General features: G+C 43.4%; 2 protein-coding genes across 9 annotated transcripts in view; both read right to left on the bottom strand.

Moving 5' to 3' along the window:
• Positions 1 to 18643, bottom strand: part of usp19 (ubiquitin specific peptidase 19) — a 152297-nt gene extending 133654 nt beyond the window's left edge. For 5 of the 6 annotated variants that reach the window (XM_034172162.1, XM_034172163.1, XM_034172161.1 and 2 more), the window contains exons 1-2: positions 18298 to 18643; positions 3435 to 3815 (exon numbers count right to left, since the gene is read on the bottom strand). In XM_034172162.1, the coding sequence (XP_034028053.1) occupies positions 3435 to 3651 (217 nt within the window). In that variant the 5' untranslated portion in view covers positions 3652 to 3815; positions 18298 to 18643. Of the gene's footprint in view, positions 1 to 3434; positions 3816 to 18297 lie in introns of those variants that run through there. The other variant, XM_034172159.1, reaches the window with a different exon arrangement.
• Positions 18644 to 39763: 21120 nt separating this feature from the next.
• lamb2 (laminin, beta 2 (laminin S)) lies at positions 39764 to 222429 on the bottom strand. Of its 3 annotated transcripts, none has more exons than XM_034172157.1 (36): positions 222163 to 222429; positions 221811 to 221872; positions 132772 to 132941; positions 132519 to 132654; positions 121888 to 121961; positions 121563 to 121751; positions 120625 to 120688; positions 116418 to 116620; positions 114660 to 114780; positions 113196 to 113384; positions 112796 to 112975; positions 112397 to 112509; positions 108478 to 108557; positions 97801 to 97936; positions 97477 to 97635; positions 96226 to 96353; positions 96012 to 96144; positions 95730 to 95922; positions 95452 to 95595; positions 93889 to 94120; positions 86077 to 86243; positions 84031 to 84066; positions 77730 to 77954; positions 77363 to 77580; positions 77147 to 77243; positions 76338 to 76519; positions 75642 to 75832; positions 73730 to 73914; positions 54767 to 55008; positions 54450 to 54653; positions 54215 to 54359; positions 53876 to 54083; positions 52425 to 52566; positions 50191 to 50367; positions 49946 to 50105; positions 39764 to 41281 (listed from the first exon to the last, which is right to left on the bottom strand). In XM_034172157.1, exons 2-36 carry the CDS (start codon positions 221839 to 221841, stop codon positions 41145 to 41147), a joined length of 5391 nt encoding a protein of 1796 aa, XP_034028048.1. In that variant the 5' UTR covers positions 221842 to 221872; positions 222163 to 222429; the 3' UTR covers positions 39764 to 41144. The 3 variants fall into 3 exon arrangements, with proteins under 3 accessions (XP_034028048.1, XP_034028046.1, XP_034028047.1); XM_034172155.1 differs by having other exon boundaries at positions 222103 to 222317; XM_034172156.1 differs by lacking the exon at positions 84031 to 84066 and having other exon boundaries at positions 222163 to 222318.
• Positions 222430 to 230602: the final 8173 nt, after the last annotated feature.

The raw sequence follows: 230602 nt of genomic DNA, 5'->3' as shown, positions 1-230602 counted from the left end.
CTGCAACAGCCACAACCCAGAAAAACACTGACCTTGTTCATGAAATGGTGATGGAGGACAGACGATCGACGATTATTCAGCTAGCAGATGCTGTGGGAAGATCCCATGAGAGAATTGAACACATTCTGCATGAAGAACTTGGAATGTCAAAGGTGTCAGCTCGGTGGGTGCCACGTCTTCTGACGCCTGATCAGAAACGCACCAGGCTAGTCATGTCGAAGGCAAACTTGACGCAATTTGAAGAGGATCCAGCCAATTACATCTAACGTTTTCTTACCCAGGTTGAGTGCTGGGTACACCACTTTGAACCAGAGACAAAAAAAACAATCAATGCAGTGGAAACACCCAAGGTCACCACCTCCAAAGAAGGCCAAGGTCTTTTCGTCTGCGGGGAAGGTCATGGTTTCAGTTTTCTGGGATGCCAAGGGCATTGTGTTCGTGGACTATCTTGAAAAGGGACAAACCATAAATGGACAGTATTATTCTAACCTACTGAGACAGTTATGCGAGGTTATCAAAAAGAAGCGACCAGGAAAGCTGACGAAAGGGGTGCTGTTCCATCAAGACAATGCCCCAGCTCACAAGTCAACAGTGGCCATGGCCACTATCCACGAGTGTGGATTCAAACTGGTAGATCACCCACCATACTCCCCTGACTTGGCACCCTCGGACTTTCATCTGTTCCCAAACCTAAAAAAAAAAACTTGGCTGGGAAGCACTATCGGATCAATGATGAGGTGATGGCTGCCATTGAGGACTATTTTGACTCTCAAGATGAAAGCTTCTATGCCAAGGGAATCAAAGCACTCAAGCACCGCTGGAAGAAGTGTGTGGAGTTACAGGGAGACTATGTAGAAAAATAACCCTGAATTTGTTCAATTCGACAACTGCATCATAGTCAGCCTTAGAACTTTTCAGCCTACCCTCGTGTGTGTGTATATATATATATATATATATATATATATATATATATATATATATATATATATATACACACACACACATACATATCTCACAGACATGACACAAAACTAAAGTCATTTCAAATGGCAGCTTTCTGGGATTTACATACAGAACACCTAAACAGAAAAAAAACAAGGTTACAATGGGCTAAGGAAAAGCAACCGTGGACTGTGGATGACTGGATGAAAGTCATATTCAGCGATGAATCTCGAATCTGCATTGGGCAAGGTGATGATGCTGGAACTTTTGTTTGGTGCCGTTCCAATGAGATTGATAAAGATGACTGCCTGAAGAGAACATGTAAATTTCCACAGTCATTGATGATATGGGGCTGCATGTCAGGTAAAGGCACTGGGGAGATGGCTGTCATTACATCATCAATAAATGCACAAGTTTACGTTGATATTTTGGACACTTTTCTTATCCCATCAATTGAAAGGATGTTTGGGGATGATGAAATCATTTTTCAAGATGATAATGCATCTTGCCATAGAGCAAAAACTGTGAAAACATTCCTTGCAAAAAGACACATAGGGTCAATGTCATAGCCTGCAAATAGTCCGGATCTTAATCCAATTGAAAATCTTTGGTGGAAGTTGAAGAAAATGGTCCATGACAAGGCTCCAACCTGCAAAGCTGATCTGGCAACAGCAATCAGAGAAAGTTGGAGCCAGATTGATGAAGAGTACTGTTTGTTACTCATTAAGTCCATGCCTCAGAGACTGCAAGCTGTTATAAAAGCCAGAGGTGGTGCAACAAAATACTAGTGACGTGTTGGAGCGTTCTTTTGTTTTTCATGATTCCATAATTTTTTCCTCAGAATTGAGTGAGTCCATATTTTTTTTCCCCTCTGCTTGGTCTAAAAAAGTAACCGTTACTGACTGCCACAATTTTTTTTTTCCTGATTTTTTATAGTGTTTCTTAAAGCCAGAAAGTTGCCATTTGAAATGACTTTAGTTTTGTGTCATGTCTGTGATCTGCTTTTTTTTCTACAAAATTAAACAACTGAATGAACATCCTCCGAGGCCGGTGATTCCATAATTTTTGCCAGGGGTTGTATGATTAAAAAAAGGACTTTATTCAGATTTGGTAAGAGTTTTTAAATCAAGGCTGCTTTTGTGGAAACGCTGCAATCCACAGCCATTTTTCAAACGCTGTTTTATTCACCAAGTATCCACAGAAAACAACGAATTCAACTTCGGTTTGAGCTGGACTCTGTACGGCATGTATAAATATACACTAAACACTAAATAAATCACAGTAATAAAAATTGCAAATGAAATGTTGCAATAAGAGAAAAAAAATGAAAGCCCTGTCCGCAGACTGAAGATTCCACAGACCGCCTAGTCTTATGGTTTGGCAAAACTCTAAAACTCTTAATAATGTGAAAAAAGATATAGTAACCTGGGAAAACAAAGAAAGAGGGAACATCCTAAACTTAAAAATCTGCATGATGGTACAGCCACATTGTTCCATTGCTTAGGGAGAGCCCTGTCACTACTGATATTGTTTAACAACACAAAAGTACTTTATCCGATTACTCAATTGATAAAATAATTGACACAATACTCGATTCCAAAAAATGTTCAATAGCTGCAGTCCGACTCTCTTCCTCAGTGTTCTTGCTGCAGGTAGGAGCAAATTTCTGCCCGGCTGTCGGGTTCAAATTGTCTATTCGTCGAGCACGGATTTCCCAAAAAATCAACTGAATTGTTGCTGCAAATGTGTGCTAAAAAGTTAGCCCCTTCACTGTCTCGAGGCTGTGAAAAGCCAGCTCAGTGTGCAGCCAAGTAGATCAACGAACAGATTATGTCCTCTGAAAGAGAGAAAAACAGTGAGAAAGGAAAAAAGTGAGAGACTGAGGGAGAAAAGAAGAGGGAGAGAGAGTAAACGAGAAAGACAGAGGACTTAATTTTTTACTCTAACTCTTGCTTTGACAATGTAAACATGTCTCCCATATCAATAAAGCTCCACTGAAATCAAAAATTGAGAAGGAGAGAGACAGACAGAGTGCTGTCTTTTCTCTTTAAGTCTATAAAAATTTATTTAAAAAAAATAAAAGTAATTAATTCTTTCACCAAAACATCAAATCTTGGCTTTCATCTTAGACTCACCTTCTGGCAAATTGTAACTGAACTTTCAGGTCTCCTTTTTAAGAAAATCCTCATCTAAAATCAACAATAATATTAAAGCAAACAGAGCTCTGCTATCGGATCGGAAAAGTATCGTATCAGCAGATATCCAAATTCAGGTATCGGGATCAGATCGGAAGCGAAAAATTGTGGATCGGTACATCCATAACCATAATGTCAGTATATCTAACATTACCAAGCTATCGATGTTTGGTAATTAGTGCCAAAAGTGCCAAGACATACATTAACTACTAAAATTTCCCTCAAAAGGAAATACTGGCGCGCAGACTAATTACTACATAATAAATCATTCATTGCAATGCCTTTAGTGTTCCAAACCTTTTTTAACATCTGCAATAAGACCTTCTCCAGCTGCCACGCGTTTGGCCTCTCTGCTCTCTTGGTTCGCCTTGTCCTTTTGCTTCTTCTTGCTGGTGTTGGAGATCAATTCTGTGCCGTTGTCCCTCCCAGGGCCTCCTCTTTGCTGATGCTGAGCTCCACCACAATGTCCCACCACTTCATTCCCAGCTGCACTGCTCCCACCACTGCTGGCCATCTTCAGGCACTTGGCGCTAAGAGGACGCCCGTTGCCAGAATCACTACCGCTGCTGGGGTCTGGATCTGAGGTGTGCCTCTTCCTACCTGGCCCGGCTATCTTGGCGATGATAAATAACGGATCTCTCCCAAAACAAAATCAGGAGGACAGTGAAAGAAAGGGACCTAAAGCAGAAGGCAGAGACAAATTTAATAATACAGTGTACAAACACATGACAGCACAAGCAATTTCCACAAATGTTTATCATCAAAATGTGCTACATTCTTTAATGTATGAAGCTTTTTTTCCCCCTCTTATCTCTCTCTCTTTATTTTGTCTGTAAGTTTTGGTCATCTCCCGAGGGACATTTTACAGGAACGTCCAACTGGGAGGAGGTTCAGCAAAAAAGCAACCAGTGAAATTACATGATACCACCTTTCACTGGACTTTCTATGAAGGGGGGAGGGGGGAGCTAGGTCACTAGGGTGGTTCAAAAAAATAAAAGTTGGAAATTCATTACTCTCACCCCTTCATTTTATGATGCTTTGGGAAAAAAGAAAGCCTGCAAAATATTTTTTGTCATACATTAATATTTAGAGGTAGCACATCATAGCTGAAGGTTGTAAATATATCAATTATCGCTGCCCGAGTGCCCGTGCAATAGGTTATCCATTATCCAGTATCTAATCACATCACTTATAAAGAGGATAGAAGTTAACCACCTGAGTGTAACTAAAGTATAATTTTATATTCAATTTAAAACTATACCTGGGTTTAAATATTTCTCACAAACAACATACGAGGTCTGTGATAAAAGTAACGGACCTTATTATTTTTTTCAAAAACCATATGGATTTGAATCACGTGTGATTACGTCAGACATGCTTGAACCCTCGCGGGCATGCGAGAGTTTTTTCACGCCTGTCGGTTACGTCATTCACCTGTGGGCAGTCTTGTTTCAAGTTGAAAACTTCCACATTTCAGGCTCTCCTGACCCAGGAAGTCGTCAGAGAACAGAGAATTTGCAGAAGAAGTCGGCATGAGGAGTTTATTCGGACATTCCATTGTTAACGGACATTTTGTAATGAAAGAACGTGCGGGCAGAGTCGCATGTCGGGCCGGACCCGACCGCGGGGGGTCGTGACAGGAAAAACACCTCCGTTGGAAACCTTAACGGGCAAGTTGGAACATGCCCAAGCTGTTAAACAATTTATCAGATACTCACTTGTTGAAAGCCATCAAAAGCCACCTGAATTTTACAAATGGTTTTCAACACGGAGGTGTTTTTCCTGTCGCGGTGCACACAGATTTGCGCGCACGTCTTTCATGACAAAATGTCCTTAAACGGTGGAATGTCCGCATAAAGTCCTCATGCCGGCCTCTTCTGAATCTTCTCTGTTCTCTCACGACGTCCTGGGTGAATTAAGCCTTAAATTAGAATGTTTTCAGGTCGAAATAGGCCGACGACGGCGCCTGGAAACGCTGCGCAACGTCCAGCTCCGTGGGAAGTCTTTACAGCGACAGAAACACCCCATAATCTCTCATCAGCTGTTAAACTTTTCACCGAACACCAGCTTAATTTCTCCAATAGTGTCCACTCGGATATCCCTCACAAGTCCAGAAGAAATGTTGATAAAGCAATGTGCGCCGTCTGCAGCGGCTATTCAGACAAAGAGATTCCGATGGGCGGGGTGGAGCACTGCCCACAGGCGAATGACGTCACCGACGCGTGAAAAAACTCACGCATGCGCACGAGGGTTCAAGCATGTCTGCCGTAAAAACATATGAATCAAATCCATTTATTTTTTTAAAATAAATTTTTAAGAAAAAGAAATTTTTTTCATCACAGACCTCGTACTTTCAAAAATGTTATTTTAGGCTACAAGCTGAAAATTTTGCTTCAATTCACAGCTTTTTTTTTCTTTCAGATCTTTGGTGATGGTGAATCTAACATGAGATAAATGTAAAAAGAGACACTTGCTGACTTAACATGCTTAACCATTAACTGGAAACGTCAGTAAAACATGTCAGCTACTAGAAGTAGAACATTTGTATACCTTATTGGTTTCACTGACTGAAATAAAGGGAAACAAATTGCCCTCAAATGGGCAAATACTCAAGGTATTTTTCTTCAAACACACTGATTTGAAGAAAACTGTCCATGATGCTGCTGTGACCTCTATAGACATGGCAATTCCTTTTTGGGAGAGAGCTAGAATCCCACTGAGGGCAAAGCAGCATCTGATCACAAAGTTAGAAAGGTGTTCGGAAAATGGAAAACATTGAAAAAGACCAAGAATCGCAATACAGACAAGCAGAAGAAAGATTGAAACAGTGTTTTGTGAATCTTTGGAGGACTTGTTTGACATGGCACATCAGGATGTCCTAACAATGATAAAGTTTGAAGATGACAGACAGTTCCTACTTGCTCAGCGAGAGAAAGGTAGAGGATGCATGACAGGCATAGATAAAATACAAACTGCCAAAGAACAAAGAGCAGAAAAAAGGAAAGCTGCAGAAGCAAAATACAGAGAGAAACTGGAGGAGCCTGGACTATCTAATGTCTCACTACCTGACACTGTCTCCAGCCAGAGTGAAGAGAACACAGAAAGTCCAGATGAAGAATTTGTTATGTCAGTGCCACAAAAAGCCAGTAAAAATTAAAGCTGTTGTAACACCAGGACTTGCAGCAGCATTGGATAGGACCAAAACAACAGACAGAAGTGCCACCTATATTCTGACTGAAACGGCAGCAAGTCTTGGTCATGATGCAAGCAACTTAAATATCATTATCATGTAAAGGATGTTCTCTTATGTTACACAGCTGTATAATTGGTTCTTGTGCTGATTCATACATTTTTGAATATTAAGTACTGCAAGGCATAAAGAATATTATATTTTGATCTAGCTCCAAACTGTTGTATGGCTGGGGGGCCTGGCTGCCTTTTTGTTTCTGTCTTTTGTTTTTCCTTCCAGGTGGCTTGCATTTGGGACTGAGTGGCTGTGTTGCTGAGGTTATCAGGACCTCACCCTGATCACCTGCGGCTCGTCAGGACTCACAGCTGTGGTGCATCTATATGGATTGGAACATGGTGGCATTTAAGACTGGAGTATACAGTGTGTATGTGCCAGAGACTCGACCTTGTGACCAGACGGGTGAGATCGTCGTCTCGGGAGCCATCTCATCATCAGTGGATGCAGAGAACGTCCAGGGTTTGATGCACGGTCTGTGAAAGAGGAGGGGGTGAGGTCTCACGCTCGTCAGCACACTTCCTGAGGTACGTTAGATTTTGTGACTAACGTTTATACAGTCAGTAAATGTGGTGTCCCTCACACCTTATTATATTGAGCTGTACGTTAGTCATGTATCGGCTTCCACTGCAGTGGAGTTTTGTGAACTGGATGTTCCATGCCTGCAGGTTGGGAAGCTGATTAGTAATTAAGCCAGGAAGTGTTTGCTGTTTATGTACACCTTGAGTGGTCTCTCTGTGTGTAGAGTGTGGACTCACATAATGGTTCCTTCTTTCACAGACTCGGTTTGTTGCGGCCACCTGGGGGGTGTCGGCGGGGGTCCTTGGGTCCGAACGGCTTCTGGCTCCGGACCGTTAGCGCTGCTGGGAGCGCACCGCAATCCACCACGCCAGACCGCACACTCTTTTGTTGTTTTGTATCACATCACTGTTATGTATTAAATTCAGTTAGCCTTTGTACCGTGCTCTGCTTATTTCATACTGGGTCCTTCAAACGCTGGTCGGTTCTCCGAGCTGCGTCCGACACATAACACCAAACAATATGTGGAAATATATAAAGCATAGACTTATTTAAATTTATCAATAATGAAACAGTATTTCATCAATAAAATGAAAATGCAATGTTTGATTGTTACAAAATCTTCGCTACCCCAGTATGTAGGTATTGTAGGAGCATGATACATGTACGAGAAGAACTGCATCTCACAATTCATGTTTTAGTGTTAACTATTTTATGGGATATGAAAAGATTTGATTTTCCAATGTATTGCCATAATTTCTGTCCTGACATATCAATATTAAACTGACAGAATAATTTGGAAATATCTGGAAATGACCATACTATATGACAAAGTTATTGCGAGCAAAATCTTTAAGGGCTGTGTGCTACCAGTAAAAATTATTAGAGTTTTATGAAATTGTACATGATGTGTTTTTATGTTAGGTACAACAAATTTAGAGGGTGAGACTTGAAGTTTTTTGAAAAAAAAATTTGACCATTTTTATGGACCACCCTATAGGTCACATTTCACTCAAGTGCACCATTTCAGTGACAAATGTGAAAAACGTTACATGACTACTGTCAAGTTACAAGAAGTCAACTTTCTGCTCTGCCTTTTTAAGGAGCCCACATGTTGCTCTGTGGCCCACAGGATCTGTATTACAACCCCAATTCCAACGAAGTTGGGACATGAAAACAGAATACAATGATTTGCAAATCCTCTTCAACCTATATTCAATTGAATACACCACAAAGACAAGATATGTAATGTTCAAACTGATAAACTTTATTGTTTTTGTGAAAATATTTGCTCATTTTGAAATGGATGCCTGCAACACGTTTCAAAAAAGCTGGGACAGTGGTATGTTTACCACTGTGTTATATCACCTTTCCTTCTAACAACACTCAATAAGTGTTTGGGAACAGAGGACACTAACTGTTGAAGCTTTGGAGGTGGAATTCTTTCCCATTCTTGCTTGATGTACGACTTGAGTTCTTCAACAGTCTGGGGTCTCTGTCGTCGCATTTTGCACTTCATAATGCGCCACACATTTTTAATGGGCGACAGGTCTGGACTGCAGCCAGGCCAGTCTAGTACCCGCACTCTTTTATTACTAAGCGATGCTGTTGTAACGTGCAGAATGTGGCTTGGCACTGTCTTGCTGAAATAAGCAGGGACGTCCCTGAAAGACGTTGCTTGGATGGCAGTATGTGTTGCTCCAAAACCTGGATGTACCTTTCAGCATTGATGGTGCCATCACATAAGTGTAAGTTGTCCATGCCACAGGCACTAACACATCCCCATACCATCACAGACGCTGGCTTTTGAACTTTACGCTGGTAACAATCTGGATGATCTTTTTCCTCTTTTGTCTGGAGGACACTGTTGTGTGGGCTGCTGAAGAGGAGGTACTGCTGGCCCACCACCACCAGAGGGCACCCTGCCTGGAGTGCGGGCTCCAGGCACCAGAGGGCGCTGCCGCCTCACAGGAGCAGCCGGGGTGACAGCTGACATCACCTGTGACAGCTGTCACCACTCATCTGATCTGCATCGGTATATCAGCAAGACGTCATCTCCACCTCTTTGCCGAGATATCGTTCTACCTGAAAGGTAATATCCTCAGCCTGACTGCTTGATAGAAAGCCTTTTTGTTGTGATTTTTGTGAGTGATAACAGACTTTTTCTCCAATGAGAGGTGGAGGTAGCTTCCCTGCCGTGCAGATTGCTGGGTGCAGACGCACCCACGTTTAATTGTGTTTTTGTTCCTCGCCAGCAGTACCAGGTCCGACACGCGGAGGCAGTGGCCACCTGGGAGTTCGGGACTTGGCGGCTCCAGTATTCCCGGGGTCTGGTGGCGGAGGAAATCGTGTGGTTCCGGTTCTGCTTTGGACAGGCGTCTCCTATCTTCGAGCCTGCCCACACGACACCTTGTAATTTGACCTTTGATCAATTGTGGAATCTGTTGTGTTTGTTGTGCACGTTCGCAACAGTAAAGTGTTGTTATTTGACCTATTCTATTGTCCGTTCATTTGCGCCCCCTGTTGTGGGTCCGTGTACTTACACTTTCCCAACAGACACGACATCCATGATTTCCAAAAACAATTTGAAATGTGGACTGAGACCACAGCACACTTTTCCACATTGCGTCTGTCCATTTCAAATGAGCTCGGGCCCAGAGAACGCGGCGGCGTTTCTGGACATTGTTGATGTATGGCGCTTGCTTTGCATAGTAGAGTTTTAATTTGCACATGTAGATGTGGCGACGAACTGTTAACTGACAACAGTTTTCTGAAGTGTTCCTGAGCCCACGCGGTAAGATCCTTCACACAATGATGCCGGTTTTTAATGCAGTGCCGCATGAGGGATCGAAGGTCACAGCATTCAATGTTGGTTTTTGGCCTTGCCACTTACATGTAGAAAGTTCTCCAGATTCTCTGAATCTTCTGATTATATTGTGGACTGTAGATGATGGAATTCCTAAATTCCTTGCAATGGAATGTTGAGAAACATTGTACTTAAACTGTTGGACTATTTTTTTCACGCAGTTGTTCACAAAGTGGTGATCCTCGCCCCATCTTTGCTTGTGAACAGCTGAGCCTTTTGGGGATGCTCCTTTTATACCCAATCATGACACTCACCTGTTTCCAATTAACCTGTTCACCTGTGGAATGTTCCAAACAGGTGTTCTTTGAGCATTCATCAACTTTCCCAGTCTTTTGTTGCCACTGTCCCAGCTTTTTTGAAACACGTTGCAGGCATCCATTTCAAAATGAGTAAGTATTTGCACAAAAACAAAAAAAGTCTATCAGTTTGAACATTAAATATCTTGTGTTTATGTTGTATTAAATTGAATATAGGTTGAAGAGGATTTGCAAATCATTGTATTCTGTTTTTATTTACGTCACTGGAATTGAGGTTGTACAAAAATAAAGAAAATACTGATGGTAATATTCTTAAGTTTATAAATTGTAAAATATTAATTTGACAGACACTGATAGCGGTATCAGCTAAACAAGTACATAAAAAAGATACATATAAGGTACATATGAAGAGTTGAGATGCAAAACCCAGTAAGTGTTTTGTTTTTGTTTTGTTTTTTTAATGGAGAAAAATGCAGTTCAAAATGGAGATTTAAAAGAAACCATATTTGGAAATGCACAGACTTTCATCAATAAAATGAAAACGGTTTGTTCAAATTCTTTCATATTTTGCACACTGATGGTCCCCTTGACAGCCAAGTCCATGTTGGCCTCAACTAAAAATTGATGGTTTTAGAGATACTGGGTTTTTCATCTGAACTCTTCATATACACACACATGAATAGAGTTACAATGAGTAATAACTTAATCGATGATTATTCAACCACAAAATTAATCAACAACAATTATAATATTTTAGTAACCATTTTGATTGGCAGTAATGGTGACCAAATGGTTAGTTCGCTCAATGCCAGAGCTAAAGGTTCCTGGTTCAAGGCCAACCTTGTCCATTCTCCATGTATTGTGGAGTTTGGTCATGAAGGGCATTCGGTGTAAAAGTTGTGCCAAATCAACATGCAGATCTACCTCATATCTGCTGCGGCAACCACAAGTAAAAAAAAAAAAAAAAAAAAGGGAGAAACCAAAAGAACTTAGATGTTAATCATTCTGATTGTTTTATTTATATACATAAATACACACACACACACACACACACACACACATTCTTTGATTACAGCTTCTTAATTGTCAATATTTTCAGGTTTAGTTTACCAGCTGCTTTACTCCTATCTGGCAGTAAAGGGAGTATCTGCGGGCTGCGGATAAAACAAGACATTTTCAGACACCATCTTGGGATCTGGATAACGCTGATCAACAATTTTCACCATTTACTAACATTTTATGGACCAAACAACTAAACAAGAAAATAAATTGATCAATTAATTGATAATGAAAATAATCATTAGTTGCACCCTTAAAACTGAATGTGTGCTATAAATAAAAAGATAAAAATTTACAAAGTCATGTACCAGACAATGGTCATAGAAGATACAGAATGTGGAATAAAAGATAACTGAAATGAAGCCTCACACAGCCTGATCTGCTGCCACGACACGAAGCATACTTGAAGGTGCATGTATAATGGCTCAAATCGTAGCACATGAAACTATCACAAAGGGATGAAAGTTGATGCAAGAATCTGCTCTATGAATGTTCAAATACTGTGGACTGAAATGAAGGAAATGACATTCATATTTCGCTATCTACAAACATATAGGGATGGGGTAGGGTCACACAGAGTCACGTTTTTTTTTTTTTTTTTTTTGCATCCAATCCAAACCTGAGTCATTTAATTTCAAGTCTCTGCCAATACAGAGTCACAATCTGACACTTTTTGCATCCAATCCCAACCTGAGTCTTTTAATATCAAGTCTCTGCCAATACAGAGACTTGAGTCACAGAGAGTCAGGAGCTCAAAATTCCATTATATCTGTTTTTATTTGTTTTGTTTTATTTTAATCAATTTAGCTTTGCTAAGGGACTATATAACCCATCCAGAATCACTTCCATCATAATTTTTACACTTAAGTTCATATCGCGATATATACAGTTATGTGAAGGGATTCAATTTATACCATGATAGGAATTTTAAATCATATCGCCCAGCCCTAGTCTGGATGCCTACAGCCAGTGTCCATGGATGTAAACAAAGAGAGATGAGGGACCTTTAAGGCAATTTTAGACCCTGAAGACGTAACTGAAGCCGTTATTAACTCACCATTCACGGCAGCAACAGTAGCGGAACTAAAAAGATTACACTGCAACTTTAAAAGGCAAAATAAAGGATCTGACAGAGGTACGTTTCGATGAACTTGATTCTACAAGTTGTTACCTTGTGAGTGATGAGTAAATTGTACATATTTAGAGGTTTTATATCAAAAGTTAATAGAATGCTTAATATTTGACCTTTTTCCACAGGGGGAAAACTGTCGTTTTAATGAAAATAATCTTGGCTATGCACCTCTGAGCTCATTCAGATCAGTAAGTGTGCACTGCATCATCTATGTGCTGAGCTAAGCACACGCATTTCTCAGTGGATGGGACTCAGAACCTCCAGGGAAAAAAAGAGAAACAAAGAAAGAGTTGTTTCTGAACTAAACACAGCAGGACAAAGCTGCTCTGGGTGAAGGAGAGAATTTCAGGAGGAATTTACTAAGTTATGCGTCAAATGGCGGCCATGATTTTGTCGCAAGTTGTGGACAAAATTACTATATTGGTGGTTTTAATGGACGTGGTTTATGCAGAAAAATCATTGGTGTGTCTACCATGTAAGTTTTCTGACTACTGCAGACTCGGTGGGTTGATGTCAATTTGAACTTGCTGAACTTTCTCTTATTTCCAGTCCTTCTAATATTGTTTCTAAACGTTTTCTTCAGAAAACTGTTGTGTATAAATTAACAGTTCTGTGACACATTTCTGCACTCTGTCCTCTTCCATGTTTTAGCCTGATGCCTTGTTTTCATCGGACATGCAAAGCTATGTCACAGCGCGCAGCAGTGAAAGTTGGATTGGGTTGAACTTGGGCCGTGGCAGCCACATCAAGGTCTGACAACAAGCGGCAATGCGCGCTCCCAGCAGAGCGTCGCGCAAGTTCAGTTTTTGTCACGACCAGTGGTGGGCACAGTTCCGCTAACCGCTAATATCAAAGATAATGTTTTCATTATCAGATTAGCTTTTCAGATAACTTTGAAACATCATCGGACCAATTTGATAAATTTTGGTCCGATAATTTTTTAAATCGCTAACATTTTTGCAGGTGAAGTAAATAAAGCTTTAACAGATAAAACCTTTGTTAAATCTAATATCAAAGATTTCAGCGCTTACCTGTTTTGTAGCAGATAAACAGCTCTGTTCTCTGTAAACAGAGGAGAGCTGGTTTAGGGAGAAACCGCTCTATCCTCTGCAGTCAGAGGCGAACTGGTCACAAGATCATTGCTCCTGACACCATACTAATTCACTGCCAATAATAACCCAAGTCATCCAGAGGCATACAGTTTTAACTTATGGTTAAAATTTTAACCAAACTAATTTCGGACATGTTATTTAAATTAACGCCACTTCCTAAGTTTTATAACGTGAAAATATCAGCTATATGTTTTAGTTTTAAAGTACTGCAATAATTTTGAAGGTTTTGGTGTGGACATGCTCTGCTCCCCAGTGCATAATGGGTACAGTCACGACAGGAGAAATGCATTTGAGACGCTCTGATCAGGCTCCACACGGACAACAGCATTAAACTCTTTGTATATTGTGCCTAAAACTCTTATGAATATGTTCTCTGGGTTTATAGATGTTGTTACTTGTTATTGTTTTTGTTTTAAATGTCAGTAGAACCTCAGGTTGCTTTTCCAATATTTTCCTGTTTGCTCTACGGTCTCTACTGCCATCTACTGGCCAGTAATGTTCATGGCAGTATTTGCCTTAATTTGAGATATCCCATAAATTATAATTCTTTGAGTGTCTGAGAGTTGTTGCAGCCTCTTACTGCAGCTAAAGAAACAAAAGTATACATTTTGGTTGTATAATGTTCATTTACAATTGTCGCTGTGGATTTTGTTGTTAAAAAAAACAAACTGGTACACAAAGGATTATGGGTAAGGGGCTGGGCGCCAGTAGATGGCAGTGTTCTATGCATTTTGACCCTGGTTACATCAGACAGTTTTCAAATCACAACTTGACTTAGTTGGCTTTTTTTTTTTTTTTTTTTTACATATAAATGAAATGACATTTTACAAAAGCACATTTAAATGCCAACACACACATCACGTCACATTAACGTGTTGGTTTTTACATCAAATGAATGAGTCAACCAATCAGTGTTAGTGGAGGCTCATTTACCCATAATCCCTTTCGCATCTGTGTTTGTTACAAAACTTCAGAATTAGTGCATTATTTAAAATTAAAAGATGTGTTATATTTTAACTTTGTACAAATGACAGAATTGAAATTAATGGAGTTATTTTATCCGTATTAATGGTATTTATAAATCACAAAACATAAGTCAGCACTGCTTTATTTTCCAAGACCTCCACCCCACGGCGACACTGCTATTGAGTAGAGAGTTGAGCTTCACTGCTCCTCTCAACTGTTTCACTGCTGCACGCTATGTAGTAAAAAGGAGCTTCCAGTAGTGGGCAGGGCGCACAGAGACAGAAATGACGACTCATTGTTTGGGTCTGTGGTCATCTTTGATGCTACCAGAAGCGATCATCGTGTTAAAACTCAAAATCAGCTAGTTAGTAGCTGTAAGTGTACTGGAGACAACACTGTAAGTTATCGGTTATCGGTGAGCTGTCGCTTCCGATAAATTTCTGGGTGGTTTATCGGTTTAGCTTTATAAAAGACAACTTTTCAGTTAGCTGATTATCTGTTATCGAAGCTAACTTTTTGGTTGGCTGTGCCCACCACTGGTCGTGACACTTCTCATTAAAAGTAATGGGTTTTAGAGCGATGTATGACGCATTTAAGGCCTTGAACAGGTTCAGTGTGAAAGACCCTTTAGTTTGTAATCCAAGATGTAAAGCTGAAGTTGCAGGAAATGGCTTCCACTGGTATCTGAAAAAGGCAAAATGCTAAAACTTCGCCCTGCCTGATCTCTAGTGCCGTCATGCTCTAAATTTCTGGGGAGAGCCCTGTGCAAAGAGCTGTGTGGCTGTGCTTTACCAGGAGCTACCAGGCTACAAGTTGGTAACAATAGAAGCTTTACAGCCACTATCTCCATGCTATCAGTCAAGATGAGGCTCTATAATGAGTCTGTGCAACCACTTATGAAGAATTTATTTGAAGTTTTATTGATAAAGCAGAAATGTGCAGTGTTTATTGTCTAGAACGTAACAAAGGGTGGCCACTGGTAAAAAAATAAATAAATAATCATAATAATTTTGCAAAACAATTCATAAAAGCTTTTACAGAGAAAGTCATTTTACAGATTTTTCCAAAATTATTATGATCACACATCTTCAATATAGCTATTAAATTAAAAGTTCAGCAACCTTAAAATTAAAATGAAAAAATTTAAGACTTAATATGGACAGTAAAACATTGTAAAACAGAAAAAAATGTAAATTTAATCATAAGTGTAACATTAAGAATAACAGTTTATCAACTTGACTTTTATCCAATTAAAATAAAAACTCCTAGAAAAAAATACTTTTCAGTTACACAAGCATTTATTTTCAATACCCTGTAGGTCAACTGTAGTACAGGACAGGCCTTTCAATCAAATTAAAGAGAAAAAAGAAGTTTGTGTCACAACCTGCATCATTGGTCAAAGTAAGACTGAAAATTTCTACATCTTGAATAGTCAAAAATCGAATTATTGTGCACCCCCAAAATAAACTGTAATACAAAACATTCCTTTGATGGCGTGATATGGAAGGGCTGGTTCCCAATATTTTCCCTCGACTTGGATTCCTCTTGCTGATTACCCTTAACCACATTTTTTTTAATTCACAATATCATTTGGAATTCCATGAATTGGCCGTTTGTACATCCATATCAAATGCATTGCTTCTCCATTATCTGTTTCTATGTTGAATGCAAAAACATTTGTTCATGCATAAACACTACAGTATGACAGCTGCGAGTTAGCTGCACTAACAGCCACTCTACTTTAAAGCCGTGGTCACAACCCACCGTACTTGCACGTGCGTGCAGTCTACTTGCAAAAACGTGGGCTAAATTTGGAGATCCGTACGTCGTAAGTACTGCCTCAGTACGAATTTAGGAGCACGCAGACACGCCGTAGAGGTTTTTAGTGCATGCAGAACTGTCGCTGCGGTCAGGCTGCGGATTCACCAGCAGTACCGATGATGCACGTTGTGAGTACTGCCTCAGTACGGATTCAAAGCAGCACATTTTCATTCAATTACTGTTGAATTAACCAAATCCGTACGGAGGCAGCAGGCTACTCATCACATACTATGGAAATACATTGTAGATATCAGATCTTGAAGATTGTGATACACATATATAAATTAGAATTAAGTTGAAATTTAAAAAGCTGGTAATCAAGTGTGTAGTGAATATATTCCTCTATCAGTGTTTCACACCTTGTGTGACTTTTCACTAACAGGTTGGACATGCTCATGCATCGCCAACGCCGAAAAACACCTGCCGCTCCGGTCCCGCTCATAAAAAAGAAAAGCCGACCCCACACACACGCACTGCTTTATTGTCACCTCTCTTTATCGTTACACTCCCAGAGATGTGCGTTGAACGTACTCCCTCCCTCCTCTTGGTACTGCCTCCGTACGTTTTCACAAAAACGTAGTGGCCGTGGCATCCACAGAAAACGTATGGCGAAAAAAAAAGCACGGTGGGTTGTGACCGGCGCTTAAGAGCAGGACAGCTCGGAAAGTGATGTTGCATTGAATTCCCTATTGAATGTCCAGCAGTAATGTACATGTAATAATAATTCTAATAATAATAATTATTATTATTAGCGTGTTTTAGCGTGTGGGGATCCATAGGCTCTGGATTGGATAGGGTTTATAAAATAGGTAGCTGACATTTTTCAAGGGTGGTAATGAATTGTGCAAAGTTTCGATCATGAGTTGGAATGGAGTGCGTTTCCAGAACGTTTTTATAACCTTAGACCGTAACAGTTTTCGAGGAAGAACTCAACCCTTTATTTCCTGTTAATTACATGTTTATGTTAATTTACTGTCTTAATGTATTTATAAATTGTAGGGGTGGTGGCCAAGTGGTTAATGCACTTGGTTTCAGTGCGGAAGGTTCCCGGTTCGAATCCCACCCCTACCACATGTAATGTGGAGTTGTGTCAGGAAGGGCATCTGGTGTAAAATTTGTGCCAATTCAACATGCAGATCCACCTTGGACTTGCTGTGGCGACCCCGAGTACAAAACAAGGGAGCAGCCGAAGGGACTTACTAATGTATTTATAAATTGTTATGGTTCTTGTTATATACACACTGTCATTATTATTTTATTAATATTTCTATTTTGATCGATCGATTGCCGTATACACTCTGACTAGATAGATAGATAGATACTCTATGACTGCTGAGACAGGCACCCCCCACCCCCTTGATTGGAGTAAGTGGGTATAGAGACTGAATGTAACACCTTGGACTACGCACTGACATGGGCAGGTGTGAATGGGCAACTGTGAGACATCACTGTAAAGCACTTTTAAAGTCTGTATCAATTGGAGAATTGCTACATAACTTCAGAGCTTGATTCCTTAACAGTAACACTAAGTTTTCTGTTGTGACAGTCAGTACAAAATTTTTATAAACATGGAACTTAGAGAAATAGGCACTTAAGCAATGCCCAAACGTGTTGGCTTTAATTAAATGCTGGTATAATTAGCTGGCACCTACAAGGGTTTGTTCATTTTATGGCACATGATTGTGACTCTCACGTGTTCACCTGACGCTGCATCACTGAATTGTCCTTAAACTACCATGACGTCACCGCTAAACACAAAATCTTAACCAGCGTTTATGCTGCTGATTCCATTTTTGAAAAAGTAAATAAACACGAAATTACATTTCTGTGGTCATCTCGTCAAGCGCTGTTTCATGGGAAAGTAGACACCTATAATATCTCAAGCATTATGAGATTTGCAGCATAAAGCAGCAAAGTACGGGCACTGCGTGCGTCGGTATTTCGTTAAAACACAAAATATTGTGCATACAGCTTGCGACAGTGACACATCTGCGACTGTGTCCCCGCAGAGCGGACTGTCCGGGTTCTCCGATTAAATGCTCGGACAGTCTTCAAGCCGCTAATGTCATTAGCCGCATCCATGCTAATGCTAACAGCTCCCATTATTTCACACAAACAAAATGACACCGAGCGCACTTGAGGGGCAAAACATATCCGATAAATTGTAACACTTCAATAACTTACAGGTCTGAATGAGCAAGTGAATGAATTCCGTTTTGTCACACAGAGGACCCGGAGTCTTGTTGTGTGTGTAGCCGGCTGATGAGCTCCTCGACGCCCACAGGCCGCTGCGCTTCTTCCCGCACTCTAACCGCGGCAGTCCGCCCTGCTTCCAGAACATTCGCTCCTTTATCCAGGCCCCATCTCTGATACGTATTCATACATAAACCATCAACTGTCATTCAGCCTTTACAGAACGAGTCGCGCTTTTTGTGGAACAAAATAATATTTAGCCGCAGTCAAAAGCAAAACTAGAAAGAGAACGCGCACAGGGCACTTCCTGATTTGCGCGTTCACATGATCTCTTTGCGCTCTCTCTCTCTCTCTCTCTCTCTCTCTCTCTCTCTCTCTCCTCTCTCTCTCTCTCTCTCTCTCTCTCTCTCTCTCTCTCTCTCTCTCCCCTCGCTCCCCAGACACCCCCCACATCTACGGCCCTCTTAACCCCCTGCCACTTGAAGCATTTTCTTTATTTGCATTCTCACATGCCTGGGAAGAAAAGAGTCCTCACCATCTCATTTAGGTCTGTCACACTTTATTTTCATTAAATATGCTGGGAGCATAATCATGGCAAAAAGCATTTCCTTTATTTGCATCTTCCATGCCTGGAAAAGAGTCCTCCCCATGTAATTTAGGTCCTTCAAACTTTTTTTCGGTAATGCTTCTGAGGAGCAACTACAGCCCTCTTATGCTCCTGTCACACATAGCCAGAATCATGCAGAATGGCATCAGAATGTCGGATCGGGGCACATCCAAAAAGTGTCAGATTTCAGTTCCAAAACATTCTGACAGCCCTCTGCGAGAGTCCACACAGTTGATCAAAATCGGCCGGCGGCCCGAGTGTGATGCACATGTTCCAACCCCTCTAGGCACCATCGAGATGGCACACCTAACTGATGGCGGTCCATGTTCAACAACCCTGTCACACATAGCAAGAATGTGGAGGAAGCATGCTGGACACTGCAAATAGTGTCATATAGAGGTGGCGGATCGATCCTAATATTGATAATATCGATACCAACGCTGGTATTAATACTGAATGATCCTCATGTAAAAAGATCGATACCCAAGCTTTTTTCTCTCCCGCACGCAGATTCATCAAAGTTTACTCTCTGTCAGAGCAGCGCTGCGCTGTGCCACACAACTGGCCCTCTACCTCAGGAGATTTTGTTTTAAGTTGTGTTGAGTGATATTTTTTTAAACAAAAATGCTTATTGTGATAAAGTATTTTGTTGTCACGTACAATGTTTGCCGAAATTCCATCGTAAGTCTTTTAGATCCTTTGGATCTACGAGGTCTGTCCATAAAGTATAGGTCCTTTTTATTTTTTTCAAAAACTATATGGATTTCATTCATATGTTTTTACGTCAGACATGCTTGAACCCTCGTGCGCATGCGTGAGTTTTTCCACGCCTGTCGGTGACGTCATTCGCCTGTGAGCACCCCTTGTGGGAGGAGTCGTCCAGCCCCTCGTTGGAATTCCTTTGTCTGAGAAGTTGCTGAGAGACTGACGCTTTGTTTGATCAAAATTTTTTCTAAACCTGTGAGACACATCGAAGTGGACATGGTTCGAAAAATTAAGCTGGTTTTCAGTGAAAATTTTAACGGCTGATGAGAGATTTTGAGGTGACACTGTCGCTTTAAGGACTTCCCACAGTGCGAGACGTCGCACAGCGCTCTCAGGCGCCGTCATCAGCCTGTTTCAAGCTGAAAACCTCCACATTTCAGGCTCTATTGATCCAGGACGTCGTGAGAGAACAGAGAAGTTTCAGAAGAAGTCGGTTTCAGCATTTTATCCGGATATTCCACTGTTAAAGGAGATTTTTTTTAATGAAAGACGTGCGGACGGGTCCGCGCGTCGGCTCGCAGCCGCCGCAAACGCTCCGCCGCAGGAAAAACACCTCTGTTGGAAGCCTTAAGGACAGTTGGAACATGTCCAGCTGTTAAACAATTTCTCATATACTCACTCCACTGAAAGCCATCAAAAGCCGCCTGGATTTTACAAATGGTTATCAACACGGAGGTGTTTTTCCTGTGCCGCCGCACCGCGCCGGCTGCGTCCCGACGCGCGGAACCCGTCCGCACGTCTTTCATTAAAAAAAATCTCCTTTAACAGTGGAATATCCGGATAAAATGCTGAAACCGACTTCTTCTGAAACTTCTCTGTTCTCTCACGACGTCCTGGATCAATAGAGCCTGAAATGTGGAGGTTTTCAGCTGAAACAGGCTGATGACGCCGCCTGAGAGCGCTGTGCGACGTCTCGCACTGTGGGAAGTCCTTAAAGCGACAGTGTCACCTCAAAATCTCTCATCAGCCGTTAAAATTTTCACTGAAAACCAGCTTAATTTTTCGAACCATGTCCACTTCGATGTGTCTCACAGGTTTAGAAAAAATTTTGATCAAACAAAGCGTCAGTCTCTCAGCAACTTCTCAGACAAAGGAATTCCAACGAGGGGCTGGACGACTCCTCCCACAAGGAGTGCTCACAGGCGAATGACGTCACCAACAGGCGTGGAAAAACTCACGCATGCGCACGAGGGTTCAAGCATGTCTGACGTAAAAACATATGAATGAAATCCATATAGTTTTTGAAAAAAATAAAAAGGACCTATACTTTATGGACAGCCCTCGTATGAAGCTTAAATATGAAAAGGTATCGGTATCGATATCGGCGATACTGGGTCTGTATTTACTTGGTATCGGATCAATACCAAAATTCCCAGTATCGCCCACCTCTAGTGTCATAATCCGACACAGTCAGGAGGAAAAGAGGCGTGGTCAGCTGTATCACAGTGCAGACAGACTGCCTCGTCCACACTTGTCAGATCACACCCAGAACGTATAGACAACACAGACTGCTGTCAGATGGACATAAAAGGCACTCCAGACTGCCGATCTCCAAATGTCTCCATGGCAGACCTGAGCGCTGTTTGCCTCACGGGCACATGCGCGTGTGTGTGCATGGCGCATGTGTGCTCAATTATCAAACAGCCAAACATGCACATTCGCACGCATGTGCGCATGAGGAACACAGCACTCCCTCCCACTCCAGTCCCGTGTTTGTCATCCAGATGTTTAGACATCAGCAGTCTTCAGCGCCTTTTAAGGCCGTATGACAGCAGTCTGTGGCATCTATCTGTTGTCTACATGCACTTTGGATGTGCAGGTTTGGACAAGGTAATCTGGATGCGTTCTGACACGGCTGACCATGCCTCTTTTCCTCCTGACTGTGTTGGATTATGGCAATATTTGCCACAATTGGGCATGGTTCCTGCACATTCTTGCTATGTGTGATGGGGGCTTTAATCTCCTGCCACTTTAAGCATTTTTTTATGTTGATGTAAATTCAGATTCTAACTTTTCAGCTGCTTCACAGTAGAACTGCAAAATGACGCCAAATTAGCTGAACTTTCAGGTCGTCTTTTTAAGAAAAATCTCCTCTACACCACTCCATCGGAAAGCTGTATTTTATATTTTTAATTGATACCAAGTTGTAGAGATTTGCTATCAGTCTGAGTTTAATGAAGATAATTTTAGACATTAGAAATGGCTGTTTACTCACCAATATAACTACGAGTCTGTGGTTCAGACAATGTGTTCAAATTCAAAACTGGCTCAAACATTTTTCTTCTTCTACTAAGGTGGATTAGAACTTTTTGTGGAACACAGCACCAACTACTGTACAGGATGGACCAAGCAGTCAATATGTGTCACATATTTCAAAATGGCTCTTTTCAACCAGACATGTCGTGCTGTGACATGTCAATCATCAAGGTGGGATCTGGGGTGTCCAATCAGATTTCAAGGAAGTCCAGTGAAACCCAGCTACACCCATGCCAGGAAGTGTTCAACATTTGACATTTCCTGTTTCACTGTGGACTCAAAATTTGGCATTTCTTGTTTCAGTGTGACCTTGCCACTGAGTTCCCATGAGATTCCATGAGATCTCGTCTGCCAGTCCAGGAAGTGTCGATCCAGGAAGTGTTTGACATGTGACATTTCCTGTTTCACTGTGGATTAAAAATTTGCACTTCCAGTGTTGCTTCGCTCATATAAGATATGTTGTATTAAATGGACTGCATATAGCACTTTTCCATTTCCATTGTGTGTGTCACACACATAGATAGATAGATAGATAGATAGATAGATAGATAGATAGATAGATAGATAGATAGATAGATAGATAGATAGATAGATAGATAGATAGATAGATAGATAGATAGATAGATAGATAGATAGATAGATAGATAGATAGATAGATAGATAGATAGATAGATAGATAGATAGATAGATAGATAGATAGATAGATAGATAGATAGATAGATAGATAGATAGATAGATAGATAGATAGATAGATAGATAGATAGATAGATAGATAGATAGATAGATAGATAGATAGATAGATAGATAGATAGATAGATAGATAGATAGATAGATAGATAGATAGATAGATAGATAGATAGATAGATAGATAGATAGATAGATAGATAGATAGATAGATAGATAGATAGATAGATAGATAGATAGATAGATAGATAGATAGATAGATAGATAGATAGATAGATAGATAGATAGATAGATAGATAGATAGATAGATAGATAGATAGATAGATAGATAGATAGATAGATAGATAGATAGATAGATAGATAGATAGATAGATAGATAGATAGATAGATAGATAGATAGATAGATAGATAGATAGATAGATAGATAGATAGATAGATAGATAGATAGATAGATAGATAGATAGATAGATAGATAGATAGATAGATAGATAGATAGATAGATAGATAGATAGATAGATAGATAGATAGATAGATAGATAGATAGATAGATAGATAGATAGATAGATAGATAGATAGATAGATAGATAGATAGATAGATAGATAGATAGATAGATAGATAGATAGATAGATAGATAGATAGATAGATAGATAGATAGATAGATAGATAGATAGATAGATAGATAGATAGATAGATAGATAGATAGATAGATAGATAGATAGATAGATAGATAGATAGATAGATAGATAGATAGATAGATAGATAGATAGATAGATAGATAGATAGATAGATAGATAGATAGATAGATAGATAGATAGATAGATAGATAGATAGATAGATAGATAGATAGATAGATAGATAGATAGATAGATAGATAGATAGATAGATAGATAGATAGATAGATAGATAGATAGATAGATAGATAGATAGATAGATAGATAGATAGATAGATAGATAGATAGATAGATAGATAGATAGATAGATAGATAGATAGATAGATAGATAGATAGATAGATAGATAGATAGATAGATAGATAGATAGATAGATAGATAGATAGATAGATAGATAGATAGATAGATAGATAGATAGATAGATAGATAGATAGATAGATAGATAGATAGATAGATAGATAGATAGATAGATAGATAGATAGATAGATAGATAGATAGATAGATAGATAGATAGATAGATAGATAGATAGATAGATAGATAGATGCCCCTCCCCCTTTTCGAGTGGAGTTGATGTGTGTCTCCACCATCAAACTTGAACCTTTACCAAAGGTTTGAGGAGTCATGTCACTGGCAGGTCGGGGGGGGCAGGGTATACGTAACTGGCCATTTTTGACTACTTCTGGTTTTACTATCATAATTTACCTTTAAAAAAAAACCATTTGCTTTGAATTGTTTGGTGAGTTTTTCAGCACAACTTCACCTGTGTAACTTTATAGTTTTCCTTTCATTCTGACATGCTGTATTAAAACAATTAACCTAAATTCACACAAAACATAAAATTTGAATAGAAAAAAGTGTTTTTTTTTTACTGTGAAAACTACAAATGTGTTTAACAAACCATTTTTACAACTCAGAATGCAAATATAATTTGTAAATTTCAAAAACGTGTGTACAAATGTAGCAAAAAATAAAGTTATATACAACTACTTACATTAAAATGCAGGAAATGCTTCAGGCATTTTTGTACAACTATTTACAAAACAGTAAGATGCCACACAAATTATTTGTGCCACTCAAAACACACAAGACAGAGTGCACACAATCCTGACCAATTAGTGAACAGCTGTTACCAATTAGAGGGCCTGAGTCTTGCTGGCAGATTCCACACTATGCTGCATTTTTCAAAAACTGAGCGACTGTATAAGAAGAAGCACAGTGAGGGAAGCCTCCAAGACAACCATCATAACTCTGAATAAAGTGTGTGCAGAGCAAATTTGTCTGTTATATCACAGCCTCATTTTGGAAAAGAGGATTTTTTTTAACCATTTATGAATTTAATCAGTATTTCTAATGAACAGTGTTTTACTATTGAGCACTTTGGAGAGCAAATATAGATAACTAGATCAATTTAATATTATCCCTGGATCCTTCAGAGCCAGGGAGGTGTGGCAGGACCGTGATGCATGAGGCTCACTCTATTTTTAGACCGTAATCCAGTGCAAAATGACACCTTGCACCCATAGGGTCATGTTTTGAGTCTGCACTTAGGTAAGTGATGCTGACATAATGGTGTGCTACTTCCTCAAAGAGGTTCAATTTAAAAACTAAATACACTTCTTACATTGTCCTGATAATTTCATGTTGCTTTAATCAGAGCAATTATTATTGGGCCTGAAATACAAGGAACATCTTGTACTGGACAGATGGTAAAAGTTGCTTCATGCATAGGTACTATGCTTTGAAACTGCAATATTTCAGTGCTTATCCTACTATTAACAGCAAAGGAAGCTCTGCGCAACAGGAATTGAAATACCAATATGTACAGTGCATCCGGAAAGTATTCACAGAGCTTCACTTTTCCCACATTTTGATATGTTATAGCCTTATTCCATAATGGAGTAAATTAATTTTCCCCTCAAAATTCTGCTCACAACACCCCATAATGACAACACGAAAACTTTTTTTTTAATTTTTGCAAATTTATTAAAAATAAAAAAACAAAGAAATCATGCGTACATAAATATTCACACCCTTTGCTCAATACTTTGTTGATGCACCTTTGGCAGCAATTACAGCCTCAAGTCTTCTTGAATATGAAGACACAAGCTTGGTGCGCCTATTTTTGGGCAGTTTTGTCCATTCCTCTTTATAGCACGTCTCAAGCTCAATCAGGTTGGATGGGGAGCGTCGGTGCACAGCCAGAGATGTTCAATCAGATTCAGGTCTGGGCTCTGGCTGGGTCACTCAAGGACATTCACAGAGTTGTCCTTTGATATCTTGGCTGTGTGCTTCGTGTCACTGTCTGCTGAAAGTTGAACCGTCGCCTCAGTCTGAGGTCAAGAGCTCTCTGGATCAGGTTTTCATCCAGGATGTCTCTGTGCATTGCTGCATTCATCTTTCCCTCAATCCTGACTAGTTTCCTACTTCTTACTGCTGAAAAACATCCCCACCACAACATGATGCTGCCACCACGCTTCACTGTAGGGATGGTGCCTGGTTTCTTCTAAATATGAAGCCTGGCATTCATACCAAACTCGAGGCGGGCTGTCATGTGCCTTTTACTAAGGCATGGCTTCCACCTGACCACTCTACCATACAGGACTGATTGGTGGATTGCTGCAGAGATAGTTGTCCTTCTGGAAGTGTTGTGAAAGTGTAGGAACATGGACCCACAACAGGGGCGCAAATGAACGGACAATGGAGGAAGTCAAATAACAACACTTTACTGTTGTGAAGAAGCACAACCAACACGGCGAATTACAATTGTAGACAAGTAGTCAATTCACAAAAAATGTGTCACGTGGGCAGGCTCGAAGATAAGAGACGTCCGTCCAAAGCAGAACCGGAACCACACGATTTCCTCTGCCACCGAACCCCGTGAATACTGGAGCCACCAAGTCCCGAACACCCAGGTGGCCACTGCCTCTGCTTGTCGGATCTGGTACTGCTGGCGAGGAACAAAAACAGTTAGATGTGGGTGCGTGTGCACCCAGCAACACGTATGGTGGGAAAACCACCTCCACCTCTCGTCGAAAAAAGAAACAGAATATCTGCTGTCCAACACACACAAGCAACAGATATTCCTGTCAGAAACACAGTCAGCTGAGAACGTTACCTCCTTGGTAGAGCGATATCTCGGCAAAGAAGTGGAGATGACGTCTTGCAGATATACCGCTGCGGATCAGATGATTGGTAACAGCTGTCGTAGGTGACAGCTGTCACCCCGGCTGCTCCTGTGAGGTGGCAGCGCCCTCTGGTGCCTGGAGCCCGCACTCCAGGCAGGGTGCCCTCTGGTGGTGGTGGGCCAGCAGTACCTCCTCTTCAGCGGCCCACACAACAGGACCCCCCCCCTCAACGGGCGCCTCCTGGCGCCCGACCAGGCTTGTCCGGGTGGCGGCGGTAGAAATCGGCCAGGAGGGCCGGGTCCAGGATGAAGCTCCTCTTCACCCAGGAGCGTTCTTCGGGGCCGTACCCCTCCCAGTCCACCAAATACTGGAAGCCCCGGCCCATCCTTCGGACATCCAAGAGCCGGCGCACAGTCCAAGCCGGCTCGCCATCGATGATCCGGGCAGGAGGTGGTGCCGGACCCGGAGTACAGAGGGGTGAGGTGTGATGTGGCTTAATCCGGGACACATGGAAAACGGGATGGATCCGCAGTGAGGCCGGAAGCTGAAGCCTCACCGCGGCTGGACTGATGACCTTGAGGATTTTAAATGGACCGATGTACCGATCCTGCAGTTTAGGGGAGACCACTTGGAGGGGAATGTCCTTTGTTGACAACCACACTTCCTGCCCTGGCCAATACGTAGGGGCCGGGGTCCGCCGATGGTCTGCATGGGCTTTCGTCCTCATCCGGGCCCCTCAGCAAAGCAGAACGGGCGGCACGCCACACCCGACGGCACATCCACAGGTGGGCCTGGACCAAGGGAACACCGACCTCTCCCTCAACCACCGGAAACAAAGGAGGCTGGTACCCCAGACACACCTCAAAAGGGGAGAGGCCGGTGGCTGACGACACCTGGCTGTTATGGGCATACTCGATCCAGGCCAAATGGGTACTCCAGGCTGCCGGGTGCGTGGCCGTCACGCAACGCAGGGCCTGTTCCACCTCCTGATTGGCCCGTTCTGCTTGCCCGTTGGTCTGGGGATGATACCCGGATGAGAGACTTACCGTGGCCCCCAGTTCCCGGCAGAAGCTCCTCCAGACTTGCGAGGAGAACTGGGGACCGCGATCGGAGACGATGTCTGTTGGAATCCCATGCAGCCGGACGACGTGGTGGACCAGGAGGTCCGCTGTCTCCTGGGCAGTCGGGAGCTTTGGGAGGGCCACGAAGTGGTCCGCCTTGGAGAATCGGTCCACTATCGTGAGGATGGTGGTGTTGCCCTGGGACGGTGGGAGGCCCGTGACAAAATCCAGGCCGATGTGGGACCAGGGGCGATGAGGCACGGGTAGCGGCTGGAGCAGTCCCGAAGCCCTGCGATGATCAGCCTTGCCCCTGGTGCAGGTGGTGCAGGCCTGGATATAATCCCGGACGTCGGCCTCTAGGGACGCCCACCAGAAGCGCTGCCGGACAACTGCCACGGTTCTTCGCACCCCTGGATGACAGGAGAGCTTGGAGCCGTGACAGAAGTCCAGGACTGCAGCCCTAGCCTCTGGTGGGATGTAGAGTCTGTTCTTCGGCCCAGTTCCGGGGTCCGGGCTTCGTGCCAGGGCCTCCCGGACGGTTCTCTCTACGTCCCAGGTGAGGGTGGCCATGATAGTGGACTCCGGGATGATGGGTTCCGGTGGATCCGACAACTCCGCTTTGACTTCATCTTCATGTACCCGGGACAAGGCATCCGATCTCTGGTTTTTGGTCCCGGGACGGTAGGTGATCCGGAAGTCAAAACGGCCGAAGAACAGTGATCAGCAGGCTTGCCTGGGGTTCAGCCGCTTGGCGGTCCTGATATACTCCAGGTTCCGGTGGTCAGTGAAAACCGTGAATGGCACAGACGTTCCCTCCAACAGATGTCTCCACTCTTCAAGAGCCTCTTTCACTGCAAGGAGTTCTCGATTGCCAACGTCATAGTTCCGTTCGGCCGGGGTCAACCTGCGGGAAAAATAGGCACACGTGTGAAGGACCTTATCGGTCTTCCCGCTCTGGGAAAGCACAGCTCCTATCCCTGAGTCCGAGGCGTCCACTTCAACCACTAACTGGCGACTAGGATCGGGCTGCACCAGAACGGGTGCAGACGAGAAGCGCCGTTTCAACTCCTTGAACGCGGCATCGCAACGATCCGACCAGGTGGAGGGGACTTTTGGTGAGGTCAGGGCTGTCAGGGGGCTAACTACCTGACTGTAGCCCTTAATGAACTTCCTGTAGAAATTAGCAAAGCCGAGGAACTGTTGCAGCTTCCTACGGCTGGTGGGTTGGGGCCAGTCTCTCACCGCCGCGACCTTGGCCGGATCAGGAGCGACGGAGTTAGGGGAGATGATAAACCCCAGGAAGGACAAAGAAGTGCGGTGGAACTCGCACTTCTCGCCCTTCACAAACAGCCGGTTCTCCAACAACCGCTGCAGGACCTAACGTACATGCCGGACATGAGTCTCAGGATCCGGAGAAAAGATGAGTATATCGTCCAGATATACGAAGACGAATCGGTGCAGGAAATCCCGCAAGACATCATTAACCAATGCTTGGAACGTCGCGGGGGCGTTTGTAAGACCGAACGGCATGACCAGGTACTCAAAATAACCTAAGGGGGTGTTAAATGCCGTCTTCCACTCGTCTCCCTTCCGGATCCGAACCAGGTGATACGCATTTCTAAGATCTAGCTTAGTGAACATTTGGGCTCCATGCAGGGGCGTGAACACTGAATCCAACAAGGGCAATGGGTATCGGTTACGAACCGTGATTTCGTTCAGCCCCCTGTAATCAATGCATGGACGTAGTCCGCCATCCTTTTTCCCCACAAAAAAGAAACCTGCACCCATCGGGGAGGTGGAATTCCGGATCAACCAGGCAGCTAGAGAGTCCCGGATGTAGGTCTCCATTGATTTGCGCTCAGGTCGTGAGAGGTTGTACAGCCTGCTGGACGGGAACTCAACGCCTGGAACCAAATCAATGGCACAATCGTACGGGCGGTGCGGGGGAAGGGTGAGCGCCAGATCCTTGCTGAACACGTCCACAAGGTCATGGTACTCCACCGGCACTGTCCCGAGATTGGGCGGGACTCTGACCTCCTCCTTAGCCTGGGAACCGGGAGGAACCGAGGAACCTAAACATACCCGATGGCAGGTCTCGCTCCACTGAACCACTACCCCAGACGGCCAATCGATCTGGGGATTGTGTTTTAACATCCAGGGGAACCCTAGAATCACGCGGGAGGTGGCAGGAGTCACAAAAACTCGATCTCCTCCCGGTGGTTCCCTGACACCACCAGAGTTACTGGAGGTGTCTTATGTGTGACTAAAGGGAGTAGGGAGCCATCTAGTGCCCGTACTTGCACAGGTGAAGTAAGTGCCACCAGAGGGAGCCCTGCCTCCCTGGCCCATTTGCTGTCTAGCAAATTCCCTTCAGAGCCCGTGTCCACCAGTGCTGGGGCCTGAAGGGTTAAATCCTCATAAAGGATTGTAACCGGGAGTCGTGTGGCAATATGGGTGTGTCCCACGTGAATGTCTTGGCCCACCCCTAGCCCAGTTTCTAGGGGCGGGCGTTGGTGTTTAACCGCTCGGGGCAGTCCCTCACTTGATGCTCTATCGAGCCACAAACAAAGCACGCTCCGCGGACCAGCCTCCTCTGTCTATCCGGTGGTCTAAATGTGGCCCTGCTCGTGTCCATAGCTTCATCAGCAGGGGGAGCTGTAACCACACGGAGTGTAGAGGCCGTGGAGCGTGGAGAGGGCGGAGCTCGGTTGGAACCAGAAGGGAGAGGGACGGCGCGTGCCCGGCCACGCCCTTCGTCTCGTTCCCGACGGCGTTCTTCTAACCGATTGTCTAATCGTATAACCAGATCAATAAGCCCGTCTAAATCCCGCGGTTCGTCCTTAGCCACCAGGTGCTCCTTCAGGACCAACGACAGTCCGTTTACGAAGGCGGCACGGAGGGCAGTGCTATTCCAGCCGGACCTCGCCGCCGCGATGCGGAAGTCGACTGCATAAGCAGCTGCGCTCCGGCGCCCCTGTCTCATTGACAGCAGCACGGCTGAAGCGGTCTCTCCTCTATTTGGGTGATCGAACACTGTTCTGAACTCCCTCACAAACCCATCATATGTCTGAAGGAGCCGTGAATTTTGCTCCCAGAGCGCTGTAGCCCAAGCGCGTGCCTCACCGCGAAGCAGAGTTATAACATAAGCTATCTTGCTAGCATCAGTCGCGTACATGACGGGACGTTGTGCGAAGACGAGCGAACACTGCATAAGAAAGTCCGCGCACGTCTCCACACAACCCCCCTCCGGCTCTGGAGGGCTTATGTATGCTTCAGGGGAAGGTGGGAGGGGTCGTTGAACGACCTGTGGAATGTCAACGTTGCGCACAGGATCGACAGGAGGGAGAGCCGCAGCAGCGCCCTGAGGGCGCGCTTCCACCTGAGCGGCGAGAGCCTCCACCCTGCGGTTAAGGAGGACGTTCTGCTCGGTCATTAGATCCAACCGAGCTGTAAAGGCGGTGAGGATTCGCTGCAACTCACTGATCATTCCTCCTGCAGTCGCCTGTGCGCCCTGTTCTTCCACTGGCCGTTCAACAGCCGGTTGACGCCCCTCGGGGTCCATGACGTTGGCTGAGATATCCTGTTGTGAAAGTGTAGGAACACGGACCCACAACAGGGGCGCAAATGAACGGACAATGGAGGAAGTCAAATAACAACACTTTACTGTTGTGAAGAAGCACAACCAACACGGTGAATTACAATTGTAGACAAGTAGTCAATTCACAAAAAATGTGTCACGTGGGCAGGCTCGAAGATAAGAGACGTCCGTCCAAAGCAGAACCGGAACCACACGATTTCCTCCGCCACCGAACCCCGTGAATACTGGAGCCACCAAGTCCCGAACACCCAGGTGGCCACTGCCTCTGCTTGTCGGATCTGGTACTGCTGGTGAGGAACAAAAACAGTTAGATGTGGGTGCGTGTGCACCCAGCAACACGTATGGTGGGAAAACCACCTCCACCTCTCGTCGAAAAAAGAAACAGAATATCTGCTGTCCAACACACACAAGCAACAGATATTCCTGTCAGAAACACAGTCAGCTGAGAACGTTACCTCCTTGGTAGAGCGATATCTCGGCAAAGAAGTGGAGATGACGTCTTGCAGATATACCGCTGCGGATCAGATGATTGGTAACAGCTGTCGTAGGTGACAGCTGTCACCCCGGCTGCTCCTGTGAGGTGGCAGCGCCCTCTGGTGCCTGGAGCCCGCACTCCAGGCAGGGTGCCCTCTGGTGGTGGTGGGCCAGCAGTACCTCCTCTTCAGCGGCCCACACAACAGGAAGGTTCTCTTCTCTCCACAGAGGAATGCTGGAGCTCTGACAGACTGACCATCAGGTTCTTGGTCACCTCCCTGACTAAGGCCTTTCTCCCACAATTGCTCAGTTAAGACGGGTGGCCAGCTTTAGGAAGAATCTTGGTGGTTCCAAACGTCTTCCATTTACGGATGATGGAGGCCACTGTGCTCATTGGGACCTTCAAAGCAGCAGAAATGTTTCAGTACCCTTCTCCAGATTTCTGCCTCAAGATAATCCTGTCTCTGAGGTCTACAGACAATTCCTTTGACTTTATGCTTGGTTTGTGCTCTGACATGCACCATCAACTGTGGGACCTTATATATAGACAGGTGTGTGTCTTTCCAAAATATGTCCAATCAACTGAATTTACCCCAGGTGGACTACAATTAAGCTGTAGAAACTTCTCAAGGATGATCAGTGGAAACAGGATGCACCTGAGCTTAATTTTGAGCTTCGTGGCAAAGGCTGTGAATACGTACGTACATGAGATCTCTTAGGTTTTAATTTTTAATAAATTTGCAAAAAAAAAAAAAAAAATTCATATCATCATTATTGATTATTGTGTGAATAATTTTGAGGTGATGCAGGTGAGGATTAATGAGCATCCTATTTTCTTAAAATCACACAGGATTTATTAATGGGTTCTTGCATTTTATGAGTATTTTCACCATATTTTGCTGGTGATATTGTTAAATTCATAATGGGATGATTTATCAAGTGCAACATCTACGCTAAACATCCTAACTTCTAAGACTGAAGCAGGGTTGATTATGAACTGGTACATTAAAAAAATAAGACACCTCGCTGACCACATTTCCTCAGACATGTTGTACCACTAAAGCATAGATCGCTTAAAAAGCAGGCTGTTGGGGATCTTTTGCTGCTCTTTTGAATGGGTTAACAGGGCTAAGCCATCTCTATCTTTTATAATAATAATAAGAAAAAAAAATAAATTTTATTTTTATATATTGTTAAACATCTTTGAATAGTGTCTCAAACTTTATTGCTAACAAGTGAAGCAACAGCACCACATAGTCACAAGAAAAACACAGGGTTTGTTTTATTTGTTGAGTATTTGGGCTTATTGATGTCAGATCAATCATCATCCCACTGGCCTCCGTTCATCTTCATCGTGTAGTGAGTGACGTGTCTTCACAGTCCCAGTTGATGTGATGAGCTTTTGGACTGACTTCAGTCAGCCTGAATTTTGGTGAATGGCTAATATGGGCAGAAAGAAGTCGTCAAATGGTGTGAGTGAGTGACAGAGGTGTTGTTTTTTTGCCTTAGGATCATTCTGAATACTTTGCTATAGCGTTGTTGTGGAGTATTTTTTGCTATGTGAAGATGCTTTGCTGTGATTTGGTATTTTGGATGTGATCCTGCTGTTGCTGCAGTGTGAACTATACAATCGATCACTCTTATTGTGGGAGCATGTGGGAACAGACCTGCAATTTGTCAGTTGTTTGTGTCATTCGGCAGCATGTTTTGCTTTTTTGAAGACATTTGTTTATATTTTTTGACATGCTGATTGTATTTTATCTTGGGAGTATGGTGTCCCTAAGAGACCAAATGCACTGCAACTCAAGAAAACACCAGCAAACAGAAAAACGCTTGCAAAAACAAACAAAAGTTGGTAAAACGACAACAGAAGTTGGAAAAACGACAATGGAAGTCAGATGGAAGCCCAAGATAAGAGCTCAAAGTAGTGACATCATTGTGATTGCTGCATTTGTTAGCCCAACCACCCAATATCACCACCAGCCATCACTGTTCCAACAAACTTGGTTTATTTCATTCACACTCAGGAGTGATAACAATCGTACCGTGCCCACCTTGTGCACAGGTATGGGGCCAGCAATCATCAAAGGTGTGTTGAGCAGTTTGAGGCTTATTTAAATCAACCTAACAGGACTGGAGTTTTTAAAAAAGTTGTAGTTTTGTGTGTGTGTTTTGAACAGAGGCATATCCAACATTTAACCTCGTCTGTAAATAAGGTTTATGCATCGTTATGGTCACCAGCAGACACAGGCAGGGTGGAGGTTATGTGATGACCTCATCTCTTTGGCAGAAATCAAGAAGATATGTTGTATGGCTGGGGGGCCTGGCTGCCTTTTTGTTTCTGTCTTTTGTTTTTCCTTCCAGGTGGCTTGCATTTGGGACTGAGTGGCTGTGTTGCTGAGGTTATCAGGACCTCACCCTGATCACCTGCGGCTCGTCAGGACTCACAGCTGTGGTGCATCTATATGGATTGGAACATGGTGGCATTTAAGACTGGAGTATACAGTGTGTATTTGCCAGAGACTCGACCTTGTGACCAGACGGGTGAGATCGTCGTCTCGGGAGCCATCTCATCATCAGTGGATGCAGAGAACGTCCAGGGTTTGATGCACGGTCTGTGAAAGAGGAGGGGGTGAGGTCTCACGCTCGTCAGCACACTTCCTGAGGTACGTTAGATTTTGTGACTAACGTTTATAGTCAGTAAATGTGGTGTCCCTCACACCTTATTATATTGAGCTGTACGTTAGTCATGTATCGGCTTCCACTGCAGTGGAGTTTTGTGAACTGGATGTTCCATGCCTGCAGGTTGGGAAGCTGATTAGTCATTAAGCCAGGAAGTGTTTGCTGTTTATGTACACCTTTGAGTGGTCTCTCTGTGTGTAGAGTGTGGACTCACATAATGGTTCCTTCTTTCACAGACTCGGTTTGTTGTGGCCACCTGGGGGGTGTCGGCGGGGTCCTTGGGTCCGAACGGCTTCTGGCTCCGGACCGTTAGCGCTGCTGGGAGCGCACCGTATCACCACCACGCCAGACCGCACACTCTTTTGTTGTTTTGTATCACATCACTGTTATGTATTAAATTCAGTTAGCCTTTGTACCGTGCTCTGCGTATTTCATACTGGGTCCTTCAAACGCTGGTCGGTTCTCCGAGCTGCGTCCGACACATAACAAGATACTGTTGTTCAAATTGAATATACTTTGATAAAATATGGAGAGAAAGGTTTTGGGTTAAGGGTGGATTATGTTTTTTGTGCTGATTTGGATCACTCTAATTTTGAATAGAAGCTTTTCAAAGTGATCACATTACTTGCAATGTGAAAATTAAATAACTCAATACACTTGATTAAGACTATGACTCACCAAAAGGATGAGTTATTTATTTATGAACAAAGTTGTACACAGTACACATTTTTATACAAGTTTCAGTTGTCATTTCACCTTTGGCAGTAAGTCCTCAAAATAATGTGAATGGCAGCAGCATCACGTTGAAACGTGGCTCCACATCCTATAGAAGAACATAGTCCAAATACTCAGCAGGACAAACTGCATGGATCATCATAATCCATCCCTGTGCATTTGTAAGCGAGTTCCAACATTCATCCTGATCAGTAAAAAAAGGTGAAGGACCATATCTTGCACCTACTGCAAAGCAGCACACAGCGCAGCACAAGTGTCATTGCTCGTGTGTACAACAAAAGCAGGTGCCATCCCACGTTGTCAAAGTAGCAGTTATAATCGTGCTTATTTTTGCATCCAAGGTCTACATGTATAGTCAGGCACAGTGTTGGAGCATTGCTATTTTGAGGCACCCGAAAGAAAAAAAAAACCTGCTTTAAAGTCAAGCACAGAGTTTTCTGCTGTTTACACGGTGCAATATTCAGATGCATCTTCCAGAAACTGGTTTGTAAGGCATATAGGCTTTACTGGCACACATAGGGATGTGCATTCACACATCATATACCCACAAAACTGAATGAAAAACAAAAATGAACAACAAATTAACAGCAAAAACTAATGGAAAATGTATAACTTTAATAACTGGTTGATATCATATTTTCACATGGGTTTCTTCCTGCCAGGGCTGGCTGGTGGACAGCACCAAGATGTTGCTGAACACAGTGGAGGAGGGGAAATGACTGTACCTGCTGGGATATGGAGACTGGCTGTTCGGAAGAGGATGTGGAGGTGCTGCAGAACTAGGTGCTCAAATGCATCACCTCAGGGAGTTGTAGTGGATGACTGCAACTCACGGCAATGATCCACTCATACACTTTGATATGTACACCGAATCTTTTCCTCACATTTGAGTTCACCATCTCAATAGCAATGCACCATGTGCAATGGCAGATTTAGAATCTGTTTGGTTTGTTTCATGTTACACCCCAAACAGGCCCATTACTAACTAAGTGACTAAATACAAAGCCTTTGTACCCTGTGCATTACATTACACTCACATTATGTAAATAGCAAAGTGAAGCTGGACGCACCCCAAACACAGTTGCAGTTTGGACTTTGTGACATTGATCATAAAGATAGCAAAATAGGGCCAAAGATGTCTCCAAAGATGAACATAACTCACTCACATATGGTATCACAGCATGAATTAAAATGCTGAGAAGTAATTCAGGCTATCTAACAAAATTAAAATTTTCGAGAAAATGGTATTTTAATATTCCCAATCATATAACATTTAAAATATTATACAATTTGTTATGGTTTCTGTTTTCCTTTGACATTTTAATTTTTTCCCCCTGAACATTAAAAGCCAATACCTCAAAATGAAACTAACTTTACCTCTCAGCAGCTCAATTACATGAAACACAAACTGGTGCATTGATAAATGTTCACTTATTGGTGCCACTTCACCATGAATTCAAGTTTGTTCTTCAGTTTCAGTCCAACATTATTTCACTGGACTAAAAAATGTATTGATACAGACTGCCATTGTGGTATTGACATGGGTACAAAAAACAAAAACAACCAAAAACATACAACTCAAAGCAACACAAAACTCATTATTTTGTGCATTATTTCACTGCAGTAACAGTTTACAGCCGCCCTCTTACTCCAGGCAGAGGGTGTATATTTGTGGGAATACAACCCCTGGCAAAAATTATGGAATCACCGGCCTCGGAGGATGTTCATTCAGTTGTTTAATTTTGTAGAAAAAAAGCAGATCACAGACATGACACAAAACTAAAGTAATTTCAAATGACAACTTTCTGGCTTTAAGAAACACTATAAGAAATCAAGAAAAAAAGATTGTGGCAATCAGTAACGGTTACTTTTTTAGACCAAGCAGAGGAAAAAAATATGGACTCACTCAATTCTGAGGAATAAATTATGGAATCACCCTGTAAATTTTCATCCCCAAAACTAACACCTGCATCAAATCACATCTGCTTGTTAGTCTGCATCTAAAAAGGAATGATCACACTTTGGAGAGCTGTTGCACCAAGTGGACTGACATGAATCATGGCTCCAACACGAGAGATGTCAACTGAAACAAAGGAGAGGATTATCAAACTCTTAAAAGAGAGTAAATCATCACGCAATGTTGCAAAAGATGTTGGTTGTTCACAGTCAGCTGTGTCTAAACTCTGGACCAAATACAAACAACATGGGAAGGTTGTTAAAGGCAAACATACTGGTAGACCAAGGAAGACATCAAAGCGTCAAGACAGAAAACTTAAAGCAATATGTCTCAAAAATCGAAAATGCACAACAAAACAAATGAGGAACGAATGGGAGGAAACTGGAGTCAACGTCTGTGACCGAACTGTAAGAAACCGCCTAAAGGAAATGGGATTTACATACAGAAAAGCTAAACGAAAGCCATCATTAACACCTAAACAGAAAAAACAAGGTTACAATGGGCTAAAGAAAAGCAATCGTGGACTGTGGATGACTGGATGAAAGTCATATTCAGTGATGAATCTTGAATCTGCATTGGGCAAGGTGATGATGCTGGAACTTTTGTTTGGTGCTGTTCCAATGAGATTTATAAAGATGACTGCCTGAAGAGAACATGTAAATTTCCACAGTCATTGATGATATGGGGCTGCATGTCAGGTAAAGGCACTGGGGAGATGGCTGTCATTACATCATCAATAAATGCACAAGTTTACGTTGATATTTTGGACACTTTTCTGATTTTTGAGGATGATGAAATCATTTTTCAAGAAGATAATGCATCTTGCCATAGAGCAAAAACTGTGAAAACATTCCTTGCAAAAAGACATATAGGGTCAATTTCATGACATAGGGTCAATGTCAACGAGCAGATGTGATTTGATGCAGGTGTTAGTTTTGGGGATGGAAATTTACAGGGTGATTCCATAATTTATTCCTCAGAATTGAGTGAGTCCATATTTTTTCCTCTGCTTGGTCTAAAAAAGTAACCGTTACTGACTGCCACAATCTTTTTTTCTTGATTTCTTATAGTGTTTCTTAAAGCCAGAAAGTTGCCATTTGAAATGACTTTAGTTTTGTGTCATGTCTGTGATCTGCTTTTTTTCTACAAAATTAAACAACAGAATGAACATCCTCCGACGCCGGTGATTCCATAATTTTTGCCAGGGGTTGTATATAGTACGTTATCTCAAGCATCTTCAGTTTACTGTCAGATCCATACGTAGTTGACAGTGACACAATTTTTTTGTAATTTTGCCTCTGCACGCCTCCACAATGGAGTTGAACTGAAACAATCAATATGTGTTTGTAGTGCAGACTTTCTTTAATTGCAGGGTTTTAACAAAAATAACACATTAAACATTTCGGAATTACCGCCATTTTTATAGACAGTGAGTCAATTTTCAGAGGTCATAAGAAATTGGCCAAACTACATAAAAGAATTATTTGTACAAATCATCTCTTTTACAGCCAGGTTTGCATCATTAGTTATACAGCTTCATAGTGGAGTGGTACGGGGAAGGATTTTCTTACAGAGATGTTAAATTTTAAGATTCAAACCTCAATCTGATGTTTTCTTGAGTGAAAATCATTCTTTGTTCCACTCCAACATGAAGCTGTGACTGGTGGTGCAAAAGACAAAAGTTCCACTATGGTCAATTTGTTCACTCACAGCCCCAAAACATATAAATCCTTCATTTATCATGGCATCCTTGGTGGCCAGTCTACATTTGCACATTCAGTTTTTGAGAGCGGTGTACTCCAGACAAGGTTACCATCCAGTACCATCCCATTTCATAAAGATGTAAATTAGGCTTAAGACATATTCAGTAGCTTGTAAATGTTCATGTATCCATCCCCTGAACTGAAGGTGATGATTTATATAATGCTGTGAAAGTTTGCTGAGCTTTTCTGTGTTTGAATTTTTTTAGAACATCAAAAACAAACAAACAACAACAAAAACAAAACAAAAAAACAAATAAACAAAAAAATTACCATAGAGTACATACTGTTTGTATTTCTATATAATTGGTGTAAATAAAGTCCAAGACATAATCAGTGTCTTGTAAATAATCCATTTTTCATACATCCTTATGAATTTTTTTTTTTTTTTTTTTTTACTGAAGATTCCTATTGTCATAGGCAAGAACTGGTAATAGGTCAAAGGTCAAACTCAAAGAAAATCTTGGAAAAAATCCCTATCTTTAACATTGAACAAATTTTCAAAAATTCATAACTGTTAAAAAAGAGTACATTTCTTTCATATTTGAGAGCGCGACTGACAGAGTTTGATCTGGATCTGATTCAGACTGTGGATTTTGTAGACAATTGAATTTAATATTGAAAAGCCCATTTGGTGTACATTTTGCATTATATGTTTATCAAAAGTGTTTCAGTCACTCTCATTTTTCTGTTAGGGATTTACCTACACCACCAAAATTGGATGGAGGTTCCAATTTTATGCCTGTCTGTTTATTTTCCAGTTATCAGTCAGAAACCAAGTGCCGAAAAGCAATGACAAATTGTGCATAGCAAAGATAACCAATGTTCTGTAAAAATGATCTGAAAAAATTTAGAAACTAAAAAAGCTGAAAAAAACCTGACAACACCACAAAAAAATTTTCAATTCAAGTGCATGAACTAAATATATACTCCTGACGTTTGATGACATCTAATTTAGCTTATGAAAAGCCACTTCTAAGAGGACTTTGACCTTAAAAAATGTTTTCAAGGTCAAATTTTGTGGAATTGGAAACTATTGTTGGCGGAGGTTTGCGCTCTACGAGCGCGGTGCTCTCGTTTCATTTTTGTCCAGTTACTTGCGGTTTCGTAAATGTTTAATGCAATACATTGCTTAAAGCTCTTCAGTTAATGCTGAAAGATACATTACCAGCATATTTTGTTTTCTTTTCAACTCTATTTTGTCGCATATCGAGGCAATATTACACAAAAAACGTCAGTGTCCAAACACTTGTGGTCCCGACAGTATTTTTACATATTTCTTGATGCATTATTTTGTGTAACACGTGACACACAACAAACAACTGGGGAAAAATGATTCTTTGCACTGCATCATGAGATTATTTTCATCTGGTAACTTAAGAGATAAAATATATTCATGCTTTCACTCCACTAATGTACTCATCCTCACCAAAAAGATGCCCCTGGCCTATCCACAGGCAGCCTTATCGGAGTGTTATTTTATGTCAAACTACAGCAGGCTGGTGCCACAGAAAGAAGCTTGTGTGTTCACATGTGGTGTGGAAAACCTTTTTCGGGGTGGACTTTGTATGCTCCCGTTCCTCCTGCTCTTCTCACACAGACACACACACACACACACACACATCAAACACGTGTGGGTTCACTGGTTACTAAAACGTGTAGATCAAAATGCTTTGCTGTGTCGACACAAGGATTAAAATTAAGTATTAAATATTGAAATTAAGTTTTCATGTCACAGAAAATACCTTGTTATTAAATTCTTAAGTATCAAAAACTTTCAACTGGCACATAAAAAGGTTAAAGATGCCCCGCCTCCCCCTCCCCCTGGGAGGATATTCTATTGGCATGTTTTCTAACACACACACACACACACACACACACACACACACACACACACACACACACACACACACACACACACACACACACACACACACACACACACACACACACACACACACACACACAAAAGGCCCTTTTCACTGCAGTTGACATCTGGATGAGCTCAGCTCAGAATATTGATTGAGTACAAACAGAGGATGGATAAATAAAAGGCAAGAAACTTCAGCTGAGGTTCTAATGCAAGACTCATAAACAGCATCTGCACGAGAACTTCCACACTTCATCTAAAAGCTGATGTCCAGCCATATTTGGCACTACTGACTTTCTCAAATGAATTATCTTTCATGATTGAAATGCAAAAGAAATAGTTCCTAATTTAAAGAACAAAACTAATTGCATTGTGTAAAATAAAATAAAAGTGAGAGTCAATATTTAAAATTAAAACATCAAATTCCTATCTTTAACTCACCAAATGTAAAAAAGTCTTACATGAGGGGCATGTTGTGTATGCTGTGTTTTTTTCTTTCAGCCTGTTCTCAGATTACTGTGTCTGAAGAAACCAGCAGAATGAGCGAGTGAAGGGCCTATATAATAATTATTATTATTACACTGTGTGCTGAGCTACTGGCAGGTGTTGTAGATCTGGATCTGCTTGTTGATGTCATCGAGGATTTCTTTCATCTTGTCCTCCAAGCCGTCCAGCTGACGAGCCTTCCCCTCCAGCCTCCTCTGGTTCTCCTCATAGTTTTTCTCCAGCTCTGAAGACATCAGCATTTCAACAACGATTACACAAGTCAGATCACGGGATGCTGCCAAATTTAAAATTACAACTCCAATTCCAGTGAAGTTGGGACGTTGTGTAAAATGTAAATATAAACAATACAATGATTTGCAAATCCTCTTCAACCTATATTCAATTGAATACACCACAAAGACAAGATATTTAATGTTCAAACTGATAAACGTTATTGTTTTTGTGCAAATATTTGCTCATTTTGAAATGGATGCCTGCAACACATTTCAAAAAAAGTTGGGACGGGGCAAGAAAAGACTGGGAAAGTTGACGAATGTTCAAAGAACATCTGTTTAGAAACAGGTGAGTGTCAGGACTTGGTATAAAAGGACCATTCCCAAAATGCTCAGCCGTTCACAAGCAAAGATGGGGTGTGGATTACCACTTTGTGAACAACTGCATGAAAAAATAGTCCAACAGTTTAAGAACAATGTTTCTCAATGTTCAATTGCAAGGAATTTAGGGTTTCCATCATCTACAGTCCACAATATAATCAGAAGAGTCAGAAACTCAGGAACACTTCAGAAAACCATTGTCAGTTAACACAGTTCATCGCTGCATCGACAAGTGCAAGTTAAAACTCTACCATGCAAAGCGAAAGCCATACATCAACAACATGCAGAAATGCTGTTGCCTTCTCTGGGCCAAGCTCATTTGAAATGGACAGACGCAAAGTGGAAAAGTGTGCTGTGGTCTGAAGAGTCCACATTTCAAATTATTTTTGGAAATCATGGATGTCCTGTCCTTCGGACAAAAGAGGAAAAAGACCATCCAGATTGTTATCAATCAATCAATCAATCAATTTTATTTATATAGCGCCAAATCATCAGAAGATCATTTGTAACCTTCACTAATGCTGTTTCTGTACTATGATGAATTCTAAAACCTGACTGAAACTCTTCAAATAGACCATTCCTCTGCAGATGATCAGTTAGCTGTTTTACAACTACCCTTTCAAGAATTTTTGAGAGAAAAGGAAGGTTGGAGATTGGCCTATAATTAGCTAAGATAGCTGGGTCAAGTGATGGCTTTTTAAGTAATGGTTTAATTACTGCCACCTTAAAAGCCTGTGGTACATAGCCAACTAATAAAGATAGATTGATCATATTTAAGATCAAAGCATTAAATAATGGTAGGGCTTCCTTGAGCAGCCTGGTAGGAATGGGGTCTAATAGACATGTTGATGGTTTGGATGAAGTAACTAATGAAAATAACTCAGACAGAACAATCGGAGAGAAAGAGTCCAACCAAATACCAGCATCACTGAAAGCAGCCAAAGATAACGATACGTCTTTGGGATGGTTATGAGTAATTTTTTCTCTCATACTTAAAATTTTATTAGCAAAGAAAGTCATGAAGTCATTACTAGTTAAAGTTAAAGGAATACTCGGCTCAATAGAGCTCTGACTCTTTGTCAGCCTGGCTACAGTGCTGAAAAGAAACGTGGGGTTGTTCTTATTTTCTTCAATTAGTGATGAGTAGTAAGATGTCCTAGCTTTATGGAGGGCTTTTTTTTATAGAGGAACAGACTCTTTTTCCAGGCTAAGTGAAGATCTTCTAAATTAGTGAGACGCCATTTCCTCTCCAACTTACGGGTTATCTGCTTTAAGCTGCGAGTTTGTGAGTTATACCACGGAGTCAGGCACTTCTGATTTAAAGCTCTCTTTTTCAGAGGAGCTACAGCATCCAAAGTTGTCTTCAATGAGGATGTAAACCTATTGACGAGATACTCTATCTCACTTACAGAGTTTAGGTAGCTACTCTGCACTGTGTTGGTATATGGCATTAGAGAACATAAAGAAGGAATCATATCCTTAAACCTAATTACAGTGCTTTCTGAAAGACCTCTAGTGTAATGAAACCTATTCCCCACTGCTGGGTAGTCCATCAGAGTAAATGTAAATGTTATTAAGAAATGATCAGACAGAAGGGAGTTTTCAGGGAATACTGTTAAGTCTTCAATTTCCATACCATAAGTCAGAACAAGATCTAAGATATGATTAAAGTGGTGGGTGGACTCATTTACATTTTGAGCAAAGCCAATTGAGTCTAAAAATAGATTAAATGCAGTGTTGAGGCTGTCATTCTCAGCATCTGTGTGGATGTTAAAATCGCCCACTATAATTATCTTATCTGAGCTAAGCACTAAGTCAGACAAAAGGTCTGAAAATTCACAGAGAAACTCACAGTAACGACCAGGAGGACGATAGATAACAACAAATAAAACTGGTTTTTGGGACTTCCAATTTGGATGGACAAGACTAAGAGTCAAGCTTTCAAATGAATTAAAGCTCTGTCTGGGTTTTTGATTAATTAATAAGCTGGAATGGAAGATTGCTGCTAATCCTCTGCCTCGGCCCGTGCTACGAGCATTCTGGCAATTATTGTGACTCGGGGGTGTTGACTCATTTAAACTAACATATTCATCCTGCTGTAACCAGGTTTCTGTAAGGCAGAATAAATCAATATGTTGATCAATTATTATATAATTTACTAACAGGGGCTTAGAAGAGAGAGACCTAATGTTTAATAGACCACATTTAACTGTTTTAGTCTGTGGTGCAGTTGAAGGTGCTATATTATTTTTTCTTTTTGAATTTTTATGCTTAAATAGATTTTTGCTGGTTATTGGTGGTCTGGGAGAAGGCACCGTCTCTACGGGGATGGGGTAATGAGGGGATGGCAGGGGGAGAGAAGCTGCAGAGAGGTGTGTAAGACTACAACTCTGTTTCCTGGTCCCAACCCTGGATAGTCACGGTTTGGAGGATTTAAGAAACCAGTGCAAAGTTCAAAAGCCAGCATCTGTGATGGCATGGGGGTGTGTTCCTGGTATTCCTGGTTCTCTCCCTCAGCCCCAACCAGTCCCAGCAGAAGACTGCCCCTCCCTGAGCCTGGTTCTGCTGGAGGTTTCTTCCTGTTAAAAGGGAGTTTTTCCTTCCCACTGTTGCCAAGTGCTTGCTCACAGGGGGTCGTTTTGACCGTTGGGGTTTTTACGTAATTATTGTATGGCCTTGCCTTACAATATAAAGCGCCTTGGGGCAACTGTTTGTTGTGATTTGGCGCTATATAAGTAAAATTGATTGAATTGATTGATTGTTAGTGCCCATGGCATAGGTAACTTACACATCTGTGATGGCACCATCAATGCTGAAAGGTACATCCAGGTTTTGGAGCAACACATGCTGCCATCCAAGCAACGTCTTCTTCAAGGACGTCCCTGCTTATTTCAGCAAGGCAATGCCAAGCCACATTCTGCACGTTACAATAGCGTGGCTTCATAGTTAGAGTGCGGGTACTAGACTGGCCTGCCTGCAGTCCAGACCTGTCGCCCATTGAAAATGTGTGGCGCATTAAGAAGTGCAAAATATGACAACTGATGTACAACTGAAGTCGTACATCAAGCAAGAATGGGAAAGAATTCAACCTACAAAGCTTCAACAATTAGTGTCGTCAGTTCTCAAACGCTTATTGAGTGTTGTTAGAAGGAAAGGTGATGTAACACAGTGGTAAACATACCACTGTCCCAGCTTTTTTGAAACGTGTTGAAGGCATCCATATAGGTTGAAGAGGATTTGCCAATCATTGTATTCTGTTTTTATTTACAGTTTACACAACGTCCCAACTTCATTGGAATTGGGGTTGTACAAACAAAGCAATGAAAACAGGAGTACAGCTTCCACCTCAGTATTGAATTATTATTGTTTTCAAATAAATCTATTTTATGCAAATCCCAGAACAATCCCAGTGACACCAGACCCAGATTTTAGAATATCAGGTATGTAGAGAATATGAGCTTATGTCAGCTTTCTGGCTTCGGATACAGCCAGATCTGCGCTGGTATATGACACGGTTTTTTGCCGGATGCCCTTCCTGACGCAACTACAGTTTTACCCAGAGAAACACACAGCCCCTGGTCTTGAAAAGGTCTCCCATCCAAGTACTAACTAGGATCTGCTCTGGTTAGCTTCTGCGATCTGATGGAATCAGGCTTATACAGAGCAAACTGGTTGCATGGGCTTGTATGGTCTAAACTCAGTAACAATAAAATATTTAAAGTCAGCATACAGTAATTTGAGAAATATTTGTCTGTTTGTTCCTCCCAGTTCCTTAGGCTGACTTCTATCAAACTTGATAAGTGTACAAAAGTTAAGCCTGGAATTGTCATTAAGGGGTTATTTTGACAAAGGTCAAGGTCAATGGAGCCAACCCTGCATACAATGCACCTTACATTTGTTTGTGTGTGTATGTGTACACACTCGTCACACAGGGCCAACCCATACATGGATAAAGAGGTGGAGCATGGGTGAGACCATAAATAACCTGAGTGGTACAAATGAAGCCCCAAAACGGCCCCATGTTAAAGTTCGGATCACTAGTAAATAAAATTTCAAATGAGCTGACTATTCCAAATAAATAAAGAATTATGAACGTATTGATGTATTGAGTTTTATTTTTGGTGCAATATGCCTTGAGAAATTAAGTCAAAAGCATGGGGAAATTAGCCTGACTTCACCTGCTGCTGATTAAAGCTCAGAAACGTCAAGCTGTGAGGAATGTGGACTTTGATGATTTCATGTACGAGGGTAGATCGAAAAGTTCTCGGCCTCACCTAGAAGGCAGGGCAGCATCTCCAAATCTATGATGCAGTTGTAAACTATTATGCCTTGTATGGTTATGCACTAACATTCATGCGTCTGTGTTTATTTATTTTTAGGTGAGGCTCTTTGAAAGTCTTCAGATCTAGTGAAGATCCAAAAATGGACACAAAAGAAGCTCGTGTGGTGATTAAATATCTGCATAAAAAGGGCATGACACCCAAGGCAATCCATGATGACATGGATTGCCATTGCCATTGAGTCGGATGATGATGTCATTAAGACTGTAGAGTCCTACCTGAAGGACCAAAATGAAGCCTTCTACCATGAAGGCATCAGAATGTTGGAGCACCGCTGGACAAAGTGCATTGAGGTGAAGGGGGATTATGTTGAAAAATAACCAGGAGCTAGGAGTATCCTGACAACCCTTCTTGGTGAGGCCAACAACTTTTTGATCTACCCTCGTATGGTTACAGCCCCTCAACCGCCTCTATTGAAATGAATGGAAAAACAGAAATTTTTTACAGTTTGAAATCAGAGGGGTTTTTTGTGGACTTTGACAGTGAATACATCAAAATGGCCAGTTATTCTAAAGATGATATTCTGAGGAGGAAAGTGAGAGGTTTTTTATACACCGTAAGTGAAGCCCAGCACAGCGTGAGAATGGGCTTCAAAACATGGATCGAAGCACATATTTTATCCTTTTCCCTAATGTGGCCAGGAGAAAATTCTTAACAAAGCGTCTTTCCTCTCCTGAAAGTGTGGAACAGCCGTGTTTTTAGTTTGTGCCACTTCATCGCGCCATACTAAGCTAAGCTGCTATGTGCAGGCCACAGCGGGTCTCGCTGAGGAAACTGCTTCAGTGATCACAGAATCAGACAGAACATGATGATGAGTGACCGCTCTTAACAAAACAGCCGCGATGTGGACGAGCTTCAGCATTTGTGTTATTGGCCAAGCTGTGCTAAACCAATAACTAAGCTAAGCAACCTGGAGCCGCCTTCTGGTGGAGCAATGCAGTTTTCCTGTGGACAAAAGACATCGCCATATAGTGGAACAATAATTCTACATGGCTCTGTGTGCGAACACAACAGGAGTGAAATCAGAGACACCACTTTCCCGATATGTAATTGTTATTACTATATGGCTGCGGCGGTACGCTCACTCTGATTGGCTGATTTCTGGTCTGATATTTTAATGATCCGGAATGTGTATCACATTTGTTACAAACCAGAAAGCTAAAGACAAATTTATAAAAACCTAGCTGGACATGAACATACTCCATAAATATCTAAACAGCATAAGGAAAAAAACACAGATTGAAAGTTTACTAGTTAACGGCCGGACTATCTGTGAGCAAGTTCTTCATGGAGGTGAAGTGAACAGGTCTGACTATGAGCCGTCAGCAGCTTTCATATTCTGGCGATACTGTAAGTTCATGTGTGTATATATATATATATATATATATATATATATATATATACGTGGTCTGTCCAAAAAGTAACGGACCTTTTTATTTTTTTCAAAAACTATATGGATTTGAATCACGTGTGATTGCATCAGCCAAGCTTGAACCTTCGTGCGCATGCGTGAGTTTTTTCACGCCTGTCGGTTGTGTCATTCGCCTGTGGGCAGGCTTTGAGTGAGCACTGGTCCACCCCCCTCGTCGGATTTCTTTTGTCTGGGAAATGGCTGAGAGACTGCCGCTTTGCTCCATGAAATTTTTTTCAGAAACTGTTAGAGACAGGCAGTTGGAAACCATTTGAAAGATTCAGATGGATATCGGTGAAGATTCTGTCAGCGTCACGCGGATTAAGGAGTGTTAAAACCTTTTTAAAGATGGCCCACAACGGCGGAGGGCTCGCAGCGCACCGAGCGGCCATCGACAGGCTGTAACGACCAGATCATTTCTAAACTGAACGCTGTGTTGATCCAGGACAGAAATGGCAAGAGAGCTGGACATAGCACTTTTGCGGCACATTCCACTGTTACAGGAGATTTTGTAATGAAAGACGTGCGGAGGATTTCGTGCGTCAGCACGGAACTGCTCATGGCGTTCAACAAAAAACACCACGGCGCACCGCGCTCCGAGCCGCCATCGAGAGGCAGAAACCGTCACATCATTTCTAAACGGATCGCTGTGTGGAGCCGGGACCGTCGTGTGCAATTTCTCTGGTTATCACAAGAGCTGGACATCAGCCATTTTCCGGCAGATTTCACTTTTAACAAGAGATTTTGTCATGGAAAGCCGCGTGGAGGCTTTGCGCATCACGACTGATTCGCTGATGAAGCGAGACAAAGGAACACCTCCGTTTCGGAGTGCCAGAGGACAAGTTGGGACATACCTATCTCAGCTTTCAGTGCTTACCAGTCGAGTGAGTATAAGAGAAATTGTGGAGAGCTGGGCAGTAGTAAAGGAAATGGGATTTACATACAGAAAAGCTAAACGAAAGCCATCATTAACACCTAAACAGAAAAAAACAAGGTTATAATAGGCTAAGGAAAAGCAATCGTGGACTGTGGATGACTGGATGAAAGTCATATTCAGTGATGAATGTCGAATCTGCATTGGGCAAGGTGATGATGCTGGAACTTTTGTTTGGTGCTGTTCTAATGAGATTCATAAAGATGACTGCCTGAAGAGAACATGTACATTTCCACAGTCATTGATGATATGGGGCTGCATGACAGGTAAAGGCACTGGGGAGATGGCTGTCATTACATCATCAATAAATGCACAAGTTTACGTTGATATTTTGGACACTTTTCTTATCCCATCAATTGAAAGGATGTTTGGGGATGATGAAATCATTTTTCAAGATGATAATGCATCTTGCCATAGAGCAAAAACTGTGAAAACATTCCTTGCAAAAAGACACATAGGGTCAATGTCATGGCCTGCAAATAGTCCGGATCTTAATCCAATTGAAAATCTTTGGTGGAAGTTGAAGAAAATGGTCCATGACAAGGCTCCAACCTGCAAAGCTGATCTGGCAACAGCAGTCAGAGAAAGTTGGAGCCAGATTGATGAAGAGTACTGTTTGTCACTCATTAAGTCCATGCCTCAGAGACTGCAAGCTGTTATAAAAGCCAGAGGTGGTGCAACAAAATACTAGTGATGTGTTGGAGCGTTCTTTTGTTTTTCATGATTCCATAATTTTTTCCTCAGAATTGAGTGATTCCATATTTTTTTTTCCCTCTGCTTGGTCTAAAAAAGTAACCGTTACTGACTGCCACATTTTTTTTTTCCTGATTTCTTATAGTGTTTCTTAAAGCCAGAAAGTTGCCATTTGAAATGACTTTAGTTTTGTGTCATGTCTGTGATCTGCTTTTTTTTCTACAAAATTAAACAACTGAATGAACATCCTCCGAGGCCGGTGATTCCATAATTTTTGCCAGGGGTTGTATATATTTAAAGCATGTGTGCATGTGTGATTTTATTTTGTAAGTTCAATATTAGTAAATAATATAATTGTAAATATGTTAAACTACATGGATGAAACAAGAAAGTGAAAATACTTATTTCCATTGTGGTCCATTTAAAAATCAAATGACAGAATAGACGTAATAATAAAATAATAATCATAATAATACTGATAATAATAACAATAATAATAGAGTGTATATGATAACAAGAACCTAAACAATTTATAAATACATTAATACAGTGAATTAACATGATAAAATTACATAATTAAAAGGAAATAAAAGGGTTGACTTCTTCAAAAAACTGTTGAGGTCTAAGGTTTTAAAAACATTCTGGACTCACATGCCATACCAACTCATTATAGAAACTTTGCATAATTTATTACCACCTTTGAATAATGTCAGCTACCTATTTTATAAACACAACCCAATCTAGAGCCCATGGATCCCCACAGACAACACGCTAGTTCAACATACATGCACACATCAATTTTAGTGGAAACGTGCCCAAGTATCTGGGCGAAGTAGTGAAACAAACGAACATTTCCCAAATCATACTATAACGGCTGTACTGCACTAAGAAGACTACGATAAAGACAAATAAACACCTGCGAGTCTCTGCAGCTTGTTTTGAGCATCTGTCAGTAGTTCATTTGCTTCATCTCTGAGGCTCTCAGCCCTTTTCTTTGCATCCTGCACGACCTTGGCCTTGGTGTCAACTCGCTGATGAACCTCATGGTATTTATCAGTCAGCTGGCCATCTAGAATCTGGGTATTAAGAGAAGAAAAAAAAATGTAACAGTTATATGTGCTTACAATGACGCAAAGTGTGCTAACACACACAAAGACACACCTGCTTGGCCTCATTTGCCTTGTCTCGGGCCATGGTGGCTGTCTCTTCTGCTCGGGACGCTGCCATACTGTTGCTGGCATATTTGGTCTTCAGGACATTAATTTCCCAACCCAGTGTTCCCAGACGATCCATGGCATCCTTCAGGTCCTTCTCACTATTGGTTGTTGCTGATTCAATCTGAGGACAGCACATATACCAGGAATGTCAGGTCCAAAATTTCTCAACTAATTTCAGGGTAAAAGGTTTGTTTTACATTTAATTCTGGTTTCAATGGCATAGATGATCAATAAGTAGTTAATTCTCAACAAACAAAAAAAGAAAGAGAAATATTTTCTGATCGTATCTAAGCAGCCAGTCTGCTCTGTGTGAGCCTGATCTATTGGATCTCAGAAGCTAAGCAGGGTCTGTCCTCGTTAAGGGCCCCTTCACACATAGCACGACTGACGCAGACTGGTGCACAAAGGAGGAATTGCATGCCACTTGTGAAAAATCAGAGCCGCCTGTAACACCTTATACAGCTGTCGCCACAACTATTTGCACAAACAAGCAGCCAAAAGACAGCGAATGGCCTGCGAGTGCCCATTCGATCCCTCTCTCGGCAGGTGTTGGCCAAATTCCTGGTGCTACACGCGAACATCCAACACTGCTCGTCGGGCACTTAGAAAAGGCGTGGTTATTCGCGCTCCCGGCACGATAGTAGACAGCAGGCGACCACATTCAAGCTGTCTGTGAAAAGTGTCTAAGTGCCCCACGAGTGTGGCGTAACCTAGCAACACACGTGGCATGCCAGTGTTGGCTCCCCCCTCAACACACGTGGCATGGGTGTGTATTGCGCATGTACAGACATGTTCACATGGGGATCAGCTAGCCACACCCAAGTGCGCACAGCACAGCAAGGTGCCTCTCAGCTGATGTCCAGCCAGTCATACAATGACAGCTGGAAATGACGGCTCAGTGCACACAACATGTTACATTAAAAACACAGAGACCACAGCCAGGGCAGGTACATAAATAATTACTCCAATAATTACATACACAATTACATAACAAATAACTAAAATAAATAATCACAGAGCAAAGAAAAGGAGAGTGACACTTTGTTTTGTGTGCTGCACAAACAGGTGGGCGTGGCCCTAAACAGCAGCAGCTGTTGAGCTGTCTGGACCCACGAGTCACAGCTGGAGAACATATACCGTGTTTTGAAGGACATGACCTTGCAACTCTACGCTGTGAGGTGCGTGCGTGTGCCTGCTGTCCTCATGTGGAAATACATAAAAACATATATCGTTTTTGCAACGGGCTGGAGCGGCCGCTCAGCGCGCACCAGCAGGCTGCCCCATGTGAAAAGGACCATCTGATCATGTGTACATGGTGTTCTGAATGTCACGTCACCCACGTGAGCTATGGTCTGCATGACGCAGTGTCTTTCCATTGGCGCACTGCTCGATGGACACGTGCGCCGCTTGCTGGACATGCGCACTAGGCCAGCTGGACAACAGATGTGGACATAAGCACACACTGCTTCATTCATGTCATTTCATGACTGTACATCTATGGGTCATACTTGTATTGTCCGCTTGGTAAGAGGAATTAAATATTCTAAATTGCAGTGTTGATTTATGGTGTGTGATTTTTATTTTTTTTCCCCACAGCAGCGACACCCGCAGACAAAGGGGAGCGTGTCCCCCTGCGACTTGCAGCTGTTCAGATATCTGTGCTCGCAAGTCACATCTGGAGAACACCAGTAGTGGTTGGTAGAATATGACATTGCATAACCGTGGAGCGCCATTGTCAGCTTGCTGTCCTCACGTGGGAATAAATTAAAACATATCGCTTCAGCTGACCACCGCGTCAGCGCACTGCAACACTGGTGAATATCGTGCCATGCTGAGAATCATCGCAAGGTGCATGTCACTGCGGGATCTCCCCACTTTGTAACAATTAAAACACATATCACATGTGCAACACGGTCACTAGTGGATCACTGTGTGCTGGACACGCCATGCCGGCTGAAGTTTTCACAACAGGAAGCTGACTCTTCATGAGACAAGAGCTGACTCTTCATGAGACAAATCTGGTGTGGCCAGCTGTTCAAATCGTATCTTTATTTGTCCTAGGTCTGAAAACAGCATGCCCTGTTTGCATTTTTAGCTTGAGTCATTCCTTTTATGGCATTTTTCTTTGATGACTTGAATATGAAACAACCTTTCTTGTTTATTTTTTTTTATGCTTACCTGTGCCACCCTGGCTTCAGTCTCCACGATGTCAGCTCTGGCTCGTGCTATAGCCTTCTCTGCTGATGTCTGGGCAGTCTTAGCATCTGCCAAGGCCTGTTTGACAGTCTCTGCAGTGGTTTTCACTCCCTCAGCATGATGCCTTAACAACAACAAAATGTTCCTCTGATTCTACAGTGAATAAACATAGAATTGCCTTTGCAAATAATAGTTTACTGTTAACAGATTAGATCCGGATGTGTAATCTTAGCACTTTAGGCCCTGTGTCCATATAGCACTGTTTTGTGGGTGCCAGCGTCTTTTAACAGTTGCTCCAAATACGAATGGACTGTATGTAGCCACACGTAGCCACCTCAAGAAAAAGTGTTGCACTTAGCGTCTTTATTTAGAGGGCTCCACTTTTTTGTGCGGCTGCTCCTCGTGCTTTTAGTAGAAAATCCTTCAACTTTTTAGAAAAGCGCCGTCACGTTATTGCTGCACCTTTTCAGGCAACCAGTCTGATGGAGCAAAACTTGCCACTCGGTGACAGTGAAGCTGTGAAGGGTTCAGCATTATCAGTCTGTCAGCAGTCAGCTGATATGCCATACAAAATATTTCACAATAGAGATGAAAAAACAAAAACAAAAGACCATTTGTGAGAGCAGATTAGACAGACACTTGGTTCTTGCTGAGGGTAAGTCCTTTTATCCCAGTGCACTGATATGGTGGTCATTACTGTTGCAGGGATGAAAGCAAAAAAAACAAACAAAAAACAAAAAAAAACAAAATCTTCTGAATTAATTTTTTTTAAACTTGTTCACCATCTACCGTTTTTTTTTATCGAAACCCTTTTGCAATCACATCCTGGGGTTTAAGGTAAAACAAGGTGGAGAAAGCTAAGGGCCCAGTCACACCGCACACGACAGCTGGACAAAGGATAAAAAGTTAAAAAGTCACAAATTGTCAAGAAAATTTGGGGGGAGGTGATGGTCTAGTGGTTAAGGTGTAGGGCTTGAGACCAGAAGATCCTTGGTTCAAATCCCAGCCTTACTGGAAAATCACTAAGGGCCCTTGGGCAAGGTCTTTAATCCCCTAATGCTCCTGGTGTGTAGTGTGCACCTTGTATGGCAGCACCCTGACAGCACCCTGACATCAGCATTATCGACTAGTCTAAATTGGCACTGTTCACTCGCCAGTGTGGAACAGGTAAGTATTACTGTCGATCCTTGTCATATAAGGCCTTTTGGCAGCCAAACTGATGGAAATCTGACGTAGTGATGGAGAACTTTAATCCCTGCTGAAATATCCCATGAGATTTTTTTATTTCAAAGACGGCGCAGGCACCCTCTCAGCACCTTTTTGCCAGGAAAAAATGTATGGACACAAGGCCTGATATTTGTGTAATTTCTGTACTATTATTTGTTTAATTATTTTATATATGGGCCTTAAATACTTTTTTCTGTTTTGAGTACCTGGCCCTCTTGGCGTCCAGCAGTAGTTGTTCTGCTTTTTGGACATTGTGCTGCGTCTGCCGCAGGATGGCATCCACGTTAGACAGACTACGAACGCGATCCTTGATTTCATCAGCAAGATGTCTGATCTGGAGATGCGAAGCAGGAATCGAGAGCTCTAACACGCGATTCGCCACCGCTTCAATACTGTCTGGGTCTGCACCGTCCTCTGATCCAAAGATAGAGAAGAAAAGTGACACAGTGGTTCTGCACTGACACAGAACAGCACAGCACAAACCAAGAGAGTATGTGGAATGAACAAAAAAAAAAACTAAAGCTAAACGAGTGAAACAGGCTCACGGGTGAGGAACTCTCTGATCTGCTTGATGAGGTCTCTCAGCTGATTGTTGGAGTGCTCTACTTTGTTCTTGGTGGCTGTGGCTTTGTCCAGTGTTGCTTTGGCTTTACCCTTCGCCTCTTCCGCTTTGGTCTTTGCCTCAACAACCTGAGTGAAAGGCAGAAAGGTTTACAGAGGAGGCAGGGTGGGAAAAGGCTGTGACTGCTTTTAAAAAGATGGAGTTCTCATGGACATCACCTTCATGAAGAGGCCCTCCACCTCGCTCATGGCTTTGTTCAGCTCTGTGTCCGTGTGTTTCGCTCTCTCCAGTGAGCCATCAGCCACAGCCACAGCACCGTGACAATTCAGGCCACCACAGTGGCGGTTCCCCTCATCGTCACGGCAACCTGCACCTCCACAGGGGCTTTCACCACATGGAACATCACCAGGGGCACCACATACCTGGTGAGTAAAGGGTGCATGTACTAGTGTGAGCTTGCACTGCAGTTTCATTGCATGTTTGTGTACAATTGAAACTTTTGTGCAGCTACAATAATAAATGAAAAACCGTGTACCTTCTCATTGAGGTTTTTCATGTCCAGCCTCTGTACTCTGGCACTGAGCTCTGTAAGTGTACGCTTGTTTGCAGCATTTTTTCGGTTAAAGTCGTCCTTCTTGCTGGTGATGAGGCGCTCAGTGCGACGGCGTGTGTCTGCTGATTCGCTGACTGTGCTCGGGTGACTAGTTGTTGATTCATTTGCTCGGCGTTCGGCGTCTTGAGACTTATTGTAGGCGCTACGAATGCTGTCGTATGCACCTAAAGAAAACGTACATTTCCAATCACCACATTTCAAGTGAGGTGAAGTGCTGGAATATGTTTGAGACATGCAACTCTGTGACTGAACTGGAGGAGAAAAATTTTAGCAAAAGAGAACTTGACTGATACAGACAGCAACACCAACGGAACAGTTGAGAGGCTTAAAATAGAACTCTGGCAAGTTTTTTGTGTTCTTTTTTCACTTTTAATGGGTTTGGTATTTAGTTTGAATGTTAAAACCGTCACACGGTAAACAGCTATACAAGGTAAGCACGTAGGGTGTCAAAGATCAGACTGTGAACCCCCTCACAGTGAATGACAATGTTCGGATATGTAACATAATTTTTTACAATCTTAATCTGGAACAGGCTTGGGTCATACACAGATGTGTAGGATGAAACATTCAGAGTCCAGATCCAGCAGGCACTCTTCAGAATGGAGTCTAAGCCAAGGTTCGGCACACAGTAAGATAAGTTATGGAGGAGCAGTTTTTCAAAGGACACAGGAGATGGGTTAACAATGTTCAAAAGCAAAATGTCAGATACACAATGATAATCCAATCATACCACAGTATCCTTTAGACAATAGATAAACTCTGAGGTCAAGATACATAGGAACAGTCAAAATGTGAATAACCACAACACTGTGGTGGATATTCAACACGTAATGGACATTGTGGACATAATTCACCATACCATACATAAGCATTGTCACCTGTGATTAGAGTGTGTTCCCTGTTTTGCATGTGATAACACGCAGAGATGTGCGAATAGCATTTCAAAGTGTCTTGGCCCCTTTGATATTTTCCCATTACCCCTGCGTGGGTAATGCGTGATGTTTGTTCCTGTTTCCCGTCAGGACAGTTGTGTGGGTAATTTTTGGAAGTCGTCGGCTTGGCTTGGTTTGCGCAAATGGAGGTGCAGTTTGCGCAAATTGAGATCTTGTAGTAGATCCCTCTGGAGGTATCATGTTAAGTGTGAGAGCATGTACTCATGCTGTGTTTTGCCGCATCCCTGACACCACAGAACCGTCTTGTGTTCTGGATGGCAACCACCCAGGCAGACAACTGCTCCATTCCCACAACTCTAAAATAACCATCTGTCTGCCTCAGCATCCACACCCGTCGCTATGGGCGGGCCCTAGGGGGCAGTGCCCGCCCACTGATATGCTTGGGCCCGCCCACCCAAGCCAGATCACAGTCACAGATCTCAAATAAATAAATAGATAAATAAAATCCTAATTTCATTTTATTGTACTTGCTTTGGGTTAAAACGGCCAGTGTTGCATAATCACTAAGACATTAAATATATTAAAACCGTGTGAGTTCGTTGGAAAGTTTGTCTACGTATGTAATCACGTCAGTGTTGCCCAGCAACAATCAGTTACCGCGTTTATGGGGGGAAATGAAGTGTGAGTTTTTGCCAGCAGACAGCAGCTAGTTTTTGTGCTTTCCTAAATATGGATATACGTAACTGGTTTAAAACCCCAACATCGGTAACTTCGGATAAACCAACACATGATGTCATTGGCAAAGAAAACCCTGGACCCATTTCTACCTCTGTGGATCCTGTACTGACACAAGGTGGACGAAAGAGAGGACAGCGCTGGCACTCTACTCAAAGTAGGTCCAAATTTTTATTGTGTGTGTGTGTGTGTGTGTCAGAGGCGATAGCTAAGACTGCAAGGGAAGCTCAGCTTCCCCTAAAGGCAGCAGACGGTGGTGCTGCTGAGCATCTCCACCGTCACAAAGCACTCACAGGCGGACACACTTCACACTAGCCTCGCGCCAGTCCCAGCTAGCGAGCTAGCTAGGTAGCAAGCTGCACATAATGGCAGACAATTTGAATGTTGTGGACCGGATTTTGGCGAAGCCATTTGATAGTCTTCCTTAACGAAGAAAAACTTAAAGTTAAACAGCAGGGCAGATCAACTCCTCAGATTAATTTGGTGCAAAAGATGGGGAAAAGTAACAGGTCTTTTCAGCTGTCCCGCTGGCTGACTAGAAGTGCTGTAACAAATAAAATGTACTGTTTCTTGAAAAGGAACGAAGGGTAGAATTTACGTATAAATAAACCGACACATTTTATGATGTAGGCCGAAATTGAGCTTCCCCTCCTTGAAAGACCAGCATCCGCCAGTGGTGTGTGTGTGCGTGTGTGATGGCAATTGGTACTATTGCTACTGCTACCCCTCTGTTGGTTGCTTTGAAATGCACCCGCCGTGGTGGTTTTTTTTTTGTGTTTAGTTTGAGATGCTGGTTGTCATCTAATACGTCATGTGCACATTCAGTTGGTGGTGGTGGTGGCGGTGTGTGTGTGTTGGCAATTGGTAGCTACCCCTCTGTTGGTTGCTTTGAAATGCACCCGCTGTGGTGTTTTTTTGTTTGTTTAGTTCGAGATGCTGCGTGTGATCTAATACGTTATTTGTACTTGTGTGTGTGTGTGTGTGAGTGAGTGAGAGAGAGAGAGAGAGAGAGCGCGCTGGTCCGGTCATGGTTAATGTGATGATTATTGTGAGGGATTAGGGCTGCGTGAATAGTAAAAATAAGCTATTAATAGTGGTGCCCACCTGGTGGATTTCATAAGCCCCCCTTAAGACTGAGATCTGGCAACGGGACTGTCAGCATCAACGCTCAGCCATTTGTGCGCTGGATCATGCACAGAGAAATGGGACACAGTGCTAAAATATCAAAGCTGACGTTCCCTCATAATGCAAGTGACACTCCTCATCCTTGTTTCCCTCAGTAACTGCTCATTTGACACAAAACTCCTGGTGCTATGTGTCTTACTGTATGGTTGCGTGATTTGGACACTAACCAGTGACCTAAGGCAATGGCTGGATGTCTCAGCAAATCTAAAGAAAAATTCAAAATATCTGGTTAGAAAAGCAGCTACTTAATTTGTCAGTGGCACTGCAAGAGTCCAGTAAGTTTATACAAGTCAAATGCTGTTGTTTTTTTAAAACAGTCTATTTATAAATTCTTCACTGAATATTTAAATACAGTAACTTTGAATTTACAGATAAGCCCTTTGAATTTCATGACTGTCCATATCCATTTGAATGAATATACCAACGAAGAGTTTGCAGCCGACAGATTACACAGCTGTGGTTGGAGGTAATTACTGGTGTTTATAAGCAGGAGTAGTATGTAATCCTAACGATGGGTAATGAAATGTGAAATTTAGCTCTCTTTTATATTAATAATAGCCTCTTTCCTTTGTATTGAGGTAGCATTTAGTCCTTTTGTATAATGCACACCTTAGGGCCCCTTCACACATAAAGCTTTTGAAGCTGACTAGCGCACGAAGGAGGAATTGCATGGCATTTGTGAAAAATCTGAGCCACCTCAAACGCCTCGTATACCTGTTGCCACAACATTTGCGCACACAAGCAACATAAAGTGAAAGTGACAGTGAATGCCCTGCGCGTGCTCATTCGATCCCCTCTCGGCAGGTGTCGGCAAAATTCCAGGTGTCACACACATCGCTCGCTGCACACTTAGAAAAGGCGGGGCTATTTGCACACCTGATACATCACATTCGACCTGTCTGTGAAATGTGTCTAAGTGCCACACGAAAGTGGCATAACCTAGCAACACACGAGTGTGACTGTGCTGAACCACCCCCCCCAACACAAATGGCTTGTGGAGTGTGTCATCGTCGTCCCCCAGCACCACCACCAACACACACACACACGCCATGAATCTAACATTGTCAGCTGTGGCTGAAGGTCCTGGAGTTCGGTGCTGGAGCAGCTGACCGCTGTGTGCTGCACCTCAGCTGGAGAACACAGAGTGCACATGTGTGTGCGGGCACTCACACCCTCATGAGGACCGGTGTTCTGTCAAAATGAGGTGCGTCGTCGAGATGAGATTCCTCGCGTAACTGCATATGTGTGCACTGAAAAAATTAATTGACGAAGTTCGCTTATTTTGATGGGCAAGTAAATGTATAAATTGTTCATCTGAACGTAGTAATGTATAAAATCTACTCACTATAAAATGATAAGTATTTTTAACCTGGAGTTAGCTTATTTTGACAGGCAAAATATACATATACATACATTTATGCTCCTAACGTAAAATACAGAAAATGTTTTACTTACTAGGCTATAAATACACTGAATACAATTAATAAAAAAGAAAAGCTTTAACGGAAAAAACAACAAAAAAATGCACATGCGCAGTTGCACGTCGAGCGAGTTACATCATCTCCACATGTGCAGTTGCGTGAGGCACCTCATCTCGACAGGTGACGTCTTCAAGTCCGGGGTAGAGCGATGTGCGCATGCAAGCGCAGTAGCGCGACGCACCTCATCTCGACGTTCACCTCATCTTGACGGGACACCGGCCAGCATTTGAGCACATGGCAGGTTGTGAAGCCGCCTGGCCAGCTGATGTCACTTCCACCACATAAACTGTAGTTTACTTGACAGACAGAAAGAGTGGAAATTAAATAAAGACATAAGGATGAAGGCGTCAACTCATTCTTGTGTGATCGCTTTACTGTGGACACACAGTGCATGTCAGCTGACTGCCGAATGACTGACAGCTGGACATGACCGTGCACGCAAGGTGTTACATTACAACACAGACATCTGACAGATGCTGTTGGGAAAGTGTAGTGACACGGACCCACAACAGGGGGCGTAAATGAACGGACAATGAAAGAGTCGAATATGAACACTTTACTGTTGTGAATGAGCACAACCACAATACAGAGGAATACAACATTTTGCAAACAGTCAATCCACAACGGTGACGTGTGGGCAGGCTCGAGGATAGAAGACGTCTGTCCTGAGAAGAACTGGAATCACACGATTTCCTCCGCCACCGAACCTGGAGAATACTGGAGCCGCCAAGTCCCGAGTCCCCAGGTGGCCACCGTCTCCGAATGTCGGATCTGGTGTTGTGTGTTGGGGGGGGGGGTGTGGCTGGACATTTTGGTGTTCTTTTCTTTCCTTTGCTCTCCAGGTGGTATGAAAACTGATTTGTCTGTGGAGAAGGTGCTGGCTGAAGAGTCCTTCACCCTCATCAGCGTTATGTGCAGCACCTGTGGATGGTGCTCAAGTGCAACCTTAAAGACTTTCAGCTGAAGCAGATAATGAGATGGCGTTCTGCATTTAAGCCATGTGTGATTCAAGCAGAATTGCCGGGAACTCGACCTTGTGATGTTCGTTTGTGAGACGCTGAGGACCGCGCCTGGGTTTGACACATCGTGCCTGTGAAGGAAGAAGGGTGAGGGCACATGCTGTCAGCACACATCTGAGGTGATTAATTGTTTGACTAATTGTTGATAGTAACTTGGTATTTTGTTACGCAGGAGATTTGAATTGTGATGAGAATTGTGCAGCTCGCTTCTCACTGCCGTGGCGTGCGGAGTGGTAATCCTCCACCTGTTGTGAGAAGCTGCTCATTTACATAAAGCTTAAATACAGACCTGAATGTGTTGCTGATAGTGTGTGCCTTTTGAAGGATATTGGTTGTAGCTGCTGACTTACCTCACCTTTTCTATCCTTCGCAGAGAGTCAGTTTGTCGTGTCCACCTGGGGGGTGTTTGGCGGTAAAGTGAGTCCAGAAGTGCCGGGCTTCGATCCTTTTAGGCGCTGGAGAGCGTGCCAGCCTTTCTCCACCAGACTGACGCATCTTTTGTTCATACACTTTGTTATGCACCAGAGGGTGGAAAAAATAAATTGTTTTGTTATTGGAACCGCTTTCTGGTTATTTTAGCGCTGGGTTCCGTCAGACGCAGGTCCGCTCCTCAACCCGCGTCGACACATAACAGTAGTTCCCGGCCATTCCATAATGGACCCAGCGGCAGAGGCGGTTCCTTTCGCCGAAAGAGTACAAGAACACTTGTAGAAAATATGGGAGCAATTACAGCATCTCGCAAACCAAATTAAACAAACAGACGCCCGTGTTACGGAGCTTGCAGCGCAAGCCGTTCCGCTTCCTGCTGCGGCACCATCGATACCGGTGCAGATAACTCCGTAACCCAGAGATTTGGCGTCCGAACCGCTTATTTGTCATCCGGAGCCTTATGCGGGTGACGTATCTCCAGGTGTTCTGGGACAGGCGAAATAATACACACACACACACAAAAAAAAAAAAAAACACTTGTATGGGCTAATGTTTTGTTTCTTTGAATAGGGGTTATAATTTGTTTGGGGAGTCAGAGGCGTGTCTGGTGGAGTGAATGATAGGTGGTTAGAGGCCCGTCTGGACTCACTTGATCGTTGTTTTTTTATGTGTATTTAGGTATTTTCTGTTTGGGTCTGGGGTCGTTTTGTTTTGTTGTTTTTTATTTCCCTACTTCCCTAACCCCAACCTCACTTGCCCCAAGACCGTTCATCTTGTGGGTTGTGGGGTGGTGAAGGTTGGTCACGCTGAGCGTTCTCAGAAAACCTCTGCACCTAGGGGGGGGTTATTAGGGGCGTTTTTCTTGGTTTGGTTAGGGCCCGGTTCCACTCCAGCCTCGGTGGGCCTTTGTACCGTTCGTCATTGGTGTTGCCGGGGTGTGGTGCAGCAGGAACATACCTCAGTCGGAGGGGTGGGCCGATCTGTTGCCGTTCGCCATTTCGGTAGTTCCACCCCTTCCGAGAAGCTGGGGTATGGTCGAGTTGGGGCACCGGACGTATTTCCGGTTTTCCGCTGCGCCTAGGGGTTGGGGGTGGGTTAGTTTTTCCTGTTCCCTTCCCCGGCTTGATGTTCTGTGCCGTTCGCCAAAATTGAGCCGCCGAGGGGCTCTGGGAGGGACCTGGGGTCTTTCGGGGTGCCGGGGAAGGTAACAGGGTTTAACGGTTGTTTTATTTGCCCCCGGGGTTGTTTAGGGTAGTCCTCCGGGGGTTGGACTTTGATTTTGTTTTGTTTCCTTCCGGGTTCCACCTCCAGGGTTGATGGGACGGTCCTCTGGGGGGGAATTGGTTTGTGGGGCCGACTAGCCAAGTGTGGCCGGGTCTGGGGTTCCGAGGCTGTGGGGAGGGGCCTCCTGGGGTTTGATGGTACGGTCCTCTGGGGGGCGCCGTTTGCTCCACGTGTACCTGGGGACCTTTGTGGGATTCCGGTTCTGGCTATTCCTCCTGGAACCGGCGGTAAAGGCCTTCTGGGGGGTGTTGGGCTCTGCAAGTCATTCTGGGGGGGTTGTTTGTTATTTTTCTTTTATGCATTTATGTTTGTATTGTGTTTGTGGGGCTGTGTTGGGTTTTTGCATTTGGGAGTTTTTCTTTTCTTCCCGGGGTTGGATGGGACGGTCCCCTGGGGAGGTTTTGGGTGGGTTTTATGTTTTTCCTTGTATGCTGGATTGTACTAGGGACTGTTTTGGGGTTTTTGTTGATGCCAGCCGGCCTTCCAGCTGCGGTGCCCTGTCCTGCTGTCTGTGGTGGACCTTGGGAGCATTATGTTGTTTGCTTCCTGACGAGGACCCCGGAGGGAGGTGCTGTTCTCGGACCTGGTCTGTTCGGTCGCCGGGAGACTTCCCGTTAAAGGGGGGGTACTGTTGTGTGTTGGAGGGGTGTGGCTGGACATTTTGGTGTTCTTTTCTTTTCTTTGCTCTCCAGGTGGTATGAAAACTGATTTGTCTGTGGAGAAGGTGCTGGCTGAAGAGTCCTTCACCCTCATCAGCGTTATGTGCAGCACCTGTGGATGGTGCTCAAGTGCAACCTTAAAGACTTTCAGCTGAAGCAGATAATGAGATGGCGTTCTGCATTTAAGCCATGTGTGATTCAAGCAGAATTGCTGGGAACTCGACCTTGTGATGTTCGTTTGTGAGACGCTGAGGACCGCGCCTGGGTTTGACACATCTTGCCTGTGAAGGAAGAAGGGTGAGGGACACATGCTGTCAGCACACATCTGAGGTGATTAATTGTTTGACTAATTGTTGATAGTAACTTGGTATTTTGTTACGCAGGAGATTTGAACTGTGATGAGAATTGTGCAGCTCGCTTCTCACTGCCGTGGCGTGCGGAGTGGTAATCCTCCACCTGTTGTGAGAAGCTGCTCATTTACATAAAGCTTAAATACAGACCTGAATGTGTTGCTGATAGTGTGTGCCTTTTGAAGGATATTGGTTGTAGCTGCTGACTTACCTCACCTTTTCTATCCTTCACAGAGAGTCGGTTTGTCGTGTCCACCTGGGGGGTGTTTGGCGGTAAAGTGAGTCCAGAAGTGCCGGGCTTCGATCCTTTTAGGCGCTGGAGAGCGTGCCAGCCTTCACTCCACCAGACTGACGCATCTTTTGTTCATACACTTTGTTATGCACCAGAGGGTGGAAAAAATAAATTGTTTTGTTATTGGAACCGCTTTCTGGTTATTTTAGCGCTGGGTTCCGTCAGACGCAGGTCCGCTCCTCAACCCGCGTCGACACATAACATCTGGTACTGCTGGCGAGGAGCAGAAAGAATAAGAAGTGGGTGTGTGTACACCCAGTAACAACAATGGTGGAGATTCCACCTCCACCTCTCACACACACTCGTGCAGCTCCTGTCTCAACACTTATCTGGCTGGGGTGTGAAGCGAAGCCGTCGCTGATTACACCAACCTCACTGATAAGGCACTCCACAGGAAAGCAGCTGCAAAATGAATTCAGACTAAGACACAATTAGCTTCTGGCTGAGGATATTACCTTCACAGGTAGATGATATCTCGGCAACGAGGTGGAGATGACGTCTGGGTTTTATGGAGTAGTATGATGAAGTGTAGATGGGTGACAGCTGTCATGAGATAATGAGTGACAGCTTTCACCCCCGGCTGTGTCCGTGGCGGCAGCGCCCTCTCGTGCCTGAAGCCCCCACTTCAGGCAGGGCGCCCTCTGGTGGTGGGCCAGCAGTACCTCCTCTTCTGGCGGCCCACACAACAGGACCCCCCCCTCAACGGGCGCCTCCTGGCGCCCGACCAGGTTTATCCGGGTGTCGGCGGTAGAAATCGGCCAGGAGGGCCGGGTCCAGGATGAAGCTCCTCTTCACCCAGGAGCGTTCTTCGGGGCCATACACCTCCCAGTCCACCAAATACTGGAACCCCCGGCCCATTTGACGGACGTCCAGGAGCCGGCGCACTGTCCAAGCCGGCTCCCCGTCAATGATCCGGGCAGGAGGCGGCGCCGGACCGGGAGCACAGAGGGGTGAGGTGTGGTGTGGTTTCAGTCTGGACACATGGAAAACAGGATGGATCCGCAGTGAAGCTGGGAGTTGGAGCTTCACTGCGGCAGGGCTGAGGATCTTGAGGATTTTGAATGGTCCGATGAACCTGTCCTTCAACATAGGGGAGTCCACTTGGAGGGGGATGTCCTTCGTTGATAACCACACCTCCTGCCCGGGCTGGTATGCAGGGGCCGGGGACCGCTGGCGGTCTGCATGGGCCTTAGCCCTCGTCCGGGCCTTTAACAAGGCAGAACAAGCGGTACGCCACACCCGACGGCACCTCCGCAGGTGGGCCTGGACCGAGGGCACACCGACCTCTCCCTCCACCACGGGAAACAATGGGGGCTGGTACCCTAGACACACCTCAAATGGGGAGAGGCCGGTGGCAGAAGACACCTGGCTGTTATGTGCATACTCGATCCAGGCCAGATGGGTACTCCAGGCCGTCGGGTGCGCGGATGTCACACAGCGGAGGGTCTGTTCCAACTCTTGGTTGGCCCGTTCTGCCTGTCCGTTCGTCTGTGGGTGGTACCCGGACGAGAGGCTCACGGTGGCCCCCAGTTCTCTACAGAAACTCCTCCAGACTTGAGAGGAAAACTGGGGACCACGATCCGAGACTACGTCAGTTGGTATCCCATGCAGACGGACGACGTGGTGGACCAGGAGGTCTGCTGTCTCCTGGGCCGTTGGGAGCTTCGGGAGGGCCACGAAGTGGGCCGCCTTGGAGAATCGGTCCACTATCATGAGGATGGTGGTGTTGCCCTGGGATGGCGGGAGGCCCGTGACGAAATCCAGGCTGATATGGGACCAGGGGCGATGAGGCACAGGAAGCGGCTGGAGAAGTCCTTGGGACCTTTTGTGGTCTGCCTTGCCCCTGGCACAGGTGGTGCAGGCCTGGATATACTCCCGGACGTCGGCCTCCATAGACGCTCACAAGAAGCGCTGCCGGACAACTGCCACGGTCCTTCGCACCCCTGGATGACAGGAGAGCTTGGAACCGTGACAGAAATCCAAGACTGCAGCTCTGGCCTCTGGTGGGACGTAAAGTCGGTTCTTCGGCCCAGTTCCGGGATCCGGGCTCCGTACCAGGGCCTCCCGGACGGTCTTCTCCACGTCCCAGGTGAGGGTGGTCATGATAGTGGACTCCGGAATGATGGGCTCCGGTGGATCCGACAGCTCAGTTTTGCCTTCGTCTTCGTGTACCCGGGACAAGGCATCCGATCTCTGGTTCTTGGTCCCGGGGCGATAGGTGATCCAGAAGTCAAAACGTCCGAAGAACAGTGACCAGCGGGCTTGCCTGGGGTTCAGCCGCTTGGCGGTCCTGATATACTCCAGGTTCCGATGGTCAGTGAAAACCGTGAACGGCACAGACGCTCCCTCCAACAGATGTCTCCACTCCTCAAGAGCCTCTTTCACCGCAAGGAGTTCTCGGTTGCCAACGTCATAGTTCCGTTCAGCCGGGGTCAACCTGCGGGAAAAGTAGGCACACGGGTGAAGAACCTTATCGGTCTCTCCGCTCTGGGATAGCACGGCTCCTTTCCCTGAGTCAGAGGCGTCCACTTCAACCACAAACTGGCGGCTAGGGTCGGGCTGCACCAGAACTGGTGCAGTCAAGAACCGTCGTTTCAACTCCTTGAACGCGGCTTCGCACCGATCCGACCAGGTGAAGGGGACTTTTGGAGAGGTCAGGGCTGTCAGGGGGCTAACTACCTGACTGTAGCCCTTAATGAACCTCATGTAGAAATTAGCAAAGCCGAGGAACTGTTGCAGCTTCCTACGGCTTGTTGGTTGGGGCCAATCTCTCACCGCCGCAACCTTGGCCGGATCAGGGGCGACGGAGTTGGAGGAGATGATAAACCCCAGGAAGGACAAAGAAGTGCGGTGGAACTCGCACGTCTCGCCCTTCACAAACAGCCGGTTCTCCAACAACCGCTGCAGGACCTGACGTACATGCTGGACATGAGTCTCAGGGTCCGGAGAAAAGACGAGTATATCGTCCAGATACACGAAAACGAATTGGTGCAGGAAGTCCCGCAAGATGTCATTAACCAAAGCTTGGAACGTCGCTGGGGCGTTAGTGAGGCCGAATGGCATGACCAGGTACTCAAAATGACCTAATGGGGTGTTAAATGCCGTCTTCCACTCGTCTCCCTTCCGGACCCGAACCAGGTGATACGCATTCCTAAGATCCAACTTTGTAAAGATGTTGGCTTCATGCAGGGGGGTGAACACAGAATCTAACAAGGGCAACGGGTATCGATTGTGAACCGTAATCTCATTCAGCCCCCTGTAATCAATGCATGGACGGAGTCCGCCATCTTTCTTGCCCACAAAAAAGAAACCTGCACCCATTGGGGAGGTGGAATTCCGGATCAGCCCGGCAGCTAATGAGTCCCGAATGTAGGTCTCCATTGATTCGCGCTCAGGTCATGAGAGGTTGTACAGCCTGCTGGACGGGAACTCCACGTCTGGAATCAAATCAATGGCACAATCGTACGGACAGTGCGGGGGAAGGGTGAGTGCCAGATCCTTGCTGAAGACGTCAGCAAGATTGTGGTACTCAACCAGTACCACCGTCAGATTGGGAGGGACTTTGACCTCCTCTTTAACCTGTAAACCGGGAGGAACCGAGGAACCTAAACACATCCGATGGCAGGTTTCGCTCCACTGAACCACCACCCCAGATGGCCAATCAATCCAGGGATTGTGTTTCAACATCCACAGGAAGCCCAAAATCACTCGGGAGGTAGATGGAATCACAAAAAACTCGATCTCCTCCCGATGATTTCCAGACACCACCAGAGTTACAGGTTGTGTCTTGTGCGTGATTAAAGGGAGAAGGGTGCCATCTAGTGCCCGCACTTGCAATGGTGAAGGGAGCGCCACCAGAGGGAGCCCTACCTCCCTAGCCCATCTGCTGTCTAGCAGATTCCCTTCTGACCCATGTCCACCAGTGCTGGGGCTTGAAGGGTTAAATCCCCGCTCAGGATTGTAACTGGGAGTCGTGTGGAAATATGTGTGTGTCCCACGTGAATGTCTTGGCCCACCCTAAGCCCAGTTTCTAGGGGCGGGCGTTGTTGTTTAAACCGCTTGGGGCAGTCTCTCTGCTGGTGCTCACTCGAGCCGCAGACAAAGCACTCCCCGCGGGCCAGCCTCCTCTGTCTGTTAAATGTGGCCCTGCTCGTGTCCATAGCTTCGTCAGCAGGGGGAGCTGTTGCCACACGGAGCGCTGAGGCTGTGGAGCGTGGGGAGGGCGGAACCTTTTCGGACCCGGAAGGGAGAGGGACGGCGCGTGCCCGGCCACGTCCTTCGTCTCGCTCCTGACGGCGTTCCTCCAACCGATTGTCTAACCGTATAACGAGATCAATAAGCCCATCTAAATCCCGCGGTTCGTCCTTCGCTACCAGGTGCTCCTTCAGGACCAACGACAGTCCACTTATGAAGGCGGCGCGGAGCGCAACGTTATTCCAGCCGGACCTCGCAGCCGCGATGCGGAAGTCGACTGCATATTCGGCTGCGCTCCGGCGCCCCTGTCTCATTGACAGCAGCACTGTTGAAGCAGTCTCTCCTCTGTTAGGGTGATCAAAAACCGTTCTGAACTCCCTCACAAACCCAGTATAAGTGGTAAGGAGCCGTGAATTTTGCTCCCAAAGCGCCGTAGCCCAAGCGTGTGCCTCACCACGAAGCAAGTTAATTACATAAGCCACCTTACTGGCGTCAGACGTGTACATTACGGGACGTTGTGCAAAGACGAGCAAGCACTGCATAAGAAAGTCCGCGCACGTCTCCACACAACCTCCGTACGGCTCTGGGGGACTTATGTATGCTTCTAGGGATGGTGGGGGGGGTCGTTGAACGACCAGTGGAATGTCTTTATTCTGCACTGGGTCAGCAGGAGGAGGAGCCGCAGCAGCGCCCTGAGCGCGCGCTTCCACCTGTGCGATGAGAGCCTCCATCCTGCGATTAAGGATGACGTTTTGCTCGGTCATCAGATCCAACCGAGCGGTAAAGGCAGTGAGGATTTGCTGCAACTCACCAATCACGCCTCCTGCAGACGCCTGTGCACCCTGCTCTTCCACTGGCTGTTCAACAGATGGGTGACGCCCCTCGGGATCCATGACGCTGGCTGAGATATCCTGTTGGGAAAGTGTAGTGATACGGACCCACAACAGACAATTTCTCATTGTCCGTAAATGAACGGACAATGAAAGAGTCGAATATAAACACTTTACTGTTGTGAATGAGCACAACCACAATACAGAGGAATACAGAATTTTGCAAACAGTCAATCTACAACGGTGACGTGTGGGCAGGCTCGAGGATAGAAGACATCTGTCCCGAGAAGAACCGGAACCACACGATTTCTTCCGCCACCGAACCTGGAGAATACTGGAGCCGCCAAGTCCCGAGTCCCCAGGTGGCCACCGTCTCCGAATGTCGGATCTGGTACTGCTGGCGAGGAGCAGAAACAATAAGAAGTGGGTGTGTGTACACCCAGTAACAACAATGGTGGAGATTCCACCTCCACCTCTCACACACACTCGTGCAGCTCCTGTCTCAACACTTATCTGGCTGGGGTGTGAAGCGAAGCCGTCGCTGATTACACCAACCTCACTGATAAGGCACTCCACAGGAAAGCAGCTGCAAAATGAATTCAGACTAAGACACAATTAGCTTCTGGCTGAGGATATTACCTTCACAGGTAGATGATATCTCGGCAACGAGGTGGAGATGACGTCTGGGTTTTATGGAGTAGTATGATGAAGTGTAGATGGGTGACAGCTGTCATGAGATAATGAGTGACAGCTGTCACCCCCGGCTGTGTCCGTGGCGGCAGCGCCCTCTCGTGCCTGAAGCCCGCACTTCAGGCAGGGCGCCCTCTGGTGGTGGGCCAGCAGTACCTCCTCTTCTGGCGGCCCACACAACAGATGCAGGACAAACACATAACAATACATACATAACATTAAAACCACAGAACAAAGCAACAGAGAGTGAGCGGTGCGCCAATGTCATAGCTTGGGAACACCTGTAGTGGCTTGTAGGATATGAAGTCGCATAACTACAGCATGAAGCGCGGACGTTGGCATGCTGTCCTCATGTGGGAATAAATGAAAACATATTGCTTCAGCTGACCGCGGTGTCAGCGCACCGCAAAGCTGCTGAATATTGTGCCATGCAGGACGCGCCCACAAGGCGTGTGTCACTGTGGGATTTCCCCACATTGTAATAATTAAAACACAGATCACATTTGCTGCGGATCACTGCTGATGAGTTCACGATGTGAGAGCCTGGCTCTTCATAACATGGGAGGTGACTCTTCATGACACGGGAGCCAACTCTTCATGAAATGCGAGCTAGCCGGCTCGTGCGCATCAGGTAATTCATGTAAAACATTGGAAGAGAGAACAGTAATCCACATCATTTCATTACTTCCTGGTGTACGTTTGGTGCAGGCTAAATCTGCTCTTTATAACAGGAATTAATTTTTTCCTCCGCTGCTGTATGCGTGACTTTCCATGTGTGCGTACTGTGTTCGCACGTGCATTCCTCATGACAGCAGGTGAAATGTTTCAGTCTTCCCCATTTCATTTTTGGTTCACGGATTATCTTCCGGTTTCTGCATCTTTTGTGTTATGTGTGAAGGGGCCCTTAATATTACATTTTATAAAATGAATGGGGGAAAGTGCTGATATATGCCAGTAATTACAGCAGTCTCTCTGAACCCCCATTTAATTTCTTATTAAAGTTGATTAAATTCCCACCCTAAATTAATTTTGTGACAACACATCGTAAAAAGAAATAAATAATGAGTTTTCACAAGGTTTTTCTTCTGTCGACTTGTGTCGACGTTATCAGTGTGCTCTGGTCCTTTCTCAGTTCCGTAAAATATGCCAGGTGACCCACAATAACGTTTGCTTAGCATGGGGAATTATTTTTATATAAATTCATGAGTTATTTTACACATGCATGCAATGTTTTTGTTTGTCTTTTACTCAAATCAGTATGAAGAAATCTAGAGTGACAGAAAAGTATGTGAGGGAGGTACAGGATATGTACAAGGACAGTGTGACAGCAGTGAGATGGAATGACAAATGCATTCAAGGTGGAAGTGGGACTACAACAAGGATTGGTTCATAGCCCTTTCTTGTTCGCAATGGTGATAGACAGGTTGACGGACAAGATCAGACAGTAGTCTCCATGGACTGTGATGTTTGCTGATGACATTGTGATCTGTAGTGAGAGGATAGAGCAGGTTGAGACTAGCCTGGGGATATGGAGATATGCTCTGGACAGAAAGGGGAATGAAAGTCACTAGGAGCAAGACTGAGTAGTGGAATAGCACTGTTACAATGCATGGAGGTAGTAAAGGTAGATGATTTTAAATACTTAAGGCCAACTATCCAAAGTAATGGAGTGTGGTACAGAGGTGAAGAAGAGAATGCAGGCAGGAAGGACTGGGTAGAGAAAGGTGGCAAGAGTGATTTGTGACAGAAGGATGTCTGCATTGAAGGGCAAAGTCTACAAGACAGTAATGAGACCAGCTATCTTGTACGGCTTAGAGACTGTGGCACTATCAAAAAGACAAGAAGCACAGCTGGAGGTGGCAGAGCTGAAGATGTTGTGATTCTCTCTGGGAGTGACGAGGATGGACAGGATTAGGAATGATCATATCAGAGGGACGGCTCAGGTTGGACAGTTTGGAGACAAAATCAGAGAGGCGAGATTGAGATGGTTTGGACATGTGGAGAGAGGAGGGACCCAGGGTATATAGGGAGAAAGATGCTGAGGATGAGACACTAAGCAAGAGGAAAAGAAGGAGGCCAAAGAGGACATTTATAAATGTGCTGAGGGAGGACACGTAGGTGGTTAGGGTGACAGAGGAAGATGCAGAGGACAGGATGAGATGGAAAAGATTGATTTGCTGTGGCGACCCCTAATGGGAGCAGCTGAAAGAAGAAGTAGTCACATGACAATGTTAATTTGAGAGTTTGCAATATGACAGCTGTCCACAAGGCGGAACAGATCTGGCACAGTCTGGCACTTAAATGCGTGGGTTATTTATACTGGGCGCGCACTCATGCATTCACAGACCCCCTTTTCAGGCAGAACTGGGTGCTCTGACATGTGGGTACAGTGTATTCAGTTCAAATAAACATTGACAGACGTAAATTCAAATAGCTGATCTCACTCATTCACTCATCTTCAACTGCTTATCCAAGATCGAATCACAGGGACAACAGTTCCAGCAGGGGACCTCAAACTTCCCTTTCTCAGGCCACATTAATCACCTCTTGGTGGGGGATATGAGGCGTTCCCAGGCCAGTGTGGAGATATAATCTCTTCACTTAGTCCTGGGTCTTCCCCGGGGTCTCCTCCCAGATGGACATGCCTGGAACACCTCCCTAGGGATGCATTCAGGGGGCATTCTTACCAGATGCCTGAACCACCGCAGCTGTCTCCTTTCAATGCGAAGGAGCAGCAGCTTTACTCTGAGCTGAGCTTCTTAGTTGTACCTTATCTCTAAGGGAGACACCAGCCACTCTCCTGAGCAAATGCATTTCGGCTGCTTGTACCTGCGATCTGGTTCTTTTGGTCATGACCCAACTCTTATGACCATAGGTGAGAGTAGGAACAAAGACTGACTAGTAGATCCAGAGTTTCACCTTTTGGCTCAGCTTTCTTTTTGCCACAACAGTATAGCAGAGTGAATGCAATACCAGCCTGCTGCACCGTTTCTCCAGCCAATCTCATGGTCCACTGTCCGCTCACTCATGAACAAAACCCTGAGATACTTGAACTGGGGCCTTGCCACTGTGGAGCTGTTTGATTACCTCAGTGACTTCCAACAGGGAGATTGATGATGATCCCCCATCAGCTTCCAGATCTGCTCCTACTAGAGAGGGAGCTCCAGTCTGATGCAGTAGTTCCTTAAAGTGTTCCTTCCAGCGCCCGATTACCTCCTCAGTTGAGGTCAACAGAGTCCATTCCTGACTGCAGACAGCTTGGATGGTTCCCCGTTTTCCTCTCCTGAGGTGCCTCATGGTGTGCCAGAAGAACATTGGTACTGACCAAAAGTCCTTCTCCATGGCTACACCGAACTCCTCCCACATCCACTGGTTTGCCTCCCTCACAGCAGAGGCTGCTGCCCTTCGGGCCTGTTGGTACTTTGCAACTGCCTCTGGAGTCCTCCGAGATAACAAATCCTGGAAAGACTCTTTCTTCAGTGGGATGGCTTCCATGACCATGGGTGTCCACCACAGTCTTCGAGGGTTGCTGCCCCTTGAGACACGTAAGACCTTCAGGTAGAGATGCATGATACACATTTTTTCACTTCCGATCCAATCCCGATAACTGAATTTGGATATCTCTAGATACCAATACTATTCCGATATCAGAGCTCTGTTTGCTTTAATATTATTATTATTATTGGTGATTTTATATGAGGATATTTTCTATGTTCAAACATGGTATTCATTATGGACAGTCCATGACGAGCACAGACGTACAATAAGAAATGAGCGCTCGGGTTTAGATCAGGGAGGCCGGTCCTCCCAGTCACGTCTCTCCATTTGTCTGTCATTGCCCACGTGTGTGTTGAAGACCCCCTGCAGAACAACAAAGTCCCCCATTGGAGCACCATACAGGACGCTAGTCAGGAACTCCAAGAAGGCCAAATACTCTGAACTGCTGTTCAGTGCATAAGCACAAACAAAAGTCAGAGTGTTGTCGTCACCCCCCCCCCCCCCCCCCCCCCCCACCTGAAGGTGCAGGGAGGTGACTCTCTCATCTACTGGGGTAAGTTCCAACATAGCAGTGCTCAGCCGAGGAATCCTGACTATCCCCACACCTGCCCAGTGCCTCACACCCTGGTCAATTCCAGAGAATAATAAGGTCCACCCCATATCAAGGGGAGTGGTTCCAGAGCTAAAGCGGTGTGTGGAGGCAAACTGGTAGTACTCCACCTCCTGCACAAGAATCCTTCCACCACAGCAAGGTGATGTTCCACGGACTCAGAGCTTGCCTCTTCCACCTGGGTCTGGTACGTTGAGGAACTCGACTTTCATTCCCACCCATGGGACAGTGCAACCGACACCACCGGTTCATCCTGCGGGTGGTGAGCCCACAGGCTGATCTCCACTTTCAAAATGACCTAAATATGTGGCCATGACTTTGTAAAATGACTTTGTTGGTAAACAACAAGAATGTGTTGCTCGTGTATATTTGACTCGTGCGGACCTCGTGGATGGCTGCAGTGCCACCACAGACTAATGTTGAGGTAAGGAACTGCCTTTCGAATTAGTTGTTTTAAAAGGTTTCTTTCCATTTACTGAGGTAAATATGCATGTGTGTACCTACGTAGAGGCCTGCTCCATTCTTCCCATCTCATGTTTTCAGCTTGCCTCTGCATGTTTACAATGTATAGCTGTTTGGCCTGTGATGCTTTAATGTTCAAACTAAATACTGGATTAATTAAAGTCATGAAAGATGAACCCAAAAATTTAAAAATAGAGCCTAGTTAAAAAATATCTAATTAACCCTTTGAACATCAACTCACAAAGATGAAGACAGATGACTGTGTGTCTCTCACCTAAGAAGTTGGAGTTTTTGAGGATGCTGAGTTGGTGGTGTAGCTGCTCTGAAGTCAGGTTTAGCTGTATGGCCTCTCTCTCCAAACTGCTCAGCTCCTTACTGGCCTCAGAGTTTCCATCCTGGACAACAGTGAGCTCTCCTTCCAGACGATTCAAGGTGTCAGTTGTGTCACCGATTTGTGCTCTACAGTGCATGGCAAAAATTTTCATGTGAAATAATTGAATTAATTTTTGATGAATCTTAAAATATTTCAGTCAATACACATACATGCTACATGTGTCATTGTCCTTAGTGGCCACTGCTTTTGAAAATGAAATTAACTGACAAAGAAGCTCCTTTCCAGCTACAATACATGTAACTTTAACTGCTCATATGTTGAGAAGATAAAAGCAGCACCTGATACTAATTTCTGTCATGCATGTGATGGCTGCCAATGACTGTGTGTTCATCTCAATAATGCACTTTGTTTTGATGCTATTCTGGTTTTTCTATTTCCTGTTTCTTCAGTTTTCTAAAAACTTTGTAACTGTTAGAACGGCCCAAGCAGTGGGTCACCCCTTTGAGTCTGGTCTGCTTGAGGTTTCTTCCTCAACACCATCAGAGGGAGTTTTTCTTTACTACTGTCACCTGTGTGCTTGCTCTAGGGGTTGGTAAGGTTAGCCCTTACTCGTGTGAAGTGCCATGGGCAGCTTTGTTGTAATCTGGGGCTATATAAATGAAATAAATTGAAATTGAAATGATAAGGCCTTTCCCTACAACAAGCCCAAACATGTTTATGTGGTAGGGATGTCCTTATCAACTTTTTTGCTTAATACAAGTCTTTAATGTTGAGTATCTGCCGATAACAAGGTCCGATGCAATACTGTATTATTGTTCTCGATACTACAGCTCTACAGATCGCACTGCAAATACACTAAAGTCAACCCAATGTATAGTCTTGACAGCTAGGCAGCTCTGCAATGCACTCAGAAGTACCCGCAATCCAAGCTGCTCCTTAATTTTATTATTTATTCATTTACTCGTGGCCACCCATTCCCTACGTTCACATTTCTGTCATATCACTGAAACTTCAAATGTATCACTTCAGTGTAAGTAATTACACAACCTCATCGTGGAGACTCACCCTTTCTATAGCATGGAGAAAGAGTCTATAAGCCTTGTATTGTAACCAACCTGTAGCCTGGTAGCATACAGTTAAACAATTCTTTGCAGCATAAGATTTAATTGCTGAAAACAGAAACTTGAGATTTCATCATATACTACGCAATACCAGGGTGGTATTTGGATGCAGGTGCCATCTATGGCAGCCTAACCTGTAATATATTAACAGTTACATCCTGCTTTCCAGTGCTCTCTGCATTAACAGTCTCATACTAACTCTGACCCTAACCTTCATCTCTGACAGTGAGATCTCTCTCTTTCCATGGGAGGAAGAGAGGCGAGCAATGAGATCAAAATACCCATTGGTCAACCTGTGGGCGTTTGAACCCTGTATCTCTGAGGGAAGGTGCCAAACTGGGAAGCAGCTACAGACAGAGTTGGCAATCATTATTCATAAGTTTTCACAAAACAGACATAGTTTTATACCTGGGCCATACAATTTCACTTAGTTCAGTGTAGCAGTCACTTCAAAGAACGGAGAATGTGGTGATTATGGTTCTGGTACCTCAAAGTTATAACAAGAAATATTTAACCATGAGACTTACAAGATAATAGCTTTATTGCTTTTGAGTAATCATGATTACAAACTGAAGGGGATGGACACATTAATTTACCTATCCATTCATTCACTCGCTGCATTTTAAAAGGTATGTGCCTGAGCTTTGACCAAAGCCTAGGAATAATACCATTCAGTATTATTCCTAGGCTACAAACTGAAAAGGTGTTAAAAAGTGAGACGTTAGGCCAACCTGAGGTCTTCAATAAGCTCCATCAGGATCGTGACAGCTGCAGTAGTGGCATTACGTGCATTAACAATGTCCTGGGCCTGCGCGAGTTTCTCCTCCAGATCCTTGAAGGCCTTTTCATAGGCTCCAGTCAGTCCAGTGTTCTGAATCTCATGTGCGCGTCCTGCCAGGGCTTTGGTGCGCACTGTCAAGTCCTAGTAATGATACATGTAGAATCCATTGTAATTGTAAAATATAAGGGTTTATTTCTTAGCAGTAAGTTTTTATTTTAACCAATTCCGTATCAAATACTGCATAGTTCTCTGTCACAGGTCTAAGACAGCACAGATTCTTTCTCCTATTTCATACAGTTATGAACAGAAAACCTGTGTTACTACATTCCAGTATGTTTAATAGAATTCTGGTGTTGTAAGACATATCTTTATCTGTAATTGTTTTGTTTAATGCTATAGCTACAAACCCATGAATATTCATTGGGGGGAATCAATATTCATCCGATATCTGTTTCAGATCAGGATGTGGTTAATCTGGAGACCCAACATACCTCCACAGCTATGTTTGCTCCCAAAACCTTGTCCTTCATAATTTAAAATTAGCTGTTTGCTGGCCAGTTGGGTCTCACTGAGGTTCAAATCTCTGATTGTGGTTATTTAATCTTTCACATTTGGTTGTAATATTTTATTCTTTATCGAAAAGTACCTGCACAATGCGATTCCAGTCACCAAAGCACTGGTGGCAGGGCTGGCAGTTGGGGAACTGTCCCGAGAAGCCGCGGGCACACTGGTCACAGCGGACACCTGACACGCCCTGCTGGCAAACACAGTGGCCAGTCACACGGTGGCACTGAGAGGTTTCAATGCCTCGCCAGTCACAGTCACAGGCTGGAAGGGGTGAAAGCAAGACAAAAGGGGGGTTGTGATTTATTTACCATGTCACGGTCAGCTGTCAAACCTTTCATTCACCATCTGGTGTTAGTATTACTGCATGCAAGCATGAAAAAAATATATGATTGTCAAATTACACTTTGCAAAAAACATGTAACATGCAGCACCCATGTGACATCATTGTATATGCTGCTACAAAAACATGACTGTTTCTGAGATGAATAAGAGGTGGTGTTGTAAATACTGGAATTGATTGATTGATTGATTTAAAGCACTGTTTCTGAAACCGTTCCAAGGAGCACCTAATCTGCACATTTTCCATCACTTCCTGCTTTGCCACAATAAACCTTTTGTGTGTATAGAATAAGTGTTTTGTTGTTGTTGAGCATAATCCTAGAGGCTGCGTATTTTTCATGATCTTCAATGCATTGTACTTTTCACCTTTTGGTCAAGTGCAGACACACCTGATTTCTGTGTGATCACTTTTTTAAAAGTTATACTGTGACCCATCTCTCCATCTGCACAGCTATTCCTCTGTCGTTCCCTTCACATCTACGTTGCCTTCTCTGCCTTCTTCACTGCACCCCCTCCCACAAACACAGAAATCATATTGCTGTGTCGAACCTCGGCACTGTGTTCTGGGGTCTCCCCAGTAGTTTTCCTGGCAGTCTGTGCATGTCTTTCCTCCAAAGCCATCACGACACTGACACTGACCGGTGAACTGGAGGACACAAAGAGGAAAAATTAATGTGACGTGTGATGATCTATGTGTGAACACACGGTATGTTAAATTTCCACATTAGCATCATGAGGCAGCATCATGAACGCAGTATTCCCGACCTCGTTGCACGAGGAGGAGACAGAGTTGGTAGGGTCACAGCTGCAGGGTTCACAGCCCCTCCCACTGGCCAGATTCCAGTGACTAGGTGTGCAGTGGTCACATGTCAGACCAATAACATTCGGTAAACACTGACACTGTCCCGTGGCACGCTGGCACACGCAGTCCTCACGGCCCACACACTGACTGCGCTCGGTACCCAGGAAGTTACAAGTACATTCTGAAAAGGACAAAGGGAAACGACATTGGATTGTCCATACACAAAATGTTCTTAAAAGTTTTAAATCCTGTATGTAGTTTGAGGTGCAGCAATAACATTATGACATTTGCACAATTTTTTACTGTAGATGGAACATTTTTGCCACTCACTTCTGCAGTTTCGGCGGGAAGCATCTCCATAGTAACCACTTTTGCAGATGCCACAGTTGGGGCCCTCGGTGTTGTAGAGGCATTTCCTGCACTCGCCGCTCCACCTGTCACACGCATCCAGGTCTGACATGTCTATGTTGTTGTTGCACTGGCACGACTGGCAGCGGCCTCCCGGCTGTGAGGGGTTTCCATAATAACCGGGGGCACATTCCTCACAACGGGCGCCTACATTTGCAGAAAAACAAAAAAAAAGAAAGACAGCAAGTAACAGTGAGAAGTAAGCAGAGGAGGATGCGTTGACTTGACAATAACTTGTTTTAAATTTAATATTATGAATTGCTGTGCCTGTATTCTCAATCTGCAAAACCTGAGTTCAACCAAAATCTAGACTGGGATTAAAATGTTTCTCTTTCACGTCTGTCATAATTACTGTATGCCATTTGTTCCTGTTATTATTCTTCTTATTATTACTGACATTCATCTCATTGGACACTCAGTTGGGTTTGTCTAAGCAGTCCATTATTCTGTTGTCTTTGTAATCATTATAGTATCACACTCAATGGTCCTGGGTCATTTTCTGTTTTTTTTTCAACAACAAAGGACAGAAAGCTTGTTTCTAGCATTGAGTTTATCCAATGTTTAGAAGCCAAGTGATTTATCTACAAAACACCTGGCTGTGGCAGACTTTTAGAAGACAGGAAGATAGCCCACTGATCTGTCTGCATGGTTCCAAATCAGGGCTCAGGGCAGTTTCATAAACTGGTGAATATGACATGAAGCACCAGCGTGTGGTGCAGCTAAATGGAGTAGTTATGAATTTTTTCTATAAATAAATAAATAAGTACTGGAACCACACAGCCATTCATACTGTTTTTGCTGTACACTGAAGCTGTTTGGATTTTGTGACCAAAATGTGAATATAAAAAGACATTTGATGTTTTCTTTGAAATCCTGGTAGTTACATCTAAATCTGTGAAACATCATTCTTTGTTGTGCCATAGCACCTTTTGTATCAAACCAAAAAATTATGAGAAAAATATTGGAAGTATTAGAAGTATTGGAGTAAATTACACTTCATTTTTAGTTCTATATCCCGTTGCATTCAATTCGCCAATTTGCTGGCTTCTTCCTTTATTACGCTTTTACAGCATTCTCTTTCAGTTGGTGTTTGTTTCCGAGGGTTCTACCATTCAGTGTGTTCAGGAGGAGAAACACGTAATTAACTGGTTGAACATTTCATAAGAGACATTGCTACTATAGAATGTTCCAATGCCCAGCCGCCCCCATCCTGATAAAGTTTTTGTTGATTTTGTGGTGTGTCTTGGATCACTGCATTGCTAACTGATGAACCTCGTCTTGGATGCATTTGTCTTTGACTTGGAAAATAAAGACTTTCTTTCATTCGGATGCAATGTAGCCATGTGACCCGAAACCATGACACTACATCCAACATGACTCACAGATGAACCTGAGCAGATCATTTCTTCCTCCACATTTCGAAGTGAGCATTGTGTGCTTGTCGTTTCATTACTTAATAAAACTAAACATTAACCTTGTGGATCACCATTACAATGATGGCGGAGGTAGACCATGTGGTTCTAAACTTCATTTATTTACAAATAAATTAAAAAAATCTTTAATATTAACAGTTCAGGGCAGCAGGTTAACTGAGTAGTTCATACTGTTGCCTCACAGCAAGAATTCCTCGAGGTTACTTCTGACCTGGTCCTTTTAGTGTGGAGTTTGTGTGTTTTCCCCATGTTTGTGTGGGGCTTCCTCCCACTTCCAAACTCACACAGGTTAGGAGAACAGGAAACTTGACTGTAAGTGTGAATGTGTTTGTCTGTCTCTGTGGTGTAGTGAATACAGCCACAGACATATCTTTACAGAATTAAAAGTTGCCTGAATTTTTCACTTTTAACAAATAACTAACTCGCCAGACATTTCTAATGTTGGAAGGTGTGATACTGGATTGACTCGATGTTATCACCCTGCACCAAAATCCTCCTTTCTCACAAACTGACCAAATTTACGACATTTCAGGAGAGCTTCAACAAACAGTCCCTATGCATGAAAGATACTTGTTGAAACAGGTCCAGGCAAACCCAGTTCAAACTGAAATTATTTGACAGTTTAATGACACCTGTCCAAAGTCAGAGGATGTCCAGACACCAACAGGATTCTCCCTACAGATAACAGCTCAATAAAACCTAGAATCCCAACCAGCCGATGACAAAAGATCAAAGGTCATAAAAGTGACCAACATTGGGATGGAACCACAGTGCATCCTTTTGGATCAGGTTGGGATGAACACGGATCTTTCAATACATGAATATACTTTCTGTTAATAAAAGAGAGAAATTGTTATTTCTATTCCTACAGTGGGGAAAATAAGTATTTGACCCCCTGTCAGTTTTGCAGGTTTTCCCACCTACAAAGAATGGAGAGGTCTGTAATTTTTATCGTAGGTACACTTCAACTGTGAGAGACAGAATCTAAAAAAAATCCAGTAAATCGCATTGTATGATTTTTAAATAATTAATTTGCATTTTATTGCATAAAATAAGTATTTGACCCCCTAGAAAAACAGAACGTAAGAATTGGTACAGAAACATTTGTCTGCCATTACAGAGGTCAGATATTTCCTGTAGTTCTTGACCAAGTTTTCACACACTGCAACGGGATTATGGGCCACTCCTCCATACAGATCTTCTCCAAATCTTTCAGGTTTGCAGTTTCAGCTCCCTCCAAAGATTTTCTATTGAGTTCAGGTCTGGAGACTGGCCAGGCCACTCCAGGACCTTGAAATCCTTCTTACGGAGCCCCTCCTTAATTGCCCTGGCTGTGTGTTTGGGGTCATTGTCATGCTGGAAGACCCAGCCATGGCCCATCTTCAATGCTCTTACTGAGGGAAGGAGGTTGTTTGCCAAAATCTCACAATACATGACCCCATCCATCCTCCCTTCAATACGGTGCAGTCGTCCTGTCCCCTTTGCAGAAGAGCACCCCCACAGTATGATGTTTCCACCCCCATGCTTCACGGTTGGGATGGTTTTCTTGGGGTTGTTCTCATCCCCTAAACATGGTAAGTGGAGTTGATTCCAAAAAGCTCTATTTTGGTCTCATCTGGATCATCCAGATGGTCACTGGTGAACTTCAAACAGGCCTGGAGATGTGCTGGCTTGAGCAGGGGGACCTTGCTGCCCTGCAGGATGTTAAACCATGACAGCATCATGTGTTACTAATGTAATCTTTGTGACTGTGGTCCCAGCTCTCTTCAGGTCATTGACCAGGTCCTCCTGTGTAGTTCTGAGCTTTCTCAGAATCATCCTTACCCCACAAAGTGAGATTGTGCATGGAATCCCAGAGTGAGGGAGACTGACAGTCATCTTGTGTTTCTTCCACTTTCTAATAAATAATCATAAGAGTTGTTGTCTTCTACCAAGCTGCAGCTGTCCTGTAGTCCATCCCAGCCTTGTGCAGGTCTACAGTTTTGTCCCTGGTGTCCTTAGACAGCTCTTTGGTCTTGGCTATGGTGGATAGGTTGGAGTGTGATTGATTGAGTGTGTGAACAGGTGTCTTTTATACAGGTAACAAGTTCAAACAGGTGCAATTAATACAGGTAAAGAGTGCAGAATAAGATGGCTTCTTAAAGAAAAATTAACAGGTCTGTGAGAGCCAGAATTCTTGCTGTTGGTAGGTGTTCAAATACTTATTTTATGCAATAAAATGCAAATTAATTATTTAAAAATCATACAATGTGATTTACTGGATTTTTTTTTAAATTCTGTCTCTCACAGTTGAAGTGTACGATAAAAATTACAGACCTCTCCATTCTTTGCAGGTGGGAAACCCTGCAAAACTGACAGGGGGTCAAACACTTATTTTCCCCACTGTATTTACACACGCCATCTACAGTCCAGGTGAGCTAAAAATGATTCTGTTTGAACATAGATAAAGAAGCTAGAGAATCCTACTGTACGAGGTCTGTCAATAAAGTAACGGTCCTTTTTATTTTTTTCAAAAACTATATGGATTTCATTCATATGTTTTTACGTCAGACATGCTTGAACCCTCGTGCGCATGCGTGAGTTTTTCCACGCCTGTCGGTTATGTCATTCACCTGTGAGCACGCCTTGGGAAGGAGTGGTCCCGCCCCCTCGTCGGATTTTCATTGTCTGGAAATGGCGGAATGAAAAGGACTTTTTTTCCATCAGAATTTTTTCAGAAGCTGTTAGAGACTGGCACCTGGAAACCATTCGAAAAATTTATCTGGCTTTCGGTGAAAATTTTACAGGCTTCACAGAGAATAAGGACTGTTACTACAGCTTTAAGGACCCCTTTAAGGACGCTCGGCGCTCCGCGCTCAGAGCTGCGACGATGCGGCACAAGCCACCGGACCATTTCTAAATGGATGGCTCTGTGGATACGAGACCGTCGTGTGCTCTTTGTCTGGTTATCACAAGAGCTTGACATCAGCCATTTTCCGGCAGATTTCACTTTTAACAAGAGATTTTGTCATGGAAAGCCGCATGGAGGCTTCGCGCATCACGACGGAGCCACTGAAGGAGCGAGACAAATAACACCTCCGTTTCGGAGTGTTAGAGGACAAGTTGGGACAAGCCCAGCTCTCCACAATTTCTCTGATACTTACTGGACTGGTAAGCACTGAAAGCCGAGATAGGCATGTCCAAACTTGTCCTCTGACACGCTGAAACGGAGGTGTTCCTTTGTCTCGCTTCCAAAGCGAATCGGTCGTGATGCGCGAAGCCTCCGCGTGGCTTTCCATGACAAAATCTCTTGTTAAAAGTGAAATCTGCCGGAAAATGGCTGATGTCCAGCTCTTGTGATAACCAGAGAAATTGCACACGACGGTCCCGGCTCCACACAGCGATCCGTTTAGAAATGATGTGGTGGTTTCTGCCTCATCGTCGCAGCTTGGAGGGCGGCGCGCTGAGCGCCATTGTGGGCCGTCCTTAAAGCTGTAGTAACAGTCCTTATTCTCTGTGAAGCCGGTAAAATTTTCACCGAAAGCCAGATAAATTTTTGAATGGTTTCCAGCTGCCTGTCTCTAACTGTTTCTGAAAAAATTCCGATGGAAAAAAAGCCCAAATCATTCCGTCATTTCCTGACAATGAAAATCCGACAAGGGAGCTGGACCACTCCTCCCACAAGGCGTGCTCTCAGGCGAATGACGCAACCGACAGGCGTGGAAAAACTCACGCATGCGCACGAAGGTTCAAGCTTGGCTGACATAAAAACATATGAATCAAATCCATATAGTTTTTGAAAAAAACAAAAAGGACCGTTACTCTATGGACAGACCTTGTACTTTCTGGACGCACTGTATTTTGATCTTGTTTCAGATATGCTCTATAACTGATTTTCAGGATGTTGCACATCATAGACACTCATTTTTTTCAGAATGGTTGAGTGAGTGTGGCGTGCACAGCTGCAACAGATTGTTGTGAACCTGTGGCATGGTGGTCATAACCCCTGGTGTGACTGGGCCTTTAGCTGCAACATTTCAGTCACTGCACAATCTGAACATTCTGTGTTGTGCTTTTGTTTTATTCATTAGAATGGCCAAAGCAGATGGCTGCCCCACTGAATCTGGTTTGCTTGAGGTGTTTTCCAATTCTTAAAAAGCACTGAGAGAGGTTGTTTATACTACTGTCATCAATGTACTTGCTCATCGGGTGGCTAATATCTATGTATATTGCGCACTGACTGGTCTCCAAATCTTTAAACATCCTTCATTCAATGTACAAGATGAAAATTTTAATCTGCTCCAAACATAGGAACTAGAACCTGACCCAGACCCACAGTCACACCTATCTACAAACTCATATTACTGAAAATGTTCTCACTTTTTAATCTGACCTGATATAGGCCAATAAATACCTGCAGATGGGTAAGATAAAGCCAGAAAAGTATTGAAAAAATTATCTTTCCAAAACAGTTTTTAAAATTAAATAATGATTCTGGGTCAGGTCCTTTAAGGAACATTTACACAGACCTGGATCAAAACTGAAATTATGAGAACAACATTTAATGCTCAGCTCTGCCTCAGAGCGGTTATCAGGCCGGCAGAGTTCAGGCTTTCCCTTTGTAGACATAGTATTCACAACAGTTTGGCAACAAATGTTTTTGAGCCAGGTCTTACGTGTAGTCAGGAGTGTGGTGCGGCACAGCACCACTGATGGAGGGGTGCTGAAGCCATGCATGGGAAGGGTCGTGAAGTGGAGCAAAGGAGGAGTGGAGGGGAGGGAGAAAGTGCAGGGATCACTATTTTACTCACGCTTAAAAATGGTCACCCCGGAGCGTTTAACAATCCCTGTGCCAGTAATACAGGGGAGGAAGGAAACGACACAGGTTACCATTTACCATAGTCCACTGAGAAAACATTATTCTTACCTCATCTGAAATATGCCCTTTATACATTATAGACAATAGAGAGAGAACAGATGGACCTTTATTTTTTACAAGAAACATGTGCAAACAGGACATGTAGTGACAAAAATAGATTTACAAAACATACCAATTATTACTGGTTTGGAGTTTGTCAAAACGATAACTTTAAATTACGTTAGTGAAACTGCCTCAGCTTTCCTTCTGGTGCACCTTTTCATGTAATCAATAAGAGCCATCAAGTCATGTAAAATTTACACAGCATATTCATGATCCATAGTGGGTGAGCACTTTCACTTTCTCACCCAAAAAACAGACTTTAACACGCCCATGATTTGGTCAACGAGTAGTTTCATGAGTTGACGTGATAAAGTGTGAGGCGAATCATGGGGTGGGTCAGGAGGTCAGGAACTATTTCAACAAAGTCATCGCCACTCATCCCACTGGTCCCATGTGGCCATGAGCAACTTTGAAATGCCCCCCAAAAATTTCCATCTCGTAGATGAGTGGTCAGCCAAGACTAACGGGCCCCACCTACTTGGCCATTTTGGTCCATGGCCACCCAGGAAGCCCCGAACAAGCACCAGCCATGGGGGCAAATCTGGCAGTCCCAATCGTTGACGAAGGCCAATAGGGCCAGCCCGCACAGCCAGCCGAGTCCACGGCAACCAAAGGGAGCTCTCCCATTCCTATGAAGAATGCTAGTTCGCCTCCCACCAGAAGCCCCTAACCAGAACCAGCCACGCAGGCCAGTCCGCCGGACCGCCCATTGACCAAGGCCAGCAGGACTCACCTGCATAGCCAGCCCCAGCCCAAGGCAACCAGAAGAAGCCCTCTCACCACCAAAGAGGAACAAGAGGTGGCCTCACAGGAAACCTCAAACCAGAACAAGCCACACAGGCCAGTTCGCCAGAGCGATCATTGACCAAGGCCAGCAGGACTCACCCACACAGCCAGTCCCAGCCCAAGGCAACCAGAAGAAGCCCCCTCACCACCAAAGAGGAACAAGAGGTGGCCTCACAGGAACCCTCAAACCAGAACCAGTCACGCAGGCCAGCCCGTCAGCCCTAGTTGCTCACCAAGGGCAGCAGGAACTGCCCACATAGTCAGTCCCAGCCGAAGGCAGCCAAAGGAAGCCCTCCCAACCTCCAAAGGAAAAGGAGTTTCCCTTTTCCACCACCCACGGGACACGCCTCTATGCTGTTAGGTCTCAGTGCAAGGAGTTTCATATGTGATAAAGTGTGAATCAAATCATAGGGTGGGTCAGGAGCTCAGCAACCATTTCTACAAAGTCATCGTCACTCATATCAAGGAGGCAGTTCTCAAAAACTGAGTGATCATGCTGGAAGGAGACCAGTAAGGAAGGCCACCAAGACACCTATCAGAGCTCTGAAGGAGTTATAGGCTTCTGCGGTAGTGACTGGAGAAACTGTGCATAGTGCAACTTTCTGTTGCATCAGTAGTTACAAAGCTTCATGATGAAGTGGCGTAGAGGAGGATTTTCTTTGAAAGAATGTCCAGCTCTAGTTTGACAGAAGGCACATGAGGACAACCAAGCCTAGATGTGATCTGTTTTCCTGTTTTGCAGTTCATCTCTGCTTTACTCCAATATGAAGGTGTTTTCTGGCTGCGATACAAAATGCAAAAGACGGTGTAAGTATGTCCCTTTTGGGCTACTGTATCAACATGGCATCCTCCATGAGGGGGCCCACTTTTATGTAGATATGAATAACTCAATCCAAGGTTATGAGAACAGCAGTATTCCGCTAATACCTCAAAATCCAACATACTGTAGCTTTAAGTGGACATTTGGTCAAGTTTTTGGTCAAGAATGATTGCTTTATTTATTTTTATCCATATGAGAAGAAAAAGGTGAAGAAGCACAGAAAACAAGCGCAACAGGAAGGAAGGACGTTAATCGTGAACTTAAGGGTACCTGTATAACCCTGGTTACAGTTGCAAATGATTTGCCAGTTACGGTTGTCTTGGTAACAAGATGCTGCAAAGTGCCGTCCGCTGTTGGGTCCATCTGGGCAGGGGCATGGACGACACTGACCACCAGACACGCCCAGAACTGGGTTACCATAGTAACCATTTGCACACCTGCAAACAAACAAGACAAGGCTTTATTGAAATGAAATGGTACAGTGCATTGGGTTTAAATCACAAAACAACTGACATAAAATTTCTAAAACTAAAACAACACACAACGAGAAACACTTTATGATGCAATTAAATTATTAGTTAGTGATATGTATATGTCGCGGACATGAACGAGCGAAGCTCTTCAGCATCTCACCATTTAGGTCTAGGGATGAGTACTGATAAGATTTTATCGATATCGATGCCATTATCGATTACGCTTATCGACACGATTCCTTATCGGTTCCCTTATCGATACCTCTTGTTAATTTTCTGTGTACTAAAAGTTGGCTTTACAGGTTTTCTATGTCAGCAACATTTTATTGAGTCTTAAAGTAAATAAATATGAAATTGCTCACTGGATCTTTGATCTCTGGACATAAATAGAAATAACAAAATCTGTAGTTTTTGTCAAAAGCATTTCCTTTCAGACATTAATGGCAAGAATATCACTCCATACCCAGAGCTTTCAAGTCTCACTCATTCGGAGTGAGACTCACACTTTAAAATGGTCCTGTCAGGTCTCACTCTGCTAAAGCCCCTTTCACATTAGCGTATTTGTAGAGCTGCGTATTGCAGCATTGTTTCATTTAAATACACCCGAAATGCACGCATGCTCAGCCTTTTTCCATGTTCCTTTCATACTTGCAGCTGCGTGTGTTTGCTTTTTTAATGTGTGCACAGTCGCGTGTACCTTGCCGCTATTTAAACCCAGTTCACTCCTGCCGGCTGTGCAGAACACATCACTGCACTTGGAAAACAGTATCATGAGGTTTTTACAGTTGCATTACTGCCACAATTAGGGTGTTTAATGAGCGCACCGACATGCAGCGAGTGCGCTTTTTTAAAAGTCACAGGTTTGATCAGACCTGATTGATCTGGGCGTTTGATGAGCGCACCGACACGCAGCGAGTGCGCTTTTATTTTAAAGTCACAGGTTTGATCAGACGCACAGTGACTACGTTTACATGCTGTTAATATTCGGGTTAAGGTCATTATTCCAGTTTCTGAATCATTAGGAATAACCCGTTTATATGCTTAAGCAGACAGACTTACTCCTGTATACATGGCCATTGGTATCATTTGGAATATCCCCATCTAAACTGCGACGCACATCTTCCACCGGTGCTTGATTTGGTCTGGCGTTCGTGCAAATCCTGCTTCGTGTAAAACCCCTCACTACACACTTTATACACTTTTCTCAAACAGGCATTAACATGTTCTCACTTTTCTCTCCTGTGTAAACATTCTCTTTTTTCTTCTGGGCGAGAAGATCATAAATAGACACACGCAGAACACAATGCGCATGCTGTCCCTTCGCTCACTGCCTCCGGGGGTACGGATGCGGGACCCGCAAAGAATCCAAGTCATGGCCACTGAGCTCTGCGGCTGTGGTATACCGAGACCCTGCAGCGCTGTGGATTTTTTCCACAAGAAATCTATCCTTGCGGGCTGCCTCTGCATCAAAACAGCGAGCATAGTCTCTGGACCTGTTGCCACAGTTGCCGCAGCTCCACACAGCAGAGAGGTGGGCGGTGTGAGTGGCCCGCTGCGGCGTTTACCGAGCCCGCAGACTCAGTAAGCACATCGGAGGCAGAGCAATCGTGGTGATACGGGACACTGGCCCGCCTGATAAGGACGCAGAACACAATGCGCTGTTTATTTCTGCTTCTGTGGTGTCCGGTGGGCTGCGCGGACCACATACAAGTAGTTGCCGTACTCAAAAGACCAAGATTCCTTACAGATAGGACATGCACAGAACGCAAAATAATGTTCCTTTCTATGGGGAGATCCCGATGCGCATTTATATGACCTGATATTCGGGTTAGAAAAGGAGTAACCCAGGGGTCTTATTCGGGTTTTTAAAAACCGGAATATGGGTTTTTGCGGGTGTTTACATGGCCGTGCGCAACCGGGTTATTGCTAATATTCCGGTTATGAAAGGGTTATTGGCTGCATGTAAACGTAGTCACAGAGAGAGAGAGTGAGGGCGCGAGAGAGAGAGTGAGCAACCGACCTGCTGTGTCTGGATTTCTGAGTTGAGGTTCGATTCCCTGTTCTGAGCATACAAGTGCTGTGGGCTGTGTGTTCATGTTCTCAATTGATTCCTCTGGATTCATGCACTCAGCTTTTGGTTGTGTACAGAAGCGCAGTGTTGCACAGAGTTGCATGCAGTAACGCTGTGCTGCACAGACCTGCTTAAAAATGTGTCCAGCACTCTATGACGAAGAAAATTAAACGTTTAATTTCTTCCTTCCTACGTGCGTAGCCCTCAACATACTGCTGCGCCGGGAGAAAAAACCCAACATAGAGCTGCTAAAAGTGGGCGTAGAGCTGCTCAACTCAGCGTAGACGATACGCCACAATGAGCAGCTCTATGAATACGCCAATTTGAAAGGGGCTTAATATGACCTGCAAGGCAAGATTTGGTGGAAAATAACTCCTTGACCATATCTCAACTCGAGAGCTCTGCATACCTCTGAGCTGAGCTCAGCTGGCTGCGCTGCACGCCAGCATCAATGTAATTCATAAAGAACAGAGAACATCTCATTTTGGGAGGAAGGAAAAACACGTTTTAGTTGATTGTAGTTTATTGTTTGTATTACAACGTTTGTAAAGAGGTGTCATTTGATTTAAAATGGCGATTTGCTTTGAAGTTATTCATTCCAGCCGGACTCTAACTTGGTGCACTGTTTGGAGCTGTACGAACAGAACAAAGGACGATTCTTGTTTCTTGCCCGCAACAAAACAAGCGTCCCAATTAGTGACTTAATCAGCACAAAAGTGACTCAAAATTGACATTTTTAAATGGCTTTGAGAGGGGTTAAGAAGCGGACTTGCAGCTTCTGAAAAGCAGCGAAGAAATGAACCACCGAAGCAGTGGGTCGGTTCAAGAGCAGCCATAGCAGAAGCAGTGATTACAGACCTGCTGCAGTGTCTGCAATCAACGTAGAGAAATGATCTTTTTCCTGACAAACACCCTCAAAAACAATGGCGACTCTCAAGAACCGATAAGGGAATTGTTAAGCAAAAAGGCTATTGATGTTGGTGGATCAAATCATTTCGTGCCATTTCAGGTTTTCGGCTTTGTCTACCATTGTTTTGTGGCTTTTTACGACAATGTTGTCCAGTTTGTGGCTTTTTCTCCACTGGGGAGATTTTTTTTGTGCCATTTCTGGTTTGTGCCTTCGTCTCATAAGAGCGAGCTTCACACTGCTGCAAAGCGCTTTGCTCGTATAATCATTAATAGTTTAATAATTTAATAATTAGTGATTAGTATTATTATTATTTTGCTGCCTAAGAAAGCAGTTTTGAGGCTTTTGAAGAAGATGGTCACAAGCACAAATCAACTGATCTGGAATAAATTAGACTATCAATGATGTTAAAGCAAACAACTGAGAAGAAAGGAGCTCATATGGTAATCATTGTTTCTAATTGGCTGGTCTTCAAGCTAATGACCGCACTCAGACCACAGTAATTAAATATTAAAAAACACAATGTGAATAAGCTTAAACTAAAATCACACTAACCTATCTTTACTTTTTATTGAGGACAACCATGCTTAATTGTCAGTTTTTGCTGACTAAGCCTGGCCCAAAACTAATAATAATCGCATGAATAAAATTTTACTATAACTATTAAATATTTTCCTCAAAGGACTAAACTAATTTTACAGCTAAAAAGTTACATTTTTTTTTAGATTTTTGCAAATGTATTAAAAATAAAAAAAGAAAAAACAAAGAAATCACATGTACATCAGCCTTTGCCATGAAGCTCAAAATTGAGCTCAGGTGCATCCTGTTTCCACTGATCATCCCTGAGATGTTTCTACAGCTTAAATGGAGTCCACCTGGGGTAAATTCAGTTAAATGGACATGATTTGTAAAGGCACACACCTGCCTACATATAAGTTTCCACAGTTGACAGTGCATGTCAGTGCACAAACCAAGCATGAAATCAAAGGAATTGTCTGTAAACCTCCGAGACAGGACTGTGGAGATCTGCGTGCACGTCGGTGGATCCACCTGCTCTGGTTGTTCATCCATAACAAGAGATATCATCTCCTTCATCATCAGAATCCTCACTGTCTGGTTCAGACTCTGATGACACGCTGCGGTCTCTATTTTGCTCCAATAAAAAAAAAAAAAAAACTGTAGCGCTTGCTCAACTTTCATAAGACACCTCATTTAAAAAAAAACACACACACACCAACCACACACGTTAAATACTCCACCAAAATAATACACACTCCAAGCACGGCAAATATTTCTCAAATCTTTTCTCAATGCTTTTAATGTATGCGTTATGTCGTGTGTAGCCCTTGCCGCACTCCTGCCTTTGTTTTTTTTTTGCATTGTAGAAATGCGCTCCGTTCTCAAAATGGTAAAGCAAACAGCACTTAGGTTTCCAGATGTACAGCAGGACGCACTGCTTCCTTGTCAGGGCTGGGAACATCAGATCGCAAAGTTCAGAGTCCTTCTGTGCCCCCCCTCAAAAAAGTAGAAAATATTGTCATTTAAAGTCACACGCAAACTTAAGACTTCCCGTCTCTTGTTTCAGCATTGAGAGCAAGACAGAGAGAGAGAGAGAGAGAGAGAGAGAGAGAGAGAGAAAGAGAGAGAGAGCGCTGTCTGTCTGCCTTTTTTTTTCAAAACCCTGCTGTTTCTGATAACTGGGCACTGCAGCTGTGTGATCAAGCAGTCACACGCGCGCGGGTTCAATTACAAGTTCTGATCACGCATTCAGTATCTGTATGTGTTGTAGCACACACGCATGTACACGCATGCACAAAAGGACTATCTCGTACATGATTCAGTGACTGAAATGAAAGAAAAGAATGCAGCCATCTGCGATCCTACTGGGTTTTCTATTTTTATATGTCACACCTCTGTGGATGAAAGCTGTTCACACGCAAATGTCCTCTGCTGCTGGAACCTTTTTCACACTTGATGCTCAAAGTCATGCTTCTGAAAACTGCCACCTGGTTTGCACAAACCAAAGAGAGAGATCACTGCAAACGACACGAAATAGGAGGAGCATGCAGCACTGGAGCAACACCATGATCACGGACTGCCATGCACTGGCAGAGAAGGCTGACAAATTCTTCCTGGCCGGCCAGGCATGACAGCAGTCGCAAAAGCCCCATCACACGCAGCGGCAGAAGCCCCATACCACACACCAGCTCCACCATGGAGGAGCTGCATCTTTCTTCCACAGCAGCGCTCACAAACTGGCTTCTGTACTGTATGAAAACATAGAGCTGGTTGAACAAAGTCAAACTAAACGCTAATGTTACAAAAACTAAGCAAACGATTAAAAAACCATCAAGAATTACAGCAAAACGAAATATGGAGGAATTGAGGGTTTCAGCAGCATTTGTTCAAATTTTTCGAGTTTAAAAATCCTGATGAAGCGCCAGCTGCAGGAACGAAGCTGCTGTGATGCCAACGAAAATACATATTTATTGTTTCATTTGGGCTTCGTTGCCCTTTGTTAAGTGACGTGTGACCGGGCCTTAGAGCTGGCCGCGGGTCTAAACTGAACGATCGGTGGAGAAGGGCCTCAGTCAGGGAAGCAACCAAGAACCTGATGGTCACTCTGTCAGAGCTCCAGCATTCCTCTGTGGAGAGAAGAGAACCTTCCAGAAAGACAAGCATCTGTGTGAATGTCCTTGAGTGGCCCAGCCAGAACCCAGACCTGAATCTGATTTAACATCTCTGGAGAGATCTGAAAATGGCTGTGCACCGATGGTCCCCATCCAACCTGATGGAGCTTGAGAGGTGCTGCAAAGACGAATGAGCAAAACTGCCCAAAGATAGGTGCACCAATGCTTATGTCATCATATTCAAGAAGTCTCAATGTTGTAATTGCTGCCAAAGGTGCATCAATAAAATATTGAGCAAAGAGTGTGAATACTTAAGTACTTGCGATTACTTATTTTTATTTTTTCAAAAAATCTGCAAATAAATAAATAAATAAATAAATAATTTCAAAAAAATCATGTTGTCATTATAGGGTGTTGTGAGTGGAATTTTGAGGGGGAAAATTAATTTATTCCAATTTGGAATAAGGCTGTAACATAAAGTGGAAACAGTGAAGCGCTGTGAATACTTGCTGGATGCACTGTAAATGAGGATTTTGCGTGTGGTAATGGCCATACTTGCAAAATGAAATTAAATCAGTCACTTGCATTTCATTTATTTATATAGCAGTTACATGTACACTTATGCTCAAAAGTTTACCTACCCTGGCAGAATTTTTGTTTTTTTTTGGCCATTCTTCAGAGAATAATGATAATGAGCTCAATGATAACACAAAAACGTTTTTCACTCATAGTTAGCGGCTGGGTGAAGCCATTTAATGTCAAACAACTGTGTTTACTGTTTTACAATCATAATGACAACAGAAACTACCCAAATGACCCTGATCAAAAGTTTACATACCCCTGTTCTTAATTCATACCGTGTATGACAGCTTGGAGTCTTTTGTGGTAGTTGTGGATGAGGCTCTCTGATGGTAAAGCTGCCACTGAATATGTCTTGGACTTTACTTACATCAATTATGAAGAAATAGAAACAATATGGCACTCTATGGTAAATCTGAATGGAGTAGATAGTTCTCAAAAATTGAGTGAGTGACTGTGCAAGAAGTAGAAGAGTGAGGAAAGCCACCAAGACACCCAGACAACCCAGGAGTTATAGGTTTATGTGGCTGTGACTGGAGAAATTGTGCACAGTGCATGCACAGTGCATTTTGTATCACCAGTTACCCATCTTCATGATGAATTGGTGTAGAGGCGGATTTTCTTAAAAAATGAAGACCTGAAAGTTCAGCTACAAATTGCTAGAAGGTACATCTGAGATGCAAACTTTGATTTGATCTGTTGTTGAAAGAATATCCTTCTCTGCTGTACTCCACTATGAAGCTAAGAGTGGTGATGCAAAATGCAAAATTTGCACTGCACACAATTTAAATGAACGTTAACTTAATAATTTAACTTAAAGTTACAAGCTAATTATGTTTTTAATCATTATAAAAGCCACTTAACTGTCTATAATGTACTATTTTGTTCAGTAAAACTGATAAAATTCTCATTGATTCAATTTTCTTTCTGTTTTTTTAAAATGACATGTGAAATTAAATTTGGTCATTTAGTGACAAAGTTATTAATTCACTTGAAAAAACACAACTGTACAGAAAACAAGAGCATGCAAATAGTACAACATTTATAGTAGTAGTATAATAGTATAATATTATAATGTTATATATTATAATAGTATTTACACACACACACACACACACACACACACACACACACACACACACACACACACACACACACACACACACATATATATATATATATATATATAGTCTGAAATAAATTTGAAACTCTTTTTTTTAAGTTGTTAAATGATGAGTTAAGTAATTATACATCTCCTGACATTAACACAATCTGAGTCATTGTTCCTCATAGGACAGGAGGCCCTTCAGGTAGGTTTGGTGGACTTTGGGAGTCCTAAACTCAAGAAAGCTAAGAAAAATGTTATATGTGATGTTTTATGTGCTTCATCCTGGGTTGGCCAAATCCACCTTGGGACCCCACCTGTCACATTTGTCTCCTGCAGTGTTGTCTCTACAGTTGATGCATGCTCCGGTCCTCTGGCTGCATTCAACAGCATGTCCGTTGCATTCACAAGGTCGGCAGTTTGGAAAACCCCAGTGACCTGACTGGCATCTGTCACAACGCTGGCCAAAAGCACCTGGACGGCACTGGCACTGACCGGTGAACTTGTCACAAAGCCGAGTTACAGACCCTTCCAGGCTGCATCCGCAGGCTAATCCAAGTAAGGAAAAAGATATGCAGGAGAGTGCAGGAATAAGGTGCAAGTAATGAAGGATAAAGGGTCAAAGGTGTGGAAGACAAGTTGGAAAATAATCAGGTAAGCGGAACATCTTTGGATGCAATATGTGCTCAGAAACACTAGAGGGCAATAGGGGACATCTTAAAATGAATCAAAGGAAGCAAAACAATGAAAAATAAATAAATAATAAATAAATAAATTAATACATAATAAAATCACCACTTTTAGTTTAATTTGGAAACAATGCATGAGTGGGTGCAGAACTTCCTCAATCAGAATTAAACATCTTATCCTTAAAATAAATTAATAAAAATAACAGCAAATAAACACTTTCCTTATGGCAGGTGAGAACAAAATGTGGGGAACTTTGGCTGTCAAGCAAGAACATTTTAGTAAACTTATTTTAATTTTGTCTCAGCTTTTTTAGTATCATGGGATCAGAGGAGTGTACAACACCAGATTTAGGAAATGCTCGTAACTTCAGATAATTGTGTAAATGACATAAACATGCTTGTGTGTGTAAACCCCAAACACATTCAGGAAGATAGTGAATTAATATGAATAATGTCTAAACAACACCATATAAGGTGATGCCCCACCTACATGTCAGAATTGTCCAATCAAGACAATGATATCAGGAAAAAATTATTTTGAGTTTTGCAATTGACGTCCTGCTGCCACAGCTCCAAAAAAGAAAACCTAATTTTAAACAACACAAAACAGGGACCTGTTAAAGGGTAATAAAGACAGCTATTATGAGTGAGCTTGTGATTTTTGGAAACTTTCCATTTGTAAAACAAATAAGGGAACATCTTATTATAGCTTAAATTAATGATATCATTAAGATATATTAATAAATGTAGAATGACAACAACAACACAATTATGGCCTGTAATTTATGTAGGATTTTCAAACAAATCAATCAGTTACTGAAAATGTAGGATTGGATGATGGCATAAAAACTGCACAACTCCTACTGCAGGTCAGAACCACTCATAAATTTTGCTCTTACATCTGAAAAAACTAAAAAAACAAAACAAAACAACCCCCCCCCCCAAAAAAAACAAACAAACAAGAAAACTGGCGAAAGCGGGAAATTCTTGTACACGCACCTTATGAACAAATCCGCTCAAATGAGTGGTTCTTCCATGAGGCCCATTGTATGAGTAAATCTTTTCTAAGGTTTTGCAAGTAAAGGTAAAACGTTTTGGAAGAACACAACAAGGTGAATGGTTAAAAATGTTTGCCAAAACATTTTGCAATTCAAACCATGAGAATTAAAGCTTTTTGCATTTGTTTCTCACCACTGCAGCCTGAAGGTCCAAAACCAAAAGTTCCTGGAGCACACTGGTCACAGCGTCGACCAATCACATTGGGCCTGCAGCGACACTGGCCCCCACGAACATCACACAAGGAGCTGACGGACCCCTGTGGGTCACAATTACACGCTGGAAAAGGAGAGAAACATGTAAGACCGCTGGCACGTTAAACTTTACCCTCCTCCACAGGCAGATGTCAGGAATAGATCTACAGCATCACCACAGAAAAAAAAAAAACATTGGTTAGGCCTCTTGGAACTCACGTATAGCCCCATCATTAATGACAGCCGACATGCTGGTGATTAATTTGGAACAAGTGTCACTCATCACAGGGCGGGTCACAGGCTTTGCCCCATCGTGGCAGCGGTACCGCTCGTAGGTCTGCTTCCTGATGTTGGAGGCCCCATCCCCGGCATTGAACATCTCCAGGGAGGAGTGGCGTGGTATTAAAGCGATCTGGAGTGAGGAATGGAAAGTGTGAAAATAAGATGAAGGGGGCAGTTTATGAGGCCTATTTTACTGGCTTGGAAAAATTTTCAGCTCACAGAATCCACAAGAATGAGAGCGTTGGCCGCTCCGTTGAGAATAACGTTGGCATCCTGATAGCGCCTGAACTCAAAGCGGAGAGTGTAGGTCACACCTCTCTCCAGACATACTGGCTGAGTAGTCACTACGAACCTGGACCAGACAAAGTCAGCACACCGTTAAGATGCAGCTTTGGTGTGTGTATGCATGAGTGCGAGCGTTGGAATCACAAACCTGGCCCCAGCCGGCAGGGAGACAGTGAGTCTGTCATCATCTGGGATGGTGTTTCCACAGGGGCTGCTCGTTGGAATCGGCCCAGGACGGATCACTGTGACTCGCACCTCCTCCCAGTCTCTGGACATCTAGAGACAGTGTTTTGTAGTTAGTATATACTGAACAAAGAGAATAGTTGAACCAACTTAAAAAAGCATTACAATTGATAAAACCTGAATTAATTAAGTTGCTTGAACTTAAGTTTGTAAATTTGATTGTTCTTTTTTTCCAATTGGTGAAACCTGAATGAATGAAGTAGTTTGTACTTAATTCATAAAGGTTTTACCAATTGTAACGCTTTTTTAAGTTGGTTCTTTTTTCAGTGTACTTAACTAAATGATAGGAAGGCAACGCCACAATCTTCGTGCTTTGGAACACACCTAAAATGCTACCTATGTATTGTTTTACTTTATTCCTATTAAAAAAAAAAAAAAAAAAAATCAAATTTTTTTCATTAATGAATTAAATTAATCAATTATGGAACTTAGTCGCTAACCCCACCCATCTTACAAAAGCTGCTTATTAATGAGCTATGAATTATAGATGTCATGACTGCATAACAGCCCATAGGCCAAGCAGGTTTTTGCTATCACTTAGGGGGACTAAACAACACATAATCCAGCCTCAGTTTACCATGACCTATAAAAAATGCATGCTGGCCATCCCAGGGTGGTAGCTATAACCAGGTGGGGGTAAATTTTTTATTATTATTTATTTATTTAACCAGGTTAGTTCCACAGAGATCGAAACCTCTTTTGCAAGGGACAATTAAAGTTTCCAAATCACCAAACCTACGGCTTTTTTTTTTTATGTGGGAGGAAACCCACGCAAACACGGGGAGAACATGCAAACGCTATACAGAAAGGCCACAGGTGGGAACTGAACTCAAGACCTTCTTGCTGTGAGGCAACAGTGCTAACCACTAAGACACCATGCTGCCCAATGCCCAGTGCTATGTAACCCTGTCATATTTAAACATTTAAGTGTGCCAATCATTTTGAAAAGAATTATAAAATTACCAAAAAGCTATAGTTTGGACCTTCTGTGAGTGAATGTTTTGGAATGATGGGGTAAAAACAGCAAAAATGGTGACAAAGTTCAACTTTAGCTTGTATAACAGAAGTTAAAGGTGCTTCAATTATCAATAGGCTGTAAGTAGACCTTTTGTCTTTGGGTGATGGACTGTACACATGGGTCCTAAAACAGACATACCTGTGACTCATAGCGGATGAGTAGGTCATATTCCATGGAGTACGGAATGTTGCTGATGAAAAACTCCAGCGTGCCCCCCTCAGGTACCCGGGAAAATCCAATTCCAGTCCACGTAGCAGGACGACCCAGTTGGTGCTCCCTGATCTCCACTGTGCAACCCTGAGAATAGATTCCCATTAGATCTGTGTTCTTCTTTCCTTTTGTGTGGGGTGTTTGCTTAAACTTTGTGACTAAAATGTCACATTTGTTACTGTAGCAGCTCCAGAATCATGGAACAGAAATGTGAGCCAAAGGTGAAGTGTACTGAAAGGTGTGCTGAATCACCTGTCCCATCTTAGCAAACTCAGCCTCATAAAGGAGGTGATCCAGAGCCATAAAGAAATACCCAGACTCCACCTGTGCACACTGACGTCCAGTCATGTGACTACGGCAGCGACACTGACCACTTTCCACAGAGCAGCTACAGAACACACACAAAAATACCTCAAAAATGTGATGTGACTGGCAAAAAATAACACCAGATTTGGATTGAGCGCTGTCAAATTACCCAAAATTTGTTGAAAAACTCCATGCAAAAAAAAAATCCTGTTGACCAGTGTAATAGCCAAAACCCCAAGTTCACTCATGGCTCAGATCTCAGCAACAGCTAAGGGTAGGGAAAATATTTTAAGCATTTTGAGTTCAAGCTACTCGATGTAATAAGTTTTTCTTTTTTCCACCTTTGACTCCTTAAAAAAAAAATCACTCCTTGTTTTCCTTGGGCTTAATTTACTCAGTAACTTTAGTAAGTTTATAAGATAAGATAAGATAAGATGTCTTTATTGTCATTGCACAATACAATGAAATTTTGTTGGATCCATCTTCCAAGTGCCAAAATAATAAATAATACAAGATAAAAATTAAAAATGTGAGCAAAAGTAGTATGAATAACCATAAACAGTCTATTTACAACTGTATGCAATGTGCTACAATGGTGTAATGGATGTGCAAGGGGGTTGTCTGTTGGGTTTGATATGGTCAGTGTTCAGCAGTGTGACAGCTCTGTAGTAGAGGCTGTTTTTCAGTCTTGAAGTTCAGGTGTACAGTGTCCTATAGTGCCTCCCAGAAGGCAGGGGGGTGAAGAAACAATGTCTAGGATGTGTGCTGTCCCTGATTATAGCTGTAACCCGCCTGATGCAGTGGGTTCTGTAAATGTCCTCTAGTCTGGGGAGCTCGGTGCCCGTGATCCTCTAGGCAGTCTTGATGATATTCTGGAGAGCTTTTCTGTTGTCTACAGTGCAGCTTGAGTACCATACTGTGATACAGTACATAAGGACAGACTTAATGGCTGACCTGTAGAAGCTCACCAGCAGCTGTTGTGGGAGTCGACTTGTGTTCTCTTCAGGCACTTCCATTTAAATATTTTCCAGAAAATGACCCTGATGAAATGATGCTTCTAAGTAACGACTCCTTTATTTAATAAATCAAGGCTCAAGAGCTTGATTTATGCAGGACAGTTAACCCAATAAGTCAAAACAAAATTGGGGTCAACAACACAAACCCCAAGTGTGTATTTGCTCAAACTAAACATTTTTCCTTAAAATAATCAATGAAATGATCCATTACTGCATTTTGGTAAAAGGTTATCAAAGCAATCCCAGTGAAGAGATAAACTTAATAGAAAGTAAAGAATTACTGTTGCATACCTTTGGTGTTGAATGGAAATAATTTTCTATGGTCTGCACCATTTCACACTAAAATCAAGATGACATAATCTAAAAATCTGCTTGAGTGTAGGATGATGATCTAATGCAATGGTGTCCAAAGTATTCCAGAAAGGGCCGAAAGGGTGCAGGTTTTATTTGCAGCCACCCACTCCACCAGGTGATTTCACTGATTAACTGATTCCATCTGGAATGAGTTGAATACCCCTGTCATAGAGTGACATCTGAGTGGGACAAGGTGCAAAGTATCCCTTTTCGTATTGTGCACCCACCCTGTGGAACAGTCTTCCTGCGACCGTGAGGCAGTCTGAGTCCATGGACATTTTTAAGTCAAGACTCAAAGCCTATTTTTATTCTCTTTCGTATGAATAGTTTTTATTTGTTTTATTCTTTTACTTCTGTTTTTATTTATGTATTTGAATTTTTTTTATTCATTTTAATTATTTATTCAATTTTATGTTGACTTGTTTTATGTAAGGCGACTTGAGATGGCTTTTGCTGTGATTTGGCGCATTAAAAGCTAATTAAATTAAATCCCTGTAAATCATCATGGCGTAATATGAAGAGTAGAGTTTAGTCTGTAATTCTCTTTAAGAAACAGGTGCACAAAAAATGGCCAATAATGGGACTATTTCACAAAGCGCTGTTCCTTCCCGTTTCATCCCACACAGCAAATCGGGGTGCATTTTGCACCATTATAGAAACTTCTTGAACCATCTTTGTCAATCTTGAACAAAGTTGTTATATGTAGTTGTTACGGCTATCATCGGCACCAGATTTAAAATCCTGGGTGAAATTTTCGAGTTGGTTAAAAACTTCATCCCGATTCTCTAAATCGTCACTCGTTCATGGTAACTTCCTGGTGTTCGGAGTCTTAACAGCTTCAATCATGTTCGAACGTCTTTAAACGGGGTATTCCAAGTGAGTACAGCTTTAAACTTGTTTGACTGAGCTCCACTGGGGTAAAAGTTTTAAGCAGAAGCAGCGCTTGCTGCAATTCTGGCCTGAGGTCGCAGCTCCATACTTTTGTTTTTGGGTGGGTTGCAAAGTCTGCACTTTATAAGCCATCCTGTTTTTGCACTTTCTTTGGATCATGGGTGACTGTAATACAACCTCTGGCAAAAATTATGGAATCACCGGCCTCGGAGCATGTTCACATTCAAGCAGATCACAGACATGACACAAAACTAAAGTCATTTCAAATGGCAACTTTTTGGCTTTAAGAAACACTATAAGAAATCAGGAAAAAAATTGTGGCAGTCAGTAACGGTTACTTTTTTAGACCAAGCAGAGGAAAAAAATATGGAATCACTCAATTCTGAGGAAAAAATTATGGAATCATGAAAAACAAAAGAACGCTCCAACACATCACTAGTATTTTTGTTGCACCACCTCTGGCTTTTATAACAGTTTGCAGTCTCTGAAGCATGGACTTAATGAGTGACAAACAGTACTCTTCATCAATCTGGCTCCAACTTTCTCTGATTGCTGTTGCCAGATCAGCTTTGCAGGTTGGAGCCTTGTCATGGACCATTTTCTTCAACTTCCACCAAAGATTTTCAATTGGATTAAGATCCGGAATATTTGCAGGCCATGACATTGACCCTATGTGTCTTTTTGCAAGGAATGTTTTCACAGTTTTTGCTCTATGGCAAGATGCATTATCATCTTGAAAAATGATTTCATCATCCCCAAACATCCTTTCAATTGATGGGATAAGAAAAGTGTCCAAAATATCAACGTAAACTTGTGCATTTATTGATGATGTAATGACAGCCATCTCCCCAGTGCCTTTACCTGACATGCAGCCCCATATCATCAATGACTGTGGAAATTTACGTGTTTTCTTCAAGCAGTCATCTTTATAAATCTCATTGGAACGGCACCAAACAAAAGTTCCAGCATCATCACCTTGCCCAATGCAGATTCGAGGTTCATCACTGAATATGACTTTCATCCAGTCATCCACAGTCCACGATTGCTTTTCCTTAGCCCATTGAAACCTTGTTTTTTTCTGTTTAGGTGTTAATGATGGCTTTCGTTTAGCTTTTCTGTATGTAAATCCCATTTTCTTTAGGCGGTTTCTTACAGTTCGGTCATAGACGTTGACTCCAGTTTCCTCCCATTCGTTCCTCATTTGTTTTGTTGTGCATTTTCGATTTTTGAGACATATTACTTTAGGTTTTCTGTCTTGATGCTTTGATGTCTTCCTTGGTCTACCAGTATGTTTGCCTTTAACAACCTTCCCATGTTGTTTGTACTTGCTCCAGAGTTTAGACACAGCTGACTGTGAACAACATCTTTTGCAACATTGCGTGATGATTTACCCTCTTTTAAGAGTTTGATAATCCTCTCCTTTGTTTCAATTGACATCTCTCGTGTTGGAGCCATGATTCATGTCAGTCCACTTGGTGCAACAGCTCTCCAAGGTGTGATCACTCCTTTTTAGATGCAGACTAACGAGCAGATCTGATTTGATGCAGGTGTTAGTTTTGGGGATGAAAATTTACAGGGTGATTCCATAATTTTTTTCCTCAGAATTGAGTGAGTCCATATTTTTTCCCTCTGCTTGGTCTAAAAAAGTAACCGTTACTGACTGCCACGATTTTTTTTCTTGATTTCTTATAGTGTTTCTTAAAGCCAGAAAGTTGCCATTTGAGTCATGTCTGTGATCTGCTTTTTTTCTACAAAATTAAACAACTGAATTAACATCCTCCAAGGCCGGTGATTCCATAATTATTGTCAGGGGTTGTAGAACGGCGCTTTGTGAAATACAGGTATAGGATGCCAAACTTAGATGTGAGAAGTCTTCTGAAAGGTTGTTGTGCACAAAAGATCAAACATGCAAATGGGAGCAGCAGTCATCCACAACAACCCCCTAAGGTTAAGCATTGCAGCACTTTTGACAACATCCTCATCATCCTCCAACCCTGACCTACTGCACATATCCCTGCAAGCATAAACACACCTCCCCGCTGCCTCTGTCCTATCCTATGGCCAGTCCCTCTGTGAGCATCAAAGTCTGTGTGTTGTGTGGGCCGCTGAAGAGGAGGTACTGCTGGCCCACCACCACCAGAGGGCACCCTGCCTGGAGTGCGGGCTCCAGGCACCAGAGGGCGCTGCCATCTCACAGGAGCAGCTGGGGTGACAGCTGTCACCTACGACAGCTGTTACCAATCATCTGATCCGCAGCAGTATATCTGCAAGACGTCATGTCCACTTCTCTGCCGAGATATCGCTCTACCAAGGAGGTAAATTCTCAGCTGACTGTGAATATCTGTTGATTGTGTGAGTTGGATATTCAGTTTCTTTTTTCGACGAGAGGTGGAGGTGGTTTCCCACCATACGTGTTGCTGGGTGCACACGCACCCACTTCTAACTGTTTTTGCTCCTCGCCAGCAGTACCAGATCCGACACGCGGAGGCAGTGGCCACCTGAGAGTTCGGGACTTGGCGGCTCCAGTATTCCCGGGGTTCGGTGGCGGAGGAAATCGTGTGGTTCCGGTTCTGCTTTGGACAGACGTCTCTTATCTTCGAGCCTGCCCACGTGACACATTCTTGTGAATTGACTTCGTTGTCTATTGTTGTGATCCGTTGTGTTTGTTGTGCTTATTCACAACAGTAAAGTGTTGTTATTTGACTACCTCCATTGTCCGTTCATTTGCGCCCCCTGTTGTGGGTCCGTGTACCTACACTTTCCCAACAGGATATCTCGGCCAACGTCATGGATCCCGAGGGGCGTCAACCGGCTGTTGAACGGCCAATGGAAGAACAGGGTGCACAGGCGTCCGCAGGAGGAATGATCGGTGAGTTGCAGCGAATCCTCACCGCTTTCACGGCTCGGTTGGATCTTATGACCGAGCAGAACGTCCTCCTTAACCGCAGGGTTGAGGCTCTCGCCGCGCAGGTGGAAGCGCGCCCTCAGGGCGCTGCTGCGGCTCTCCCTCCTGTCGACCCTGTGCATAACAGTGCCGTTCCACAGGTCGTTCAACGACCCCTCCCACCTTCCCCGGAAGCATACATAAGCCCTCCAGAGCCGTACGGAGGTTGTGTAGAGACGTGCGCGGACTTCCTTATGCAGTGTTCGCTCGTCTTCGCACAACGTCCTGTCATGTACGCGACTGATGCCAGCAAGATAGCTTATGTGATAAATCTGCTTCGCGGTGAGGCACGCGCTTGGGCTACAGCGTTCTGGGAGCAGAATTCACGGCTCCTTCAGACATATGATGGGTTTGTGAGGGAGTTCAGAACAGTGTTCGATCACCCAAATAGAGGAGAGACCGCTTCAGCCGTGCTGCTGTCAATGAGACAGGGGCGCCGGAGCGCAGCTGCTTATGCAGTCGACTTCCGCATCGCGGCTGCGAGGTCCGGCTGGAATAGCACTGCCCTCCGCGCCGCCTTCGTAAACGGACTGTCGTTGGTTCTAAAGGAGCACCTGGTGGCTAAGGACGAACCGCGGGATTTAGATGGGCTTATTGATCTCGTTATACGATTAGACAATCAGTTAGAAGAACGCCGTCGGGAACGAGATGAAGGGCGTGGCCGGGCACGCGCCGTCCCTCTCCCTTCCAGCTCCGACCGAGCTCCGCCCTCCCCACGCTCCACGGCCCCTACGCTCCGTGTAGTAACAGCTCCCCCTGCTGATGAAGCTATGGACACGAGCAGAGCCACATTTAGACCCCCGGATAGACAGAGGAGGCTGGTCCGCGGAGCGTGCTTTGTTTGTGGCTCGATAGAGCATCAGGTGAGGGACTGCCCCGAGCGGTTAAACACCAATGCCCGCCCCTAGAAACTGGGCTAAGGGTGGGCCGAGACATTCACGTGGGACACACCCATATTGCCACACGACTCCCAGTTACAATCCTTTATCAGGATTTAACCCTTCAGGCCCCAGCACTGGTGGACACGGGCTCTGAGGGGAATTTGCTAGACAGCAAATGGGCCAGGGAGGCAGGGCTCCCTCTGGTGGCACTTACTTCACCTGTGCAAGTACGGGCACTAGATGGCTCCCTACTCCCACCAATCACACATAAGACACCTCCAGTAACTCTGGTGGTGTCAGGGAACCACCGGGAGGAGATCGAGTTTTTTGTGACTCCTGCCACCTCCCGCGTGATTCTAGGGTTCCCCTGGATGTTAAAACACAATCCCCGGATCGATTGGCCGTCCGGGGTAGTGGTTCAGTGGAGCGAGACCTGCCATCGGGTATGCTTAGGTTCGTCGGTTCCTCCCGGTTCCCAGGCTAAGGAGGAGGTCAGAGTCCCGCCCAATCTCGGGACGGTGCCGGTGGAGTACCATGACCTTGTGGACGTGTTCAGCAAGGATCTGGCGCTCACCCTTCCCCCGCACCGCCCGTACGATTGTGCCATTGATTTGGTTCCAGGCGTTGAGTTTCCGTCCAGCAGGCTGTACAACCTCTCACGACCTGAGCGCGAATCAATGGAGACCTACATCCGGGACTCTTTAGCTGCCGGGTTGATCCGGAATTCCACTTCCCTGATGGGTGCAGGTTTCTTTTTTGTGGGAAAAAAGGATGGCGGACTACGTCCATGCATTGATTACAGGGGGCTGAACGAAATCACGGTTCGTAACCGATACCCATTGCCCTTGTTGGATTCAGTGTTCACGCCCCTGCATGGAGCCCAAATGTTCACTAAGCTAGATCTTAGAAATGCGTATCACCTGGTTCGGATCCGGAAGGGAGACGAGTGGAAGACGGCATTTAACACCCCCTTAGGTCACTTTGAGTACCTGGTCATGCCATTCGGTCTTACAAACGCCCCCGCGACGTTCCAAGCATTGGTTAATGATGTCTTGCGGGATTTCCTGCACCGATTCGTCTTCGTATATCTGGACGACATACTCATCTTTTCTCCGGATCCTGAGACCCATGTCCGGCATGTACGTCAGGTCCTGCAGCGGTTGTTGGAGAACCGGCGGTTTGTGAAGGGCGAGAAGTGCGAGTTCCACCGCACTTCTTTGTCCTTCCTGGGGTTTATCATCTCCCCTAACTCCGTCGCTCCTGATCCGGCCAAGGTCGCGGCGGTGAGAGACTGGCCCCAACCCACCAGCCGTAGGAAGCTGCAACAGTTCCTCGGCTTTGCTAATTTCTACAGGAGGTTCATTAAGGGCTACAGTCAGGTAGTTAGCCCCCTGACAGCCCTGACCTCACCAAAAGTCCCCTTCACCTGGTCGGATCGTTGCGATGCCGCGTTCAAGGAGTTGAAACGGCGCTTCTCGTCTGCACCCGTTCTGGTGCAGCCCGATCCTAGTCGCCAGTTAGTGGTTGAAGTGGACGCCTCGGACTCAGGGATAGGAGCTGTGCTTTCCCAGAGCGGGAAGACCGATAAGGTCCTTTACCCGTGTGCCTATTTTTCCCGCAGGTTGACCCCGGCCGAACGGAACTATGACGTCGGCAATCGAGAACTCCTTGCGGTGAAAGAGGCTCTTGAAGAGTGGAGACATCTGTTGGAGGGAACGTCCGTGCCATTCACGGTTTTCACTGACCACCGGAACCTGGAGTATATCAGGACCGCCAAGCGGCTGAACCCCAGGCAAGCCCGCTGGTCACTGTTCTTCGGCCGTTTTGACTTCCGAATCACCTACCGTCCCGGGACCAAAAACCAGAGATCGGATGCCTTGTCCCGGGTACATGAAGGTGAAGTCAAAGCGGAGTTGTCGGATCCACCGGAACCCATCATCCCGGAGTCCACTATCGTGGCCACCCTCACCTGGGACGTAGAGAGAACCGTCCGGGAGGCCCTGGCACGAAGCCCGGACCCCGGAACTGGGCCAAAGAACAGACTCTACGTCCCACCAGAGGCTAGAGCTGCAGTCCTGGACTTCTGTCACGGCTCCAAGCTCTCCTGTCATCCAGGGGTGCGAAGAACCGTGGCAGTTGTCCGGCAGCGCTTCTGGTCGGCATCCCTAGAGGCCGACGTCCGGGATTATATCCAGGCCTGCACCACCTGCGCCAGGGGCAAGGCTGATCATCGCAGGGCTTCGGGACTGCTCCAGCCGCTGCCCGTGCCTCATCGCCCCTAGTCCCACATCGGCCTGGATTTTGTCACGGGCCTCCCGCCGTCCCAGGGCAACACCACCATCCTCACGATAGTGGACCGATTCTCCAAGGCGGCCCACTTCGTGGCCCTCCCGAAGCTCCCGACGGCCCAGGAGACAGCGGACCTCCTGGTCCACCACGTCGTCCGGCTGCATGGGATTCCCACAGACATTGTCTCCGATCGCGGTCCCCAGTTCTCCTCGCAAGTCTGGAGGAGCTTCTGCCGGGAACTGGGGGCCACGGTGAGTCTCTCATCCGGGTATCATCCCCAGACCAACGGGCAAGCAGAACGGGCCAATCAGGAGGTGGAACAGGCCCTGCGTTGCGTGACGGCCGCCCCCCCGCGGCCTGGAGTACCCATTTGGCCTGGATCGAGTATGCCCATAACAGCCAGGTGTCGTCAGCCACCGGCCTCTCCCCTTTCGAGGTGTGTCTGGGGTACCAGCCTCCTTTGTTTCCGGTGGTTGAGGGAGAGGTCGGTGTGCCCTTGGTCCAGGCCCACCTGCGGAAGTGCCGTCGGGTGTGGCGTGCCGCCCGTTCTGCTTTGCTGAGGGCCCGGATGAGGACGAAGGCCCATGCAGACCGTCGGCGGACCCCGGCCCCTACGTATCGGCCAGGGCAGGAAGTGTGGTTGTCAGCTAAGGACATTCCCCTCCAAGTGGTCTCCCCTAAATTGCAGGAACGGTATATCGGTCCGTTTAAGATCCTCAAGGTCATCAGTCCAGCCGCAGTGAGGCTTCAGCTTCCGGCCTCACTGCGGATCCATCCCGTTTTCCATGTGTCCCGGATTAAGCCTCATCACACCTCACCCCTCTGTACTCCGGGTCCGGCACCACCTCCTGCCCGGATCATCGATGGCGAGCCGGCTTGGACTGTGCGCCGGCTTTTGGATGTCCGAAGGATGGGCCGGGGCTTCCAGTATTTGGTGGACTGGGAGGGGTACGGCCCCGAAGAACGCTCCTGGGTGAAGAGGAGTTTCATCCTGGACCCGGCCCTCCTGGCCGATTTCTACCGCCGCCACCCGGACAAGCCTGGTCGGGCGCCAGGAGGCGCCCGTTGAGGGGGGGGTCCTGTTGTGTCGGCCGCTGAAGAGGAGGTACTGCTGGCCCACCACCACCAGAGGGCACCCTGCCTGGAGTGCGGGCTCCAGGCACCAGAGGGCGCTGCCATCTCACAGGAGCAGCCGGGGTGACAGCTGTCACCTACGACAGCTGTTACCAATCATCTGATCCGCAGCAGTATATCTGCAAGACGTCATGTCCACTTCTCTACCGAGATATCGCTCTACCAAGGAGGTAAATTCTCAGCTGACTGTGAATATCTGTTGATTGTGTGAGTTGGATATTCAGTTTCTTTTTTCGACGAGAGGTGGAGGTGGTTTCCCACCATACGTGTTGCTGGGTGCACACGCACCCACTTCTAACTGTTTTTGCTCCTCGCCAGCAGTACCAGATCCGACACGCGGAGGCAGTGGCCACCTGAGAGTTCGGGACTTGGCGGCTCCAGTATTCCCGGGGTTCGGTGGCGGAGGAAATCGTGTGGTTCCGGTTCTGCTTTGGACAGACGTCTCTTATCTTCGAGCCTGCCCACGTGACACATTCTTGTGAATTGACTTCGTTGTCTATTGTTGTGATCCGTTGTGTTTGTTGTGCTTATTCACAACAGTAAAGTGTTGTTATTTGACTACCTCCATTGTCCGTTCATTTGCACCCCCTGTTGTGGGTCCGTGTACCTACACTTTCCTAACACTGTGTAAAAATATGGTACAACCACAGTTATTATTATTATTTTTTAATTCATGTTTACTTTTATGTTAATTTTTAATTTTTGTTTTCAATGCAGTTTTACTGAAGTTTGATGCAGAAATGTCTGCACAAGCAGAGTGTACGTGCACCATGAAGTGTAAGGCATATCTGCATATTTCACCATATAAATAGCAAAAAAACAAAGCCCTCTGCACTCAATTTTAGACAAGGTTTTTCACATGGGGGCACCACTTTGTGGTGCCTCATGGCAGCAACACATCCATGAACGCAAGTAGACTCTATGTCAACATTGTGGCCGCTGGGGGCGAAATTAGCAAAGACACGTGTACTGTGGTGTGCGCTACTCTGCACCAGTTGCAAGATTGGACCTAAAATATTTAAAAGCAGGAGTTGACTGTGCTGTGAAACCAGTTGTTGCTTCTTCAGACATGACTTATGAACTGTGACTGTGGGCTGAAGCTGCCGTCACCTACTGGTTATCCAGAGCACCTCCGATATCACACTCGCAGCCTCTGCAGCCGCTCAAGTCGTGGCTCAGAGCCCAGTGTTCTGGCTGCAAGCAGATGGAAAGGCAGCACGTAAATCAGCATGGAAGCAAGGAGAGTCAGTTAGCTTCAGACGCACATCACGACCTGTTATAAAACCACACCGAGAACATATGCTTTACTGTCACAGTGCACATAATGGGCCTCATGTATCAACGTTGCGTACGGCAATATTTGAGCGTATATGGGGTGTACGCCAAAACGGCTGCGCCACTTGGCATTTATCAATGTGGTCGTTGGCGTACGCTGCGCTGAAATTATACACCAGGTCGAGAGGTGGCGTAAATTATACACCAAAATGAACCAGTGCTGGAATCCACATAGAGATGAAGATGATCAACATGATAAACAGTGCCATTATACAAATCAATGCATATGTTACATAAATAACACCTTCCTGATCATACTACATAATAATCAATACAAATCCCGCTTTTGCGGGATTGCTGGTCTATCGAGCACGATCCGTGGCCATAGCGCTGACAGCAAAGAAAGCGCTGCTCACCTTTTCCTCCAGACGTCGAGCCTGGAGCCAGAGCAGTGCTGAGCTTAACTTTATGTGGTGTGATCGTTTTAGACAATCAAATTGATAATAACAACTGTACTCATAACTGAGTTTGTCACACGGAAACGGACACCTGCTGCAGCAAGGTGTGAGTGGAGAAGGCGCGGCGCCAGGACGCAGAGGCCCGATCTGTGACATACTGGCGAGTCACTATTAATTTCTTATGTGTCCGACCTCGTTCGCTGATCGTTAAAATTAAATTCATTAGTTCTAAATGCCATCATAACTATTTATAGGAATACATTCTATTTTTGGGCCTGAAAACAGTTTTTCCTACTAAGGTTTGAACTTTGACAGTGTTTACACACAAGAGAAAAGTGAGAAAATGTTCATGCCTGATTGTGAAAGTGTATAAAGTATGTAGTGAGGGGTTTTACAGCTTTAAAACATCTATAATAATTGTAAAAAATAATGCTGACTACGTCGCGGTTTTGCATATTTCGGGCTATTTTTAGGACGTGACTCCCGCGATAAACGAGGGACCACTGTAACACTTTATTGATTATACTACAAAACAATTGATACGACGGCCGCTTTTGGTGCTCTATTGGCACACGTCGTGACTGGTGGAGTTCTTTTTTCTTTGCCGTCTTCCTGGCTTCCATGTCGTAAAATGAGGGTGTGTCTGAAGCAGAGTCTGAATATTTATGGGCGTGTTTATTATAATTACGATCGTTTCCACCTGCCGCATTTATCAAGGTCACGTCAGGCGTACACCGGAAATGGGCAGGTGCGCACTGCTTGATACATGTCATGGCAACTTTGGTGTATTTCAAGTTTACGCCGTAAATTTATGCCACAAGTGCGCAACATTGATACATGAGGCCCAATGTATCCAGCTCCAAGTACCCAGTGGTGGACACAGCTAACCTAGACTGCTTCACTAATTAGCTGTTATCTGATTAGCTCAACTGTGCCCACCACTGTAAATGATGTTCAACTACTTCAAAAAGAGCTGCATTAACAAGTGTGATCACAGGCGTTTTTACTGTCAACAGTTTTATGTCTCATTTTGTGTAATTTTTAACAACTCTTTGGACTTTTGCTGAATTTTTAAAGAGGGTAACAGGGTTCCATGACTCCACTCCATTTGTATGAATTCACTAAAAACGCACTGAAGGAAAAAAATGTCCATTGGATTCACATGATTTAAATTAATGATTTAATTTACTTATGTTTTTAATTGAGACGCGTAAGAAAATTATGTTATTTGGACACATTCTGATCATGTGCAGCCGATGTGCATATTGGAGTAATTTTTCCCTTTTTTGTGGACAAGTCAAACAGTTTCCTGTAGTGCTGTTAAACATTCTTTCCTCGGATGATCTTATGTTATTGTTTCTAAAGCAGAACTTTAGAGAGCTTATTAGACAGCAGGATCCACTTTCGGACCTGGTCCAGACCTGACCATTTTAGGCTTGCAGTAACTCACACCAAACGGACAAGCCTCAGATCCCTGGGCTAAATTTAGGCACAGAGCTGTGGCAGGAGCTCAAATTCCTCCACTACTATTCCTGGCTGAGCAGGTTTGGGACAAGAGGTGAAATTAACACAGGAAGCTCATCACCATTTGATATGTTGGGTATTTGGACAGGGAACATGAAATAAAAACACCGAGAAGTAGTGAAGGATAGTAACTCATGGAACACATAGGAACCATGTGAAGGTTTTAAAAAAATCTACAGATGCTGTATTTTAGTCTTGGTTTGGTTTATGTTCACAATGTATTACTTTGTAAATGCACCATTGGTGTAAAAATGAAATCAGATGTCCTGCCAGAGAACACATTCATTATAGTTCAACAGTTTTGGTACTATACAGGTGCTGGAGATGCTTTAGCTTTCATTTTTATTTCCATGTCTCAAATCCTGTTTTATTTTCATAGGTTCTGTCAATTGTTTTCATTCACTTTACTTCTGCATTCCTGAACACCTGTTAGTTATTTCAGAAATGACCTTCCTTGTGTATTTAATCCCACCTCCTGTGTTCCTCAGTGCCATTACATCTCATATTTCTTTGTAGCCTTTGTAGAATGAAACCAGGACACAGACATCGATAGGTTGAGCTTTAAGTCTTGATGTGAAGTGACAGGCTTTGTATCTAGGAAACCACATCTAAAAACTAATCATGTGATCACATCAGTTTAATTAAATCTGTGGGTAGAATTGTGATTCAGACTGTGGATCATCTACTTCCAAATGGTAAAAACCCTGATGCTCCACATTCACCCATGCAGACAGACACAGTAATATCAGTGTGCTGCCAAACAAGAAGCTCAACTGGACTAAGAGACCACCTTGGGGATTAAGAACTTTGCTAAAGAGCAGCTTTTTCCTGTGTGGTCAGGGAATTTAACAGATGATCATCTGCTCACACTTCTTTAATGTTTAGACCACTACTTCCCAAAAGCATCATCTTTTATTTTTTTTTTAACCTTTATTAACCAGGAAATCCCATTGAGATTAAAAACCTCTTTTTAAAGGGAGTCCTGGCCGGGAGGCAGCAAAAGTTACACAACAATTAGAATTAAATTCACACAATTAAAATAACATACAATTAAGAAAAACGTTGCAATTTAAAGAAGTTATTTCAAGTGTTCTCAGTCTGGACTTAAAAGCGCTCAATGAAATACGTTCAGTTAATTTCCAGAATTTTTTGCAACATGTTCCATGTAGATGGAGCCAAGCAAAAAAAAAAAAAGCCCTTTTTCCCAGTTCTGTGCAGGCAAATGAAACAAAGAGCAACAAATGATCATTTGAACGCAAACAGTAAGAATCAATCCATGGCCTTATAAATAAAAGTATAACAATGTACTGACTCCCAACCTCCTGGTGGACAAAGTCTTTGATGATCTTTTGGCCAACTTGCCCAGCCCAAGTGGACATTTCACCATAATGTTTTCTTTATCATTGAAAACAGGATCAACACAGTGTAATTTGGCTCTACATTTTCTTTGATAGAGTTATCCCGCACTGTTCAGTTATTTTACACAGCACAACCTAAAAAGTAAAAATACTAAAGTAACAGATTACTTAAATCTCATTTTGTGCTATTAGGATTATATTACAAATTTTATACTTCATCAGATAATTAGTAAGTAATTGAGCAAAATTTTTAATCCCCAAATTGATCCCATGTGGTTGCAGTGCTGGTGTGTGTGTGTGTTAATATGAGGCCTCACTACTAAGTGATATGAGTATTTGGACTACAGAAATTGAGTCTAGCAACCATTTAATTGAATTTTACATGTCTACAAAGATGGTTGTTTCTGCAGTATCTTACCAGACACTGATCACAACTGCGGCCAGTGACCAGACGCTTGCAGAAGCAGTCGCCATTGATGGGGTCACAGTGGGACCGTCCTGACACTGTTCCCCTGTGATCACACCGGCAAGCTTCAGGGGACGGCACATAGAGCAGAGGGCAAAGTTCACAGACTTTCACACACTATATTCATAAAGTAAATGACTGCAATACAAGAATTAAGAAGTAGTTAAATTTCAGCTGCATAGAAGCACCCCGCGACCCGGATAAGTGGTTGAAGATGTTTGTGAATGGAAATCTCAGAGCACAGAAGGCAGATCAGTAGTTCTCATATCAATGATGAAAACTCTTAAGTTCATCTTAATGTGACTGTAAACAGACTTTTTGTGGGAAAAGACAAAAAGCTACTGCACTCACGGTGGCATCCTTGAGGGTTGTCTCTGCTCAGGCCAAAGAAGCCGGCTTTACACTTGTCGCAACGCGGGCCCTCCACATTGGCCTTGCAGCGACACTGACCTTCCACCATGCCGAGGGAAGGGTCGCTGTGGCTGTCGCACATGCCCTCATTCTGTGAGCCGTCTGGGTCGCAGTCACACGCTACATCACAAAGAGTAATAAAGCAGCTGAAGGACAAATATATACGCAGAGTCGGCAAAGAATGGGAAAGATGTGTGCACGCAACCTCAGAACGACAATGCACACTAGTCTGCTTGTTATAAAAATAACAAAACAAAATCATTTAAAACATTTTGCAGTACGCACACACATTTCTGCATGCAAACAGTATCAGTGATAGTACGCAGGCAAGTGCACTCACGTATGCAGACCCGTGGGTCTCTGATATCCTTAGTGGGATCTTTGTAATAAAAAGGTTTACACATTTCACAGTTGTGTCCCATGGTGTTGTGCAAACAGTCGTCGCACACTCCTCCATTCACGTTACCCGTGGCCAAATACAGCGCCATGTCAAAGTGGCACTGTGTGGAGTGGCCGTTACAGTTACACTCTGGAGACACAAATACACATTTTGTTATTTCTTACTTTCCAAAAACAAGTCCACTTGCTTGCCCATTATAGTACATGTTCAAAGCTTAGACTGTTGACAGTGAAGGATCCTGAATATAAAGACACAATGCCTCAACCCCCCTCTAGTGGCTGGTTGCAGTCGAGGTTTAATGAGCCAAAAGAAAAATTTAAAGTGTACGTATTGTCAAAGATGCTACTACTATATCAGATTTTCAGATATCAAAAGTGGTGTGCTAAGCTGAATTTATGACAGTGATTGCTCAAGGATATCTGATTGGCAACTGCCTTCGACCTAATGTTGTACATGCATCTTTATATAAATGGCAAATGGACTGCATTTCTACAGCGCTTTTTTATCTGAAGCAGATGCATTTGAAGGATCCCTCAGTAAATATTCACTTATCTGCTGCACTACCCAGTCAGTGTGCAGAGGCGCTTCACATGGAGCTCGGTGATGAGCTCAGCAGTTTACAGTGATGCCTATTCACCTACACACACACACACACACACACACACACACACACACACACACACACACACACACACACACACACACACACACACACACACACACACACACACACACACACACACATTGTAGACAGTCACAGAATTCTGAGACTTCAGAGATGCGGGATGGTGATGGTCTCATGGTGTGGTGTTTGAAACGGGGGATCCTCAGTTCCAATCCCCACCAAACCAGAAAATCAGTAAGGCATCTTTACAAGGTCCTTAATGCCCCAGTGTGGAGTTGAGCACCTTGCATGACAGCGTACTGATGTGAGTGTGTGTCTGAATGGGTGAATGTGAAGCATCAATGTAAAGTGATTTGAGCTACAAATTCAGATGGAAAAGTGCCATATAAACTCAGTCCATTTACATGTTTAATATCAAACAACAGGCACACGTAACTGTAAACAAAGATACAAATAAAAATCATAATTTGGACAATATGACCCATTTAATTTGTTTATTTTGACAGTGTATGGACATGATGCTCATCTAAAGTCATAGAATTTGAAATATTTAACCCATGTGATGCTAAACAGTTAAAAATGACCATCTGCGGACATTTCCTCTGACATCACAAAGAGAGTGCTGTTGTCACTTGCTCCGCTTGTTCTGCTACAAAATGATCTGCTGAACGCATATGAAAGCAATAGCTGCAAAGCCATCTCTCTCTCTCTCTCTCTTTTTGGTTGTTTTGGAGATATTCTTGTGATAGTTATGCACTGGAATCTTCCTCATTACTCACTCTTGCAGGCGTTGGTGTTTCGTCCCTCGGCTGGTCTCCACGGCAAGTCATTGTGAAAGTCATCACACTGCTCACAGTTCAAACCCTTGGTGTTGTGGGTGCACACACACCTGCCATGAACCTTCAGGACACAGTGGGAGGAACAGGAAGATGGCTTAAAGCAACTCATAGGTCAGGAAAAGTTAAGCAGCTCTTACACTTGGCTGAGCTCATCACCGAGCTCCATGTGAAGCGCCTCTGCACACTGACTGGGTAGTGCAGCAGATAAGTGAATATTTACTGAGGGATCCTTCAAATGGTGATGCAAGCACCAAATTTGGCACACATACTCCTTAGACATTACTCTTTTAAAAATGCCGGGTACCCACGTGAACTTTCAATAGGCGGCCAAGAAGGGGTCAATTGAAGTATTACACAGGGGTCAAAATTTAAAAATGCTCCAATCATATTGAAAGGTATTCCATATTATTTGTCTGATCATAAAGATTCCAAAAAGGTATAGCTTGGACTATCTGTGAATGAATGTTCCGGAGTTATGGGGTAAAAACAGCAAGAACAGTGACAAAGGTCAATTTCAATTTGTACAGGGGTCAAAAGTTAAAGTTGCTCCAATTTTGGTAAAAAGTGATGCAAATTATTAGTTGGGTGAATACGGTTTTAAAAAGGAATAGTTTGCATCATGTATCATGCTTAGTTATCATGTTACAGGGTAGCATATGTCACATGTCATAGAATCCAACGGATGCTGATATTGTTTAACATTTACTTTGCAAACCAAGCACGCAACACAGTCAAAACTATTCCATTTATTAATCCTATTAGCTCAGCCAGTAATTTGCATCACTTTTTACCAAAATTGGAGCAACTTTAACTTTTGACCCCTGTACAAACTGAAATTGACCTTTCTCAGTGTTCTTGCTGTTTTTACCCCATAACTCCAGACCATTCATTCACAGATAGTCCAAACTATACCTTTTTGGAATCTTTATGATCAGACAAATAATATGGAATACCTTTCAATATGACTGGAGCATTTTTTAAATTTTGACCCCTGTGTAATACTTCAATTGACCCCTTCTTGGCCGCCTATTGAAAGTTCACGTGGGTACCCGGCATTTTTAAAAGAGTAATGTCTAAGGAGTATGTGTGCCAAATTTGGTGCTTGCATCACCATTTGAAGCATTTTTTTCAGTTATCTGCTGCACTAGGGGCAGATCAGGGCAAGGTGGGAAGAGTCGGGTAAATTCTTGCCGATTTTGAACACATTCAAAATTTTCAAGGCTTCAACTGCCTCACGTGCAATAGAAACAAGCTGGTGCAGACTTGAGGTAGTTCATTGTCCAATTTTAACACCGATCATGTATAGAATTGTTCTTGTTGTCGATCAATCACTGAAGTGAACATCAAGTTCTCCCAGAGTTACACTGAGTTAGGTGGCTGAGTGCTCCTAAAAAAAGAGAATTTTCCAAATTTTGCTGAGTGGTAATCGTGCTTTTGAGGACTCTCCACTAAATGTGGCCAAATGGGAAGTGGTGCACTGAGTTCTACCTCAGCGTGTTACAGCACCAAAATCATCCAGGTGTCAGAGCAGCTTCATCTATTTTTGAATCGTGAGAGGCTTGTACATATCTAGTAAATGTATAAAATATATAAATATAGTAAATACAAATTCTATGAAATTAGTGAGGAATAACAATCCATGCTTGGACTATAACACAGCCAGTGGTAGCACCTTTTTGGTCTATTCTCATGACTAACCATTCCATCTATGCCATCCCTGATGCCATCGATGGGTGCGCACTCCGAGGCGTGGCCATAACAAAAACAGTTTCCACGCACAACCAGCTCATATATGGCATAGTAATACTTTTCTTTGATCTCAAGCCTGGGGTCCAGCAGGTTGTCTCCCAGTGTGTGGAGTTTGGTGAAATTCACTCTCAAATTTGTGATCTTGAGCTGGTCTGTTGGGGGAGAAAAAGATGAATAAGCAAATATATTATCACAATGACAAATCATGTTGTTGTGTGGATAATTAAATGTAATGTTCAATAAAAGTTGGTGACTGTGTCACAAAGGGTATGAAATGAAAATGGTTCAAATGTATAATCACAAAAGTGGGATGGGGTGTTGGTGTGGTGTATGTGGGGGGGTGGGGGGATTCCTTTAAGTCACAAAACTGCACAAAAGCCCATTGGCCTCTTCAAGAGGAAGTTGGAGCCAGTGGATCATGAAGGGCTTAATGTGTAGCAAAGCATTATCGGTCAAAAACCGTTAACGATCTGGGGTGGTGTGGCAGTTATTGAGCTCAAAGAGTAGGAACTAACAAATTACAATCAATGAAACCATTTAAACACAGCTTAAAGTACTTCGCTGTTTCCTTTTTATACTACACTTGCATTAAATATATAATAATTTGCAGTTGTTTAATTATTAAGATTCTATTGCCTTACGAATAATTTGTATATGTTCAATAAAGCCCCTCTGTCAATCAATCAAAAACAATTTTTAAGTTTTAACAGCATCTGCAGGAGGCCTTGTGTGTGTGTACATGAGCTGTCGACAAGAGCGAAAGTTGTGCTAATCAAGGAATATTTGTAGATCACTGTCTAGGCATTTGCATGTATTAATGAGACAAATTTAACTCCACAGGAAGTTAGCTTTGAATTATTAGAAGTTAGCAAGCACAATAACGGCAGAAAATATCTTGTAAAAGACTTCAGAGGTGTTATCGGGTTACAAGAACTATTCATTCACTATTTTTCTAAATGTCAAACGAGCGGTGTTGGATGTTCGTGTGTGTTACCTGGAATTTGGCAGACACCTGCCATGAGAGGTATTGAATGGGCTCTCACAGGGCACTCTCTGTCCTTCAGCTGCTGGTGTGCATGAATAGTTGTAGTGACAGGTGTACGAGGTGTTGGAGGTGGCTCAGATTCTTCACAAATGGCATGCAATTCCTCCTTCATGTGCTAGTCGGCTTCAATCATATTATGTGTGAAGGGGCTCTTAATGTTGGACTTTGAGTTCAAATGAGGTACACTGAAATCTGTTTTTTTTTTAGTAAATATGAATCATCTGAATACACCACTGAACATTTCAAAATTTTCTTTGCGCACTTGCACAAAGCCATGCACAGTTTGCAACATTTTATGAGTTTACAACAAGTGTACACTCTGGCATGGCAGATTGCGTGCCAGTGCGCAGATCAAATTCATGCAAGTGTCAAGGCACCTTTGCATAGGCGGTTTTAGCAGTTGGGGACTAAGGGGCAACGGCCCCCCTCCCCCCCACCCCCCGGGATTTTAGAATTTAGAATCGGTGAATGAGAGCCACGCACATGCAAATATGGCTGAGCTGTTAAAGAACGCATTGGAAATAAATTAAATATGGATCATAACAAATACTTTGCTTTAAAAAGTACTAAGCAGTCACACAGTGGGGGAAAAACAAATCCTGCTTCCAAAGAAAACAAAAAAAATGCATCAATAATCCCTCTGAGTTAAATCAAACTGTGAGGTGTCTATAAATTCCTACCCCTGGATATGATGTACGAGGTCTGTTAGAAAAGTATCGGTCCTTTTTATTTTTTCAAAAACCTGATGGATTTGAATCACGTGTGCTTGCATGAGCAAACCTAGAACGTTCGTGCGTATGCGTGAACTTTTTCACGCCTGTCGATTGCGTCATTTGCTGGTAAGCAGCCTTTGCGTGGGACGTGTGCAGTGCTCTCGGCGGATTTTCATTTCAAGGAAAAAGACGGAACGACTGGAGCAGCGTCGCATCAAATTTAGCCAGAAACTAGGTGACAGCCAGGTGGAAACCATTCAGATTATTCAGACGGCTTTCGGTGACGATGCTTTGGGCATCACACAGATTAAGGAGTGTGGTACAACCGGTTTAAAGACATCCGCACAATGGTGGAGAGCGAGCCACGCTCCAATCAGCCATCAACATGCTGAAATGACCAGATCATTTCCAAAGTGAACGCTGTGGTGATGCAGGACCGTCGTGTGACTGTCCGAGAAATTGCAGAAGAGGTGGACATCAGCACTTTTTCGGCACATTCCACTGTGACAAGATTTGGCCATGAAAAGAGTGGCTGCGAAATTCGTGCTTCGGCACGAAGCTGATAACGGCGGAGCAAAGGCACCTTCGTGTTGAAGCCTCACAGGACATGCCGGACTCTGAAAAATGATGCCCACCTCTTCCACAATGTCTCGGATAGTCAAACGACTGAAAAGCCACCGAAAGCCGTCTGAATAATCCGAATGGTTTCCACCTGGCTGTCTCCCAGTTTCTGGCAAAATTTGATGCAGCGCTGCTCCAATCGTTCCGTCTTTATCCTTGAAATGAAAATCCGCCGAGCGCGCTGCACACGTCCTACACAAAGGCTGCTTACCAGAAAATGATGCAATTGACAGGCGTGAAAAAGTTCACACATGCGCACAAAGGTTCGCAGGCACACGTGATTCAAATCTATCACGTTTTTGAAAAAAATAAAAAGGTCCGATACTTTTCTAACAGACCTCGTATGCAATGACAATAACATTGCTCTTACTATGTTGTTTGCTGTGTATAAGATTGCCCAACTGAAGTAGCAAACAAACATTAGAGCTAATCATTCAGGCATTAAATATTAAAGATTAGCTAAAAGGACACAGTTTGTGCAGAATTGTTTGTTTTCCCTTCTATTTTTGGGGTGGTGGTAACAACAGCAAATGTTTATATGTGGGTGGGGTGGAGGGGCAATGTAGGGGGTGTCCTCCAAGGGTGTCATACAAGCTACAACCACCTCTGATCTGGAGGTTAGCTGGACAAAAACAGAACCTTTCGAAGACAACCAAGTTTTTAAGCTCGTCCCAAAGACAATAACAGTAACATCTCGAAAAACACTCAAAGTTACCACAACTGCACGTTGGAATGCCCTGAGCATTCTGCAAGAAATTCTCCCTGAAGAGTGGGCCAATGCATGAGCACGGCCAATTCACATGAAAAATTTAAAAGTAAAGCCAAAATGTAGTCACACAAAAAATTATAAAGATGCATGTTTTAAGTTTTAGCCAAATTTCAAGGTCAAATTTTAAAGTTTCGCCATTCTTAGTTTCAGGCATATACACTAACTAGCTAATGTGATTGTTGCTCTCCAGGGTTGATTTGTGGTAATCATTGAGTTAGAGCTTTGATTGATGTTATAGTAAGGGAGAAGAAAAACAGCTACACTGGAAAGTTTTGTATGTAACCTAGCCCCCAGGCAAACCATTCACAATTGCCCCCATATATAATTAGTATAAAAGCCTTATATAATAGAATGCACAAACAAATAATGAACACTTCCGAGGAAGAACCAATTGGCAGGAGTTCGCAAATACAGGCAGTTACATCACTTAATAAAAGAACAGAACAAGCTCTGCTGTTGTGGTGGAAACTGGGCCTAGGTTTCTGGAAAAAAAACTCTCATGTCTTGCCAGTCTAAACACAAGGAGAAGGGAGGCTGTGTGGGACAGAAACAGCTGCTTTTCACATCTCCCCATGTCCCGCACACAGCAGGACCGTGTTTCACACCCCAGAGAGATGGGCTATTGAAATCCATAATGTCACAAATGTCACATGTGAGCTGCATGACATGTAAAACTAAAACTTTATTGTATGGCCTTGCCTTACGCGCCTTGGGGCAACTGTTTGTTGTGATTTGGCGCTATATAAAAAAATTGATTGATTGATTGATTGACTTTCAATGTTACATCATGTTGATATAAATTCAAGTAAAATGTGTTAATTGTAAGACATTATTTATAAAAGCTTTTTTTTGCTTCTACTGCTCATCTTCAACAACTCCTGCCAGCAGTGGAAACACTGACGTGGTGGCATTTGTGCCATAGGTGGTATTTCCAGCTGTTTATAGTTTTTTAATTTATTGTGTCTGTTGGCAGAGAACATTTAATAATACTTCATGAGTGTGACTTACTCTGTATGGTTGGACTGTATGGATCCTCAATCCTGATGGCTGGATCTAACACTCTGTAGATCACCTAGGTCAGGAAACACATTATTCACATGCTTGTTTTGTTTTTAAATGCCTGTGGTTACGTGTTCCATATATTTTTGGCATGCGCTGTTATTTCTCCTTTATGTGAAGCCTAACTCAGAAAATGGGTTAATGCTTTGAATATATATGTTATATGTGTAGTCTTCGAGTGACATTAGGATGACCCAACAGGAAGCTGCTACATGTCATGCAATGATCCAGGTGTGTCTGTTAAAGCCATGTTCTCAATTTCAGGGTTACACATCACAGAAGGACAGTCTATAACTTTGACAAACCAAAATTTGAACATCATGGTTGCCCAACAGATGTGATATTGCACATGATTTTATGATAATAATGCATGAGTACAGCACACAGTGTGATGACATAACATACACAGTGTGATGACATAAAGTAAGCATCATGATCAGAGGCTGTGCCAATGTGCTGCAGCACAGTAGTAAAAACCTGCAAAAGTCCCTGATTTTTAATTAAATAAGTATTTGAAGGCAAGCAATGCCACTTTTTTTTTGGATTATTCTAATTTATCATGGAAAATGAATATGTACATTAAACAAAGAACTGTATTAGATTGCATGGAATCACACCAAACTGAATTACATCAAATCAAATTGTTCCATAATAAAAAAAAAATGTTGGTGAATCACATTGTAGCCCATGTATCTGGACAGCACGGAATTGTTTAATGAGTGAGAGATGCACACCATTAGTAAAAAGAGGAAAACCTATGTTCATGGCAACCATGTTTTTTGAAATTTCAAATGTTATTAAAAGGAAATAAAAAAAAAACAAAAAAAAAACGACCCAACCTCCTTAAAAAATCTGTTTGGTTTATTCTCGCTCAATTAATCCCTCACCTCTCCTTCTGTGGATGGTTCAATGTCAGAGTAGCGTGATTCACAGATGACATCGTCGACTTTACGCAAAGGACCCTGGCTAATTCCAGGAAAGGCAGCATTGCAGTCATATGCAAAATAGCGATATGTCTGCCAGGTTCGACCGAAGTCAGCCGATCGTTGTATCAGCATGGCTGCTGGACGGAAAGTCTGCAGGTCATAAATAACATGCACAAAAATAAATAAATGATTTGCAACACATTCCTTGCTGTAAAGTAACACACTGTATCACAAAATGAAGATGGAAGAGATTTTTTTAGTTCTTGTGACTGAACTTTTGTCTGACCTTGAAAGTCATAATCAAGTGGGTAAAATGAAACTCTGCTTCAAGATCCAGCTGAATAAAGACATCTGACTTTCCTGTAGAGAGAGAGAGACATAAATGAATGCCAGAGAGAGAGAGACCACAGTGTTCACATCAGTAATTCTTCTTTTGAGCTAACAAGCACTTTTTTCCATTATTTGATCCATATCTGACAGACAGGTGCCAGAGCGCAACAGAGTAGCGATAAGTGAAGTAGCAACTGTTCTTCTGGCCTGAGAAACAGCATGTTGACAGAAAAGGCATTCAACTTTGGCAGGACACATGTAGAGAGCCTGTCAGAAAAACCCACACACTTCCTGAAACGTACAGCTTTTGAACAGCCACTTCACTCAGAGGACCACTTACACGTATGTTCTCTGTGGATGTGATTACCCAAAACCAACAGCACTTTCCCATCTCACTGCTCCAAAACCTACATGGATTTTGTACTTCTACAATGAAGAAGCTACAATCAAAATAAAATTTAACTGTTGAAAATAGAGATCTATAACAGCATACCCCAACACACAAGCCTCGGGACCAAACCATTACTTTGTAGACATAAACAAAGAAAAAAACTTATTACTGGAAAAATATGATCCCTCTTGGACAAACGAATATGCCGAAACCATCCATGTAAGTTGTTACAAGTTGTTCGCTCGGGCGAATATCTATCATTGCGGGCGACGGCATGGACAGAGGGACTCAGAAAATGCATACTGCATGCCAAATGCATGTTATTTTCATTATTATCACTTTTTACTGAGATACACAACACGTAACGTGCACATAAAAAGTTGGCTCACTTTAACTTTTGTCGTGTCGGCTGGTGCGCGCTGCTCTCCAAATTCGGCAGTGCGTCCTCATCAAGCTAGCTGCTTTGGCTGCTATTCATTATCGTACTACTGATGAGAAAATCATCTGGAATATCCATATTGGGACCAACACACACTTCTTGCCTTTTTATCTTTTCCTCTGCGGCCAGTTCTTGGGCTGCGCGCTATGACGTCATTTGTTTACGCACAGCGTGTTGTGTGGGCCGCCAGAAGAGGAGGTACTGCTGGCCCACCACCAGCGGGCGCCCTGCCTGAAGTGCGGGCTTCAGGCACAAGAGGGCGCTGCCGCCACGGACACAACCGGGGGTGACAGCTGTCAAGAGATAATGAGTGACAGCTGTCACCCATCTACACTACATCATCTCACTCCATAAAGACCGGACGTCATCTCCACCTCATTGCCAAGATATCATCTACCTGTGAAGGTAATTCTCTGCTGTATCTAAAACTGTGTCATAGTCTGAACTCTTTTGCAGCCGTTTTCCTGTGGTGTGCCTTATCTGCTGGATTGGCGTTTGGTGTGAACAGCGACGGCTTCGCTTCACACCCAAACCAGATAAGTGGTTTAACAGGAGCTGCACGAGTGTGTGATTAGAGGTGGAGGTGACTTTCCACCTTCTGACTTTTTGTTACTGGGTGTGCACACACCCACATCTCACTGTTTGTGCTCCTCGCCAGCAGTACCAGATCCGACAGTCGGGGACGGTGATCACCTGGGAATTCGGGACTTGGCGGCTCCAGTATTCACCAGGTTCTGTGGCGGTGGAAGTCGTGTGGTCCCGGCTCTTCTCAGGACAGACGTCTTCTATCCTCGAGCCTGCCCACACGTCACCTTGGTGTATTGACTGCTATCAGATTCTGTGACTGTCTGTATAATCGTTGTGCACATTCACAACATTAAATTGTTACCTTTTGGCTCATCTATTGACCGTTCATTTGCGCCCCCTGTTGTGGGTCCGTGTCACTACACTTTCCCCAACACAGCAGGCAGGTATAGCCAGGTAGCATCGACGTAAATCTACGCTAGCGGCCTAGCAACGCCTCTGTAAAGTGATAATAATGTGCAATATTTTATTTTATTTTATTCCTTGAAATAACAATCATTGGTGCAATATATGTTTGATCCACATGAGCAATATACACTTCAATATCTGTGCAAAATCCACTGTGTTGGAATACAAGTGTGCAATAACTGCTGTTCACGATCCCCATGAACCTGGCATATTGTAATATTTCTTTTTTTAGGTCCACCGGGTATCCTTTTTATACTGTTTTTTAATATATGTTTTTATACGGTTATACCTCATACTTATACCTTTATCTACCGTATTTTCCGGACTATAGAGCACACCTCAGTATAAGCCGCACCTACAAAGTTTAAAAAAAAAATGGAAATGTACATATATAAGCTGCACCGGGCTAAAAGCCGCTGATATCTACTGAACTGATTACGTAGTTTAACTGAACTGATCAGTTTCCAAACGGTGCCTGTAGCATAAAAGTGCTGGTCAAACAAAACAGAAAAATTACTGATTGGTTTATTCATCGTCCTCCTGCGCACTGAAACCACTGAAGTCATCTTCTTCAGTATTGGAGTTGAACAGCCTCAGAAGAGCTTCATCACATACCTTTTCTGTGTCGATGTCAGTGTTGCTCTCCATGTCGCTGTCATCCCGGGGTGAAGCTGGCTCTGAAGCTGTGGTGCCCTCTTCACGCAGCAGAGTCCAGCCTTTCGGAACCCATTGGTGATGGTAGATTCCTTCACGCTGCTCCACGCTGTTACGATCCACTGACAGACATCAGAAAATGATGCTCTTTGCATGCGGCCAGTTTTTAGGAAGGCTTTATTGCCGCAAGTCATCCATGCCTCCCATTCACCACAGAGTGCTGCTTTAAACGCTCGATTCACACTGATGTCCAGGGGTTGCAAAAGCTTTGTTGTACCTCCAGGAATCACAGCAGGAATTGAGTTTGTTCTTTTGATGACTGCTTTCACTGAATCAGTGATGTAGGCCCTCATACTGTCCAAAACAAGCAGCGCTTTTTTCCGGTGAAAAAATCCTCCTGGGCGCTTTCCATAGCACGCCGTTAACCAGTCCTTAGACTTTCTAGCATCATCTTTTCTGGTTGACTTTAACCACAATGTCCTTCGGGAGTTGGTCTTTCGGCAGAGTGTTGCGCTTAAAAATTACCATCAGGGGAAGCTTCTTTCCAGATGCGGTGCAGCCCAGGACACAGGTGAAATGTGTCCTCTCGTGTCCGGTGGTTTTCAACATCATGGATGATGCACCTGTCTTGTTTACAGTCCTGGTCAGAGGCAGATCAAATGTCAATGGCACTTCATCCATATTTATAATGTTGTCTGGTCCTATGGCGTTCTCCGCGATCTTTGTTTCAACAAACTGTCGGAAATTTGCAACTTTTTCCTGGTAGTCCAAGGGGAGTTGCTGACAGAGAACTGTCCACGCCCTGATGGACAGGCTCTTTCTTCTCATGAATCTGAAACACCAGGACGGTCCTCCCTTAAAATCGTCAATATTCATTTCGTGGGTGATTGATTTGGCTTTCAGCTGGATTTGCACGGTGGATACACCTCGGCTACCTGCTCTCTGAGTGTTAACCTAGTCCTCAAGAACATTTTCAAGTTCAGGCCACCTGCTTTTATGTCGTCTGAAAGCCTTTCTTGTCTTTTGGCATTGAATGAGTTCTTCCCGCTTCCGTCTCCAGCGCCGAAACATGGATTCATTCATGCCAAGCTTATGAGCAGCAGCTCTATTTCCTTCCTGTACTGCCAGATCGATGGCCTTCAACTTAAATGCGGCATCATATGAACTTCTTCGTGTGGTTTCCATGATGAGGGAGTATGGGTTTGAAAAAAATTCTCCATCGTGCCTGCTGCTTGCATGTGGTAAATGAAAATTAGCGCTTTCTTCTTTGATTTCCAACTTTGACTTCCCACCTCTTGTTTTTTTCACTTTCTGCTAAAGCGCCCCATGGCGGGTGAAGAAAAATCCACAGAAAAGCCGCACCTCATTATAAGCCGCATGGTTCAAAGTGTGGGAAAAAAATAGCGGCTTATAGTCCGGAAAATACGGTACTTGAGAGCTCTCCACAAGAATTCCAATGTACCCAAACCTTGCGTGCGAGTACAAATGGCAAATAAAGTCTCTATCTATCTATTTATAACCTTATATTTAGTCGACTTAAACTAAAGCTAAAACAAATTACGTCCCACCAATTTCTTCATTAATCTGCTGAATTCTTCATAACTGCGATGTCCAGATTTAACTGTTTGACACAGGCGGAGGATAAAAAGACATGTGGTCCACACAACAGAGGCTGTGAAGAGACAGTGACCTGAAACTGGATTAAACGCTCCCATTCAAGCTGACTGCTCTTTGAACATTTGTGATGAGCTTTACCCCCTACCCCCCCCCAAACCCAGTATTTTTATGAAATTGTCATAATTTTTGTCTTTTTTCGTCATGCAAAATATGATTACGACAGTATCATTTCCATAGTGCTGCAATATGAAATGTGACGTTTCTCATGCATGTTATCACCTGTTTAGCATTTGTGTGCATGTGTAATCACAGGAAGTGACATTTCCAAATATTGAAAATTAATTTTGAACAAGAAAACCACTGTATCTATTTCAAATGAGCCTACTGTACCCTATGGCTCTATTGCCATGGAAATGCCACAGAAAACCAGTCAAGACTCGTGGTATAAATAGCCAGTAAACAAGCCTCCCCCCTCCCCTTCTTCTTCAACTTCTCTCTGTTCTATTCTGGGTCTGGTGTCTCTCTATCACACACAAACACAGCTGAAACTTACCCTGTGTTCCACTCGACTCACTGTGATGAAGGTTTATGTGATTTATATGTGAATAAACGTCTCTCCTCTCAGTCCAACTTCTTAAACTCTCATTCTGTCTCTGCTGAGGAGCCAGTGCACAGTCTGCTCTGTTATTAAGCCCATCCACAGCTGGAGCTGCACAGAACAACTTAGCCACAATGTGTGTGTGCATGAGCATGTCAACGTGCATGTGGATTTATGCCACTAAAGACCTCTAAAAATAAAATTGGCCTGTGGTTTCAAGATAGGGTATTGCTTCATTTATGATTCGCTTTTTCTTCAGCCATCTAATGAATTAACTCGAGTGCAGAAAGTGGGTATAGAAAATGAATGAATGAATCAGTCTAATGAATTAAGCTGAAGTGGTCACACTGCAAAAAGTTGCACAGTTCCATGACAGTTCATTTTGAATAAGCCCTATTTTAAGCAAATTTGAAAGAACATAATCATTCCATAACCACAAAAACCCTGTTACATTTGTCATATTACCAACACTGGAAGGGAAACGAGAGCAGAGGTTTGAATAGTCAGGATTTTAGCCAGTGTGGAACATGTTTGGAAAAATAAAATAAAATAAAAAAAAATACATAAATAAAAGTGCAGTGCCACCTCATGTCTTGCTTCACTTTCACTACTGCTGCTGTACTGATGGTACCAACCAGTTCACACCATGTGTGAGTGTCTGAGGTGAAGACTTGTCAAGCAGCAGCCACTAGAGACATTTGTGCTGATTTATGAGACGACATTGACATCAACCTATGCATTAAGCATCGTCATTGACAAAAGAAATCATCAAAATTCAATAAAAATGTGGTTATGTCAACTTGTTTCATAAAAATCACACATACACACATTTAAAAGTTCCTTCACACATAACACAAACGACGCAGAAACTGTAAGAAAATCTGCGAACCACGAGCATGTGGAAAGTCACGCACATAGCAGTGGAGCAAAAAATTAGCAAAACACCACAATTTATAATACTCAATTCCTGCTATAAAGAGCAGATTTAGCCTCCGCTCAGATGTACACCAGGAAATAATGAAATGATGTGGATCACTTCTCCCTTTTATGTTTTACATGAATTACCTGATGCGCTCCTCTCATGAAGACATCAGCCAAGCTCTTGTCTCCTGAAGAGCCAGTTCTTGTGTCAACGCATTAGCCGGCATTGTGTATCCAGCGCTCAGTGATCCATTGGTGACCGTATTCCAAATGTGATATGTGTTTTAATTATTACAATGTGGGGAAATCTCACAGTGACACGCGCCTCGTGGTGATTCTGAGCACGGCACGATATTCACCAGCGCTGCGATACGATGCGCTGACACGGCGGTCAGCTGAAGCGATATGTTTGAATTTATTTCCACGTGAGGACAGCAATCTGACATCCACGCTTGATGGCGTAGTTATACGATTTAATATCCTATAAGCCAGTACAGGTGTTCCCTAGCTGTGAGTTGCGAGCACAGATATCTGAACAGCTGCAGGTCACCGGCGGACATACCCCCCTTTGTCTGCGGACGTCGTTGCTGTGGGGACAAAAAAAAAAAAAAGAAAAACCACACATTTAGATCGCCAGCTGAGTGTACACATGATCTGATGGTCCTTTTCACCTGGCACAGGTGAAAAGGTGTGCGCTGTGTGGCCGCTGCAGCCCATCGCAAAGGCGATATATGTTTTATGTATTTCCACATGAGGACAGCAGGCACATGCACACATCTCACGGTGGACAGTTGCAAGGTCATGTCCTTCAAAACATGGTAGGTGTTCTCCAGCTGTGACGTCCAGGTCCAGAGATCTCAACAGCAGCGGCTCGCGCAAACGCCCATCTGTTCGTTCAGTCCAAAGAACAAAGTGTCACTCTCATTTTCTTTGCCCAGTGATAATTTATTTTAGTTATTTGTTTTGGAATTGTGTATGTAGTTATTGTAGTAATTATTTATTTACCTGCCCTGGGTGTAGTCTCTGTGTTTTTAATGTAACACGTCATGTGCACTGAGCCGTCATTTCCAGCTGTCAGTGTTTGGCTGGCAGCGATCAGCTGAGTGGCACCTTGTCATGCTGTGTGTGCTCAGACGTGGCTGGCCGGTCTCGATGTGATCATGTCTATTCATACATATCAGCATTTCACATGCCACACGTGTTGCGATGGGGGGGTAGAACGCGCAACACATGCACACCCCATGTGCTGGGAGGAGCACATGCGCGATACACACTCACGCCACATGTGCTGAGGGGGTAGCCGACACTCGTGTGTGTCGGCTACCCCCTCAGCACACTCGTGCCACTGAGACACTTTTCACAGACAGCTCAAATGTGGTTGCCTGCTGTCTACTATCGTGCCAGGAGCGCGAATAGCTACCCCTTTTCTCGGTGTTAGATGTTTGTGTGTGGCACCTGGAATTTGGCCGACACCTGTCAAGAGAGGGGTCAAAAGGGCACTCGCAGGGCATTCACTGTCTTTCGGCCACTTGTGTGCCCAAATGGTTGTGGCAACAGCTGTACAAGGCATTTCAGGCGGCTCCGATTTTTCACAAATGGCATGCAATTCTTCCTTCATGCGCCAGTCGGCTTCAATTTTGTTATGTGTGAAGGGGCCTAAAGTAAAAACCTGATGTAAAGACTCTGCAGTGACGTTCAGAAGCAGAAGTCACATTAAGCGGGTGAGAACAGTCCTTTAATAGGCTGTCATTTTATAAAAGTATTTATTTTATATTCTAAGCTAATGTAGCTGTGTTTTATGTTCATGTGCAATGGTTAATTGGTGAACATGACTGAGGAGGGGAAAAAGGAGTACAGTACGAGGTCTGTTAGAAAAGTATTGGACCTTTTTATTTTTTTCAAAAACCTGATGGATTTGAATCACGTGTGTTTGCATGAGCAAGACAGAAAGACTGGAGCAGCGCCGCATCAAATTTTGCCAGAAACTGGGCGACAGCCAGGTGGAAACCATTCGGATGATTCAGATGGCTTTCGGTGACTTTTCAATCATGTGACTATCCGAGAAATTGTGGAAGAGGTGGGCATGTCACAACATGTCCCGTGAGACTTCAACACAAAGGCGCTTTTGCTCCACCATCGACAGCTTCGTGCCGAAGCCATTGGCATGATTTTCACCGCCACTCTTTTCATGGCCAAATCTTCTGTCACAGTGGAATGTGCCGAAAAAGTGCTGATGTCCACCTCTTCTGCAATTTCTTGGACAGTCACACAACGGTCCCGCATCACCACAGCGTTCACTTTGGAATGATCTGGTCATTTCAGCGTGTTGATGGCCGCCCGGAGCGCGGCTCGCTCTCCACCATTGTGCGGTCGTCTTTAAACCGGTTGTACTGCTCCTTAATCTGTGTGATGCCCAAAGGATCGTCACTGAAAGCCATCTGAATCATCCGAATGGTTTCCACCTGGCTGTCGCCCAGTTTCGGGCAAAATTTGATGCGGCGATGCTCCAGTCATTCCGTCTTTTTCCTTGGAATGAAAAAATGCCGAGCGCACGACACACACCTCACACAAAGGCTGCTTACCAGGAAATGATGCAATTGACAGGCGTGAAAAAGTTCACGCATGCGCACGAAGGTTCAAGGTTGGCTCATGCAAGCACACGTGATTCAAATCCATCAGGTTTTTGAAAAAAAATAAAAAGGTCCGATACTTTTCTAACAGACCTCGTACATCATATCCAGGGGTAGGAATTTATAGACATCTGGTATATCCATCACATCAAAATGAACTTTAGTCATGATAAAAATACAGACTGAGCTATTCTAAAGTTTAACTTTTAAAGTAATGAGACTGCAGCTATGTTTAATTTACATCAAAGTAGGCTACCTCTTATTTTATTAACTTTCCAAAAATATAGGGAGTCAAATATGCCTGCATGGGTCTGTTCAGTTTAGTTGAAAATATGCCTGCACATGCAAGCGTCCTTTTCCCCAAGAGGTTAGTGCACTTGTTTCCAGAGCAAAAGGAATCCAGTTCAAGACCACCCCTGCCCATTCTCTAAGTAATGTGGAGTATCTGGTGCAAAACCTGTGCTAAATGCATATCAGATCTGCATGTGGTGAGCCTGAGAAAAAAAAGAAACAGAAAGGGCTGACTTACTGTTGAGTTTGGTGTTTTCATTTGTTCCACTAAATTTTTAAAAATAATAAAATGTTAACACTTTTCTTTAGTGCAGTTCTATACTTTCATAAAAGCAATATAACAAAAAGTTGGGATAATATGTAAAATGCAAATTTAAAAAAAAAATGTTGCACCATTACCAGTTTCTCAATTCACACTCACAGAGGCCTTTAATTCTTTCTGAGCTGTTACGGGGGTCCTGGTAGTTTCCCCTCACTGGCCTCCTTCCAGCATGGTGTTTTTGAGAACTGTCCACTTGACACTTACTTTACTTACCATACTGTTTGTATTTCTTATTGACTGATGTAAATGAAGTCTAAGACATATTCAGTTACTCGGAAATGTTCATGTATCCATCCCCTGACCTGTCTGAAGAAAATGTGCTGTAAAAGTGATGATTTATTCCTTATATTTAGATTAAATTTGGGGGGCTCTTCCACATTTTCCATATTGTCCCAACCTTTTCTGATTTGGGGCTGTAAACAATAACACGAAGTGTTTAACTATATATGTAAAACTTTATAAGCTGCGTAATCCTCATTCATTCATTTTAAAGGCCAAATATGTTTTGTGGCTCCAGAACATTTTAGTGTGGGAAACAGGACAAAAATGGCTCTGTTGACTGGAAGATTTGTAGACCGCTGGCGTAGCGGGTGTAAAACAGGTTCAATATGAGATTCTACTATTTCAGGTGCCCCTGGTTGCCCAAACTGGCACAAAATTTACATCAGATGCCCTTCCTAAGACAATTACAGTTCTACCCAGAGACACATGTCCAAAGCTCCTGGTGTACCCACGTCTCCCAGCCAAGGACCAATCAGGACATACTCTGCTTCACTTCTGAGATATTACAGGTTCAGGTGTGCATAGAGCATCACAATATAAGACTGTCTCAAAGTTATAGTGTTGTTCCAAAGATGGTGTTGCTTTCTTTAAAACATATCTGAAAAAATGTGGGGTTATCTAACAATGGAGCCACGATATTTTCTCTGCTCAACTTGTATGAGATTTAAACAGAGAGCAACAGAACCGCACCACATAATGCTGTGCTTTTCTTCCACTTTTTCCTGTGTCAGAACATTAAAAACTGGATCGGTACTTCCTCTGCACTCTGTAGCCAGACACGTTTTCACTAGACTCCATGAACAGGGACTGCAGGTTGTATTTCTTTCTGACCATCGATACAGGTAAAGATTTCTTTTAAAGTGTTTTAAAATCTAAAATCATTTGCGCTTTTACATATCATAAAAGTCATCAGTCTTACACAGAAAGTTGCACCTGTGGAGAATTTAATGATGACATGAGGATATGACAAGGTAGGTCAAAAGCCAAGGTAGGTCAGTTTGCACTGATGACAGCACTACAATATTGCCTTCCTGCTTTATACAATCTGGCCTGATTTAACTTTTTATTAGCGTTATTTCCAAATAAAATGTCTTTAATTTTTGTTTTTTATAATCCTGGCTCTTATATTTGGTCCTCTACAGTAGATGAAGCAAAATGCTCTGTTGAGACCTCTATAGCATCGGTGTGGTGGCTGCCATTTATACCTTTCCTCTGAGTTTTTCACTTGGGGTTGCCAGACAAAAAAGAAAAATGTCTTTTTGGGGTATTGGGGGGGGGGGGGGGGGGGGGCATTCCTACCCAAATCAATAAGCACCAGAACCCACAGTATTTGGTTCACACACATGACAAACATTCCAGCTACAATTTTTGAAAGCAGAACGGCCAATAATTTATTTATCTAAATCCCAATGCGGTACCATGGTTTGGTTAGTGCCAAACTTTTCTCACCATTCTCAGATTGCCACCAGGACGTCTTGCGGTGAGGTTTGAAGGTGGTTATTACGTTTTCTATTCGGTGATTGATGGTATTATATATGGGGTCATATGCCCGTCTGGAATCACAGAGGAAGCACTTCTTCTCATCCTGCAACAGAAAAACAACAGAGCACAAGGTGAAAGGTGAAAACGCCGAGGTGCCATGGAGAAACCACAGATGGTGTAATATCCATTTTCCTGACCTGGCACAGAGACCTACACTGACCTGCAGATGACTGACGATGCAATAACGCTCTTTTTTCCTCATACCACATGTGGACGAAGCTTTTAGGTTCTTCTCACGTCCAACCAGCAAATTCCCCGTTGCTGGATAACAGCTGCCTTGGGCACATCCGTGGCTGTGGTCAGGCTCTTGGCTGTAGGCAACAGCCAGGACTACAGGGAGAGAAATTGGGAGTTAACTACAGCAAACAGGAAGCAGCAGTGCAAGGAGGCATTGTTCACATGAGAACTCATTGCTTTGTGTTGGGGAACAAAACCATCTTATCGTGGCCCTTGTTTCTGTCATAAACTCGAGCACACATATGACCTCTTATCACTTCCTGGGGAAAAAAGATGCCAGAATGGCAAGTGAAGGAAATGAGGTAGACTCAAGAGTGTAATCAGCGGGCCTGTACGCTTCACACAGCCAGAATAGGAGCCAAAATAACAGGCCGAACTGCACGTAATCGGAGTCCACTTAATACCATTACAGAAGTTAACTGGCCAGACAATACAAATCGATTTTCTACAGCACTTTGTCCCATACTGAACTGAAGTAAGTCCTGTATCAGCGCTGTGGCTCGTGCATATCCCATAGCTTATCGCGGATGAAAATCTCAACTCCCTCTGGATGGGATACCAGTTCCTCGGCCAAAGCTGCTGTTCATTTACAGCTGGGTGTAACGGGGCAATGCAGATGAAGTGACTTGTCTGTAGACACAGATAGGTAGTATTACCAGGAATCAAACCCAGGTCCTACATGCTAGTAGTCTGACTCCTAAGTCACAGAGTGTGAGCAAAAACAACTGCTTATGTTTCCATCAATCAAACACACTTCAGCGGTATTTTATAAGCTACAACAATGGGTCCCAATGTGTGGGCCAAGGCCCCCGAGTTGGCCATATAGGTACTGCAGGAGAAAGGTTATTAACAATAACTAAATAAAAACATATCTTATTGTCTATTTTGTAATCACCTTTGAAATTGCAAAACATATTTGATTATTTTTAAACAAGTATTTAAATAATGTGTTACTCTTCTCTGGCCTAGTTTAATAAAATATACATATACATGTATATACTTTGTATTATGTATCTATCAAAATTGTGATTAAAGGATTGAGATGTCCACAGAACATTTTTAAACTTCAAAGAGAGCTGCAGTCTTCTTAAATTTGTGAATGGCTGCTCGACACTATCTGTAAATTAATTTAAACAGATCACATTTCTGTGATGTCAGGTGTGAACCTGATATCACGTGTAGATATCATTTTGTACAACCGTTCAACATGATTTTTGTCAAAGCCTCACACTGTACAGGTCATGAACTCCTGCCTAAGGAAGGGAGGTGCTTATCAAAGCAGACTCTTCCTCAATCAAACCATGCAGCGGAATCAAAAGTTGATTCGATGTTGAGACAATATCCAGTGGGACGAAAATTATCTCAAAACAGTCCTGCAGACTAATGGGTCTACAGGGGCCAAAAGGATGAACTGAATTGTGAAACTATAATGAATCTAGGTCACACTGGGACCAGCCAAGAACAGCTATGAATGCAAGAAGAATCAAGATCTTAACAAAAAGACAGGCGATTTAACTGTCGTTGCAGCACAACTTCCACTTGTGATACTGTGAAAAATCAACAATTATAAATAGTGTGCCATCGTTACCAGATTTTCACAGTTGTTTTGATTTGTGACACATGTACGTACGACAAACTGGACCACATGCTGAAATGTGCCATAAAGATGGTGTGACAGAACAGCTGGGCTATGTGTGTGAGTTAAAATAAACCTTATAAAACTGCATAACAACCAGCAGCAGCCATCCCACATTCCACTGGACATCATTTTGGCATCAGTTTCTCCTCCTACGTGCCTATGGGACCTGAACTCTCAGTGTTGGTATTACAAAACCGGTCTGAGGAGAGACTCAACGGTCTAGCTGTCTAGCTCTCCACAGCAGGTGTTTCTGATCCTCCCCTCGTATGTTGAATTGAATTGAACTGAACTGAATTATTTTATTTTGACACACATGGTTGAATAAAAAAAAAAAAAGAAATACAATATTTACAAACACAAAACAAAACAATACAGCAAAACAGAAAACAAAACACAACAATCCAAAACTAACCAAAATGAAAACCCATGTGACCGAAAGGGGGTGGGTAGAAGCATAACTTATCAAGACCCACCCCTTATTCCATGAAATCAATAAATACACACACACGTATGCAAACACTCGTATATACACTCAACACAAATATAAACGCAACACTTTTGGTTTTGCTCCCATTTTGTATGAGATGAACTCAAAGATCTAAAACTTTTTCCACATACACAATATCACCATTTCCCTCAAATATTGTTCACAAACCAGTCTAAATCTGTGATAGTGAGCACTTCTCCTTTGCTGAGATAATCCATCCCACCTCACAGGTGTGCCATATCAAGATGCTCATTAGACACCATGATTAGTGCACAGGTGTGCCTTAGACTGTCCACAATAAAAGGCCACTCTGAAAGGTGCAGTTTTGTTTTATTGGGGGGGATACCAGTCAGTATCTGGTGTGACCACCATTTGCCTCATGCAGTGCAACACATCTCCTTCGCATAGAGTTGATCAGGTTGTCAATTGTGGCCTGTGGAATGTTGGTCCACTCTTCTTCAATGGCTGTGCGAAGTTGCTGGATATTGGCAGGAACTGGTACACGCTGTCGTATACGCCGGTCCAGAGCATCCCAAACATGCTCAATGAGTGACATGTCCGGTGAGCATGCCGGCCATGCAAGAACTGGGACAATTCAGCTTCCAAGAATTGTGTACAGATCCTTGCAACATGGGGCCGTGCATTATCCTGCTGCAACATGAGGTGATGTTCTTGGATGTATGGCACAACAATGGGCCTCAGGATCTCGTCACGGTATCTCTGTGCATTCAAAATGCCATCAGTAAAATGCACCTGTGTTCTTCGTCCATAACAGACGCCTGCCCATACCATAACCCCACCGCCACCATGGGCCACTCGATCCACAACATTGACATCAGAAAACCGCTCACCCACACGACGCCACACACGCTGTCTGCCATCTGCCCTGGACAGTGTGAACCGGGATTCATCTGTGAAGAGAACACCTCTCCAACGTGCCAAACGCCAGCGAATGTGAGTATTTGCCCACTCAAGTCGGTTACGACAACGAACTGGAGTCAGGTCGAGACCCCGATGAGGACGATGAGCATGCAGATGAGCTTCCCTGAGACGCTTTCTGACAGTTTGTGCAGAAATTCTTTGGTTATGCAAACCAATTGTTTCAGCAGCTGTCCGAGTGGCTGGTCTCAGACGATCTTGGAGGTGAACATGCTGGATGTGGAGGTCCTGGGCTGGTGTGGTTACACGTGGTCTGCGGTTGTGAGGCTGGTTGGATGTACTGCCAAATTCTCTGAAACGCCTTTGGAGACGGCTTATGGTAGAGAAATGAACATTCAATACACGAGCAACAGCTCTGGTTGACATTCCTGCTGTCAGCATGCCAATTGCACGCTCCCTCAAATCTTGCGACATCTGTGGCATTGTGCTGTGTGATAAAACTGCACCTTTCAGAGTGGCCTTTTACTGTGGGCAGTCTAAGGTACACCTGTGCACTAATCATGGTGTCTAATCAGCATCTTGATATGGCACACCTGTGAGGTGGGATGGATTATCTCAGCAAAGGAGAAGTGCTCACTATCACAGATTTAGACTGGTTTGTGAACAATATTTGAGGGAAATGGTGATATTGTGTATGTGGAAAAAGTTTTAGATCTTTGAGTTCATCTCATACAAAATGGGAGCAAAACCAAAAGTGTTGCGTTTATATTTTTGTTGAGTATATTTATACTCAGTAACTCACTATAATATCTTTTCTTAGAAAATCTCATAATATTAATTAATTTATTCTTATATATTTTGTATTAAGTTTCAGCTTCCTTTGTTCTTAATTTTATAAATTGTTTATACAAGTTCTTCTTTTTACATGCATTCTGAAGTCCCTTAGTTATCCATGGTTTGTGACAATATCGATTTCTTTGAGTTGTTGTTCTGTAAAATAATTACATTGCCGTACTATTTTTTCAGTGAAAAAGGAGTCCGGGTCGATTTCAAGTCCAAAGGGGCGGGAAGCTGAATTTCAGTGAATAAATGTTTCCAAACCGAGCTCCTGGGCTGAAATAAACTGATCACTGTCAATGGTCATTATGTTATCTATAGATTTTTATCAATAATCACAATCAACCCAAAACCAGTACAAAAAAAAGCCAGTTTTATCCTCATTCAGTTCTTCTATGTCTTTGATAACTAATACCTTAGCTTCCTCAGGCGTACCTTTAAGTTTAATGTATACAGGCGTACCTTTAAGTTTAATGTATACTTTACAGTTCATAACCCATGTGTTCTGCATTTTATTTTGTTTCCGTAAATATCTGGCTTTCTTGGCAATATCAGCATTCCTTTTTATTAAATGGTCGTTCAGATAAACATTCATACCCTTTAGCTTTTTCCCTTGTTTCATTAGTGCAATTTTGTTTTTCCTGCTCACAAACCTCAGAATCAGAGCTGGCATGTTGTTGTCCTTAGCTGGGAGAGGGTGACAAGCCTCGATGTTATCCACGTCCAGATGAATGTCTCTGGTCGCGAGAAAAGCTGTCACTTGTTGCTCCGCGGAGCTCATCTCCAGCTCGTCGGCTGTGTCCACACTGTTTGCGGTCACAGCGTGTGCATATGACCGCGGTTTTATCTTCAACCCAGTCACAATAACATCATTTATTCTTGAGTATTGTTCCAAATCATCCACTCTTCGTTCCAGGGCTGCGATTTTCCTGTCCTTCTGCTCGACCTGCGCCCGCAATTTTGCAACTTCCTCCACAAGTTGCAAAATCTTGTCTTGTTTTGATTTGATCTCACAGACTTCATGTGAAAGAAAGTCGAGTGCTTTCCTAATGTCCTCATTCTCCTCCGCTAATGGGGTTCTTTTAGGTGACATGACGACGAGTAGAGTGACTTAGCTTTAGGATAGCCGATAGCTAGCGGAGCTAGTTAACCTCCGCCGCCGCGGGCCTGGATGGGTCGCCGACGCCGCGGGCCTGGATGGATCGCCGACGCCGACACCGCAGGCCTGGATGGATCGCCTCCGCCGACACCGGGGGTCTGGATGGATCGCCTCTGCCGACGCCGGGGGTCTGGATGGATCGCCTCCACCGACGCCGCGGGCCTGGATGGATCGCCGACGCCGCGGGCCTGGGTGGTTCACCTCCGCCGACGCCGCAGGCCTGGGTGGGTCGCCGACGCCGCGGGCCTGGGTGGGTCGCCTCCGCCGTCGCCGCGGGCATGAATGGAACGCCGCCAGCCTGGGTAGGTCGCTGTTAACTTCGCAGCTAATCCTCCGCCACCTCGTGGCTAATCCGATCTTTACTTTACTTAAATACTTTAAATGAAACGCTGAACAATGCTTCCTTTCTTACATGTCCCTACTTAAATAGGGACATGTAATGAGAAGATGAAAGACAGGTGTGCAGATTGTAATAAGGCTCACCTGTGAAGGAACACCAAATGACGAGCTGCTGTGTGTGTGTGAGCTGCTGAATGAATGAATGAATTCATTCATCATGAATTACTGTCTCCAGAGGATTTCCACTGACATTATAGGTCAAGAGTCACACGCTAAGGACTCATTATGATACAGCACATACGAGTGAAATTCACACAAAAACAGAAACATTTGTGAGGAAGACAAATTAATGAAGCAGTACAGGGTTCAACAGTGTGGTTCCTGGAAGAAAAAAATCCCATTCATATGTATAATCCATAGGGATTGATATCATTACCCAATAAAATCCAAAATAGACTCACAAAGCGCTATGGCGTTATGTCATGATGGCATGTACTCCTGTCGAAGGTGCAAGTCTATATGATATTAATGTTTTAACAAAAACAAGTTTTACTCGCAATGTCACCTCAAAGTACTACCTTCAATCTGAAACTGAAACTGCTGCATTTCTGACTGCTGTGTGTCGCTGTTACTAAGTGAATGTTTTTTAAAACCCCACAAATCATAGGGGAACCGGTTGTTTTGCTGGTGATGTGCTCAGTTAACAGAACATGGGAAATGCTGCTGAAGAAAGGATCACAATACCTTATCCTGCAGAGCAGCACACTGTGTGCATGTGTGTCTGTGTGTGTGTAAATGCTTTTGCTGCAGTGATTTCAAAACCAGCTTGACAGGAGTTAACCAAATTTGTTTAGTTTTGACATCTTGTGTAGTGGGTGGTTGTAATTTGCTGCTCAGTAAATGATTATATTTGCTGCAGGAGATGTGTTATGTGACTTGGCAGTGACTAGAACTGCATTTGTGAGTCTGTGAAGTCTCAGCTGACAGATGTTGCTGCTGTGAGGACTTCTTTCTTCTTGTTCTTTCAGATGCTCCCGTTAGGGGTCGCCACAGCAGATTAGTCATTTCCATCTCACCCTGTCCTCTGTATCTTCCTCTGTCACACCAACCACCTGCACATCCTGCCTCACTACATCCATATACCTCCTCTTTGGCCTCCCTCTTCTCTTGCTTGCTGGCTCCATCCTCAGTATCCTTCTCCCTATATACCCTGGGTCCCTCCTCTGCACATGTCCAAAGCATCTCAATCTCTCCTCTCTGACTTTGTCTACAAACTGTCCCACCTGAGCTGTCCCTATGATATGTTAATTCCTAGTCCTGTCAATCCTCATCACTTCCAAAGAGAATCGTAACATTTTCAGCTCTGCCACCTCCAGTTCTTCCTCCTGTCTTTTGTTAGTGACACCGTCTCTAAGCTATAGAACATAGTTGGTCTCACTGGTCTTGTAAAGTTTCCCATTGACTCCTGCAGATATTCTTCAGTCCCAAATCTCTCCTGCCACCTTTCTCCACCCACTCCACCCTGCCTGCACTTTCTTCTTCACCTCTCCACCACACTCTCCATTACTTTGGACAGTTGAACCCAAGTATTTAAACTCATCTACTTTCACCACTTCTACTCCTTGTAACCACAGTATTCCACTGGGCTCCTTCTCATTCACACACATGTACTCAGTCTTACTGTTACTGACTTTCATTCCCGTTCTCCCCAAAGTGTATCTCCACATCTCCAGGCTAGACTCACCTGCTCTCTACTCTTACAACAGATCACAACATCATCTGCAAATCTCATAATCCATGGAAACTCCTGTCTGATTTCATCCATCACCATCACGAACAAGAAAGAGAGCTGGCGCAATAATTCTCAGAGCTGACTCTTGGCATAATCCCACCTCCACCTTGAATGAATCTGCCATTCCCACTGCGCATCTCACCGCTGTCATACTATCCTTGTACACCACCTTCACATACATTTCTGGTACTCCAGACCTCCTCAAACAATACCACATCTTTTCTCCTGGCACCTTGTCAAGCTTTCCTCTAAATCCACAAACACATAATGCACCTCCTTCTCACCTTCTCTGTACTTTCCATCAGTACTCTCAGTGCAAACACTGCATCTGTAGTGCTCTTTGGTGGCATAAACCATACTGCTGCTCACAGATCAGACCTGTTTTCTAAGCCCAGCTTCCACTAGCTGGTCTCATTACTGTCTTGTAGACTTTGCCCTTCAATGCAGACATCCTTCTGTCACAAATCACTTTTGCCACCTTTCTTTACCCACTCCTTCCTGCCTGCACTCTCTTCTTCACCTCTGTACCACACTCTCCATTACTTTGGACAGTTGGCCTTAAGTATTTAAAATCATCTACATTTACTACCTCCACGCATTGTAACATTGCTATTCCACTACTCATTCTTGCTCCTAGTGACTTTCATTCACCTTTCCATCCAGAGCATATCTCCATATCCCCAGGCTAGTCTCAACCTGCTCTATCCTCTCACTACAGATCACAATGTCATCAAACATCACAGTCCATGGAGACTCCTGTCTGATCTTGTCCGTCAACCTGTCTATCAGCACTGCGAACAAAAAAGTGCTATGAACCGATTCTTGTTGTAGTCCCACTTCCACCTTAAATGAATCTGTCATTCCCACTGCGCATCTCACCGCTGTCATACTATCCTTATACACCACCTTCACATACATTTCTGGTACTCCATACTTCCTCATACAATACCACATCTTTTCTCTTGGCACAAGCTTTCCTCTAAATCCACAAACACACAATGCACCTCCTTCTCACCTTCTCTATATTTTCCATCAGTACTCTCAGTGCAAACATTGCATCTGTAGTGCTCTTTCGCGGCATAAACCATATTGCTGCTCACAGATCAGACCTGTTTCTAAGCCCAGCTTCCGCTACTCTTTCCCATAGTTTCATGCTGTGGCTGATCAGCTTTATGCATATGTAGTTGCTGCAGCTCTCCACACATCACCCTTGTTCTTAAAAATAGGAACCAGCACACTTCTACTCCACTCCTCAGACATACTGTCTGCTTGAAATTGTTAATCTTTCATTAACCTTTGGTTCTGTTCCTAGGTGTTTTAAATCTGCGGTGATTAAACCATTGCTTAAGAAATCTAGTCTTGACCCTGGTGTATTGAATAATTATAGGCCGATATCAAATATGTCATTCTGCTCAAAAATTCTGGAAAAAAGTGGTTTCACAGCAGCTTGTGGACCACCTTACTGAGATTGATCTTTTTGAGCCACTGCAGTCTGCTTTTAGAAAACATTACTCCACAGAGACAGTGCTTATTAGAGTGATGAATGATTTTCTGCGTGCAATGGATTTGGACACTACGATGGTTTTGGTGCTTTTAGATCTTAGTGCTGCATTTGATACCGTGGATCATCGTGTTTTACTTGATAGGCAAGAAAATGACTTTGGGATTACTGGAAGTGTCCTTGCTTGGTTGACGTCATACTTGTCCAGTCGTTCTCATTGTGTTGTGTATAATAATACTACCCCTGGCCTCGGTGAAATGAAATTTAAGGTTCCACAGGGGTCTGTGTTAGGCCCCTTGCTTTTCTCACTTTATATAGCGCCCCTTGGGCATATTCTGTGGCATTATGGGATTGCCTTTCATTGCTATGCTGATGATACTCAATTGTACATGCCGATAACTGCTGGTAATCTTACCCATATAAAATCCTTAGAAGATTGCCTTGTATCTGTGAGAAGTTGGTTGTCTAGTAACTTTCTGCTCTTAAATTTTGATAAGACTGAAATGATGGTTCTTTGGTCCAGCCAGACATCGGCATCAATTTGACCAGCTGGCCCTTAGTTTGGGTTTGTGTGTTATACATCATATGGACAAGGTGAGGAATCTTGAGGTACTTTTTGATCCTACATTGTCCTTTGACCTCCACATTAGAGATATTACGAGGACTACCTTCTTCCATCTGCAAAAAATAGGATTCGTCCGATCCTGTCTATGGCTGATGCTGAGGCTTTGATACATGCATTTATCTCTTCCAGATTGGATTATTGTAATGCTTTATTTTCTGGTCTGCCGCAGTCCAGCATGAGGGGTCTACAGTTAGTGCAGAATGCTACTGCCAGACTTTTGACACAAAGTAGAAAGTTTGACCACATTACAACCATTCCGACATCCCTTCATTGGCTTCCGGTTTCTGCCAGATTGGATTTTAAAGTCCTGTTGCTGGTCCATAAAACTGTTCATGGACTGGCTCCTTCCTACCTGGCGGACTTGGTCAAGCCCTACGTACCGGCGCGGCCCTTGCGTTTGCAGGGCGCAGGGCTTCTGTGTGTTCCAAGGGTGAATAAGAAGTCTGTGGGGTATACAGCCTTCTCCTACCATGGCCCTACTCTCAATCTACCTGCAGCTATAAGGTAGTCTGACACGGTGGACACTTTTAAATCAAGACTGAAGACCCACTTTTTTAGACTATCTTATCATTAATTTATTCTGTTTTTATGTTTGCCTTATAATGTCTTTTTATTCTACTGTGTTTCTCCTTTTTATCATGCCCTTTTTGATTTTAATTTACTCTGTTGTTATAAATTGTGTGTTATGTGAAGCGCCTTGGGGCGACTCTGTCATGAGATGGCGCTATATAAATTAATAAAGTGAAATTGAATGAAATTGACTGTCACTTTCAATCTGGTTATAAACTCCACTGCCATCTCCCCTAGACATTTCCATGCCTCCACTGGAATGTCATCTGGACCAAGTGCCTTTCCATTCTTCATCCTCTTCATAGCTACCCTCACTTCATCCTTGCTAATCACTTGCACTTCCTGAGTTACTCTCTCCACATCATACAGCCTTTTCTCCCTATCATTTTCTTCATTCATCAGATCCTCAAAATACACCCTCCACCTTCTCAACACACTCTCCTTGCTTGTCAGCACATTACCATCTGCATCCTTTACCATGCAAGTCTGCTACACATCCTTTCCAGCTCGGTCCCTTTGTCTGGCCAATCGGTACAAGTCCTTTTCTCCTTCCTTACTGTTCAGCTTGCTGTATGCTTTTTCCTTAGCTTTTGCCACATCTCCTTATACTCTTGTCTACTTTTTCATCTCTCTGACGATCCCAATTCTTTTTCACCAAATTCTTTCTCATTATACTTTCCTGAACATCTTGTCTCCTTGTCTTCTTTCCACTGTCCAGATGTCACACCCAGTACCTTCCTAGCTGTCTCCCTCACCACATCTACAGTACTTTTCCAGTTGTCCAAAATTGCTTCCCATCCAGTACCCGTTTCACTTGCTCACTGAATTTAATGTAGCAGTCTTCCTCTTTCAGCTTTTACCATCTGATACTTTGTTGAGCTCTGACTCTTTCTCTTTTTTACCTCTAAAGTTATCCTACAAACCACCATCTGATGCTGCCGAACTACACTCTCCCCTGCCACCACCTTACAGTCTCAAATTTCTTTCAGCTTGCATCTCTTGCAAACAATGTAGTTTACCTGTGTGCACCTTATATCACTCTTATATGTCACCTTATACTACTCCCTTTTCTTAAAGTAGGTATTCACCACAGCCATTTCCATCTATTTTGCAAAATCAGCTACCATCTGCCCTTCCACCTTCCTGTCCTTGATACCATTATCTACCCATTACTTCCTCATCACCTCTGTCCCCTTCGCCAACATACCCACTTCAATCAACACTCTTTCATGCTAGGGTACACCTTTCACCACCTCGTCTAACTCACTCCAGAAATCATCTTTCTCCAGCTCACAACGTACCTGTGGGGCATATGCACTGATGATGTTCATCATCACACTTTCAATTTCCAAATTCACACTCATCACCCTGTCAGTCACTCACCTAACCTCCAACACACTCTTAACATATTCATCCTTTAAAATGACCCTACCACCATTTCCTTTCCTATCCACACCATGAAACAGCAGCTTGAACACACTGCCTGTGTTCCTGGCTCTACTTCCCTTCTACTTGGTCTCTTGCACACACATGTATATCTTTCTCTTCTCCATCATGTCAGCCAGCTCTCTCCCTTTACCGGTCATATTGCCAACATTCAAAGTCCCAACTCTCACTTCCACCGTTTTAGTTTTCGTCTCCTCCATCTGTCTTCTGGACACGTTTTTTTCTTCTTCGCCCAGTACTAGCCCAATTTCTGCCGCCACCCTGGTGGGCAACAGCACCGGTGGGGGTCGTTGTTAACCCGGCCCTCGATCAATCCAGTATGGAAATTCAATTTGTACTCTATATGGTTATGTTGGCTTGTTTTACACCAGATGCCCTTCCTGATGCAACCGTACTCATTTATCTAGGTTTGTGTCCAGCATTCAGAGTGTACTGGCTGCACATCCCACGTAGCTGAAATTTGACAAACTTTATGGTAAATGCCCTGCCTCCCCTCCTTCTACCCTCTTCATTTATCCGGGCTTGGACCAGCACTCAGAATGTACTGGCTGCACACCACATGTTGCTGATGTGAGGTAAACCCCACAAAATTACCCTCTGCATTTTGGTGCACCGCTGTACCACATCCACTGGGAAGGTATCCTCCAGATTTTAAGACACCTGATGAACTATATTAGCTTGCTTGATGATATGGCTCCTTGAAACAAATCTTCAAGAAAACTCCAGGGCCTGTGTTCACAAACCATCTCAGAGTCCTCTCAGAGAGCTCCCAACTTAGCTTAAAGATTCCTAGCAAGGAATCCTAGGCTAAGAGTCATCCGGGAAGTGTCTGAGCAACTCTGAGCAAGGAGCAGACAGAAACTTTGGTCTTTGTGAGGAGGCGGGATTGACCCCATTGCTAGGTATGACACAGTCTTCTAAGAGCTGTGATTGGTTGTCACAAAAAGGGAAAGAGAAATAAACAAATGTGCTCTGCACTCCTAGTTATGAATGGTCAGTAAAATCAACCGATCATACAACCTGGAGAGGTTATATGAGGGGTTAGGGGAGGTGATGGTCCAGTGGTTAAGTGCTGGGCTTCAGACCAGAGGATCCTCAGTTCAAATCCCAGCCTGACCGGAAAATCACTAAGGGTCCTTGGGCAAGGTCCTTAATCTCCTAGTTGCTCCCAGTGTGCAGTGGGCACCTTGCATGGCAGCAGCCTGACATCAGGGTGAATGTGAGGCATTTGATGTGTAAAACACTTTGAGCGTGTGATGCAGATGGAAAAGCTACTACATAAATGCAGTCCATTTACCATTTAACCTGAGCTGTATTAAGAAATATTTAATCATGAAAATAATTTAATGTCATGATGATTAAATTCAGAAAATTGGATTGTTACACTGTTTCAAAATGTTTGAAGTACCTCATTCACATGCCTATTATATACACACAAGCCAAGTTCTTAAACAGGTGAGCTTAGGCTATGGCTGCTGACATTGTTTACTTTGATATCAATAATTGTATGAATGTTACAGAATTTACATGCAATTCACATTTCTCTAATAGCCAGGTATCACAATGTTGTGATGAACTTCATCTCAGGCGTTATTGTTACGGTTAACGCCACCGACAGGAAGAACTGGGAAGATGCGAGGCAGTCGATACAGGAGGTGAGGTGCAAAAAGACAAGTGTTTAATAATCCAGAACTGAAAAGTAGCAGTGATAACAAATTATCACACAGAGGCCAATATCACAATAATCCCATAACATGGCAAACATCTTGGTGAGGACAAAAGGTGGATAATGAAAAACTGTTCAAACCCACAACAAAACATCAGACACAACAGGGGTATCAAGTGCAGGAGATCCAAAGGCAGAATAAAACAGGAGACACAAGGAATCAGAACTAACCACCTGGCAAATGGCACAAACAAAAAAGTAACTGAGTAAGTAACAAGTAACAACAAGATAAATGATCATCACATTAGAACTTAGACATCAACAAAACGATACACTGTAAACCTGGAACAGAATCACAAAATCAATCAATCAACTTTTTTTTTTATATAGCGCCAGATCACAACAGACAGTTGCCCCAAGGCGCTCTATATTGTAAGGCAAGGCCATACAATAATTATGAAAAACCCCAACGGTCAAAACGACCCCCTGTGAGCAAGCACTTGGCTACAGTGGGAAGGAAAAACTCCCCTTTAACAGGAAGAAACCTCCAGCAGAACCAGGCTCAGGGAGGGGCAGTCTTCTGCTGAGACTGGTTGGGGCTGAGGGAGAGAACCAGGAAAAAGACATGCTGTGGAGGGGGGCAGAGATCGATCACTAATGATTAAATGCAGAGTGATGCATACAAAGCAAAAAGAGAAAGAAACAGTGCATCATGGGAACCCCCCCACAGTCTACGTCTAAAGCAGCATAACCAAGGGATGGTCCAGGGTCACCTGATCCAGCCCTAACTATAAGCCTTAGCAAAAAGGAAAGTTTTAAGCCTAATCTTAAAAGTAGAGAGGGTGTCTGTCTCCCTGATCTGAATTGGGAGCTGGTTCCACAGGAGAGGAGCCTGAAAGCTGAAGGCTCTGCCTCCCATTCTACTCTTGCAAACCCTAGGAACTACGAGTAAGCCTGCAGTCTGAGAGCGAAGCGCTCTAATGGGGTAATATGGTACTACGAGGTCCCTAAGATAAGATGGGACCTGATTATTCAAAACCTTATAAGTAAGAAGAAGAATTTTAAATTCTATTCTAGAATTAACAGGAAGCCAATGAAGAGAGGCCAACACGGGTGAGATATGCTCTCTCCTGCTAGTCCCCGTCAGTACTCTAGCTGCAGCATTTTGAATTAACTGAAGGCTTTTTAGGGAACTTTTAGGACAACCTGATAATAATGAATTACAATAGTCCAGCCTAGAGGAAATAAATGCATGAATTAGTTTTTCAGCATCACTGAGACAAGACCTTTCTGATTTTAGAGATATTGCGTAAATGCAAAAAGGCAGTCCTACATATTTGTTTAATATGCGCATTGAATGACATATCCTGATCAAAAATGACTCCAAGATTTCTCACAGTATTACTAGAGGTCAGGGTAATGCCATCCAGAGTAAGGATGATGAATAAAGAGAGGAAATAAAAGACTAGGTGGGACATGGAGTGTGTGCGAGAAACAGGGTCCTCACCGCAAACACCTGTCGAACACCGCGCACAATCCAGAATCACAGAGTGCGACAGGTAAGAGAAGAAAACAGAAATACCGTATTTTCCGGACTATAAGTCGCACCGGAGTATAAGTCGCACCAGCCACTTTATCCATTATAAAGAAAAATAAACCATAAATAAGTCGCACCGGAGTATAAGTCGCACCAGCCACTTTATCCATTATAAAGAAAAATAAACCATAAATAAGGTCCACTGGACTATAAGTCCCATGGACATACAGGTATGTTAACATGAAAAGTTCAGATGATAATATTGTGACGGCTACCGTTTTCGGATGCATATTTCACCAGTCGCAACTTGTAATCTGCAGAGTATGATTTTCTTTTTGGTGGCATTTTTTCGGGCCTTCTCCGTTGTCTTGTTATGTTATCAGTAACGTTAAAATTTTTATTTTTCTATGGTAGTCAGAAGTCGCAGGAACAGTCACACAAGCCTCGAGTGCCCTCTCGTGAGCTGCATTTTACCTACGGATATGTTTGTATTTTGCGGACCACATTGCGAGCCGAACCATGCAGCACCTACCTGCGCAGCTCACCACCCAGCGTTGTCGATCCAGCTCCTTCCAAGTGCAGACACTAATCCTCCGCCGTTGCTCAGTGCTCCCATGCAGCTCTCAGCGTCAACTCTGCTCACACTGATATCCAAGGGTTGAAGCTGTCTTGTTAGCCGTCCCGGAATAAACACCATGTTCGTCTGCTTCAAACGCTTTTCACAATCATCGACGCCAGCTCCTTCCAAGTGCACACGCTAATCCTCCACCGTCGCTCACCCGGTGCTCCCACGCAGCTCTCAGCGTCAACTTAAACACTCTGCTCACATTGATATCCAAGGGTTGAAGCTGTTCTGTTCGCCATGCCGGAATAACAGCAAGCACCGTGTTCATCAGCTTCACACGCTGTGGGTGAGGTGAGGAATACGCATCCAAAGTTCTGTTCTCTGATTGGTTATCGCGACCAGCGTGAACTATAGGATGGCCGTCATACTACAGTGCCCATGATGCATTGCATTTCCTTTTCCGGTGGCCATTTTAAAACATAGATCGACTCTGTCACGTAAAATTGTTTTGTTACAGTAAATTAATTGAGATCCTACCGGTATATTTTTCATTTATAAGTCGCACCGGAGTATAGGTCGCACCCCAGGCCAAAACATGTAAAAAAGTGCGACTTATAGTCCGGAAAATACGGTACACATAATGATGATCATAATGAACTGAGAATGAGGGAAATCACACCCGATCATAGGGGGCGGTGCCCACAGAAGCAGACAAATGCCACGCGCAGCTGTCAGGCGTAACAAAGACTGATGTGCAGCCGAGGATGACAATAGGAAAATATTCATGCACATACACATTCCCACATGCACATACAGGGACTGGCACATGCCGGGACACTCAAACACAACAGCGCATTCACACACACATACACACCCCTACCATAACCACACTAACATGTGCATGGGGTTACGCACCCACACGCACCAGGGACCACATTCATCCATACTCGCACAAGTCAGACAGAGACACACACATCCAGACAGTGCTCCCCTACCAAACCTCGGGAGACACACATACACTGGACACTGGAGGCAGGTGCGACGGGACACACCTGAAGGAGTCACACACTCACAACCCAGACTCTCACCTACACACACACACACACACACACACACACACACACACACACACACACACACACACACACACACACACACACACACACACACACACACACAGATAATGGGAAGGAAAGCAGGACAGGAAGACCACAGAAATGGAAAATCACCCCCAAAACAACCAAACCGAACCCCAGCAGTTATTGCATTACTACGCTGGGTGGAAAATGCAAGCTCATTCCTGATGAGGTCACCCACAAACATTATCCCTGCACGATCAAGCCGGTAGCCTGTTACTTAATCACTGCCATTCAACATACAGAGAATATCTCTCCTTCCTCTCTGTCTTTCCACCGTCTTGTCTGTTTAAGACAATCTTAGCTTTCTTGAAAGTCTTCCTTCCTCCTCTTAAGACCTTTTGTACCTTTGAAGCTCTCTTTTAAGGCCTAAGCTGCTTTTTGAATGTTATCTTACTAAGGGAAAAATTCTAAGACTACATTTAGCCTTAGGGCCCTGTCCCACTTGGGAGAGGATTAATTGAGCATGAACTGAGTATACAAATTGCGGGCGTTTGTTGTCGTCCGCAACAAAATTGGCCAAAAATGACAAATGTCCCAGTATGAATTATGGATATATTAATAATATACAGCGAATATATGATGAACAATCACGGTTATACTGTATAATGTATGTAGTGAGGAAACTGATCTGACACATTGAGATTATCACAGCAGTATTACGGGTGTATTATGAATGCATCGCGCACGTGTTGCGCGTGCACGGCATCTGCACTGCGGTCATAAAAGAAGCGCACTCGGGCCTCTCAGCATCACTATTCACACCAACAATACAGGCTCTGGAGCATTTGCTGGACTTGGACAAGTTGATCACAGAGTTAATGTTCATTTTGTCATGTGAGGGTTAACTGTTCATGAGTTTGTGGAGCGGGAGGGGAGAAGCTGCTCGGGGTGTGAGATGGTGTTTTTTTTTTTGAGAGTATCACAGAAAACAGACTTCAGCGTGAGCTGTGGCTAAACAGCAACTCTTCCTTTTGTTGGTGTTAAATAAAAGTCCTGGATTGCAGCAGCTACGTCTTTGTGGATCTACACAGCTGGACTGGCACTGACTGACAGGTATGTCGCTTTCTGCCACATATAGCACTTTGGGTTTACGTGACGTGTTTGTTATGCATTCACAGATTGTCCGCAAATCAGCTGCAAAGCAGATGTAATAAAAACGCTTTCTTCGTGGCCAATCTGTATGCATTCGCTAAAACTTATTTTAGTTTGTGATGTGGACATGATGGGCACCCAATATATTGTTTTACACACTGTCCCAGTCCGCTGCCAAGCAGCAAATCCCCATCAGTTGCGGATATCAGCGGTTAACCACAGATATACAGCGCTTAGACTGAGTATGTATTGTGTATGAATTATGTATGGAGTATGTAAGGCAGATGTCATCCGCATCCAGATTTTTGAACAGCTCAAAAATCCTGGCTGCGGACATGCGTGCCTCTGTGGATGATAATGGGCATGTTCGGATGACGGCCGACTAATACAGACATGTTACATGGATATTGCGGATGTTTGGCGAATATGGGCCTTTTTTTTTTGCACAATCCATACGCAAATCCTCCTAAACGCCAGTGGGACAGGGCCCTTAGGATGCTTCGTGAATATGGACCCAGGATCCCAGAGAGTTTGGCACAGAAGACAGTGGACTGTCAATCATAAAGCAAACAAGCTTGTCCACCTTCTTGAAAACTCAAACTATGTAAACGTGACGTACGTACACAACGTACACAAACTAACAAAAGGCAGTCGGTGATAAGAGGTTGTCCTCTAATCTTTTATCTGACTGTGAGACAGACAGAACAGATCACGAGAAAACACAGCTGGATGACTTGATGGATGAAGTGAAGGGTGATGTGAAAAACTAGAGAGAGTCAAAGAAGTGCTGGAACACAGTACAGACCCTTTGTATAAATAGTGATGAAACCCATCCAGACGCAATGTGGTATCTATTCTGGAAACTACTGGCACACAGTTAAACATCTCTGTGACAGAGAGAGAAACCAGTTGAGCCGTGGATGTTTGATGTGCCGTATAATCACAAGGTTTCTTCTCAACTTTTATCTCCACGTTTGCATCTGTGTTTGTTTGTCTTTGTGACATGACTCAGGTCTCACAGATCTCATCACAGCATGAATGATATGACATCACTATGGTCTGATGAAAGCTAAATTCAGCATGTGACGTTCAAATTACTATTACAGGAAAACAGGTTGTCCATTGCTTGTCTACAGGGGGTTTCCTGGAATATCATACAATAATTCAGGAACCACTGGTTGAATGGTTTTAACACTGCTGTCATTTTTGTCATTTAAAAGATGTTTCTACAAGACCTAATGGAGCACTTTGTCAGAAAATGAACCATGACAATGTTAACAGCCAAAAGCAACAAAAGCCACTGAGGACCCCATGATCCATAACAACTGAGGGCAGAGAGTAAATTTTGACTTAAATCCTTCAGACACCCCATGATTTTATTTTTTCCATTAAACATGTTTACCTAAAAAGTACATGAAACAGTGCAGCAGGTAACAAATAATCTTGCAAATTGTGTATTAACACCATGGCTGGGTCTTCCAGCATGACAATGACCCCAAACACACAGCCAGGGCAACTAAGGAGGGGCTCCGTAAGAAGCATTTCAAGGTCCTGGAGTGGCCTGCCCAGTCTCCAGACCTGAGCTCAATAGAAAATCTTTAGAGGGAGCTGAAACTCCAAACCTGAAAGATCTAGAGAAGATCTGTATGGAGGAGTGGACCACAATCCCTGCTGCAGTGTGTGCAAACCTGGTGAAAAACTACAGGAAACGTTTGACCTCTGTAATTGCAAACAAAGGTTACGGTACCAATTATTAACATTAATTTTCACAGGTGTTCAAATACTTATTTGCAGCAGTAACGTACAAATTAATTATTATAAAAAATCATACATTGTGATTTCCGGATTTTTTTTTTTTTTTTTTTTAGATTATGTCTCTCACAGTGGACATGCACCTAAGATGAAAATTTCAGACCCCTTCATGATTTCTAAGTGGGAGAACTTGCAAAATCGCAGGGTGTTCAAATATTTATTTTCCTCACTGTATACACACACACACACACACACACACACACACACACACACATATATATATATATATATATATATATATATATATATATATATATATATATATATATATATATATATATATATATATATATATATATATATATATATATATATATATATATATATATATATGTGTGTGTGTGTGTGTATGGGGCACTTTTTTTGATGCAGCCTGGAAGCCAGGCCTCTTCTTCTGGGATAAAGTTGAGCTCAGCTCCTCACTGCTGCAAAACACATAACAGACAGGAACTAACATGTATGATTTTAGGGTTTACAAACATTTTTGACCGTTCAGCTTTACTATGTCAGCAAAAAACATTAGCGGACTGAAAGTTAGCGGAACTAAATTTAGCGGAAGCTAATTGGTCCCAACATTGTTTTCGAAGTTTGCTGAAAAGTTAGCTTCACTAATTAGTGGATTAGTGGAACTGTGCCTACCACTGCTGAAAGCATAATATTTACTGCACTGAAAAAGCTCAATCTTCAAATCAGGAGAAAAAAACCTGCCTTGTCCTTAGTAAAGTGGCACCAATGCTGTTATAGGCAATATTTAGATTCTGTTCTGAGAAAATGGTCAAATATTAGAGCTGTCAAGGTTAACATGAAAATAATGTGTTAACACAAATTCCTTTTAATGTTTTTTGACGTTCTGTAAGCCTCTGCCCATGCCGTAGTTTGGGATATCAGGAAGCCAAGTAGTAGTAACAGTGTGGTTGGCAGTAGAAACAAACCTCAGTTTGGAGTTTGTCCACCTGAGGGTGCAAAATTCTTGGAGGGAACATACACACGCAACATGGCTTATCAATGCCAAAAGGAAATTTAGTGGCTGCTAAATCATGCTTGACAGACTGCTGTTCCAGAATGTTGTTCTAGCACAGAGGCCACTCAGAACAGCATGGCTGGCAGCAGAAACAAACCTCCTTGAGCAGAAATGCTTAATCAAGGTTTTTTTTTTTTTAAATTGATCTGTATCACATTAATTAGACCTGAGACATCAAATAAGTATGCCCACATTGCCTGTGCATGGGCGTGTCACATCAACCTCAGAAGGTTAAAGGACCAGTGTAGGCTTATTGCAGAATTGTGGACTACAGAAGACCTCTGTGGGGCCCAGTGGGATAATGTTGTGGGTCCCACATAGACAAACCCACATGAGACCCACACGGGATTATTACGGGTTTGCACTTGTCCAGACAAGCCGGAGTGAACCCAATGTGTGCATGTACGTATGTTTACTTGAAGTGGATGTATCATTGCATCGTTAAATATAATATAAATAAATAGAACAAAACTAATGCTGTTTAATATTTAAAATGAATGAGTCTGAGGACAGAATTAAAAAAAAACATCAGCTTTCACTGAGACGTCCATCCTTAATGTGCAAATCCACAAAATGATCAGCAGCAAAATGAATCCAGCACTCGAGTAACTCCTGTGTGTGTGTGTGAGATGTGACATTAACATGACACATTCCATTGGGACTGGTGGGAGAATGAGAGACTAGACATGGTTTACTGTCAGATCTGTCATAGTAAATAATAAACACAAACGAACAAAGCCCACATGGACACGTGAAGTCAAACCCAAAGAGGGTTACAAGGGAGTAGAACAAGACACACAAGATGTGAACTTTATTTTTTAATAAAAAAAATTCAGTCAACACTGTGACCAGAATACTGAAATGACAGCATGGTGAGATCATATATCAGTATGCCCTGGGCAGTGAGCAGACAAGAATAGCATGATTTAAAAAAAGGCAAATGCACTGCATACCTCATGTAACCAGTGTGAGCAGGGGACAGTTGCCACATTACTTTTTTCAAAATAGCCTCTATTTTGCACAGTTTGAGATTCATTTTTTCTGTCATTTAATGGATACAGTGTTGATTTAGAATGCAAACACTGTTACAGGCTAATAGGCCATTTAATGTCATGGCATGCAGCAACCTAAAAACAACCTTAGAAAACCACATCTTGTCAACACTGAACAAGCAAAAAAGAACAAATGGACGTGGAATGTGGAACGGACTCTGCCGCGGGAACAGGCCCACTGAATGGCATGATGAATGACCCCCTGCCTGTGGACTGGACGCCTGCATTGACTTCTCATCAAATTCATATTTTGCTGTGTTATGCTCTGTTTTGTAAAAATGCAAAATCTTGTTAACTGTTAGAATGGCCTAAGCAGTGGGTCACCCTTCTGAGTCTGGTCTGCTTGAGATTTCTTCCTCAATATCATCAGAGGGAGTTTTTCCTTACCACTGTCACCTGTGTGCTTACTCTAGGGGTTGATAAGTTTAGACCTTAGTTGTGTGAAGCACCTTGAGGTACCTTTGTTGTGATTTGGCACTATATAAACCAAATAAATTGAAATGGAATTGAAACTAAAAACTCAAACAGAAGTGTCTCTTTAGTACGGAGATGCACCTACGGAAGTAAATGTGCACATTTACCTTGTCCTGTAATGTAAATAAACTTTTTAAAATCACAGATTACACAGATTATTTGGCTTTACAGAATGAGCCTCTCATCAGAAATTAACTTCATTTATCAGTGGGCAGCAGTGCCACTAGATGGTGATGTGGGTAAGGTAAGCAGCTCTATAATAATCTCTATAATCAGTCATTTTACAAAGTTTCTTTACATTCAGGACCTGATTTACTAAAGGTCTGCATGTGTAAAAATGTGCACAAACACCACTGCACTCCCAAATACACCTGCATGCTGTGTTGTGGTCTGGGGAATCAGTCTGAGTTCTGTGTTTCTCTCCCCCTCCATTCTGTGTTTCTATGCCAGCGGAGCTGATTGACTGTGGCTGCGGCGCACCTGCATTGATTAGCGATGTCCTATTTTAAGCCTGGGTTGAGCTGCAGGACACCGAGATCTTTCCATCTACAGAAACGGCAACCCGATTGTATCCTCATCACCTTTGGGCGTTCCCCCGTGTGTTTTTCCCGTGTTTTCCGTGTACTTATCACTGTGTTCTTTTTTCTTTATTGCAGTCCGCAGCCACCACCCACTCCACTGGCTCACTTGGCAACCTGCACCTGTGACTTCACCCTTTGGTCTCCACCTCACAACACATTTCCAATAAATTGTCATCTTTGGTTTTTGCCATGAAACTTGCCTCATTTGCATTTGAGTCTGTCTCCAGTTCCCAGTGTGCTGATATAGAAACATCTGGCCAACATGGACTCAGCTGGGGCAGGATCCATCCACCATGCACTCTCCTCCCAGGGAGGTTTGCTGAACCAACACCAGCAACAGATTGCCGAACTCCGTGACAGTACAAACAGCTTTCTGCCAAGGTAAACCAGTTATACACACAATCGGCCACACTTACAGAACAGTTAGCCCAGGTTCTTCCCACACCCAGCACCCCACCAACAGCCACCATAAGCTCATCTATTACACCACCATCTGATTCACTGGTCTGTGATCCCAAACTTTTTTTGGGCGGATTTGCTACATGGTCTTCCTTCTTCCTGCAATGCCTCACAGTTTTATCCCAGCGGCCCTCGAAATTTAACAGAGCCCAGTAAAGTAGCCTATTTCACAAGTTTACTCCGGGGGGAGGCACTAGCATGGATGACCGCTCCGCGCTCTGTGGTAGGGTCAGTCCCCAATCCTAGTGTCATGATACTTTATGCAACGAACTCTGTAAGGTATTCGATCAGCCAATCAGGGAGCAGACGGTGTCTGAGTGGGTGTTTGAGATTTGCCAAGGTATGCGAAGTGTGGGCAAGTACTCAGTTGACTTCTACATTCTTGCTGCGGAGGCCAGCTGGGATACTACGGCTCTTCGGGCGGCCTTTAGTAATAGCCACTCAGAAAGACTGTGGGATGAGCAGGCAGCTAGGGAAGAGCCACAGTCACTGGATGACTTAATTGCGCTGTGTATTTGCCTCACTAACCGGTTGGAAGGAGCAGAATAGGCAGTGTTCTTTTCGCAACCAACGACCACTCTTCCCGGAGCAAGAGGAAGAATTGGCCGTGCCCTTTGTCGAGGCACACCTCTGGTGCTGCAGCAGGGTCTGGGCAACTGCCCGTTTTGCTTTATTGGGATCCAGGGACCAGGCTCACTGCCATGCAGACCGCCACCGGACACAAGGCCCCGCTGTACCGTCCCGGGGAGGTGCTATAGCTGTCTTCTGTCGACATCCCGCTGCAGACGGAGTCCCACAAGTCGGCTCCACGGTTCCTGGGAATCTTTGTGGTAGACCAGGTTACTAATCCTGTGGCAGTCTGCCTTCGCCTTCCGAGGTCACGTCAGATCCACCCTGTCTTCCACGTCTCCTGCCTTTCCATCTATCACCTCATGAAATATTCTTACCATTGGACTCATTCAACAAACTTTAACTTTTTCAAGGTGCTTCTTGATTTTTTTTTTTTTTTTTGGTTCCTTTAGGGGAAAAAATAAATTGGGTTAAACTTCATGAGATTTGAAAAATATTAACCAGTGCCACCCGGCCTCTGTTTGTTTGTGACATGTGAGAGACATTTTAAGGTTATGAACTGGATACATTAGTCGCATTATTCGCATTACTGGCAGACTTTGTTACATCTGCCTCTGGTCGCACTTTTGAGGCATTCAACGTCGACATGGACTTCCTCATCAAGGACCTCTCAGAGTGGAAGGATGACCCATCATTCCAGTGGTCACAGCAGGTCCTGGATAACATTGATGCTGTCAATGATTTTTTTTTCTGAGAAAGGAGTTGCACTTATCTAGGATTACAATCAGATCCTAACAAAGGATGAACAGCAGTGCAAATACCTGCTGCAAGTTGTTGAGTGACATCGACATCAGTTCTCGGAAGAGAAGAAAATCGGAACCAAACGCCACTCCCCATGACTGTTTGTTTTTAACAAATAGGTGGACAGTGACATGTAATATTTTTTATCTCTTCTGTATTGTCAGTTAAAGGAGAAAGGAGTGTTGTTTCAATGTGTATTTCATTTGTGAAAAGGTACATTACTACTGCTGGTTTGCCCTAATATGCTCAACTACTGCAACTTTCACCCCATGTGCGGCAGCAGTTAGAATAGTCATATCAAAATAAAATTTTGCACAAAACATTTTCTCATCAAGATGAACAATTTTTTCAGGAAGCACCTTAAGAGTCACATTTTTATTTTTGGCATACTGTAGAGGACCACTGTAATTTGCATATTATTACACCACACGGTAGCATATGTCATATCATATTTCATAGAATCCAGTGGACCTTGTTTGACCATGGCTTTGGAGACCAAGGATTCAACAGTTACAACTATTGCATTTATCACTCCTATTAGCTGAACAAATAATGTTCATCACTTTTAATCCTTCAGCCATGCCAAGAGACCTGCTGCACCTATTCCATGAGTAGCATCAGTTCAGCAGAGGAAGCTGTGCATGTGACATTAGGATTCAATCCAGCAACCATCTGATTATCATTTTTCCCAGATCATATCTTAGTTTTCATGCTGATCTCTGTTAAATTGATAGTAAACTATCAAATTGTAACTGTAGACTTGTGGGAAAGAAGGGTAGCAGGACTTGTTGGATGGGTGGTGAAGGTACTTCACATGCCTGCCGCAGTGCTGGGATAATTACAGGCATTGTTCAGAACAAGTTTCCATCCAGCTCTGCTCTCGACTGACCACCTGTTCCTCATGTTGTCTTGTTCCATATTTCCTGTCCACTGTGCAGTGAGTCAGACGTGTCTGGGAGGGAATAGGAATGTGAACAGCTCCTGCAGCGGGGCCAGCTGCCTCCCAGTGCCATACTTTGTTAATCTAACAGCCTGTGTCATGTGCAGAGTCTGGCCACATCATTCAAATCCGCCAAGTGTTCTCCAGACACATAGTCGCCTCATTAAAAACTCGGAAACAGCTGAGAGGAGTCAAAGAACACATCAAACCAGGAATTAGAGCTATGCTAATTAATTTTTTCTCTTTTATTTTGTCAGTTTGTGCAGGGTTAAGGTAAGGAGGTGCCCGGACACTGCTGTCACCCCAAGTTTCCTTGGTTTCCGCAGGTTAGCTGGTAGCTGTTTCTTCTAAATTGCCCAGTGGCACGTTGCACATATTGCGCGTCATCTGTGTCCCACGATGTTACGCAAATATCGAGTCAACTCTATGATAACCTCCACTATGAGCTTAATAGTGGAACAGCAGTGCACTTGACCAGGGTATGTCACCGTTACTACTGTGTAATGCTAACTTTTTCTTGTCTGTAAACATTCTCACTACCAACTTGTCACATATTAGTGCCTGGTCAGAGCCCCTTTGCATCACTATGTGGCGGGTTAGGTAGCCCCTTCGCAGCATTTAGTAAAATCCAGGGAAATATGCTTTCTGATAACATCATTTCTCTATGGCAACACACAGAACAATGTACAGTAGTGTTCAGAATAATAGTAGTGCTATGTGACTAAAAAGATTAATCCAGGTTTTGAGTATATTTCTTATTGTTACATGGGAAACAAGGTATCAGTAGATTCAGTAGATTCTCACAAATCCAACAAGACCAAGCATTCATGATATGCACACTCTTAAGGCTATGAAATTGGGCTATTAGTAAAAAAAGTAGAAAAGGGGGTGTTCACAGTAATAGTAGTGTGGCATTCAATCAGTGAGTTCATCAATTTTGTGGAACAAACAGGTGTGAATCAGGTGTCCCCTATTTAAGGATGAAGCCAGCACCTGTTGAACATGCTTTTCTCTTTGAAAGCCTGAGGAAAATGGGACGTTCAAGACATTGTTCAGAAGAACAGTGTAGTTTGATTAAAAAGTTGATTGGAGAGGAGAAAACCTATACGCAGGTGCAAAAAATTATAGGCTGTTCATCTACAATGATCTCCAATGCTTTAAAATTGACAAAAAACTAGAGCCGTGTGGAAGAAAACGAAAAAAAAAAAACATCAAAATGGATAGAAGAATAACCAGAACGGCAAAGGCTCACCCATTGATCAGCTCCAGGATGATCAAAGACAGTCTGGAGTTACCTGTAAGTGCTGTGACAGTTAGAAGACGCCTGTGTGAAGCTAATTTATTTGCAAGAATCCCCCGCAAAGTCCCTGTGTTAAATAAAAGACATGTGCTGAAGAGGTTACAATTTGCCAAAGAACACATCAAATGGCCTAAAGAGAAGCCACAGTGAAGACAGTGAAGCATGGTGGTGCAAGCATCATGGTATGGGCATGTTTCTCCTACTATGGTGCTGGGCCTATATATCACATACCAGGTATCATGGATCAGTTTGGATATGTCAAAATACTTGAAGAGGTCATGTTGCCTTATGCTGAAGAGGACATGCCCTTGAAATGGGTGTTTCAACAAGACAATGACCCCAAGCACACCAGTAAATGAGCAAAATCTTGGTTCCAAACCAACAAAATTAATGCCTCGCAGATGTGACGAAAACATGAAAAACTGTGGTTATACAACTAAATACTAGTTTAGTGATTCATAGGATTGCTAAGAAAGCACTTTGAACATAATAGTTTTGAGTTTGTAGCGTCAACAGCAGATGCTACTATTATTGTGAACACCCCTTTTCTACTTTTTTTTTTTTTTTTTACTAATAGCCCAATTTCATAGCCTTAAGAGTAGGGATGTCCCGATTTCGATCAAGTCTGAAACCACGTGACTGGAAATCGGGCCCGATCACGTGTTTTCAGACTTGATCGAAATCAGACGTTGCATCCCAATCAGGAATCCGATATAGATTTTATCCTCATTATTTTGATCAGCGCTATTTCAAGCTCATTCTTGCAGATTAATGGGCCTTTCACGCTTCGTAAGCGTCATAAGCGTGAGACACGTTCCTTTTTAGAGGGGTCAGAAGCGTCGCTTTCGCTCGGCTTTTGACGCGAGGCTTCTGACGGGAGCGTGCATTGCCGCTTGTCGGCAGGCTGATGCGGTCAAAGTTCAACCCAATCTTTTTTTTTAATTGAACAAAAGAAAAAACATAAGTTCAACCGGACATTTTTGCACACGTGTGCAGCTGAAACCGATTCCAGAGGAGAAAAGGGAACAAGAGTTGCGCAATGAATTTGGGAAGAAGAGATGGAATTGTAACCCGGACAGAGGTGGGGGGAGTTATGCGCGCAAAGTTTCTTTCACAGACCTGCTGTTTGTGCGTTTACGCGCTCAGCCTGACGCCTCAATGGAATGACAAAAGGATGATGGACACTTTCCCACCGAAACTCTTGCTCAGTCATCCTTCCGTGCGCAGCAGGACCCGGTGCTGACCAAGTCCTCAGGACAACGATCTGTCATCTGATTAACAAAAAGAAAAAAACAAATTGTCCTGTGATCGTTTGTCTGCAAAACGGAGCGAGAGATGGTGTGCACACAAGCAACGTGCACACTCATCACATTTAGGAGCGCGTCTTAAAGAGCTTCCGTCTTCATTCATGTTCACTGCACTGCTCTGAACTTGTTGAACACTGATAAAGCATCAGAGGGGTACACTGAGGACTGTCAGGACGCAAATGTAAGTTGTTTTTTTTTACCTCCGCCAAGGAGGTTATGTTTTCAGTCGAGTTTGTTTGTTTGTTTGTCTGTCTGTCTGTTTGTCAGCAGGATAACTCAAAAGGTTTTGAACGGATTTTGATGAAATTTTGTGGAGTGGTTGGAAATGACAAGAGGAACAAGTGATTAAATTTTAGTGGTGATCCGGATCACGATCCGGATCCAGGCATTTTTTAAAGGATTCTTCACCATTGCGGGATAGGGGGAATTTTGACATTCTAGTTTCTAACTCCACAAAAACAAGGCAGAAAGGCTTGAAAAAAATTAGGGTGTAACATAGTCAAATGTTCTATCAAACAACAAAGTTTGGTGATGATTGGATCCGTATTCCGGATCTGGTGATCCAGAATATGCAAAAATATAGGGCAAATAGAAAATGTGTCAGTGTGAGGTGACAAATGAAGCTAGAGATGCACAACTAACACGAAATTGTAGCTGAATGTGTACTGATTCAGTAAGGTGTCATCAGATTTGATATAGCGTCAAATCAAAGGAAAGAAAAGTGTATGTATCATAGTTTTGGTTGTAACACTGAATTGTTGAATAGATCACTGTGCCAAGGAGGGAAGCTCTTTAGGGTCAGTGACCCTATGGCCTTGTGTAGCACATGCAACACTTAAAAAATAGTTCTATTTCAGAATTTACTGTTATTTATTTAGAGAAGTGTTTCATAAATGTTAAAACATTCATAGATTTGCAGTTTAGTTGAATAATAAATTGAATTTTGTCTCTTATTTGTTTTTGTCTATAAGCACATGCAATATCAATATCAGTGCTCAGATGACAGTAGCTTCTGGGAAAGGTGCAAGTTACAATAAACTGTGATGCCAAGCGCTAAGGATACATGATATCCAGTCACAGCAGATTCAATTTCTTTTACTAGCAATCATCATTGTTAGCCTTTTTTAGGTTCAGTGATTCCACAGTGTGTAGATGTTATGGCGTCAGTGACCCCATGGCCTTGGCGGAGATTTGCACTCTCCGAGTGCTTCTAGTTTTCCTTTTACTTTTCAAGTTGACTTTTGAACTTTCGACACTCTGAGCTGTGACGTAGCTTCACACTGTCCAATAGGAACAACACGTCGGGCCAAAACATGGAAGACTAGTGGCAGAAACCACTGATCTGTACAAATGGTAAATGGACTGCATTTATAAAGCGCTTTTCCATCTGCATCAGACGCTCAAAGCGCTTTACAATTATGCCTCACATTTACCCCGATGTCAGGATGCTGCCATACAAGGTGCTCACTACACACCGGGAGCAATAGGGGATTAAAGACCTTGCCCAAGGGCCCTTAGTGATATTCCAGTCAGGCGGGGATTTGAACGACAGATCAGTGCAGAAACCACGTGTCTGAAGAAAAATCCTTGGAAATGTTTTTGTTGTTGTTTGTTACCTCAAAATTTCTGATTACTGTTAAAAAAGTTTAGAACACTTGTAATTAAAATAGCTAAATCAATAAATGGTTCTTTAGAAACCTTTCATCTATAAATTAAAACCACCTGTTATTTCAGATTAGATAATTTTTTGTTTAACATAAGGAACCTTGGACATTTATTTTTAGACAAATAAAATAACATGGAAATTTGTACATTTTTAAAGTCTGGTAGATTATTACTTGATTGTTCAAGCTACCTCAAGGAGAAGTGCACTGTTTAAGTGATAAATAATAAAATAAGGTGATTAAAATGAAAGTATTATATATTTAGCATTTGTTCATTATTAATTCAGTTTTTTAAAGTATCGGATCAGGACTCGGTATCGACAGATACTCAAAATCAGATGACTCAGAATCGGATCGGGGCCAAAAAAACCTGATCGGGACATCCCTACATGAATGCTTGGTCTTGTTGGATTTGTGAGAATCTACTGAATCTACTGGTACCTTGTTTCCCATGTAACAATAAGAAATATACTCAAAACCTTAATTAATCTTTTTAGTCACATAGCACTACTATTATTCTGAACACTACTGTACTTCACTTCTTTGTCAATAGGCAACATTCATCTGTGTTGGGGTTATGGTCAAGGTCATGGTCATGATCATGGTTATGGTTAGTGTTTCCCCACGTCTCTAAATGACACAAATGGGCTACACAATACATCACAATGGTGTTAAGTTTGGTTGAGTTGGATAATGTTGGGTTGGTAAGGTTAGACCTTACTTGTGTGAAGCGCCTTGAGGCAGCTTTGTTGTGATTTGACTCTGTATAAATGAAATAAATTAAATTCAGTTAAAATTAATGTTTGGTCAAAAACAAAGTTTTGCTTCAAAATGTTACAGGCTGGTAGTGAGAATGTGTTAGATACTAATATGAGCTAATGGAGCTAAGTACAACCTGTGAACTGGATCACCACTCACCAGCAAACTGCACTGCCTAGTGGAACTGAGCAGTAATTTGTCATAAAGATATTTGGAACTTAGTAACAGAAAAATGTCAATTTTATTATGTGAAGCCAGAAAGACAACTATAAACTTAACTCATGAATTAATCCATTGAGAATTAAGATTAGAAATTGATTTTTGTTCTCAAAACATTCCTAATGCTTTATTTATCAGATTATTCTTAAGTGGAAAAAAATGATAGGTTTGCAGTTATCGATGCACAATGGCGGAAAAACATAACTGCATTTTTATTCTTATTTATTCTTTACTCAGTGCTATTCTTGGGAGAATAAAAAAAAAGTTTCACTGGAGAAAAAGTTGTAGCAATTTTATTTTGTCCAAAAACAAACAGCAGAATGCACTTGAACAGTCCAGATTTTTTTCAAAAAAGTTTGAAAAATTGTTTCCATCAACTATAAGCACTACCTGGACTAATGGTCATTGGGGGAGCACTAGTCCAATGCAGTCTGTCATTTACCCACTGTTCAAATAAATGGCATCTGGTCAATTCAACAATTGGTGAATTTCAGTACTCAGTGCAAGACCATTTTGGAAAATGTTAAATTCCCTTTTCCTAGGTGAAGGTTTTTCTTTAAAAAAGTCTTCCATTCGTATTGTTCATAAGGGATGCTGTTTAATACAGCTGTAAATCCCAACACTTAAGCCGGCAATATACGACAAATGACAAGATATGACAATGTGATATCAACATAATAAATCAGAGGTGTATTTCAAAAGAAACACAGAATCAGTGGTGGGCACAGTTCAGCTAATCCAATAGCAGATAATTATCGAAGCTAATGGTTTTGCTATCAGGTTAGCTTTTCAGATAAGTTTTAAAACCATCATCGAAACAATTATCTTCCGATAAATTTAGTTCTGATAACTTTCAGTCTGATATTTCTCTGTAGGCTCTCAGTTGTCCAGGTGGTTTCCATAGTAGAGAAGCTTGAATCTTCGACTGACGAATCTTTCTCGCATCAACCAACCCAGTCCAGTCGAAGACATTGTCCGACATTGTTTTTGCAAAGTTACACACCGATTCAATGTTAATTTTAGTGACCTCCGATTGGGGTAACCGGGTGTCATTACTGCCGACGTGAATTACAATCTTACCAAATTTACGCTTAGCCTTAGCCAGCAGTTTCAAATTTCCTTCAATGTCGCCTGCTCTGGCCCCCGAAAGACAACTGACTATGGTTGCTGGTGTCACTAACTTCACATTTCTCAAAACAGAGTCGCCAATAACCAGAGTTTGTTCCTCGGCGGGTGTGTCGCCGAGTGGGGAAAAACGGTTAGAAATGTGAACGGGTTGGCGGTGTACACGGGGCTTCTGTTTAGGACTACGCTTCCTCCTCACAGTCACCCAGTCGGCCTGCTTTCCCGGCTGCTCGGGATCTGCCAGAGGGAAACTAACGGCGGCTAAGCTACCTTGGTCCGCACCGACTACAGGGGCCTGGCTAGCTGTAGAATTTTCCATGGTGCGGAGCCGAGTCTCCAATTCGCCCAGCCTGGCCTCCAAAGCTACGAATAAGCTACACTTATTACAAGTACCATTACTGCTAAAGGAGGCCGAGGAATAACTAAACATTTGACACCCAGAGCAGAAAAGTGCGGGAGAGACAGGAGAAGCCGCCATGCTAAACCGGCTAAGAGCTAGTAGCTGCGCTAAGCTAGCGGATTCCTAAAAACACGCAAAGTGAATAACGTGTAAATAATTTAGAGGTGATTCAGCAGAGGGAGTGCTTTAGTTAAGGCACGTGAAGATAACACTGTGAAACAAATCGTTATCTAGGTAACTAGATCAATCTAACTGAGCAGATTAAACAGCTAACAGATACAGCAAAACACCGCTGTGCTCCGGAACAGGAAGTGATACAATACCGCAGTGAGAGCCAACCACCAGTCAGATAAAATGTGACTTCTAATATTATGTTTTACTGCTTTTGAAAGATGGTGACATTGTTTTGGGTCTTATTGTTTTTATTTATTCATTTTTTGTGTGTTCTTTGTGTTTGTGATCCTTGAATTTACCCAGAAGCCCCTGTGGCACTTAAAGTGAAATTGGTTTATCAGAAGCCGCGTCCAAATCAATACTAATAGTTATTGGTTATCTGTAATAAAGATCAATTTTTTAGCAGTTTATCGGTTTGTCGTCATAAAAGAAAACTTTTCAGTTATCTGATTAATGGTTATCGATGCTAACTTTTTGGTAAGCTGTGCCCACCACTGCATAGAACACAACCAACTTTAGGGTACGTGCTTCTATCTGCATGGCAACGATTCCTCCATCTGTGACTGATGTTATTCATCACTCAAAATGATACTGTGTGCAGAAGATTTATTGACCAGGTTTGATTAGTAGATTGCATCTATGTTGTGTCAAATTATATGTACGAGGTCTGTCCAAAAAGTATCAGACCTTTTTATTTTTTTCAAAAACCTTATGGATTTGAATCACGTGTGCTTGCATGAGCCAACCTTGAACCTTCGTGTGCATGCGTGAGTTTTTTCACGCCTGTCGGTTGCATCATTCACCTGTGAGCAGGCTTTGAGTGAGCACTGGTCCTCCCCCTCGTTGGATTTTCATTTTGAGGAAAATGTCTGAACGATTTGAGCAGCGCTGAATCAAATTTTTCCAGAAACTGTGAGAGACAGCCAGGTGGGAACCATTCAGAAGATTCAAACGGCTTTCGGTGGCTTTTCAGTTGAGTGAGTATCCGAGGAATTGTGTAAGAGCTGGACATGTCACAACATGTCCTGTGAGACTTCCAACTTCCGCACGTCTTTCATTACAAAATCTCCTGTAACAGTGGAATGTGCCGAAAAAGTGCTGATGTCCACCTCTTCTGCAATTTCTCTGGTAGTCAGACGACGTCCCGGATCAACACAGCATTCACTTTGGAAATGATTTGGTCGTTTCAGCCTGTCGATGGCCGCTCGGAGCGCGGCGCACCCTCCGCCATTGTGCGCAGTCTTTAAACTGGTTGTAACACTCCTTAATCTGTGAGATGCCCATAGGATCGTCACCGAAAGCCGTCTGAATCTTCCGAATGGTTTCCACCTGGCTGTCTCTCACAGTTTCTGGAAAAATTTGATGCAGCAAAGCTCCAAATTGTTCCACCTCGCAATGAAAATCCAACGAGAGGGCAGGACCAGTGCTCACACAAAGCCTGCTCACAGGCGAATGATGCAACAGACGGGCGTGAAAAAAATCACGCATGCGCATGAAGGTTTAAGGTTGGTTCATGCAAGCACACATGATTCAAATCCATATGCTTTTTGAAAAAAATAAAAAGGTCTGATACTTTTTGGACAGACCTCGTAATATAAAATAACACTCATTGTGATGAGACATTATAATTAGGTGTTCATGTGGATAATAACAAACAGAAATACATACACTGAGCACAGGATTGTTCAGAGAGAAATGTGCACATTAACCAGCACCTTGGCTTTTCTCATTTATGTTATGTGCATAAATTAATCAATACTAAGGTGTTACACACACACACACACAGTGTGTGATTCAGTGATTAACTGACTCCATCTGCTCAAAGTGATTTTAATCAGTGAAATCACCTGGTGGAGTGGGTGGTTGCAAAGAAAACCTGCACCCTCTCTGCCCTTTCTGGAACGAGTTGAATACCCCTGCCTTAAATCCTCTAGAGAAGTACACGTGGCCAACACGTTGGTTGCAGGATGTCAGTCATCCAGACTATCCATCAACAGATTGTGTTGTTGTTGGCTTGATGCAAAGAGTGATTACGGTGTTGTGTTTGTCCTGGTGTTCTGCAGCTGCTCAGGAAGATGTGCGATGCTTCAGGCAGATGTGTTCACTGATGGTGTAGATCAGACTCCCAGATGAAGAAAATCTGGCTCCACTTAGAAGAAAAGTACAGAAAACTGCGACACACTTGGGACCTGTCATTGAACAGTGAGTTCTGGTGAACTGTTTTAATGGTTATCTGCAGATCTGGTCAGAATTACTCATACCCTTGTCAGTGTCCACAAATAGTAAATGTAAATGACCAAATTTTATATAATGAGAATATCTAACAAAATGTCCAAAGTGAGGGAACAAAAACTCAAGTCAGAGCGTGAGCTGATGGTTTCTGAGTTGAAACATTTTGCATTAACCACAGTAAATTAATATGAAGTCAAAACAATAAATTTATGTTGGTGAAGTGTCAACATTTTGCCTTTTTCAAGTATAAATGGAGACAATTTCCTTTAGGACCTATAATCTGTTAATTTTTAAAATTCAGATGAATTGCACTTTGATCCTTTTTGTCTTGATGTCACTGAATTCGTCTGTAAATAAAAAGAGTGTTTTGTGTTGGGAAAGTGTAGGTACACGGACCCACAACAGGGGGCGCAAATGAACGGACAATGGAGTAGGTCAAATAACAACACTTTACTGTTGTGAATGGGCACAACAAATACAACAGATTACAACAATAGACAAAGTCAATTCACAAAAGGTGTCGTGTGGGCAGGCTCGAAGATAGGAGACGTCTGTCCAAAGCAGAACCGGAACCACACGATTTCCTCCGCCACCAGACCCCGGGAATACTGGAGCCGCCAAGTCCCGAACTCCCAGGTGGCCACTGCCTCCGCGTGTCGGACCTGGTACTGCTGGCGAGGAACAAAGAAACAATTAAATGTGGGCGCGTTTGCACCCAGCAATCCGCACGGTAGGAAAACTACCTCCACCTCTCGTGGAAAAAGGAGTCTGCTAAACAACGCACAAAGTCACAAAAGGTTAGTGTCTCACAGTTAGCTGAGTACGTTACCTTCCAGGTAGAACGATATCTCGGCAAAGAGATGGAGATGACGTCTTGCTGATATACCGATGCTGATCCGATGAGTGGTGACAGCTGTCATGGGTGATGAGTGTCAGCTGTCACCCCGGCTGCTCCTGTGAGGCGGCAGCGCCCTCTGGTGCCTGGAGCCCGCACTCCAGGCAGGGTGCCCTCTGGTGGTGGTGGGCCAGCAGTACCTCCTCTTCAGCGGCCCACACAACAGTTTTGGACACTTTATTTGCAAAGTTTAAACAACAGCACCAAACCACAAGTACTTGTTTTTAATAGAACTTTATTATTTTACTATTTCTAATCCTACCCCTTCTCCGAACCATGCTTTTTTCAGAGGTGTGCTGATAGTGGTGAGATTCCATCTATTTGGAAAACAGCAACTATAATACCTGTGCCAAAGTCAAACAAACTGAGGGATTTGAATGATTTTAGACCTGTGGCTCTGACATTCTTGGTGATGAATACATTCGAAAAAATCTGAAAAGAGGAACTCATCTCCATAAGGGCCCCTTCACACATAGTGCGAATTTGGTCGAACTGTGCATAAAGTGAGCATGAAGCAGGAATCGTATGCAAAACGTGTAACGTGCTGCCTCTAATACCTCATACCAACAGCAAATAATTGCTGCAACTATCTGCACACACCAGTGGCTGAAAGACAGAGTGTGCGCTGTGCGAGCCCATGGAACCCTGTCACGGCAGGTGTCGGCAAAATTTCAGCTGACACACATGAACATCTAACACCGCTCCTTTGGCACTTAGAAAATGTGTGGTTATTCGCACTATCATCACGAAAACAGTCAGCAGACAATCATTGTCGAGCTGGATGTGAAATTTGTCTAAGTGCCCCAGGACTGTGGAGTTGCCGAGTGCACATGTGGCATGCCAAAGTGTTGGCTCCCCCCAAAACACGTGTGTGTGTCGCGTGCTCTCCCCCCAACACATGCTCGCGTGTGGTTCACACGCCCCGCAGGCTAGGCGCCTCTCATCTCACCACACCTTGGTCTGTGCACTGAACAGACGGGGGTGTGGACATCAGAGCTGCAGAACACACACTGTGTTTTGATGGAGACGTGCATGTGTGTGTGTGCTTGCTGTCCTCACATCGAAATACATAAAAACATGTATTGCATTTGCGATGGGCTGGAGAGCGTGTACATTGACAGGTTGTTCCAGCTGGTCCAGACTGCCAGTTCATGAGGACATGCAGCAGGTGATCTGTACGTCACGTCTGTCTGACAGGACAGTGAGCGGTGCGCTGCAGGACCATATGACAGGCCAACAGTACGACACATACGCCACTTTCAGTCACATATCAGCAGAAATACGCCGTAGCAAATGTTGTTTGGTCAGTTATCAGAGTGTTTTTTTTCTCTTTTTGAAAAAATTACATTTATCTGCTTGTTGATTTTAGCCATTTCATGCTCTTGTTACAAGACAGTGATTGTAGCGCAGTGGTAAAGTTTCCATCTGGTAATCAGAGCGTGCAGGCTCGAATCCTGTGAGTGGCATTTTTTTTTTATTTAATCAGGGTTATTTAACTGCGGGGTTCTGTATTGCATTCCCTTTTATGTATTATTTACATCAACTCAGTGATATTCACTAATTATACAGCTGATTTTGATTTTATTGTTCTCCACATCAGCAGCGCTATGTGGTGCAATTGTTCACACTGTATTCCTGCTCGAAAGACACTGTCGCGTACACGAACTGTTGCACTGGGATTGTGCACACCTGCCCGTCAGTGTGATGTTTGCGTGGTTCGCTCATACAGCTGTTCCACTGGGAGTCACTCTGAGTTGTTCTTATTCGTACTATGTGTGAAGAGGCCCTAACTGAGGGCAAACTTGATCTTCTGCAGTTTGCCTACCAGGCTGGGAAAAGTGTGGATGATGCCAAGCTTTTTATATAGTCTATAGGCACCTGGAAAAGCCAAGATCTCATGCCAAGCTTTTATTTGCTGAATTTTCATCAGCTTTTAATAAAATGCAGGCCCATATTTTAATTGAGACACTCTCTTTTCATTTTAAATTACCTGTACAGGTTTTATTGCTGTTCTTAAATTTTTTAACAAATACGAGGGTAGGCTGAAAAGTTCTAAGGCTCACTATAATGCAGTTAATGCATTACTCCTTCATGGTTAGCCTTAGAACTTTTCAGCCTACCCTCATAGAGTTCAGCAGGTTTTAGTGAATGGTCACATGTCTAAGCCTTCAATGTCCAGCACTGGTTCTCCTCAGGGCTGTGTCCTCTCTCCCCTACTTTTTATTCTGTACACAGACAGTTGTAGGGTGAATCAGGAGAGCAGCTATCTGGTGAAGCTCTCAGATAATGCAGCTCTGCTGTCTCTTCTTCAGGGTTCTGAGCCAGGCCATGGGGATGTTCTGTTGATGTTTGTTAAATGGTGTGATGACAGCTTCCTTGACCTTAATGTTAAAAAAAAACAACAAAGGCAATGGTAACTGACTTCAGAATGACTGGCTGGGGACCTTCACCAGTACCTAGCATCATCCATGGTGAAGATGTACAAATTGTTGCTTCCTACAAATATGTTGGAACTATGTTTGACTCTGACATAAAGTTTGTTCAGAACACAGAGTCAATAGTTAAATGTGGAAACAAAGGATTTACTTGTTGTGGAAGCTGAACATTTAGTGTTCCTGAAGGCATCTTATCTTGTTTTATTATTCTTTTATTGAAAGTCTTTAAACATTTTCTTTTATCTGCTGGTTTCATGGATTACCATTAAAGGACAGAAACTGCCTGAACCAGATTGTAAAAGTCTGCTCCAAGATTATTGGTGTGTAGCTGTGGGACCTGCGCTCTCTTTGTGTGGTCCTGAAAGCCAGAGGAATCATTGATCAGCCTGGACACATTCTCTCCTCTGACTTTTCTCTCAAGCCCTCTGGGTGGTGCTATTATGCACCCCAAAGGAAAACGAACAGATACTCCGATTCATTTCTTCCATCGGCCATCAAGCTGTTAAATGCAGAGAAGTAGGCTGAGGCTGACTGTGGCCTGTACTGAATTTGGAGTCTGGGGATAAATAAAGTTGTCTGATTCTGATAACCTATCCACCATGGCCAAGACCAAAGAGCTGTCGAAGGACACCAGGGACAAAACTGTAGACGTGCATAAAGCTGGGATGGGCTATAGAACAATAGGCAAGCAGCTTGGTGAGAAGACAACAACTGTTGGTGTAATTATTAGAAAATGGAAGAACCAAAAGATGACTGTCAATCTTCCTCAGTCTGGGGCTCCATGCAAGATCTCGCTTCATGGGGTAAGAATGATTCTGAGAAAGGCCAGAACTACAACTCAGTTTTTTTTAGATTCTGTCTCTCACAGTTGTAGTGTGCCTACGATAAAAATTACAATTTCAATTCAATTTCAATTCAATTTATTTTCATTTATATAGCGCCAAATCACAACAGAGTTGCCTCAAAGTGCTTCACACAGGTAAGGTCTAACCTTACCAACCCCCAGAGCAACAGTGGTAAGGAAAAACTCCCTCTGAGGAAGAAACCTCAAGCAGATCAGACTCAAAGGGGTGACCCTGTGCTTGGGCCATGCTACAAACATAAATTACAGAACAATTCACAGAACAATTCACGGACGAATATACAAGAAATGCTATTGGCGCACAGGACAGGAGGATCGCCAACACAAATACAACTCCCATCTCTGGATGGAGCTGCACCATAAACAGAGAGAAAAAAACAGAATCAGGCATCAAAAAGACAAAAAAAAATACTGTATAATTTGCCAGCATTAAACAACAAGAAGGTGATCGCTGGCCACTAGCCCTAAACTTCACTAAAAGACCCTGAATTTAGGTAAAGTTGAGGCTGCAGCCCGCTCCAATTACTAATAAATGAATTAAAAGCGTAAAAAGCGTAAAACCAAAACTGTACCAGTATGCTAGCCATATGAAAGGGAAAATAAGTGCGTCTGAAGTCTGGACTTGAAAATCTCCACAGAATCTGACTGTTTTATTGACGCAGGGAGATCATTCCACAGAACAGGGGCACAATAAGAGAAAGCTCTGTGACCCGCAGACTTCTTATTCACCTTAGGGACACAAAGTAGTCCTGCACCCTGAGAACGTAAAGCCCGGGCCGGTATGTAAGGTTTAATTAGGTCAGCTAGGTAGGGAGGTGCCAGTCAATGAATAATTTTATAGATTAGTAGCAGAACCTTAAAATCTGATCTCACTGGGACAGGAAGCCAGTGAAGGGATGCCAAAATGGGTGTAATGTGCTTGTACTTTCTGCTTCGTGTCAAAACTCTGGCTGCAGCATTGTGAACCAATTGGAGACCTCTAATGCTAGACTGCAGTAAACCAGAAAATAGAACATTGCAGTAGTCCAATCTAGAAGAGATAAATGCATGGATCAGGGTCTCAGCATCAGCCACAGACAGGATGGGACGAATCTTCACTATATTTCGCAGGTGGAAGAAAGCAGTCCTAGTAATATTTCTAATGTGCATGCCAAAGGACAACGAAGGATTAAATTACCCCAAGGTTCCTCACTTTGTCAGTGTGATGTATGACACACGAGCTGAGGCTGAGCGTTAACTGGTCAAATTGATGCCGATGTCTCACTGGACCAAGAACCATCATTTCAGTCTTATCAGAGTTTAAAAGTAGGAAGTTTCTAGACATCCATCTTCTCACTGCTGCAAGGCAATCTTCCAAAGATTTTATGTGAACGAGATTACTTAGCAATTATCGGCATGTATAACTGAGTATCATCTGCATAGCAGTGAAAGGTAATCCCAAAATGCCGCAATATGTGCCCAAGGGGTGCTATATAAAGGGAGAAAAGCAGGGGGCCTAAGACAGACCCCTGTGGAACCCCAAATTTCATGTCACTAAGGTTAGAGGTGGTGTTACTGTACAAAACACAGTAAGAATGACTGGTCAAGTATGACGTTAGCCATGCAAGGGCACTCCCAGTAATCCCAAAATGATTTTCCTATCAAGTAGAATATGATGATCCACTGTATCAAATGCAGCACTGAGATCTAACAGCAACAGAACCGTAGTGGTGTCCGAATCCATTGTAAGCAGAAGATCATTCACCACTTTAGTGAGAGCCGTCTCAGTGGAATAATATTTTCTAAAAGCAGACTGCAATGGCTCAAAGAGATTATTCTCAGTAAAATAGTCTACGAGCTGCCGTGACACCACTTTTTCCAGAATTTTAGAGAAAAATGATAGATTTGATTTCGGCCGATAGTTTTTCAATACACTAGGGTCAAGATTAGGTTCCTTAAGTAATGGTTTAATCACTGCAGATTTGAAATATTTAGGAACAGATCCAGAAGTTAAAGAAAGATTAATAATTTCCAGCACAGTCGGCCCAAGAGTGGGCCACAGGTCCTTAAACAGTTTTATTGATATAGGATCAAATAAACAGGTTGTGCTTTTTGTTGACATTATGAGTTTTGTCAGCATGCCAAGTGAGATACTATCAAATTCTGTAAATCTAGGTAATACCTCAGTAGTGGCGCCCACCTCAGGGTGTAGTGGCTGGGTTAAGGCATGTCGGGATATGTTTAACCTGATGTCTTCTATTTTCGTCCCACAGTAATCCAGGAAATCTTGTGCTGTAAAAGGAGAGCGAACTACAGGTGGTTGTCCATGCATAAGTGTTGCCACCGTGTCGAACAAGAACTTTGAGTTATGCTTGTTTTTGTTGATCAAATCAGAGTAGTAAGTCCGCTTTGTAGCCAATAATGCATGCTTATAGTCTAAGATAGCATCACGCCACGCAAGGGGAAACAGAGTTCCCACCTACAAAGAATGGAGAGTACAGACCTCTCCATTCTTTGCAGGTGGGAAATCAACAGTAGATCGAATTCCGTCCGGGTGCTCCAGCTTTCTCTCACTTCCAAAGACATGCAGGTTTGATGAATTGATGACTCCAAAGTAACAGCAGTTTTGACAGAGTGTGAATGAAGTTGTCTGTCAGCCCTGATGCTGACAAAGATGCTGGGATCATGGGGAGCTGCCCTCTGCAAACCCAGCGTCTATCCTTTTTAAAATGTGGATTCATTAATAAAACTGTTGTATCACTGTTTGTTCTCATCTTGTCATTGTGTTGTCCTTGTCTTCTGTTTGTTAATTGTTATTTCTGGCAGTTCTGTGATCATTTTTCTTTTGTTTGAAACTTATATCCATTTTTCAGTTCTGCTTTAATTTCTCAACGCTAATCTTGTGTTCAGTAAATGGTAAATGGACTGCATTTATATAGCGCTTTTCCATCTGCATCAGATGCTCAAAGTGTTTTACAAATAATGCCTCACATTCACCTCGATGTCAGGGTGCTGCCATACAAAGCGCTCACTACACACCGGGAGCAATAGGGGATTAAATACCTTGCCCAAGGGCCCTTAGCGATTTTCCAGTCAGGCTGGGATTTGAACCGAGGATCTTCTGGTCTCAAGCCCAACACCTTAACCACTACACCGGTCTTTATGTATAGTCAGTTTCAGGTTATACTATCTGTTCGTCTGTCATTGTGTGTATTTGTGGGAATGGCCCTCTCACCCAGTGTACCGCACAGCTGATTCATGTCACAATCACCACGCCTGTCACTGTTCTCCTTCTTATATGTCACTATTTAAGTTTGCCACAGTGCTTCTTAAGTTGCCGGATATGTCGTTTCTGTCCCCAAAGTTTTTTTTTCCACATTCTTTGCACCAGTTACTCATTGTCTCTCTGACACTTTCTGCTGATGACCCACCTCTTAACATTTTGGACAGTGGGATTTCATTACAACACAGTGCCCCGTCGGATTGGGTTGGTGTATATTTTGCAGACTGGGTGGGGCAGATCGATTCTCATGATGGTTCAGGTGGGTGCATGCTTAAAAACACACACACACATAAACTGCCTGCCCCGCGCATCAGACAGGCAACAGAGAAGCTTCACACACATTTAGATAGAGAGTGGAGGGTTATGGTTGAAAAACATGAAAACCTTTTTTTTTTTTTTGCAAATTTATTAAAAAACTAAGAAATCACATGTACATCAGTATTTACAGCCTTTGCTCAAAACTTTGTTGATGCACCTTTGGCAGCAATTACAGCCTCAAGTCTTATTGAATATGATGCCACAAGCTTGTTGCACCTATCTTGGGGCAGTTTTGCCCATTCCTCTTTGCAGCACCTCTCAAGCTCCATCAAGTTGGATGGGGAGCATCGGTGCACAGCCATTTTCTCTCCAGAGATATTCAATAGGATTCAGGTCTGGGCTCTGGCTGGTCCACTCTAGGACATTCACAGAGTTGTCCTGAAGCCACTCCTTTGATATCTTGGCTGTGTGTTTAGGGTCACTGTCCTGCTGAAAGATGAACCGTCACCCCAGTCTGAGATCAAGAGCGCGCTGGAGCAGGTTTTCATCCAGGATGTCTGTACATTGCTACATTCATCTTTCCCTCAATCCTGACTAGTTTCCCACTTCCTGGCACTGAAAAACATCCCCATAGCATTATGTTGCCACCACCATGCTTCACAATGGTTTCCTCTAAACATGATGCCTGGCATTTACACCAAAGAGTTCAATCTTTGACTCATCAGACCAGAAAAGTTTGTTTCTTATGGTCTGAGAGTCCTTCACATGCTTTTTGGCAAATTCTAGGTGGGCTGCCATGTACCTTTTACTAAGGAGTGGCTTCTGTCTGGCCACTCTACCATACAGGCCTGACTGGTGGATTGCTGCAGAGATGACTGTCCTTCTGGAAGGTTCTGCTCTCTCTACAGTGGAATGAGCTCTGACAGAGTGACCATTGGGACTGGCTAGCCCTTAGCAAAGGACTCCGGACCCTGTACTCCTGGGACACCCCCCACAGGGCGCCTCGGACCAGATAGCCCTTAGCAAAGGACCCCGGACCACGTACTTCCGGAGCACCCCCCACAGGGCACCTCGAGGGATACGATCGAACACCTTCTCCAGTTCCACAAAACACATGTGGACTGGTTGGGCGAACTCCCATGAACCCTCGAGCACCCGATGGAGGGTGTAGAGCTTGTCCAGTGTGCCGCGACCAGGATGAAAACCACACTGCTCCTCCTGAATCCAAGGTTTGACTACTGGTCGAATTCTCCTCTCCAGTACTCTGGAATAGACCTTTCCGGGGAGGCTGAGGAGTGTGGTCCCCCTGTAGTTGGAACACACCCTCCGGTCCCCCTTCTTAAACAGAGGGACCACCACCCCGGTCTGCCAATCCAGAGGCACTGTCGCCGACCACCACGCGATGTTGCAGAGACGTGTCAACCAAGACAGTCCCACAACATCCAGAGACTTAAGGTACTCCGGACGTATTTCATCCACCCCAGGAGCCTTGCCACCGAAGAGCTTTCTGACACCTTGGGGACTTCGGCCTGGGTGATGGATGAGTCCGCCTCTGAGTCCCCAGTCTCTGCTTCCACTTCGGAAGACGTGATGATGGGACTGAGGAGATCCTCAAAGTATTCCTTCCACCGCCCCACAACATCTCCACTCAGGGTCAACAGCTCCCCACCCGCACTGTAGACAGTGTTGGTGGAGAGCTGTTTCTGCCTCCAGAGGCATTGGACAGTTTGCCAGAATTTCTTCGAGGCCGACCAGTAGTCCTATTCCATGGCCTCCCCAAACTCCTCTCAGACCCAGTTTTTTGCCTCTGCGACCGCACAGGCTACAGCACGCTTGGCCAGCCAGTACCTGTCAGCTGCCTCCGGAGTCCCACCTGCCAAAGACAAGTAGGACTCTTCTTCAGCGTGACAGCATCCCTTACTTCCGGCGTCCACCACCGGGTTTGGGGACTGCCAAACTCAACAGGCACCAGGGACCCTGCGACCACAGCTATGAGCAGCTCCATCGACAATGGAGGTGGAGAACATGGTCCGCTCGGACTCCATGTCTCCAACCTCCCCCGGGATCTGGGAGAAGCTCTCCTGGAGGTGGGAGTTGAAGACCTCGCTGACAGAGGGTTCCGCCAGTCGTTCCCAGCAGACCCTCATGATACGTTTGGGCCTGCCAGGTCTGACCGGCTTCCTCCCCACCCAGCGGATCCAACTCACCACCAGGTGGTGATCGGTCGACAGCTCAGCTCCTCTCTTCACTCGAGTGTCTGAGACACGTGGCCGAAGGTCAGATGATACGACTACAAAGTCGATCATTGCCCTCCGGCTCAGAGTGTCCTGGTGCACGTGCACTTATGGACACCCTTGTGCTCGAACAAGGTGTTCGTGATGGACAGACTGTGGCTAGCACAGAAGTCCAACAACTGAACACCACTCGGGTTCAGATCGGGGAGGCTGTGTTTCCCGATTACCCCCCTCCAGGTCTCACTGTCGCCGCCCATGTGGGGGCTGAAGTCCCCCAGGAGAACAATGGAGTCCCCAGTCGGAGCACTATCTAGTACCCTTCCCAGGGACTCCAAGAAGGTCGGGTACTCAGCACTGCCACTCGGCCCGTAGGCTGAGACAACAGTGAGAGACCTGTTCACGACCCGAGGGCGTAGGCAGACGACCCTCTCGTTCACCGGGGTGAACTCCAACACATGGCGACTGAGCTGGGGAGCAATGAGCAATGCTACTCCAGCCCGCCGCCTCTCCCCGTGGCCAATGTCAGAAAAGTGGAGCGCCCAGCCCCTCTCCAGGAGTTGGGTACCAGAGCCCAAGCTGTGCGTGGAGGTGAGCCCAACTATCTCTAGCCGGCACCTCTCAACCTCCTTCACAAGCTCAGGGTCCTTCCCCCCAGCAAGGTGACATTCCAGCTCTTTCGGGCTGGGCCCGGCCAGGCCCCGTCTTTGAAAAATATTAAAAAAAAAACAAAACTTTTTTTTGTTCAAAAATATTAAAAAACATATATAAAAAGTAAGATTAATATTGTTTTCATTTATACATTGGTCGTGTTAAAATTCCTCAATAAATCCTGTTCACACCAGACAGAAGAGCTGATGGAGTCATGAGGTTGCTGGACAGAGGTGTCTGGGGATGCCGATATGTCTGCAGGAGAACAAACGTCCAAGTCATTGGGATCCTGGTACTCCCTGTCTTCCTGCATGCTTGAGCCTTGGACACAAACCAGTGACCTAAGGTGACAACTGGGTGTCTTTTGTCCTAGGTGTCTTCAGATGATCCTTGAGTACTGCTGGAATGACTTTGCATCAAACAAGCATTTACTTAGGGAGACTACCTCATTCTCCCATCAAAGGGCCCAGGGCTCTCCACGAGCATGATGTACCAGCATGGCCAATATCATGTACACTGGAATGCCAGTTTCAATAAAGAGTCAAATTTAATCACAAATAAAAAATATATCACAAATAACTCACCTGATTGTGTTCATTTTTGTCCATTTCTCATTCATTAAATGTATTCCATATAATTAATTTTGATTTAATTTCAGGTGGGTGTTCAACCAATTTTGTTCAAAAAAGGTGGTAGGCTGATGCTTGGCCCTGGGCCCTCCAACGGGCAAACGAAGTAAGATGAGGAGTATCACTTCATCAGCTTTGACATTTTGGTTATGTGGTGGCTTTCTCTGTGCATGATCCAGCATGCAGGTGCCTAGGTGCTGAGGACCCTAGTGGCTTCTCATCGTCTTGCACAATCTGTGCTGCATTTTCCCACATAGCGGTCATCGTGTTTCTCTGTGTGTTTACTAGCTTAATGTGAGCAGACATTCACGTGAAGATGCATGGTATATCTACTGTAGCAGGTGGCAGAAACATCTATAGGATACTGCATCATAGGCAAAAGAAACTTGCTTTTTCAATTTACCTGGTGCATCATAGTGAAATCATCAAATCACTTCATCCTCATTATGTGCAGATTTAATTTCAAGAGTTGCAAGATGACAGCATTTAGAATTTTTGAGTTATTGTTTACAGAAGCTGGGTATAATGGTTTCACTGACTCACGCCCACTCATCTACATTTTTGTTGTGCAAGCCCTACCCTGATACCACTGGAGGGAAAACATGTTATCAGCAGGAGCACTGCACATTTCACTAACTGATGCTCTCAGCACGGAAACAGAAAACAGCAGATGTGTCCATTAATAAGTCTGTTTGCTTTCGTTTGCAGAGGTCTGAGGCACGTCTCCATTTTCAGAGCATCGAATCCATACTGATTATCCAAAATACAAAGTAGCTGGCAGATTTTCCCCTAAAGTAATCCTGGGCACAAGAAATGTCATTTTCTCATGCTGATATTTGAACTGAGACGGCCTGTTTTCACCTGAGAAAGGAGAGAAGGAAAGTGAAAGGCAGAAAATAAATCTGACAAGGAATGCCCCAAGCCTACAATGTTCTCTTGTTACTAGAAAGAAATGAGAGAACACTGTGACATCTAATATGGCTTAGATCAAAGATGGAGCTGAAGAAAAGTGGTAGGAGGGTCAAAAAATGAATAATTGAGGGAGATAAGGTATAAATGAAACGCTTATGCAATGAAGTACTTCCATTCACTCAGTAATACTCAGCCAGCAACCTCAGTATGCATCAGTACCATCAGAATGGAGAACTAAAGCCAAGTTCTCCTTGAGGTCGGTTTTGTCTGTTCAAGTGCATACAGAGTTATTATGGCAACATAGCACATCATTGCTCATGTTTGTATTTGTATAATGTGCCAAAAGCACATTATACAAATTAATCAGTGATCCTGGCCTGCACTACAAACTTAGACTCAAACATATGCTGTATTTTCATGAATGAAGCTCAGTCACGAAAGGAGAATCTTGTAAAGTATGCAGTGTCCAAATGCTACTTTCATCTTAACTGGACGTCTTTTAATTTATCCAGAGCAGCGCACAGAGCTGCAGAGCAGAGCAGGTCCACAGTGAGAGTTATCATAACGACACTACATGTCCTTATATGGCAGACATATACGAGCCGTCTTTAAGAAACAAAACAAACAGTCAGTATAATAGCGTGTTTAATGTGTGTGTTGTGATGTTTCAATAATAAATAATTTTACTGGTCAACTAAAATAAAAAGTTAACTTAGATCAACTGTTGCATTTTGCTTCAAAATCTGAATGGGATGTGACACTATAAAATGATTTTCTTCAGCAATGCTAAAATTTTGATCAAACATTATAGAACTTACACAGCAAGAGTAAATTTCAATACAAAATGAAAATGTTCTATTATGTTCTAGATTTACAATAACAATGTTGATTGAATGCATGTGCATGATGTGATGATTAATGCTACGCTGAGGCTCACTGTCAGAGGCTCTGAGCTTCCAAATACCTTGGGCCACTACCCTGGACCAGGTGGACCAGTAACAAAATTGGTGCTACTGGTCCTGACCAGTAGGCTCAAAAAATTTCTCTAACCCTGTTACGTCAGTGACATGTTGTTCAAATGCAGATGACATGGAGCATGTGACAGGGCTCTGCTTTAGCACTTGTCTCACTGTAGGGGACCAGTAGAACCTGACTGGACAAGTACATTTAAAACTGCAGCTGTTCAATGGGATAAACCATTTCTACTTCATATATTGTGCTCATTTCCCTCCAAAATGTGAGGCTGGTGCTGAGTAGTGCCTGCCCAATATGTTTTTTGGGGGTCCAACTCTGACATTAGGATTAAAAACTTATGATACTGATATATTTGCCAATATGTACCAGAATATGATAATTATTCCAAAACTTTCTTTATCAAACCTTTATGACACACACACACTCATCTTCAACCGCTTAGTCCAATCAAGGGTCGTGGAGGGCTGGAGCCTATCCCAGCAGTCATAGAGTGCGAGACGGGGTACACCCAGGACAGGACGCCAGTCTGTCACAGGGCCACAAACAGACAAACAAACACATTCACACCCACTCGCATACCTATGGGCAATTTAAAGATTCCAATCCATCTAACCCGCATGTCTTCGGATGTGGGAGGAAACCAGAGCACCCGGAGGAAACCCACACAAACACGGGGAGAACATGCAAACTCCACACAGAAAGGCCACAGGCGGGAATTGAACCCACGACCTTCTCGCTGTGAGGCAACAGTGCTAACCACTACGCCACCATGCTGCCACCTTTATGACAAAGAAATGTAATTGAGCCTTGATATTTTAGAGTTGAAACATGAACTTAACTATAACTAAGTATATATCTAACCAACAACCAACCAATATATGTCATGCTACCATCATGCTGCCTTCACTCAGATTAGCAGTCACCGTGTCCCACCATCGAGCATTTGCATAAAACAGTCTTTTCGTGTAGTTTGGTCCTGCTGAGCTGGCAGCATTGCAACCACTAATCTCTTTTCACTGTAAAATGCCCACTGATTAAAAATGAATGGCCAGTGGTCACTTTGCCTCTGTGTTTTGTAGCTTATGTAACCAAGGGGTGATGGGCATCCCAGCCATGCTTGACACCACTGTAAACAATGCCATCAGAGTGCCCTCTGCTTGGACAACTGTGTAATGTCAATTTCAAACAAATAGTTTTTCTGCATTGTTTATTTGGTGAAATAAAAATTTTCACATCAATAAAAATAATGTTGATTCCGATATGTTTGTGAAAGGCTCATAGCGCGATGTGCACATCGTGCAGCTGAAAAAATTAGTAAAAAAATACGTCACCCATGGGATTCGAAGCCGCGCTTTCCAAAAGCTCTAAGTGCAGTCAGAAACGTTACCAAGTGAGCTACCATCGCTGTCTTGTAAAAGGTGCTGAACACTGCCTCATATCAGGAAGCACATGGACGTATTTTAAAAAAATAAAAACAACGCACCACATAAAAACATTGCATTGTATTAAATCCCTCTCATCAAGTGGGCAATACAAATATGATCCTTCTGTTCCTCTGTAGATGACTCATGGTCACTGACGTACAGTCATGAAATGACATTAATGAGAAGCAGTTCGCTCATCTCATTCACGTCCACATCACCATATTGAAGGGAGGATGGATCACATATTGCAAGATTTTCGCGAACAACCTCCTTCCCTCAGTAAGAGCATTGAAGATGGGTCATGGCTGGGTCTTCCAGCATGACAATGACCCGAGACACATAGCCAGGGCAACTAAGGAGTGGCCCCATAAGAAGCATATCAAGGTCCTGGAGTAGCCTAGCCAGTGTCCAGACCTGAAGTCAGTAGAAAATGTTTGGAGGGAGCTGAAACGCAAAACCTGAAAGATCTGGAGAAGATGTGTATGGAGGAGTGGACCAAAATCAAAGGCTGCAGTGTGTGCAACTTGGTCAACAACTGTAGGAAACTTCTGACCTCTGCAATTGCAAACAAAGGTTTCTGCACCAAATATTAAGGTCTGTTTTTCTATTGTATCACATACTTATTTCATGCAATAAAATGCAAATTAATTATTTGATAATCAGAAAATGTGATTTTCTGAATTTTTTTTTTTTTTTGGATTCTGTTACCCACAGTTGAAGAGTACCTACGGTAAAAATTACAGACCTCTCCATTCTTTGTAGGTGGAAAACCTTGCAAAATTGGCAGTGGATCAAATACATATTTGCCTCACTGTATATTGCGTCTTGTTGATTTCATTTCAGGATGACATAAATGAGAACCCTCAATCAAACAGAAAAACACTTCTGCCACAGGAACATCACTGAAATATGTTGATTTTGACCAGATTTCATTCTAAATGCAGGTAAAAATTAACTTGCCACGCTGGGCAAGAGAGGGGCATGAAGCACTAGTCTGACAGCACCGTTCACTCAAGGGGACAAGTATTACTGTTGAGCTCTGAGTGTTTTTAAAATTAATATGTTTCAATCATTTTTTAAATTTTAATTTTGATGAACATAGCCGACAGCAAAAAACAAACAAACAAACAAACAAAAAACATTTCAAAATATTAGGCTATTTCATTTCATTCTGGAATGTGTACATTCAAAGGATTTTCCATAGATCACATGGGCAAATTAAACACACTTTTTGGTGCCATTTTCAAATTTGCTGTATCATAAACACTAACGGACAAGTAAATATTTTCTGGATAAGTGCACTTGTCCATTGCATTTGTGTGGTGTTGTGTGGGCCGCTGAAGAGGAGGTACTGCTGGCCCACCACCACCAGAGGGCGCCCTGCCTGGAGTGCGGGCTCCAGGCACCAGAGGGCGCTGCCGCCTAACAGGAGCAGCCAGGGTGACAGCTGACGCTCATTGTCCTTGACAGCTGTCACCACTCAACAGGATCAGCATTGGTATATCAGCCAGACGACATCTCCACCTCTTTGCCGAGATATCGTTCTACCTTGAAGGTAACTCAGCTGGTTGTGAGATAATAACCCTTTGTTGCTTGAGCGTTTTTTGGTGAACTCTTTATTCGACGAGAGGAGGAGGTGGTTTTCCACCGTACGTATTGTTGGGTGCACACGCACCCACTTCTAACTGTGTTTGCTCCTCGCCAGCAGTACCATATCCGACACGCGGAGGCAGTGGCCACCTGGGAGTTCGGGACTTGGCGGCTCCAGTATTCCCGGGGTTCGGTGGCGGAGGAAATCGTGTGGTTCCGGTTCGACTTCGGACTGATGTCTCCTATCTTCGAGCCTGCCCACATGACATCTTGTATTTGACTCACTATTGTAATCTGTTGTTGTTGTTGTGCATTTTCACAACAGTAAAGTGTTGTATTTGGCTTTATCCATTGTCCGTTCATTTGCGCCCCCTGTTGTGGGTCCGTGCTCCTACACTTTCCCCAACATGTGGTGGACCACTGATGTATAGACCCTAATGTCAAGCACTGTTCGAGGCAGGTGGCCTGTGTTTATAACCCAAGAGGACTTCTTTTTATTGGTCTATTATTAAAAACACACTCAGTGTCATTGTACAGTTACAGGGCTATAAGATGATGGCAGAAAACCACTGTTACTGTTATATGGCTGGGGGGGCCTGGCTGCCGGTTTGTTTCTGTCTTTTGGTTTTCCTCCCAGGTGGCGTGCGTTTGGGACTGAGTGGCTGTGTTGCTGAGGCTGTCAGGACCTCACCCTGATCACCTGCGACTCGTCAGGACTCACAGCTGTGGTGCATCTGGATGGATTGGAACATGTTGGCAGTTAAGACTGGAGTGCACAGTGTGTATTTGCCAGAGACTCAACCTTGTGACCAGACGGGTGAGATCGTCGTCTCGGGAGCCATCTCATCAGCAGCGGATGCTGAGAACGTCCAGGTTTGATGCACAGTCTGTGAAAGAGGAGGGGGTGAGGTTTCACGCTCGTCAGCACACTTCCTGAGGTACGTTAGATTTTGTGACTAACAGTTATACAGTCAGTAAATGTGGTGTCCCTCACACCTTATTGTATTGAGCTGTTTGTTAGTCATGTATCAGCTTCCACTGCAGTGGAGTTTTGTGAACTGGATGTTCCATGCCTGCAGGTTGGGAAGCTGATCAGTAATCAAGCCAGGAAGTGTTTGCTGTTTGTACACCTTTAAGTGTTCTGTGTGTAGAGTGTGGACTCACATAATGGTTCCTTCTTTCACAGACTCGGTTGTTGCGGCCACCTGGGGGGTGTCGGCGGGGTCCTTGGGTCCGAAACAGCTTCTGGCTCCGGACCGTTAGCGCTGCTGGGAGCGCACCACGCCAGGCCGCACCTTTTTGTTATTATATTATCACTGTTATGTATTAAATTCAGTTAGCCTTTGTACCGTGCTCTGCTTATTTCATACTGGGTCCTTCAAACGCTGGTCGGTTCTCCGGGCTGCGTCCGACACATAACAGTAGTCTCTGGCCAAACATCACGGACCCAGTGGTAGCAGAGACGGTAACGCGCCGGGAAGGCGGCAGCAGACGTTCAGTGGTTATCCGGATCAGTTGCGGGGCTCTCCGCCTGGAAGGTGCGTGTTTGAGAACCCATTACTGGATACTGATTTGTGCTCTCTTGCAGCCGTGTTCCTGTGTTGTGCCTTATCCGTGGGTCGTGGTGGAGTGTGACTGGCGACGGCTTCGCGTCACACTCCGACCGGATAAGAGGTTTAAACGGGAGCTGCAAGAGTGCGTTTGTAATGGGTTCACGCGCACGGCGGAGCTCTGTTAGCACGGGTCGCTGGGCTTCCTGTGTTACAGTCGTAGCCCCGTTTCCCCGGACAAAGGTAACTACTGCGTCTGTTGTTTCAGCTCCGGCGTTATTTAGTTGAGCACATTTTGGTTGTGTGTTGCACTCAGCTGCGCACATAAAAGCAGCTCGTTTGTTTTTTCTGTCGCCAAAGGGGTTTTTTTTGTTTTTAGCACTCTGGCTCCCCCTTGTGGTGACTGAATCACGTTACCGTCAAGCTCTTGAGTAGGAACAGGTGTGTTCCATTTGGTTGAGCTTGACGGTATAACTCACTGATTTGTTTTGTGTTAGTTCATTTTGTGTGGGTGTTGTTTGAGTTGGTTTTTGTGTGGGATTTTATTTTTTGTTTTCCACTAGTTGTCTGGGGTTGTGACCCTGCAGCCTGTCTGAAAACGAACAAAAAAAGACAAAAAAAAAAAAAAAAAAAGGGGGGGACCCAAACAACTGTGTGTTGGTCTGTTTGTTTTCCCTTCTACTTGTTTTTGTTTCACTTCCCCAGGGTTAGATGGAACGGTCCCCTGGGGGGTGATGGGGTGGTACTTGGGTTGTTTTTTCTCTTTTTGTTTTTTGTTATGCCCTCTCTTCTCCTCTGACTCCAGCCGGGTGTGCCGTGGTGTCGGCATTGCTGGAGGGGTGCAGTTGGGTTGTGCTGGGCGTTTCCCAGGTAGCCTCTGCACCCGGGAGGGGAGGGGGGGGTTTGGGGTATCTTTTTGTTCCCCCCCCCCAGTTTCCGCCCTCAGGGTTTGACTGTGGTGTCCTCTGGGGGGGAAAGGGCTGTAGGCCCATCTAGCCATGGACGGCCGGGGCTGGGTCCATTGGTCATGAGGGGAGGCGTCTCCTGGGGTTGACGAGTGGTCCTCTGGGAGGCGCTGGTAGTCCCCGTGGGTGACGTTGGATCCCAGAGGGACCTCGGTCGTGGTTATTACTCCTGGAGCTGGCGGGAGGCCCTCTGGGGGGTGTTGGTCCCTACATGTCGTTTGGGGGGGAGGAGGGGGGGGTGTTGTAGCATTTTTGTTTGTGAGCTCAAGTTTGGGTTTTTCTTTTCTCCCCTTCCCTGGGGTTTGATGGAACGGTCCTCTGGGGGGGGGGGGGGGGGGGGGGTGTTTTAGTATTTTTGTTTGTAGGCTTGGGTTTGGGTTGTTTTTCCTTTCTCCCCTTCCCTGGGGTTTGATGGGACGGTCCCCTGGGGAGGGGGGGGTGTTTTGGTTGTTTGTGTTTTGTTTTATGACTAATTACACATGTTTGGATAAAGGCTGACCGCACAGGTGTAGGAACTCCTGGCCACACCTGTGCTAAGAGACTGTCAGAAACAAGGGCAAAAATGCAGCCAGTTCAACCAGTCTGTTGGAGGATGAACGCGGACACGGTTTCCAGCCATGGTCCCTGGAGGGGGGTGTTTCTCCTGGGCCAGGTGTGTGTGGTCGCCGGGAGGCTTCCCGTGAGGGTGGGGTACTGTTATATGGCTGGGGGGGCCTGGCTGCCGGTTTGTTTCTGTCTTTTGGTTTTCCTCCCAGGTGGCGTGCGTTTGGGACTGAGTGGCTGTGTTGCTGAGGCTGTCAGGACCTCACCCTGATCACCTGCGACTCGTCAGGACTCACAGCTGTGGTGCATCTGGATGGATTGGAACATGTTGGGAGTTAAGACTGGAGTGCACAGTGTGTATTTGCCAGAGACTCGACCTTGTGACCAGACGGGTGAGATCGTCGTCTCGGGAGCCATCTCATCAGCAGCGGATGCTGAGAACGTCCAGGTTTGATGCACAGTCTGTGAAAGAGGAGGGGGTGAGGTTTCACGCTCGTCAGCACACTTCCTGAGGTACGTTAGATTTTGTGACTAACAGTTATACAGTCAGTAAATGTGGTGTCCCTCACACCTTATTGTATTGAGCTGTTTGTTAGTCATGTATCAGCTTCCACTGCAGTGGAGTTTTGTGAACTGGATGTTCCATGCCTGCAGGTTGGGAAGCTGATCAGTAATCAAGCCAGGAAGTGTTTGCTGTTTGTACACCTTTAAGTGTTCTGTGTGTAGAGTGTGGACTCACATAATGGTTCCTTCTTTCACAGACTCGGTTGTTGCGGCCACCTGGGGGGTGTCGGCGGGGTCCTTGGGTCCGAAACAGCTTCTGGCTCCGGACCGTTAGCGCTGCTGGGAGCGCACCACGCCAGGCCGCACCTTTTTGTTATTATATTATCACTGTTATGTATTAAATTCAGTTAGCCTTTGTACCGTGCTCTGCTTATTTCATACTGGGTCCTTCAAACGCTGGTCGGTTCTCCGGGCTGCGTCCGACACATAACAGTTACAGTCACTTTTACAGCAAATTGCTCTAATTTATAACAATAAAAAAGTATTTCATCCCATGTATCCTTCCTTTCTCTCCTACATCCTTATCCTTTTTTCCCCTCCAGACATGTGGCACAATCACTGTGTAACTGCTCCTTGTCTGGTATTAGATAATTACAGGTGTAAAGTGCTTCTTGTTAGTCAGTTATTAGACTTAGCCCCAGCTTGCAGTAATAAAAACAATATAAAATAAGGTCAGATGTGACTATAGTGCACATGATTCAGATATAAACTGTGTGTCTAACCAAACATCATGAAACCACATCAGAAACAGATTATTACTGCTTTTAAGTTTTGTTTGTAACTGTTATCTAATGGTTGTTATTCATGAGGAGTCCAAGTGTACTGTGTTCAGAAATTTTTTGTTTACCCATAAAAGTGAACAAAGTTGCCCTTCTCATTTTTGTGCACTTTATAGATAATGTAAGATGACAATGTTGGACAATTAGAACAATGCAATACATCATGATACATTATGAAAAAAATGACAGTCAGGGAGTTTTGATTGATAAGATGCAACACACATAATGGATACAAAACAAAAGCTCAAAGTGAAGAAGAAAAATCTCTACTTCAAATTCAAAAAGTCTAGATCAGTCTTGAGTACACCCCCACCTCCCTTGATGTGAAAATCATGTTGAATTGCTCTGTGAACAAATATGATCTTTTGAAGAGACCAGCAATCCTCATTCTGCACAGGTGCAATTCATTATAGAACACCTAAGCAAACACTGGCAAATGAGGTTTTGGGTGGTGACCACAAATGAAGATATTTTGATCCCCATCTCCCAAGTGTAGCCATCATTCTGCTGCAACCAGGAGCAACATGAGCAACCCCTTTGTGTCTTGGAGTCTTTGGGATCCTGATTAATGAGGCACTTGCATGCTGGATCAGGCTGAAGAAAATGTGCTGCATGGTCATTGTGTCAGCTGCACCATGTAGGCAACATGCCTTTTCCTATTTTTCCTAAGAAAGCACTCATTTGACACATTCATTCTCATGCCAACCAAGCATCCTCCAGAGAGACAGAGGATCAAAGACATTTAGTTATCATATTCAGTATCCAGGCCTCACAATGTACAGTAAGATGGCCTCTGAAGATCTAGACCTTCATTCCACTTCAAGGGTCATTTGTAGCACCATTCACATCAAAGACTTCATGACTTCATTCGCGCCACTAAATGTGTCTCAAGCTGTTATGTTGAGCTCCTGGTGACCTGAACATCACTGCTACGACAAGTGAATTTCTCAACAGCCGCCTGAGTCTAGGGCTGGACAATATGGTGGTGGTTTTTTCGCCTGCTCCCAAGTGATCCAGTACAGATCTGCACTGGGATTTGGCATGTTTTTTAGCGGATGCCCTTCCTGACGCAACTCCAGAAACACACACAGCCCCTGGCCTTCCAAAGAGGTCTCCTATCTAAATACTAACCCACTCTGTTTAGCTTCTGAGATCTGAGGGGATCAGGCTCACACATTCAGACTGGCTGTGTCGGGCTGGACAATACACCAGCATTAATTTCACCCCCGGTATTAGACACTGTCGTCATGTGGATTATGCAGCACCATTAATACTGTGGTATCCATTCATTATTCTTGAACATGAAATATATGTTGCTGTAAATATCTGTGACCTCTCTTAATATTTTGTTGACACTGTGCCATCCCACTGACATCTGACTAAATATGTCAACTTACTCAAAATTCTGCATCATTATGAAGTTTTGACTCATCTCAGATATTCTACACAACTGTAATTTCACCACCTGCATTACTGGAAAATCTTGGATTATGTTATTTGCAGAGGGTATTGTTGTGTGGGCCGCTGAAGAGGAGGTACTGCTGGCCCACCACCACCAGAGGGCGCCCTGTCTGGAGTGCGGGCTCCAGGCACCAGAGGGCGCTGCCGCCTCACAGGAGCAGCCGGGGTGACAGCTGTCACTTATCGCCTACAACAGCTGTCACCAATCATCTGATCAGCAGTGGTATATCAGCAGGACGACATCTCCACCTCTTTGCCGAGATATCGCTCTACCGAGGAGGTAACGTACTCAGCCGACTTTGTTGTCTTCCTGACAGGAATACCTGTTACTTTGTGTGTTGGATAGCAGATATTTTGTTTCCTTTTTTCCGACGAGAGGTGGAGGTGGTTTTCCACCATACGTGTTGCTGGGTGCAGACGCACCCACATCTAACTGTTTTTGTTCCTCGCCAGCAGTACCAGATCCGACAAGCGGAGGCAGTGGCCACCTGGGAGTTCGGGACTTGGCGACTCCAAGGAAATCGTGTGGTTCCGGTTCTGCTTTGGACAGACGTCTCTTATCTTCGAGCCTGCCCACGCGACACATTTTTGTGAATTGACTTCATTGACTATTATTGTAATCTTCTGTGTTTGTTGTGCTTATTCACAACAGTAAAGTGTTGTTATTTGACTTCCTCCATTGTCCGTTCATTTGCGCCCCCTGTTGTGGGTCCGTGTCACTACACTTTCCCAACAGGGTATATTGAATTTTGATAAATAATAAAAAACACTTACCTGCATAAATTTAGCATTTTTCATGAAACAAATGATACTAACTCAGCTTCATGTGGCCAACACCCAGTATATTCTGACTGCTGTCCCAAGCCCAGGGAAATAAGGAGAGTAGACACAGGAAGGATGTAGACTGTAACTTTTGTCAGATCTCAGCCATGTTGGGTGCACAAGCCAGTGCATTCGGAGCGCCGGTCCCAGAAAATTATTGAAAGCCTTGATCTTGGTCTTGACCCGGCATAATGTAAGCCTACATATTTCAACTTCTAACTCATCTTCTGAACTTCTCAGGAACCCCAACCAGGATATCTGGAGATTTAATAAAGATCACAACATCAACTGCAAAGTCACAATCAGAGAATCATTCCTCACCCACTCCTGCACACAAACTAGTTGGCTCTGTGCACTTCAACACCACATGCAAATACTGTCAAACAGTAATCTTTACTCAAGTTGCCCAAAACATTAGCATGTTCCTTTAATTTAGGGATTCTATGCCTGTTCACACCCACAGTGGAAGCATGTGGCCAGACATCAGTCAGGTTCACTAGTGCACCAACTGCTCTATTGTTTTTAATGAGACCTTCTGTTTCTTATTGCTCCTCCTCCTACATGGCCCTTCATCCTCCCCTTACTAATCCTCCTCCTTTACCTCCACCTCTTTGTTTTATCCTGAAAAAAACTGCAAGTCCAGAAACCAACTCACACCCTATTCTTAGAAACAAACTTGTTCACCCTCACTCCAGCCCTGACCCTGTGCACGTCTTTCTCCCTTTTCTCTTTGTACTAACAGTTCCAAATCTGTTCAACTCTTTCCTGCCCCACTAAATTTCAGTCTCTCTCTCTCTCTCGCTCTCTCTAGGATTTTTGACACCATTATTCTTGTATCCGTACATTTCCGGAGGCTGCTGCTTACAAAGGCTTGGGAACGCGCTCTCCTTCACTCCCCCCCACCTCCTGCCAGCCGTCACCTGTCCACACACACATCTGAGGAGAATGTCAATCCTCAAACAAAATCTCATTACTCCCCTCACAAGCCCACAGGAGAGGTGAATTACAGAGGATTTACATTACTGTATCAAGCAAACCCCAGTCCTCTTTCATGGAATATTTCCCTTCTGTTCTTCCTTCCCACCTGTTTTTAAGAGTACCCCAATACAGAAAACACACTAATACTGACTTTGCCTTTTGTATCAAACTTTGACCAGATGGATAATCTACAATAAATATTATTTATCTAAACCAGCATGCAGTTGACATCATGACAAGATGACAGAATGCACTGTTGCAGCCCAAACTCTCAACCGCTTCCACACAGAGGATATCTTATAGGATGTTTTGATGTACTCAGTGCTCTCAGTCTGATCCTCAGTATTGGCCAAGACTTTGACACAAGGTATTGAAATGGCAGATAAAATATTACTCAGGTCATTCTAAACTCTTTTCCATCTTCAATCTGTTGCCCTATTTTCATGCCTTCAAGAAAAGTCACTTGCTAGCTCGTACATTATATAGAAACTAAGAGTAGCAGTCTGAATGATGGTGTATACTACTGAACAGGATCTGATTTGAGGATACATCAAAAAGGTTGGAAGGGGCCAATGCCACCCCTAAAATTTAATTCGTCCACCTCATTTTTCTGGCATACGTATCAATGGCTTCCACACACTGACAGCAGAGTACACATCTGATTTCATGTCTGTTCATAGCAACCACTGAAGTAGACTCGTCCATCCCAAACTCTTGAAAGTACAACACGTTCCACAGTATGTTCAGTATGTTTTTTTTTTACTAGTTTGGGAGGTTGTGGAATTCAGAACTTATATAATGAAAAAAAAATCACATATCTGTTATTATTATTATTATTAATAATAATAATAATAACAATAATAATAATAATAATAATAATAATAATAATATTTGTCAGAAATCAAAGCACTAAACCAATGCCAATAATAAAAAGTACACTACAACAATGTACAAAAATCCCAAATTAAAGACATGATAACACAGGTGGGACTTGTACCTCAGTGTGAATTATATATGGGCTTTCCTCTTCAAGAGGCATTTTTAATTGGTGTGATTTAAACTCTGGTCCAACTTATACTTCAGAAAATACAGTAATGTGTTTCAGAGCAGACCGAAGCACTTTGTGTGTTTAAATGACAGCAGCTAACTGAGCAACTAAAATTTTTATGTTTATACTAACTGTCCCAGCTTTAGATTTAGGGTGGCAAAGGGACACCAAAAGACACTAATGACACAGGTACATGTAGGTACACACATAAACCTTGGTGGTGACTGTCAACAACTTAGCCAACCTACATACATGCTAACATTTGTGAAGCCAACTTTAGAATTAGGTTTGAACCACAATGGCAAAAAAAAAAAAACAGCAATAATATGACAGTACCTGTGCCATTAGTTCCAAAAACTACCATGAAACTGAAAATTAATCCCCTCATTTTGATAAAGTTTATGCTCAACAGCACAACAGGCAAAAATGTTTCTTGATATGCACATTTCCACTGTGTGTCCTAAAGGTTCTTGTTCCACCTGTAACTCTGAAGAAGAATAGAAAAGGAAAGTGAAAAGAGAACACAGCAGTGTTGGGGCTTTAGACTCTGTGATCAGTCCTTTTACACTCTGTCAGTCACTCTTGCTCTGTCTCCCTGATCCACACACATTCAGAAACACCAATTACCCTGACTCTGTCCTGGGGGGGTTGGAAGTGACCTTTGACCTCACAGCATGTCCTGGGAAATGTCGGGAGTCTGAAGAGACAGTTCCCAGTCTGTGTAATGACATTTCTCCATCTTAACCAACACGTGCTCCTCTAAAGGCCAGGATATACAGTATACACGCCTGTGAATCTTGGGACAAGAACAGTCAGTACAGACGGACAAGACCGCCATACCTGGTGACCATTCACTTACGAACCTGCCAATTCTTACCAGTTACAAATGAAAAGTGAAATGAGAGGCCGATGTTGCTGTTTATTGTTGGTCAGCCAGGATAAGAATAACACAAGGAGTCTACATGTTCTGACTCTGCCATGAAACTACTGTTTGACTTGCTACAAACACAAGTGAACCACAAAGAGAATCCTGCTGAGGGGTCAGTCTGTCTAGAAGACAACTGCCAACTTTGTAGACATAAAGAACTGCAGTTGTGACTACTAATACATTCTGATGGGACACCCTGAGTGTTAACAGCAGGCAATAATGAGCCTGCTGTCTTCTAGGTTCAGGGGAACAATGCAACAGCACATGCACAGGGGCACCGGGGGACATGCTGCTCCCATCTACCTGTCAGAAAGAGGGAAATATTAGTCCCCAAAAACTCTCATCTACTGATAGAAGTTCAAGCTCATGAAACTGCACTAGGCTGGTTACTATTCTGTATATAATTACACTCAGTACGGTGGTGACAGTATTTATTGATTGGGACTAAAATTATTTATTGGTGTAACACAAAAGAAGAAAATACTACGCGAGAACACATGCAACTTTACAACTTCTGGTAAAAACGCAGGCAAACAGTAAGTAGATTAATGAGCAGTAGATTCAAGATGAGGCATTTTACTGAAACAAGACTTGCACAACAATATTGTAGAGTTAGGCGGTATGAACGGTATATGAAGTCCAGCAGTATGAATTTGTCCTATGGTATCGATTTTGCTGTGATATAACAGTGCGAACAGCTAAGCTACATGCCACCCCATCATATATTATATTATATGAGAGATTAATTATGTTATTTATTGTTTTGTAATTCTGTCTTATGCATGTTGTATTAGGTATGTTTGTTGGGAAAAAAGTTAGTATTAGGGAAAGGTTTTCTATTTTTCCTGTTTACTGCAGTTGTTTTCTAATTATTGTAGTTTTACCAAAAAAAAAATGTTCCAAGACATCTTATTATTAAGAGAGCAGTAACTGTTGCCATACAAGTATTTTACCCTTCAGAGGAATTGTTAAGACACACAAATATACAGCTACAGTTGATGCTTCAAAGTTATATACAGTTAATTAAATTTTAGGCCATACCACCCAGCCCAACGCTGCTGTTGGTGGCATGCCACGTGCTGCGTTGAAGATCAATAATTTCAGTTACAATTTACAAAAATTTCTTTACTTCCAATACATGGTTATTTTAGGATCTTCAAATGCAGAGAGAATTCACCTCACTGATATTCAAAAGCTATATTGATTTTTCTCTCAACAAAAAGCTCAACAAAACCATATCAAACTACAAATCCACAACAAAATGATACCCACCCACCCTCCCTTTGCCATATTACAGGTGAGCCCCATTAACACGCGCACATGTAAGTTGCGATTCAGCTTTACTCTTGGTCAAGTTGTGGACTGAGAAAATTTAGACTATAAAATTTAGACTACTAAATTTAGACTAGATTCTTGATGATTCAAAGTTTTTGGATGCGACTCTTTAGATTCTTACTGCCGGTTCAGACTGGGCCGGAATTTATACACAAAATGGGGGTCACCTGTAGCTGCTTGCATGTATTATATATTGGTCATTTAACTTTATATGTAATTAAAAAACATAAAAAGTCCCTTCGGCTGCTCCCTTGTTTTTCACTCGGGTTAGCCACAGCAGATCCAAGTGCATCTGCATACTGATTTGGCACAAGTTTTATGCCGGATGCCCTTCCTGACGCAACTCCAAATGACATGGATAAAGATGGCAGGGGTGAGGTTTGAACTGGGAACCTGAAAAACATAATGTATTAAAAAAATAATAACAAAAAACACTGTCTCACTTAACTTCAACTGCTTATCCGGGATCGAGTCACGTGGGCAACAGCTCCAGCAGGGGAGCCCAAACATCCCTTTCCCGGCCACATTAACTTCTGAATGGGGGATACTGAGGCATTCCCAGGCCAGTGTGGAGGTATAAACTTCCCACCTAGTCCTGGGTCTTCCCCGGAGTCTCCTCCCAGCTGGACGTGCATGGAACACTACCTTAGGGAGGCACCCGGGGACATCTTTACCAGATGCCCGAACCAATTCAGCTGGCTCCGTTCAACGCGAAGGAGCAGCGGCTCTACTCCAAGCTCCCCACAAATGACCAAGCATCTTATCTCTAAGGGAGACACCAGCCACCCTCTTGAAGGAACCCATTTCGGCCAGTTTACCCACAATCTAATTATTTCGGTTATGACCATAGATAGGTGAGAGTAGGAACGAAGATAGACCAGTAGATCGAGAGCTTCGCCTTTTGGCTCAGCTCCCTTTTTGTCACAACAGTACGGTAGAGAGAATGCAACACCTCCCCTGCTGCGCCGATTCTCCAACCAATCTTACATTTCATTGTCCCCTCAATAGTGAACAAGACCCCAAGGTACTTGAACTACTTCACTTGGGCCAAGACCTCATTCCCTACCCGGAGTAGGCAATCCATCGGTTTCCTGCTGAGAACCATGACCTCATATTTAGAGGTGCTGATCCTCATCCCAGCCACTTCACACTCGGCTATGAACCAATCCAGTGAGTGTTGGAGGTCACAGGCTGATGAAGCCAACAGGACCACATCATCTGCAAAAAGCAATGATGAGACCCTGAGCCCACCAAACTGGAAACCCTCCTCCCCTCGACTACACCTCAATATCCTGTCTATGAATATCCTAGAGAGGATTGGTGACAAGGTGCAGCCCTGGCAGAGGCCAACCCCCACCGGAAACGATTCTGACTTACTGCCAAGAACCCGAACACAGCTCTCGCTTTTTGAGTACAGAGACTGGATGGCCTTGAGACGGGACCCCCTCACTCCATACTCCACCAGCACCTCCCACAGTATCTCCCTGGGTACCCAATCATACACCTTCTCCAAGTACACAAAACACATGTAGACTGGATGGGCATACCCAGGCACCCTCCAGTATGCTTATGGGAGTGAAAAGCTAGTTAGCTGTTCCACAGCCAGGACAGAACCCACATTGTTCCTCTTCAATCCAAGGTTTGATGATCAGCCGAACCCTCCTTTCCAGCACCCTGGAGCAGACTTTACCAAGGAGGCTGACTAGTGTGATGGCCCTGTAATTGGCACACACTCTCTGGTCCCTCTTTTTTAAATATGGGGACCACCACCCCAGTTTGCCACTCCTTAGGCACTGTGCCAGACCTCAATGCAATGTTGAAGAGACGTCTCATTCAAAACAGTCCCTCCACACCCAGAGCCTTCAGCATTTCTGGATGGATCTCATCATTCCCCAGTGCTTGGCCGTTGTGGAGTTGTATGACTACCTCAGTGACTTCCCCCAGGTAAACTGATAACAATCCCCCATCAGCGTACAGCTGTGCTCCTACTATAGAGGGCACTCCGGTCTGATGCAGCAGTTCCTCAAAGTGTTCCTTCCAGTGCCAGATTATCCCCTCAGTCGAGGTCAACAGAGTTCCATCCTTACTGTAGACAGCTTGAACAGTTCCCTGTTTTCCCCTCCTGAGGTGCCCCATGGTCTGCCAGCAGAACCTTGATGCAACCAAGAAACAAACAAACAAACAAAAACAAAACAAAAGAACAAAACTACATAACTCTAGCTATCTTTCCTTGAAGCCATTTGACCAGAAATATTTTCCTTCATGCTCATCTTGACACAGTGTGCTATCACTGTGTATTTCACTGAAATCCACCAATCAATGAGGAGTTATGGTAAGGGCATCATGAACAGATGGAGGAAAAGGAAGAGTGATTCCTATATACACCTGAAACCTCTGTTTATGGGGGTATAAATATATACTGGAAATAAAGTCTTTGGAATTACAAAATTTCAAACTCCCTTCCTAAGGGAATGAGTGAATGAATAAAAGTAGATGGCACATTTCCTCTTTGGAGCAGTACAGAAGGGTGAAAAGAAATCTTAAGGCTAAAAATGTGAACTACAAGGACATTATTTTCAGAACAAGATCCTGTTTTTACAGCTTTAGTGCTGGACATTTAGACTTTATTGTGGCCATATGTAAAAAGTTAAAAATAAGTTGAATGCAGCTGGAGATAACTAGGACTTTTGATAGGTAAACGTGTTGAATGCCTGGGTGGTTCCATTGTGTGGTGGATGCAGCAATGCACAGTTTACAATTGCGGGAGTTTAAATGCATACAACATAAAATATTTTGCGATACTTAAAATTTTCTGATGCTTTAGAATAGACATTTACCCTGTAACAAGCAGTGAGTATACAGGAAACTTACTGAATAAACTAGATCACTGTGCTAGTAGAGCGCAACCCTCCGCCAACACTAGTTTCCAATTCCACAAAATTTTACCTTGGAAAAAAATTTCAAGGTCAAAGTCCTGTTAGAAGTGGCTTTTCATAAGCTAAATTAGATGTGATCAAATGTCAGGAGTATGTATTTAGTTCATGTACTTGAATCTAAGTTTTTTGTGGTGTTGTCAGGTGTTTTTCTTTTCAAATTTTTCAGTTTTTGAATTGTTTTTTCAGATAATTTTTACAGAGCATTGGTTCTGCTATGCACAATTTGTCATTGCTTTTTGGCACTTGGTTTCCGACTGATAACTGGGAGATAGACAAACAGGCACAAAATCGGTACCTTCATTGAGTTTTGGTGGTGTAGGTAAATTCATAACAGAAAAATGAGTGATTGAGGCACTTTTGATTAAGGTATAATGCAAAACGTACATCAAATGAGCTTTTCAACATGAAATTAAAAAGTCCACAAAATCCACAATCTGGACCAGATCCAGATCAAACTTTGTCAGGCGATAGTGAGTGCCACTCTGCACCTCACTTTCAAATATGACAGTGATTGGGGCACATTTGATGAAGACACAGCGTAAAAAATTCATTAAATGGGGTTTTCAATATTAAATTTAAATGGCCACAAAATATGTAATCCGGATCGGATCCAGTGTTGCCAACAGTCCCCCCTAAAAATCAGTCCGCCCTACCTTCATTGTGCATCAATCATTTCTGAGCTCAGTAGCATCATTTCTGAGTGTCACTAACGTTTCACTAATTATCACCCCATTTCTACTTAAAACTGCACTCTATTCATCTTCTATATCAGCGACAAATATCTGAAGCTTTTGTACAACAATCATTTCCACATAAATTCAGCATTACGAGGTCTGTTAGAAAACTATCCGACCTTTATATTTTTTTAAAAACCATATGGATTTGAATCACGTGTGATTGCATCAGCCAAGCTTGAACCTTCGTGCGCATGCGTGAATTTTTTCACGCCTGTTGGTTGCGTCATTTGCCTGTGAGCAGGCTTTGAGTGAGCACTGGTCCTCCCCCCTTGTCGGATTTTCATTGTGAGGAAAATGTCTGAACGGCTGGAGCAGCAATGCATCAAATTTTTCCAGAAACTGTGAGAGACAGCCAGGTGGACACCATTCGGAAAATTCAGATGGCTTTCAGGGACGATTTTATGGGCATCACACAGATTAAGGAGTGTTACAGCCGGTTTAAAGACAGCGCACAATGGCGGAGGGGGCGCCGCGCACCGAGCGGCGATCGACAGGCTGAAACGACCAGATCATTTCCAAACTGAACGTTGTGTTGATCCGGGACGTCGTCTGACTACCAGAGAAATGGCAGAAAAGGTGGACATCAGCACTTTTCCGGCACATTCCACTGTTAAAGGAGATTTTGTCATGAAAACAGGAGAGGAGGAATTTGCCACAGAGCCACTAATGGCGCGGAACGAAAGCACCTCCGTGTTGGTCTCACAGGACATGACATGCCCAGATCTTCGACAATTTCTCGGACACTCACTCGACTGAAAAGCCACCCAAAGCTGTCTGAATCTTCCAAATGGTGGAAGAGCTGGGCATGTCCTGTGAGACTTCCAACATGGAGGTGCTTTTTGTTCTGCGCCATTACGCGGCTCCATCCTGACGCGCGAATTACGCCGCACGTCTTTCATTACAAAATCTCCTGTAACAGTGTAATGTGCAGAAAAAGTGCTATGTCCACCTCTCTTGCCATTTCTCTGGTAGTCAGACGACGTCCCGGATCAACACAGCCTTCACTTTGGAAATGATCCGGTCATTTCAGCCTGTTGATGGCCACTCGAAGCGCGGCGCGCCCTCAGCCGCTGTGGGCCGTCTTTAATCCGGTTGTAATGCTCCTTAATCTGCATGATGCCCATAAGATCTTCACCGAAAGCCATCTGAATTTTCCGAATGGTTTCCACCTGGCTGTCTCTCACAGTTTCTGAAAAAATTTTGATGCAGCAAAGCGGCAGTTGCTCAGCCATTTTCCTGACAATGAAAATCCGCCAAGGAGGCTGGACCACTGCTCCCACAAAGCGTGCTCACAGGCGAATGACGCAACCAACAGGCGTGAAAAAACTCACGCATGCGCACGAAGGTTCAAGCTTGGCTGATGCAATCACACGTGATTCAAATCCATATGGTTTTTGCAAAATATAAAAAGGTCAGATAGTTTTCTAACAGACCTCGTATTTCATAATAAAAGATGGGGGCCCAATCATTTCAGATCCTACGTCATTTCAGAGTGTCAGTAACAGCTCACCAATTATTGCCTCATTTCTGCTTAAAACTGACTTTAGAATGATTTAAGAGGTTTTACCTTGTCATCTGATGGTTAATAATCCCATTAATCCATCTGATCGCTTTGCATGAAGAGACTCTGTCTCAGACGTGCTGCTGTGGTCCCAAATGACGCATGTGCAGTGAAGGCAGGGCGGACCAATTTTTAGGGGGGACCGTTCGGTTTGTGACACTGGATCAAACTTTGTCACTTGATAAAGGATACCATCCTACATAACGCTCCAAATATGAAAGAAATTTTATCTTATTTGACAGAGTTAGGAATTTTTGGAAATTGTTCAATGTTAAAGATAGGGATTTTTCCAATTTCCAAGATTATTCCAGACTGTGACCTTTGAAAATTGAATCAGTTCTTGCCTGTTAGGATATGAATCTTCAGTAAAAATGTCATAATGATACATGAAAAATTGTGGGCTCCAGGCTGTTCAAAAATGAACAAACAAACAGGGGTGAAAACATAACCTCCTCCAACTTTGGCGGAGGTTATAAATGAATGAGTCCATCATGACGACGCACAACGCAACTCGAAGCGGGCCAAAGTAGGTGTTGTATCGCGTTATCTGATTGGTCATTATCGATAGAAGGCGTCGCTCGATTGGCTAACACTACGCTGCACGCGAGGTGTACTCGGCTCCACCAGCGGTCAACTCGGCATGTGGTACAGCTCAGAAAGTGGCGAATGGGCCAATCAGAAGTTGGCAAAATCACATACCATATAATAAACTCAATGATTGCAAACTATTTGCTAATCAATATGACATGAAGACCATCTCTCTCACTCTGCAGGTTGCGGCGACATCGTGAGTCAGGGTTTTCTTTGTAATTTCACAATATATGGCTTCATATTGTTGTATGACTTCATCTTGAAGCCAAATATGCCATTTGATCACAAATATTTCAATGATCAATATGAGCAAATTTCTTGTCACACTGGTAGCAAAGATATTTTGGTAAATGTGTTTTTGACTTTTGGTCTTGTTTTTGACTTATGATCAACACAAGCTTTTTAATCTCGTCTCTATCCACATTAGTAGAGGAGGTATTATGATATATGCGGCTTTTGGGATATTTTGCTTGACCTTGACTTTTGACTAATCTTATCCAAAGGTGAATCATCTGGACTTGGGGTCTATGCCAGGTCACAGTATTAACAAAGCACCGGCATAAGACTTTAGGTAAGCGTATCTGTAATCCCGTCCCTATATTTTCGATATTTCACTGCTGGATGTGGTGAGCCATTAGTCTCCTCTTTTGTGCAGCAGAACAAAGGGCTTTAAAACAATTTGTGCCATGGCAAAGCAGCAAACATGATCATCACACTCACGCTGAGTTTTAGAAACATTGTTACACTTTGCTTTGTTTCAAAGTCTGGCATCTGGCAGCAAAAAACAGAAAACAGTTTTAAAAATATATTAATACTTTGCTTTTTTTAACCCAAATACATGCAACATGTAGGTTGTCATGTTCAGTTTGGATACCGTAAATGCAAAGAAAAGGTGAAAATGTGCAAAAGAAAATACTAAAACAACACACACTAAGTGGTATAACTGAATTTTTTAAAAGCTGGGTTATACGCCAAAACAACACGGTGGCTTAGTGGTTAGCACTGTTGCCTCACAGCAAGAAGGTCATAGGTTCAATTCCCACTTGTGGCCTTTCTGTGTTGAGTTTGCATGTTCTCCCTGTGTTTGCTTGGGTTTTTTTCCGGGTGCTCCGGTTTCCTACCACATCCAAAAACATGCAGGTTAGATGAATTGGAAACTTTATAATTGTCCAGGGGCCTGTACTACGAAGCGGGGTTACTGGCTTATCAGGGTAACTTCGGGAGTAAGTTGATGACGTGTGGAGTAACTTCCCGGTTAACCCGTACTACGAAAGGTGGACAGGTTTTGATCGAGGTATGCTGCCATGGCAATTTACGCTGCGTGCCAAACCTGCTCCGAGCAGGTTATGTTCTAGGTTAGCTTGAGGTTTTCGCTTAACCACTCCCTTTATAAGTACCGCCCATCCACCTTCAATCACTCCGAAGACAATTCCGGCCTACCTGTATGATCCGTTTGATATTGGGGCACAAATTGTGAGGGGCTCTCTTCGCAGGGCGAGGGCTTTTAAAGACCGCCAGAATCCGCTGACATACCCGGACAATATTCTCCATGAAAGATATAGATTCTCAGCCGAGGGAATTCATTATCTTTGTCAGCTGATCGGGCCAGACGCCTGTAACATCACCCATCGTATCAATGCCCTGACGATCGAGCAGATAATGTGCCTTGCGCTTAGATATTTTGCCAGTGGACAATTTATGTATTCCATCGGTGATGCTGAACATCTGAGCAAGAATACTGTATGTCGTATGATTCGCAAGGTAGTACTTGCTCTATCTAAACTGTTGGATGCATTTGTCGTTTTCCCTGGCCATTTATCCGCAATGCAAATCAAAGAAGGGTTTTATGCAATCGCGGGTAATTACTAATATCAAAATAGGTCTAATGCATGTCCATTAATTAGGCGAAGTAGGGCTTATCAATAACAATTTCTCCTAGGTTTCCCAAGAGTAATAGGAGCCATTGATTGCACGCAAATCCCAATCAGTGCACCCCTGGGAGAGCACGAGGGCGATTATGTCAATCGCAAATCTTTTCACAGTATCAATGTGCAGGTATAGCCGTTCTATTCGGCCTATTTCATATACCCATTATCGTGTAGTCCACTCTAAGCCCACCTTCTTTTCACTTATTTCAGCCACATAAGGGTTGCTTTGGTTTGGGTGATTTTTCTAAATATTCTAATATACAATTACTATAATTACATATTTCACATTCTTTTTCTCCCCACATGGGGCTGTCCTGTTGGATAACCTTCATGCCAAAGTAATATATATGTAACTATGTTAACAGAATGACCATTAATGGCTTTAAATCCTTAGATAGGTAGCCTATTTTGGAAACATTAAATTAACCTAACATCTATTAGTGGGCCTATGCCCACTTCTGAATCGTGTTGCATCTGGGCATAATTAATGAAAGAAGGTTATTATTTTTCACATATCAGACATTCCACAGGTTAATCATCTGTAACAGATTTGGAGAACAATTGAATTGTACTTATGCATTTACCCGATCAGCAATACGTTGCCAACAAGCCTGTCTTGCTTTATTGGCAGACGATGTGTTCGATTTCCCCCTTAACGTTAATTTAAATTCCTCGTAGCTCCGCATAATAATCGTGCATTCTTCTTCGGTAAAGTAAAGTGACCGCGCCATCATTGAAAAATGGTGACGTGCGCTGCAACCTGCCCCTTTTATGTGAACGTGCACAAACTCCAATTAGGTTAATACAGGTTCAACAAATCAACATCTTAATCAGCGTCGTAGTACCGATTAACACCACTTGAGAACACCAGGTTTTGTCAACCCCGTTTAAGAAGTTATCCCTGGGTTACATCTGAGTAAGTTAACCCCGCTTCGTAGTATATGCCCCAGGTCTCCCTTGAAAAAGAGATCTCGAAGTCAATGGGACTAACCTGGTTAAATAAAGTTTAAATAAAAAATAAATAACATGACAATTTATGTAGGCATTTAAATAAAATTTATACGAGCAGTATTAAGCAGCTAAATGTATCAATACTGTGATACGTATGGAGAACTGGATGTCCAATGATAATTATCATATCATGTGTTGAGAAACGATATAGAACCTTAATCTGGGGACATGAACCTATTTAATATTTGCATCAAGATTGATGAAAATATGTTCAGTTGTTTTTTTGGTATTTTATTTACACACCAACACACACAGGAATGATTACAATAACCTGCTTGTGCTGCAACGCCCAGGATAATAATTCTCACTCTCAACCCATTCTAGACAGCAGTGGAGCATTTCAGGTCAGGTCTATTTCTGCTCAGGTACCTTCTGCATTGGGATGCTCTCCATCTTTGTCTTTGTGAAAATATATTCACGAGCCCTATGCAGGCCTCACTCATCCTGTGTGCACCATCAGACACACCAGCACTAAGGGTGTCTTTATTTGTGGATTCAGCTGGACTGTTTTAGGAGGGCCGTAAACAGAGCAGCACGACCTCCAGCACCTATAAGCTGGAGGGCAACAGGGACCCAAAAAAAGAAGCATTAGCTATCTTGTCTCTGAGGGAGACACAGCAGTTGATACATCATCCTCCCATCTATTGAGTTCAGGTTACTGTTTTGCGATCTTTTCTTTATGTGATACAGAGTTAATCTTAGAAAACTCTGCATGAGCAATCGGAAAGAAAACATCCTTTTCCCAACAGCACTTGAAAAAGCAGGAAATTGTTCTCAGGCAATCTAATCAACTTTACCCTGCAGTGGCCAAAAATGCTGGGCTAAAAGTCAAACTTCTGATGTAGAATTCTTGAAAAATGCTTTATCTCACAGTGTTTATATTTACACATATCCATAGCTTAAATACAATCACATTCATCGCTTTTACAAGCTGGCAACATTATGTTCTATGCAAGGTGTGGACCTGTGCACAAGGAATAATTCGCAGTTCAGTGACCTCATCAGCTGATAAAAGAAAACTATTTGTGCAGCTTACTGAACTGGTACAGAATAATATGAGAATGTTGTTTTGTGTTTTACATACATTTATTTTATTTTTAAAAACTAAGGTATATGTAAAGTGATATTCATCAACAAATTAGTTTTTCATTGTGTCAAAGTGGCAATTGCTTTATGTTATAAACAAATTAAAGAAAAAATAAACTATTACCAGTTGCAGGGATGATGGTCATTACCATGGAGTAAATGTTAAATTTATCAAATGAAATCTGATTAAATGATCTATGAATTTATTTCAGACATTTTCTGAAAAGCTCAAAATGAACACATACTCCAGGTTCTAATTTAATGAGAATTCATGAAAATATACATAACTTATCAACACATAATGTATAAATAATTCATCCCTTGTCATTTCCAGCTTTTTGAGTTATATTTACACTATCACATTTGCAGGAAAAACACAATCGTTGTAATAAATTAATATAAACATATATACTACATTTTATGCTGTGTATACACATAGGGAGGATGCGTTATGAATGCCATATTTGCATCATTCTTGGCACATTCATGACATTTTTAATGTGACTTCATGCATAGGTTTCTTAATAGTGTGTGATTTTCATGGAGCATGTTTTTGTCTGTCAAACAAATCTCCCACGAATGTCACGCACCACCCTCATTTCGCCTCATGTCCTGGAGGTCACAAATGAGTGTGTTGATCCGTCTTGATTAGTGGTGATCCTTAATAGAGCGTGACAGCGTTCTTTTCTGACGTGCGCACAATTAAACCCTGCTGCACCATATTCAGTTTCATTGCTGCAGTATGCTGAAGGACAGTGACACCAAGTCAGCTAAAAGTTTCGTTGCAATTCTCCTCAGCGTGCTCCTGCAGGTGTTCCACCTGCTGCTGCTGCTGTGCCTGATGTTTAGAAAACAAGCGAGACAAGAGCAGCGTGGAGCCACACAACTGGCTCTCTCCGTCTCCTCCTCCTCTCTGCGCCACTCCATGGCACAGAGCCCAACTAAGCATGTAGTCACAAAGTTCTGCTGTGGATTTTGAGGAGCAAACTTGAGCAATCTTAATTGTTCAGTAACTGAAGTATGAATATGGATGTGTGTGTGGAGACAATTCGCCTCATTCACAATGTGACAGAACGCAACGATGCGCTGTTGCGAGCAATAGTGCGGAACAGCGCACAACAGCACTGAACATTATTCTTGACCATGCATAATGGTTCCTGATGATTCTCCAGCAACACATGCGTGGTAACAGGTTGCAGCAGTTCCTGAGGACACCTGACGCCTCTGCCCTGAATCATCACATTTGCGATCAGCAGCCAAGAATGTATGCTTCATGGCATTCGTGACTTGTCGTTGTTATGTGTAAACGCAGCATTGCATTTGGTTAAATCCATTTTACATGTGGTTGATGTGATTGTGAAAGCGAGACAAAACCTGAAACAGCTCATGTTAGTCACAATGACATATGTCACAGACAGCCATAGCTGCTTTTTCTTACCCTGAGAGACATGCCACTTGATCTAACCTGCTCTCTGTGAAACTCACTGACATAATCTGTGTATGAAAAGTGTTGCCATTTTCAAAACATTAATAGACACTGGGAGCACTGCTAGCAGCAGGTTCTTTCCATTTATCTGAGTTGAAACCATGTTGCAGCAATTTCATGTTAAGTCAAGTCTGGGAGCATCGCTGTATCCACACTATAGAACTGCCGTGGGTCCTAGATGGTAACCAGCCTGCGTAGAGTTGCATTGTGCTGCGCATCTAGCAAGAATAGCTGCATAAGTTGCGCACAGGGAAAAAAACAAAAAAACATTGCACGCAGGGGGGAGAAGCTTGACTCCATGATGCTTTTTTACAGACTGCCTGGACATGCAGATGGATTTGATACATTGGAAAAAGTCAGCATACATTATTTCCAGGAGTTAATGGACTTCATTTAACGTGCCACAATCGTGAGAGAACTTAAGGAGGTGACAGCGCCGCGGAACTGCAACCGGCCATCGATCTGCGATCTGTCCATGAGGAGTGGACAGTGGACATATCCTCTCACTAGCAAGTGGTCCTTGAGCAGGAGTTAATGGACTTTATTTAATGTGTCACAATGGTGAGGAAAACCTGAAATGGTGAAAGAAAGCCGCAGCCAGTGATTGCGCGCACGATCTGTCCATGAAGAGTGGACAGAGGACATGTCCTCTCACTGGTGATCTGTCCATGAGGAGTGGACGGTGTTCATGTCCTCTCGCTGGTGATCCGTTCGTGAGGAGTTAGTGGATGTGGAAGCTTGGCCGGCCCGACCTCTTCTTCTGTGGTTTTGAAGCTTAACTGCCAGCAAAGTCCAGCGGGATGAATAAAATCTAGCAATGCAGGTATGTACTCATGAAAAACCGTGGCATAGGGTTGTGTACAACTGCAGAGGCATGGTGTACAGTAGCGCAGTGTTGTGTAGTTTTACATACAGTAGCGGAGTGTTGTGTAGACTTGCATGGAACACTGCGTCCATGCTCTATGCGAAAGTCTGCGAATAAAATTAAACATGTTTAATATTTTGGAAAAACGTTATGTTTACTGAAAAAAATTAAACATGTTTTTTTGCATCCATTTCGCGGACCCCTTTGTGTCCCTCAGCATATTGTCTCACAGAGCTGCATAAACTCAGTGTAGCTCAGCGTAGTCGAAACGCCACCTTGCGCAACTCTACTTTGGTGGTAAAGGTTACTTAGAATTTTTGATAACAGATGGTACTTTAGTATGGTAATCCTTCCTGAGTCACAGCAGTATTAGAGTTATCAGCTGTTGAAGTTAACTTTCCCTTTTAAGACCCTGGTACATATACTGGCTTAGGCTCATGTTGTGTTTGGTATCATTTTAAAGGGGACACCCTAAACTTGTCATTCAAGTCCTTTTATGACAGGTTCAGTGGCCACTGGAGCTCTTCAAACTTGTAATCACACACATTTTCCCACAATTTTTGCCTCAATCATATATTTTGTTTTAGACCTGTGACATTAAGGTACATCAGAATCACAGAACACAAATATTGGAATAATCACAGGACTCCAAGGATTCAGGGAGTGTATAATATATCCATAAACCTTTTTCTTAGACATGAATGCAGGGCCAGGCATGGGCATAGCTGCCATAATATGAGGTAATTTAAAATCATTAGTTGGGACACATTTACCTACCATCAATGCTCCAGCAACACAAATGTCTACTGTCAATGAGGTACATAACCAGTCTCTGAGAATCATGCAACACATAAGCCTGAAAAAGACTGTCCCTGAGAGATCAGATTTTAAGGTTGTTACTAACCTATAAAACTATTCACAGTCTAGCACCTCCCTACTTAGCTGACCTACTTAAACCCTACGTACCAGCCCGGGCTCTGCGTTCTCAGGGCGCAGGACTACTTTGTGTCCCTAGGGTGAATAAAAAGTCTGCGGGTCACAGAGCTTTCTCTTATTGTGCCCCTGTTCTGTGGAATGATCTCCCTGCATCAATAAAACAGTCAGATTCTGTAGAGACGTTCAAGTCCAGACTTAAGACGCACTTATTTTCCATTTCGTATGGCTAGCATACTGGCATAGTATGTTACTATGCTTTCTACCCTTTTAAATGAATTTATTAGTAAAGAGAGCAGGCCACGGCCTCAACTTTATCTAACGTCCTGGACCTTAATACTGCTTCTGTTTTTTTGTTGCTAAATGCTGATAAATTATACTGTATTTGTTGTCTTTCTGCTACCTGATTCTGTTTTTTTCTCTCTGTTTAAGGTGCGGCTCCATCCAGAGATGGGAGTGAGTGTTTTCTTCTGCAGGCCTTCTGTCTTGAGCAAAAGCATGGACTCCCAAATTCTTCTGTATAATTTCCTGTACTGTTAACTGTGTCATTAGCATGGCTCAGGCAAAGGGTCACCCCTTTGTGTCTGGTCTGCTTCAGGTTTCTTCCACAAATCATCAGAGGGAGTTTTTCCTTACCACTATCACCTGTGTGCTTGCTCTAGGGGTTGGCAAGGTTAGACCTTACTGTGTGAAGTGTCTTGAGGCAACTTTGTTGTGATTTGGTGCTATATAAATGAAAATGAAAATTTGACCAAGTCCTTTATGCAAAGGCCATTGAGATCACATGGAAACACAAAGACAAGTTCCAACATATAACTGTCAGGGTCTGGGTATTCCACACATCTGCACATTGCTGGGAATAACAGCAACGCATTTTCAAGATGCTGCAGAAGGGTCTGTTGCTGGTGTTATGAATGGCCACAAGTACCACAGGCAGTGCTATTACACAAGTTTCTGTATGAGGCGCTCATGTGGATAACATGGAATGGTTTCTCGTCTTGGTTGGAAGCGTCTCACCTGAATGACAAGGTTCACCTGGATGAGACGCTGAGGGCAACTGACAACCTTGGGAAAAAGATCTCACAAGCTGCTTTGAAGGAGGTCCTTGAGAACCGCTCATGTACATGCATTATGCAACTTTTTGAAGTCTACTGGGAGTTTCTCAGTTATGGAAATGGCAGTCTCACAGCCTTTTAGAATCTTATTTGGACATTGGACTTGGACTTGTTGGGGCTCATTTAAGCATCCAAAGAGGGAGACTGGACGCTGCACCTGGCAAGCGTTCAAGCAATGATCTCTTGGTGCTTATCTCATGACCAGGGATCTCTTAAGAGCTCCTGATATAGGTGAAGAGGCCTACCAGTATTCAAACAAACACAGTTAGAAGAGGACCCACCACCTTTACAATTCCATGACAAAATGACCAAAACAAAAAAAGTCTGAAAACATTCTCTAATATCAGCATAAAAAGAACTCTTAGACAGAAAGCTCAGGAGGTGCTTCTAAAGGCAGATAGAAATCTGTTCAGCCACATGATCCTTGTGGCTGAAAGCAGGAAGGCGAATATGAGGGATGTGCCTGCTCACCCACTATGCCCGTTGCCATGGGCACTTGCAAATCCTGGTGCATCCTTACAAAAAACAAGACTGCACTCACCAGAGAGCTTGGAAAAAAATGTGCCTCCTGCAGAACACATCCAACCTCACCGACCTGCATCATTGATGGGATAAATCTGGTCCACAAACTGAATGGTAACAAAATCTTTGCACAGGTGGCAGAGTCAGCCTTGACTCAGGTTGTCCAGGAAGGAGCACAAATTGAGAGGACTGATGTTGTTTTTTATTTCTACTGCCAGACACTGATTAAAGATGTTGAACAACTAAACCAGGGTGCAGACAAAATACTCCAGGACAAGAACCTTGTAGAGGGACACATGTTAGGTAGTGGCTAAAATTCTTTTGTAGTCCCTCCAACAAGACCAGTCCCATTAAATTTCTAGTAAAAGAGTGGAAAAGCCCACAATACCAAGAAATGGTGCATAGTAAGGTCTTGTACATGACCTGTGAGGAAACCTGATACAAGTTGACCAAAGATAAGTGTGAGGAAGTAGCAGAGTTCCACAACATGCATGAAAAAGCTGACACGTTTGTTCCTCGGGCTCAAAGGCAGTTGTCATCACAGCTGAGGACACTGATGTCATGGTGCTTTGTCTTGGCTTCCAGAAATACATCACCTGTCCCAGCTACCAGAAATGTGAGACACAGAACCGCACACAGAAAACTGTTAAGCTGAGTTAGACACAGCATCTGTGACATCCTAATTGTCTTACACGCCTTCACAGGCTGGTTGAGGGAAGCTGAATGCCTTGAAGATGGCCAGTAAGGGCACAAGCTGCAAGTGTGTGTATTCATGTAAGTTGCCAAGCTGTATGTGTCTGTCAAATGGACTGACCTGCACAGACATGTGCAGATTATACAATTGTGGCAACCAAATTCTACTGAATCATCCAGAATCAGACTTTGAACTCACGGGGTCAGATGATGAAGATGGTGATGGTATTATTGTAGTGTAATAGTAATAGTAGTAGAAGTATACCTGAATGCACAGTGTGGTGATTCGGGCCTTGGTTACCCTTGTTAACATCAACGTAGCGCACACAGAGCTTTATACTAGTAACATTAAAGTGCGTATCACTAGTAAATAAAATGTGAAATGAGCTAACTATTCTAAATAAATAATAAATTATGAAAATACTGATGTATTTCATTTTATTTTTGGTGCTATATGCCCAGAGAAATTAAGCCATAAACATGGAGAAATAAGTATGGTTTCACCTGCCTCTGACAAACGCTCAGAAATCTCCAGCTGTGAGGAATATGAATTTTCATGACATCATCTCAGATCACACCCTGAAAATGAATGGGGGAAAATGTAATTTTTTACAGTGGGAAATCAGTGTTTTTATGCACTTTGACGGGAAAAGCACCTGCGGTACTCAGCGGGGTCACGCTTACGGTCGCGCTGAATGGGATATCTTCTAGTCAACCTGAGGCAAAACCTAGAAATCCCATTTTTAAAAAGTTTCAGCGTACAAAAATGTTCCAAACTCTAAATCAAGCAAAGTTAGTCTGGGATCCCAAATCCAAACCTAAGGGACTCCTATGTGGACACCTAAACATCAGAAGTCTCTGTAACAAATGGGAACAACTGGAACACATCTTGTTGGAGTCAAACCTTGACTGTTTAGCTGTATCTGAGTCATGTTTAAAAAAGTCATCTCCTGAAGCCCTTGTATCTATGCCAGGTTACAATGTCTTTAGGAGAGACAGGTTGATCGGGAAAGGAGGAGGGGTATTACTTTATGTAAAGAATAATCTTACATGCAAGGAGATTACTTGGTCTGACACATTCAATGTTGAAATCACTCTTTCTAAAGAAATGTCCTTCTCTCTGATTTGCCTCTATCGTCCACCCTTTGCTAAGGTGGACTTCTAAGACCAGTTAAAACTCTTGCTAAACTCGCACGACTCTAATAAAGAGATAATAATTGTACAACCCCTGGCAATAATTATGGAATCACCGGCCTCGGAGGATGTTCATTCAGTTGTTTAATTTTGTAGAAAAAAAGCAGATCACAGACATGAGACAAAACTAAAGTCATTTCAAATGGCAACTTTCTGGCTTTAAGAGACACTATAAGAAATCAGGAAAAAAAATTGTGGCAGTTAGTAACGGTTACTTTTTTAGACCAAGCAGAGGGAAAAATATGGAATCACGAAAAACAAAAGAACGCTCCAACACATCACTAGTATTTTGTTGCACCACCTCTGGCTTTTATAACAGCTTGCAGTCTCTGGGGCATGGACTTTATGAGTGACAAACAGTACTCTTCATCAATCTGGCTCCAACTTTCTCTGATTGCTGTTGCCAGATCAGCTTTGCAGGTTGGAGCCTTGTCATGGACCATTTTCTTCAACTTCCACCAAAGATTTTCAATTGGATTAAGATCCGGACTATTTGCAGGCCATGACATTGACCCTATGTGTCTTTTTGCAAGGAATGTTTTCACAGTTTTTGCTCTATGGCAAGATGCATTATCATCTTGAAAAATGATTTCATCATCCCCAAACATCCTTTCAATTGATGGGATAAGAAAAGTGTCCAAAATATCAACGTAAACTTGTGCATTTATTGATGATGTAATGACAGCCATCTCCCCAGTGCCTTTACCTGACATGCAGCCCCATATCATCAATGACTGTGGAAATTTACATGTTCTCTTCAGACAGTCATCTTTATAAATCTCATTGGAACGGCACCAAACAAAAGTTCCATCATCACCTTGCCCAATGCAGATTCGAGATTCATCACTGAATATGACTTTCATCCAGTCATCCACAGTCCACGATTGCTTTTCCTTAGCCCATTGTAACCTTGTTAATTCTGTTTAGGTGTTAATGATGGCTTTCGTTTAGCTTTTCTGTATGTAAATCCCATTTCCTTTAGGCGGTTTCTTACAGTTCGGTCACAGACGTTGACTCCAGTTTCCTCCCATTCATTCCTCATTTGTTTTGTTGTGCATTTTCGATTTTTGAGACATATTGCTTTAAGTTTTCTGTCTTGACGCTTTGATGTCTTCCTTGGTCTACCAGTATGTTTGCCTTTAACAACCTTCCCATGTTGTTTGTATTTGGTCCAGAGTTTAGACACAGCTGACTGTGAACAACCAACATCTTTTGCAACATTGCGTGATGATTTACCCTCTTTTAAGAGTTTTATAATCCTCTCCTTTGTTTCAATTGACATCTCTCGTGTTGGAGCCATGATTCATGTCAGTCCACTTGGTGCAACAGCTTTCCAAGGTGTGATCACTCCTTTTTAGATGCAGACTAACAAGCAGATCTGATTTGATGCAGGTGTTAGTTTTGGGGATGAAAATTTACAGGGTGATTCCATAATTTATTCCTCAGAATTGAGTGAGTCCATATTTTTTTTCCCTCTGCTTGGTCTAAAAAAGTAACCATTACTGACTGCCACAATTTTTTTTCCTGATTTCTTATAGTGTTTCTTAAAGCCAGAAAGTTGCCATTTGAAATAATTTTAGTTTTGTGTCATGTCTGTGATCTGCTTTTTTTCTACAAAATTAAACAACTGAATGAACGTCCTCCGAGGCCGGTGATTCCATAATTTTTGCCAGGGGTTGTAAATACCATTGAAGGGGCCAAAGGGGATGGCAGAAAAGTTTGGCAACTATTGAACAAATTGCTAGGGAAAGATAAACAGGGGCACACTGTACGTGAACTGAAAAATAATGATATCCTGGTTAAGGACCCTACAGTACTGGCCCAAATGTTTAATGAATACTTCCTAAACAGTGCGAAAGCTATAACAAAGCTTTTTGCCCCCTCCAATACTCCATTTTTCAATTATTTCTAAAATAATTGAAAAATGGGTCTCCAAATTACTGATCGAACATTTGAATAGAGGACCTAATCTACTTCATCCACTGCAATTTGGCTTCCGTCCCCATCACTCCACTGAGTCAGCAATTTGCGTGTTTTTAGAAAAGGTTAAGTATATGTTGGACAGTAACTTGTATGTGGGTGCTGTGTTTCTTGACCTTAGAAAGGCATTTTACACAGTAGATCACCAAATACTTCTGAAAAAACTTACATATTTCAACTTTTCATCTTAATCAATACAATGGTTTGAATCTTATATAACAAATAGAGTACAATGTGTCCCCGTAAATGGTTCTAAATCCCCATTTCTTAACAACCCAGTCGATGTCCCACAAGGATCAATCGTTGGACCTCTGCTGTTCTCGCTGTACATAAATGATTTACCAAGTGTGTGCAAATATTTCAATGCACAAACGTACACGGATGATGTGGTCATTTTTACTTATGGAAATAATGTGAAGGACATCACCTCAAAACTCACGGATGTGTTACACAACATACAACACTGGTTAAATGACACTTGCCTGCAGTTGAATACAAAAAACAGTATGTATGATGTTTAGTAAACGTCCCACTGACATTAGAAGGTCCAATGTGTTTTTTGACAGGAAGGAGTTGGAGCTGGTATCTCAATTTAAATATCTTGGAGTTATCCTGGACTCAAACCTGTCCTTCAAAAAACATATTAAAAAAGTCAAAAATACCGTAAATTTTAATTTACTAAATTTTAAACATATACATCCCTCTCTAACAACTAATTCAGCCAAAACGTATCTCTTTTGCATGGTTTTCTCACATATTGACTACTGTTTCACTAACTGGACATTTGCAGCCACCTCGGTATTAAAATCCATAGAGCAGCTGTATGAGGTAGGCTGAAAAGTTCTAAGGCTCACCAAGGAGAAATGCCATTTCAATAAAACTTGGCATGCATTAAGTTCAACTCTTCTGCTGACTAACTGTGTTTTTTTCTTCCAGGTTGTGACGTAGTTTGTTGTTCATAGCCAAGTTTGAAAGTTTGTGGTAGAGGGAAATGGCAAAAATGGACAAAATCTGGCATCGCGGTGTGATTAAGTACCTGCATAAGAAGGGGTTAAAGCCCAAGGGCATTCATGCGGATATAGTTGCTACATTAGGGGATGAAGCTCCCTCCATATCTACAGTGCAGAAGTGGGCAGCTGAATTTAAGAGGGGCAGAGAGAGCCTTGAAGAAGACCCAAGATCTGGGCGGCCTGCAACAGCCACAACCCAGAAAAACATTGACCTTGTTCATGAAATGGTGATGGACAACAGACGATCGACGATTAATCAGCTAGCAGATGCTGTGGGAATATCCCGTGAGAGAACTGAACACATTCTGCATGAAGAACTTGGAATGTCAAAGGTGTCAACTCGGTGGGTGCCACGTCTCCTGTCCCCTGATCAGAAAAGCACCAGGCTAGTCATGTCGAAGGCAAACGGCGCAATTTGAAGAGGATCCAGCCAATTACATGGAACGTTTTCTTACCCAGGATGAGTGTTGGGTTCACCACTTTGAACCAGAGACAAAAAAACAATCCATGCAGTGGAAACACCCAAGGTCACCACCTCCAAAGAAGGCCAAGGTCGTTTCGTCTGCGGGGAAGGTCATGGTTTCAGTTTTCTGGGATGCCAAGGGCATTGTGTTCGTGGACTATCTTGAAAAGGGACAAACCATAAATGGACAGTACTATTCTAACCTACTGAGACAGTTATGCGAGGCTGTCAAAAAGAAGCGACCAGGAAAGCTGACGAAAGGGATGCTGTTCCATCAAGACAATGCCCCAGCTCACAAGTCAACAGTGGCCATGGCCACTATCCACGAGTGTGGATTCAAACTGGTAGATCACCCACCATACTCCCCTCACTTGGCACCCTCGGACTTTCATCTGTTCCCAAACCTGAAAAAAACTTGGCTGGGAAGCACTATTGGAGAAATGATGAGGTGATGGCTGCCGTTGAGGACTATTTTGACTCTCAAGATGAAAGCTTCTATGCCAAGGGAATCGAAGCACTCAAGCACCGCTGGAAGAAGTGTGTGGAGTTACAGGGAGACTATGTAGAAAAATAACCCTGAATTTGTTCAATTCGACAACTGCATCATAGTCAGCCTTAGAACTTTTCAGCCTTCCCTCGTATAATAGAGCAGTTAAGATATATGATAGACAATCTAATTCTTATCATCACTGTAAGGTTCTGGAAAAGCATAAGTTTCTAGACTTGGAAAATCTGAAGGTATTCAAATATGCCTGCTTCATATATAAATGATTACATGGACCAGCACCAACCCCTGTTAAAGAATTCATCCACATAAAGAGATTCACAGGGTATGGTACAAGAGCTGACACAAGAGGCGACTGTGAGATACTCATAGAAGGACCGCCTTTGGTCATAACGTATAATCCATAAAAGGTGGGCAAGCTTGGAACAACCTCCCAGTCACAATCAGGGAGAGCACCACTTTCAGAACCTTCAAATGACAGCTGAAAGCTTGGTTACTGGCAAATCAGACATGCAACCATCTGTAGCCTAACTGTGGAGGCACCACTCGATTTCTTTTTTCACTCTCTCATTTTTTTCAGTTATATATACATATTGCCCTTGTGTACTTTATGTTAATAAATGGTTTAGTAGTCTTTACACAATAAACTTGTGTTGGACACCCTGTGCAATATATTACACTTGTGCATGTGCAAATGAGTGTATTGGGCAATGTGCAGTACAACCCAGTACTGTAATACTCAGATCAACCAGGCACTGAGCACTTTGGACGTAGCACTTGTCACTTTAATGCAGTACTTTTGCACCTCTATCACCCATCTTCATAAAACTCTTTTGGTTCCTCCACCTGTCGGCTGCTTATTAACGATAAATTGTTGCCACTTTGAATTTGTAAATATTTGTATGTATATTCGGTTTTAATTGTTTTCTGTCATGATTGATTTGTTTTGGTATGCTGTGTGTTCTTAGTCTGTTTCTATGTTACTGGGACTATGGATGGAAATTAGCATCCTGCTACAATCCAGCATATTTACATGTAACTTTCATTAATATGCATTGTCCCATTTCAAATAAACGTGACTTGACTTAACAGTCGCATGGGTAGTATTGCTTATTAGGTGGACAGATTTCCAAAGATAATATTTTGAGGAGGAAAGTGAGAGGTTTTTTAGAGTGCATCTTATACAAATAGCAGAAGTGAAGCCCAGCACAGCGTGAGAATGGTCATCTGGCCAGGACAAAATTCTTAACAAAGTGTGCTTCCTCTCCCAAAAGCGTGGAACCGACCATGTTTGTGGTTTGTGCCACAACATTGTGTTGTGGCGTTGTGTTGCACCATGCTAAGCTAAGCTGCTACATGGCAGGACACCAGCCAGTCTCACTGAGGAAACTGCTTCTGTGATCATGGAGTCGGACAGAAAGTCAACGACGAGTGGCCACTTTTAACAGGACAGCCGTGTTGTAATCCAGCTCCCAGCCCTTTGAATTACTCGGTAAGCTGAGCTAAAATAATGGCTAAGCTAAGTGTTAGCCCCGGTATCACTGACACCGGATCCAAAGTCTGTAGGAGGCTGACGAAGGTACATTGTTTTTCTGTGGACAAAAGACAGCGCTGTTCAATGCAACAGTAATTCTACAAGGCTCTGTGTGCGAACACAACAGGAGTAAAATCAGAGGCACCACTTTCATGGTATGTAATCATTATTATTCAGTCTAATGGAGACGTATGTGAAGATGTTGCTTTGTTGGGTTTTCTTTTCTGAATACACCACTGGTTGCAAAGAGGTGGAGACGGGCATTTGTTGATCGCAAAATACAAGAATTTGATTTGAAAGCCAAATTAAAGCCATATTACATTTGGAGACAAAAACATCCCAGATTGACTGTGTGCACTGGAATAAGTCATGAAGTGGATACAGGTGGAGTGACCTTCAGGCAGCTAATATTCAGTACCTTAGGTTAATTTGATGAGGTGATTTTTACAGCTAAAACTAGTTCTGAATCTGTGTGCATTTTTCAGATGCTGTGTGGTTAATTTTTTTTTTATCAGCTACATCAGGACTTGCTCAAGTTAAAGAGCTGGAAGTAATGATTCATGATCTGATATATAATTTTTTTTAACAGCTAGTGTTGATTGGAGTGTGAAATGCCCTTTAATGATAATATATATTAATGATAATATACCACTGTCACATCTGTGCTTGCTCAAGGGGGGTTCATAAAGTTTGGCCTTACTTGTGTGAATGGTAAACTGGTAAATGGACTGCATTTACATAGCACCTTTTCATCTATATCAGAAGCTCAAAGCACTTTACAGTGATGCCTCACATTCACCCATTCACACAGACACACTCACACACTGATGTTAGGGTGCTGCCATGCAAGGCGCTCACTACAGGTTGGGAGCAACTTGGGGATGAAGGACCTTGCCCAGTGGTCCTTAATAGTGATTGTCCAGCCAGACCGGGGTTTGAACTATATACAGTCTATATACACATTAATACAATCTATGTACATACACAATAGCAAAAACATTTAAAACACATTCTATATTAATCAACCATTAAAAACACTATATCACCTGAGTCTACATGGAAACCATTCGGAAGATTCAGACGGCTTCGGTGGCTTTTCGAGTGAGTATCTGAGAAATTGTTTAACAGCTGCGCATGTCACAACTTGACCTGTGAGACTTCCAACACAGACGTGCTTTTTGTTGTGCGCAATTGCGGCTCCGTCCCGACGCGCGAATTCCTCCGCACGTCTTTCATTACAAAATCTCCTGTAACAGTGTAATGTGCGGCAAAAGTGCTGATGTCCACCTCTTCTGCAATTTCTCTGGTAGTCAGACGACATCCCGGATCAACACAGCCTTCACTTTGGAAATGATCTGGTCGTTTCAGCCTGTCGATGGCCACTCTGAGCGCGGCGAGCCCTCCACCACTGTGGGCCGTCTTTAATCTGGTTGTAATGCTCCTTAATCTGTGTGATGCCCAGAGTATCCTCACCGAAAGCCATCTGAATCTTCCGAATGGTTTCCACCTGGCTGTCTCTCACAGTTTCTGGAAAAATTTGATTCAGCGCTGCTCCAATCGCTCAGCCCTGACAATGAAAATCCGACGAGGGAGGTGGACCAGTGCTCACTCAAAGCCTGCCCACAGGCGAATGACGCAACCGACAGGCGTGAAAAAACTCACGCATGCGCACAAAGGTTCAAGCTTGGCTGATGAAAGCGCACATGATTCAAATCCATATAGTTTTTTAAAAAAATAAAAAGGTAGATAGTTTTCTAACAGACCTTGCATATACAGTAGTGTTCAGAATAATAGCAGTGCTATGTGACTAAAATGATTAATCCAGGTTTTGAGTATATTTCGTATTGTTACATGGGAAACAAGGTAACAGTAGATTCAGCAGACTCTCACAAATCCAACAAGACCAAGCATTCATGATATGCACACTCTTAAGGCTATGAAATTGGGCTATTAGTAAAAAAAAAGTAGAAAAGGGGGTGTTCATAATAATCATAGCATCTGCTGTTGACGCTACAAACTCAAAACTATTATGTTCAAACTGCTTTTTTAGCAATCCTGTAAATCACTAAACTAGTATTTAGTTGTATAACCACAGTTTTTCATGATTTCTTCACATCTGCGAGGCATAAATGTTGTTGGTTTGGAACCAAGATTTTGCTCATTTACTAGTGTGCTTGGGGTCATTGTCTTATTGAAACACCCATTTCAAGGGCATGTCCTCTTCAGCATAAGGCAACATGACCTCTTCAAGTATTTTGACATATCCAAACTGATCCATGATACCTGGTATGCGATATAGAGTCCCAACACCATAGTAGGAGAAACATGCCCATATCATGATGCTTGCACCAACATGCTTCACTGTCTGAACTGTGGCTTGAATTCAGAGTTTGGGGGTCGTCTCACAAACTGTCTGCAGCCCTTGGACCCAAAAAGAACAGTTTTACTCTCATCAGTCCACAAAATATTCCTCCATTTCTCTTTAGGACAGTTGATGTGTTCTTTGGCAAATTGTAACCTCTTCTGCAGTTGTCTTTTATTTAACAGAGGGACCTTGCGGGGGATTCTTGCAAATAAATTAGCTTCACACAGGCGTCTTCTAACTGTCACAGCACTTACAGGTAACTCCAGACTATCTTTGATCATCCTGGAGCTGATCAATGGGTGAGCCTTTGCCATTCTGGTTATTCTTCTATCCATTTTGATGGTTGTTTTCTGTTTTCTTCCACGTGTCTGTTTTTTTTTGTCCATTTTAAAGCATTGGAGATCATTGTAGATGAACAGTCTATAATTTTTTTGCACGTGCGTATAAGTTTTCCCCTCTCCAATCAACTTTTTAATCAAACTACGCTGTTCTTCTGAACAATGTCTTGAACGTCCCATTTTCCTCAGGCTTTCAAAGAGAAAAGGATGTTCAACAGGTGCTGGCTTCATACTTAAATAGGGGACACCTGATTCACACCTGTTTGTTCCACAAAATTGACAAACTCACTGACTGAATGCCACACTACTATTATTGTGAACACCCCCTTTTCTACTTTTTTTTTACTAATGGCCCGATTTCATAGCCTTAAGAGTGTGCATATCATGAATGCTTGGTCTTGTTGGATTTGTGAGAATCTACTGAATCTACTGGTACCTTGTTTCCCATGTAACAATAAGAAATATACTCAAAACCTGGATTAATCTTTTTAGTCACATAGCACTACTATTATTCTGAACACTACTGTATATATACAACCCCTGGCAAAAATTATGGAATCACCGGCCTCGGAGGATGTTCATTCAGTTGTTTAATTTTGTAGAAAAAAAAGCAGATCACAGACATGACACAAAACCAAAGTCATTTCAAATGGCAACTTTCTGGCTTTAAGAAACACTATAAGAAATCAGGAAAAAAAATTGTGGCAGTCAGTAACGGTTACTTTTTTAGACCAAGCAGAGGGAAAAAAATATGGAATCACTCAATTCTGAGGAAAAAATTAAGGAATCATGATAAACAAAAGAACGCTCCAACACATCACTAGTATTTTGTTGCACCATCTCTGGCTTTTATAACAGCTTGCAGTCTCTGACGCATGGACTTAATGAGTGACAAACAGTACTCTTCATCAATCTGGCTCCAACTTTCTCTGATTGCTGTTGCTAGATCAGCTTTGGAGGTTGGAGCCTCATCATGGACCATTTTCTTCAACTTCCACCAAAGATTTTCAATTGGATTAAGATCCGGACTATTTGCAGGCCATGACATTGACCCTATGTGTCTTTTTGCAAGGAATGTTTTCACAGTTTTTGCTCTATGGCAAGATGCATTATCATCTTGAAAAATGATTTCATCATCCCCAAACATCCTTTCAACAGATGGGATAAGAAAAGTGTACAAAATATAAACGTAAACTTGTGCATTTATTGATGATGTAATGACAGCCATCTCCCCAGTGCCTTTACCTGACATGCAGCCCCATATCATCAATGACTGTGGAAATTTACATGTTCTCTTCAGGCAGTCATCTTTATAAATCTCATTGGAACCAAACACCAAACAAAAGCTCCAGCATCATCACCTTGCCCAATGCAGATTCGAGATTCATCACTGAATATGACTTTCATCCACTCATCCACAGTCCACGATTGCTTTTCCTTAGCCCATTGTAACCTTGTTAATTCTGTTTAGGTGTTAATGATGGCTTTCGTTTAGCTTTTCTGTATGTAAATCCCATTTCCTTTAGGCGGTTTCTTACAGTTCGGTCATAGACATTGACTCCAGTTTCCTCCCATTCGTTCCTCATTTGTTTTGTTGTGCATTTTCGATTTTTAGACATATTGCTTTAAGTTTTCTGTCTTGACGCTTTGATGTCTTCCTTGGTCTACCAGTATGTTTGCCTTTAACAACCTTCCCATGTTGTTTGTATTTGGTCCAGAGTTTAGACACAGCTGACTGTGAAAAACCAACTTCTTTTGCAACATTGCGTGATGATTTACCCTCTTTTAAGAGTTTGATAATCCTCTCCTTTGTTTCAATTGATATCTCTCGTGTTGGAGCCATGATTCATGATCACTCCTTTTTAGATGCAGACTAACGAGCAGATCTGATTTGATGCAGGTGTTAGTTTTGGGGATGAAAATTTACAGGGTGATTCCATAATTTATTCCTCAGAACTGAGTGAGTCCATATTTTTTTCCCTCTGCTTGGTCTAAAAAAGTAACCGTTACTGACTGCCACAATTTTTTTTCTTGATTTCTTATAGTGTTTCTTAAAGCCAGAAAGTTGCCATTTGAAATTACTTTAGATTTGTGTCATGTCTGTGATCTGCTTTTTTTCTACAAAATTAAACAACTGAATGAACATCCTCTGAGGATTCCATAATTTTTGCCAGGGGTTGTATATATATATATATATATATATATATACCCAGCATGGCAAATGACCTCTAGGGCTAAGCATAGAGCTGTGGCACAGTAAGATCCTTGTTTGTGAAGTAAAATCCATGAAAAGCATATTGCGCTCTTTAAGAGAAAATATTTGAGATTTTAACAGAGAAATGTTAGCTTTTTGTATAAATGTGGAAAACACACAGTAAGAGTAAGAAGTATAACTGACTGCAATCATATGTAATCTGATATAAAAGAGTAGGTAATGGTAAGAAATGCAAGCAAATACGAATTTTGGCAGTTTTTTATGTAGTCTGATTTCCTCAATTTTGAAATCAAGACAGAAATTCAGGTCTAAAAATTGGTAATGTGAGAGTACCCTTATTTTATTTTCACATTGTTTCTTCAATCTTAAAATCAAAATCACGAAACTTCAGTATGAGTTTTCCAAAACAATATATGGGCATGACCCCCTGACGTACTACCCGGTTTACTGCTCGTATTCTTTTCTATTTGATTTTTCGTGAAACTGATCTCGGCGCTATATATGGTGAAAGAGTGAAAGTGAAGATGAGGGTATGTTAAGCATATTAGGTCTTAACCCTATTCACTGAAGCACTTCTGAGGGTTTGTTGGGGAGCAGAAAACATGAAGTGACTTCAAAGCTCAAGCCGACTCACCGCAGAGGAGGATCAGAGCGCGCGACTTCATCAACCTGCTCCGTTTATCAGCCACAATCACTCTGCACCACAAAAAGAGAGAAGCACAAAAAGACAAGCTTCTTCTTATTTTATTGACAAAAGCAGTTCTCATGTTTCTCTGCGGGGGCACTCTGAGGGCCCGCACAATTTAATCATTTCAATTTCCACAACGCAGCGGGTTACAAAGTTTCACACTGTTAACTCAGCAGGTCCGTTTTAAATAGATATAATACAACAGAATAAAATATAGAAAATAAATCTCTCCTCTCACACTTTGGGCTTAACACTTTGAAAAGTTGGTGACCTGGTTAAAAATCCAGCAGCGACTCACCGGTTTGGTCCCGGACTGAGATGTTCGGTCCTGTTTTTGGTCTCTCCTCCTGCTGCTAGAACTTGCTGCGGAGTTGACGGTGATGAGGACTGAGGACTCCTCCACTCCTGGCTCCTGCTCCTCTCCGCTGGAAAGTCCGAGCCGGACTCCCGGAGCAGAGCAGAGGAGGGACGGAGCACCGAGCAGCGGGGCACGCGGGAGGAGGAGGAGGAGTGCGTTGATGAAGAAACACACCGCCTCCTGCTGGTGAAACTACTGCAACTACCCGGGCGGCCATCTTAGTACACCCAAAAATGAGCTCTGTTGTCTGATTGAGGTAGTGATATCAAAAAGTTGTGTACAAACATATGCTACTTTCATAACACTCGACGTTCGGAGAGTCTGGCCTTTTGAAAAAGATGCTTTGAACGTTACATCGAGCCAGAATTTTCGCTTGGAAACTCGTGAGGAATTGAAAAATGCGAGGAACCTCAGTTGAAGTCACAGCCGGCGGCCCCCTTCGCGACTGCTGAGACAACAGTGTTAGTACTATTGAAAATGCATCTTTAAATAAAATTTTTAACAAGACATTACTGCTATATTCACCCTAGGTTTCAAATCCCACAAAATCTCACAAAACGTCACAGAGTTCGCTGCTCTGTGAGATGTCAGAAACATTGAGAAATGCATTGAGAAATGCAATTTAACCGCTGCACACAGACAACAGCATTAACATCACAACATAAAACTGTATATTGCGCCTAAAACTCATGAATATGTTATCTGGGGTTTTAGACATTGTTATTGTGTTTGTTTCGAGAAGCTCAGGTTTATTTTCAGTGGGAATCGCTTTGAGCCACGATCATTGTTCATGACGTTCTTTGCTCCAGAGTAATATATATATATATATATATATATATATATATATATATATATATATATATATATATATATATATATATATACGTATATAGTATGAAATACGTTTTGCATTTATGAAGTTCCACACAGGTTAAACGTAGCAGACACAGATTATCTGGAATATTTGTTTTAGCAAGTTTTCAGGGTCTCATGCATGCAGCCTCTTATTAACATGATGAAAAGCATAAAAAAATTACATTTTGGTGGGATAACATTCATTTTCAATGGGGGATTTTCAAGATCCCGCTAGACAGCGCCTATGCGCATGTGTGATGACATCACAACTCTATCTGGTTAGGGAGACGCGGTTTCATTCAATAACAAGAACTGTCAAGAAACTTTCTCATGTGTGGTTGGAGTTGTGTGACGGTAGGAATAGCCTTTTGAATGCTTGAATAACGTCAGTCGCACAAAGAAATTAAATAATAGCGAAAAGATGTTCATTGCGCCCAGAATGTTGGTATTTTTTGTCGTTGAACATTCCTAGCTACGAAGTCCAGGTCAGATGGCACTAAGGACACTGAAGCCAAAATGAAACAATAAATCTGGAATGGACTTTCAGAGACATAATTTAACCGTCGTCCAGCTTTGTTCCTGTACGAATCCCGACGACAACTTCAAGTTGTCCGTATTCCGTTTTGCTTTCTGTCTTGATGGTTCCTCATCGTTTGCGTAATTGCCGTACCATCAGCGTTCCGTTTGACTGTCGTCCAACTTCGTCTAACCCAGGGGTGGGCAATCATGTGCCATGAAGAGCCGAAACACTGCAGGTTTTCCTTTCTACCAATCACCTCAGCAGGTGATTTGATTAAAGATCAGGTGTCTCAGCAGGTGATTTCATTGACTAGCAAGTGTTTATGTTCAGGGGAGATGCTCATCAGCAACCCACCTGCTGTGGTGTCTGGTTGCAAAGAAAACCTGCATTGTCTCGGCCCTTGTTGCCCACCCCTGGTAACCTCTCAAGTCCAACGTCTTGCACGAACATTGTACACACACACACAGTGTCCTTCATTAGTGCCGTGTGACCGGGGTTTACATCGATATTCACACCACTGCAGCACTCCGTCTCATTCCTTGTGAGTTAACAACAACGACAATACATTGTGGAATTCGCCTCCAGTGGCCATTTCACTCCCTGGAAATCGGACAACTGAGCAGGTGTTTCTAATGACGTCACTGACTGGAAGTTTCCGTTTTAAGATGGCTGCACATCTGCTTAACAACGAGACTATTTTATTTGTGGAGTGCCAAATCACAACAGTGCTGCCTCAAGGAGCTTCACATCCATGGGAGGTGATGGTGTAGTAGTGGTTAAGCAGTGGGCTTCAGACCAGAGGGTCCTTCATTCAAACTCCAGTCTGGCTGGAAAATCGTTAAGGGCCACTGGGCAAGGTCCTTAATCCCCATGGAAGACTCCATAATTTTAGAGGTGATCCAGATCCGGATTCTGGATCAAGATTTCACTTTATATAGGCTTTGAAGGATTACGTAAAATAAATAAATAAATCAAAATTACTTCACTGATTCTTACCAAATTTGCACCACAGATTGATATTAGGGCATGGAAGACTCCACTGAAATTTGGAGGTGATCTGGATCCAGATTCTGGATAAAGATTCACATTATATAGACTTTTAAGGATTACATATAAAAAAAAAACCCTACCGGATCCAGATCGGTGGACGTCAGAAATCTCTGATTGCTCTTGTTGATCATAATTTTATGTTTTGTCTTTTGTGCAGGCCGCAGCCACCACCAGCTCCACTGGCCCACCTGGCTACTTGAACTTGTAACTCATCCTCAAGTGTCTTCACTAGTGACAGTGAGATGAGGCTTCATGAAGCATTGACGCCTTCCAGCAAACTGATTCACAAAAGGGTTCATTTCCCGAGGCTTTGTGTGGACACGATATTATCTGATGGCAGAAGTGTGCAAAACAGGAAGCTGTGATCTTAACCGTGTAATTTGTGATGCCCTAAATTTTGTGTCAGTAATGACTGTTGGGAAAGACTATAAATAACGAAGAAAAAAAATGTATGACCAATTTGTTTATATCAATATAGTGTATTTTCTAGTGAGTACATTATAATTATACTGTATCACATACTTCTATTATAAACTGTAACCGTTTTTGAATGTGCTACTGTGGTGTGGCATCATTTATGGCAAGAGGGGTTATATTCGTGTGTACTGTCACCTCTGGAAAATGGTGTTTGTTTAAGCAGGCAGATGACAGTGAATGTGTTTTTGTAATGAGCACAATTATGTACAGTACAGGGGAGATTTTATTCATTCTTATTAAGAAACAATAATTTTTTAACTGTGTTTGGGTTTAGGTGATCCTACTGTCTACTCTCAACTGAACAAAACTCTCCTCTATCACAACCACAATCTTTTATAAGTCTTCAGACACACCAGACTGACCATAAACATGACTTTCAATTATGGCTACCAGAGTGCACTGCAGTCTTTTTGAAATGGCATTCCAGTAATGCATGAGAAGATCATACAACTTGTGCTGCAAGACACCCTCCTTATGAGCTGCCAACCAAGGATGATTGCACAGTTTCGGTGGCTACTGGTGGTACTGCCATCCCAGGCGACATCAGCAGCATGAAGCTACCGGAGGGTGTCTGTACAATGTGTCAGCAGGTCTGCAGGGTTGCAGGGATATAATTGCTAAGTTCACTAGGTGGGAGTAGGGGGATTAATTGCTGATATTCTGAGATTTAAACCAGCTCCATCTTGAGGCATGTTCAGTGGCAGACTGTAGATGTTTGGTTGTGACCCGCATGTTGTGGTTGAAGAGGCCTAGCTGAGATATAAGATACATTGTGGACCGGTCTGTAAAGCTGTGGCAGCCATTTTCAACTGGGAGGACGCAACGTGCCCAGCCTTTGTCTTCACAGTCAGCTCGAAGTGATTCATAACAGCTTTTTTTCTGTTCATATGCGTCCTCCATATTCTCCTGCCATGGGACGGTGAGTTCCACGAGGTGCACTCGCTTGCTTGCATCTGACCACATTATGAGGTCAAGGCGCTCATTGGTGTTGATGATGTGGATTGGAAATTTCAGTGCTACGCTGAGGTCAACGGAGGCCTTCCATTCATGAGCACCACAGAGGAGTTTTGAATGCTTTGCTCTCCGAGTGTGCTGAGATAGGTGTGTGCCCCCTTGCAGAAGGCGATTTGTGGTTTGAATTCCTTGACTGGTTCCCTGTTGAAAGTGTCACATTGGGTCCTGATGATGTCTGCCACTTCCTCCAAGACTTGGTTGTGACACCATGTGTACATCTACAGGGAGTGGGTGCAAGCTGATAGCAAATGACAGAGTGTGCCATAAGAATTGCCAGGGGTTCCATTTCCATTAGCATCGTCCACGTGAGCTTCCTGGGTTCTGTGTTGTCCCAGGTTGTCCTGGCACATTGCTTGGCTTGGTTGGCTGTGATGGCTATGCGCTTCTCCTCTCAAAGGATCATATCTGTTCGATTGTCATCTCACATCGGCCTTTGGGTCCATGAGCAGATAGCCATCTATGTGAGGTATTGCCCAAGTCTGCTTGTCCAGTTTCTGTGGCTCCAATGAATTCCTTGGTGTGAAGGCTAGCCTCAGCTTCGTCAACTGTGAACTTAGCGGATCATTTGGTGCCAGTATGGACATCTGGCTGGACCTCATGGATCACTTGATTGGGTGAATCTCTGAGCATCATGTGTTGTTCACCACTTTGAACTCTTAGACGATAGAAGAAACTGGCATCTGGAGTTTGCCAGTGGAGCTATACAGGCCAGTTGTTGAAAAGCAGGGTGGTATGCTTAACCATTTCCTCACGTGCTTGCTGATGCATTGTTGCATAGGTTCGACCCTCGATAAAGAGATCTTGTTGACCTGTAGTGTTCGAAGGTTGCTCTTGTCAATTGCTCCAAGTCCCTGCATAGTTGATTTTTGGGACTTCCATGCCTCTGTGGTGATCCGTAAGTGGGTCTGTGTACAGTCGCCCCAGGGTTTTGACTGGTTGTTCTTTGACTGTTAGAATTTTGTCACCTCCAATATGGAAGCGGATTGTTTTGACCTGGCCATTAAATATGGAGAGGCTGTGACTCTTCTTTGGTTTGGTTTTCATTCTTGCCCAGGAGAAGAGGTCCTCGAGATGCTGGAGCAGTTTCGCGACTGGACGAGTGTGGTAATATCACCCATGTATACCTTCATTGGAGGTAAAACCAGACCTTCCTGAATTATCTCTCCATGCGACTCCTCCCTCGAACTGCATAAGAGAAGTTCCATTGTCATCACGAAGAGGAGTGTCGACATCACGTACCCCATCATAATGCTAATCTCAAGCGCTTGCTATTCAGTGGTATAGTTCTTGGTAGAGAAGTGCATGAAGTGCATGAATTTGTTTCAAATTATATGGCATTTGATGATAAATTCTTGCTTTGTCTCTCTGAGTCCAGCATGCTTGTGTGACAATATTGCACTGCAATGATGATGTCAGCGCTCTTATTCAATGAGCACTCTATGTTCATATTTAGAAATCCATGGCTTGATCACTGCATCCCACAGTTTGCACTTTGTTGATGACTCTGTGTGTCATGAGCTGGGTAGGCGTGACACAGAAGGAGGTTGAACACAAATGCAGACTCAAAATACTGAGGTATACATTAAATGCTTTATATCAGAAATCAGAAATTAGGCTGGGGTTCAGTACACAAAAGGCAGTCTGAGAAGCAGCGGTACAGGCAGGGGTCAGGCAGAGGCGTAGTCAACAACAAGCACAGTTCCAAAATACCAGGAGACACAATACATGGGCTGAGGTAGGAGAAAGGTCAAAAAACAAAGCATGGTCAGAAATAGCAAGGCAAATACAGAGCAAAAAAACAAAGGCTGGAACGTGGACAGGAAATCACAACGAACTAGCAGTGGAGAAAGTGAGGGGCTTAAATAACAGGTGCAGTAATTAGGGGAACAAGGCACAGGTGTCAGGGAAGGTTCTGGAAGGGGTGTGGTCAGATGAGACAGAGGTGAGACAGGAGTCAAGAGAGTGCAGAAAGATAGAGCAGACAGAATTACAATGAAGGTGAGAGAAGCTGATGCAAGATAGTGCAGGAAGCCAAAGCAAAGTGAACAGGACCTGACAAGATGGTGAACCTAACCACAGTGATCAAAATAAAACACCAACACAAAAGATGAACAAAACCCAAGTCCCAATAAACAAGAAATAAAATAAAGAAAACCCGACATGAAGGAACAAAGAATTAAACCATGAAACAAATGTAAGAACTGAAAAGAGCTAAACAAGAAAATAAAGACCAAACCAGAATGGAACTATGTGAAACAATAAACAGATCATTCAACATAATACAAAAGAAAAGCAAACAAGAAATAACACTAATGAATATACAAAGGTAGGAATGAAACTAGACACGTGACGAAAGTAAGATAAACAGGAAATAACTTCAACAGAAAATAAAACCACTGACAAAAGTATTACACACAGGAGCAAGATAATCAGAACCAAAGTATGATGAGACGAGATTAATAACTAAAATAAAACAACCAGATAAAAACAATAGGGGACAAAACATGACGGCCAGACTGGGGCCGAAACCTGACACCGTGTACAGGAGTCAGACCCACAGTAAACACAAAATAAAATGACACTGACTTAAGGTTGGAGTCATTCATGGGGTATTTCTCTGTGTTTTGGCTGCAAACAGTTGAGTTGTAACAAATTCAGGGAAGCTGGGATAAATATTTTGTATCACAAGGGAGTCTGTTGATTCCTGCCTTTTTTTGGGGGGGGGGGGGGGGGGGCACAATTGCAGGCTTATAACATTGTAAGGACTGTCTCCTCCAGACAGTTTTAGTATACAGTATCATTCTGTTTGTATTTCTTAATTATTGGTCTAAAAACTCTAAATTAAGTCCAAACCACATTCAGTGACATAGAAACGTTCATGTACACATTCCTGACTTGTCAAAAGTGATACAAAAGCGATAATTTGCATTCAAAATGACTTACATTTAGTTTGTCCAATTACGTATGAGCTTTGAAAATTGGGAAGACTATGTATACAAATGGAGGTGATACATCCACGATCCTGCAGTACAGTGCACTTTTTCCACATTTTGTTATGTTACAGTCTTATTCCAAAATCTAGTAAATTTTTTTCGTCGAAATTCTACTCACAACACCCCATAATGACAACACAAAAAGGTTCTTTTTTTATTTTTGCAAATTTATTTAAAAAAAAAACAAGAAATCACATGTATGAAAATGTTCACACCCTTTGACCAATTTGAGGTCTGTCCATAAAGTATCGTACCTTTTATTTATTTTTTATTTTATTTTATTTTTTTATTTTTTTTTTATTATTTTTTTTAACTATATGGATTTGATTCATATGTTTTCACGTCAGACAAGCTTGAACCCTTGTGCGCATGCGTGAGTTTTTCCACACCTGTCGGTGACGTCATTCACCTGTGAGCACGCCATTCGAACCATTCGAAAAATTTATCTGGCTTTCGGTGAAAATTTTACGGGCTTCACAGAGAATAAGGACTATTACTACAGCTTTAAGGATGGCCCACAATGGCGCTCGTCGCGCTGCGCTCCGAGCCGCGACGACAGGCACGAACCACCGGATCATTTCTAAATGGATGGCTATGTGGAGCTGGGACCATCGTGTGCACTTTCTCTGGTTATCACAAGAGCTGGACATCAACCATTTTCTGGCATATTTTAACTTTTAACAAAAGATTTTGTCGTGGAAAGCCGCGCGGAGGCTTTGTGTATCACGACCGATTCACTGTTCGAGTGAGACAAAGAACGCCTCCGTTTCGGCGTGCCAGAGGACAAGTTCAGACATGCCCAGCTCTCCACAATTTCTCTTATAACTCACTCGACTGGTAAGCATTGAAAGCCGAGACAGGCATGTCCGAACTTGTCCTCTGGCACGCCGAAACGGAGGTGTTCCTTTGTCTCTGTTGTGGAAGTGTAGGAACACGGACCCACAACAGGGGCGCAATGAACGGACAATGGAGGAAGATAAATAACAAGTTTTACTATTGTGAAACAAGCACAATAATTACAACAATCACACTTTGGGGCCGAATCCGCTGGTGTCGTGTGGGCAGGCTCGAAGGTAGGAGACGCCCGTCTCAGTAGAACCGGAACCACCCAGATCTCCTCTGCCACCGAACCCTGGAGATGCTGGAACCGCCAAGTCCCGAATTCCCAGGTGGCCACTGCCTCCGCTCGTCGGATCCGGTACTGCTGGCAGGAGAGAGCACACACACAGGTGGGATGCGAGCACCCGATAATGGAGAGGGGAGAAGCCGCCTCCACCTCTTGTCAATGTACAACAGGAAGGTGAGTACTTATCCAAGCAATAAGCTCCTAGTAGTCAACACTCCTGAAAAGGCTTTACAAATGATTAGTCAGTTTACACTAAATGTGCATGCGGAGATTACTACCTCAGTCGTAGACGATATCTCGGCACTGAGGTGGAGACGCCGTCCTCCTGATATACCCTGGTGCTGA

Source organism: Thalassophryne amazonica, chromosome 6 (assembly GCF_902500255.1).
Source record: "Thalassophryne amazonica chromosome 6, fThaAma1.1, whole genome shotgun sequence".
In the NCBI taxonomy this organism is placed as follows: domain Eukaryota; kingdom Metazoa; phylum Chordata; class Actinopteri; order Batrachoidiformes; family Batrachoididae; genus Thalassophryne; species Thalassophryne amazonica.
The sequence above is the reverse complement of the archived record's forward strand: the minus strand, read 5'-3'. Positions and strand labels throughout refer to the sequence as shown.

Excerpts from the sequence above, each read along its gene's own strand:
- lamb2 (XM_034172157.1), bottom strand. The coding sequence starts at position 221,841 with ATGAAGTCGCGCGCTCTGATCCTCCTCTGCG. Across the intron at positions 97,636-97,800 it reads AGTTTGCTAAGATGGGACAG|GGTTGCACAGTGGAGATCAG; the intron begins GTGATTCAGCAC and ends ATCTATTCTCAG. Across the intron at positions 55,009-73,729 it reads CAAAAACTCCAACTTCTTAG|GTGCATACGACAGCATTCGT; the intron begins GTGAGAGACACA and ends CGTTTTCTTTAG.